Source organism: Neovison vison, chromosome 1 (genome assembly GCF_020171115.1).
Source record: "Neovison vison isolate M4711 chromosome 1, ASM_NN_V1, whole genome shotgun sequence".
Lineage (NCBI taxonomy): Eukaryota > Metazoa > Chordata > Mammalia > Carnivora > Mustelidae > Neogale > Neogale vison.
The window spans coordinates 208,310,696-208,534,132 of NC_058091.1; the positions used below are offsets into that span (position 1 = coordinate 208,310,696).

Sequence of the window (223,437 nt, forward strand, 5' to 3'; positions counted from 1 at the left end):
TTCAGTAATCTATTAAAGCTGTTGTATTCAGTGCATTATCATCACCCAGGGAACTTTAGAAAGACACAGAGATACACAGGTTTCCCTAGATCATGCTGAAGGGTGCAATCTGGACTTTGGAATTTTTTTTTTTTTTAATTTGACAGACAGAGATTACAAGTAGGCAGAGAGGCAGGCAGAGAGAGAGAGGAGGAAGCAGGCTCCCTGCTGAGCAGAAAGTCTGATGCAGGGCTCGATCCCAGGACCCTGGGATCATGACCTGAGCCAAAGGCAGAGGCTTTAACCCACTGAGCCACCCAGGTGCCCCTGGAAATTTTTAAAACCACTCTCCCAACCCCAGTCAATTCTAAGATATACCCAGGGTTGAGAAGCACCTGCCCCCCTTTTTTTTTTTTTCCTTTTATCTTATTTAAAGATTTATTTATTTATTTGAGAGAGAGAGAGAGAGAAAGCAAGTGGGGGGAGTGGTAGGGGGCAGGGGAGAGAGAGTCCCAAGCAGAGCCTGCAGTAAGCACGGAGCCAGATGCTGGCTGATCCCACGACCTGAGCTGAAACCAAGAGATGGCTCCCCAACCAATAGGGACACTCAGGTGCCCCTGAGAAGCACCAGTCTTAATAGATTTAAGATGAAACACCAAAGCCATTCAATTGATACATGATTCAACTGATTATTTATAGCTCGTAATTAAAAATGATTTTTTTTTTTTTTTAAAAGATTTTATTTATTTATTTGTCAGAGAGGGAGAGAGCGCAAGCACAGGCAGACAGAGAGGCAGGCAGAGGCAGAGGGAGAAGCAGGCTCCCTGCCGAGCAAGGAGCCCGATGTGGGACTCGATCCCAGGACGCTGGGATCATGACCTGAGCCGAAGGCAGCTGCTTAACCAACTGAGCCACCCAGGCGTCCCTTAAAAATGATTTTTAAACCAGTATAATTCATTTGAATTTATTGAACTTAGAATATTCTTCAAATATAAATATTTAATTCATTCGCCTTGCTTTTTCTTCTAGTGATGGTTCCCATCCGTGTCAGCAAATGTGTATCTAACAAGCTATTTTTCTGCCTGCCTGCCCTATGATTGTCACTCCTTCTAAAAAAGGACTTGAAACCACTTATATGTTATCCTGAAATCACACTCTATTTTATCTACATTACTGCTGGTCAAAGACTAGAACAATAATGGTGGAGAACATTCTGGGGACGAGAAACTCCATGCTGAAGTCAATGGCTTCTGAGATTCCACTTCTATCTCAGAAAAAAAGATCCATGTTCACCATGAACTTTACAAACATGGACACTCAGACAAAAAAAAAAAGGAAAGAAAGCCAACACCATGCCAGTGAGGGAGAAAAGAGGTTGGGGGTACAGGGATGGAAAGTCACAAAAATTAAGAGAGATACAGGAAATTAAGGAGAAAAGAGAAAGAATTCTCTGCAACTGTGCCCTGAGTAAGGACATATGGTTCAATAAAAATAGCTTATCAAGTACCAGAGACAACTTTCTACTAAAACTCTTAAGAGTACACATTAAAATATAGAAATACAGCCATTTTCCAAAAACATGCTTATTCCATGGCAGGCATTCCTTAGTACTGTATCACTAATTCACTCACCAAATGAAAGATACCGGGCTATTAATACTCTGAAGGCAGAGTTCCGCTCAGGAGTTAAAGGCACAGACACCAGAGCGAGGGTGCTGCTGTTTGAATCTAGCTCTGCCGCCGACTGATTCTGGGAAAATTATACACTATCCCCATCTAGAAGTGGAGATATTAGTATTAATGATCTCATGCACTCCTGCCCCATAGGGTTATAAAATTTGATTGGGTCAGCACATTTTGGTAATAGTGAACATAATATGCCACACTATATTAAAAGCACCTTATGTACACAGTTTATTTAATCCACTTAGCCCTATAATATATGTATCATCACCTACATTTTTATAAGGAGAAAATAAAGGTCCAGAGAGGTTAAATGACTGGCCCAAATCCCAGGGCTTCTTAGAAGTAGCAAAATAAAGATTTAAAGAAAGCAGATGGTTCAAAGAGTTGCCCTCCTAACTGCCGCACCATAATTAACCTCATGGTAAGTGACAAAAACAGCTCCTGGCCCAGTGCTCAGAAGGTATCAGCTCTTCTCATGTTAGAGTCTATACATAGATTCACAAATCAAATAGAGAAACAGGCCTCAGCTTCCTCATCTGAAAAAAGGTACCAACATTACAACTTCTTTTTTCTCATAATGAAATGAGATTTGAAGGTATAAAGTTCATTATCACTCATCATTACATATTATCTTGGAGTATCTTTAGTTTGATCATTTAGTTACTATATAACTCTTTAATATATAATTATTTAAATCTTTATTTGCATACTCTCTTGGTCAATATGCTAAACTTTAAGTTTCCAAAAGCACAGACAGTATAATATTATTTTAATAAGACTTCACGGCAAAGGCTAGCACAGTGCTATACATATAAATTGAAAATTAATGTTTTTATCACAAAATAATACATATTTATAGTAAAAATACCAGAAAATACAGATAAGCACCCAAGAAAATGATGATCACTCATAATCCATATACCTGTTAAATTTTGTTTTATTGTATCATATTTTCCCTTACGCATGTGAGTAGGTCATAATTTCTAATAAAAGTTTGATCATTATAATTTTATTTAAATACTAAATAAATTAATTGATTAATCAATTCTACAAATTATAAAATGTGTACACTATGCCATTAATAAAACCGTAGGTGATTTCCTAATTGGCTTATGGGTCTGATATAGCTACTTGAGTCTGCTACAACCCTCTGAGGCAAATGTAAGCCATGAACAACACAGCTCAATACTAATTTAGCATGACATATCCTTTTTTTTTTTTTTTTTAAGATTTTATTTATTTATTTGATAGAGATCACAAGTAGACGGAGAGGCAGTCAGAGAGAGAGAGAGAGGGAAGCAGGCTCCCTGCCGAGCAGAGAGCCTGATGCGGGACTCGATCCCAGGACCCTGAGATCATGATCTGAGCCGAAGGCAGTGGCTTAACCCACTGAGCCACCCAGGCACCCCAGCATGACATATCCTTTAGCCATCCTTCAGCTTCCTTAATTCCATGGTTTATATAGAGCTTAGAGGCCAATGGACTGGCATTGGCAGAGGGGAAAAGGCCTAGCCCTTCCATCCCTAGCTTTAGACAAAACAAAGGAAAGATTAGGGGCTAAAGACATGAAGATTTCCTATCAGAATAATTCCCATTCAAAAGAAAGAATAAAGTTCTATTTTGTATGCTCCCTAGTGGCAAGACTAAGAAGAGAATGATAACCAATTACCTGGCTGGATTAAAAAGAACAAATGTTCATTAGAAAAGCACACTAACCTTGTAACAGTTAGTTCCTACCAAAAGATAAAGGAAGTCACCAAAATCTGACAAATTCACTGAGAGCCGACTCCATAGTAAAGCTTCCGTGGAGGAAGTGGAGGCATCAGGGTTTGGAGGGTTTGGAGGGTTTGGAGGGTTTGGTGGGAGAACACTCCTAAGGATATATTTTGGAAACAGAAATATCAAATTGGGGGCATCTGGGTGGCTCAGTGGGTTAAGCCTCTGCCTTTGGCTCAAGTCATGATCCCAGAGTCCTGGGATCGAGCCCCGAGTCAGAACCTGCTTCCCCTCCTCTCTCTCTCTGCCTGCCTCTCTGCCTGCCTCTCTGCCTACTTGTGATCTCTGTCAAATAAATAAATAAAGTCTTTTAAAAAAAAAAGAAGAAGAAATACCAAACCAGTAAACAGCTTAACAGTGTCTAGAGACGGCAGCCTATGCTTCCAAGAGTCCGTGGATGAAAGCTAATTAGGGGCAACTGGTCTGGAGAAATGCCTGCCTCTTACTGGCTCAAGCTTGACTGTACAAGTCCGTTTTGACACGTAATGAGAATAAACTCCCTCCAATCTTATTTGAAATAATACAAGGATACATAAAACACTGCAAATAGAATTAAAGCTTACTCCCCTCTGACATGTAAACATTTAATGACTCTTCCCATAAAGAAGCCTTCAAGAAACATTTACAAGTATACAGTACTAACTTGAGTTTATGAAAGTTCTTCGTGTCTATGCAAATAATCAAAAATATCAATTTTACAAAGTCTGTTGTCTTTATGATCTCAACTATCTGTAATCAACCAATTACATGCCTAGGAAACTACTTCGTGAGTTTCCACAACCAAGTTCTATTATCCAAAATCATTTAACAAAATAACGTGCTATGATGTTAGTGCATTGGAGCCTAACCATTTCTGAAAAGAACTGGAAAAAACGTTCCATATTTAATTCCATAGACTCCTCCCCGCTGCATCATCCTCTATGTCAGTTCTGAGATCTCTTGGAGATGGCCTGAACCACCTGCTTCTCAAGAAATGTCACGGGCATTTCAGATACAGTAATTCTCGACTGGGAGGGATTATCTCACTTCTCAGGACACTTAACATCCCTCACTCTTTGAGACACTCACGACCAGAGATTTCCTCCCTTCCAATCATTATAACAACTCCAAACACCACACATTTCCCTACATCCCCAAGATAGGCAGCAGCGCCTGAGAACTGCCTAGCTTTTTTATTACTGATCTGAGATCTGAGTAGAGGGGGAACTAAAGCAACAGTCATGCTCTCCAGTGGACCTTCGTGACATCTGCTAGATGGCCACAACCAAACTCCTGCCTTAATGTCCACCAGAGCTGGGTGGGGATGCTGCTCCCTTAACCAGCCACCGCTCTGGGGCTCAGTCAAGGTGAACCGTCTCCGACAAGCCCCGGGATATTTTACCCAGCCCTAATCTTTTATCTGCTGCCATCCTTTTAGGAGTGCCCCCAATTATGAAAGAAAGAAATTCATCACAGTATCCCACTGGTGAAGATTATCTTTGTTAATGAAATCAGCTAATGTGTGTAAGCACTTCTAGGTGTTCAGTAAATGTTAAATTCTGGCATTACTAAGTGATTGATAAATGCTTTATTTGTCATCAGTATCATCATCATCTCATCATCATCATCATCTGTGATTTCCTTTTCAAGCTCAGTATACAAAACAGCAATTTTGTCCAAAGACCCAAGCTCAGATGTTGACCATGTGTACCTTTTAGTCTCCTATATGCCCTGTTCTGTACAAAGCAGGTTATTTCCAATCTGGCAATGATCAGCTTAAGACCTCAACAGTTCTTGCCCAACAGTCAAAATTTGAGCCCTGTAAATCGTACCCACATTTCTAATAGACACAGTGATTTCATCCTTGACAATGTATTTTTTTAAAGATTTTATTTATTTATTTGACAGACAGAGATCACAAGTAGGCAGAGATGCATGCAGGCAGAGAGAGAGAGGGGGAGGCAGGCTCCCCACAGAGCAGAGAGCCAGATGTGGGGCTCAATCCCAGCACCCTGGGATCATGACCTGAGCCGAAGGCAGAGGCTTTAACCCACTGAGTCACCCAGGCGCCCCAACAACATATTTTTCAAAAAAGATTACCAAGCTTTCTAACAAAGATGTTTTTACAGTTAGAGTTGTAAAATCTAGTAAAATGTACATTTATGCATCCATGTGTTCTTATAGTTTTCTCATGGGCTGAACTGGTGGAAGTTTCTTAAAATTTAAGATGAATGACCTGTGAACTGAAAATATTTTTCCCCAACTTAGCAACTCCTCCTGAAGCTCTCTTTCATTGACCCAAGATCCTCCCTCTGGGATTTAAAATTAGAGTCAACTGTCTTGAAATTGTTCACTGTCAACTATATGTATGGAGGGTTTGAGATATCATTAAATGATAATCCTGAGACACCTATGGTCTGGGTCTGTGGTGGTAAAGGCTGAGGTCTCTCAGCGGAGGTAAATACAGTTTGGATAGTTAATGGATTCATTTAAAATCAATTTTGCAGGCATGGTTTAATTTTAGGGAAAGAGTCTTTAAATCAAGATTCACAAGTGTTTGCATCCTTTCAGTTCTCTCTGAAGGAAATACAACATGGTAGAGCTTAAGGCTCAAAATAGTTGTATTCATTAGTTCTTGCTAAGGATCTGTGCATAGTCTGGGTTGCCACATTTTACGTCCCAATTTAAAAGTCATTCAAGTTCAAATTCTTTTCAGTTGCAAATATGTTCAGGATCCCTGGGGTGTTTGAGACTGAACCAGATGGCTGGCAAATATGCAGAGTTCCACCTAATCTAACTTTTTATCTCAAAATAATTGAGTTTCTCCTCTTCATGTAGCTTTTAATGAAAAGCAAATTGTGTAAGGGGGCAAAACTTAAGATGCCTGTTCGGGTTTCCTTGAGTGATTTAATGTGAGTTAGTCTTGGTAAATATGGGAAGATCTTAGGGTCCTAAGATAAATTGGCTAGTCTGCAGGTGCTCCTCAGCCTGGTAAATACATGAGTGGAAACGTACGCAACTTGTCCCAGTGGAACTTAACGAGAGTCCACAAATTTTCAAAGCAGACCCATTTTCCAAGTAGACGGGAAATAGTCCTGAGCGGTCTAGTCAACGTCACCCATTTCAGCAGCTCTCCCAACTATTTTTCTCTCACCTCACACACCACAAACCACACGGAGTGTTGTGATACGGCGCAATCATATTTTGAAGTAACGTTTGTGTCTTTCCTTCCCAAATACAGAATGTGCTCACGTACACCCCGAGGGTTTCCTTTCTCCCCCAAGGGCTGGGAGACAGAAGCAAGTCACCTATGCAGAGCCTAAAGAGAAAGCAAGATACTCCATTCTTCAACCACACTCTGGCCTGATAGGAGTTGAGAGCTTCAGACGCAAGCTTGCAGACAGGTGTACCGCTCACAGGATCAGAAACATGATGCGGGAGAGCGCATCAAGAAAGCCGGGAAGACTCTAGTCTGGGCCCGAGCCTTTGCAGAACTGAGGCCGCCCATCTCCCGTGCTCAGCCGCGTACCCATCCACCCACCACCCATGACGGTTTGCGCCTGGAGACTGCCCAGCCCCCCACCAGACCCGGCCACCACCCAGGAGACAGGCACACTTTGGACAGAGGGAAAGCCCCTTCCCCCAGCAAGGGGGGGGCTATGCAGAATGGGACCTGAGATGGAACACACAGCTCCCGTCCCACTCTTTTCCTCAGGACACACACGTGGTGAAAAACCAACCCAAAACAACCTAGTAACCATATACTAATAAGGACAGCTCAGAATGTGACAGGTCGGGTCACCAAGGGTAGAGGACATGGACCCCGGCACTCACGGAACACAGCCCAAGTTTTGTTTCCCTTCACGAGTTCGATCAGGCAGGTGTTTTCTGCTCTTACGTGACCTAGCCGCCGAGGACACTCACCTCAAGCCCGGGTCTTGTCTTTTTCCACCATTGGTCTCAGCTGTTCTCACATTTCTGCTTCACGTGGTGTGGGCCGTTACCTTTCTCAAGCTTCCAAGAGCTGTCTTGAGAAGGCGCTGGCGCCATCTCCCAGGTCCCAGTCAGGGTGTTCACTCCCGTGTCACAGAGTGAAAAACTACCCCTTCCTCGACTTTATGCTCTATTCCTAGGCCCAGCACCCTCAGAATCTGGTCCAGTCCATGGTCTCCCAGCTCCGGCTGGTATGGGTGGGCTCAGTCCCATGGTTTCTTGAAAGTATACTTGGCTTTCCTCCCTGAGTAGTTCTGGCATTTTCTGGCCAGGTTAGGTCGTGGCTCCACTCGAGCGCTTGATCTGGTTGCCGGTAGCAGAGGTGGGGTTACATCCTGAGTGGGCTGCTTGTGATCCCCCAAGGCAGAGGCCTACGTGTCATCGTCAGAACAAGAGCAGGGCACGGGCTTCTCACGGGGAGTGGGTTCCTCCTGCAGACTCGGACGGTTCAGAGACATAAGGTGCTTCAGTGCACCAAAGACCCGTCTCTGGGCCCCATGCTGCCCTGTGGTAGCCCTGACCTTGAGAGGCAACTTGCTGGGGGTGGGCGTCTCTGGCGTCTCTACAGCTTTGCTACCCTTGCAATGATGTCCTGAGCCAGATCCTTAGCTTTCCCTGCCTCGCGGTAACAGAAGGCTGAATTGCTTCACAGTCTTCTATGAACACCTGCTGACTCACACTTTACCTTTAGGGGGGTGATTAATCACCCTCAGCTGTTCTTTGTCTTTCGCTAATGTATCCTCCGCCACTACTCAGGGCCATTGGCCATCGCATTCCACAGCTTTTATGATGATTATTTTTCTCCAGTCTCTTTTGAGATAACGCATCCACATCCACGAGTACATTTCCGTAACAATTTGTTACCACTGAGTCTTCACAATTGCAATACCTTAACCAGCCAAAGGGCTCACCAATGTCTCCTGTGAGAGAAGGCTAGGTTTTTCCTGGGTTGGTTTTTTGTTTTTTTTTTTCTTTGTATTTCACTAAGGATTTAATTTAGATTTATAGGAAATAAGATACAGACTCTGCTATAAATATCCCAATTCTACTATTTAATTTCATGTAATCCTGATTGTTATATAACCAGATTTTATAGCTTAATTTCTTAAAAAGAATTTTACAGACACCATTTTTACTGTTACAACATAGGAACAAGCCAGCAAAAACAAAATCACAAGCATCTTTTATGCTAGTGTTACTTTCTGTCCAGGTCGAAACATTGTTCCACTTTGATTTTTTCTCTTCTTCGGATTTTGAAAGTTTTCATACAGTTCAGCAAAATTCTTCCAGTCGTCTTCACTAATGGATGGCCTCGTGTGACTGAGCGCAGACATTAAATGCGACTGGCTAATGGCCAGACTGGTTTTGACTGGTCCTGGTTGGTGAAAAGAGTCATCCTCTCCACTTTGGCTCCGGTATCTGCCTTTGATGACACTGATCTCTGCCCGCAGTTGTTCTCTATGTTCCTGGGTGAGTTCTTGGTAACCCTCCTGTGAGGCTGTTCGCAACACCGGAGGGCGTGAAAACGACTGCTCTTCTTTCTATTTCACTGTATTTCTTCTTTCTATTTCACTGTAGAGTCCGTTTCTGTGGATCAGTCCTGGCCACAGCTGTCTCAGGTCTGCTTCTAGAACCATCCAGATTCTAGGCTGCAGATTTGTACGCAGGAAGCTTCTAGAGCGGTGCTCTCAGAATAACACTAAGGGAGCAACAGAAGCAGAATGCAACTGAGGGAAACGCTAAACTGTAAGGCAGGAGCCACAGAAGCCTTGGCCAATGCCACCGGCACTTAAGAGCGAGACTGGGCTTTCCTGAATTAATGCTTGCACTGAATTAAGAAAGGAGCAAGGTCTACGTGTCCCTGAGCTGGCCAGTCCTTGGATGCAGGCTGCCCCAAGAAGTCCCTTCAGCAGAGATCAACTCCAAGGGAGGGACTCAGATGTGAGTTTTCCACAGCCAAGGTGCCCAGCTGTGGGGAGAATGAGCGACTCCCCAAACCAGGTCCATTCCTCCCTGTCTACGACCATTAGTATCAATCCCCACGCCCCCTCCCCTTATCTCTTGGGTTTCTGATTACAGGACTTGCCAAAGTCTTGCCAATTTTTTTATGCTGGCTCTCTCAAGTCATTGTTCCCCTAGGGCATGCTGGGACCTAACTGTAAATTTGGAAAAACAAGAAAGTGTCGAAGTTGGCCAGGAGGGGGAGACAGCTTCACCTTTGCAGGCTTCCAGGTGACGCAGAACCAGCTTCCCAGACAAGGGAAGGGCTACTGTGCTGGCAAAGGAGGCCCTGTAGGGACCGACCACCATGTTCAGCACCATCCACACTGACACAAATGCCCCCTGCCCAGTCCCCGTCATGGTCTTCTTCTTTCCCAACCACAGACAAGCGATCCAGGGAAGCTTTAAGGTCAACTTCCTTAATCATTGGGAAGCCTCTGGTCTTATTTTAGCTATGACACCCCGGTGGTAATAAAAGATAAATTATTCTAAAATAATCCTGATCCTCTGACCATGCCTTGAGCCAAAACTTTAAAATTCTAGCTCATATCTTTTTTTCTCTTTGTAGCCTTGCAGAGCCCTTGGAAGCAGCCAGCCAGCATCATCACTCCTGCTGGAAGGGATTCTCTGGAGGGACTACGGTGTCCCGGGGACAGGTCTGCACCATCACTGTTTCCCAGAAATGGTCTATCCAAAAGACGGTTTTCCTGACTTCCGTAGTTAATTTACCTTCATATTTCATCTGATAGGTCAAATGACTGTTTTTCAAGATTCTGATGTAACTTAGCCATGGCAATAAAATATTAATGTTTATAAGAGCTCTTTTTTATGCTTTCTGTTCCAGCAAAAATCGAAAGGTATGGAATTGCACAAATACCATCCTAGAATGATAATTCAAGAAATAAGCATTTTAAGTAAATAATTTCCATATAAGCACTGAAGATGAACTTAATTTTTTTTTCACATATATACATTTTCTTTCAGCGTTGAGAGCAGGGAAACTTTGTGAATTCAAAGTGAATGCGAAATTGGTATTGGGGACAACCTCATGATAATAGAGGACTGATGAACAGAATGCTGCAGAAATGGGATTAAGGTTGGCAGAGATACAAGACAAACATGCCCAGGGAATTTGAGATTGGAGTAAGAAGAGAGAAATAAAAGTGTGTGTGTGTGTGTGTGTGTGTGTGCGCGCGCTCACACCAAGATGCCCTGATTTGATTACATTTTAAAGAATGACTATTTGGATTAATTTTATTTGTTAGACTCACATTTAAAATGTGTTCAGGCATCAGATGCCACACACCAACTGCTTAACATCCTTTTGAACTAGCATTGACAGCATCTTTGTCTTTAGAGAAAACTTTTTTCTTAACTAGCAACTAGGGTTCTTCTAATATACAGGGCAATAATGCTGCTGATACTAAGTTTGATCGAAAAAGGTGGTAATAGGGGCGCCTGGGTGGCTCAGTGGGTTGAGCCGCTGCCTTCGGCTCAGGTCATGATCTCAGGATCCTGGGATCGAGTCCCGCGTTGGGCTCTCTGCTCAGCAGGGGGCCTGCTTCCCCCCCCCCTCTCTCTCTCTGCGTGCCTCTCTGCCTACTTGTGATCTCTCTCTGTCAAATAAATAAATAAAATCTTTTTTAAAAAAAGACTGTTTTTAGATAAGTAGTCCCTAGATAAAAGTTGAAGTTGTGATTTCACATTAAAATAAGAGAAACCTTTGAAAAGAGTTAAATTTCTAACTGGTAAGATTTCTGGTCAAAATGTTTTTAGCTAACAACATATATGCAAAAGATACGTAAGGCTCTAGAAATCACAGTAGAGTGCCGGTGTCCAAAGTTAGTTGGTTTTGACAATTTGTCAAGTTGGAATAATAAATTGCCTTTTAAATGATAACAATCATAACTTGCCATATAAGAGGTAGGACAAAGATACTTTAAACCCCCAGGTAAAATTACTTTTTAAATAGTTTAGACAAAATTTCAAATGAGTTATCAAAAAATGAAAATAAATAGAAAAGCACAGTTGCAAACAGTGTCTAACTATTGTTTAATTCTGCTAAGGCCCTAGACACAATATGTATATTAACATTCTGATTAACAGTTTAACATCTTAAAACTCTGCTTAAAGGAGTGAAGAACAGATGTCAGACACTTGCACATATTTTTATTCTTCTATTATTTGCATATGGCTCCGATGGCCAAAAAGAGAGCTGTCTTAGCAACTGCACCAAGCCTTGGGGTACCCAGCTGACTGCATCGACTGTCTTCCTGAGCCAGGATGAGATGTGTCGTGAAAATTTCAAATCGAGCATTAAGAGTATCTATTCTGAAAGTGTTGTTTGGCATGTGTCCCCTTCAACCATGCCTCTGTTTCTCCTCTTCTTTTGTCTCCCTTCTCTCCAGACCCCGGTGCATTCCCAACGCCCAACCACTCCCCATCTCTTCCTTTGCCTCCATGCTCTCATCTCTAACCCCGAGCCACTGCATACGTGATTTCCCTAAAGAAAGACACTTCTCTTCAACAGAAATTCCACTGTGGGTGGCTAAGATCTTTTCTTCAACCCACTATCCAAGCAAATATCTATAGCTTATAGAGAAATCTACCTAAGCGAGTTTCAAACAAGCACACACGCTGGATGTTCCTGGTCCGCAAGGAGAAGGGCTTGGAGGAAGGTTCTGTCCAGGGCTTCATCTGTCCTGACCTTATGATCTTTATTTTCTGCTTCTCTTCTTCTGTGTCCCAAACTGGACTGCCCTGATCATATCACATCATCGTGTTAGGGATAATATACCAACTATGAAGAAATACTTTTCAGCTATTCTTAACACAGTTCAGTTTTTCTGGAAAAAGTCTGTATCTGGTATGTCCAGACTCCTACAGGGCTAGACTCTGAGAGGCTCTCTGTCTACTTATTCCCATCTGCAAATGCGCCCTCTGGGGAGGTCTCCCACAGGGGCTCCTCTCTCTGTGGCTCTGTTGGTCATGATCACCACAGACTGCTGTAGGTGTTGGTAAGAGGAGTGCAATTTTCAGGTGGATGCTTCTTCGGAAACCTCCCCCCACTTCGGGCAAATCCTATGCTCTGTGATTATACCTGTAATACATTATGTATCCTCCTGCCTACAAATCCCTGGCGTTTCTTGATTTAAACTTTTATATTAGCAGCACATTTAGACAAAATCATCAAGGGTAATAATGGGAAGAAGCAAGGCCTGTGTCATCAAGAAAGGTAGCTAGTAGATAGGACGTGGCAGAGAAAACAAAACAAAACAACAGCCTATACATTTTCTTCCCTTTTTCTCCCCCCATGGAAAAAGGGCCAAAGCCCTTTTATCTGAATAGAAGCCATTTTCAGACCAAAACTCTTTTCCCTAGCTAACTCTACTCCCCATAATTAAATCAAATATATTATCCCAGCACTTCCTTAAAAATACTTAAGTTCTGCAAACTAAAACAATTAATCAAATATGGCCTCTTTAATGTGAAAGCTGTCAAATTTAGCTTCTTCTACAAGCCAATTCTCAGGTATTTGCAACATTATCCTCAGGTTGTGATACATACAGTAAATTTAAAAAGCCCATTTAGTAACTTTATTTGACAGCTGAATGGTCTCCAAGCAGCCTAAGGCAAAGGATACAAATGTATGGTTCTTTCCCAGAGAGCCATAACTTACAAATAGCTTTACAATGTTTAGTCTTGCCTTCTTTGGTCTATAGGCTCTGCCGTCAGTAATGCGTTTATCGGTGAAAATACTACGTAGGCCTGTTTGCCAAGGCACTAAAGATGTCCTCAGAATAAAGTGTCCATGAACATGCTGTGAAAATGCAAAATAATTATGTGAAAGTCACCTTTTCAAAAATAGTCATTTTACTTCGAACCTATACAAGCGAGTAATAGAATTTCATTTAGAACATAATTGCATGACCTAAACCGTGTGCGCTCTACACAATTGTCTTCACAAAACCCAAGATACTTCTTGATAAAAGAAGCCAAAAGTTCCCAGTTTAAATAAGCATACTGAGAAGTGTTTAAGGCTCTACATTCATTGATGCGTTTTAAAGTGTTCATAGCATTCAACAGTGTTTATAGCAGCTTTGTCTTCTTTCCCTTGGCAGACTTGAGTCCTTTTTTATGGCTCAGGGAACTATCCCCCTAGCTCTCCATTGGACCTGAGGCTTTCTAGGGCTCAGATGCTGGATCACTCAGTTTCCAAATGGTTTCTGTCTGCTCACCCTCTACCTCCTCACATCTCACACCCTGGAAGTTCTTGGCAACTGAGCAGAAGTACATTTTGTTTAGATCTGTATATATAGAGAGAGAGAGAGACACACACTCAAACACACACACAGATACACACACATGATTCTACCTGGAATCCCAAGTCATTCACCTGGGATGGTTCACCTACTTCCAACGTCTCCTACCAGTCACAGACCCCCTCATACTTACTCAATTACCTTGGGTTCCACATATACCCAAACTAACCATTGCTCTCATTCCTGCCAAAAATGCTCATTCCCACTTGATCTCCCTATAAAAATTCCCCAAGGTCTTTCAAGATACATTTTTTTAAAGACTTTTTTTTAAAGTCATCTCTATACCCAACATGGGCCTTGAACTTACAACCCCAAGATCAAGAGCTGTCCACTGGGGGTGCCTGGGTGGCTCCGTGGGTTAAAGCCTCTGCCTTCAGCTCAGGTCGTGATCTCAGGGTCCTGGGATCGAGCCCCATATCGGGCTCTCTCGCGGGGAGCCTGATTCCTCCACTCTCTCTCTCTGCCTGCCTCTCTGCCTATTTGTGATTTCTGTCAAATAAATAAATAAAATCTTCAAAAAAAAAAAAAAGAGCCGTCCACTGTATGGAGCCAGCCAGGCACCCCTCAAGATACATTTGAACATCACCTATTTCAACAGGTCTATCCTAACTCTCCCAAAAAGATTTAAAAACTTATCAGTTTTTACCCCCTAATGCCCCATATATATGTTTCTGGATTTCTGTGATGGTGGTGTTTTTTTTTTTTTTTAATATGTCTATCTCCCTGTTATAAGATTGTGAACAGCAAGAGCCAAATGAATTATCTTTTGTGTCACCATGCATCCTCATTGTTTGAAACCATCATTTTAATTGAAATGTCTATTACCTAGGCCCAAACTGGGAGGTCATCTTCTCAAATGATAGTGAATAAGGGAGAAACAGTTCTTTGAGATCTGTAATGCCTGGAAAGACTTGTTACTGTATAAAGAAAAAAAGTGCAATGAGAGAAGCAGGAACAAAACAAAACAAAAGGAATTAAGTGTTTAAATAAACCACTGAAGTCCTACACATTTTTAGTAATTTTGGAGGGGTCTTTGGGATTTTACAAATATGACCCTTTTCCTAGAAAATGCATTTGCTTGTGCACATGAACACATGAACCCACACACACACTGATACACACAACCTTATAAGATACTTTTTTAAAAAATATTTAATTTTTATTTATTTTAGAGAAAGAGAGTGTGTATGTGCATGTGTGTGCACCCTAGGGAAGGGCAGAGGAGGATGGAAAGGAAGAGAGAATGGGCAGGCAGTTCTGTGCTGAGCACAGAGCCCAAGTAGGGGCTCAGTCTCACGACGCTGAGATCATGACCTGAGTTGGATGCTTAACCAACAGCACCATGCAGATGCAGCCAAGAGAGTCTTAAAGGGTCTTTTCCCCTTGAAATCATCTGTGGATTCCAGCAGTGAACTTTTGCCCTAGTAACCTCAGTCCACAGATTAAGAACACTGAGACTCTGAAAATGGTATGAGAGGGCAGAGCCCCATAAGACAACAAAGAGTGACCATTAGGAGAAAGTAGAAAAAAAACATGAGAAAGGAAGCAGTGTCCCTTCGTACCACTCTGGCTCAAAGAGCTTTTGCTTCAGTGTTTGTCTGAATTGCAGGTTGTATTGGTCTTATGATTACAACTAGCTGTTGACAGAGTGTGGTTTGATGTTACTGTTTTTGATTCCACATGAAACAAAAAGATACTATTGATTAAAGGCTCTATCCTTTCCCCTCTGGAGGTGAGAGCTGAGATCTTGAGGAGCAAGTCATTCTTGGGCGAAATGCAAGAGGCAAGGGGTTAGGTCGCAGGAGGGGCGACGGTTCTGAGAGAAAGGGATGGGATGGTAAGCTTATTATCACCACTTAAATTCAAGTTCAGAGAAGCTTGGCAATCCTCAACTCTTCTTAGAAATAGGATTGAGTGGAAACAAGCAAACAAGATAGAATATGGGAGAGACAAGGAAAACAAACAAACTTAGCAAATGAGATACAGAAAAATGTTAAAATTATATGAAAGGCTTACCATAAGAAACGACTCCTTGGGAGTGGGGGCGGGCTCCTGAGTGGCTCAGTTGATTAAGTGTCTGCCTTCGGCCCACGTCATGATCCAAGGGTCCTGAGATCGAGCCCCACGTCAGGCTCCTCTCTCAGTGGGGAGTCTGTTTCCCCTCTCCCTCTCCCTCTGCTTGCTGCTCTCCCTGCGGTGCTCTCTCTCTCTCTGTCAGATAAATGAGTAAATAAAATCTTAGAAAAAAAAAAAAGAAAGAAACTACTACTTAGAGAAAGTATGACATGTTAGTAGTTAGAAATAGAAAGATGCTGTGTCTACAGACTACAAGAACCACTGCGGGAGCAGAATGATGGGATTCTCATTGCTCTAAGTCCGCAAGCCCCAGGATCTCTTCTTGGTCCCATCCAGCTTGCCAGGAGACCTCATTGCTTCCTAGAAGAAAAGAGGATTCTGTTTTCTCTTTCCCATCGATCAACATAAACGGTAATGGGATGGGATCATTCATTTAGTACTCACACTAGGCCGAATACTGAGCAGACAGCTTTCGGTAAACATGATTTCAATTCATCCTAACGTCTGTTCCATGAGGCAGATGCTATTACTACCTAGTTTGCTGATGGAAAAAAAAAAAAGGAAGTTCAGAAAAGTGTTATCTCTCTCAAGGTCAAACGACTGATAAAATGCAAGGATGAAAGGATTTCCTCTTCCAACACTCATTTTCCTGGAAGGCAGTTGCAGACCTTAATTAACTGGTTAGCTAGCCAGACTGAGACAGGGAGTCTGGAGTGTAAAATGATTTTTCTAACACTATGGCAGACAAAGAAAGCATCGTCCAACAACCAAAAGAAATTTCAAATTAACTCAGATTCTTTATTTGAGCAATGCTTCTTAAAATCCCATTTCTTCCCTTTTTCCTTGCTGACCACAACTTACCTGGTCCTTTCTCCCTCTAACCACCCTAAAATCCTCTTTCCCCACTCTAGCCACTCTCGCTCTGTCCCCTTTCCTTCTGTCCCCTTGCCCAGACTTTTTATGTTCTCCCAATTTTATTTTTATTTTTTTAAAGATTTTATTTATTTATTTATTTAACAGACAGAGAGAGAGAGAGAGAGATCACAAGTAGGCAGAGAGGCAGGCGGGGGGTGGGGGGGAAGCAGGCTCCCTGCTGAGCAGAGAGCCCGATGCGGGGCTCGATCCCAGGAACCTGAGACCATGACCTGAGCCGAAGGCAGAGGCTTAACCCACTGAGCCACACAGGCGCCCCATGTTCTCCTAATTTTAAATCACAAAAGCCAACTATGCAGGACTCCTGTGCGAGTAAAATAAACTTGCCATACACCATAAAGCTCCGGGCCACTCCCCACTGTCCCTGGGGTCTTTGGGCAGTTGCCGCACTGTATCACCAGTCAGCGGCTATGCACAAAACACTGAAGAACTTCCTCAAGAGACAAAGGGGAAGAAAACCCCAAACAGGGCAAAGCCAGATCACTCTTCTGTTGGCAGGGAGAAGAAAACATTCGTGAGTTCCCTATATTAGTCATTTGGGTTCGGGGACATTTATTTGTATTTTTTTTTTTTCCTCAAGTAACCTTGAATGTCACGAGATCTGGGTTTACTTTATAGTAATAGGAAACCACTGATAACATTGGGTGAAGAAAGTGGTTTAAACCTATCCATGTACATACAAGGTAGTCTGGCTGAAAGCTAAAGGATAGATTGAAGAAATGGTTACACAGATGGCAAAAGAGACTTTTCTCTCCCTTTTTTCCTCTTCTAGTAATCCTAAGAAGGAGTCTTTGCAAAGACTCATATACATCAGAGACTTGCTATGACATAATGCATTAAAGTTGCATTGTGGGGGTGCCTGGGTGGCTCAGTGGGTTAAAGCCTCTGCCTTCGGCTCGGGTCATGATCCCAGGGTCCTAGGATTGAGCCCTGCATCGGGCTCTCTGCTCAGCAGGGAGCCTGCTTCCTCCTCTCTCGCTCTCTGCCTGCCTCTCTGCCTAACTGTGGTCTCTGTCTGTCAAATAAATAAATTTAAAAAAAAAAATAAAGTAAAGTTGCATTGTGGAAGAAAGTCACTCTTAGCAAGAGAAATGTGGGTTTTGCGTCTACTCTGTTTGCAGTCATGGATAAGACACTCACTTGGAGCTATTAGACATCCTTGGATGAGATTTCAGGGGTGCTAGCCCAGTGCCTGGCACATGGTTATCAATATCTATTCACTGAGTGAACAATTACCCATTGCAGGAGAGCATGCATGAATACGTGGGGTTGGTAGTCCTGAGTAGGCAGCTAGGGACATGGACACGGACATCTAATTTATTACTGTTACCTGACTTCATCTGTTCCAATAAGTTGGTGGTTCCAGGAAAAGTGCAGTTTGATTTAATCATTGAAAAAAAAGTAAAAGAAAATCAGGTTTGAGAGGATGGCATTGATATTGATTTTGGATGTTGGTTGGTTGGTTGTTAGCGTTAGGGCTAGAAGACTTCTATCTTTGTAATTGTCTGCAACTCCCACATGTAGATAGATGAAGAACTGAACTACTATCTTTTACTTAGTCCACTAAATATTATTGGTGGTGACTTTGGTCAAGACCTAGAATAGGGATCAATACAGAGATGACAAAGAAGGAGCGAAATCATAAAGAACCCACAGTCTGGGGTGAACAGTGTAATGCACGAGGTGACAGGTGCCGTCACTGATGTAGAGACGGCGTCAGAGTAGGCCAAGGTGGGAAGGAGTGTAACAGATATGGCAGAGCACGTCTCAGGGAAGGAAGGAATCTTTAGTTACTGACATTGTTTAGAGTTGCCAGTGCATGGTGATAATAAAAAGCGGCTGACCCCTAGTCAGTTTTATTATTGTTTTTCAATTCTCCACAGACAACGTATCCCCTTTTTTGCTTGCTCCCAGGGCAGATGGCTGGCCCCTCCCCCTTCTCCCAACTTTAGTATGGATGGCACTGATTCCTACTGCTATGTGGGCAAAGTGAAAGAAGAGATTGATTTTTTCTGGGGAAGCGACAGAAAGAATAACAAGGCCGGTGACATTTAAACTGAATTTGGAAAAGAGCTAGGAGTTCACCTAGTTACCTAGAATTAAATAATATGAAATAGGAATTCCCTGCTGGGTTTTGGAACCCATTGTTCTGTGTGGTGTATTACTATTCATTTACCAGTATTACCTTCAGCCATAGTCAGCTAAGAAGGTAGTACCATTGCTGGGGCATCTGGGTCGACTCTTGGTTTAAGGTTCCAACTCTTGGTTTCAGCTGAAGTCATGATCTCAGAGCCGTGGGCTCAAGCCCCCTGTCTGGCTTTGCACTCAGCATGGAGTCTGCTTGAGACTCTCTTTTCCTCTGCCCTTCTCCCCATGCTCTTTCTCTCTATGTCAAATGGGTAAATCTTTAAAAAGAAAAAAAAAAAAAGTACCACTGCTATTCTTTAACATAACAAGTCAATTATTTGACTCACTCAGTTTTCTCAGTCTTGGGAGAGGGAGGGAAAAGAACCCTGTTTTCCATGCGCACGGATGCGGCTTAGTTTCTCCGCGAAGTGGACTCTGGGGCAGAGGCTCACGTGTGGTAAGGATAGGAGGAAGTGCCTGCCGAAAGGGGGAGAGAGGAGCAGGGTTAGTTGAGGGAGAACACAAGCTGTGACGTGGGCCTAAGACCAGCTCCAGCTGACCCTGTAGGAAATTCTGGAGTTAAAATGGTCTTTCACGGCAAATGACTGAGCCTTGATATACCACCAGATGGGAGTTGGATGGGAGCCGCCTCAGGGAAGTATGTGCTTGGGCAAGCAGCAACACTTACCTATAGCCAGCCCCAGCCCTGAAATGCTCTGTCCTTTCCCACCTTCTGCCCCATCATTCTAGCACAAAAAGGGCCATTTGCCCTCATTTAACCAATTCTTGTCTTCTTCAGCATTTGTTTTCTGTGAGAACCACGCTAGATAAAGAACCAGGCTGCCTATCCCCCACTGCCTAGAGCCCCTTTGTTCTAGAGATCTTACTTGGTTTAGATAACTTATCATTTGGACCAATTGTTTGTTTTTGTTTGTTTGCTTTTCCCTTCCTGTGATTTAAATTTCCTCTCTCACGGTTTAAAAATCAGAAATATAAAAAAAAGTGAGCTCTCAAAACCCTAAGTTTCAACCCTCTACCCTCCAATAAGCAGATCTAACTCTTTCTCTCTCTATCCACAACCTCACGGTATGCTCGCGGTGTGCTGAATAATTTCCAGAAGTTAAAAGTAATAAGCATCTTTTTTAAGTTCCTGATGTAGGGCCCCTGGGGGCTCTGTTGATTAAGCATCTGACTCTTGATTTCAGCTTAAGTCCTGATCTCAGGATCGTGAGATGGAGCCCCACATTTGTCTCCACACTGGGCGTGGGGCCTGCTTAAGATTCTTTCCATCTCCCTCTAAACCCTCACCCCCATGCGTGTGCGCTTTCTCACTCTTTACAAAAACGAACAAACAAGTTTCCTGATGGTTATTGCTGAGGGTGTCTTGCAATTGTAATGAGAACAGCAAGGGTGGGTCCAGCCACAACACTGCTTATGGACAGGCTGAGCCTGGCACAAAACACAAGAGGTCAGTTCTTCCCGAGTTGACCTAGAGATTCAGTGCAATCCCAGTCAAAATCCCAATAGGTTATCTTATGGATATAAACAAACTGATTCTAAAGTTTATATGGAGGGTGAAAGAGACAGAACAGCCAACCCAATATTGAAGGAGAAGAACAAAGTTAAACTGATGTCACCCAACTTCAAGACTTAACTCTCCAGCTACAGGAATCGAGACAGCATGGTGTTGCCAAGAGATGGGAAGACAGACCAAGGAAACTGATTAGGGAGCCCAGAAATAAACATCTATAAATCTAACCAACTGATCTTTAATAAGAAGCAAAGGCAGTACAACAGCATCCCCACCTTATCTGTTGGGGATATATTCCAAGACCCTAGTGGATGCCCAAAACCACAGAAATTAGCAAACCCTGTATATACTATGTTTTTTCCCTCTACATACATACCTGTGATAAAACTTAACTTATAAATTAGGCAAAAGTAAGAAATTAACAATAATGAATAATAAAATAGAATAATTATCATCGTATACTGTAATAAAAGTTATGTGAATGTGGTCTCTCCCTCTCTCTCTAAATATCATACCATACTTATTCATCTTCTTCCGATGATAATGTAGATGATAAAATGCCTTTGTGAGGAGATGAAGTGAGGTGAATGACATAAGCATTGTGATGTAGCATTAAGCTTCCAATGACCTTCTGACATCAGAAGAAAGATCCTCTGTGTCCAGACTGTGTTTGACAGGTTGACTAGAACCACAGACTGTGAAACCATGGATATGGGGGAGGGGACTGATGTACAGTATAGCAAAGGTAATTTCTCCAACAAATGGTGCTGGAACCACTGAACATGCAAAAAATGAATTAGACACAGACATTATAGCCCTCACGAAAATTCACCCAAAATGGATCACAGTCCTAAATGTAAAATGCAAAACTATATAGCTCCTAATAGATCATATAGGAGAAAACCCAGATGACCTTTGGGATAGTGATGCCCTTTTAGATGCAACAGCAAAGACGTGATCTGTGAAAGAAATAATTGCTAAGCTGGACTTCAATTACAAGTTAAAACTTTAGTCTGTGAAAGACAATGGCAGGAGAACGAGAACACAAGCCAACAGAATGGAAAAATATTTACAAAGGATACATCTGATAAAGGACTTTTACTCAAAATATACAAGAACACTTATAATTCAATAAGAAACCAAACAACCTGACTTAAAAGTAGACCAAATTCCTTAACAGACTCCTCACCAAAGAAAATAGACGGATGGCAAATAAGCATAATGGTGGATATATGTCACTACATATTTGTTCAAATCCATAGACTGTACAACAACAAGAGTAAACCCTAAAGTAAACAATGGACTTTTGGTGATAATCATGTGTCAGTGTGGGTTCAACCCTGGCAAAAAATGTACCATTCTGGTGAGTGATGTTAATGCCGGGAGAGGCCACATGTGTGTGGGCCAGCGGATAGTTGGGAAATTCTGTACCTTCCTCTCAATTTTTTTATAAACTTAGAAGTGGTCTGCAAAATTAAGTCTGTTTAAAATGTTTTGTTTTGATTTGTTTTATTTCTTCAAGAAGGATTATAGTACGTCACCATCTCTCCTTGCAGGAGGAACACAGGGAACAGGGCAGAACACTTCCCCATTTGTGACATCTAGTGGCTCTGCATCTGAATGACAACCTCTTAGAGAAGGAAAATCTGGTCAAGTCAACAGTGGCTCTGCCTGGGTTTTACCAGTTCCTGAAAAAAAAAAAAAACACAAAAGCACTCCTAATTCCCCAGAAAAGTTCAGCAGTGTTCTAGTTTCACAGCCCAGTAGATGGAAATTGAAGGTGTTTGTCTATCTGCCGAGTATTTATCTGAATTTAAGAAAGTACAAAAGCCGAGGTGCACCAAAGGTAGGAAATAATAAGGGTAGGGAAGGGTGGGAAACCCAGTTCCCATCCTCAGGCTACTCCTTAGCACAAGAAAGGTCATGAAAGAGCCCGCAATCCTCCACAGCAGCATCTTGCCTAGTAGTGGGAGGAAATGCCCAGAATGCAACTTCTGGCTAAATGGCTGAGGTCTTCCTGGAGGCTGGCTTCCTGGGAGAGAACAGGGAAACTGACCCAGTCTTCGGTCATTTCTATGACCATGTTGACTTGGCTAGTTGATATCCTCTTTGTGCTTTTGCATAGGTGATCTCCCTAAATTTAGACCCCACAACAACTCTAGAAGGCAGGTGTTTTACTTCCTTGTTTTGGTAAGTGAGAACACAAAAAATCTCAGAGAGTCTGTAACCTGCCCTAGTTACAGCTAGAAAGGAGCATTTTGTCGACAAGTAAGTAAGCCATTTTTCTTCTAAAATGCATTCATCCAGATTATAGTGTTCATAAACTAATATTCTTTGTTTTTCCACCAGTATTTTCCACTTTTCTAACCCCTCTCCCTTGTAAAAAATAATCTGGGTTTATTGGCTCAAGGGAGGGATGTAGGGAAACAGAAAGCTGTGAACATCAGCAAATATTTGGGAGCAAAAGTCTAAGTTAGGAAGTTAGAGGATTCAGGGCATACAGGAAGAGCGTAGGAAGAGTACCCAGAATTGAGGTGGAGGGAACTGGGTCTACTTCTTTTCTGGAAGGGGTGGGATAAATTTGAGAGAAGACAGGTATGCAATGGAAAGTGAGGCCCTGAGGCTTCTTCCCTGGCAGAGCCATCTTGGTAGAAGCATTCATTGTGGAAATGTCCATAGCATCTCAACTGGTGTATGTAAATATAAACCACCTGTCTGAGAGTCTCACACCCTGTGGTAGGTTGGAAGCTGCTAGAACCATGGGATTTGGAGAGGCCAAGGTCACAGAGACAAGGCACGTCCCCGACAGCTGCATTAGCATGGAGCACAGTTAACACACAGCCCTGGGAGGTGTGGGGAATCTAACTGGACTGGGTTTAAGGGTTTACCCTGTGGAAGAACTGAAGGACTAAATAAATTTCACGTTGGATTACAGAGAAATAAAGGTATATTTAATAGCCACCTTGTATTAGCTTCCTAGGACTGCTGTAATGAATTACCATAAAGTGGGTGGCTTGAGAAGACAGAAGTGTATTCTCAGTTCTGGAGGCTAGAAACACAAAATGACGGGGGCAGCAGGGCTATGCTCCCTCTAAAAACTACAGAGAAAGCTCCCTTTTGAACTCCTCTTGGCTTCTGGTGGTTACCAGTGTACGGGAGGAAAAATAATTTCCCCGGACCATTCTAGGTCTTAGCTGAGAGCCAAGGGTAACATGAGAGAATCACACGGATGGGCACATGGGAGATACCCCAGGAAAATTGAATAACTTCCCCAAATGGCCCAAGCCACGCCCTTAAATTCCATCTCCAGCCCAAAACAGAAGAAGATGTTGGAGGGGGGGCAATCATGAGAGGCGACCAGACAAAGCCCGGTAAGTGAAAGGAGCAAGCGTGGCTAAGCGGATTTGTGTCCTTGCTTTCTCCACCGGTAAGAGTTTCTAGAGATTTGGTTATCCTCCTCTTCTGGTGCAGACAGGAAGACACTAGAAACAGAGATTGCCCTTGTAAATGTTAATGTCTCTTACAAAAGGGTAACTTTGACTCAGGTTTCAGAGCATTCCTGTGGCTGCTACTGCTTAAAATTAATCAATCTAAAATAATCCTTATGCTAAAGAAGCCTATTTCAGGGCTGTGTGTCCGGAGCCCCTTCACCAACAATACGTCTCTTTCCCTCTGTGTGTGACCATTTGTGTCCTCCTTTCTTCTCATAAGGACGCCAGTCATCAGATCTAGGGTTCCCCCTAAACCAGTACGACCTTATCTTACTTCGATCATGTCCAAAAAGACGCTATTTCTGAATAAATTCCTATCCACAGATTGCAGGAGGTAAGGCTTCAACATCTTTTTCAGGGGTCCACACATCTGAGTCTGTGGTCTGGGGTTCCTACCTGCTACACATGTGAGTTTGGTGTGAAGGAGGTGACACCGTGCAGGGTTCAGAGCCTTGAAGTCCAGGGGGCTAATCTAGCCAAGTTGATGTAACATAGGACCTTGAGCAAGGCAATTAGCCTCTAGTGGTCTTGATAACCTCAACTCTATGGTTGAGATTCTTTCTACCACTGATGGCTGATTCTACTGGCCCAGAGTGGAGAAGTAGATGAGTCCTCCCCTTGGCCCAGATACAGTGTGGTTTAAGAGGTTATCGCAAGACTCTGCTGGTCCCAAAACACTACGCTCCACCTTCTGATGCTTCCTTCCTCGCCTGTTTTTCTCATCATTAGGATCACAAAGGTAGTGAATGACAAATAAAGTAATACCCTGTGGATTTAGGATCATCTAGATTCTGGAAAACCAACAGTTCTATTGACAACAGGATTCAGTCCTGAAATGCTGAAACTACAGGGAGACCTGCTTTGTGGGGGGTCAAGCTACATGGTTGCCAAGAGAAACGAGGACATGATTTAGAGAAAACTCTGGGCTTAGGGTCTGCACGATTCCTTTGTGATCATTGCAAATGCATTCTCAAAAGAAAGCGAAGACTGAGGAGAGCCAGAAGCCAAGGGGGAAGGCAGGCCAGCCCAGATTGCAGTACTCCACATCTCTGGGGAGGGGTGGTGAGCCGCTCAGGTGGGCTGGCCCGGAGCCTGCACCAGGAGGAGGCAATGGAGATGTCTCACTCTGTCCTAAGGAGACAGTCTCAAGGATTTCCACAGTCACAGACGTTTTCAGAGGCAGAGGCCTGGCTGAAATCTGGGCTGCTTTTCAATGCCTAAAAGCTCTGTAAGTAAGAAGCAAGCAGCACTGAGAAAGGAGGAGGCATCTGAGTGCTGTGGCCAGGAGCTTTGCGTTCTGCAATCAGAAAGGCTGCCTGCGGGCCATGTTCACTGGCTGTGTGACTGCAGGTAAGTTCTCGTCTTCTCTAAGCCTCAGATAAAATAAAGATTATTATTCTACAGTCTATCTAGGTGTGCAGTTGTGACACGGTATAGGTCAAGTGCTTCGTAGAAGCATAAAGGAAGTAGCCAGTTAGTGTTATTATGTTCCAGACACAGAACAGGATACTAAAAATTAAGTGTACTAAGGCCACAAGATTAAACATATACTTCCAAGGTGAGAATTTAGGGCTGCCGACTCCTTAGTTCTTCCAAGAAATGAAAAAGGAAAACCCAGACACACTTTATTTACTAGTTATCATCCTGTGTACCCTGTACCAGGTGCTATTCTAGGCACTTTATAAGTACTAAATTACTTAAGCCTCATGACAATCAATGTAGGCACGATTATTGCCAAGTTATAAATGAGGACAATAAAAACAGAGAAGGTGAGTGACTTGCCCAAGGTCACCCAGGGTCAGTGGGTACTGTGTTGTATCTCAGGGATCTGAGGTAAGTTTAAAAAAAATAAATAAGAGTATCATTATATTTAGATCACCTCTCTAGAAACTCATTAACTAAAACATACTCTTTTTTTTTTAAGTATTTTAATTTTTTGAGACATTTAGTAAACTTGATGGCATGCATAAATCTGAAACTCCCAGTTATCCATGAGTAAAAATAAGCCTAAAATTTCAGCCTGTGGAACATAAATTGATAGTCCACCCAGCTGGTAGAAGTTCCACAAATTGCAAATGCATGTCTGTAAGACAGCTTGTCTTCTGTAAAATAAGCCTTACAGAATTTACCTTATAAACCATATTGCAGGCTCCAAATTTCTAAGTTCCTTAGAAGTTACTTAAAAATTAATCTCAAATGTTGTAAACATCTAACACAAATCATAGCACACATAAATTAATCTATATTTGATGACATTGGTCTTGCCTATGATTTTCTGTATCTGTCCTACAGTGTGATTTCAAGGCTCACAGCACCTGAAACCTCAAACTCCCTAACAAAAAAGATCCTGATGGGTTCCAGAACTGTGCACTTGGCCCAGAGCAGAGCAAAGTAAGGTCGTCATCCAGCAAAAAGATGCATTCTCATAAAGTTAAAAGACTAAGCAAAAGGTGAGCTATGGTACCCTGCTGTAATGTGAGGGAAGAATTCAGGTTATTCCCAAGTACCTGGCAAGAACTACCAGGCGGAGCAGGGAGGCTGGGGAGAACCATTTCCTTTACTGAGACAAACAACCCGGGAAGAGGGGGAGGTCAGCACACAGCACAGAAATAATTCAGCTTTAGACATACTAAATTTGGAAACCCTGTGAGTCATCCAAGTCAATCTAAGTTGCGAAGCTGAGAAATGGGGCCTGGCCTGAGAATATAGACTAAAAGTTTCCAGGATATTGTGGCAGACATCGGATTTCAATGAGATCACGTACAAAAGGGTTATGGGGTGAGGAGAAGAGAGTACATGTTGGAGGGTGTGAGGGGCCCCAACATGAAAACGTTGCATAAGGAAAATTAAGTCAACATATAAGACTAAGAAAAAATGGTCACAGAGGTAGCAGGAATTCCAAGAGTGTGTGGCAAGAAAGCCAAAGACAGGAATTGGTCAACTGTGTCAAACGTTACTAAGAGAGAGAATCGAGTAAGGACTGAGAGTACCCACAGGAGAAACACCATGGAAGCCATGGGTGATCCCAGCAGGAAGCTTCACAGGAGGAGCGGAATGGAAATTACATGACAGTGAGTTGAAGAGTAATGGGGAGCTCGTTCCCACCATGGCAGTGTCTCTTGTATGGGATTCTATGCCTGGAGCAGTCATAAGAACTGGATAAAAGGTGCAAAACAATGGCTCAGGGGATTCGGCAGTATAGGTACTGTAAGCCTTGAGAAGAAAGCATAATATGTGAGCTCCACACTCCCCCCTGCCTTTTTCTTTGAGGTAGTTTTCCACATTCAAGCATGGGGAAATAGGGCCCACGTAGAGAGTGTCTGTCTTGCAGGGGTGAGGCATGCCAGAAGCAATTTCTGGACACTGAGAGAAATTCAGAAAAGGGGCCCAGAAACTGACATACATATTTCCCACAAGCTGTTGGGCTGTGTCTAAGCCGTGCAGGAGTCCAGTGAGATTCTGCCAAACCAGATGAAAACAGCAGCTGGAAAGATAAAAATCTGATCACAGATTTCAGCAGCATTCTGTACAGAGAAAACAGAGTTTAGGATTTAAGCCTTACCAAGGAGGACATGCCTTAGTAAACATTATAAAATTTTAGTCAAGGCTTCAGAAGGGGCATGCCTTAGTATAGCAAAGGGAACCCGCAAGAAATAAGGTCAAATAAGGTAAAAAAATTTAACAGTCTAGCCCTATGAAAGCCTAAAATCACACCTCAGCAGGATCTGTCTGCCTGCCAAAAACAAACAAAAACCAACTCTTTTTGAAAGAAATCACAGAGACTCGACAGTTCTTTTTTTAATCCACGATATCCAAACTTATGAGGCATGCTAATACATGGGACACATTAGGTTTGCTAAAAACCAAGAGAGGGCAAAGAAGATCCACAGGTAATTCATATATTAGAGGAAAAAGTTGGTCAAAGAATAGAAAAGACTGAGCATTAAGCAGAAAAAGTGGAATACATAAAAAAAATCAAATGGACATTTTAGAGTCTGAAATTGGGAAAACACTGGGTAGGTTTTACAGCAGACAGAACACAGTATGAGCCAGGATTGGAGAACTGGAAGACAGGTAGATAAGAACATGCAAAACAGAGGCATAAAAAGAGAAAAGAAACAAGACAGAACGTAAGAGACATGTACGGCACAGGCAAAAGGGATAAATCTGTGTAACTGGTGTACTGGGAAGAGGGGAGTAAGGGAAGGGGACAAAGGCAAAATTCAGAGGGAAGAGTCTGTCCTACCATCTTTGCTGCCTTATTTCCGAAGTCATCACTATATCCTGAAGTGGTAAGTTTTGCTCTAAGCCTGATATCTGGTAAATATTACATTGTAATTTTGAACACCTGCTCTCTTAGTCAGCATGGCTCGCTCTAAAACAATGTCATGATTGAGAGGCTTAAACAACACTCATTTATTTCTTACAGGTCTGGAGGCTGGAAAGTGCAAAATCAAGGTGCCGGCAGATTCAGTTCCTCCTAATTAATGATCCTTTCCCTGGTTTGTAAAGGCTGTCCTCTTGCTGTGTGCTCATGTGGTAAAGAGGAAAAAAGAAAGCTCCGGGTTCTCTTTCTCTTCTTATAAGGACACTAACCCCATCCTGGGGCCCTATCCTCATGATCTCCTCTAAACCTAATTACCTCCTAAAGGCCCCACATTTATATACTATTGTACTGAGAGTTAGGCTTCAACATACGAATTTGAGGTGGGGCGGGGGGAGGGCACAAACATTCAGCCCATAACACCTGCCGTGTGCACTGTGCACATAGAATTGAGCCTGAAGGCCAGGTCTGTCTGATGCCAGAGTTTAATGATGGCTCCTTGCCAGGACCATGCAGCACCCCTCCTCACCCACTTGGCCCTACTCCAAAGCTAATATAGCCTCCATATTCTGTCATAAAGGCAAGCAGACTAGAGCCTGTGGCCCAAATCGAGCCTGCCATTGGGTTTTGTAAATAAATTTCTACTGGAGCCCAGCGGTGCCTCTGTATTTCTGCTCTATCTCTTGCTTCTCTCACACCACCACAGCGGTGCTGAGTATTTCCAAGAGACCGCCTGTGGCCAGAGAGGCTAACGGTATTTACTCCCTGCTCCTTCGCAGAAGAAATGCTTGCTGACTCATGCCCTAGCTCACTGTAAAAAGGAAGTTGACTGTGGCAATGTATGAAACTATTACTGCTATTAATTTCTTCATTAACTAAGTACCATAAACTTATCACTCTTTAACATAAAGTGAGTGATGCTGCTGATTCTGTGGAAGAGAAGAAAGTGGTCGGTGCTCAGGATAGGAGGTGGTACAACGTCGGCCATAATGACCAACGCACATAATTAATTTTCTTTTTTTTTTTTTAAGATTTTTATTTATTTATTTGACAGAGATCACAAGTAGGCAGAGAGGAAGGCAGAGAGAGAGGAGGAAGCAGGCTCCTTGCTGAGCAGAGAGCCCGATGCGGGGCTCGATCCCAGGACCCTGGGATCATGACCTGAGCCGAAGGCAGAGGCTTTAACCCACTGAGGCACCCAGGAGCCCCTATAATTAATTTTCGACTGAGAGGGCAAAAAAGGTCTCCGAGGATAGAACCCTTTAAGAATGGGGAGGTGATTCGACAGACATCACCATGTGTCCACATTGTGGCTCCACTATCTCTCTCAGGTCTACCTCTGTATTATCTCTATATTTTTCCTCTTTCCCTTCTCTCGCCCACTGCTGTGCACATGGCCTTGCTGTTGTCCACTCGCAAGGAATCACCCATCTTAGAGCCTTTGTGCTGACCACTCCCTCAGCATGGAACACTATTTCCTCTGATATCACTGGAGTTAAATGCCTCATCTCCTTCAAGTTTTTGATCAAACCATTCTTTTTCCATGTGATCTACCCAGATCCATTGACACAGCTGGCAGCTTGCCTGCCCCCACCACACTTCCTATTATTTTCCCCTAAAATATTATCAGTTTCTCTACATTGTCATATACTCATTTATTATGTTTATTTGTATTGTGTGTCTACCCCATAATAGGACCTAAGCTCTATCAAGGCAGGAATTATAGGCATTTTTGGTTTTGTCTACTGATGCTTCCAAAAATCACCTAGAACAATGATTGAAACATTGTTCCTGCCTATCGTATATTTACATATATTTTGAATGAATGAGTGTACATTCACATTTTGCTCTAGGGTCCCAGAAAAACTTTTAAGTCGATTTTTAAAAATAAGTTTATTTATTAATTAATTTATTTTTCAAGTGGGAGGAAGAGTGAGAGAGAGAGAGAGGAGGGAAAGAGGGAGAGAGAATCTTAAGTAGGCTCCATCCCCAACACAGAGCCCAATGTGGGGCTCGATCTCAGGACCTAGAGTCCAAGACCGGAGCCAAAATCAAGAGATGCTGAACCCACTGAACCATCCAGGTACCCCTAAGTGACTCTAGAACCAATAATTTAGGACTGGCCCATGGAAGCTTGACTGAGAAAACGATTTTTTCCTTTCCTTTCTTGTCATAATTCTCCCTTTGTTTCCTGCTCAATAATAGCAAGTATCTTCCAGAGATTTCTGATGAATGAGATTTTCACAAGTCAAGCCTTCTAAGCAGCTTATTAACCAAAATACTTTAATGAAGCTTTTAATCCAATTTAGTACCTAAATGCTGGATGCCATTGCCAGGCCATTGTGGTTAACCTAGTAGTATGGAAGAGTACATTTTGTATTCTGTTAATATCTTTTTTTTAAATAAAGATTTTTATTTTTATATATTTGAGAGAGAGAGAGAGAGAGATAGCAAGAAAGAGCACCAGCTGACAGAAGCAGGGAAGAGATAGGGGGCTCTTTCCCAGGACCCTGGGATCATGACTTGACCCAAAGGCAGATGCTTAACTGACTGAGCCACCCAGGCACCCTGATATTCTATTTACATCTAAAATTCAAATTATGTTATAAAAAAAAATTAGTTGATATCCTCCACTTATATTAGAACTAGTTGTTCAGTCTAAATTAGATTTTTTCCCCTCATTCCAGGGTATCATTATGTTCTTTATGCCTTACAAATATAATATTATAAATATAATAAAAAATACATTAAATGTATCTAACACAACTTCTTGGAGCCAGATTAGGTCTGACTACAGAAACTGGCATCACATTAGAACAATTACCAACAACAAGTTCTTTTTGTTCTTTATTTTGATGACACAAAGGATTAAATAACAAATAATTTTCTAGGCTATAATAATATTATCCATTTTCAGCCTTTTAACTGATGGAGAGGATTTTTTTGTTCTAAATGAAAATAGAAAGTATAATGGCTAGTGGATGACTTCATATCTAATTATCCACATCTTAGTTTGTAGAAAGGCAATTCCAGGTTATTTAAGTTGAAATATTTTGCCTAAAAATCAATGTAATAGAAGCCTGATTTTTCTATTAAAAAAATACCTTCTTTTTTATTTGTTTTGAACCATATTCAACACTCTAAGTATAGATTGGGTAAATTTCCACATCTATTCAATTTTAGCATTTAAATATATTTCCAGGGTGGGAGGTAGGGGCACTCTTTTTACAACAAAAAAATTTAGTATTGACTGTCAGAACAATTAAATTCTTACTGAGATTACCTTAGCTTGTTTCATTTCTAGCACTGTCTGGTTTAGGGAAAGATTAACAAGAATGGTTCAAAGCACCATATAGGGTCTAGAGACATGTTGGATTTGGGGTCTCCCAGAAGCATCTACTCTGGGATCTGCCCTAACTCTCCAACCAACTACCTCTGAAATAACAAAGATGAGTGCTAGGACAAGAGCAAGGAAATGCTAAAGAGACCCTTCTAAGTTTGCATCCGTACAACATCATGCATGGTATCCCAAGAAGGGAGAAGGCTGACTTGGATATCAAGGATCTGGGATACAAATGGAGAGAAAACAAAATAATCTAAATGAATTGCCTTTATCGAGATGCTCTCCGTTTGTTAAAGTCCATACAGAGAACAGTCATTTGGAGCCATAAGGGTCACATATGTGGAATTATTTCATTTCCACCAAGACAGAGAAATGAGGACCAGATTTACTTTACAGTTTTAAACAACAACAAAACAGAGAAAATCTGTAAAATAAGGGTTTCCAGCACCTGACAAGAGCCCCTGAGAGAGGAGAGACAAAGGAAACAACTAAAATGATGCCTTTCCACCTGTATGGCTGAAAGTGGAAATAATTCACAACCTCTGGGAAAACATCTTCAATCATTCTTCTTTCATTTTTCAGAATATGTAAAAGAATGCATTTATTCTACAATAGGCATTGAGTCCCTTATAATCCTTATAGGCTGTCACAGCCAGTAAAGAAGACAAACAAGAAACAAGTAAACAATAAAATAAGCAACACAATTTCGCTGAGAAAGAGCCTAAAGCAAACAATAAAACCGTAAATGATTCATTGGGACTGAGGACAGAGTATGTGCCTGTTTAGGCATGATAATCTTAAAAGTCATTTTTTTTAAAAAAGATTTTATTTATTTATTTGACAGAGACATAGAGAGAGAGCACAAGTAAGCAGAGTGGCAGGCAGGAGAGAAAGAAGCAGGCCCTCTGCCGAGCAGGGAGCCCAATGTGGGGCTCAATTCCAAGATCGTGGAATCATGACCTGAGCTGAAGGCAGCAACCAAGACCTGAGCTGCCTAACTGACTGAGCCACCCAGGCACCCCCTAAAAGTCATCTTTAAGAGGGCATTTGAGCTGAGAGACCTGAGAAGTGATGAGCAGAGAGCTATAGAACAAACATTCTGGATATGAAAAACACGACATCAAATACCATGAGATGAGAATGAGACTGAGACAGAAGAGCATAGTAAGGACGGGAACCTGGTAGAAAATGATTCCAGAACGGCAGGCAAAAGCCAGATCATGGAGGGCCTTAAGGCCCATGGAAAAATCTTGGTATTTTATTCTAAGTGGATTTACTTTAAATCTAAGAACGTTTTAGCAAGTGAATGACATGATTAAATTTCAACAAAAAATAATTCACCCTGATTTCTGGGTGGAGAATGGACTCTACTGGGTTTGGAGTGAATACTAAGAGCCAACATAGAAGGCAAATTGAGGGCAAGAAACGATGGTGGACCTGAGTGGCAGCTGTAGGTGTGATGAGAAGCAATTAAATTTGGAATACACGTTCAAATTTATATTAAAATATTTCCTACACTGCAGATATTGTTTTAAGTACTTTCATGCGATAGCTCATTTGATACTACAACAGCCATATGATGTGGGCACTATAAATATCCCAATTTTACAGATGAGCTAACTAAGGCAGAGAGTAGTTAAGTAACTTGTCAAATATTACAGGTTAAGTGAGAGGTGAAGCCTCTCACAGGGGTCTGGCTCTAGAGTTCCAATCTCTTTACCATTGCACAATGTTGTAGAACCCACAGGAACTGCCAATCTCTCACCTAAATCACATTAGCTTTCTTTTGGTTTCTTAAAGATGTCATAGTCTTTTTATTCCCCTGGGGACTTCGAATGGGTTTATGTTCTTTCCCTGAAATGCACCCCCACCAGATTTTATGTCCTGTTTTACTCATTCCTTCTCATCCTTCACACCTTCCCTCCGCTTCAGTGTCACCTCCCTACGGTGGACATTTCATCCTGTCTAGAGTTCCCTCCCTACACTGTTTTCCTTTTTATTACACTACTCTGTTTCTGCCCTCGTAATCTTTTAGTACAATCTATGGTTTACATGTCATTTTTGTTCCAGTGTCTTTCTCCAACAACCGTATGATAGACTCTATGACACCAGGGGCAGTGTGTGTTTCATTACAGTATTTTTCCGCACCCAACACAGTGTTGGAAACATAGCCATCACTCAGTAAGCCATGGATGAGAAAACCTGAAAATGGAAACCTAGTTTTTGATAAAGATAACAGACAGATAACGAGGAATAGAGAGAAAGAGTGTATTAAGAAATAGTTTTGTAAACCACGTCACACATTGCTCAAAAGTTCAGAAGAACCGCATATAAGAAGACAGTTGTTCTTTCATTCAACGGGTATTATTGGCTAGTTCATAAAGGCCAGGTATACTTGGGTCACTGCAGTAGTAAACAAAACAGACAAAAATACCTGCCCTCATGGACCATACAATCTAGAGGGAGGTAATAAACAAAATTGATAAACAAATGATAGGCTAAAAATGAAAAATAAATCAAAGAAGGGAGCCAAGGAGTGTTGAACAAGGGAGTTGGGATTTTCAGTAAATGTTCAGTGAAGTCTTCACTGAAAAGGTGACATTTTAATACAGATCTGAAGGAGATGAAAGAACGAGCCAAGCAGGTATCTGGAGGCAGAGAGGTCCCGGCAAACAGAACAGCAAGTATAGAGCGCTAAGGTGGGAGCGGACTCAGTATGCTTTAAGGAACAGCAAGAAGACCAGTATGGCTGGAGCCGACTGAGCATGAGGCAGAGCAGTAGAAAAAGGAATTAGAGAGGTGTTATCGAGGCAGGTGTACAAAGATCCTCCACAAATTTGGCCCATTTGTGGCCTCCTTTCCAAGAGATAGGGGGAGCCACCGGAGGATATTCAACAGTGGAAGGACATACTCTGACTTAGGTTTTAGCAGTCTAGCTGCTCTGATTAAGATTAAACCAAAGTGGAGTCAGGATGGACCCATGAATCCAGATAGTAAGCTGTTGCTTAATCCTGACAAGAGATAACAGCGGCTTGGACCAGTATGTAGCAATGGAGGTGCTGAGATAGGAAGACGGCAGAGAGATGAGACAGAAGGGAAGGGAAGGAGTTTGTATTGGAACATGTTACATTTGAGATGCCTAGTAACATTCAAGTGGAGATGTAAGATGGGCAACAGCCTTTGTGAGTCTGGAGTTCAAGGAAGACATCCGGACTGAGTCATAAATATAAACCTGACATTTACAATCATAAGAGTCTGTATGAGATTAACAAAAGAAAGCATATAAGCAGGAAAGATGTAGATGAACCAAAAGGGAAGGAAGACACCCAAGGAGTGGAAGAAAAAAGAGAATGTGATTCCTGGAAGTGAAATGCAGACAGTGTTTATAGGTGAAGTTTCAATGAATAATCAACTGGATCAAATGTTACTGGCATAAAACACAACCGTTGTGTCCTCCTTGGCTGGGGTTCCTTTGGAAAGCCTTGTCTTTGTCAATTTTAGAATTGGATTTTGCTACCAATTCCCCAGTGCAGATAGATGTCAGAGGAAGTTAGAGCTGTTATCTTCCCTGCAGCATGGTGAATTTTACTGGAGAAGTCCACACTATAGAATCTGGAATCTTTTCTGTAATTCATAGACATATGTTTAGCAATAGTGATTACTTGGACTATACTTTTAGAAATCTGCACATTTTTTCTGCTCTTCTACAAGATGCATCATTATAAATGATGCCATGCAGGGTCCAAGTTTTCAGGTGAACAATTTCAGAAGCAAAAATCCAGGATGAAAAAGACAAAAAAAAAAAAAATCCAGGATGAAAATTTATGGACACAAATATAGACTTAGATAAATAATTTATATGCTATGCAAATATTTATTGTAGAGTATCTATTTTATAGTTATATTTTTATTATATTTACTTTAGTATGTACATATCACTGTTCTAATTAGACATTTTTGCATTTAGAAAACAATCAAGTGTGGGGCACCTGGGTGGCTCAGTCAGTTAAGCATCTGACTCTTGATTTCAGCTCAGGTCATGATCTCAGAGTTGTGAGATCCAGCCCCATGTTGGGCTTCTCACTGGGTGTGGAGCCTGCTTAAGATTCTCTCTCCCTCTGCCACTCCCCCCCCACAAATTTTAGAAAACAATCAAGTGATCACATTTTACAAGATAATAACATCCCATTTGAAACTAAAATGCAATTTCATATTCTTTTGAAAGAGTCACCATTTCCACTGAGGTTTGCATTGGCAACATCAGAGTATTAATTCAGTAAAGAAAATGAAATATTAATAAAATTATGCGATAGATCATGTTCTTTATTTCTTGGATTCAGAGCTTTGTTCTGCTTTTTATTTCAAGTACATGAGGTGAGTGCCGATAAAATAAAATGAAACATAGTTTTAAATAAAATTAATTTAAAGTAAATGAAAATAGATATATTAGCATGCTCTAATTAATGCCAAATGACAAAAATGATTTTTGCAGGCTAACTTGAAATGAGCTTTTTTGGACGTATGTAATTATCTGTAGTCTCAATTTTATTTTTAACCACTAACTGCTGGGGCTGACTTCAATTGGCTTCATTTGTGTTTTAAATAATTAGTATTTAATAATGTATTATGCATTACAGGGATATCACAGAGAACCCAAGTTTCAATTACCTGCCACTTCAAATTATAGACTCTCGGTAATTAGCTTCTGCCACATAACCCATAATGGAACAGACCAAAGTTAATAGAAAGCAGGAACAAAACTACATAGCCAGTTTGGCATGAGTAGATTTCAAAATAAACCAATTTGTATGCCTTTTAATGTATTTCTCCACAGGAATTAGAAAGCTGTCCGGCTAACCTTCCCGAGTCTTCCTAATTTATAATAAAAGAGATAATAATGAAGGTAGTGTCTGCCTCGTAGGGATGACTTATTCACCATGAGAGAGGCATGTAGTTTAGATGTCAGGATTTCATCAACTCCAGTACACAGTATTGTATTTGGAATAAAGTCTGAAGTCCTTGCATGACCTAGAAGGCCTTTTATCCAGGGTTCTCACAGCCAACTGGACAACAGGATCAGTGGGGCTGGGCGAGGGGATCAGATCAGATTCTGTGAGAGCAGGGTGTGGGGAGGTGGGAAGGCTGGAGAGGGCTGGAGGTGCCTAGCCTCAGTATGCTTTGTAAGTGTACCCAATGGGCAGGTTTGAGAACCCTTGTCCTACAAGATCATGTCCAGAGCTACACTGTCTGCCAGCTTATAAGAAATGCAAGTCATCAGGCCCCACACTAGACCAAGTGAATCAGAAGCTGAGAGCAGGACACAGTGCTTTAATAAACACTCTGGCAGATTTTGATATGCCCTAAAGGATGAAAACCAGCGCTCTAAGCTCTTGCCATTCAGAGTGTGTTTTACCTTCCTTCCAGTAACATCAGCACCACGTGGGGGCTTGTTGGACATGCAGAATCTCAGACCTATCCCAGACCTCCTGAAGTAGAGTCTGGATTAGAACAAAATCCCCAGGTGACAGGTAGACACGGTTAAGTTTGAGAAGCACTACTCTGACATAATCGTTCTCAACCTTGGCTACAAATCGGAAGCATTTGGAGGAGCTATAAAAATTACAGATGCCCGGTAGGCTGAGCAGGGAGCTCCTGGTTCTCCTATTTCAATGCACAAAGCTCTACCTTCATCATTTTTCAATAAGCTCTCATTGTAATAAGGGCTCTACTACAACTAAATGCTTTGGGCTTCATCTACCCTATTTTCACTACAACAGCCTCATGATGGCTGAAATAACTAAATTAGTACAACTCTTGCTTCTGGCTATGCTCAGAGAGCCTCGCAGTATCCCTGGTTCCCAAAGCAGCCTCTGGTTCTTTCTGGGAGTCTTGACACTCTCACAGACACTGTGGTATGTTCCCTAAAGTCCACACTCTGCCAGAGCCACTAGATTTGCTCTGCTCTTCTCCCCCTAACTATGGGTCACATGTCATTCCTTTTAGCCCAAAGCCACAGCACGGCAAAAGCCTTGGTTTCAATGTCTCTCAAAAAAAAAAAAAAAAAGTCCCTCAGCTTCAGTGGTAAGCATAGATGGGATAGATCCTTGTCCTCCCGACTTCCTCACCAGGAACAGAAAAGAAAAATCTTTCCCTTTAGTTTTCAGCGAAATGAGAATTCCCCATAGCAAGGTACATAATTTCCCAGAACGATCTCTTTGGAGGTATCAGACACCACCAGATCCTAAACACCAGCTTAGGTCGTGGTAGGAGCAGTTATATTTTGGGAGCAAACTGAGTCCTATCGGAACCAAGGCTCAAGAAGCCCCTTCCAGAATCGATGGAGATGCTGGAGGCCACATTTCCACAGGTGCTGATCTCAGGCAGATCTGCTTCCTGTCCACGCCTCACCTGCCACTATTTCCTGTGGTCTGACAATCCTTCCTCCCCTGCACCTTTGGGGGAGTTAACTTAGGATCTTTCCGTGGTCTTCCAGACACAAAGGGGGCTTCCCCATCCACTTGGAGCGTTGAGTACACAGTTTCCAACTCCCAAGCAAGGAACTGGCAGATGTAAATACATCAAGTTGGGCCAAAACGTTGTTTGGCACCATGTCAGTATACTGTAAATCAACTTACAAGATGGCAAAAGACATGACTTTAAGAGAAATATTTGAGACAGTGTTTTCAAGAAGATTCTTATTTACCACAAACTACATGCTGCTTGAAAACAAATCTTCCTTTCCACACTCAAACATTTATTTTCGTTCTGAACTCCCAGGCTATTTCTAGTTTCCAGCAAAGTCTGTTTTGTTCCAAAATGTTTTTAATCCTGAAGGAGATAATATATATTTTCAGTGTGTCACTGTAGATGTAGAGTGTTCTAAATTGTTTCTAGAATGCTGAAAACTATCAAACTTTTCAGGAGCAACTACTGAAAAGCCAGAGGTACCTTGTTTTGTTGTCCTAACCTTGCAATAAAGTGAGAAATGAATCAAAGAAAGTCAATAGAATCATTCCTGGGTTATAGTTCCAGCTCAGAAAATATTTGTTGAGTGAATGAAAAAACTGGTGTACAAATGAATCAATTTCTACTTTTATGTTGGTAGCCTAAACCTAAAGAGATTTCTAAGGGTTATGAAAACTTGGAGCACATTACTTCCCTAATTATTTTCGTTATCTTTTCTTTGAAAGTAAAAAGTTGGATATTTTATTTGACCCCTATTTTCACTTCAAAAATTCGCATATTCACATACTTACATAAGCATTCTCAGGACACGTGGTAAAAGTGTATCGGGACTTCACTATTGTGCATGCTATGATGTAGGCTATACTTGCAAATTTCCTCCAATACTTTCTTGATCTCTGGGATCACGTTAAATGGCTATATGGAGATTCGCCCACATCTTTCTGGAAAGCAAGTTCTGGTTCGGTTCTAATGACAAATATTTCCTTCGGTTAAATAGGCAAGAGTGAAAGTCACAACGTACTGACCTCCAGCAAGAAAGGACACTGATATTTACTCAGACAACGTAGGATTATAGAGACATGAATTGCACCTGTATTTTTCAAAACATTCATTTCTGTGATAGTCTACAAATCCCTATAGTCCATATATCCTCATCTGCTAAACCATTCAGCCACTTACCTTAGGTGGCTGACAACCGTGGATGGCATATTCCTGGAGCAGAATGGTGGGAGACAGAGAGACAAACAGCTTCACTTTTTTCTTCTCTTGTCCTCAGCTTCTGAAGCTACTGGTTAGTAGAACTGCTCAGTGAATAAAACATAAGTTCTTGATGGCACCTGTGGCAATGAGGTAAAGAGTTTCTGTCTTAGTTTCGGTGTGGTGTTATTAACATCATCCACGGACCTTAATTTCAACAGGTTCCCCCCTTCACCTCCACACCTCAGGAGTAACAATCAAATGTATTAATGAGCTCCAGAGTCCAACTTCCTGGGTATACATCCTATTTTATGCACTAAGTGAGTTGGGGCTGTCACTGTAACCTCCCTGCTCCTGTTCCTCTGTCAGTAAATAGGAATGACATAACATCAATGTGAATCTTAAGGAAGGTGGTTTAGACATCCATTGAACAGATGTTTATCGAGTGCCCACTGCATGCGAGGTACTATGCAGGTGTTTGGAACAGAGTGATGATCAAGACGGAAAAGAAAGTCCCTGTGCTCATGGAGGCTCACGTTATTGTGAGAAGAAACAGTTGGAAATACACTTAGGAGAGTGACTGGTTCCCAATAAACAGTCCTTCTGCACTTAGTTACTGAGCGCTCTTTGGAGTCATGAGGGTTAAAAATAGTGATCTCTGGCGCCTGGGTGGCTCAGTGGGTTAAGCCACTGCCTTCAGCTCAGGTCATGATCTCAGGGTCCTGGAATGGAGTCCCACATCGGGCTCTCTGCTCAGCAGGGAGCCTGCTTCCTTCTCTCTCTCTGCCTGCCTCTCTGCCTACTTGTGATCTCTCTCTATCAAATAAATAAATAAAATCTTTTAAAAAAAATAGTGATCTCAAGCAAATACGCTCTTAAACATTTTCTTTCCTAATCATGCTTTTCTGTATTTTCCAACACATTTACAATGAGCACTGGTTACTTAGGTAGTAAATTAACAACAGAACAAAAAGAGCAATGACATAATTTAACAAATATTTCATGGTGTCTACTGGAGAGAGATATGGTTCTGGTAATGATTCCCTGAATATCCACTGCCCAGGCTCTTTTCGGCCCTGCGAGCTTTTCTTGTTATTTCAGCATCTCTCATCCTTTGGTCTAGTCTCTATGCTGAACCTCCTCCTTTGTGGATGGACAAGAATGTTATTTTTGTGTTTTCGATCCTGCATTTAAATTAAAAAAAAATCACTTCAAATTTTTTTCGTCCTTATACAACAAGAAAATCCCAGGCAACTATTTGCCCTATTGCTAGTGAGCTTCAACTCTTTATTGTTTTTTCAGAGGAACTGTCTTGTATCTTTAGCATAAATGCTTTGTAGTATTTATTTTCCTTAACTATGGATGCTAAATGTTATAATTAATATTTTTCTTCTTTCAGCCTTTCATTAGAGCCTCACCAAACCACAACACCTTCTTTTTAATGACACGTTTTGGCTCTACCTAAATTAGTACAACCTCTAACAATCCCAGCAAATGATCTTCCTTTCCTAAATCCTTTCCCAAAACCATGACATTGTTGTGTTACTCTCATTCTGCAGAAATTACTTGGCTATTTATTTTCCTGGGTTACCTTTCTGCTTTGCTCATGACATTCCTTTTTAAATTCCCAAAGTACTCTTTTGTTCTACACATCCTTGTACAAAATAAAAGTATCTGTTAATTTCCACAATACTTTCTGGAGAAAAGACTCAAAGTTAAAAAAAATCGAAAGTATTGCCACGTAGTAAGCATTGAAGATATTACTTATAAGAAAACCTATGTCATACAGATGTTATTAAATGTAGGTTTAAAAAAATTGCACCTCCTTTTAGTGCTAAAACAATATTCCTAAGACCACATGGTACTTGAAAAAAAAATACAGAAAATTTTAGCAGTCTCCTTTCCCCCAACATTCATGGCACACCGGTATGTTTCATAAATCCACCTTGCATGTCACTCTGACCCCAGCAAGTCTGATACCATGCGTACGCATCACACCATCCCTAGGTGGCGAACTGGGACTGGAGCTGATTTCTCCCTATTCCTCCCCAGTGAGGGAATGGCCCAACCTTTACTTCTGAGAAGGTCAGTTATGCTTTAACAAAATTATGCTGAGGACTTGAGGGAACAGAAAGATTTCTGACCCAGTCAGGCAACACTCAAAACTGTGTATTTTACTGGACTGCTTCCAGAGTTTATAGGCTGTTCCACTGAACTCCACTAGAGGTTTCTCTTCCTTTCAGCACATCTATCACCTCTGTTGAAGAGGGAAGCCCTTCTACCAATAATTTTCCACTCCTTGGAATCAAGACCCCAGAGAAAATGAACAGAATATTTCTTGGGGTTCCCGGTTGGCTCAGTTAGTTAAGTGGCTGCCTTCAGCTCAGATCATGATTCCGAGGTCCTGGGATGGAGCCCCAGATGGGGCTCCCTCCTCAGTGGGAAATCTGCTTCTCCTTCTCCCTCCGCCTGCCACACCCCATGCTTGTGCTCACTTACTGTCTCTTTGACAAGTAAAGGAACAAAATCTTAAAAAAAAAAAAAAAAAAGAATATTTCTTAAAGTAAAAATTTACTCTAAAAATACATTTTGTAGAAGAAGAAAGTAGCATCACCTTCTTAATGGAGACAAGCTCAGCTTTTCTTTTTTACCAATTCATTCCAAAATAGGTGCTTATCCTTCAACTTGTCGAACTCAAAGACTTGCTGAAATGGGTGTTCCAACAACAAAGGGGAAAAAGTCTTCTCTGAAGGATAAAGGCATGCCTCTATCCAGAGAAACAGGATGGGTTGGCAGCTTTAAAACAACCTCCCTTCCCCACTCTTCACACTTTCCCCATATATGGCCATAACACTTTCAAAAATATTGGGGTTTAGCCTCCGAGAAAGTTGTGACGCACATGTGTAACTTGACTCCTACTCTTTTCTTCACTCCTAATGGTAAGACAAGCATTGAAAACCAAACCTGCTTATGATTTCAAGCTAAGGAGTGTCATACTTGATTTTGGAAATTTAAGGCAGAGAAAACAACCCCAGGACCAATCCGTTGCCGTGTGGCTATGTTTATGCCCAGCTGGGGCCCGACTGAGATGACGGGCAGTGGCGACAATTATGTGGTTAGTGTTTAGTCGTTGTAAGGAAGGAACTGAAGATAACTAAAGATAAAAGCACACAATAGGAAGAAATCAAGAAGAACTGACACATAGTCTTCCAGACTGTAATGTAGCATGCCCATCCTATGATTGATATGAACTGGATTGCTGCCATAATTTCTCTAAAGAAATGCATCTAAAACACTCTGCCAGTCAGGAATCTAGTAGGAAACAGATGGCATAATCAAATTGGATAACTTAAAGATAGTTTAATAAAGGAACTATTTATAAGGGTGGGCAGCTTAAGGAAACCACAATTGGTAGTGCAGTACTAGTGGGCCAATAGTGGTGAGGTCTTACTGCCTCAGTCCTGAAGGGTCAAGAAGAGAGAACAGTTGGGAACCAGGAGGCAGAGAAGGGTATCTGGAGATGGGCACCTTGTAGAAGCTAATGACATTATTGCAGGGATAGGGAAGCCTATGAAAATCCCACAGTGTCGGGAAGAAGCCAAGAAGAAACACACGCCTTCTCTCCCTGTGATCACCCATCATTGGTTCCCATGGCTGAACCTGATAGGAACAGTCTCACAGAGTCTTACAGGGCAGAAAGCAGGAGGAGAAGGGTGTAGAGCATATCTGGAGGGGCAAACGAATGTCTCCTTAAGTCAGATAGTTTCTCTGGTCTTCCATTTCTGCCTTGTACACAACTGGTACAAAGGGAGTCTGGCTTTTGATCAGAGAATGAACAGGAAGCCATGCTGATCTAATAGAAAGAAAAAAAATAAATTTAATGATTGATTTACTTATGATTTTTAAAAAAATCAATTCCTCCATTCTTCTTAGGCACATAACACCTAGAACAGGGTTTTTGGTTTTGTTTCTCCTAAAGCATTTTGGTATGCTATGAAATTGGATTTTACTTTGTCGGTCATAGGTTCTGAAGAATTTTGAGCTGGAGAATGCCAAGCTCTATTTGCATATTTTAAAGAATGCCTATAGTATTTAAAAGCTGCTTTTGAAAGTGATACATCTAGAGATAGTAATACTCTTTGAGATATTGAGGACAGTTGGGAGAAAGAGAAGGTGAGGGATATGAGAAATTTGCAGAGGTAACATTAATAGGATTCCATTCTTAATTGAATATGAGCATTAAATTATGAGTGCAGAGTGACTCTTAGACTCCTACTTTAAAAAACAACAAACATGTAGATGGTTATTGGGAGAGGTGGATACTGATTCAGTTAGGGACATATGCAACTAATGTGCCTACAAAATCCAACCAACTGGATACATACCCATCACACACAAGAAAGAGATATGGAAGTTATCATAAGTAGAAAGTCATTATGGTAATGGTGATGGTAGAATCAGGTAAAGATGGAGGGGAGCACAAAGAGATGGCCAAGAATGGAGGCTTTGGCCAACAACATTTTGAGAAATCAGACCTTTTCCTGTTTTAGTGCCATTGCAAATCTTTCCCATGACTGTAAGCCCCATCAGGGACAGAGACTTGGCCTGTTTTGTTTCTCCTGGAGATCTAGCATGGTGCCTGGCATATGGTTAAGTCCTCGCTACATATTATTGAACAGCTGGTGGGTTCAGTTTGGCTAATGGGCACAGGAGAGGGTGATCTGATTTGGAACTGGAGTTATTCTGAGATTAATTCACTCCCAAGGATTCTCCCATTTCAGCCTTTTTTGGGGGCTCCCCACTGAATCTGAATTTCTTTTCCTCAACTCAGTTGCTGGGAAGTTACAATATATCTTCTTTGCTTCTATTTTTCAATTTTTAACTTTTTCATCAGAATGATTCATTGAATAATGTAGTTTTTAATTCCTGCATTTCAGACTTCGTTTCAGGCTTAGCCTTTAAGAAATAAATATTTTTAATCATGCTGCTTTATTCAGTTCTTTTTGTTTTTGTTTTTTGTTTTCTGTAGAGAAAGATTATCTCACTTTTTTCTTGTAAAACCAGAGGTCCATTCAAAGTTTGGATAGTAATCATCACCAGACTGATAGGATGCATGCTTATAAATACGGAGAGATCATGTACCAAAAACCACAAGTACTTTAAGGACTGTGTATCTTAAAGCAGTGGTCTCCAAACCAGGTTGCCTACCAAGACCCCAAGACACCTCCCCTATCCCGCCAAAGGGTACATGGGCACAAGAGGGAAGCAATTTCCAAAACTTCCAGTCTTACTTGGCCTCTTGCCTAAGACTCATCTGCCTAAGAAGGTGTCTGTTGTAGAGGCTGTTTGTTCTCTTTTTGCTTCTTCTTTACCAGTTCTCATAAACTTCAGTATGGATCCGAATCATCTGGAATTCTTGTGGAAACCCGGTTTCTCTCCCATTACCAGAATTTCTCTCATCACCAACAAGTAAGGTAGGGTAGGGTCTTGCATTTCTTTTAAGTTTCTAGGTGGTGCTAAAGGTGTTTTTTCAGGAACAAACTTTGAGAGTCAAAGGCTTCAGACAATCAGCCTTTTCCCACTTTACAAAAAACAACCACCACATTGAACACAGTTCTAATCCATCCTGAATCTTAGGATGCATTTCCATGGAACATGAAAAACTATGAGCAAACAGGACAAACCAAAATTAATTATCCCGATGATAGTGTACAAATCAAATCGTTTTTTAAGGCAGGTGTTTGCAAAAATATTAAGAATGACTTCATTGAGTGGTCAGCTGAAAGATAATTGAAAACAACTTTCAGTAGAATGCTATGGGATTTTTGGCACATAATTCAGAAAGAGGTAAAAAAGCTGAGTAGCATTGCACAATAAAACTATGATTTCCATCATTTCCTTGTATGTGAATAAGTTGTCTCAGTGTTTAAATCTGTAAAAACAAAACAGGAACAGAACTGAAGCTAAGCCATGATATATTTCTAGTTCTTATATAGTATTTACTCACAGAAATCTGAATTGGGAAAAACAGTTCCAATCATCTCACTGAGATGTATTTCTCTATTTTAAAGATTTTATGTATTTATTTGAGAGAGAGTGAGAGCAGGAGAACATGAGCAGGGGGAGGGGTAATGGGAGAGGTAGAGGGAGAGGGAGAAGCAGACTCTCTCCTGAGCAGGGAGCCAGAAACAGCTCCAACACAGGACCCTGAGCCAAAGGCAGACGTTTAACCCATTGAACCACACAAGCACCCCTGAGATACATTTCTAATAAAATTTTACAATTTGTATAATTATCTTTCAAGTTCTGTAATAGTGTAATATTGTTTTGATCAATTATATAATCAGTAAATTACAATGATAATTCAGTATGAGAGAAGATTTTAAACTTTTACACTTTACATTCACAAGAATAATTAATTTTCAACTTTTAAATCTAAGTTTTGATCTATATATGTTTGATACCTAAATCAGTAGAAGACTTTCAGGCATATAAATGCATAATATTTGTATAAAATTCCATGGTGGGAACTGAAATTAAAAAACAAGTCTAGGGGCACCTGGGTGGCTCAGTGGGTTAAGCCTCTGCCTTCGGCTCAGGTCATGATCTCAGGGTCCTGGGATCAAGCCCCGCTTCGGGCTCTCTGCTCAGTGGACAGCCTGCTTCCCCCTCTCTCTCTGCCTGCCTCTCTGCCTACTTGTGATCTCTTTGTCAAATAAATAAATAAAATCTTTTTTAAAAAGTCTAAAAATAAGAAAAGAAAAATAAAAAATGTCTGACTGTTAAAATTCTTTTTCTTCAAGCATCTTAAAAATGGATAATAGTAGGTATGAAACCACTATGGTATTTAGATTCCACTGAATATATTTAAGAGTAATGTTACTTGTTTATTTTAGAATGGCAATATTTAAAATATGCCAAATATATCATCTTTTACAACTGTTTGACTTTATGATGAAAAATGTTTTTGTTGACAACTTAAAATGTGATGGGCATATAAGGTTTAAAATTTTATTTTAGAAGCAACACTACCAAAAATCATTTCAGACTTTCTGCTTTCAGGCAGTAAACTTTTAATCTTTGGCAGGGATCATCTGATAGGCTCAGGCGGAACTCTGAATTAAGTTTTAATTAAAACCCAAGCTTTGCTTATTCTGTAAACACCTCAACAAAAACCATTTCTGTTCTTGTTTGGCATTCGCTCTTTCTTGTCCAGCTGGGATCCAAACATACAGAAATGAGTAATAATGGGAAAAGATTATACAATCTTGAATGACTCACTCAAAGACCTTTATAAACTTTCTATTTAGACTTGTTTTAGAAAAGAATCATTTTCCCAAAGTTTGGTTTGTTTAGCAAATGTAACAAAAAAAAAAAAAAAAAAAAGGCCCAGATATCAGTACAAAAACATTGCTGTGGGCATTTTTCTTCAAAAACCATCTCACTGCATTTGTAATATTAGGAAACACAATGAGAAATGCATCAAAACACATTGACATCATCAAGTCTGTAACCACTTGATAATAACATATTTCTTTCTCTAATATATATGTTCTTTGCAGATTATTTTCTTGGGAGATATCCATGCTCAGGTTAGGTACAAAATCTACTCTGGACTTTTTGCAAGCTATTACATCTTTTCTGTCTATTTCCAAACTTCCTAACTTTATTGTACATGATATACGACTTCTGGACAATTAGCTCAAGGCTAACCCAGTTCCTATTTCCTGTACTGTATTGAAAATTCACTTAAGATTAGCAAAAGTCTATTATCTATGACATTAAAATGATATATCCCTCCCTGTACAATCTCTTACCTCGTTTTCCTTTTAGCTACTCTGGAAGATTACCTCTTCTCAATAGCCCTCAGTGGTAGGGACACATTCTTCTTCCTGATATGCAGTCTAGCCTTTAGAAACAGAAAACCACCTCTGGCTGACTTTGAGTGCTACAAGCCTCCTTAAACTTCTCACTCTGTTCCAGTATTCTAGGTACTAGAACATCCCACAGATTGCATTATTTGCACCTAGATCAATAAAAACTTATGCGATGGGCTTATAAACATCTAATAAGAGTGTATATGCACAAGTAATGAAAATCCTTGTCCACTCCCTTGGGTAATTTCTGTTTAAAGCTCTGGGTAAAAGACAGACTGGATTGCACATTATAAGGACAAACTCAGCAAGGAAAAGAATCTCTTCTGCATCTATTCATGCCCAACTTCCCACATATTTTTGACATTCCAAGAAAAAAAACTCAAAATAATTTTCAACTCACCTTTGTCCTTTCTGATATCTTCTATACAACCTTAGAACATATCATGGATGTGTTCTTCCAAATTATCAGTAAACATATTGAAAAGAATGGGCTGTAAAATAATCCCCATGGGATGCATGCAGTATAAAAACTTCCTGTGGGCAGAGACCTGTCTAACTCATTCATTGCTGGATCTCCAGGGCCTAGGACAGTGCCTGACGTAGCAAGTACTCAATCAGTAGTGAAAGAATCCAACATGAAGGAATGGACGGAAATCTGGGTGGACAGAAACTTGATATTTCTGACATCTTCTGATCACTTTTTAGATAGAACCTTCTAGCCAGTAAACCAATCTCTTAAATGTATAACAATTGGAACACAAAATTTTGTATTTTTCTTGAGGATATCATGCAGGCTCTGGAGATTACCTACATTGACTACAAACTAATTATGTGACTTTGGACCAAGAACTTGAGTTTTCTATGGCTGGTCTCTCATTAATCAGACAGTAACAACACCTGTCTCATAGGCCTGTCGGGAGATGATACACATAAAGCACTTGGCCTGGTTCACAGGAAACACTCTGTAAATTGAAGTATCACTTCTCCTACTGCATGTCTCTTTCACTTTTGAGATTAATGCCTAACCACGTAGATGGTAGAGAACTATCGGAATTACTCTCTCAGTTTTCGCAGGTATGTATATAATCACTTCTCTGTTAGCCACAAAAATCATTTCATCCAAGCCATCAGCTTGAGCTTTGTGATGGAACTAGAACGTAAAAATGTCGGTGCACATTTGCATTTACAGTTGTAAATAACCAGACCAGTCACAGTATAGTAAAAGAAGGACTTTAGGTTTCTTTGGTGAAACAAAAGCAGGTATAAAAAGTTACAAAGGTTTTAGATTTTCATTCACAAAGAAAAAAAAAAAACAGTCATTCACATTTTACACTATACACGTTATTATATAAATACAGGAACTTATTATGTGCATTGTAATGAAGGTGAAACATTGAAACCTAAGATGTCAACACAGTATTGTTCTGTGCTCTGGAACACTCAGAGGTGGATTATACTTGGTGCAGCAACCAAGGGAACTTGCTCAAAGACGCTGAGGATGATGGGAGCCACTGTTGCTCCTTCCAAGCCAAAGGAGGTTTCATGAAAACGAATCCGTGTTGAGTTTGCTCTTTTTGCATTTTATTCGTTGTCTACTCTTCTCAAGGTTGTTCTAACTGAAACTGGGGAAAGACTCCTAAATGCTTTCTTTCCATTATAGGGTTTTCCTCAAATGGTAAGTGGATAATGACTCAAAGTCATCTTCAGCAGTCACTTTATTCAAATAAAGGGGAGAAAACACAGTAGGAAGAGATAGGGAGAAATGTCAACATGTACACTCCACCTAACAGGAAGAAATACCCACACTCCACGCGTAACTCCTTGCTCAGAACGGGCAAACACCATTTGCTGAAAGCTATACATTTTCCACTCTTCTCAGAATAAACACTGAATGCGTTCTATCCATCACATTATTTAATCAAGGACAAAATACCTAGATTATATGGTCCCAAACGGTGTAGGGGAAGCAAAAAGGCTAACACTGAAAAATAACTAGCATACTAGGTCAATTTTCAGGTTTGGGGGAAAATAACATCCAATAAATTAAATCAGTATGGCTTACTTCATTTATTTATGTATGCTTCACAGCTGCAGCATTCATACATGAACATTCAAAACTTTATAAAAGATTAAAATGGTTATATATACAAAATTTCTTTCTTTGACTGTGTGTGGTTGTTTTAACAATCCCCCACCCTCCAGAACCCTTAGGTCTATATCCACTTGAAATGTGTTGATCTGTAACCTTGCAAGTTAGTGTTATGAAAGCCATTAAAAAGGAGACCTGGTTGAGTTAATAATTAGCACTTTGACCCCTAAAAAAATGCTCCTGGTCCTAGAAAAGTCCTCCATTCAGGCCTTTCTTGGAAGTGAAGAGAAAGGAATGCAGCAAAGAAGAGTTCCACGGTGCAGTCCCTAGTTCTGCGGGGATCCTGTCAGCCAGGCTTCCGCGTCACATGGAAGCAAATCGCCCCTATGGCTGACGTGGCGCAGTGACCTATGAGACCTTGCGTTTTTGTTAAGCTGTCCAGAAAAAGCCGTCCTCAGTCTTGCTGACAAAGGCCAAGTGAAACCGTTTCCAGCCTAAACAAACTACAAAAAGCAGCCGAACCAATGATTAAAGACCTCTGAGGCTCCATAATCATCATTAAATACGCCCAAACTCTGTGTGACTTTTTATTTTATATACAGGATTAAAATCAACATTAAATCATCTTATTTACATTGCCATTGGTGCTGAAATGGAGCTTTTTAAATAGTACAGTAGGCTGGTATACATTATAAAATGCTCTGCACTGGAGGCAAATAGAAAACTAAAGAAATTAGATAGGCTGGAAACGGTGACTTTCTGCCCTCATTTTCTTTCATTTTGTTAGCTTTCCTTCTGAATGCCAATTCTTTCATTTAAAAACGTTTTGGGAGCACAGCAACCCCAAATGACTGGACGGTGGTCCAAAAATCCAAACCAACTGATAATACTTCTTGAGGTGATAGGAAAGGCACAGGAAGTTAGGACTTTGGCTGAAATGATGAAAACACATGTTCGCCATTTTAGGGATCAGCGCCTGGACTCCTGCCACCTCCGGCTCCAACGGTGATCATGTTTTGATGCATTTATTGAATTGTCCTTTGCTGATGAGGAATTTTTAAAGTATTTCTTAGAGTAAGTCCTTTGGTATGCAGACGCTACATGGAAGGAAAGAAAGAAAGAAAGAAAACACAACAATATTACTTGCTCCATACCCTAAACTACCAATACCGTAGTCGTAAAATGAGGGTGTCTAGTGGTTGTTATAGCACGGTTGTCCATTCTTTCTAAAGGACCACTTACGGTTCATGCAGGTAATTTTAGGCATAGCCCATCTTCCATTTCCTAGGCAACGGATAGTTGGAAGGTGGCGTTGAATGAAACCATCTTTGCAGTGATATCTAATCAGGGAGTTGATTTCATAACGAGGTTTCATCTTTCCAAAGGTCTTGGCGTTTTCTACAACAGGGGGCTGGCCGCAAGCAACTAAAGAAAAGTAAATTGGGTTATTGCCAAGTAATCTAAATATTTCTATGAGTATGAATCTTTATTTTTCTCCTCTTTCCCTTTCTCTTCTACCCAGACAAGTACCCTCATCAAAGGCAATCATTTAGAATTAAAAAACTGAAAATTTTCAAGAGAAATGCTAAATACTGAGGCTCTGGGCCAAGTTTAAATCTCAGATTATATCACCTTCAGTTGTGTTTTATTAAAGAACCTTTGGGCTAAATGATTATATATGCTTCTATTCATCTGGAAGGGTTACTTTTCTGAAAAATTCCAAATTAAAAATCACCTGTCTCATGCCAACATGGCTTTTTGGTATGGTCTCCAACAGCATCCTAAAGTTTGTATTTACTACCCATTTTGGAACAATAATGGATTTGTGAAAATTAACTATCACAGTCACATCCCTGAAAAAACTTATAATCTATAATAACACGTAGTTTTATAATATGGATAAATATGGACAAAACATGGATTCCTAAGCAGAAAGAAAAAATCTTTGGTTCCCTTTATGCTTATTTTCTCTGTCTTTTTTCTGCCTGGAAATAGGGGGACAGCATTCATGTCTCAGTTTTATAACTCACTTATAAATGTCAACTCTTCAGAAGGGTAAAATAAAGGTAAAACTTGGAATATATAACCATCATTCTAAATTTATAATGAAAAGTTCTGAATATCAACACATGTATCAAAGCAGAAATAACAAAAAAGAAACAGCAGTAAAAGAAACCTTGCAATTTTGAAATTCAAAAAGCTGGGAAAATTGATTCAACTGAATTTGTTTTTTCTTTTTCTTTTTTTTTTTTTAAATTTATTTGACAGAGAGAGAGAGCACAAATAGGCAGAAAGGCCGGCAGAGAGAAAGGGGGAAGCAGGCTCCCTGTTGAGCAGAGAGCCCGATATGGGGCTCGATCCCAGGACCCTGAGATCGTGACCTGAGCCAAAGGCAGAGGCCTCAACCCACTGAGCCACCCAGGTGCCCCAACTGAATTTGTTTTAAACTTACAGTTTTATTCAATATTAGTGCATTTGTTTTAAATGATACACTTCAATAATTAACTTTTATTAAGTTACTGTGTTTTGCTCTATGTCTCTAATAAAAAAAATATAACTTAACTTCAATATAATTTCCCTAAATAGCACTTCCTTTCCAGTTTACTTTGAGAATTCTGATATCACAAAGCCCATGTCATACGCTCTCAGGAAATAATGCAAGTCTTCTAAGGGAAAATGATTACCAGAAACCTTCATACCAAGATGTTTGGATGTCAGCATCCTAATATCAAAAAGTTTACAAACATTAAATTTATTTATATAGTCAGAAATCTGTTTACAACTATATTCTTTTGCAATGACAAATGTGGTTTCACTTAAATATTTTGTTCCTCTGATTTACTTCTCCCTGGCAGAGCAGCTTGGAACATATTGCCCTCATGACAAAGTTATCTTTAAGGAAACACAATCCAAGCGTATCTTTTTATTCACATAAGATACTGTCACTAGGATAGAATCTAAAAATAGATTATGATGTCATACTATCTATAACTAAGAAATTAAAAATATTTGTGTATATGAATATTTGATCTTCACAAATTCCTACAGGATAAACTGCAATGTTTGTAAAAATATGTTATTTTCAATTAGTAAACTACACTATGTATATGGATCAATGATAACTCCAATCTGGAATATCTATAGCCTATAACTGGTCAAGATACTAGCAAGCATCAGATAGAATGAAACCAAAGAGATACAAAAGGTTAAAACTACCAATTAGATAACTCATTTATACTTGATTCTGTGCTATGCCAACAAATTAAAAGTTGTCCTCATCAATGGATAGAGTTCTTCCAAAACTATATACGAAGACTTATGATAAAGCTAAAATAATTCAGTGAGTGCGGTATTGGGAAGGACAGGCAAATAGACCAGAAATAGATCCACATATATATGCTCAATACCTGACAGAAAAAACATGGCCTAAAAGTGGGGGAAAGGTAGTTTTTTCACCTGGACAACTGGATATTATTATGGATAAAAATGTCCTTGGTTTCCTACCTCAAAGTATATATGGGAAATGAATTCTAGAAGATTTAAATATAAGAATAAAGAAGGCAAAAACTATAAAACATTTATAAAACAACATAGAAGATCTTTCTGACTTTTGGGTAGGTAAAAATTTCTTAAGACACAAAAAGATTTGAACCATAAAGGAAACTGCAACAAAATGGAGAATCTGTTCATCAATAAATACCACAGGGTAAAAGTAAAAACAATGTACAAATTGTGAGAAGATATATACAACATATATAATTGTCAAAGGATTATTAACTAGAATATAAAAAGGATGATATGTGATATGTGATAAATCATCATATAAAAGAGAAGCAATCAATTTTTAAAAATAAGGAATGCACATGAACAGAAACTTCACAAAAGAGCTATAAATGAAAGACATGTAAGTATATTAAATGATATTCAGGGAAATGCATCCAAGAAAATGCAAAATAAATCACAAGAGATAACATTTTATACCCACTAGATTGGCAAAAATCTCCAAGTCCAATAATATCAAATGTTAGAAAAGATGTGGAGTAACAGGACCTCTCACATATGCTGGTGGGACTGCAAATTGGTACAACAACTTTGGAAAACAATCTGGCATTTTCTAGTAAATTTGATGGTACATATATCCCATGACTCAGCAATGCCACTCCTGGAAAAATACCCTACGAAAGCTCACAAAGGGCTCCGGGATCAAGTTCAAGAATGTGGATAGAAACAGTGCTCAGGGGTGCCTAGGTGGCTCAGTGGGTTAAAGCCTCTGCCTTCGGCTCAGGTCATGATCCCAGGGTCCTGGGATCAAGCCCCACGTCAGGCTCTCTGCTCAGTGGGGAGCCTGCTTCCCCCCCTCTCTCTCTGCCTGCCTCTCTGCCTACTTGTGATCTCCTTCTGTCAAATAAATAAATAAAATCTTAAGAAAAAAAAAAAAGAAATAGTGTTTATAGTAGCAAAAACACTCAAAATAACCCAGTGTCAACTGACAGGAGAAGTGGTAAATGAAGCATTATATAGTTAGTTATACATAAAATACTGTAAGCAGAAAAATAAAGAAATACAGCTAAATATATAAATATGGGTAAATCTCACAAATGATGCTGAAAAAAAAAAGCAATTCACAAAATACATATAGGATGATTCTACTTGAAATTCAAAAGTGTGCAAAACAAAACAATTTGTTATTTACAAATGCAAGTATGTGTGATAATACTAAAGAGAAAAGTGAGGGAATTAAGTCATTATCTATGGTTGGAATTGGAATGGGATTGTAAGGGACCTGCAGGGTGCTCCAAAGATGTGTGGACAGGATGCACAGTGTTCTTAAAAAATACACTTGGGGTGCCTGGGTGGCTCAGTGGGTTGAAGCCTCTGCCTACGGCTCAGGTCATGATCTCTGGGTCCTGGGATCGAGCCCCGCATCAGGCTCTCTGCTCAGCAGGTAGCCTGCTTCCCCATCTCTCTCTCTCTGCCTGACTCTCTGCCTACTTGTGATCTGTCAAATAAATAAGTAAAATCTTTAAAATAAATAAGTAAATAAAATAAAAAATACACACACACACACACATACACACACACACGCACTTTGAGAACAACTAGTATCTATTCAAGAACAAGACACCACTGAGAGATTCCTAGTACTGGGAGGTGAGGATGAAATTCCTGCACCACAGAGACCAAGACAGACTACATTAGCAGATAACAGAGGGGTTATACAGAGGGGTTAAATCACTCTGCTTTTCCCGCAGGACTGCGCAGCACCATGTACAGAGGTCTTTCCTGAGCCGCTGGTTCCCACAGTTGCAAAAAAGAACCCGTGGAAGATAATCAGCCTGCCCCAGCACTATGGGATTCTTTTTGGGAGCCCTACTCTGCTCTTGCACTGCAGGGCTTACAGGGGGATTTTTGGGGTCCAGCCACTGGGAATCCGACTGTGACTGTGAAGGGGGAGGGGCTTGAAATAACCAGCACTTATTAAACTTTGGCAGACTAAATTCATACCTGTTCTGCCTCAGTAATAGCCCCAGGCAGCAGTTTGGGTTACCTGCTGAGGCCAGGCAGAGGCACACTCTGATCATGGACCTTGGCTGGATACAGATCTGCCTCATTCAGATCCTCAAATGAGTTTTGCCAGGCTAGAGGCTGGCTTGCCCACATCCAGGCAAGGTGCTGAGTCACAGCCCCATGTTCTATGGAGAGTGTCTTCCAACTCCTCTGACCAGGAGGGCTGATGACAACTCCAAACAACCGAGTTTAAAAAAATGGACAAAGGGCCTGGAGAGACATTTCTCCAAAGATCTATGAAAAGCCAAGAGATCTGTGAAAAGATGCTCAACAGACTAGTCATGAGGGAAATGCAAATTAAAACCATAATGACATCACCTCACGCCTATTTGAATGGCTATCATCAAAAAGACAAGAGATAACATACTGGACAGGATACGGAGAAAAGGGAACCCTTGTGAGATTACAAATTGGTACAGGTACTAGGAAAGCAGGGAGGAGGTTTGTGGGATCCTCAAAAACTTAAAATAGAATTGCCATATATCCAGCAATTCTGCTTCTGGGAATATACACAAAAGTTACAAAAACACTAACACTAAAAGATATCTGCACCCACCATGTCTACTGCAGCATTATTTACACTAGCCAAGATGTGGAAACAACCTAAGTGTCCATCAATGGATGATGGGATAAAGAAGCTGTGGTAGATGTACATACATGTACAATAGAATATTATTCAGCCATAAAGACTGAGGAAATCATGCTATTTAGGACAACATGAATGGGCCTTGAGGGCATTACACTAAGGGAAGTATGTCAGACAGAGAAAGACAAATACTGTATGATCTCCCTTACATGTGGAAGCTAAAGCAAATCTAAAATCTAATTCTAAATATGTGGTTACCAGAGTTGGGGGTAGGAGGTGGGGGAATTGGAGGAAAGTGTCAAAAGGTACAAACTCCCAGTTGTAAGATAAATAAATAGTAAGGATTTAATGTAACGTGATGACTAACACTGCCGTATGGTACATAGGAAAGTGGATGAGAGTAAAGCCTGAGTTCTCATCACAAGCAGAAAAATTTTTCCCCCTTTACTCTTCTTCTTTTTCTTTTTCTTTTATCTACGTGAGAGGACAGATGTTAGCTGAACTGTGGTAATCATTTCATAATATATGTAAATCAAACCGTCACATGGTACGCCTTGAACTTATACAGTGATGTCTGTCAATTGCCTCTCAGTAAAACTAGGAAATATAATCCTCTTTACAGGTATTTAATTCAAGTAAAATTACTTGGTTCTGTATGTTTAAAGATGTCTAAGATCATCTAAAAGGAGAAATAAGTCTTTTATTAAAGTCTATAGACATTAATAAAATTCCCCAGAGTACTGATTAATAAAGAGTTAAGTCTCTATGACTAAAATGATAGTAGGATGATAAAATACAAGAATCATTTTTGTTTTGTTTTGTTTTCCCTTTAATGAAGTGGAGTCCCTATTTTACAAATCTCTTTCCCCCTCAGAAAATGCAAACCATAGTGCTGTTTTTGTGAAACATTTGTAGCTATAGGGCTGTGGTGGTCAACCTGGGGCAGTTCTTTTCCTCTCCCTCCCTCCCCAAAAATAGGTGGTAAAGTCTAGAGACACTGATGGTTATTACACAGCAAAGGAGGAGGGTCTGGAGGGGAGGAGACTGCTACTGGCATTCAGTGCACTGAGGGCAAAAATGCTGCAAAACCTTCCACAATGCACAGGACCGCCCCCACAACTAAGCATTATCTGGACCAAAAGTTGAACAGTGATGCTGTTGAGAAATCCTGCTTTAGGAAAAAATAACAGGGGAAATAGATGAACGCTCTCAGATCACAAAGGGAAAAGTATGACTCCAGGGAACATCTAGATATGGAAGAAGACAAACATGACATTCAGATTAAGGCGAACAGTTCATCAAAGACTTCTTAGACTAGGAACAGGGAAAACAGCAAACACTTGGTTTGCTATTTTCATGAGTCCCATGGGAAAAGTGCAGAAGTAATGCACATGGCCAAGGAAGCTGCTCATACAGAAAGAATATTCAGAGTTGGTTCTGCTTTAGGTAAGAGAAGAGCAGACAGAGTGACAAGCCGGTAGCTGAGTTTCATCCGAGCTCTGTGTATCTCAGTGTTTTCTTTCTTCTGATAGAATTTCTTACTATTAGAGTTGAAGTCTTTCCTAAAATATCTACAGAGTGTATATTTTTAGTTGATTATTTTTTATCCAAAGACAAAAAAATCGAATGGATTTCATTTTTTGCATTTGTATTCTTACTCAATGAAAAAGTCTGGGTAAAGTTATAGGCAAAATTTCATGTTCTAAGACCATTATCAATTGTAAGCAGGTTAAAAAAAAATGTGATGGAATTCCCATTTTTTAAATGAAGAAGTCTGGACAGTGTGCCTTAGAAATTCAAACATATTGGTCAATAATAAAGACTTTTTAAAAATCAGCATTTGTAATTTTATCTATTTAATGTCAACTGAGTAATTCTTATTACAGAACTTACATTTCAAGTGTTATTATTTTATCATACGTTGAAGGTATTCAGCCAGAGAGAGAGCAATGCTGTTTTGGGCTATTGTTTACACCCAAGGAACTCCTAAGGCAATGATGAAAAAATTCAAATGCCTGCCTAGAAAGACCAGGCACTTAAACCACAGTGAGGGAAGGAGCAAAGAGCTGGAAACTGTAGTCCCCACAGAAGGAGGATGGTGGTTTGGAGCACTCGTAAATTTGCACATGGACCAAATGGTGCCAGTTCTTATTTTTTTACAAAAGTAAAAGATCCAGATTATTTTATAATATATCCCCAATTTTTTTGTTGTCCTTTGTTTTTATTTAACAGAGAGAGAGAGATCACAAGTAGGCAGAGAGGCAGGCAGAGAGGGGGGGGGCAGGAAGCAGGCTCCCTGCTGAGCAGAGCCATCCCAGGACCCTGAGATCATGACCTGAGCCGAAGGCAGATGGTTTAACCCACTGGGCCACCCAAGTGCCTCAATATATCCCAATTTTTAAATGTTGACAACTAATTTTTCTTAATGTTCTCATCAGAATAAGCAGGTAGATAGTCTCTTGGACAGCACTTTGTTTTTCTGAGAGATATTGCCAGGTAGGTTTTTTTTAAAAAAATATAAACGCTACATTGTTATCTTAGCATCTCGCATCTGAAGTAAAGACATTACTGAAAATAAACTTTTCAAATGTACTGGAAGAGTGGAATATTCCAGAGGCAGCAAGAGGCGCCGTGCATGATATCCAGTTCGTGTCTTGAAGTGATGAAGGTTATTCTTCCTGAATTCACTTGATAACTAAAATGCAGATCAAGTTCTTTATTAATTAATCATTACCTGTTCCTTTTTTGCAGGTATAGGTGAGATGATAATTGCAGGGAACATCATTCCACTGGCCGTTCTCATGCCAGATGATTACGACACAATCTTCTCCAGCAGAGAAGAAGCTGTCTGGCTGGTTGGGCCTCCAGTTCTCATATTGCTGTGAAAATGGAGGAAGAACAGAACTAACTACTTGATAGTTAAAAAGTAGCAAATGATAAGACTGACAGAGACATGACATCACAACAGAATTAGAAAGACTCAACTTTTAAACTACCTAACTGAAATTATTTTAATGGTAAAGAAAAAGACTTCTATGCTCCAAGTGGAAAACATCTCTATCTCATTCTCTCTTCAACAAATACGTAATTTCTTTTTCCTTTGACAGTAAGATAGGTCTGAGGAATTTTGTTCTGGTTATCTTAGATGTTTAAATATATAATCAATGCTTGACTTTAGAAATGTAATCATATTATTATTAGATGTAACAATATTAATGGAAGTGGAAATAGAAAAAATCCATCACTCGTCCCTCTGTCATGCTTTCTCTCGGGCCTTATGCACAGATATAATTTTATGTAGTTGTGATTATAGTGTAATAGGATTTTTATTCTTCCTTTTACATCTTTATCACTGTAAAATATATTATATGTTATTTAATGTTATTGTTTTAATCTAACAATGAATTAAAAAACTGTATTTGGAAAGATAAAGTCAGAGAAGAAAGAACTGTATGTAAGGGTAAGGCAATTGTTTCCAATTCAGGGCATGTCAAAAAACCAAACAACCAAACAAAACAAACAAACAAACAAAAAAAGCACAATGGCTACTTTTATGTCTTTTAAAAATGTATAATAAATAGATTAGAGAATATCAATATTTTTTTCTTTCTTCTCAGAAAAACAAATAGCTTTTAAGACCATTAAGTATGGTAAAAACCTTGATCTTTGATAAAATAATTTGTGAGAAGATCTAAAGTTTGAAAGCTTCCAGATTAAGAGACCTACTTTTCCGTCAATTTCTTTGCCTCCCTTTGCTTTAAAATCCTCCTTAATCATGCCAAAATTAAGATAGGAGATAAGAGATTCCTGCTATGTAAAAAAGAATCTTTGGGAAGTAATAAAATTGGAAAGAACCAAGATAAGCTTAATAAAGTTACTGTGGTGTTTTAATTTTTGTTTTGTATTTTTGTGGGTTTTTTGGTTTGTTTGTTTTTACCAAAACACAGAATGAAGGGTGTTTTTATTTTTCTGGTGAAAATCCATGAATATTATGGACTGAAATCCAATTCTAGTAGCCTGAATGGTACCACTGAGTTGGCCTTGGAAAGGTTGTTCACAGGACCAAAGCGTCTTTGACTGGCAGGTCACCCTGCGACCAGGAACTGACATTTGCTCTAAAATGGGTTTCCAATTATTTCTCCATTTTCTTCTCTTTGCTAACTGACCTCCCTTTTCATCCCTCACCCTCCACCTATGTTTGTTTTTGTTTGTTCTTTCTGCTATTCTTTTAAAATAGATAATAAACAAGAAAATGGGAAAAGAAAGAGATATAAGTCATATTCAGCCTATTGCTGGTCTATATAACTAAGCGGCCTTTAGCAGATAAATTAAAGCAGGATCAAAATAAAAATTCTTACACTAAATGAAATTAATAAATAAAGGAAAAGGAATGCCTTGAAACTAACAAAGATCTGTATTTAATACTTTCTAATGGCCAAAGGTTCCAGAGTTCCTGAGATACTTACGGATTTTGGAGCTCAATAATTTCTAGGTAACTTTCTAACTAATCTCTTACATGAAACAAGTAAAAATCCTCAGAGTTGGAACATTTTTGAAGATCTCAATAGAATGTGCAAACTATGCAATGCTCCCTGCTTCCTTGTCCCTACCCACACTGCTCATGTCTCTTCCTTGCTTTGTCTTCATAACAACTATTAACTTCTCATGTCCCATATAAATTATGCATTGTATTGTTTTCTCCTTAGTAGAATGTAAGCTCATTGAAGACATGAATTTAGGATGCCTGGGTGGCTCAGTGGGTTAAAGCCTCTGTCTTTGGTTCAGGTCATGATCTCAGGGTCCTGGGATCAAGCCCCGCATTGGGCTCTCTGTTTGCCAAGGAGCTGCTTCCTCCTCTTTCTCTCTGCCTGTCTCTCTGCCTACTTGTGATCTCTGTCTGTCAAATAAATACATAAAAATGTTTAAAAAAAAAAAAAAGACAGGAATTTGGGGTTCTTCTGTTTACTACTGTATCCTTAGTGCTGGGAATTATGCCTGCACACACTGGTACTGTTTAATAAATAATTTGATATTTAGGAATAATGAACAACAGCGTGTGTTGCCTTCTTCCTTATTCATATCAACTTCTAATTGAAGATGTTGCTTGCGGCTACCAAATGCTGGGCGAGACAGGCAATACCATTCAGGAAAACAGTTGGTAATACATATCAAGAGCCTCAAAAAGTTCCAACACTTAGACCCCCTAATTCCACTTCTAAAATTCTATCCTAAAAAGTAATCAGAGGTGTGAACAATAGTTTATCCAAAATGTTATTTATACTAGCAGTAAATGGGTAAAAATCTATAGAGTGAATATGTATTCAATAAATTATGGTCAGACAAGTAATATGTTATGTAGCCATTAAATTACTTGTCCGTGAAAAATAAATAAGGAGACAGAAAATATTAAAAGATGTGTTAAGTTAAAGTTAAAAAGCAAAATACTAAAAATACACAATGATCCAAATTTTACAGGTACTCTCAGATATATGTGTGTATATGTGTGTATATGTGTGTGTGCATGCATGCACCCATGTGCATGTCTGTGAAAGACCAAAAGGAAATGCAGCAAAATGTGACAAAGTTTATTTCTGAGTTATATGAGACAGAGATAATATTTTATTCCATATATTCTTATACATTTTTCACTTCCCTAGAGTGAGCATAAATTATTTTTCGAATCGGTAAAAGTGAACATTGTAAAATGATCTATACAGCAATCAGAAAGAACTTGTAAAATTCTTAGCTAAACTTATTCTGATCTAACCTCAACAAATATCACTTCAAGTTACCAGTTACTTGACAGCCATGGATTTTGCAGCTGACATTTCCTCCTGATCTGAACAATGATCGTCTCATTTCACACTGAAATGAGATTCAGATTCCATGCCACTGAAGTGATTCTCAGGGCTTAAGCTGCCCAGACTTGGACCTCTGGTAAAAGATTTAATTGTTTTTGGTAGGAATTACATTTGGCTTGCAACAGTGATTTAAAACCTGTGTTCTGTGTCATTGCTTGGGCAGAACTGTGGCTTAATGGTGCAGGACCAAACTTTGGGTCTGTGGTTTTTACAAGAATGTCTGATACCCACAGGCATGTCACACTATTACCTCATATCTGATAGCTCCATTGTGCAGATTTATTTTGGCTAGGATGCTTTGATTTTGCTCCATGTTATTGCCTAACTAACTTAGTAAAGGAAACTTCACTTTTCTGAATAACTTTCTTTGTTTCTCCCTGAATTCTTTATAGCTTTATTTTTAATGTCACTTGCAGGGGAAAGGGTATAAAAAATAATTTGTTGACTTCAGGTTTAATAATGTATTTTTTTCACTAAAGTTAAATGTTAGATAGAGATCTCTGCTCAGGAAATCAATTCTGAGTTATAAGAATGTAATAGAGCCTCTCTCATATAGGCAGTGTCTTATACATACAGAAACGTAGATTCCTGGAATGAGCAGAGAAAAATACCCCACTCCCATCTTGATGTATTTTCTCTTCATTTGGAATTCTAAGCAGACATCCTGCGTGATCTTCCCTAAATCAACTCTACTCTAGGGCTGGATGGGCAAACTAAGAGTTATTCCAAAAAAGCCAGCATGGTTTGCAGAGAATTCATTTTAACACCATCAACAAAAACAAATGCTGATCAGACCTCTGAATGTCTGTCTGTGTCTCAGAGACTCGTGTGCCCCAACCCAAACCCCAAACTCTCATTGCCTTGCCAAGAAAGCAGAATTAGATGAAGACTATATCTGAAAAGAGAACCCTAAATTACTTTGCATTTTCATTCTCTTCTATGGTAAAGAAAATCACGAAAGAGAACCCTAAATTACTTTGCATTTTCATTCTCTTCTATGGTAAAGAAAATCACGACGTAAGACTCAAGTAGTTGAATAGAAGAAGCCTCCTCAAGATAGAAAGATTTCTACATTGTCTATAACAAACTTGTATATTATTTTGTATCAGTATGAAATTGCTTCATGTTGTCTATTGTATGACAAAGAGTTCCAGTTAAATGACTCTTCTCTGTATCTGTAGAAAACAAAAGTGCCAAAAAAGACAACTATTTCAATTAAATCAAATTTAATAACTTTTCAGTTATTGCTTTCTCTTTCTTTTTCCCCCAAATGGGTTCAAACAAGTCAACTGCCAAAAGCATAAAATGATTCAAAAAATCCTGGCCACAATCCAACAGCAAAGCATGGTTCTCTCACAAGAAAATTGTCTCCACAAACCAGAGAACTCATTTTGAATCAGTCCTGATATCAAGAAGAAAAACTCAGAAGAGACCGAAATTATTCACCAAAATCTATCAAACTTTATAGATGTTTAGCTTACGTTGTTCCAAATAATCTGTATTTTATTGTAAAAAATTTGTTTCTGTCTCACCTTAACATAAAACCAAAGAATTAACCTGTAAGTCCTCTGGAGCACGCAAGAATTCCCTGTCTGCCAAAACTCTTCGCTCTCAGCAAGTGACCTCAATTTCACAGACCTACAAGGGACCTGACTCATTCTTCTCAAGCAGCATGGCTGAAGAGATATTTTCTCTTCCCAGCGCTTTGCAAGTCTCCAGCTTGATTCCATAAACACACCAAGAAGGATCAAGTGTGTGTGTGTGCTTGGGGGTAGAGGTGGGGTCTCTGCTTTGGAAAGTTATTAGCAACCTACTCAAATTAGATAGGGTTGACATCCTTTCAAGGTGAATCTCTGGTTATATAGTGTCTAAGAGTCCCAACTATCATTCAGAGATACCGGACACACTTTTTATCTTTAAAATACACACCACGTGGCCATGATCAATGGCCCTAAAATCTCAGCAGATAACTGGTATCACAGGCATGAACAAAACAAATTGATGATAAAAATGTAATGAGACTAAATTGACCTTTTCCTTATGTGGAGATGGATAACTGCTTTTTTTTTTCTGAGGTTAAAAAAACATTATTTCAGAAATATACAAGATTTAGAAATAAACCAGGTCCTTTGCTTTGCTTTAGAAAAGGAGTTTCTTGGGTTCAGCTTTGAGCATGGCTCTCAGTTAAAGAAAAGAAACAAGATATCCAGTATTAATCAGTTACTGCTGGGACAGTCACAACCCAGCTGGTCCTTTACTTGATACATATATAAGCAAATCCATTTAGGTGGAAAAATGCTAACAATGAGGTGGTGAAAAGGAAAGATGGGAGCAAGGGAGGTTCTTGAAACACAGACCGACTTAGCCTTATCCCTCCATGCAACATTCCCAATAGTATGTTTGGAAAAAACAAGTTTTTTTAAAAAAACATCTTTCCAAGAGAGTGTCAATTCAAAAACCAAAACTTTGAAGGTACAAGGTCATTTTCAACCTCTAGTGGAGAAAGAATCCCAGAAACACTGAACTCTTATTTTTAATGTTAATTTTAAATCCCTTCTATCAGCATCTTAAAGAAGTTTTCAAAGCAACTGGTCCTATTAAAACTTCATTGATAATTAACTCTTCTCCATATCTGACCCATTTCAAATTCTTTTCACTGAGTTTTATGATTTCTTAACTTGGACAAATAACTATAAGGAATGATCAGTGGCACTATTATTTCTCCTAAAAAGTTAGATACTCTTTAGAATTTTTTGATTTCCTCTTTACTAAAAAGAAAGCAGAATTTTCACAGATACTAAATAAAATTGAAGTTCATCTTTTTGTGAAAAAAAAAAAAAAAGGTGAGATTTTACCACTATCAGTCACAAACACAGAAATACAGATACACACAGACACACAGACCCCTACAAATACAGTACTTCTTGACACTAGAGAAGAATTATCTAGGATAATTAAAAAGGCCTCCTATTTCCACAGAACTATGTGGCAGATAGGTTCCATCATAAATACAATACAGAAGATCCAACATGTTTAAATTGATAGAGGAATAAATAGCAATAGACCTCTTGAGGTGCTAAAATCAAGCTATCTACTAGAAAGACATGAGAGGTAATTGAAGAATTCCTACACACTAGTAAACAACTGAGTACGGTTCAAGTTTGAACCTGAGAAAGAAGTACAAATTATTTCATATTGTGGATCTTTAGGGTCTCTTGTTATAACTGAAACTGCAAATCTTGAATCTGCAGCCACCAAGGACCCACACTCTATTTGTCTATCTATCTATATATCAACCTATCATCTACTTATTTATCATCCACCTATCCACATATTTAGCTATACTTCTTCAGCTTAGACAGAGTCACTTTTTATTCTTTAAAATTCACTATAATTTAGATTATCTTAAATGGCCAATTAAAGCCTCTATGTTTTAGAACTATTATGGATTTTGCCAAGTACACGTAATAAATCATACACATTCCATTGATAAAAACCATTCTTGACATTTGTCCAGTGAAGCTGTCCTGTGACATAATATATTATTGTACTTGTTGGGAAAACTTCCCAAGTATTCCAGCTATAATTTATAATCTTTTTCCATGAAGGGTCTAGTCACTGCTTTCTACTTACTTTCCCTCCCCCAAACACTGCTAATTTAATTCACTGTAAAAAGTTTCATAAGAAAACCAAAAAAGTCCTCTAGGTTCACATAGCAGTGAAACTGGCTAAGGAAAACTTTCCACTGTGCTCTCTTACTGTGTATGAAGTGAAGATACAAGAAAGACTGGATCCAGTATTTGCCTCAGTTGTTGGGAACTTACTAAGCATGTGGCTCCGTGTGTTAGCCTCACAGTGCATTTGAAAAATCATCTAATTTCACATTTAACTTTTAAGTTCACAGTATAATGCAGACCACACTAGAATTTTTACACTCAAAACTACTCAGGAACTTATTTCACAGGGAATATACAATATTCTTACTAGATCTAAGTGGAGTTCTGGGTATGTGGTTTGAAACACAAAATACGATATGGCCACTAGGTGGTGATCTCTATCCATTATTATATTATGAATTGCCAACCAAGTTACTTAACAAAATTTAAAATACCCTCCTCCATCATGATTATTTCCTTCATGTGGCAAGATTAAAGGGTTATCTGTGGTATGTCCTCTCAGTTTTGTGAGGGAAAGCATAAAGAGAATATTTTGCTAGAAGACGGACCTCAGCTAAACAGGATTTACCCATGAGATTGCATTCTCTTTTGCTTTAGGTCATGGCAGCTATAATCTGAATTTTCTATCTGATTGGAAAGTTCATCTATAATAGTTGATTTTTCTCCATTTTGCCTTTTAAAATTATCAGATTATTTATGTTTACATCAGTGGTGAAACTGCACGGGAAGCAATGCCGAATATATATACTCTCCACCCCAAATCCTTACGGCAGGGCGGATCATAGACAAATACCTATCTGTGCACGCAAACTAATGTCTGCAGTGTGATTCACATGTTGTTTGTTTTTAGGCAAAAACGTACCCAGACTAGCCACAAAAAGTGGCACCTGGACTCAGAGCTGATTTCTCTGTGCAAAGCCCCGACCGTCATCACCTGGCACTGAGGGTACCATGGCTGTGCTCTCACAGCTCCAAGTCACACCCAAACACAGGCGATGCCAAGGAGAAACAGATAACCGCTAAGTATAACAGCAAACTCCACAAATAGAAAACGCTTTCCCAAGAGGACTGCTTCCCCACTTGAAACATACACTGATAAGAAACCACCTTTTCACAAAATACAGAACTCCGAATAATCGCTCTGGGTTACCCCCAGCCTTTCAGAACAGAGGTCAAACGGTTATCTGCAAGGAAGTTAGGAGGACTACTTATTACAGAAATCAAAACATTTGGTAACTTTAAAATGCCTTTGTCCCCCCAGATGGCTGTGGTACACAATAGGCGTTTGTTTCCAGTCTGTGGAGGGTACATTTCACTTTGTTTTAACTAACTCCTGGGGGCAAATGACCTGCCTTCCAGGAAAGATACACCTCTTCTGATCCTGATACTTGCTTAAGGTTACTCTGGCCGGGGCCTGCTTTATTTATGTTTTCAGGGAGGTTACGGTTTTCCTGTTGTCTTTCACACCAAAAGGAAAAGAGCAGCTTTGTTTTTAATGGAGAAAGAGACATTTGTTCTGGTGTCATTGCCCTGGGCTGGCAGGCTGGAGTTGGAGCCTACAAACTTAAATATGCTGAAGGGAAGAAAAACTAACTTGGGGTCTCCTGATAGTTGTTAAAGTGCCAATATGCCCATTATTTTGCTAGCTGGCAAGTGTCTGTGCGGGAGAGACAATCTGGCAGCTCTCGAGTCCAGCACTAATCTCGTGTAATAGCGTGAGCTCACTGGCCTGCAAAGCTGTAATTATCAACAGCATTTTCCAAAGGATGTGAGTTCCTCCCACTGTGAGAGCACTTGGGTGGGGGGGCAGACTGAGCCCCAAGGAGCCCTTTGCATTTAACCCCATCTCAAATGGTGCTGGTGGGTTCCTTCACCCCAAGCTTGTTTGCAAAGGTCTTCAGTCAGGAAGTGCTAAGGATCCCATCCGCATGCAGCGGGAAACTGCCAAAACCCATTCTACATTTTTGTTTGCCTTTTCCGTGAATTGCGCTAAAGCCATTAGCAATTAAATGTAAATTTCTGTACGGGATTTTGGAGGTTCACAGAGCACTGCGGGAAAAGCCTCCATGAGAAGGAACTACTGCATTGATAACTTTCTGAAGGGTAATCTTGTCAATGATGAAATGATTTTCCAGTGATGGGTAAGTGTTCTTCCAGCTACCTGACCTATCATTAGCTATCTGCACTCAAGGAAAGGCAAGGCAGAGATGAGGGTTTTGTGTTCTGGAACCCTCTGTGACTTGTTTTATTTCACACGCAGAATCACAAGAACCAGTTCTTGGTTTCCCATCAAGCTGAACTGCGACACAAGTATGAGTTTTTATTAAGAGCTCAGTGGTCTTTTGCAGAACAGAAACTGAGAATTCTTTCACTCATGAGTAATGTGTAAAAGGATGAGGAAACAGCATATGTTTTCCTTGGCTTTTAGGTTAATATAATGAAGCCTGTGAGGCTTAACATAATTAAATTAATGTTGATATGCAGTGTGACTTGTTCACAGAGAAGTGGCATTGGACTTGGAGCTCAAACCACAGCACAGCGGACACACATCCATCTGCAAATAATTTTTCAAAAGTCTTCTAACATTTTCAGGTAGAAAAAGTAAATCTTGAGTTTTTGGTTTGGGGCTTTTGTTTTTCATTGTTTTCTGCCAAATTATGGGCAATCTTTTCAAACGAGCAGAAACCTACAAACAAGCTTGGAAAACAGTGGGAATTAGTTCATACTCTTGATTCTCTTTTCAATGTCCAAGACATCTGGGAAAGGGAGGAGGATAGGAACCTTTGTGTTTATAAAAGGGGAATAATACAGTCCTGCAGAAGAAAAATAATGGTTTATGGCCTGCGACTTGTTACTCCTTTTCTCTGCCCCTTTTAACTCTCTTCCTGAGTTTAGGGCTATTTCTTTATGGTTTCTACCTTTTTTCAAAGCCGGGTTTTCTCACAATACTTTGTGTGACAGACTGACATGTTTATTTATGAAGAAAGGGACGTCTGTATTTGAAGTCAATCCACAAATCTGGCTCTTCTCATGCATCAACTCTAACCAGGAGGGTAACCCATTGTCCCAAAATCCAGGAGTGCAGCTTGCCAGTGCTGAACCATGCTTATCCAAAAAAAAAAGCAAAATTCACTTATTTTCCAGAAATAGCTTTCAAGTGGGATATTTTTAAGTGCAAAAGCCTACCAATTAGCCTTTTGTAATCTGTCTCATAACTATCAGGAGGTAAGATGAGTTGGTTAGAGCTAGAAAATAAGGTATTTATGGTTCTGTGAATTAGGAACTTGTTTGTGAACTTGCTGGGTGGAATGAGACAAGTGCAGAGGAGAGGAAATTTTTGTTTCCTCCAGCAGTACACTGGAAAGTGAAGGAGGCCAGGACTACTTCCTGGGAAGCTGACAAACCAGCAGGCAGCTTCTCACGGCGAGGCAGAGTGCCGACAGAATAGAGATGGCAGAAGGAAATGTGAAAGGGGCATAGAAAAAAAAAATTTTTTTTAATGCCTAAGAATAAAGTCAGGGATTTTTTTTTTCACCAAACAAATCAAACTTTCCGGAAGTTCTTCAATATTTTTAAAAGGGAACTGGATTGTCAGTTCCGTTCAATCCTCAACCTCTGGCCAACACTATCTAAGGTGACGTTTTTCTTTGAACTGACCGCTTCTGATCCACTGAAGCATCCAATCCCCAGTGGTGAGGGGTAAGCTTTGATGGTGCTGCAGAAACTCACTAAAGAGAAGAGAGAAGGGACCAGATTCTCCTCTCAGAATTTCTTCATGACGGTCAGAGAGAGGAGGGAGCAAGACAGTGAAGTTGTCACCTGAGGGCCACAGGTTGATGTTAAACCATTGGCTGCAAAGATCTGTTATAAAAAATAGTGTCATGAAGGCACCTAATAGAGTCCAGTCCCTAATTGTGCTATCCACAGACACACCATAGTCTATAGTTGAAAAGAAAGTTGTGGAAATGATTTTGCTAGGAAACACATAGACAGGGCAGGATAAATGACTCCATAGTATTCCTGATGTCTGCCTCTCTCTGTGTTTGAAAGAACAGACTCAGAGAGAAGGTGAATAAATGAAGCTCTGTCCAGCCTCAGGCAACCAATTCATTCTTGGTCAACCAATCTATAATAAAATGATCTGATAACATTTAGGAGTAAAATTTTCTTTTGCTTGATTTTGTATAACAAGGTTTTTTGTTTGTTTGTTTTTTGTTTTTTAAGTCATTTTTCTTTAGAAAGTACAATGACAGAATGTGTGCCTATCTTGAAAAAAAAAAAAATCCTCTTCTATGTTTTGAGTAATTGTTGGTTTCCTAAAGCTTCATGGAAAATCTGTCCTGATATAACTCAAACCCGCAGGGGTGGCAGAGGCTGAAAAGTTTGCTTCCCATTTTTTTCTTCCCAGAGCTTATTGTACATGTATTCTTGGGACAATCATGGACAAGACTGTCCTCATTTCTAGTAGGCACATCTGTTTTCCTTTGGGTTAATAACTTTTGTAAGATGCGTTATACCCAGCAGTATATATCTGTCTGGGGAGAATGTTTTTTTCTCTTCACCATTTTTGAAATCTCACCTACTATGTTTTAAGTTTTTCATATTGGTACAACCTTAAATAAAATATTTAACTTAGATGAACAAGAATTAGAGTCTGCTAAAATGACTCATTTAATGACTCAACATGTAACAGTAAGTTGGCCATTTAATGACTCAACATGTAACAGTTAGTTGGTTAAGCAATGTATAAATATTAATTATCACTAAAAAATAATATTAAGTATCTATTTTTGTCAACCATTCTGCCAGGTGCTGAAAAAATAGAGATGAAAGTTACTCCCTGATTTAGAAAGCTCAGTGGCGGGAAGTCAGCCCCACAGGGGATGGTGGTAAGATGGCAAAGGGACACAAGGGGCTTCTGGAACACAGTGGAGGAGCTCTTAGTCACACCCAAATGGGTAGTCTTCCGAGACGAAGGAGAGTCAGCTAAACATGGCATTTGAACATTAATTAAATAAAATTAGGACAAGAGATAAGAACATTCTAAGCACGAGGGCAAGGCTATGCAAAGAACTTCAGGAGTTAGGTGTCACGGCTCATTCCAGGAACTGTGAATATTTTGAGATGATATAGCTTAGGAAGGCAGGTGGAATTGTTGGGCTTGGTATAGCACACTAATAATCAGAATTTTATATTGAAGGCAAGAGGAGGGTATACAAAATTTCAAAAAGAGAGTAACAAGAGTTCATAGCACAGGGAGAAGCAGGTCATAGGCACTGGAAACCAGATCTGGGGGAAACACTTCAGACTAGTCATTCATTTAACAATTAGGTTAAAGAGAGAACTTAAAAGTCAGCTAAAAGTATAGAAGCTAGATAAGAAATGTTTGTTTAAGTTTGCCAGCTTTAATGTGTATTTAACTTGGATGGTTTAACTTAGTGTCTTTGAAGACATTACTTGGGTGACAAGTAAAGTAATTCATTATTGAAGCTATTTGTCAGTTTCTAATAAAGCACTTGGGACATTTCACTGTTAAGAGATCAATAGTCAAGTTAAAGAATAACTCATTAGTAGAAAACCAAGGGACAAATTGAAATGTGACTAGTTATTTGAAAACCAAGTAACAAAATAAAAACTGAAATGTGTTAGGAGAAAATAACCTTAATGGAAATCACAAGGGTAAGGCTAGACCCAGTCTCTGCATTGAGTACACTTTTGTGAAACTTATTGGGTAAACAACCCAAATAATAATTAAAAAGGACTTCAAAGATACAACAAAAGCAGGAATATGGCATGTTATCAACACCATATTATATGGGCCAATAACGTGGAATGGGTCAATCAGAATCTGAAGAACAAGGGCAATTTAGATAACTCACCCAAATAACATTATTAATTTAGTATAAGCATATAAATTGATTTAGTCTAGCTATAAAGCATAATCATGTAAATATGATATAATTATACTGCAAGTTTATTGGAAGCACAGTTTTATTATTTCAAGAAAAGAAATTATTGAGACTGAAAAACCTAATATAAACTAGTTTGTTTTTACTGAATTGTAGAACCGAATAATAAAAGATGATATATGGGAACTATCAAAGGTTCTTCTTATTTTAATACTGCTCTACCTCCCAAGGAGAATAAGCTCTATTAAATCTTTCAAACAAAAAATGGGGGCAAAGGGGAGAAGGGAGAAATCACTTTAAAACATAAACAAAGTCCTTAAAATTGCACACAGTCAAGGTAACACCATTTCCAAGTGTAAGCAGATACTGCTTTCCCTTGAAGACGTAGCGTTTACTATTAGGGATTTTTTCAAAGGCAAAGACACTTGGAGTAAACAGCGAAACAAAGAAGACCTATTTTATTCAAAGCCTGCAAACATATGGAACCTGTTAAGGGGATGGTGGCTGCAGAAAGAACTACAAACGAGTTTAAGAGACACCTAGGCCGTCTCAGAAAGGAAGGGATAGAGGCAGTCGAGGGTGGTTACAAAAGCAAAGTGGGCCAGAGATCAGTCAAGTGGGAGGGAGACAGGCTGTTGGGCAGATGGTCTTTTCTGTTCCAAAATGTTCAAAGTTAGGGACACTCCTTAGCACACTTTTATTTGACACAAAGAGGGAATTAAGAAGAGACCAAGGGTCTGTTAGAGTGCTTTCTGGATTTGCTTGTGTCATTTCTTTGATACATTTTCCTTGTTTATGTAATTCATCTGCTGCCTTCTTCAAACTGAGGGCTTCACTTGATGCTCTCTTCATAACCTTTGGGTTTTAATGTAAAAATGTAAACTAATTTAGGGTAAGGTTCACAGGAACACGAGGGATGTTATCTTCCTCTGGAAAATTTCCTGGGAAGATCAAGATTTGTTTTTTGCAAAGTGTAATGCTTGCTTATTTACTAAGTTGAGGACCAGTCTAGACCATGGAAATGGCAATGAAGTTATTTTTTTACAGTATTTTTCATAGTCCATTAAAAATTAATGGACACAGAAAAAAAAAATCGTTGAGTTGGTTTGCTTTGGCATAGTGGAATAGTGACATTTGATGAGTGAAGCTCCCCTGAATGGCACTTGGCAGGAGAGAAAGGTTCCCTGAGATGTTTTAGAGACCCCAACACAGCTACCAGCTACAAGCCGATTTCAGTGTCATTAACCAAGCTCATAGGTAGTATATGGCCTTGTCCCAGACACCATAAGAAAGAAAAGCAAGCACGAGAACCACTTCTTTGAAAAGCTGAACTGCTAATGTCTAGAAACATACAAAAATGCCATGAGTGAAAACAAATCAATTCTATATAATCAACAACATATTGGAAGTTGGGGACTTTGTCTAATCAGAGCGGTATGTAGCAGATGACGGACTTCACATACATCATATCTGGCCAAATGCAGCCATTCCAGGCTCAGGGAAAGAACACACATGGACACCATGAGGTAAGTTGTGGTCAAGGTCTGCAAGGCACAAGTAAGGACCCACCAGAGCCCTACCTGAGTCCTTGGCTTTCTAGCTTCTGTAATACGGTTGGGACCTCACAGGACCCGCACTTTTCAGCGGGCTATGTATAAAGGAAAGTGTGTGGGAGGAAGATCAACAGAGGGTCTTCAGACCCAAATAATCCCATAGGAACGAAATATTCTTTCCACAAAAAAAAAACTCAACAAATGTCTATACTATATAAAAACACATCAACAAAATTATAAAAACAGTTTTAACATACAGGGAAAAAAATCCTTTAGTTTTTATGTTCACATATACATTAAATTAATAAAAGCAAAATAGTCCACCTTCAGTTAAAATTAATATAGAAGAACTCATGGCCTACCAACCTATTAATCTAACTGACCAAAATTATGCCCCCTGAAATTATTCATTTTAGCAAAATAAAAATAAGCAGATGCAACAACTGCAGATATACCATCCAGTTAGGACAATTATAAAATAAGGAGTATTGATCCAGAGGATATGGTTCACATATCTTAGTGGGAATGTATTTCATGGACAATCTACCTTCCTTGTTTTTTCTGCATCTTGCCAAATGACCTACATTTGGACCTGAGTGACAACAGTCCAGATTAAAGATAAGGCATGATGACACAGAGAGGGGAGGCCAGATTTTATTTCAGGGTTGCTAAAGGCAAAATGTAATAAGGGATATAATTTCAAGTCAAGGAGGTGCCAGGCAAAATAAAGCATGGCTTTGGAGACTGGCTTCAACACTTTTTTTTTTTTTTTAAAGATTTTATTCATTTATTTGACAGAGAGAGATCACAGTAGGCAGAGAGGCAGGCAGAGAGAGGGGAAGGGAAGCAGGCCCCTGCTGAGCAGAGAGCCCGATGCGGGACTCGATCCCAGGACCCCGAGATCATGACCTGAGCCGAAGGCAGAGGCTTAACTCACTGAACCACCCAGGCGCCCCCTGGCTTCAACACTTAATAGCACTGTGACTCTGGGCAAAAATTTCCAGCCTCACTGACCTTCCCTTTCTATACCTATAAAACACTTCATACCTCTCTTACAGGTTATTGTGGGGAATACATGAATGCAAGGTGCTGAGTATAGCAACCGACACAAAGACGAACTGAGCGGTACGTCCATAAGAACATAGCAAAGCTTCAGCAGACAGAGTAGAACATCCAAAAGCAGAAATTCCTTCAGCATCTGTTCTAAGGATGAACTCTACATTTTGCCAAACTCATTGAATCCACATGAGTGGCAAGTAATGAATGAAATTTAGGCACCTAAATAAATTCACACAAAGAGCTTAAACATTATTTTCAATTCTTCCTGTTATTTATCTAATTTAGAATTGAATTTATACTTATTGTCCAGCCCAATGGATCCCAACTTGTCTGCATTTTAGAGTCACCTGGAGAACACGTGGAAAATACAGCCAGCCACCAGGGTTTTGTTTTGTTTTTTCTAGTGATAATTTTTAAAAAGCAAAGTGGGGTTTTGCTTTAATGAATTTGAGTTGATGCCTAGGCACCAGTTGTTAAATTATGTTCCCAGGTGATTCTAATGAACAGCCAGTGCCTAGAACCACTAGTATATAGCTAACCACACTTGAACTATTTAAAAAAAATTATACTCATATGTATTCAGAGTAGTGACTCAAAACAGGTTCAGCTGTCCCAAGAATCTTATTTCAGGCAATTCAAGTTTGGGGCCAGTGTTACCATTCTACTTCGTTCTTTAAGAGGCAGAAAAAGCTTAAAATATATAATTAGTCAGCAGAGTTTGAATGGAAGAAAATCCACAAGATCATAATTCAGCAATCTTTTCAAAGATGAAAAAAATGAGCATCTTGGTTTGGATAAAAATGAGCCATGCCCCATAGATTTCCAGTACAGTTATATAAGAGGGAAAGGTAGATTTTTTTTTTTCCAAGGCCTTTTCTCTTACATTTATTCTCCCCCCCCCCTTTTTTTAAGCCATAAAAAGCAAAGATAACCATCTGAAAGATAAACCTGAGGCAATTCTGCTGCTGATGTGGTTTTCCAGTTCAGTGGACTCTGATACACCCCTCTTTTAAAGAGAGCCACAGTGACTCTGTTCTAACACTCATCTATCTTACTGAGTCAACCTGAGCAAGTCACTTAATAGGTCTCAATCAAATACGGCCCCTGTAAAATGCAATCAGCACATGCTACTGAGTTCCCAGAATTGGTATCATTTTTCATAAGCAACTTACCAGTGTGCTGCCATCAGTCCAACGGAAGTCATGTTCAAACATCTTGTCATTGAGGCCTATCCACTGATAGTCATGGCCCACGCCTAAGAGAAGGGAAACAACAGATATTTTTACTACCTTTCCCGTAGATGGATGAAATGTATCAAAATTATTCTCAGAGTGAATCATGCATCCTCTTTTTTGGCTGGATTTTTATTTAGTTGCTCATAAAAATCTCTCATGGTCTAGCTATCTTTTGTTCTTCTGCCCAGTGTGCTTTAAACTAAAAAGCTAATTCACAAACATTGAGAAACATTAAAATATCAGACATAAGAAAATAATTTCCCTAGCAGTTTACAATAATTAAATATTTTTCCTTCCTTACTCATGATAAAAAAAACTTTCCATTTTTTAAAAATGAAGCTATGCCATTGGCAAAAATTCAGTGACCCAATAAAATGTGACAGATCATTCCCATGCTAGCCTCACTTTGGAAGCCACATGTTTCTTCTTAAAGCATTTTAAACAGCGAATACGTAGACCAGACAGTTCTACAAAATTGTCTTCAAAAATAATTAATTTCATCATGAGGTGAGTCACTGACAAGAAAACCATGCAAGAAAGTTAATTGAACCTCTGTACAGATTGCTACCTAACAACCAAACTTCTGAAAGGCAGCAGGCATTATGAGGACATATTTAATAGGGCATTGAATGATGCTTTATATAAAAAAAACTTCTACATATTTGCTACATAAAAGCTAGCTGCCCTCCTCTTTGCTATAGTTTAATAAGTTATTCAGCAGGGCTGGTAGTAAAGTTTCATTCGCTTTCATTCTCCATTTGTTCATGTTCTTAATATGAAACCCACTTTCTATGGCCTAAAATCATTATCAGCATGGATGAGAACAAATTTTATGCAGAGGGTAGGATTAGGGTGCTATTGACAATTCAATTTTAATGAGTGGGATAAAAAGAACTGAAAGCAATTTTCTCTTTAACTCTGGACAACATATGCACATCTTCAAAATAGAACTACGAAGGCAGCCGTGACAAGAGTGAGATGGAACCATAAGAAGTGGCCATTTTCGTAAGTCAGAAAATGATCAAGGAGCAACGTCATTGGACTCCACCTGCAGCAGGCTGTTTCACCCACTATTGCTGAAGACCAGGAAATGCTTTCCTCTGTTAGAGATGAGTGCTTCTCAAAGTGGGGGCCTCACGTAGGAGAGATGGTTTTAAGTAGTTCACATCTGTTCAGTTAGATACAGAGAAAAGGAAGAAGATGGGGACCCAGAGCGAAGCTTCAGGAACCCTGCGTCTATTTGGTACATACGGTTCACAAACATCTGTTCTTCATGAGACAGGATGCTTGTGAGATGCGCGCCCTGCAGACGGCACTCCCGTTCAGCTGCGTCCCATGTGCGCCGATGGGCGAAGTATTTGTAGCACTGCCCTTGGAATTTGTGCCAGCCGTAGTCACACGTCTCTGTGTCTGGAAGAAACAAGGCAGGGGCTTAGTAACTTCACCTACGTCACTCAATCTAGCCTCACGGATCTGAGCGTTGGTAAGAAGACCTAAGCCAGAATCAGTGCAATGTCCCTGAAGTTACATGTTAATAAATTTGGTCATGATGACAAAGAAAGTATGATAAAGCCAGCTCGCTGACTCCTGCCAAGTGGGTGGCTGTACGTCTCTGGACGGAAGAGGCAGTATCTAACTGCAGTTTCCTTGTTTAGAGCCAGTGTCAGCAGGAAAGAAAACTGGCAGAGGGGCCAGACAAAACTTCTCAGGAAGCAATGTCTACTGATTCACTTGTGAAGCAACTGGGGCTAAATCCTCACCAACACAACTTTTCTGAAGAGAGCCATTCAAGTGATAAGATAAGAATTCTGGCTAATGGGATTATGAATGCCCTATTTGAATAAGGACTTCAAAGGCTCAGTAAATAGTTCCTTTACCACTTCCCAGAGAGATCCGCTGGGTGGCCACAGGATCTTGTCAAATAAGATTTACAAAGAGGAAAAAAAAAATGTCATCAGTAGGCAGCTTATGGGATATAGCTAGGACTGCTGGCCTTTCACTGAGGGAGAGGAAATATAAGTAACTCTCTGTGTAAATGCGTCAGGATTTTAAGTTTCTTTTAAGTTTCTTAAGAATTAAATAACTTGGGTGCCTGGGAGGCTCAGTGGGTTAAGCCGTTGCCTTCCGCTCAGGTCATGATCTCAGGGTCCTGGAATCGAGCCCCACATAGGGCTCTCTGCTCAGCAGGGAGCCTGCTTCCCCCCAAACCCCACCCCCCGCCTGCCTCTCTGTCTACTTGTGATCTCTCTCTCTGTCAAATAAATAAATAAAATCTTAAAAAAAAAAAAAAGAATTAAATAACTTAAGTTCTTCAACTTCATGCCCACCTTCCACCAAGCCATACACACACACTCATATATATATGTCTGTTTATATATGTATATGCATATTTTCTCTTTCATAACAGCACACTATAACCAGTGTCCTGGTAGGATGTCAACATTTTTCAAATAAATCTAAATTGGGTGCCTGGGTGGCTCAGTGGGTTAAGCCGCTGCCTTCGGCTCAGGTCATGATCTCAGGGTCCTGGGATCGAGTCCCGCATGGGGCTCTCTGCTCAGCAGGGAGCTTGCTTCCTCCTCTCTCTCTGCCTACTTGTGATCTCTCTCTGTCAAATAAATAAATAAAATATTTTTAATAAATAAATAAATAAATCTAAATTTTACGCTGACAGGAAGCTTCAACTGTACTTTCTAGATTCTAGCATGGCAGTTTTTAAATACTTTTACAGGAAAGCAGTTGGCTCAACGGTACGTATTCAATGATGATCACTGGAAATACTTTTGACTATCACAAAACATACCTCACAAACCCACTGCACTAGTTACATGCAAACACTAACAGAACTGCAAAGTTTATAGAATTTTAGGCACCAAGAAAACTTTCTAAATCACCTAGGAACTGCCCTCCCTTACTCTAATCTTCCTGGTTGATGAAGGAAACCAAATCCTTCTAGATGAAATACATGCTTTCTGTATACGTCAGACCTGGGGGCCAAACTGATAGATCGACTCCTGTTTGTCACACCATTTGCTCCTCTTTCTGTAAGTGTGGGAAAGTATGCATTCTGAGAGCTTTTCATGTTTTCCTGGCTCCAGGGATTTTGACCATCATCATACAACAGATGCAGCTTATCTCGGAGAGCGGGCTTTATTTCAGTTTAGTCTATCCGGCTTCTTGTTTGGTTATGGCCAGCTGACTAACTGGTTTAGATACTGCGCCCCAGAAGTCTGAGTTTTACTAAAGTGTTTCTGGAGACCACCAAATCTTACAGGAAAAGAATCAAGGCACAGCTTTGGGATTTGGGATTTGGGATTAAAGTAGCCCCCAAGCATGAAGTGCAGTTGGGGGACTTAGATGCTGTAAATTTCCTTTTGCGATGTTCCCCGTGGAAGGATTTAGAGGTGAGGTAGGAGGGGTGGGGAGGAAATGGATCTTCATATTTGAGGGAGTTAGTTTATAAAGAAGGAGAACTGGAAAGATTTTTTAGAAAACTCTACTGCCAAAGTCAGTAATGTGATATTATAGCAGCATAGCTTGCCTTAACCATGGAAATTAATAATATTTTAAGACACAGCTTAAAATTCAAGAGGATCCCTACCTTTCCGAATAAGACATTAGGAAAAAAAAAAATTCTTTTACACCCTCATATCCTCTATTAACCCAATGGATTATTCCAGTCTTCTTTCTTTGTGTTTTATCATTAAAACAGATTATCATTAAGTATTTTTTTTCTCTTACACCAAAAAACCCAAGGGATCATAAAATTTAGATGCATCGCCACATCATTGCTATAACGCCTTCTTCAGTTAACAGGTGCATATATTCCTATTAGAACACAGGTCCAAATGGGACTGCCTGCTGGTTTTTGCTAATTATTTTTATTCATCTATCCTACTGAAACCATAGACTTATCGTCCTAATGATTATGAATATATGTGCAAACACTACTTAACAAAGTGACTCTTTATTGAAAAAAAGCCAAATATCCACATGGATTTACTTAATTATTATTCATGAAATCACTAAATATGTAATGAAGGACTAGGCATCCCACAGCATCTTCTAGGATGCTATTCTGATAGCAGTTATTAGAAGCAGTATGGTTTTCCAATCTCACCTAAAAAGTGCACGATACACATTTCATTCATTAAAAGCAACACATTTGGGTGATATTTTTGTAAAAATCATCCGACATAGGGAAATACTTCTTATGCTTTAAGACTACTATAATGCATAGGTTATATCACAAAGACCCACATTTAGTTGTGTGCTGGCTACCTGTGTGTGTTGTAAGGGAAGGTGTGACAGCTCCCGTTCATTATTACAGAAGCCAAAACTATCACTTTTAAATAATTTTACTAAAAATGTATTCTCTTTATGTCATGTAGGTAACTTTTTCAACATCCGGGACATAGAGCTGTCAAGCCTTAAGAAACTGTTAACATTTTGGTGCTTTTTGCTGGTGAGCCCTACCCCCGACTTTGGTTTGGGGCAACCTGTGTGTACAGAATTGTCTCCATACTTTTCTAAGATTCCCCTTCTAGAGTTTATATTGGTTATCACTACCAAAATAGGTCCCTTATTCCAGAGTTGCTGGGAGTAGGGAAGTTACTAATGCAGGGAAGAAAAGGTCAGCTGAAGAAACAACACAGTCATTGCTGAAATTTGGATAGAAAACTGTTTAGACAACAATGCTGCTGTTAATGAAAAAAACATTTGTTCTTAGGCAACCTGCAAAGAGGAGAAAAAAATCTTTCAGGGTCCTGGCAATAAATCACAGAAGCACAGCTGCGTTGGGTAAACAGACCGGGAAAGCTGTTTCTCAGCAAATAGTGGTGATGAAAGTATACTCGCTTTAAGACAAAACAGAATGTACCTGAAAAGTGGTACTACAAATGAGAGAAGAAAAGCAAAACCTTTTTAATGCACATGTAAATAAAATGCTTATCTGTGAGAGTTACTTTGAAAGTGTGAAGATACTGAGATAAACCTGGGCCTTATAAGGCAGCCTAGGTTCATTTTTCCTACTTTCTAATTTACTAGCTGTGTGACCTTGAATACATCATTTCTCCGAGCCTCAATTTCTGGCCCATTTAGCCACACAGAGATACTGTCAACTAAACGAAATGATGCACCTGGGAACATCTGATAAACTATAAGGCATTCAACAAATAGCATCTCTTTTTATTCCCTGCCAAGAATTAAGTTGAGTCACCCAGACTGGGGATCTTGTCTAGTTTGCTCCAGGTTCTGCCTCCAGTACCCAGGATAGCACTTGGAAGACAGTAGGTGCTCCGTAAACATTTGCTGAATGAGTGATTTTTTGAATTGCTGCTCGGACTTGGAACTAAGGGAAGCCAGGATCGTTATAGCATATGCGTACTTCAAGGATCTCACCCTTATGTTTTCCTCAAGAAATGGCATCTTTCTTACTGTTTTCCTTAAGAAAAGGATGAGACTGGTCCGTTTTCATATTTACCTTTAAATTTGCTAAATAGACTCATCCTACGCAACTAGGGAAAAAAAAAACAACAACTAGAAATGAAGCCATTACCAACTCTTTTTGATTGGCAGTTCAATACGTGTTGCTTTCGGTTTTGTTCTAATTGTGGTGACGTTTGGATTAACACTGTAAAGCGGAATGTGGGGCCAGACCAATGTGTCTGAGTGTCTAATGCATTTTCATTCTGTCTGGTGGAATGGAAGTTTGGCACTGGGTATTTTTGTCGAAGCCAAACCACTGTATGACTTTAAGTAAAGGAAATCAAAATTTCAAAGCTGAGTGTAGCTGAACGTGCAATCTGTTTCTGATTGATGACTAAGAAATGTTACCATTAACCACCTAAAATACACTCTCAGGTTGGCCATAAAATACCAATTACAGGGATCATGAGATTCAAGCAATCATGAACACAGGCCTTTGTTTCATTCAGAAAAAGCAGATGCTTCTTGTAGTAGGAAAATTCCCCGTTGAGCAGACTTACAATACCTTTTATATAACATTTACCAAGCCAAAGCTAATGTATTCTAACAACTATACCAATGCATTCTCCAGAGATGACTGATGATGAAAAATAAGCCCATTGACTCCCAAGTGCTTAGGAGGAGAAAATAAAGGCAGCTAGCACTGAATTCGATACTCCTTGGTACAAGCTACACAGATGGATTAAGGTCAATGCTTATTTTGTCCTCAGTAAGAATACGGACAACAAGGTTCCTTTTGTGAGCTAGATGTCCTTAAATTCAGCTCAGTGTGCCTGTCTGCAATTTTGCTCTATCAGCAAAACAGCAGTGATTAAATCAACGCTGTTTTCCACGGGCTATGGACACATAAGGACACTGAACGTACTTAGGTAACCTGTGAATTTCCTTTGCAGGAAAAAACATGCGTATGGCCAACATTGCTAAAAACATCCAAATAATTGTGCCAAAAAGCCATCCAGAAGTAACATTTGAAATGAAACAGCTATCCTGTTCATCCTACAGATGTTGCATGAGCTCTTACCTTGTTCACAAAGTGCACCAACATAGCTCGGAAGGCAGAGGCACCTGAACGTATTAAAACCATCAACGCACGTGGCTCCATTGCGACAGGGGTTAGAGTGACATTCATCAAAATCTGAAATAAAATCATAAAAGGCCACAAAAATACTTTCAGAAAAGGTCAAAGGATCCTAGTTAGTGTAAGGTTGCCAGATAAAGAACAGAAAGAACAGCCAGTTAAATGTCAATTTCAGATTTAAAGAAAATAATAATTTTTTAGTATAAATATATCCCATGCTGTATTTAGGGCTACTTACACTCAAAAATTATTCTTTTCTTTTAACCTGAAATTCAAATTTAACTGACCTTCCTGCACTTGATTTCCTAAATCTGGCAACCCTAAAAGAATTTCAGTTACTCATAGGAGGGTCATTTTCTCCATTGCTTTTAGATGGGCACATGAATCCTAGAACTGACAAAGAGATCCCTGGAACATTCTACCCTCAATCTTAGCTCATGCTCTGATTACCCTACCTGTGGAATACTGAAGATATGTAACTGGCCTGACTAGGCTTTTTCCTTTTCAATCCATCCTTCATTCTGCTGACTGTCATCTCCTTCAAACACAGACATGATCATTTACTCTTTGGCTTTCAAACCTTCAAGAGATCCCAACTGCCCAAGGCAGAGATCTTCTAAGTGTAGTCCCTGGACCAACAGAATCAGCATCACCTGAGAATGTCAGAGAGGGACATTCCCAGTGGCCCCCCAACCAGACCTATAGAATCAGACCTTGGGGCAGGGGGATGGGAACAACTGGTATTATAGAAGCCCTGCCCATGATTTTGATGCCCACTGAAGTCTTAAAAATCCCTCTACTAGAGTAGGAAGTAAATTCGTCTGTACATTGGATTCAGAACCTTCTCAGACCTATCCATATCCACCCAGCTTTCAAGGACTTTCTCCCACAAACCCATACATAGGCATGCCTGAACACTCGCAGTCACCTAAATGTATTCTGCCATCTGTGGTGTCTGTGCCTTTGTTTGCTGTGTGTAAGTCTTGTCCCACCAGGTTTTTTTTTTTTTTTTTTTAAGAAAAGGAAACCTACATAAAAGTGAGAGTAAAAGGAACTGATTTAGTAAAGAGACAATGATACTCCTTGAAACCCAAAATGAAGAGGACAACAACCTCAAAACTTATGCAGGTAGAGGTGCGTTAGGCTGGCCTCTGGAGAGAACTAGAGAAGGATCTTGCCAATCCTACCTCAGAGGAGCAAGTTAATTCAAAACACAAAAACTAAACTCCTTTATTTTTAAATACAGCTTTCTAAAATTTTTTGTGTATTTAAATTGATTATTGATATGCAGATTTGGGGAAAGAGATTAAAATAGTTCCTTACTATTTAGGCAACTAGACATTTGTAAACCCTATCTGTAGAAACTTTAAAAAAGACACTGTTCACCTCACTGAGCTTCACTGAGTTTTGGGTATATTAACAAAATTCAGCAAACACCTGTCCCCATTTCCCAGACTCCACTTAAATTACTCTATGATTTTAACGTTATTTAACAAATAATTCATTTACACATGGCTTTCTCTGAAATCCTTTGAGCAATATAAATTCTGCCCAATATATCTTCTGGAAAAGCATTACACTCTTTCAGACAAGAACATCTTACCAAGTTCACACTGGTCGCCACTGAATCCCGGCACACAGGTGCACACATAGGAAGTTTCAGTAGGGTAACAGGTGCCTCCATTAAGGCACGGGTTCGTTTTGCAACGATCAGGTCCTACCATATTCAGGAAAGTAAGAAAAGCAATTAGGCTCATATCCAGGTTTCCATGTTTTGCAGCATAAATTGCCACTGATTGCTACCATAATATAAGCTTTACCATAGCAATTTAGATACTATGCATAAAAATTAACATTAACTTTACTCTCTGGAGTGTTTCTTGGCATTATAACTAATCATTACAAATTGCATCTATTCATTTCTGGGGTTCAGTCATCATTATTTCTAAGCAATATTTTGTACAGTATCTGGCAACTAATATATTCTACTGCAGATTTAGTCAGCATGATAATGGCAATTGATTTTAGTCAAAAATGATTACACATATGTGCACAGTGAATGGAAAATGTATTCTTTTAAACGAGGTTAGTTCATGTGAAATGGCTGGATACACAAAACATGCATTCTTTTTAGCAGTTTGGCTTGTTATCGTCATTTGAATTATTATTGCCTTTTACCACTTAATGCTCAGAAACTGTTTTTCTTCGAAAGTGTGCACTGAAGTCTCTTCTGCTACATTAATATGCTTTTTCCAAAAACACGTTCCAAATGTACTCCTTTAAACTATACTTGAAGAAAAGCAACACATAAATTAAGCTCTACTGTATAAAAACAGACCCAAAGACAAAAATCTCACCTAAAATGAGACCCCCAAATTTTTTGAAACCCCCAATTTTTATTGCAGTTTTTCTTATTAGAACACAAATAAAATCGACACTCCTAGAAGATAAATGTAAAGGCCAGAGACACAAATTTCTGAGAAACACTTTAAGATATGTTTCCTAAAGGCAAGTATTTTTATAATACTTCAAGCACATATATTATTCTGTGGTATTGATTGGATAATTGTATTTAAATGAGTTGCTTCTATTTATTATTTGAATTTTTCAGAATTGCTTTTGTTTCAAAATGTTTAAAAATTCAAATGAGAGTCGAAAGTCTTACAAAATAATTGAGACAAATAGGTTATATATGGAATAAAAACCATATTTTCACGAATCTTTAGTCCTGAAACCCTGAAGTAATTACACATGAAAAAAAGATATCTACTTATGAAGCACAAACTTAAGGAACATTCAAGTAAGGAGGCACTGCTCTAGAAGGTAACTGAGCCTTTCCACACAACGAAGTCAAATTCAAACTATCTGAATGTAAAGTAAATTCTGGACTATGAGAAAGACTTGACAGATAAGGCATTCACATGCATGAGTTCAACATTATAATCTGGTTGATTCAGATGTTTACACCTACACCACTAATTTTTCTAAGACCCTTTCTCTTATAGTTCTAAAAATATGCAAAATCTCCCTAGCCATTTTATTTAGCCTTTTGCCTTTGAAAGGACACTGCTTCTCTGTCAAGGACACCGTCCACAACACATCTACACGCTGCCCTCGATGCAAAACCAAAATGACACATATGTGACAGTGCTTGATAAAACTGTGACGTGCCACACAAATGTGAAGTATTATTGTTTTTCCCATCACAGACTCCAGACACCACGCTGAGACTATGGACAAGGACTTAGCAAGAGAGTGGGTCCTCTGTGAACCTAAAGTAGTTTAGATCAAGAGAAAAGTTTTGTTTTGACGAATTCTGTTCTTCTCTAAACAGTTTGTATTACTCTCTGAAAACTGAACCTACGAGAGAGAAACCAGGCAATCCAATGTGAGCCACTGTTTACCGAATTCGCCTAAGGTCACAATTTGCTTTGCAATGAAGACGCAGGCTCTCATTCTAGGTAAATCCTGTGGTCTGGATGGATTACTGGCACAAATTTCTCATCCATCAGTCAAACCTAACTCTCTATGGCTTACCCATGATTTCTGTATTGTATTTCATCAACCTGAGGAACTTTCAACTAAATTATAAGAGAATAAATATTGGCCAGATTACTAGGTTATCATTTACAGACTAAATATAGAATGACAGTAACAACAACAAAAATCCATCAACTACCTCCAATTAACTGTATTCACCAAATACTCTAAGTCATTTATAAAAGTTGCTCTTTATGATTGATTATTTTACTCTATCTGAAGCACAACAAACAGAGAACCATTAGTGGCAAAAAGATAACATTGAAACGATGGGGAGAATAATTCCAAGTATTGCCATGCTGTAAAATATATTCATTAAAATAAAACATATTTTCAACAACACAGCCCTTGAAGTATGGATTTTTATTTATTTTCTTTTTCACTAGGTCACTAGGTAGTAAGAGCTATTTGTGAATTCCACTGACATTGTTATTTAAGTAACATTATTAGAAAATACCCCATTAAAGAAGATTTGTCAGCATTATCAAGCTAGATTAAAAGGACAATAAATTCTACAAAGTAAATATTCTAAGATATCTAGCTTATAAATAATTAAATATCAATTATTCATTTTCATACTATATTAATTGGTAACCAGCAAAGAGCAATGAAAAGACCATGACTTTGGAGTGGAGCTGATCTGGGTTCAAATCCCACCAATGCCATGGTATGTGTGGCTATGCAACCTCAAGCAAATTACAGAACTTCTCTGAACATCCACATCCCACCCTTTTAAGTAGGATAATAATATGGGGATGATGATTATAATAACATAGCATTTTTGTGAAGATCATGTAAGAGAGTCTGTATGAACCAATATCAAATTCATGCTTGCTGTCCATTTAGTTAAAAGAAAAAAAGGTCCTCTTTTGACAGGCAGGATGCAAATATATACCCCCTTCCCCTTCCGCGCCCCCACCCCTGGCTAGGCACTGTGCTAGAAGCATTATACAGATTATCGGGAGCAAGGAAATTACACAAAAGTATGAACTGATAACTGATATTGCACAAACTATGTGGATGTTTATTAGACTTATTTACCACTCAAAAATTTTTAAAGGCCTGACAGATTTTGATATTGCCATAATAGCACCTGTCAATGAGAGATTTTTAAAAATAGGATTTCCCCCTCTGTTTTTAAACTAAGATGTGTAACTACAGGGCATATGACAAAGCAATATTTTAGTTATAGGTAAAACCAAATTGAATTTTTATACCATTAACAATTTCACTTTTTCTATTTCATAATTGTATGTTGTTTCTAAAACCCAGAAGAATACAAAGAATATCTATAAAGCCCAGAAATACTCTACACTTATTTTCTTTGCCTCTAATTATGGACTCAGTAATGTGGCCTGTCCCATGGTTATGTGAATAATATAACAATCTCCACTGATTTAATATCACAATAAAAACTATATGCATAGATGTGTCAGGATCAAGGGACTGTTTCCAAGTTTGGAAACAGATTTATCAATTTGTGACCTTACCTGGTAAATAGACTGCTGTGCCTTCCACTGACTCCTCATTAATGCCAATCAGGAAACCGGTTTCATTAGAAGTTTCCAGAAGGGAAAATGATGGTGTTGGAAGCTCAGTATTTAACTCTGCAATGCTTACTGTTGCCCGATTATTGGAATCAAGAATTCTTGTCGTTACTTGCTGTTCTGATGTTGGTACTGTGTAATCCTCCCCTCTGATCAAAGCTGTATGGGTTTCAGGGTTTATTTCCAGAGAGGAAGGAATGGTGGGCCACTCAGAAGTCTGTGGGCTAGGCTGAGGCACGACATCTGCCTCAACTCCATAAATCGCAGAAGCAGAAGTAGAATGTGGCCACAGTGTAGCACCTTCTAACTTAGATTCACCTGCAGTTGTGACCATAGTTCCAGGCTCAGGGGTTCTAATATTGCTCGTCATTATTTCTCCAGAAAGTTGAATATTGGCTTGGGTTTGGGAATCTTGAAGAATCTCAGTTCCTTCTTCAGCAGTCAGTTCTGTGGAAGAAGCTTCCATTTGTTCTAATAACTTAGGATGACTTTCATCTTCTGAAGGTTCTAATCCAGTGTCAGGAGATAAGGATGGAGGCTCGGTTATGTGAAGGAGCTCTTCATTCAATGATGTGAAAGTCACTTCCATATCTGCCAGACTTCCTGGAGACTTCTGAGATGTGGCAGCATCTGTACCAGGCAGAGTACTTGCTGCATGGTCCTCTGTGTGTTCAGAGGCTCCACTGCCTAAATAGACAGTGAGAAGAGATGATGGTGTCTGAGAGGATAACTTTTCAAAAGCTGAAACTGCTGATGTTGTATCAGTGTAATCCGAGGGATTGGATCCTTCCATCAGGTTGGGTGCCTCTGTTAAACTCTGAGCCATAAGGTGGATAGTACCAATACTTACGTAGGGTGTAGGATCAATCAGTGCCTCCTCAGATCCTGATGAGAATTCTGGCTGAAAAGAAGGACCTACATTTTTCTTTTCATCATACTCATCCTGTGTCTCCAAATGGCCCAATGTTGATATTACTTCACTTTGGTCTGCAATAGCTTGACCATCAGACAAAGTACTTGATTCAAAGATGTCATCTAGGACTTTTGCTTCACTTTTTGGTTCTTCAATCTCTGGATTAACTGTGGCAGATGTACTAGGAAAGAGCAGGGATGTTGCTGTGGGCAGCAAAATATCTAATTCTGCTTCTGTGCTAGGAAGAGGGAGCCCAGGTGTGAAGGTAAAGCCCATGGGATCTAAGTGGCTTCTGTCTTCGGAAGGCATTGATTCATTATGTGTTGTCTGCATGTAGTTAGCCAGAATAGGATCACCAGAACCCTCAAAGTTTTCTTCAGTTAAAGAAAGGTTAACAGCTGCCTCATACTTCTCTTGAACTTGAGTGCTTTCTTCGCTACTGCCAAGTGGTCCTGATAGTACCTCTGGATCTATGTCCGTTTGCATTCCAAGGATGTCTACATATATAGGTTTACTGTAATCAATATCTATGATAGTATTTTTATCTGATGTCAGCTCAGGCAGAATTTCAAGAATGGTACTCTCTGTAATTGTCAATATTAAATCCTTGTCCTCTTTGTCCAGATCTATAATGATGCTTTCAGTGGTTTTTCTTCTGCTAGGTTTTACGGTGGAATCCTCAAATCCTCTGAGATGGTCTTGGAAACTATCTGCAGCATCTTCTGTGGCCCTCTCATATGACACTGTATTTGACAGTGTGCTAGTTGGATCAGGGGAGCTTTCATTCTGCTCTAAATGAAGAGGCAGCAACATTGAAACTGTTGGGAATCCATCAACAGTAACAGCTTCAGCACTTGGAACCTCAGGATGTTTTTCCAGGGATCTATCAGAAACAAATGTGGTGCTTCCTTGCCTGCTTGCCTGAGTAGTTCCAGAAGTGTGGACTAAATCAACCATATCCAATTCCCCAGATCCCTCTCCAGAATGTTCATAAAGCAAGTCAGATGGTTTTGGTGCTGATGTAACAAATCCTGTTGCTGTTTCAAGACCATACGTTCTAGCCAGAAAATCAGAGGGAGGGACTGGTGTTTCTTTTGTTTCCACTGTTGAAGAATTCTCATCAGAGACTTGTTCAGTCACTGGTTGTGGTCTACTAGTCTGGATTTCTTCCGCCCAACTGTGGGTCTGATTTTGAGGATGTTCAGTATCTGCGGAGAAAGTGAGAGGTGCCATAGAAGGTCCTTCAGTTCTGGTGTCACTTAAAATATTTAGTAAGTTTGGGGACATTGTCTCACTATCTTCAGAGAAGCTGTCTGTTTTGGAAATGGGTGGTCTAACTTCATTTGCTACATTTTCCATTTTCTCAGAGTCTTCTGTTGTATCACTTATGAGGCCAGTTTCTAAACTCTCCGTGCGAGAAGCCTGGGGAGAGAATGTGGTAATGGTTTGCTCCATTTCAGTAAAATTCACGGATGCTGTAATAGCCAAAACTTCTTCTCCTGATCCCAGTCCGGAGAATAAAAGATCAGCATCTGACTCTATCATTGTTGGCCTCACAACTTTGGGAAAAGGTTTTATAGTTTCCTCCTTTTGGATTGGAGAACCTGTAACTAAACTTTCAGCTGATACAGATTCAGTCACTGAGGTAGTAGCTAAGAAAAAATGGGATTTTTCAGTTACTTCAGGGAGAGCAGTATAGCGTTCCAAGCCCTTTAACTCTAGATCTGGAGTAGACAAATCAGCGAAGGAAATGCCTTCCTTCTCCATTTCCTCAGCAGTACTGTCAGTCCTCTTCACTGTTAGTGTAGAATAATCTGTGGATCGGAGTCCAGTTTCAGTAAATGTCTGTGAATCAAACATTGTTTGTTCTGGTGCAACTGGACTTTGAGGGGATTCAAAAGACTTTGGCTCCTGAATCTTTTCCTCTGATGCTGTCTCACTTTCAATTCCTTGCCTTACAGGGTTGACTTCTTGCATAGACCATAATTTGGCTGGCTCCATAGTCTGGGGAAAGTTCACTGAAACTGTGCCACTGACTGTCATTTCCACCTTTTCTGTTGTGGCTTCAGTACCTTCAGCTTCTGCTATTGGTAAAATCGTGGTCCTTTCATTGGCTTCATTAATAGCATCTTCTTCTCCCAAGCCTTGGTAAACAAATGGGGAGTCTGTACCAGAAACATCCCCCACAGCACTAGGAAACACTTGGTCCACAGAGCTGCTTACTGAGACCAGCTGCTCCCCTGAGCCCTCAGCTGAGGCTGTGAACTCTTCCCAAGGGAAGGTGGAAGTGCTGACCGAGGTACTCCTCAATCCTTCTGAGTCAGCTCTGTGGTTGGTGTGATCTGAAGCAGGTATTACAGATGATGAAATCTGGGTATCCTGAAATGCTGCATCTCCAGAGCCTTCCATCATTACCGTTCCTTCTTTTGCTATGGGATAAGTTACTGTTGAGTACTCTCTAAAGTCACCACTGAAATCTTCTTCCAAAGGAAAATCTGTAGAAAAGCCCTTTATTCCTGGCCCAGGATTTTGTTCTCCTGAGACTTCTGAAATCAAGTTTTCTTTGGATGTTTGGCTTACAATTTCAGCAACCTCTCTGTCCATTATAGTACTCAAAACTAATCCTGTTGGCTCAAAAGGGAATATAGTTTCCACATGGGGAGACAAAGTGTCAGCTGCTTCCTTCCTGGTTGGACTTTCAGACTCTAAAAATGAAGACACAGTGACTGTTTCTGGGTCAGCAGCAGCTTCTCCAGAGCCTGGCTCCATAGAGAGAGAGGCGGGGCTCCCTGGAATAGTGGATAGCCCCTCCTGAACCTCAGGTTGACTGCTACTGCTGGGCTTAGCAGTCTGTGCCCCCAGACTGTCTAAAACATTTGATTCTGTAAAGACAAGAGTAGAACTTATCATTTCATTTTCAGACTTTGTGGGATTTGTCGAGAACATAAAACTGTTCCTGGTAGCAGATGCTGAATCACTAGATGTTGGTTCACTTGAGCTTTCTAATTCAGAAGGTAAAATCAATTGATCTGATCTTGGTGTTGATGAATATACCTGAACTGTAGAAGCTATACCTGTGGTTTCCTCCTCATCTTTCCTTTTCTTTCCTTCAAGAGATGTACTGAAGACCCACTCAGAAGTGTCTGCTTCCCCTCCAAATTTGGTAGGTGCTACTTCTGCAGAAGGTTGTTGAGAAACGGAGTAAAAGGTTGTTGCAGAAATATCAAAAAGACCTTCTGTGATCATGATCTTGCTGGTGTCTAAAGTAACCAGTGTATCCGTAGTATTTCTCTGTGATAAATCAGTTGTCAAAGTGAACATTTTCTTTTTATCTTCTTCGGCTTCTCCAGAGCCTTCTGGAAATGGAATTGAAGGACTTCCTGAGAGCTCTACATTTTCTCTAGGGGTTGTTTCTACCCAGCTTTCTACAGTGGACAATGGGCCATCAGGGAAGGCATTTCCTGTGAAGGCAACTGATACTTCCTCTGAAACATCTGCTGACACAGAACTTGGAACTATACTTGGAGTATATGCGATAGAAGTACTTTTGTCAGCCTCTTCATCAAATGTTCCTTCAGTAGCCCTCGAAAAGATTTTTTGAGATTCTTGGTCAATGGCACCATCTCCTGAAGACTCTTCAGAAAACAGAGTTACAGGTTTCCTATGTTCATGAACCAGATTATCAAGTTGAGGCCCTCTCTCTGTGACTGATTCTGGCCCCTCTGTGGCTTCTCCCTCATGGAACGGGACTGTGGGGAAAACATCAGGCTCACCACTTGAAAAATGTTCGGGTGTTTCAGGGTAAGTCTCGGGCCTCCATGTAAGTTCAAACGACTCAGTTGTTTCTTTCAATTCATTAGGCTGCACGGCGGTAGACAATCCAGTCTCGGTGATCACAAACAGATGTGTTTCACTTTCACTGCTGTCTGAAAAATTTTGAGAAGGTGCAACACTCTCAAACTGGCCACGCCTAGCTTCTGCTGCTTCTGGGTCCTTGGGCACGGTGGTAACTAGCTGCTTCCCGTTAATGTACTGCACTGATGGGGTGGTTGTGACATCCGTAGCGTTTGCACACTCTTCGTCTTCCTCTTCGTCTTCTTCACTGTGGTACAGATCTATTTCAATAAACTCAGGTAAAATTTCAGCAATTAGCTCGTGCTCTGGATCTGTTTCTTCACTACAAGGTTCATCTTCTTTAGATTCTGAATCTATTGGATGACCACTTACACTCAAATCACTCATTCGACCTGAAAAAAACAAAGAGTTTTCACAATACTTGAATAGAAGATTTGGCAGTGTACGACAGAAGAAATCGACAGCAAGGCTGGCTGATCACACTCATGCACACAAAGAAGAATTCGAATCTTTTCACATAGAGTGCAACTACCCTTATACACGTGGTTCTCAGTCTCCAAATCTGTGGATTCACATTAACAATCGGAAAAATAAACCCAATATAAGATTATAGGAACAGGTTATGAGAACTCTTCAACATGTTTAACAAAGCAAGGCCCTTAAAATGAAACAAGGAGTCACATATATACATTGTAATTGTGAAATGTGGGAATTCATGTGAACTGAAAAAAAAAAAAAGAAAAATTAAGACCATTTCACCAAATTATACAGAAAAAGTAAGCGATTATTGTTTTATGTAAGGGGAGTCTGAGACATCCTCAATTCGGTAAGGAAATGAGAAGAGATTCCTTCTCTTGCCATAATCTGTCCTAGAGAAGACTGGTTTCAGGAAAGTAAAAGAGAGGTTTCTTTACAGATCTTTCACAGTGCAACCACAGCCCCTCCCCAGTGTAACAGTGAGACAAAATTTAGCTGCAAAGGCTATAGCCATGGGCCAGACACACAGGCAGGAAGCCATACATAAAGGCTCCACGCAGGGAGAGCTCACTGAGAACACCAAGAAGGAAGGAAGGGCCCACCACACTTCACACCTTTGTCCTTCATGAGAGGTGATCTGGATTGGGTCAGTTACAGTTTCTTTTTATTAACATTTCTCCAAGGGAAGTTCAGGAGTCATATCTAAACATCTGAACTAGCACACTTTAAATAACACATATCCTGAGAACACTCTCTTGTAAGTTGTAAATTGCTATAAGGTACCAACCACTAAGCTCAATGGACTCTTGTGCTTCCAGAAATACACCAGCCTAATGCCTTGTCTGGGCACCAGGAAGGAGGAAATTTTGGGCCATCACTTTTATCAGAGTGTAATTCAGTTGTCCTAGGAGAGATTTCTGCCAGTACAACTGTCCTCGTCCCAGTGTCACGGGAGTGCGAAAGGGTACCTGTGCGTGCAAGGGCCCGTGAGAAGACAGAGAGCAGCACGGAGGACTGCACAGTATCTCACCCTCCCACCCCAGGAATACTGTTGCAGAATTAATTTTCAGCCGAGCCCCAATTCATGCCACATCCCAATTCACCCCATTCAGGTGAAACCGAGAAGCTTACAGAAAGAATAATTATGACGGAGCCAGCCCTGTCGCCCTTTGGTAGGAAGATTGTTCCTGGAGCAAGAAGCCACTTTTTTCCATGTATGAAAAGATCAACATCAATCATTTACTGAAAAAGTTAGATGAGAAAAAACGGGTCTTGCTTGTATTCCTTATGCATCAAAATAAATTCAGAAGTACAGGAACTACCAATAAAAACTCCAAGAAGCTCCTCTATGTTTTTAACTACGGTTTGCTTAGAAAACGAAAGACCACAGAACTTTTATGTAACTGGAAGACATATATTATCTACCTTTATCCCTTTCATCCTACTAAAAGCAAAACAAAACAAAACAAAACAAAACTCTTCTCTGTATCCCATCACATCTTTACTGCGCAATCTCCATAAAACAGTACTTGTATAAGGCTGGGTTATTCTTACCCTAACCATATGTCCTATAACCAAATCTCCCTCTCATTCTACCTCAGACATTCTGCCTTTCAACTACGGAAACAAAGTCTCATGGGTATTCAAATGAATAAAAAATTCTTCTATCATAAGAAAAATGAGATCAACACATAACTCTAGCATATTATGAAAATATAAAATGAAGACAAATGATTTCTGCCACAGATGCTGCAGCAACTCCGAATTGCCAAACAAGAACATGACTAAATGCCTTACTTTTTTCAAAAAATATAATTAGAAGCATAAGTTCGTTCAATATTACATCACCGAAGTTGTTATTGTGCTCTTGCAGTGTCTCATGGTGTGTATGTTTTAGAAGAGGACACTTTTAAAATCTTCAGATAACATCTCTTAATAGTGCTTGCAATGAAGCCCACTGCTTCGCTATGAAAAAAGTGATTATATATGCATATGTACATATATGTATATGAGAATACATTTTAAACACCTTTGTACAAATGAATCTTTTCAAATATCATATCAGCAATTTTATCTAATCACCAAATTAAGTAGTCTCTCATTGCTAATACTATTTTAACATACTCGAGGTAAGCCAGACTCAGGAAAACTATTTTGTACAACTTTATAGCATCTAACTGGAGCTTCAAAAGTATGCCTATCTTCAACTGCTAATATTCTCATTTTACATTCAACCTTTTGCATTAGGTTTCATGAGGTGGAAATAAAACTAGGATTCACATCAAGAAGTATCACACACATGGACACTAAATTCACACAGAATCTTTCATTTAAATATGGAAAGAATTTTAAATAAGAAACATAGGTCTGTGTCAAGCATAGAAAGAATCCCCACCACATTTTTTACTGTTTTATAAATAATGAAGGTAAAACTAACCATTCAGCCAAGCTTCTCCAAACAAACATAGGATAAATAAGGAAATGACTGTTTGATAGTGTTTATTTATAAACTCCTAGGCCAGGAACAGGGTAAATAATACTCATCGCCTGCATAGGTTTATATAGGTTTCTAAATAAATTCCTTACTTTAAAAATTAATAAAAAAAGAAAAACCGATTTAAACATATCCCATCACCTACTTAGTGAGTAAAAATGGAGGTCCCATCAGTGAAGGATGGTGGTAGCTCTAAAAATAAGTGGGGTGAAGAAAAGCAGAGAGAGAAAGAGAGAGACAGAGACAGAGACACTAAAGTATGTCACTGCATTAACTCTCAGCGTGTCAAAGGAACTGACATGTCATGATGTTCACTTAAGTGTTTTACGAAGGAATGAATAAGTTAAAATAAAATTTTTTTTTTCCCCCCTGGAATAGAAAACAAAGAAGAACTATAATTGTAAATCATCAATTTATATCCTAATTTCATTGACTATCAATTCTTATTAAATCTACTTAATTCAATTAATAAAACACCTGGCATTTACTTTATATTTTTCTAATTTTAGTTCCAATGAACCAAGTGTAACACTGTTTTAGTCCAGTTTCCACTTAGATAATGAACTTCCACATTTCGTATTGCACATGAATCTATGGAGACCTCCCTTAGCACTTCAGACCATCATATCAGAAGATTTTACTCAAAGATTCAACTGTTAGGTGCAATATATTCAATTTTCTAACCTAAGTAAATATCACAATATTTCTATCACAGCAATACAAACATAGCAGAGTTGGCCTTTGCATCTTGGTTTTTGCACATAAAATTAAATTCACTATCACAACCACGCACGCCACCCAACTGTATTATCTTCCCAGAGGACAACTGACTGCATAAAAAGTACTACCTATTATGTGTCAGACTGTATTGCAGATGCTTGAAACTCTGTAGAGACCTAGAACCTCCAAGAATATCTTCCAAGTCTGTTTGTCTGCCTGCCTGCCTCTTTCTCTTTTTCAAACAAACGCTCTTTCCAATAGGTTAAAAAAATGGCCTTACTACACTCGTTTCTCTTAATATGAAAAGGAAAATTTTGGGGTGTACATATTGCAAATGTACCAATCATTACATTTAAACTAGGATTCCTTCTTGCACCTGCCTCCCAAGTGTCTGATCTGACTTACTCTCAGAATAGTAGAAAACACAGAAACATCTTAAGCTGTTTTGTCTTGTGCTTCTGATTATACCATGAAGCCAGTGACCACCAAAGAACTATCAGCACATTACACTAAACAGTGACTGAGAAGAAGAGATAGATTTTAACGTGTGCTCATTTGATCTGTATCACAAAAATGGTCTACTAGAGGGGAATTCTTAAATAAAACAGATACAAAGTAACAGTTGAAATTATTTTGTTTCCTTTTTCCATAGTCTCACAAGTAATTGATTAATATTCATTGTTTAAGTAAGTTGTGTCAGCTTCCAAATGCTTTCATCAGATTTCTTAATATTGTTTTGAGGGTGAGGGAAATGTTCATTTTCTAGGGCTTTAAACATATTTTTTTCCCACCAACAGATTCTCTACAGATCAATCTACATTTTATTCTGTCAGTGTGGCTAATGTGTTCCCACACTTTAAAAATCTCACAGGGGGTGTGGAGCTCTGAAATCTACCCAGCATGGATGGGCAAGTTCTTTGCCACCATCCTACATTCCTGTTATGGCTACCGGACATCTCACCCAGATTCCCCTTTGCTCCTTTTTATTATTCAGTCTTTAAAAGTATTTCTTCATCCCTCTTTCTTGCTACTACCATCACCCACCACCCATGTTATTAGACAGTTATAAGTACTATCATGATTGCAAACCATATAAGTTTCTTTGTGGGTTGTGGTGGGGAGACACCTGTGCATTATAAAAGCAGGTATCTTACTCCAAAATCATGATTTGCTCTAGTTCCTATTAACAGTGCAACCTAATGGAGTAATTAACATTCCCAGCTCTTAGATGAACAAATCCTTATAAAAGACTCTCTATTTTAGAATTTTATTCTAAGGATAATATAACTTTTATTTGGATTTCAAGAGTCAAACCACAGAACTCTACACAGTGTATGTATAATCTGTTCTATGTTTATACAAATGTATTTTAACAGCTTGACTTGAATATACTAGTTTCACAGTTAATAGAATTTTTAATGGCATTTCACAAACACTTAATTGCTAGCTGGCCTCAAATTATTCACCAAGTATTTTTAAGTACTTCATGGCAGAATTTTGTGGACATAGCACAATCTTCCAGTCATACTGTTAGTGGACACAAAACATTGTTGCTAAGATGCATAGGCAGCTGGCTAAGGTTCACATTCTCTTCGGGGAATTTTACAATTTAAGTTTAAGAGCTTTTAATTAAATATAAATATATACCAATTTACTCAGCAGAGATATAGTAGGATCACATTTCTTTAGTAAAATGGATTTCATTTTAATGTGCAACAAAAATAGTTTGTTCCCTTATTTTAAAAATAAAATAGGCAACCATACTGAAGTGGCTGAGCAATACTTATAGAATTTAAATAGACAAAGTCTGAAGTTCTTTAAGATGTTTATATGTTTTCTGACACTTATCTATAGGTCCAAGAACCAGAAAGAAAAAAAACCCCTCAACTTTCTTCATATTTGATGTGTTCTTAATTTAAAATACAATGCTGGCAGCTCAGGAAGCAAAGAAAATCACCTAATGTAAATTTCTTTTTTTAAAGATTTTATTTATTTGAGAGAAACAGAAAGTGAGCACAAGCAGGGGGAGGGGCAGAGGGAGAAGGAGAAGGAGGCTCCCAGCTGAGCAGGGAGCCCAACATGGGGCTTGATCCCAGGACCCTGGGATTATGACCTGAGCCGCAATCAGATGCTTAATTGTCTGAGCCACCCAGGTGCTTCCAGCTAATAGAAATTTCAATCAGATTGTTTCAGATATCCTAAATCCCCCAATAGTCTCAAAATTTGAGACACTAAAAATGGTGCTGACCCAATATGCTACAAAAATTGAGGTTGGTAACCGAGATATAAACACCCTCCCCAAATCTCTTCAGATATGTTTGCATCCTTAATTACCTCAATAACTGAAAATCAAGAGATATTTACATCAATACTCAATCTCCTCAGAGATAAGAGACTAATCTGAATGTTGGGAGACCAGCACTGGACTCTGTGACCCATACCTCCCTATTAACTCTGCTAGCTGAGGTTCATTTGGTGCATCTCCCAAGCATGTTACCGTAGACCGGCAGCCTACTCCTGCTGAGTGGGAGCTTGATATTTTTTAATTCATGAATTTTACACCCAGAAAGAGTAAAACATGTGTATAAACAACATAAGTGTTTCTGATGGCCTCACTTTAAAGAGGCAGACATATTATGAGGATGATAAAAATCATCTCTTTTCCCCAACTTGAGATAATCCCCTAATAATGCTATTCCTTCAAGCGGAAAGAATGTGTTTAGATAGAGTCATCTGGTCTAAGTGTGCTCAAAGAGACATCACCAAGTGTGAGCTCTTCTTACTTACAGAAAAGCCCTAGGGGACTTTGCAACTTCCAATATTTAAAGAGCATGGGCTTTCCTGGAGAACAATCAAGTAAGTTTGGGACCTTCAAGCATTTCTGAACAATGAGATAAGATCAAAAAAACTATATGAAAGAGAAGTAAGCCAGGTTATTTAGGTTTCAAAGTTGCTTAAAAATACAGCAAATAAATAAGAACCAACCATAGGCAGTATATTTATTATCCTTTTCACTTTACTTCTCCAACATTGTGAAAGCCTTTGACATATGATAGATAGATAGATGCCAAATATCCTAACACCAGAAAAATGCTTTGGTCAGAATCAAGGTTGTAAAATTTAAGTAAAAGCTTTGAGTAAAGTAAAACAAATGCCTCTCATAAATATGTTTATACTTCTTTTCTAAGACCTCTAAATTATCACTGGTAAGGTAAACTTTACCAGACACCATTTTATTTTTAATTATGTTACTCCTTTCTTTAATAGTCAATAGCAGCTTCTGCTCACCTCTTCTATCTGACTTCTTCAACAGGGCATTTGAACGGTCCCATGATAAATATGTCCCATATTTATCCTCTTCCTTCAGTTCTCTGTTAGAATTCTGTGCTGCCTTGGAGCCCAGCAACTCCATGTCCCCATCTTATTATACTCCTCATTCCTGGCTCAACTTCTGTTCAAGAAGAGCCCTCCGACCCCCAAATTGGAATGCTTCTAAATCCTCCTTTGAACTTGACCTTGCATTTATAAATGATCCAGCTTAAGCCCTCGGTTCTCCAGGACATCTTCTCTAAAACTCCTCAGCCCAAACTGGTTTTATCTTTGATTTGTATGCCACAGGACTTATGTCATATCATTTCCTATGTATAGATTCCTTAGCTGTGTTTGTATTTTTGTCTCACTGTCCATTCTAAATTCTGTATTCTGTAATTAAAGTGCGTGGAGAGATCCTTTAAACATGAATGACCTTCATACTCTTGCCACTCAACCCCTCTTTGAGAATTTTGTTGGCAGAATGTCTGATCAGTTTTTTATCATCAAGAAGGAAAACATTAACATTCTATTACAGTTCGATACTTCCTTTGAAAGATGTGAATTTTGGGCTGAAGAAATTGTTGTCCTTTGATTGCAGTAGCAGATCAGATTCTGAGATACCTAAAGAAGCATACTGATAATGCAAACAGTAAAGACTCTTCTGGATATAAAAATCCAGATAATCTGGGGCGCCTGGGTGGCTCAGTGGGTTAAACCACTGCCTTCGGCTCAGGTCATGATCTCAGGGTCCTGGGATCGAGCCCCGCATCGGGCTCTCTGCTCAGCGGGGAGCCTGCTTCCTCCTCTCTCTCTGCCTGCCTCTCTGCCTGCTTGTGATCTCCGTCTATCAAATAAATAAATAAAATCTTTAAAAAAAAAAATCCAGATAATCTAAATGGGAAGACACGGTTTCAAAAAAAAATTTTTTTTTTTAAATTATTCACCTTCTTTCCAAATCCAGTATTCCATATAGGCTTATATCAGGGTGGTAATCACCATTTTTCTTAATTTAAATGTATAATGAACAAAGTCACTTCGGTAGTAGAGTCAAAAGAATCCCTAAGCCAGGGGTGCCTGGGTGGCTCAGTGGGTTAAAGCTCCTGCTTTTGGCTCGGGTCATGAACCCAGGGTTCTGGGCTCTCTGCTCAGTGGGGAGCCTGCTCCCCCCCCCCAATAAATAAATAATAATAATAATAAAATAAAATCTTAAAAAAAAAAAAGAATCCCTAAGCCATAACCATATGTATTTTCTTATAGTTGCCATGTTGATAGAGAGAAGGTAACATGGATACAGCAAAGTGAGGTATGCAGTCTGGGTAATTCAAGACATATTTTCCACCCCTTACCATTACTTCTGATTCAATTACAATTATTCCGGAAACTTTTTTTTTTTTAATTTTATTTATTTATTTGTCAGAGAGAGTGAGCACAGGCAGACAGAGTGGCAGGCAGTGGCAAAGGGAGAAGCAGGCTCCCCGCTGAGCAAGGAGCCCAATGTGGGACTCGATCCCAGAATGCTGGGATCATGACCTGAGCCGAAGGCAGCTGCTTAACCCACTGAGCCACCCAGGCGTCCCTGCTGGAAACTTTTTTAAAAAAACATGTATTTTAGGGGCACCTGGTGGCTCAGTGGGTTAAAGCCTCTGCTTTCGGCTCAGGTCATGATCCCAGGGTCCTGGGATTGAGCCTGGCATCGGGCTCTCTGCTCAGCAGGGAGCCTGCTTCCCTTCCTCTCTCTCCGCCTGCCTCTCTACCTACTTGTGATCTTTCTCTGTCAAATAAATAAAATTTTTTTAAAAAATTGGGAAAAAACCTACATATATATTTTAATGATATTTGATTCTGTTTTCTTCCTTACTTAAAGATGCCAACATTCATTTTAACACTTATGACAAAATCTACCTTTCCCAAAACGTGATCAAAGAACACCATTTTACTCAAAGGAAACTGAATCAGACATATTCTTTTTCTCCTTAAAATTGGTAAAGTATAGCTTAACTGGCAGAAGCTTAAAGCATCCCCTTCTGCAGGACTGCCTGCTTCAGCCAACTGTCTGCAGGTCAGAAAGCCTTTACTTTACTGATGTTCAACGCTCACTGTGTATCAAAATCACGCTTTTAAAAATACAGATATCTAGTAATGAAAAATAAATGAAGGAAATTTAAGAAAAGAAACTAACCAAAAGTTCAAATGTCTGAGCCCTCCCACTAGAAATCCAAATTCAAGTTGTCTGATGAGGGATGGGGACATGGGCATTTTTTACTTAGAGGCTCCTGGGTCATTCTAAATAGTCAGCAAGGGTTGAGAAGTGGTGTTGGCAATATTTATGCACTGGGCCATTTCCTGGTGTTTCTCAAACCCCCGTGCTTAGAATGGCGTCACTTTTGGTTAGCTGCCTGTGCCTGGTTAATGTAGCTCTGGGCCCTCCCAGGCAAGCAGAGTGGTTGCTCAGTAAGGGAATGAGTGCCCGGAGTTTCCTGTGAAGCAAAATCTAAAGATGCTTCTTCTATTAATTTATTTTGTATCATGTCTAGTTTTCTCTTTTTACTAAAACAAGCAAATAGTCTTTATTATATGCTTTTGCTTACTAATTATTTCAAGTTGCCTTCCCTGTTAAGCAATAGATTGCATTATCTTCTTTTCTCCAGCCACACAATAGCTTGACTGAATGACTTTACTTCAACACCTCCAATTATTTCCTGGAAGTGAGTGTGAAGAGATGGGAAGAGAATGTTTCATCTGCAGACAGCACAATGGTTTCCCTACAGAGCAGAGTAAGGTGAGTGCACAGCATAGTGAAAAATGGTAACTATAGTATATTCCGTTATACTCTACAGAAATATACCTTAATATATTTCCTTTTCCTTTTTCAACTTGGGAAAACCAAAACCTTCAGAAACCTACTCTTTGCAGCACATGGCCAAAGCAACTAAATCACCCTGTGAGAAACCAAGAAGACTACAGGACAAAGCCAAAAGATGAAGCCACCAGAAGCCGGTCAGTTATGCACGTGTGCAAGCACATCTGGACATAATATCATGACACAATAGGTCAAATTTTTACAGACACAGATGCTGAAATATAATTAAACTTTCCCTCTCACTCTAGAGAGTCTCCCTTTCATACTTACACTTTAAATTAATTATGGAGAAATACTTTGTCCACTATTACAATAATTCCAACAAGTATTTAGAAGGCTTATCATAATTTATTTTCCTCCTAAGAGCCGAATCATTCTTTTTATGACAATTACAGCCTTCTTACCAATAGACAGGTGTTTTCCTCCTGATCCGTACTCAAAAAGTCTAAACACCCACATACCTCTCCAAGGAACACCATTTTTAATACAATAAAATAGGTTCTTAGTTGTTCACATGATGCTCCGGGATGAAAGACTATTTTACATTTTCTATCACCTCAGTTATGGTGTTAACAATTCAAAGCACTCTGATACAAATGAAAAAATATATACAACAGTTTTCACCAAAGCACATCCCCAATCTCTACCTCTTGGCCAATGCCCCCTTCTTGGAATCATCCGACCAATGAAGCAGCTGAATAGGCAACTCTTCTCGTACCTGACTGACTTCCCTCACTGAGGTGTAATGTCACACATTTTGTAAACTGAGGCAAATAGGCAATGCCTTATTAAAAACATACAGTTTTCAGCTTTACGTCATAAAAATGAAACACCAGAGAACATTTCTTTTTCCTTTTCTTTTATCCCTTTTGCTCCTTTCACGATGCACGTCTCTCCCCTTGGCTTCATCCCTTCCCTCAGAAATGTTCTGAACACTGTCTGGGCCATGAATACATTTTTTATTCATTGCACAAATGAATGATCTAAGAGCTATTAAGAAAGAAGAATGTAATCCCTGTGTAGAGAACTGGGGGTTTCCTTGACAACAACAAAAAGACAGCAGGGAATGCCCATGCATTCCATGAATATGCAAGAAGAGACTAGGCCTAGTACCTGGAAAAAATTTATAAAGAATCTGTGAAAAGATCTTTTTCTTTGGAAAAAAAAAATTAAATGGGTGGTTATCAAAATCATAAGCCCAACTCTCACACATGAAGAAATAGCAGAAAGCTAATAAATGCTACATATAGGTGCTGTAGAATCAATACTACATTTAAATTTTAAATAAGGGTTGCAGCTGCCTCTGATTTCACCCAAAATGGCATCACCCTAGACAAACACAATTCATAGAGGATTAAAATTTTAACAAGCTCTTAGAGTCACAGGAATACTACAGTAAGTTATATTTGGCTCCCTATGAATCTAAATCTGAAATTTTTAAGATAATTTAAATTTTTTTTACCCTTTTCCAGTACAAAACAATCTGTAAGTGTCCCTACATGTAGAAGTCCAGAATAAAATAACTGCTAATGCAGAGAGGGGATTAATTTGTACTCAGTAGTCCCCATGTGCCAGGCACTACGCGGAGTGCTTTGTTGTCACAGGAATATTTGTGTGATGTGCCCACCACAGTGACCGACAAGCCCTCGAAGAGATCCCTTCCTCCTCTAAGAAACCTGGTGAGTTTGTGGTATTATTATACATTTTAAATGTTCTAACAACTGAGACCTCCTGAGATAAAGCAATCTTTAAGACCAAACAGATGGAAATCACAATGCTGACAATGCACTCAGGCCTGTTTCCAAAGGCTCCTTCCAGGACGTCAGCTACCTCTGCCATCCATCTTATGGGGCGAACTGACCACCCATCCACATTCATTCAGAGAATCACAGAACGGGCTTCAAGAACCTAGTTCTAGTGGAGAATCTTATGTGTGGTCATTACTTGACTACTTGTTGAATAAATGAGAAAACATATATCTGTGTATTTTGTGTATAGGTGTGTATACATGTATGTGTGTGTACATATACACACGTGATCATCTTGTTTCATGGTCCCTGTGATTTGGAAAAAAGAGTATGTGTCAAAGTTTATGAAACATTCCTTCTACACAGTAATAGCCATTAGGTCTAATTTACTGGCAAAAAAATTCTAAGGGTGAACCCTAAGAAATTTCTGGGTCCACACTGCAGATAAGCAAAGGAGAGACTGACTCCAGACTCACCAACTTCTAGCACTTGCTTCTGTAATACTACTGAATTAAGATAGCGTAAACCTTTAGTTCACCTTTTAGAGTACACAGCCCACTCTTTAAAAAGCAGTTCCATGCCATTTAACTTTACAAGTTATAAGTGTAACTCTGAACCATGATACTTCATGGGAATATATTTTGAAAAGTTAAACATACTTAACCTACAGGAGATGCTGTATTTGTTAAAAAGCACGAATCACTGAAGCACAGGAAAGTCTTATGAGAGCACTCCCTCCTGAAGAAGTTGGCTGAATATTTGGTGTTCACCCACCTGCACAGGTTTCTAGGTGAACACTAAGAAGGCATTCATCTTCTGGAGTGGGCCATGCCCCTCTGTCATCCAAGTGTGATTTAGAAAAACGCCTGATTATGCTTGTGGCTCCTTAGCTCCACTGATGAGTCTCTGCTGAGCAGCAAGAGGCTGGCTAATAACTGGCTTCCAGTCATTTGTTTTTGATCTTCCTCTCCAACAAGGACTAGCTGAAGTTTCTCCCTTCTCATAAAATAGTCTCTGGCTTCCTGTCTTCATTGATTACTTCCTTCGCCATTACTTCCAACTGCCATTTATAGTTGGTATCACGTTACCTAGTGTGTAACTGTATTTTTCTGTACTGTAATTATACCTGATTGTGTTAATGCTGGCTTCCCAGAATGCGTTTAAAGTCCTTGGGAGCAGGGCCTATGGTTTATGTTTATTTTGTGTCTCTTTTAATATCTGTCAAAGGACTAGGAATGCTGTAGCTTTAACTAAAGATAAATTTTGCTTGACCGTGCTCTGCTGGAAGACAGTGTGTGCCTTTCTCTGAGTTCATTGCCAGTGACAGCTAAGTGGCATTTGTCTTTAGATAATGTCCCACCTCAGTAGTAGTTTCGAGAACTCCTAAGTTGTAACTGCAAATGCTATTTTCAGAAAGAAGAAGCTCATTTTAGGAAGATAACAAAGGTCTTTTTAGCTATCTATGGAACATGTCTTTTATTCAACTTCAACCTGTGAAGAAACAATTTCGGTTTCTCCAATTTTTCCTTGAGGTGAGTGGGTTGGTTAATCAAATATTCATAGAGCATTTTAAAAATTGAGGGTCTATTGTGTGCTTGTGTATGTGTGTCTACATGTGAGTGGTGTGCATATTATGTGTGACACATACAAAATACTACATTTAGAAGGACTTTTTAGAAAGGTAACCTTTGATCTGCAATACAGGGTTAAACTCACTAATCATTTATAAACACTAGGGTCAATTTTTTTCTTCAAAGTGTAGAAACAAAGGGAAAATATAGCCTCTTCCCTTTTCATTTTATTTGACTAATGGAAGAGGAACTTAATCCTTTTCCAGATTTCAGGCAGTAAAGGAGGGATGGGAGAAGCCATCCTAATTCCCTGCAGAAAGAAATGTGCTTTTCTGGCAGGGAGCCACAGCGGAAGCCCAGCAAAGAGAACCACTCATGTGTGCAAGCACCAGACCCAACCAATTTCAGGGGTGTGCTCCAAAATTCTACTGGGAAGAAGCAGCCCAGACCCAGGCCTACCAATTTCAGGGTGCTGTTCTCTTGACACAGCAGGTATCTGAACAGCATACGTTGTCCCCCATATTAGCAGCAAACTAAACCTAACACATGCCTCCATTCGCCCACTGGCAATACTTCCCCTAGTTGTCTCACAATTGATCTCCAACACTTAAACATGAAAACAGATGTAAATTGTGCCTTCAAAGTATCAACCTCTGCAAGCTTGATGATGACTGAGCGCTGCACATGTATGTGATATTCTGAAATGTAACTATGTACTACCTTGATGACACATAGGCATCAGTGAGATTGAAAGTAGATTTGCAGGTGCCTGGGTGGCTCAGTAGGTTAAGTGTCTGCCAAGCAGGGAGCCTGCTTCTCTCTCCCTTTGCCTGCCCCTCCCCTTGCTTGTGCCCATGCTCTCTCTCTCTCCCTCTTTCAAATAAGTAAATAACATCTTTGGGGGAAAAAAAAAACCCCTAGATTTGCCTAATTTGCTTTATTCAGCATCATACAAAGTTATTCAAAGGTAAATATCAATGGATGCGTATGATGATAGTGAGATAAAGTATTGATAATCAGACCAATTTAAAAAATGCTTTTACGTTAAAAAAATCAATTCATTCAGGAATGAATAATTGCTGCTGATTGCTTTTGAATTAGCTAGATGACAGTATTCTTTTTCTAGCAGTGGTCTGAGGTACTTATTATTTTAGAAACTACCACAAGTTAAGAGAGAAGTCCCAAGAAATTGGGGGTCTGATCTCCTTTTGCAAACGTCAACCAGAACAATGCAGCATTGCTGGTATAGTGGTGAGTAGAGCTGCCTGTCAGATATTAACCAGGGGAGCCACTTTTTATCTCCTCAAGATGTTAGGTTTTGTTTGAAGAAAGGAATCTGTTCCTATAATTTAAAAATTTTAAAGTAATTTTTCTACATAATCCATTCTATCAAAATGAAAAATGTGTGATTTTGAAAAGTTATATGAAGCAATCTCATATAAACATTGCCTTTTAAAAAACAATGATTGTGAATGCAATGAGATAAATACTGCCATTTTGACAGGTGTCTATTTCCTGTTCTCAGAACCAACGCCCTTATTCTTCATTCTCTCTCCAATGCCTCAGCTTTATGTACATTTCTCCAAAGTACAAACAAAAATGCAGGAGGAATTAATCATATAAGTGTTATTTCTCAATGATATAAGCAATAAGGTGCCATAATTTTCGATACAGAAACTGAGCAAAATGAATTCTAAGATAGAGGCCAAAATTATTTCTCAACATCTCATTAATCTCTAATATCATTATATTAATAATTTCATAAATATTTTAATATCTGTATCATTTTAGTTTAGTATTGGCTTTATACCTGCCCTGCACTTAGATATAAATTATAAACTAGCAAAAACGAATGTTTGATGAAACAAATAACATCGAGCTGGCCTAACAAATAATATGAAATATATAGGAAATCATTAAAAAAAACTAATAAACCATCTATTTTAAGGTTATAACTATGAGCATTTGCATAATAATGTTTGAATTTAATATCTGTACATTTCCAAATAATTCTTTGGTTTAATAATAACAGCACACCGGTTTTTAAAGACATTCACAGTTCTGTCACACTAATGTGACATGTTTGATGATTTAGAGGAGCGTTCTTTAAAAAAAAAAAAAAAAACAGAATTGAAGAAACTATTTCCACACCACTAAATCCTGTAGACTTCATATGTGTTCACAAAGAAAGCCTTTCAATAATTTTTCAAAATGCAGGTGTGCAAATTACTCCTGAAGTAGACAGGAGTCATGTTTTCAGTATCCCCTGAACCACTGTTAAACACACCCCATAGCATTTTTCAGCTCATAAAACTTTTATGAGCTGAAAAGTTCCTTCAGATTTTTTTTTTTTACTGCTAACTACAGTTGCCCTCCAGCAACAGTACCTTAAGTTGCTATTAAGATCCATTTCAGCAAATATAACATAAACGTTTCTTGAGTAGCATGTTTCATTTCATGATAGTTAAAAAAAAAGTCAAGATTTATGAGACTTGCTGAGCATAGCAAAAAATTATGAATGCCTCGGTTTAGTGTAGCATGGGTGGCATTTTTGCTTGCTTGGATATACAGTATATGTAGAGGTCGGTTCTATGTTTGTGAATAGATTTATACAAGTTCATACATGAACCAAGGATTTTCCAATCTGGAAAAATGTGCCTTGACACATAAAGAAGTTGGTTTCCAGGCACATATATATTTTTCCTTATTAATGTACACCTGCCTTAGAACCCATTAATTTAACATCTGCTTTAACGTTTTCCCTTGCCAAGGTTCAAAATGCTTGAAAAATTAAATTTCTCATAGAAAACAAGTAAAATTTGTAAAAGTAAGCAGCTGGTTCTGAGTAAACCTCATTGTCTTGTCAAGAAATAATCAGTGTTTTTAGTCTTCAGAAGAATGACATACATAAAATATACAAAAATGACAGATGAAAGAGAGAGAGAGAAATGAGGGAGGGATCTAGATAGATACAGGCTCTATACCAACGCACCCCACCATACACACATTGGAATCTGGTCCTGATGGGGATACCCAACAATTCCCTTTCCACAGAGTATTCTGACCTACTGTTGTCAACACTGAAGAAAAACTGGTTTGAAAGCAAATCATGATCCCATGTTTTAAAAGTGGAAGAAGGAAGAGGACATACCTAGGCATGTTTCTCAGACCCAGTTGAACTAAGTTAACAACTCCAATATAAACACGCACCTTTGTATAAATGGGTTCTGGATCAGGTGACTCAGACCCTCCATTCAAGTCACCATTTACCAACTTAGATTTTTTTTTTTTTTCTGATGACTGTCAATGCTTCCAGGGAGATCAAGTTGCACACCTTCTATTTTATAATTTGATCACCTTAACCTTATCACACAGTTTCCCATTTTAAGAGATTTTAAATGCAGACTAGTTTTTACTGTTTTCTCTACTCTTTGAATTTACTTAGTATCTACACTAACTTGAGAGTCATCTAAATTGGGAAAAACTTCTGCATAGTCATTCACTCAAGCATTTTTTAAAAATTCTAAAATTAAGTGCTAGTAGTAATTCCCTTTCACTTTGGCTTTTTGTTTTTCATAGTAATATTATCTTGTCACTTTTCCAACCCTACTAACATCAGTCCTCATTTCCACTACTTGTCAACTCATCTTCTCCCTCTGATCCCAGTTTCAAGAGGTGGAAAAGGAAGGTAAGAGACAGGAGACATGATACAGTTTCCAAGAAACGCCTTCATTAGCAGGACAGTGATGTCCAATCCTGGCCTCTTTCAACCATATGAGAAAGTGGAGATTAACAGTAATACTCTGGGAATGTATTTCCTTCTATTTCTTGCTCTGCAAGAGCACATTCTGGATACTAGAAGCATGAAGTTTCCACCTACAACACTGGAAGCCAGCTGACATGACAACAGAGTTACCTGTTTGTTTCCAACAGGTGCACTCCTGAACACTCTAATGAGGAGAGCGACACTCTTAAGAAAATGACACCCCTAAAGGAATATCCCAACAACAAGAAAGAAAATGTGGTGCTTAAAAGAAAGAAAGAAAGAAAAAAAAATTCTTCTAGCCCAACCTCTTAAACCCCAGTCAAGGAAAAAAATAACTATTCATTCTTTCAATTCACATATTCAAACTAGAATATAGCAACTTCACTAAAATCAGTGATCTCAACTTCTAAATTAAAAAGATACAAACCTGAATTGATCTATTAAACTGTATTCACTATGTGTCCTCAGCTCAGCTTACCAAAGTCAAAGATGGTGTGGTTTGACCCTTAGGAAGGAATAAGTTATGTTCGATAATGAAAATTGCAAATATTATTCAACATTAAGCAGCAGTTTTTAAGAATTTTTGCCGGAGAGAAACATAAAATATTTGAGCAGAATATAAGGCAATCGTAAAAATTCCTAGAGATGAAATAATTAAATCATAAAATAAATAAATAGCATCAACAGCCTGGTTTTTAGGGAAAAGAGGTAAAGCTGACATACCCATATCTGAAATTATATGTGACACAATATAATTGAACTACAATGAACTACTATTTTTTTTTTTAGGACTGAGCTAGGGCGCATTTGTTCTAAACATGTAAAGCCTCATTAAAATACCCAAGGACAACAGCTTAACAGTATGCTGAACTGGTATTAAAATAACTTTTCAACTACAGACAAGCTATACAACAAACCTATAACATTTCAACTACAGACAAGCTATGCAACAAACCTATAAAATCCTGGGAAAGAAATAAACCAAAGCAAACCTTTAGACATCCTTCTACCAGCCCAAGACATGTGCAATACAGTTTTAGCTGTCCACAATGTAAGTACTGAAGGTTAATAGTTAAAGACCAATGGAATGTTAACACAGTCTAGTACTACACTTGAGTAGTAATGCATGGAAAGACACTGAAATTAAAACACTTTGTTCTGCATGTTCTGAAGTGATGTAACAGTGATGATTGGTTATATTAGATGACAAAGCAGGGCTTCTTAGGACTTTTAAAACACAATCGTATCTAACATTCTTCCAAATAACATATTTTTCCAATTCTTGTACAAATATATGAAGCTAAAATACAGAATTTTTTTTCACACTCCAGTTATCTTCTAATGGCAGCATTTGGCATGTTGATTTTTTTTCCCCAAAAGTAATTTTCAAGATAAAATGCTGATTGCCTTGACTGGCATGTCTAGAAAGCAAAGACTTACCTGTCTTATTTTCTCTGACCTCAATAATATAAACATTAATGTCGGGGCGGAATTTTGTCCCTGCTGGGGGTTCTGGAGTGGAAATTCCCTGAGGTCTGAGGGCCTCTTTGCCTTCCACAGTGGGTGGTCTTGCTGGCTGTGTAGCGGCGGGAGTACTTGAAGTTGTGAAGTACTCTCTGTCAATATCAGTTTCTGTTTCCTTTCCTACAACATCCTCCTGGGTAGTGGGAGAAACACGAGATGTTGATTCTCCGATGATTACCATGTCATGGGTTGTTTCTTCTCCAGGCTCCCTGTCAATGAGAGGCGGTTTCTCAGTGGGTCCTGGGGATGGCTTGGATGCTGACGTGGTGTGGGGTCTTTCTATTGAAGTGAAGGTAGCAGCCGTGATATTACTTGGAACTGTGGCTTTAATTGTTGAAAATTCTGGGAGTTCTGTGGCTGTGGGCTTTTCGAATAATCCTGAGCCTACATCAATATAATCTAGGAATGCTTTCTCTCTTTTCTCAGTAGTGGTTTCTTCTATCAGCTGGGTAACATGGGTGCTGAACGGTGATACAAATTCCCCTGGACTAGCACTTTCTGTCTTATACTTCTCTTCAGGCTCTGGACTCAGAGACACCGTTGGTCCTACGCTTGGTGTTAGGGTTACCACTTCATCTGTTTCTGCTTTGTGCTCAGGGACAGCACCAGGTGGATAATACATACTGTGCTCAATTTTTCCAACTGGAGTTGTTTCAACAACTGGGACTCTATCAGAAGCTGTCACCAACCTGTCTTCAGAGACTGTGTATGGTGGCCCGTCATGCTCTTGTTTACCCACAGCTGTTGTTGCCTCCTCAGCTGTGGCAGCTGTAGAACTGAGAGTAGGAACTGGCTTCTCTGCGGTTGCTTCTTTCCAAGGGAATTCTTCCTGACCTCTTCCCTGTGTGATTTCTATTGTTGTTCTTACAGTTTCAGGGGAAATGGTTGCTTCCAGGTGAGTCTGATTAACGACATGTATGTCTTGAGAGGGTTCACCTAGAACTTCACCTTCTGGTGGAAGAGAAGGTACCAACACTCCCCATTGTGTCTTGGGAATTACAGAAAGAGGAATGGTATGGGAGCTGTCTACATAAGCAGTAGGTTCTTGGGTGCTAGTATAATTAACAAATGCCAATCCTTCCACGTCTGAAGTGTCTACAAATTGGGGGACAGCAGATACTGGCTTAGAGACATCCATATCTTCCTCATCCAAAGCACTTCCTTCTGTGGTTGCATAAATAACTTGGCCTTCCACACTTGTGGTAGGTGGAACTCTTTCCTTGGTTGTAGAATCTCTCAAAGTCGGCTTTTCTGCAATACCAATTAATGTAGTTGGCTGAAATCCAACTGTGACTTTCCCATGCATGTCTGTTGTATCTTCCTTAGCAAACTCTTCTAATGGCTTTTGAGTACTCTCTGGGATAAGAGTAAATTCATCTCCTTCATCTTCAGTGAAACTTAGGATTTCCTTAACCTTCCCACTCACTTCTGTAGTGGTGAGTAAGGCAGGGGGCAATTTTGGAGGACCTTCATCTTCTGTGGGCTCTAAAGGCTTCGCTGTTGTATTATCTTCATCCCATGCCCATTTTGATACAGTGACCACCTCCACAGTTACAGTGCTGTGGCTCACATTCAGTGTTGTAATACCCTTATCATACTTTGTAGTATCTTGATAGCCATCTGTGTCCAATTCAACCAGTGTTGTTGTAGAGTCTTCCTCCGCATCTCCTGCCTCTGTTGGCACCACATGTAGCTTTGCTGTTGTCAGTGTTGGGGAATCAAAAGATCTGGTCATTTCCACTGAGGACTCTGTAAGATGAAATTCCTCTGAAGAAGCTGTAGAGAACTTCATTCCAGAGAAGACTTCCTCCTCTATCTTTCCTATAAATGGATCTTTGGTGATCTTTTCCTGTATCTCATCATCAGTGTAAGTAACTGTTCTCATCTCTGGACTAAGTATTTCTGTTCTCTCTCTTCCTTCTGACATTTCTGTTTGTGGAGAGGGATAAATAACTGTGGGTATTCCCTCGACTAATCTTTTATCACCAGAATAAGGAAACAATTCTACTTCTGTACGATGCTGTGATGGGGAAGGTATGGTGGACACATACTGGCCCAAAAAATCTTTAGTTATCCTTCCATTAGTTTGTTCCTCTTCCCAGTTGTCTGTGGATGATCTGTCACCATCAGGCATAGTTACAGGTGAAACAATTGTAGACTCTGATAATGGCTCCCTGTCCTCTAGTGGAGTGGAGGTGGTATCCTCTGAAGTCTTTGACACTGTAACAACTTCAGGTATTTGGCTAAAGGTCAAGGTGCTCTGAGCAGATATAACTGTAAATGTTCTGTCTTCACTGTCATCTTCTTCCATGGTGAATCCATAGCGGCTTGTGGTCAGAGATTCAGAAATAGGACTTACTGTACTCTTTTCAGTTTTGGAATCCAGGGTCATTGTTGTAGACACAAATGGTATTTCAGTTGCAGACAATTCCTTGGAAGGAATGTGCTTTGAGATTTCCACTGATGTTACCAAGGGACCCACTTCTATTTGTTCAATCTGTGTAACTGACTCTTGGGTTTGTATGTCTTCCCTGACACCATCCCATGAATTGGTAGCATGATGGGAGATGAGAGTTGTACTCTGGGGTACTTCTTCCTGAATTTCAGGTATGTCTGGCTTTCCAAGTGGTTCTAAAGCTGAAGATGAGTAGTAGTCCATATCCAAAGGCTTCATGGTAATCCCACCAGGTGTGGATGATTCGGTGGCTAATCCGTGTGTGACAGCTTGAGCCTGAACTATGGTTTTCTGCTCAAAATTGAATATATTTCCTACAGGAGGGGACTTTGTTGTAATGATCGGTAATTCGGTGATTAGAGGGATGATCGGTGTTGTTCTTTCGGGTACCATTTGTAGTTCTTCAGAAACATTGGATGATGCAGTTTCTGTAAGAATATTCAGTTCGATGGTTGTAGCCTCTGATATATTCTGTTTAGCTAGAAAAATAATTTCAAAGAGTTGATTAGACAAGTCACTAATAAAAAGTTGTATGTCCAGTGTTTGTGAAGTGCTGCTGTGTATATTGGGGTGACCCAGAAGTGTTCTGTGACGAAGGGCATCTAGAAACTATAATTACATTAACTCAAGGGCAGACATTTGAACATATCACAGTCACAAACTCATCACTTGTTTTACATGGTAAGGCTTATCACTGCTTTCACCCATAAGGATGAATGGCTGCTTTCGGTTAAGGAAAATGAGTATGTTGTAGTTTTAAGACAAGGAGAAGTCCAAAACCATATAAATGCAGAGTTTGGAAACAGTAGCTAGGTTACTTATCAGAAACTACAGCAGCAACTTGAGGCCTACTAGGAAAACGTGGTAATACTGTTCTGAAGGCTTCTTCTGTCCGCTGCCTCTTCTCCCTCCTTCTCAAGTTGTGCTCTGTCTCAGGGGAGAGGGAGTGCCTCAGATTGCAAAACAACAAAAAAGCCACATCAAATGTACCCGAGTTACATATAAACTATTACATTGTCCATAACGTGGAGGGCTTCATAAAAACAGGATATTAAACTTTTTAGTACCACCCTTCACTTGAGTCCAGGCGTTGGGACATTTGTCTTTACCTTCATTTCAACTCTGCAGTGTAGTCTTGGGTTTCTAATAAACAATAAGACATTTCTGGCAGAGGCTGCTTGGCATTTGTGATAGATTCACATTTTGCTCTATGTTCTACACACTACGTTTGTAACTCTTACAAGGGTCTTGGTTCCAGGCTTACTTTAGCATGAAATTCAAAAGTCGAACAGGAAGTGAAGTACCCACATGATGTATTTTAGGTCTGTAATTACAAATCACTGGAAACAACCCTGAGCATCAGAAAGAATGGGCTCAGGCAATAAAAAGTAACATGTCATCATAAAATGCTACATTATAATACCTCCAGATTTACAGAGGATGGCCTCTCCTTTTTAAAGAAATTTAAACTGAGTAGCTAAGTGATAATGTTGTAGACAACAAGATTCTTCTTCAACATAGGGAAAATGCAGCAGAGCTTAGCATGCAGAGATTTTGTTTCTTACCAAAAAATTGGATTTTCAAAAATTTAACAACTAGTCACCACTAAACTCAGAAAGAACTGTTCTAAAAAACCTGTAGTCATTGTCTCACCACATCCAGTATGACTTAAAACTAGCTGTATGGGCGAATACCTGTTCTCCCTGATGAGAGTTGTCACATCTGTAGTATCTGTAATATCTGTGTCTAACTCTCAATAATCCCCAAACAGTAGTCCTTGGAAAACTAAACTGGGTATCTTTGCACTCCACCTATCCTGTCAAAACTTAATTATATTAGGGCAGTGAAACTGCTGTGTCTGATACAAGAATCATAAATATATGTTGTTATGTAATTGTCCAAACCCACAGAACGTAGAGTACAAAGGATAAAACCTTACCTACTATGAACTTCGATTTATGGTATGTCCACATGTGTTCATCAGCTGTAACAAATGCACCATTTTGGTGGGCAATGCTCGTAATAGGGGAGGCTGAGCACGACAAGGGACAGGGGTACATAGGAAATCTAACTACTCTGAAACCTAAAACTGCTTCAAAAACTAACATCTATCATAATAATTTGAGGACAAAATGATGTGATTTTGTTGTAAATCAGACTTGAGCTATAACAGGTTCTTTATTTTTGGTTCGGATGAGCTGTTATTAGCTGTGGTCATTCCCCAGACCATTCTGAAGCCCAGATTCACTAATTTTAGAATGAAAACTTGGTGGCCATTTACATTATGGTATCATTTAAATATTCTCCAAAGTCTGCACTATTTACCTGATACTATTTTATGCTGGAACAAAACTAAACAAAAATAATACTCTTCAGAAACATTAAGTATTTTTTTTCTCCTCATAAGAAAATCTTTTTCTATATGCATTTCTTGGAAGAAGATTTGGTCTATTTTGATTGACATGAACAACTTAAGGAACCAAAGTATGGCTGATGATCTCTCTTTTAATTCAATTCTCTATCCTCTGAAATTCCACAACTATTACCTCATTTCACTGCCAAATATTATGTTCGTCTTCTAACAGTTTTCTTTGGGGAAATAGTAAAATGTACATACAGAGAAAGTTCCCGTGGAAACATAACATAATCACTTATCACACTTCATATTTGAGAAAAAATAATCATATTACTGTTAATAACCGCAAAAGAGTTAATTTTTCTTTTTTCCTCTTATTTCCATGGCTGATGAAATTAACTTAAAAGGAGATAATATGGCATTAGGGCCAAACAGAATGCCTGTGTGTCAGGTTGTCCCATGTTCCAATCCAAGTTCTGGGCTAGCATCTTCTTACAATGCTATGAAAATACTTTTGCAGTGTTTTAAAAATAAAGGATTCAGATTTTAAAATCTAAATTGTACGTCATTGCCGATTATTACTGTATCATTGGTGTTGCCTTTGTCTAGTCCTGGAACATAGTAAAGTGACAGCAATATGTCTCAGAGAATCCCCCTTACAAAGCCAGGATTTATGTGACTTAGTTTTCAAAAATCAAAAATAAGGGTTTTTAATAATTTTAGAGCTCTGTTTAAAAGTCTGCTTGTAATTAAGTTAGTTAATTCTACTATTTGGAATGGAAAACCTCAGACTTCCTTGGGGTTGGGTGGCTTTTTTGTCAACTTAACAGCTGACTTCCATCATAACTCAGACTATCTGATCATTGTTTCAACCACTCCAAAAAAAGGAAATAATTTTAAAAACCACAAGTATCTACAAAGAGATATCTTAAGGATAAATGCTAATATATTAATGGTGACTATTACAAAGGTGAACATGCAACTCCATGTTATGCCAAAAGTGTCCTTCCAAAAGAATTCACGTAGAGAAATTTTTGAATTGGAAAACGACCAGTGTCCTTTAGCTTCATTATTAAGCAAGCCAACAGAAATCAGCATATTTCTTTTCCCACAAAAGCTCCCTTCCAATCTTTGCAGCTGTCTGCCACACAGATGTTTTGCATCACTGTACTTATGGTATTTTATGTCCTATGGACTCTCTTTTCTTTGCTTCTGTTATAAGACATGAGGCAGATTTTCCCAATAAAATATAAAGATCGTGTTAGGAGCATGATAGTCGATTTAACCACACCCGTACTGCCCACTTTATATGAAAGTGACTAATTTCAAATTAGTTCTTCTACATGAAAAGGTTTCCTATGTAAATAACTTTAAACATAAGAATCCACAAATAGAGTGGATATACAATAAGTTGATTCGGACTTCATTGCTAAATACAGAGTAAAGGCTGGAACAATGGCATTAGATGCAAACTCTTGTTAAAAAGTTTTACGAGTGATTGAATGCCAACAGACTGAAATTCAATAAACAGAAAACATATTTAAAATACCATTTAGGGAAGGATTAGTTTTGGTGCCTAAAGTCAGATTATGGTCGAGGGCACAAAAAGGATCACAAGCACACCATAGGTTAGAAGGGCAGGTCAACTTGAAAGTGAACAAATAAGTAAGAAGTATAGCATATGAAGTGGCAGGAAATTATTTAGCCTTCCCTAAATCATAATTCTAGTTCCTAGCTTAATCAAACAGAGGGATTTAAAAAAATGAGGGTTCAAAGCTAGATCACATAGATGACCAAACACAAATAAGAATTTCAAAACAAGAAAATTATTTCAGTTGAGGAAGATGCTGCGGGACAACTGAACAACTGTGTTCAATAATAGAAATAGGTGTTATTTAGAGTTTGGTCTCCAACTTAAAAAGGAAAAATGGGCACTAAGTCCAATGCAATGAATTTGGATAATTAGAAAAACTATCCAACGATGATGGTAATCGAATATGAGAATGGGTTTTCTAGGAAACATGCTCTATCTCCCTGTATTGGAGAGCATTAATAACATAACATGAGAGATTATCCTGAGTCTTGAGTGGCTCTGATTCACTTAAATTTGGGGATGTATGGGTGATTTTTCAAAGCCCTAACTCTCTTTGACAGAACTTGCTTAACTCTGAAGTCAAAGAAAAATCAAAGGTGCACAATTAAGTTTAATCATCACAGGTAAATACACAGGAAAATTTCATTTCACAAATGTACTAATTTCCTTGTTTTTCATTCTGCTTGACATGAATAGATTCTAATTATGCTTGTCGTCGGCTATTGTTAATATTCTATTCAGTGATGGTAGAAGGAAAAGAGAATGAAAGCAAAGTGAGGTTTGGTATTTTTCATTCACCAAGAAGTGTCTTTAAAAGCCCCTTCTACATTCAGTAAAAAGCAAGCAAGAGAAATATGGTTATATTTCTAAATTCCTCTACTTAACCAACCAGCAGTACATCTCCGAAATCGCATTTGGAGCTTTTGCTGAGGTCACAACTCATACATTTTACCCTAAGTATTTAGCCACCACTCAACTATGTGGCAAAAGTGAATAGCAGTCAAGTCATTTTGAGAATATTTTTTAAATTCCTTTAAGGATATACACTAAGAGAATCCTTGGAAAACAGAATTAAGAAATTTTGGGAAGCTATTGGCACTGTGTATGGTTTATGAAATATTTTTGTGTTATGACTAAGCCTTCTAAATCTTTTAGATGCTGAATACATTTTGAATATAATAGGCCAGGGAAGAAATAAACAAGAATCTAACCCTTAGATTAGATTTAGATTAGTTTAGATTATGCTTTGGTTTGTAAAAAAACCGAAATTTGAACCATGATATTTGGAAGTTATATATTTCCAAGCTCTATAGATTCAAATGAATTAGAAAAAAACTGGACCTAAACTTTTCAAACTTTTGTCAGATTTTATATAGGTTTTTAGCAGGTGGCTATTGTATTTGAAACTAAGTATCTTGTCATTTCATGTGTTCATGTGAATTCCTCATTTAAATAAATAATTTAAAACACATCAGGATGAATTCTTTGTGGATACAGATAGCCTTCGGTTTAAGTTTTACCCTCAGGGAGGAAAAAAAAGTGTTGTTTAAAAGTTCTCTCTTGCCAGTTTTATCAAGCACAAGAAAACACAATTGAGCAAGGTAGTCAAGTTGGATAATTCCACTTCTTCCCTAATTAAACCTCTCTAACCTTGTCCCCCGAAACCAATCTGACTTCAGTTCTTAATCATAGTCACTTAATGAAAAACTGATTTTAAAGCTTCAACTACTTGAGAGTCACTGTTAAAAGAATGTCTATGTTTCTACTTTTAGAGATAGGCTTTCCTTTTTAATGTTTCTTTTGCTGAAAATAACTAAGGAAGAACTTTGCTTTTGTTTCAGAGTCTAGGGACAAAAGTCAGTATTTTCAAGTGGCTTTTTATGGCCAGCTTGTATTGCACTGATACACACGGCTTTCACACTGAGAAAGCTGAGTCCATGGGAGGGGATGTGGGCAGAGGCAGCTCAGAAGGGAGGCAGCGGCACGTGAGAACACACTTTTCCGCCGCACTAACGCCTATTCTACTCAGACATCCTAGCTGTGACTTTTTGGTTGATCCAAAGAATGCTTGTTTATTTCACTTTAGAAACCAATTACATAATATGTTAGTATATTTTCTATTCATTTATTATGTATTGCTACAACAAAGTATATTGGAAACTTGGTAAAACCTTTACTATATTTCAATATAACGTGGCTCTACTTTGAACATAACTCACCCCAAATGCTAGGAAATCTTTGCTTAGCTGTCGCAACAATATAGATCCTTCAGTAAAAATCACAATGAGACTCTGGATTACTCGCTTGTTTGATCAAGCATCCTACAAGCACGATATTATATCATGTGACTACTACTGCCAAAATAATTTAAGGACATCTGAAAATTCTAAATAATTATATCATGAATGTGGAGAGATGTTACTTAAGGTCACTTTCAAAGAGCAAACCTAACTGAAGATAGCCTACATTACACCTTTCAAAGAAAACAGACCGTACTTCAATATAATACTAGAGAATTGGTGATTAGAAGGCACATATTTTCATTACTTGAATTAAAATCAGATAAAAGGAGATACTTATTTATAGCCTGGTTTCCTGTTAGGTATTAACTGAATGTTATGATTATCCATCTCTGTTCCAAGTACTCACCTGCAATTACTGAAACTGGAATTCTCCACCATTTCAAAGAAAGACATACCAAAAACAAATTAAGCAAAATTCAAGGATTCAACTCAGCCACAGTTGGCCTCAAAATTACAGCACCAACAATCTAATTACATTTAAGGACTGAAATAATGTTAAAAAGAAACACAAAAAAACTAATCAGAAATATGTTCTGTGGTTCTAGGTACAAAGGAGCACAGTTAAGACCCTAACTTGACATTCCTCACCACCTCTAAAAGAACATCTGTCAAACTACCTGTTGTTTTAACTGTATCACTGCCATTTATTGGCTTTTGAAAGTCACTGAACTGTTTCCGTTCTGTGTGTACACTGCAAGACATGGAATCCATTCCCATTGCTAGATGAACACCAATGCCTGTCTTCGAAGTATTTTTTTAAAATCTGTAATTTTTAAAAAGGTATCAGACACTTACGTTTAAAGCAGTAGGCATCAAATCTGCTATCAGGGGTAGGAAAGCCTGTCTGGTTCTCAAAACGATACAGGGTTCTCACCCCAAGTAAACCACCTCCACACTGGGCCCTGGCCACAGTCACAGGGTGGCGAACGCTGGCGTCGGACAGCCACCCATAATCGCACTGGTCAAAGCCATTCCTCCAAGCGGCTTGGAGTTCCCCCACTGTTGCCAGCCGGGCGTTCTGGTTTTCACACTCTTCTTCAGCCTCCTCAAAGGTAAGTTTATCAGGAGCAGTGATATGGAATACTTCACCTGAAATAAGGAGGGGAAAAAACACAACAACAAACATAAGTTTTACTATTCATTCCCTTCCAGTTTAGGGGTGGGCGGGGAGTACAAGAAGAAGGATATAATGCTTTTTTCATGTCAAGGTAGCAGCTTCTGATACTTTAAAGCAGTTAACAGAATGGTTACTCAATTTTGTCACTATTAATGTGACACATCCCAGAAAAGTTCACATATATTAACTTTATTATCAAATGACTGCTTCTATGGGCCATGGGTATATAGAAGCAACCATTTGATAATAAAGTTACACTCAGTTCTTTAAAATGAACAAATCTTCTCCATTGATTCTTTGGACTACTATCTGGGAAAAGAGTTTTCTCTTCAGCAAAAGAGCAGACTGGAAAGGGAAACTGCACCGAAATGTCACCCAGGTTATTTCATGTTGCTTCACCTGAAATCAAACAGTAGCTCTTGAACCCTCCTTCTCACCTATCACTACCATCAAAATGGATGAGCTCCCATCAAATTAAACAACAAAACAAGGAAAACTCCAGGGTTTAAAGATGGGAAGGGACAGAAGCAAGATGGATTCCATGATTGCTATGTCAGAGACTAAGAGTGCATGGAGGCCAGCTAACTTAGCTCCCACTCAACTAAGTGACCAAGGTCCCCCTGGAGGAAGTGGCATGTTTTTTTTTCTTTTTCCTCTTTATGTATTTTTTTTAATTGTGTATGTTAGTCACCATACAGTACATCATTAGTTTCTGATGTACTGTTCCATGATTCATTGTTTGCATATAGCACACCCAGTGCTCCATGCAATTCGTGCCTTCCTTAATACCCATCACCAGGCTCACCCACCCCCTCTCTTCTAAAACTCTCCATTTGTTTTCTGGAATCCATAGTCTCTCATGGTTCATCTCCCACTCCGATTTCTCCCCTTTCATTTTTCCTTTCTCCTAATGTCCTCCATGCTATCCTTACGTTCCACAAATAAGTGAAGCCATATAATTGACTTTCTCTAATTGACTATTTGATTTATTTCACTTAGCACAATCTCCTCCAGTCCCATCCATGTTAATGAAAAAGTTGGGTGTTCATCCTTTCCGATGGCTGAGTAATATTCCTTTGTGTATATGGACCACATCTTCTTTATCCATTTGTTGAAGGGCATCTTGGCTCTTTCCACATTTTGGCTATTGTGGACATTGCTGCCATGAACATTAGGGTACATATAGCCCTTCTTTTCACTGCATCTGTATCTTTGAGGTAAATACCCATTAGTGCAATTGCCGGGTCATAGGGTAGCTCTATTTTTAATTTTTTGAGGAACCTTAACAATTTTCCAATGTGGCTGTACCAATTTACAGTCCCACCAACAATGTAAGAGAGTTCCCCTTTCTCCACAATTTCTCCATTTGTTGTTTCTTGCCTTGTCGATTTTTGCCATTCTAACTGGTATAAGGTGGTACTGATTTTGTGGTTTTGATTTGAATTTCCCTGATGGCTAATGATGATGATCAATTTTTCACATGTCTGTTAGCCATTTGCATGTCTTCTTTGGAGAAATGCCTGCTCAAGAAGACACAAAAGGATGGAAGAACATTCCATGCTCATGGATCAGAAGAATCAACATTGTTAAAATGACTATGCTACCTAGAGCATCTATACTTTCAATGCCATCCCAATCAGAATACCAATGGCATTTTTCAAAATGCTGGAACAAACAATCCTAAAATCTGTATGGAACCAGAAAAGACCCCAAATCTACCAGAAAAATGTTGAAAAAGAAAACAAAGCTGAGGGGGATCACGTTGCCTGATTTCAAGCTACATTACAAAGGTGTGATCACCAAGACAGCATGGTACTGGCATAAAAACAGACACAGACCAATGAAACAGAATAGAGAGGCCAGATATGGACCCTCAACTCTATGGTCAACTAATCTTCAACAAAACAGGAAAAAATATCCAATGGAAGAAAAGATAGTCTCTTCAATAAATGGTGTTGGGAAAATTGTACAGCTATATACAGAAGAATGAAACTGGACCATTCTTTTACACCATACACAAAGATAAACTCTAAATGGATGAATGACCTCAATGTGAGACAGGAATCCATCAAAATCCCAGACGAGAACATAGGCAGTAATCTCCTTGACATCGACCACAGCAACTTCTTTCAAGACACGTCTTCAAAGGCAAGGGAAACAAAAGCGAAAATGAACTATTGGGACTTCATCAATATAAAAGCTTCCACACAGCAAAGGAAGCAGTCAACAGAACAAAGAGAGAACCCACAGAATGGGAGAAGATATGTGCAAATGACACTACAGACAAAGGGCTGATATCCAAGGTCTATAAAGAACTTCTCAAACTCAACACCCAAAAAAAATAGATAAGTCAAAAAACGGGCAGAACGGGCACGTTTTTATTTGCTACTCCCTCTGCTCAGTTGCTACTCACTCTGCCCAGGGTGCAACCTCTCACAATCTGTCTGCTCAGAAGAGGGGCCCTTTTCCAGGTCTCACAAAGACACCACATGTGCTAGCAGGGTCTCTAACCATGTTTGAGAAACTCTTCTATTTGCTTACTGATTAACAAAGAAAGGCTTAACATTTACTTTGCCCATCACCCAGCCCCATTAGCAGAGAATCTGTTCATAATAACTTAACATGTCACAATAAAATATTCTGGAAATGCTAGAGACTTCGTTAAATTGGTACTTAGGGAGCTAACAAAACAACTGGCAGATATAAATTCAATGCAAATTAAATGATGCCTCTCACATTTGAGCACAAGTGGCTCAAAGACAGAGGCAGGATGAGAGAGTACCTAAGCAAATAGAGCAGGCAGAAGGAATAGAAAATGAGGCAGGGAGGAAGCTAAAATATTGATAGCCCATTACTACAGCAGCGGCGGGTCCCGGTCTGCCTCTCAGAGACCGCTTTCTGATTCTATGATATATTAGACAACGGAGACTCCAGAACTCTCAGGATTCAGCTCTTTTCACCTGACTGAAGGCAGATGTAACAGGCAATTGTTTAAAATGAATAGAGCCATTACTCTCTCTCAGTGTGCGATAGCTTTATAAAACAAGAAAAATTAGTGATGGGAAAAATGGTCAAATCACACACGTCAGCTTTTGTCACTATGAATCTAAAATAGGCCAAATCCCTTTAAGAGCTATTTGAAGAAGAGAGAACAAAATGACTTCCACCTGATGGGAAAAAGTAAGGGAACATGGAAATGGGTTTTTGTCTTTAACTGTGTAGGCTGGCAAGGAAAGCAATCTCAAATGCAAAAATACACCGTTAAGAACGTAAGTTGCTGCCCCCCATTCCTGCACCATCTCCCTCCCTAAGAAGTTGTAAAAGCATAAGGGTCACAGTCCCACTTACGGAGTCGATCTTCAATAATCCTCGCTAAGTGAATAGCATTTCAAGTTCTTGTTAAGGAACAGGGTGCTCTTTTTCTTCCACCCTCCCCAAGCAGCACATTCAAAAAAAGATGCCTGCTGCAGAGCTTTGGGGAGCTGCGGTCCAAGAACAGCTGATTCATCTCACCTATGGATTTGGCTTAAAGCAACAAGGGGAAAGGCAGACAGAGAGACTGGGTCTGTGTGCTCCTGAGCAGCCTCATTCACTTCAAAGGAAGGCGAGTGTGAAAGAGGGCAGCGCGCCAGGCTGCTTGCCTCTAAGGTAGAGCCCTTGCATTTGTTATTACAGCTGGAATATCTTTCCGAGGCCTTAGTTCCCTGCATTGTGACGTACTGCAACTTCGAGGTGAATGACTGCTCCTTTATACTAATGAGAGTGATCAGCCAACCAGAGCAGACAGAGAACTGGGATTGGGAGAGTAAAAGTCTGCTACTGCAAACAGCAGTGCCAGCCTGTATGTGGGGGGAAATCAACTTCTCCAACTGCAGCCAGACCAAAGGGCTGATGAGGGAAAATGACAGCATGATTTCATGGGTAACTGGTTTCCCCTCTTAAACAGCAAACATGTTTGGAGTGTGAAAGGAAAGAAAGGTTTCAGAATATGCTGATCGGTTAAAAAGAGAATTCCATTATTATTATTATTAAATCTATACAGACCTACTTATAGAATTCTACTTATAGAATTTTTATATAGACATTCATTAGATCTGACTATATTGCAGTCAATTGTTTAATTCATTTGTTTGGAAGATATAATTTCCATCCACCTATCCAGTGCCCATAAAATAATTACTTTATTTATTTGATTAAATTCTATTATCCACACCACCACCTGTTTTCCTTTATATGTAGGAACTTTTCAAACACTGAAAATAAAATTTTAAAAAAATGAAAAAGCTATCATTATTGAGTTTCATTCAACTCAGATTAAAAAAAAAAGATTTCACTGGCACTGAGTTTAAGGTGGGAATCAAAATAATTCATTTATAAAGATAGATATGATAAATTATTTTATTTTAAGAAGATGAAAAGAAAAATATTTATTTTAACTCTGTTCCAAAAAGTAAATATCTAAGACCTCCTAAATCATGATTCTTTAACATGAACATTACTTTGCCCACTTAGAAAATCTAATAATATAGTAAAGCACCTATAGTATAGAATTTTCTTACTGTATCCTGAAGCTGTTACAATTAACACTCAATCCACACCAAAAATGGCAATTCAAATAACCAAACTTTGCTCTTCATATGTATTAACCTCAAAATATTAAGGCCTGAACATCTTATACTTTTGAGAAGTATGCAAGAATATCCTAGCATCTGTTTTATACTGAAACCCAAACCAGAAAATAGAAAAGGTAAGTTGATAGGTAATGCATAGCAATAATTGAACTAATCCATATTACTAAGTGTCTTGGATTCCTAAGACATCTACGACCAGCTGAGAAGTACTTTTCTGTTGTTGTTGTTCATTAGATGCTTGGTTTTCCTTAATAATCCTTTGACATTATGTACCTTTTATCTAACATAATACAAACATAGGTGACTTATCTAAAGTCCAGAGGTAAGGGCAAATAAGGCACCAAAGAACCAAGAGAAAGAGAAAGCAAATCTGGGAAATTAAGAAAAGCCACTCAGTGCATTCACTTAGTTTCTCTCTCTACAACATGACTTAAGTGGTCAGGTTGTGTAAGTGCCTGCCGTGAAGGTATCTTAAAAGCACCTTTTTTGCCTCAGATGTATGTAATGAAAGTTCCTCCTGAATCACAGTACTGCTTTAGAGAGGGAGAGGAAGCAAATCTTTTGTGAGATAAAATGCCTATTTTATTAGCACAGGACAAGGCTGTGTTCTCGTCCTACCTCTGCATACTTGGAACTAAGCCATTTAATGTTCCTTAGATTTACTGGATAGCTCATTCTCGGATGGCAAAAATTACTTTCACAAGTTGACAATGAGTCCACTCTCTAAGTTCCAGAAGTAGCCTCTTCAAGGTAGCTACATCTACAAGACTCTTATCATCAAACTGGTAACTAGAGTATAGATTTGGAACCTGTTTGTAAATGTTATCTACCTATGAGAAAATACTTAATTTTTCTCTAAGGAGAACAAATAAAATGTCAGGAAAGAAATACACAAAATGTTTACATATAATTATTTAACATAAGAGGTCAAGTTAATTTAAGTTAGCATAAGTAAGAATTCATTGAGGTGTATACATATATGCTCACTTTAGTACACACGTGAGATACAATAATGCAGAATGGAGGATTGCACACATAGGATAATTTTCATATTCATCTGAAAAACATATATGTGGTATCTTAATGCATATTTTCCCAAAATCTCAAGTTAAATGTCACTGGTTTGAATTATTACTGTTATTTCAACTTTCTAGGGATGTCCTAGAAGAAACTGGAAGACACCGCTGGTGAGACTTTAATATTTGGTGACATCCCACAAACTAAATTTACCTTAATCATGGGAATTAACATCATCAGAAATATTAAGGAAAAAAATACTTTATTTGACGACTAACTGCCTCAAGACTCCCTGGAAATTGGACCATGCATGTTCTTTTTTCCACACTTCTGATTGCTAAATGGAAAAGTGGTTTCTTGGCAGACGAAAAAATGACACACACTAAAATGGCAAGCAATGATGAAAACAAATCAAACATTAAAATGACCCACACTGTTCAAAAGCTAGAGTTTACAACCAGGAGTAACTCAGAACAACTATTAGAGAGCCTGGTTCTAGAGCAAAGTGAGGATAAGTTCTTACTCTCCTGCCAACAATTCCCTGTGAATACCAAGAGAAAAAGGGAATTGGCAAGGGCAGGACATACATAATTACTCCATTCCCTGCTGGACTCAGCAGCCAGGTAGCCAAAACCAAAAATCCCACAATTTTTCTCACGGGGTATATTTGCTGGGTAATGTGATAAGTGTTTATTGTTTGTTTCTGTTTACTTGTGCTCATAACCCTTCTATCATGAACTGTCCAGTCTGAAAATAACTTCTTATAAACTAATCATATTTCCCTTTATCCATTTAAAAAAGAACTCTCTAATTTTTTTTTTCACTTTAAGGAAGTTCAAGATTTGTCAATGTTACTACATTGTCTTGCTATTTAAGTTATACTTAAGTAATAAATATATGTAATGGTAGTTACAGTAAGTAAGCTGGAAGCAAATCACCTTAGGAGCTTCTAAATGCCGATATAATAAAATCACTTATGGCAAGTATCCTGATAATAAAAGCAATTCAGCATAATTATTGCTAGCTTTGAAGTTTTGGACTTTTAAGTTTCAAAGGAGGTTTCTTTTTTCTTTTCTTTCTCTCCATGTCTCTCCTGTCCTCTCTCACTCTTTCATTCTTGCTCTTTTTCTGACTCCGTCTATATACACACAATCAAAGCATTGAAGACTAGTGCCCATTATACTCTGGATCACAAAATCCATCAGTTGTACCTGCTTGATTAACAGCTAACCTACACTGCTATATAATCTTTTGAGGGCCGATATTTAAAGATAATTCAAAAGCATGTCAGTTTCCCTAAGATTTGATACTTTAACCTGCTCGGAGATCAAACTTCCATCACGATGACAAGAAAACCTCAGGGGCTGCCAACATAATTTTGCTCCATCTCTAGTGCTAGGCTGGCAGTTAGCACTAGGGGGCAATGGGATTGTAATATGGGGGCAATGGGATTGTAAAGACAGATCAGCACCTTTCAGATTTCTCACTTTTCTTAGGCTGAAGGAGAAGCATGATGTGGCTTAGAACATAGATAGAATTTTGAATTTTTAGCTTCTTCTTTTTTTTAATATTTTATTTATTTATTTGACAGAGATCACATGTAGGCAGAGAGGCAGGCAGAGAGAGAGGAGAAAGTAGGTTCCCTGCTGAGCAGAGAGCCCGATGTGGGGCTCGATCCCAGGACCCTGGGATCATGACCTGAGCCGAAGGCAGAGGCTTTAACCCACTGAGCCACCCAAGCGTCCCTGAATTTTTAACTTCTAATTACTAAAGAATTGTCATCAACTGGCTCTGATAGTCAGTTAACATGCTCTAAGTCAGATAACAATTCATGAGAAAAGGAATCCATGTACTTGTCAATGTGTTATTATACAAGATCTTGTGTATGTCAATTTCAAAGGCTTAAAGAGATAGGAAGTCCCACTAAAATTTAAACATATTTTTATGGTTTTTCAGGATGTCAGATCTCATTCCTTCCCACTGACAGAGCAGTAAGATTTTAATTAGAGTGAGAAAGAAGTTCTAAAAAATTTCTGGATGTCTGAGTCTTCAAAATATGTGAGATTGAATGTGTTATTTGATTTGACAGGCACAGTATGGCTGCAGGTCAACACAGGACGATCAGCCTAGTTTGGCTTTTTTTTTTTCTTTTTACTTTTCACAGTTGAAAGGTAAATGGCCACTGTATTTCCTAAGAAGCTCTTTCAGTTCAGAACTCCAAAAGATCCTGACATTAAAACCTTAGAGCAAATGACTGTCACATGCTTCAAGGGATGTATATCATGACAAGTCTACTTATGGTAAGATTATAAATGCAAGGGTCTATATATAGAAAATCTTAAGAATGCCATTAAAAAACTATTAGAACAAATAAACAAGTTCAGCAGAGTTGCAGGATACAAGGTACAAGACCAATATATAAATGCATTTCCATATACTTCCCACAAACAGAAAAAGAAATAAAGAAAACTCCATTTTCATTTGCATTAAAAATAACAAAATATTTAGGATGAAATTTGACAAAAGTACTGTAAAATTTATACTCTGAAAGGTATAAAACACTGATGAAAGAAATTAAAGACAGTCTTTTTTTTTTTTAAGATTTTATTTATTTATTTGACAGACAGAGATCACAAGTAGGCAGAGAGGCAGGCAGAGAGAGAGGAGGAAGCAGGCTCCCCGCTGAGCAGAGAGCCCGATGCGGGGCTCGATCCCAGGACACTGGGATCATGACCTGAGCTGAAGGCAGAGGCTTTAACCCACTGAGCCACTCAGGCGCCCCAAAGACAGTCTTAAGAACGAGAAAAACATCCCATATTCATGGATCAGAAGATTTATTATGGTTTTAGATGGCAATACTCTTCAAATTGATCTAGAGATTCAACACAATCCCTATCAGAAGCCCAGCTGGCCTCTTTGTAGAAATGGAGAAGCTGATCCTAAAATTCATATGAGAACTCAAGGAACCCAGAATAACTAAAATGATTTTGAAAAAGAACACAGAGGTCTCATACTTCCCAATTTCAAAATTTACTACAAAGCAATAGTAATCAAGACAATGTGGGACTGACATAAGCATAGACACATAGATCAATGGAATAGAATGGAAAGTCCAGAAACAAACACATATATCTATGATGAGTTGACTTTCAAAAAGGTGCCAAGGCCATTAAATAGGGGAAAGAATAGTCTTTTCAACAAATGGTGCGGGGACAACTAGATGTCCACATGCTAAAGAATGAATCTGGACTCTTAACTCATACTACATAAAAAATTAACTCAAAATTAATCAATAGAAAAGTAAAACTTAAAACTTGTAAAACTTGTAGAAGAAAACACAGAAGCAAGTCTTCATGACTGAGGATTTGGCAGTGTTTTCTTAGATTTGACATAAAAAGTACAAACAAACAAGAACATATAGCTAAACTGGACTTCATTGAAATTCAAAAATTTTGCGTGGCAAAGCACCCTACTGAGAAAGTAAAAACGACAGCTCATGGAATGGGAAAAAATAGGTGCAAATCTTCTGAGAAGAGGCTTTAATCTAGAGTATATAAAGAACTCTTGTGACTCAACAACAAAAAGACATCCCAGTTACAAATGGGTAAAGGTTCTCAACAGACATTTCTTTTTTTTTTTAAAGTGAGGTTTCATTGACATACATTATATTCATTTCAGGGGTACAACATGATGATTGAATATTTGTATATATTGCAAAATGATCACTATAGTGTCTAATTAATATCCATTACCACACATAGTTACAGATATTTTTTCTTGTGATGAGAACTTTTAATTTTTACTCTCTGGGCAACTTTCAGATATGCAATATAATATAATTAACTATGGTTGCCATGGTGTATATTACATCATCATGACTTGTTCATTTTATAACTGGACTGGAATAGACATTTCTCCGAGAAGTTATATAAATGGTCAATAAGCACATGGAAAGTTGCTTAACATCATTAGCCATAAGAGAAGTACAAATTAAAACCACAGTGAAATATTATTGCATACATGTTAGGATGGTTGCAATCAAAATCTCAGATAAAAACAAGTGTGGGCAAGGATGGGAAAGAACCAGGATCCTATTATAGTGCTGCTGAGAACTGAAAATGGTGTGGCCACACTGGAAAACAGGCTAGCAGTTCCTCAAAAAGTTAAAAACAGAATTATCATTTAATCCAGCAATTCTAATCATTACAACACAATGAATAAACAAATCATTACTCAAAAATTAAGATATTCTTATTGGAAAAATCAGAGATTTGGGAGAGCCTGAAGAACATTTTCTCTCTTCTTGGTTGTTAAGACTACTGCTCTGCTGGGGTATTCTGTGGTGGCCACAAGAGTTTACCACAGTGGAATAGGAAAAAGGATATATCCCATTATGGCAAAAAGAAGAGTTAAAAAAAGGAAATACTTGGGGCGCCTGGGTGGCTCAGTAGGTTAAGCCTCTGCTTTCAGCTCAGGTCATCTTAGGGTTCTGGGATTGAGCCCTGTGTTGAGATCTCTGCTCAACCGGGAGCCTGCTTCCCCTTCTCTCTCTGCCTGCCTCTCTGCCTACTTGTGATTTCTCTCTCTGTCAAATAAATAAATAAAATCTTTATTAAAAAAAAAAAAAAAAGGAAATACTTGACAAGGTTTTCACAAAGATTGAGTTATATAATAATACAACCAAACAATAAATGGTTTCCTTCCTTACCTTACCCATGGAGCTACTTCACAGTCAGCCTATGGAAATCATTGTACTGAATGAGGATATCATTTTCCAGAGGGGCTGCCATTGTGCCATGCCTGGTCGCTTTCCTCACTGACTCTTAGCTACACTGTTCAAAACTCCCAAGGTCAGTTTCAGGTGCCTAGCAGGACATGTTAATTTCCAAAGCCTATGTAAAAAGCCACAGCCACAGATATGATGTATGGTTCTACACATTCTACAGAGAATAAATGAAAAGATTTCAGCATCTTCTAGCACCAAACCAGAGTGAACTAAAGTGAAGAGATTCTGTAATCCAGAATCAATATTTGAATCATCCACTGAACCACAGTGAGCAGGAAGTTCTTCTAGCGGACGTGGGACTTTTTAACTGAAAAAGACCAGTATCACTAATTCTTAGATAACTCCCACTGGTGAAATATTTTGTAGATTATATCCTGTGAATCCCATTAAAATTAAAAGTCAATCTGAGAGGGGAGCCTGGGTGGCTCAGTGGGTTAAAGCCTCTGCCTTTGGTGCAGGTCACAATCCCAGAGTCCTGGGATCAAGCCTCACATCAGGCTCTCTGCTCAGTGGGGAGTCTGCTTCCTCCCTCTCTCTGCCTGCCTCTCTGCCTACTTGTGATCTCTATCAAATAAATAAATAAAATCTTAAAAAAAAAAAAAAGTCAATCCAAGAATCTACAGGCAGGAAGTCACACAATTCCCAGATTTGATATCTGATTTTTGTCCAATCAAAGCCTCCAAAAAAAGCCTGAATCTTTAAGTTCTGTTTAAGACCTGTTTAATGACATTTGGGCCTTTACCTAAATTCTTAGCTTTGTACATCTAAAGGAGAACATACGATAACAAAAAGGAAAGGTTATTTTTTGGTTCTAGGCCAGACACGGGCATGGCATAGAAGTATTACATGGTCATGAAGGTGATAGAACTATCTTGGATTTTGACATGAGGAAACACTATAAAAATTAACCTGTAAATTGCCAATAGGAACAAAGGAACCAATCCCAATGATTGGCTAGGGTGGCAAGAAAGGAAAATTACTGTGAGAAGCTGGAAAAGAGAAAAAAGTATCTCTAGGAAGGAATTCTAATGGACGCCATGGAAAAGAATGAGAGGAGCAATTCAGTGAGAAAAATTCATACCATGGTGATCCAATACAGATTAAAAAAATAGATTCTTAGTAAATTTGGTGAACAAAGTGAAGCATTTTTTTCAAATATTATAGAAATGGAAGGGTAGTGGTATTGTATCCCAAAAGAGACAAAATCTGAAGAAATAATACAATTACCACCAAGTATTTCTCGAGTAACTATTATGTTTGTATTAATGGAGTAGGTCTTTCATTGTGATTGAGAGGGGCAGAGAAGATGTGTATGGCCTCATCTCTATCATCAATTATAGAAGTTTTGCAACACAAAACAAACAGATCACATTTTGCATTCTGTGACTAAAACGCAACTAAAGGACAGTTAAATGCCAAACACGTGGAACTAACTCTATGAGAAGACCAGTTCAGACTAAGGGAATCATGTGATCTGGAAGAGCCAAAGATAGGCTCTTGGAGGTAGTAAGTTTTCAGGCACAGGAAAGAGCAGAGTGTTGGAAAGCTGAGGGGTCTATGTTCTCGGAGAGGACCAAAGCAGAACTGCAGGTAGCAAATGCAGGGCCTGTGGAGGGCCTGTGCACGTGTCTTGTTGGAAAGAGGGAGACAAGGTTGAACTGGTTATTCTCCAGCCAGGTTTGAGGGACTTCAAAGCTCATGCAATGTTTATGCTTGAGGAGGAAGATGACAGAAATCTCAACCACAGGATGTTGAGTAGGAGAAGAACATGGACATAGTGTTTGAGCGCTTTGATGGTTGTGAAACAGGCCCTTTGAAGGTCTGTTAAAAGCACAGGGATTATCTGTGAGAATCAAAACCACAGATGAGAAACAGAAATGATTCACAAACTAGAAACATGGGTATGGAAATCAGAAGAGGATTCAGGGCTAAACAAGCAAAACCAGAAACTAATATTTCCATTTTCACTTATTTGTTATTTTGTTGTACTTTCATGACCCATTCATCCCAAAAGGCATTTGATTTTCAGTTTACCTGCAAGAACAAATATGACATTAAACAAACTAATAAGGACACTGGAACAATGAAAATTTGGGAAGCAGGTAGAGGAGCAGTTAAGCCTAGAGAGGGGTAAAGTTATCCAAGGGGTTAAGTGCAAAGCAAAGTGAGTAGAGTGGGCACTTTTAAGTTGGAGGTTAATTCAGTAATTCAAAATTTATTCAACTCTATCTGTGGAGCATGGACATAGTAGGGATATACATGGTTCCTTCCCTCCTAGAAGCCACGGTCTTTTTTTTTTTCCTAAGATTTTTAAAAATTTTTTTCTTTATTTGACAAACAGAGATCACAAGTAGGCAGAGAGGCAGGCAGAGAGAGAGGAGGAAGCAGGCTCCCCGCTGAGCAGAGAGCCCGATACGGGGCTCAATCCCAGGACCCTGGGATCATGACCCGAGCCAAAGGCAGCAGCTTAACCCACTGAGCCACCCAGGCACCCCTAGAAGCCACAGTCTTATGGGAGAATTAGAGGCATACGCAAACATTTGGGGGTGGTTATGGTCATATATTCAAGGTTTGGAGATGTAAAGGTGAGAAAGAGCAGCTAGGACTTAGGAAGAGGATATGAGATGAAGGAGAAAGCCCATAATACAGACACATCAAAGTGCTGGGAACCTTACATGAAAGCCATGAAATCAGAATAGTAGGGTAGTAGTATTCCAGGAGAAGTAACAGTAGAGTTGCAGAGAAAATACAGGCCATGGAAGGATGAGATTTAAGTCCCCAAGTTTGCCTATATCAGAGGCGAAAGGAGCTCTTAGATCAGTCATTTGTCAGGTGTAGGTATGAGACTGGAAGTATTGACTCATTTGCAAGGAAACTAAGCAGGTCACCTGTGAAAATGAAAGCAGTCTGACCTCACCTATCACCATTCTTTCCAACATTCTCTTATCGATCTTATTTAGTATAGTCTTTTGTTTGTTTTGTTTTTGTTTTATTTTTCTATGACACACATACTTCCTATCAAACTGCCAGTTTTAGCACAGAAATGCATTAACTCACAAAGCACTCTCAGAATTATTTAAATGTCCCACGGGCATGACCTCCTATGGGAAATCAGATACTAGATTAATTCCTGAACACGGTTAGTCAAGAATATAATATTCTAATCAGAGAATAAACTGATGTTAAACTATTTAGGAGGGATAACACAAAAGAATTCTGTTTTTGCCACTGTATTAATTTTAATTCTTCAGTAATATTTAAGCAATTTATTGTATTCAAAATGCCTTGACATGAAAGTCATCCTTCTCATAAAGTGAGCCATTTCCAGTTATTTTCTATATACTTCAAAGCACCATGACTCAAACTTTGACAGAGCTTTGCACTCAGAACATCTCAGAAAAATTCTAGTTTTTTTTTTTAATTTGACAGACAGAGATCACAAGTAGGCAGAGGCAGGGAGAGAGTGAGAGGAGAAAGCAGGCTTCCTGCTGAGCAGAAAGCCCAATGCAGGGCAGCGGGGCTTGATCCCAGGGTCCTGAGATCATAACCTGAGCTGAAGGCAGAGGCTTTAACCCACTGAGCCACCCAAGAGCCCCTGAAAAATTCTAGTTTTAAGAAAATTCAAGAGAAGAAATTTTACAGTCTGTCAGGATTGTTTCTACATTTTGTAGTATTCATTATCAGAAAAAATTTCCTTATATTGACCCTAATTCACAGAGTTGCAATTTTAAGTCATTTCTTCTTTTTATGAATTCAGAGGAAATGAAACCTTTCATATAACCATAATCTATATTTCTTGAGCAGTTAGTTTGAGAAACCCACTGTGATAAAAGCTTTACACATTAACTCACTTCATCTTCATACCTAATTAAAAAGTAAGTATTCTAATTGTCCCCATGTCAGAGGAAAAGAAACTGAAACAGAGGTAAAGCCTTGCTCAGGATCTCACAGTTAGTAAGTAACAGAGCTGGGATTCAGTTGAGGTCCTTTCTGTTCTTAATCATAGGGACCTTAATTGCCTCCCTAGACTCCTCTCTCAGCATTGTCTTGATCACTCCTAAATAACTCCAATCCTTTACTCAATTTTCTAAACTGTATAATCATCTCAACTCTATTCTAAATGCTCTCAAAGTTTTCCAAACCTACGTTTCCAGGAAACTCAAATTAAACTTTCTAATAAGAAACCCTCTCAATGTTTTCCAAAGCTACCTTACCAGGAAACGCAGATTAAATTTTCTAATAAGGATTATTTTGTGATTACATTATCTTAATTTCTAGATTTCCCACTTTAGAATCTTGATTCCCTTAATTTCTTGGTAACGTTCTGTTACTGAGTCATGGCTAATAAGCCACCACAATATCTAGACCATTTCCAAGAATACAGGCTAATACTGGAATCCTGGTTTGTGGATATAGCTAATACAATAGCTGTTTACATTTAGTAGGTTATTTTTAAAAATAGAATCGAATATCATATTTGTATGTATATCTGTGCTATAATCACCATCTTAGAATATGAACCAGATTAGGTTTTTTTCCTCCCTTAAACTAGCTGAATCTAATAGAGTATAATTATTTGACTTTTATAAAGAAATATATACATCAGAATGAATATGACATTATTCAAGAAGAAAGAGGGGAAAAAAGGGTTGACATTCTGTCAACTAAATATCTTTCATTTTAAATGACTAAATTAAAACAAATTAATTACCTTTTTAAACTGTGCTTCATTTTATACTTAATTGACTTTTTCATGAGCCATCTGGAATAATTTGGCTTCTGATCTAAAGTTATTGCACCTTAGTTCATAACTGGCTATGTGTTCCATCACATGCATTCTGACTGCATCAATATCTCTATTTTTTTTTTTAAGATTTTATTTATTTAGTTGACACAGAGAGGGAGAGATCACGAGCAGGCAGAGAGGCAGACAGAGAGAAAGGAGGAAGCAGGCTTCCCGCTGAGCAGAAAGCCCAATGTAGGGCTCGATCCCAGGACGCTGAGACCATGACCTGAGCCGAAGGCAAAGGCTTAACCCACTGAGCCACCCAGGTGCCCCAATATCTCTATTTTTTTATGTCTCTCACACACACTTAGCTGTCAAAAACACAATAAAATAGAGGTGGCAATTATGATACCCATGAATATAGTGATAAATCTCTCTCACGAGGAATGTTGGCTTACTTTCAAATAATCTGTCATCGATGTGGCAATTGAAACTCAGAAGTAACTTTATATAGTCAACTTTCCACAAGAGTTTTTATCAATTCAGAGTTCAGCCAATGGCCTTTACTTCAAAGAGAGACACACACTTCAGTAAAGGAGGAGGGAGACCTCTACAAGAGTGATCTTTTGATCTTCCTCATTCATCCCCAGTCACACAGGCCTTTCTAACCTCCCCCACCATACCAGTCCAATTTCAGGTCAAGAAAGAAAAGATCCGTGTCCAAAGATTTGCAAATTATTCTAAGGGACAACAAACAAGGAAGAGAAAATTTCTAGAACAATGTCATTGTAAAAATACTGAATATCCTTTAGAACTGGGGGCACCTGTGTGGCTCAGCAGGTTAAAGCCTCTGCCTTTGGCTCAGGTCATGATCCCAGGGTCCTGGGATTGAGCCCCACATAGGGTCGCTGCTCAGCAGGGAGCCTGCTTCCTCCTTTCTCTCTGCCTGCCTCTCTGCCTACTTGTGATCTCTGTCTGTCAAATAAATAAATAAAATCTTAAAAAAAAAAAACCTGTTAAATTCCTTCTATAAAACAATGAAAAGCCTTTTTACTCTGCTCACAGAAATTTCAGTCAGTGCTTGAATTAGTTATACTGATTCTTCTGCCTTTCTCTTTCAACATTTATGTGCCCAAACAAAAACATTCAAATTCTGTGTATATATACATATATTTTATATCCAAAATTCAATATACATATCATATATATATATATCATAGGATGGGTTTGGTATGTTTTCCCTTTGTCCCTATAAAAAAAGGAAATTGCTAATATCTGAAGTTCTCATTTAGAAAATACATTTATCAGTTTTAAAGTAAAGTTATAATAAGAAAGTTAAGATGCTAGGGAACCACAATTAAGCAGCCTTCTGGTAAGTCAGCCTGCTTATTCAAATTTAGTCAGGTCATTAGGAAAATATAAGCTGCTTAGTTCATAGCTTTCAGTCTCTGAGGAGGTTTATTCAAGTCACAGAATCATAGAATTTTAATGTTGGAAGGGACCATGGAAATTATCTAGTCCAACGTCTTTATTTTACACATAAGAAAATTGAGATTATCCTTTCTATATGTACCCAGCCAAAATTAAAAGTGTAACTCAATTCAAAACTCCCCTTTATATAGTTCGACTTTAGGCTGCCTGTTAATAAAAAGGAGACCCTATTTCAAAAGTCACAGAAACTTCTGTTCCATGTGTCTTATAATAAAACTGTACTGTGCCCCTTGGGTGCCACCATTGAACTCGTACCTGTCTTTAAGAACCTCTAACTCATGCCAAACGAGAAATAATAGAGCCAAAGTCATTCGGGCTTTAGATCTCTTAAAAGCAAGACCTCTGGCTTCATATCCCTAACAACTAGCACAGCACCCAGCATACTATACGGTTGGTTGGTGGTTTCTTGAATGAATGAATGATTGCTCTGAATATTAGTGCAGCAACATTAACAGAAGAACTTGAGAAACCCTCCTGGGCTAGTTTCAGCTATTTAGTTGAGGTTCGGGGTGTTTATCAGCCCTTGGTTTCACAGTGGTTTGTCATCACAGGATTTTACCTGAAGTTCTCACAAGAATAGGTACCACCCGTAGAGCCTTCTATTCTTAAGGCTCTAAAAGTGTACTGGAAACAGTCCAATAGCAGCATGCCTGAAAGAAAACCTGCCATTAACTGAAGACATTTCTAACCTGCATAACCATTTGCACACTCCTCCTTCTCTTTCCACTTTAATTTGAGCTTATTTCACCACAATCATACGGTAATTTGGACTAAATGCTGCTGTTTGGAATCCAAACAAGCATAAAACTTGTTCTATTCCTACGTGCTCCCAGTCTGTCTTCAATTTTCTTAGTTCGAAGGAAGCGTTAGAAATTTAAACATCATACCATCCAGGTGGTCCACGTAGCAGTACACGTCGTAAGTTTCGTGAGGTGAACGGAATCCGTAGGTCCTGACTCCTTCCTTCCCCATCATATCTCCATAACAGCCTACTCGGGGAGCCCGGATGGGATACCTGGGGAAATAAAGGATGAGTAAGTCGCATTTATCCTTCCTCTCAAATTAATGAATTATAGCCTGTGGCCCCCAGACCTCTCACCTGACGGTCTGATCAGAAAGCCAGCCGGCATCACACTGCTCAAATCCATCTTCATAGGCGGCATAGAGCTGCTCTGGGGTTGCTATGACTGCTCCAACGTCCAAACAAGCCTTCTGTGCAGCCTCAAAATTCAGAGTATACCTGCTAGTCGCCGCTCTGTAGTGAAACACAACCCCTGCCAAGAGAGCAGCAAGCAATTACAGGCAGGTTCAAATATCCCCCCATACTTCTCGAAGTTTCTTACCAGAGCAATACATCAGATTCATTGCTCACATGGTCAGAGCAATATGGTGATCTTTCATTTTCACTTGGTGTAACACTACACAAAATTATGGTGATGTGAGGAGCCCCAGATATGCCATTCACCCAGGTGTCCTATTCTGCTCCATTAGAAAGTTTCCCAGGCAGGAATTTTCTATTCTCATGAAGACAATCTAAGAAAAAGATTTAAGCGACTAAATGCCACGTGATGGATAGTTGTTCTAATTCCAGGTAGTATTCACACTCTCATGGGAACACTGGACAACCAAAGGGAGTCAGTGCTACAGGAGATACAAAGAGTCAAGGGGGCTACAGGATCAACTTGCCCTACTTCATGATTTTACGCTGGGCCAACTCAAGAGAAGCATGTGGAACATTCACCAACACCACTTCCTCGAAACATAAAACATTGAGATATTTACTTCCAGAAACAATGTACTAAGAAGGAAAAGACACCGGAATGTGTATGAGTGAGAAGGTTTATTCCTGTCCCTAATTTGTTCCTTAACCATGTATTGAGTTAATCTCCCCCACCATAAAGTGTAACGGATATTGCTTATGTTACCTGATATGAAAGTCAAATTATGTAAAGACTTTAAAAATGCTGGATCGGCTACTGACCACTACCCAATGTTCATCATACTTACCATCTGACTAGCATAACTGAGAGTTTCTACTAAGACAAATAAAATGTATATTTTTTTAAAAGATTCTAGTTATTTATTTGACAGACAGAGATCACAAGTAGGCAGAGAGGCAGGCAGAGAGAGAAGGGGGGAAGCAGGCTCCCCACTGAGCAAATAGCCTGATGGAGGACTCGATCCTAGGACCCCGGGATCATGACCTAAGCTGAAGGCAGAGGCTTTAGCCCACTGAGCCACCCAGGCATCCCTAAAATGTATGATTTTTATCTCAAAGGACTGAAGTAAAGTTCCCAAAACTCCCCTGAGTTGAAGCTAGACATTTTGGTACTTGCCTCAAATTCCACTTTGCTGTGTGTTGGGAGTTGCTGTAATCTAGTGGTTCTTGAACAGTGCTCTAGGGCTCAAGGAATTGTCAAAGAGCTCAGGGAAGAGCAGCTGAGGCGTGATTCGGGGGAGGGGTGGAGCTTTGGTCCTCTCCCTCCATTTCAGCATCTCTATTTTTAACCAGAGTAAATATGGTGACTCATTTCTACAAGACTTCAAAGTGAGTCAAGGTAAAGTAACTGGGAAGTCACTGGAAAATAGAAATTGGGGCAACTGGGTCTTATGGATGAGACTTTATTAAGAATTATATTGCTAGGGCACCTGGGTGGCTCAGTCGGTTGAGTGACTGACTCTTCACTTCAGCTGAGGTCATGATCTCAGGGTTGTGAGACTGAGTCTGGTGCCAGGTTCTATCCTCAGTGCAAGTCTGCTTAGGATTCTCTCCTTCTCCCTTAGTTCCCCCCCACCTCAAATCAATCAGTCAATCAATCTATCTACCTACCTATCTTTTTTTTTTAAGATTATATTGCCTAGGACCACTTTTATTTTATTATGCAGAATGAATTTGGTTCCCAAGATACCTTCCACTCTCTTTTTTTCCTAGTAATTCCCTGGGGATAACAACAGTCTATATCCCACAGCCTGACTTCTAGCTGTAAGACTGTCTTCCACATGCTCATCAGTAGATTGTTTCCTTCTCCCAAGACAGGTTTGTGCCAATAAAATGATGGAGTGGGACAGACTAGCCACATCACAGAAAAGCACCTCTGGTAAGTGTCAACACAAAAAAGACCTGCACGGTCACCAAGTAGATGCACTGACAATTAACATTCATTTTCCCATTTCCAATACTGCAATGAAAAATTCATCAGATGCCTTTCAGAAAATTCATACCTCTATAGAACTACTCTAAAATCGTGCTATCTGGTAAGTATGAGATATAGTTTATAATGATCTCTAAGGCTTAAGTAAGAATTTGAATGGTTTTAGATTAGTCTTATGTTGATCAAAGCTTCAAACAGTCCTCTTGGTAATTAAAAATCTTCCATGTCCACTGAACACTGGCAGTAAGGGGGCACAGAGGGGCCTCTAAGAGCAGGGCAGTGAGTATCAGTTGGTATAAATATCTGCAATTGTAGGGATAATTAAAGACCTCATGGGGCTAAGGAGATTAAGTGGAGGATTTTCATTGTTTCAGAGGGGCAAGGGCAAATCCATTGCTAATTCTTTAATGATGAAAATAGTAAGAAGTTGTTAAACTCCTGTTCGGGATTTAAAAAACATATATATATAAATTTATACATAGTGTGTGTCTACCACTACTTTATATATTTATAATTTATTAATAATCTATATGCTTATACAAGATACAAAGGTAATATACACACATATAAACACACACACACAGAGAAATAGAAAAATATCAGTAGAGCAAAACAGTCCTAGGCTAACTGAAATAAATAACAAAAAGGTTAAAAGAATGAAGAGCCCAGGATATTTTGTGGATGCGTGGACAACATAAAATCTCCTAGATTGGTAGGAGAGAGTAACAGAATCTGAACATAAAAGGATGTACAGAAAATTAATTCATTGCATCTGAAATTCAAAGTGTTTCCTTTTGGCTACACAAGAAAGTTTTAATAAACCCTTTGTATATGTTTCTGAAAGGTAAATATTTTATAGGGAAATGGAGGGATGGAAGAAAAATCTGTTCCATCATGTCTGGATATTAGAATTTTGCTTAATAACTTGCCAAAATATTCTGTTTCCAAGAGCTATGGTATTATGTGTGTACCCAATTAAAGCAATTTTTCTTTGCTTTGTCTCCTAACTTAAATTCAAATGACATATAAACCACCACTGAAAAGGGACTAAAATGAAAATGCTTCATCGTAAGACTTAATGTATAACAGCTAGTGTATTACCCTTTGTAAAAATTCACTGAATTTTATTTTGTTCCAATTCAAATGTTTATTAAGTCCTCGTCTTTCTAAGGCACTGTGAAAAGTACCATGATACTTATTAAGTGCCTCATTTCTCCAACATAAGATGGAATTTATATTTCTTAAAAACAAACTCAAAGGTTTTAATAATCATGCTAGGACACCGAGAAAAAAAAGGAGAAAAGGTAGTGTGTGCATGTGTGTGTGTAAATGTACATACACACATATTGTAAAAATTAAACTGTAGATCAGCCTTTATGGTCTTAAAAATTCATCATTGTTAGGTCTCAATAATGAAGTAATAATTCGTATTGTCTTCAGGTATTCATTATTCCCATGATACTGCACTTGACTGTTACTGAGTCAGTGAAGCTGTTGTGCAAAAAGTCACCTTCCTTGACCCTTGTAGAAATAACAGCTCGTTTTTGGTGAAAGGCATGAACTATTTAAATGACTGATGTTTCTTGCACTTGTCCAAACACTGAACTATAGTTACTTTGGGTACTGCTTCACAACACTTCTGAACCAGGTATCATGTTACACTACTGTCTTCCAGATCTGGAAAGCCTTACCATCCACCGCCAACGACACTGTGTCTTGTGTGTCTTCAATCCCATACATGACGTCACAGCGGTACAGACCCGCATCACTGGCACGCAGTTTGACCATGGTGAGTGAGGCATCACCCACTACCTCGGAATGTGTGGGCACTGACACTCTTCCTTTATAGCCTTGACCAATCTTGATATTCCCGTTTTGGGCTACAAGAACAGTAGTCTCCTTCAGATCTTTCCCATTCTTGTCCAATTCGATCTTAGACCACTTGATTCTGAGAAATTCACTGGAGGTGTTGTAACTGGGTGGTAAGGTTGGCAGGGTTGAAAAATGACAAGGTAGGTTGACTTTTCCAGAAAGGGAGCCCTTGACAGGTGGGCTTTCTTGCACTTTGACTAGAAGAAAGAGAAAATACCAAATTAACAGTCCTAGAAAACTCAGCTGAGTCTATTAAATAAGTGAATGGAGGGGCACCTGGGTGGCTCAGTTGTTAGGCGTCTGCCTTTGGCTCAGGTCATGATCCCAGGGTCCTGGGATGGAGCCCCACATCGGGCTCTCTGCTCAGCAGGAAGTGTGCTTTTCCCTCTCCCACCACCTGCTTGTGTTCCCTCTCTCACTATGTCTTTCTCTGTCAAATAAATAAATAAATAATCTTCAAAAAATTTTATAAATAAGTGAATGGATAAGAAACCCTTGCCTTGGTTGGTTATACCTTCAATATGTGAGGTAATTAGGATGATTTTATATATAAAGAATAGTATATAATTTTAATAATGTTTTACAACAAAGACAGGGATTCATAATGATTATCTTTATGTACTAAAAATATGGCATTTATTTTGAAGTATTTGTAACTTGGTGTTCAACAGGAACAGAAAAAGTGACAGAATAAGGCGTGTGTGTATAGGAAAGCAAGCAATCAAGGGCAAGAGACTAGAATCGCAACGCAGGTTTCAAAGACTGGACCAATGTCAGGAAAAGCAGTTGAAAGGCAAATTTATGTCTACAGGTCAGAAGAGGAAAAACATTTAAGATAACTGCCACATTACCTTAGAGGAAATGAAAATAAAATCCAAAGGGGAAGTGAAAATTTTAAAAATGTACTTCAGTAGACTGGAGCAGGAGGAAGTCTAACACTTGAAGGACCCTCATTTGGTTCAGTGTTTGAACCAAAGGCTTTCATCATAATAACAAATCCAGCTGCAATCACTTTGCAGTGAAACATTACCTCTCAATTATATCCTGGGGGGAAATTTTGGTCTGTTCATCCAACGCATGTAAAGTATTATTCTGCACAATGTCTTTCTGTTTAAACCCTTAAACTTTTAATAAGAAAGAATACCTTGACTGCAATTTAATACTATCACATGCAAAAAAAAAGAAAGAAAGAACTTTTTTTTTTTTTTTTGCATGTGATAGTATTAAATTGCAGTCAAGGTATTCTTTCTTTTCTTTTATTCTTACAGGAATCCATACCTCTTTCTTTCCTCTTCCCCTTCATCTTCCAGTTCCTACTAATTGGCTAGACAATGTGTTGGCAATAACAATAGAAATTATGTCAATACACAAGCAATCCTACTTCATGAAAATATGATGAACAAGTTAATAGTAGCCTCCAGATGGAGTGAAATAATATTTCTTAATTAACAAAATGACATGTGTCTAACACCTAGTGTGTTAGTAAATGTATTGACAACACACATCTCAATAGAGACATGCATCAGAAATGATATAGTTGTCAACACAGCACTGAGGATTCAGGTGGGGATATGTCATTTTGAAAATTGCAGGACAATATGGAGATAATATGGACTTTAAGAAAAAAATAATCTCTACTATTAAAGACTGAAATTTAACTTCAAGATGACTGGCCTATAAAACCTTTCATAGGATACAAATAAATCTAAAGTAATCAATACGGTATTTTATTTATTGAATTTGATAGAAATCACTCACATATTTCTAATTCATAATAGTCATTGCTGTCATGCATTTCTTTGTCATCTTACTAATCTATATATAACTTGTCCCAAAACAGCTTTTTTTTTTTTAAAGATTTTATTTATTTATTTGACAGACAGAGATCACAAGTAGGCAGAGAGGCAGGCAGAGACAGAGGGGAAAGCAGGCTCCCTGCTGAGCAGAGAGCCCTGATGCGGGGCTCCATCCCAGGACCCTGAGATCATGACCTGAGCCGAAGGCAAAGGCTTTAACCCACTGAGCCACCCAGGTTCCCCCCAAAACAGTTTTTAAGGCACTTAACAAAATTAACTAAAAATAAAATATACTATTAACTGCACTAAGTTCTTCTTTAAGATGTTACTAAGATCATTATCATCCTGGAATATAGTATCAAGGGAACAATTCCATTCTATTAGGTCCTTGGCTTACAAAACAAATTATCTTACTTAAAGCTAACTCTCAGAGTGAAACTAGCCGAATCACCTACTATGGCTGCTCCACTGAGAGGAAGTTACATTCAAGCTCCCAGCTGGCTAGTTACAGACCTGGGTGAGAATACAAGTCTCCTCACAACTAATCAAGGAATCTTTCAGGTTTGGAATTTACTGCATTCTTCCCCTATCCCTAAATTAGTTTTGGTTCTTTTGCAGAGTCTATACCCATCCAATTTCTATCCCATCTTTTTCTATTCCATCCTATTTCTTTAATTGCTATCAGCACTGACAGCTCTCAGTAATTTCATGATCTTTTACGTAAATCTATAAAGTCCACAGGGGGCTTCCTACCTGATTCATAAATCTTTAATTTGGGCCCCATTAAGGAGATGATGACAACACAAAGGTGGTTTTTTTTTGTTTGTTTGTGTTTTTTTTTTTGCCAAGAAAGGGGTTCTGAGAAGGGAAGGAGTAAGAATTTTACGATCTAAAAATCTCCTAATTTACATTTATATGTCCTAGGAAATCCCACCTTCCTTCTTGAAGAATTATTTAGATGATTAACTTCACCACAAACAGAATATTGCTCTTTTAATGGAGAATAAACAGTTTTGCCACCAACCTCAATTATTATATAAATTATAAGATTCTTTATCACTACCTTAAAAATGAGTTTAAGATAAATGTTCAATTCTGTAATATTTATTACTAAATTTTCTTTTTTTTCACAATTTTAGACATGTAGAGGCAGAAATGAGAGTCAGTCAAATCTATTCAGTTGTGTGGTTTCTGAGAGCATTGCTCAATAACTGTGCTATTTTGAAAAAATATATCAGAACAAAATGATGTCAAAAGGCAAATTTCCCAAGGGTTATTTATTGTTCTAAATGTTTACAGATATAAGAAAATTAAAAGCTTCCGTTGGATACAAATATATATTCATGTAGAATCCAATCTTAACAACAGGATTAACAAGAAGCTGTGTGGTCAAGTCTTTTGTGTATAAAATCTTGTCTTAATGCACTGCATCGCAAGAACTAAGTTCACTGAATCTTAAATATTTTAAGGTAGATATTTAGTAGTTCAGAAGATAATGTTTATAGACCATGCATATTTTTAAAAAATGTTACCTGCAAGAAGTTGTCTGAAATTGTGAACAATGCAAGTAATAAAAATGAATGTTAACAAAAAGTTCACTGTTCCCACCAGATGGTTTGTGGTCCAAATGAGTATAGTGAGGGAGAAATCTCTGAATAATGAATGATCATTTACCCTTCTTTCTCTGTCAGTAAATTCTGTGGAAAAGAATGACGTAAATTCCACCTACACAATTTTAAGATTTTATTTAATTATTTGACAGAGAGAGGGAGATATCACAAGTAGGTGGGGGGTGGGGGGTGGGGAAGCAGGCTCCCCGCCAAGCAGAGAGCCTGATGCGGGGCTCGATCCCAGGACCCTGAGACCATGACCTGAGCTGAAGGCAGAGGCTTAACCCACTGAGCCACCCAGGTGCCCCCCATCTACACAATTTGACCAAACACACACACACACACACACACACACACACACACCCTTGGCCAAATAAATGTCAGATTGAGAATATGGGGATTTATTACTCTCTTGGGTGATAAATATCACTCTCTTGTTCATTCGCTTACTCATAACTGTGCGTGTCTCATTTACAATATTAGAGGAATAGCCAAGTAACCAGGTCAACACTAGATAATCAGTATAATAGATATTGTTAAAGCTCAGAGCTCTTTTTACATTAAAATAAAGCCATTAAAAAAATAAATAAATAAAGCCATTAACCAGGGGACAAGGTATCCATTAATGTTAGTTATTGATCTTTTGAATGCCTAGGAATAAACAGAGAAAAGCTTAAGATGACAATACTTGTGTTGACTCATAACAAATTACTGCAGTGTATCCCACTATGACCTTGGCAAATCTGTTTTATGTGGATATGTTTTCAACTCTTACCCGTCATATGAAAAACTTAATTTCTTCTGAAATCAGCCCCTAATTACATCTCTTAATTATGATCACAGATGTGCAAAGAACTTGAATCTTGGCATAAAGTATAATACAGTGGTTAAGAGCATGGACTATGGAGCCTGACTGCCCAGGTTCAACTCCAGGCTTCATAACTAAACTGCTGTGTGAACTTCTATATTAGCTATGCCTCTAAACCTTTTGATAGTACAGTTTCCTCATCTGCCAAATGGGGAGAAGAGAAGCGTCTGTCTCATTGGAAAGTTAAGATTCAATAAATTAACTATGGAAAAAACTAAGAAGAAGGCCTGACATGTAGATATTATTCAATACTGCTAGTTATTATTATTATTATTATTATTATTATTTTAAAATACTATCAAGGAGCTATATCACACGTGTTTTGGGATTTTCCCCATTGTTTGTGTGAGTTCTTGCTTTGTTTTAAGCAGAAGATCTAAACTATTTTAAGTGTCCCTCAAAGTTCTCCCACTCTTTTCTCTGTTATTCCTATTCTGTTATTACCCAACTAACCAACTCCATTTTCCATATTTCCTTTCTGTGTTCTCCCTTGTCACTGGATGCTATTATTCTTCCCTGCCTGTGACCTTCATCTTTACTTCCCGAAAACACTGAAGAAGACTGTCTGGGCTGTTCATAGGTTGGTGGAGCCCAAACTCTGACAGCCATCTTGGTCATTCATATCTCGGTTTAAATGTTACTTTCTCCAAAGAGGTCTTCTCACGTTCCCCCAACCCAGGCCATTCTTTTTTTTTTCTTTTAAGATTTTATTTATTTATTTGAGAGAGAGACAGTGAGAGAGAACATGAGCGAGGAGAAGGTCAGAGAGAGAAGCAGACTCCCCATGGAGCTGGGAGCCCGATGCGGGACTCGATTCCGGGACTCCGGGATCATGACCTGAGCCGAAGGCAGTCGTCCAACCAACTGAGCCACCCAGGCGTCCCCAGGCCGTCCTTTATCATATCACTCAGCTTTATTTTCCTCAGTCTGAAAGTACCTGGATTATTAGTTTCCTTCTTTATTGCCTGCATCATATAACTAGGAGACTGAGCTTAATGAAATCCAGGACAATATATGGCTTGTCCACTCGTATATCCCCAGATACCCATAATGTAAGCCGGCACATAGAAAGTAATCAAACAATATTGTTAGCAAGTAGACATAGGAATGGGTAGGAGAATGCATTGATGAATGAAAGATGGATAGATAGATAAAATGATACTTAAGTTTTGAGTCTTGAAGAATGAATTGAAGAGGAACTGTAGAGAACCAGAGAAGGAATTACATGTCAAAATCCAGGGAGTCTATGGTGAGTGCTGTTAAGTGTGTAAGGCTGATGATTCACAGACCTGTACCCCTGGGGCTAATAATACATTACACGTTAATTAAAGCAAACAAACAAATGGGGGCGGGGGGAAGCAACAACTACTGAGTATGAAAGTCTATGCATGGAATTGCAAATTAATTCAGAGAGTCTGAAGCATAGAATAAGTGTGAGAAGGAACTGGAAGCTGTCTGGAGAGGAGCAGATCACTGAAACTCAGGGCAGTATCTTTTCTCATGGACTTTAATAAATAAATAAATAAAGTCCAGGAATTTGGAATTATAGAACCTTCATTAAGTAGATATATAATTTAAAGCTGAGAAAAACAGTGCATGTGCACTTACCCAGTTACTTCAAAAGGGAGAGAGAGAAGAGAAAAGAGAAGGGAAAAGAAGAGAAATACAGGTGTGGGTAAAAACTTGGTTGTCAGCCTGCTCTTTGTCTTTTCCTTTTCTTTTCTTTTCTTTTTTTTTTTTTTTTTTGGTCTGTTTGACTTCTCAAACTCTGGCTTCCCAAGGATTTGATAGGCTTTCTTTTCTTTATAGGAAAGTCTTAGAGTATATTGAAGAAGACAGATTTTAAAAATATGTCCAATGCCATATATGAACCTTTTTGCAGTCTAAAAGTAATCTGGGAATTTACTGAAAACCCATTTGCTTCTTTAGCATTCTATTCATTATTTCATTTTGACTGATTTGTTTAAAACCATTTATTAAATATTTCAGCTGAAAGTGTTCAGCACTATAAATCACTAAATAGATAAAAAATTAATTCTTTATACTAGTGGCCCCATATTGCCATTCAATGCCTTAGTATTTATATTTTTATTTCACTAAGCACCAAATAAATTGTTATCACACTCACCTTTATGTAGTGCATGGGTTGCTATTAAGGTAGAACATATCCATAAGATGCTTTTTATGTTTATCAACATCTTGTCCTAGAAACGAAGAAAAACACAAAGGAAACCATAAGCGTTCAGGTTTGTGGTGGGCCATAAATCACTTGCTATTTGCGCAGTGTATGTAATAAGAGTACAAGAACCAGCTCCTCTTAGATTGTAAAAACAAGAGAGAACTTGTAATAGGAAAAGTTATCCAAACACTTTAATTATTAGTTTGACTCTCACCCAATGCAGTTGTTACCAAAATAACCCCAGAACCCACTTTGGGAACATATAACAATATGCATGTGTGGGACAGCCACAACCGGGTAGGCTGTAGAAAGAACAATTGAGACCACAGCCCAAGTAACTTAGTGGCTAGGAACTGGCACAAAGTGGGAGGGGTGACCACAATGTCTATTTAGAAACAGGAAGCTGGTCACAGATGGAGCAGAAAAAGATGGGGAAGCAATAGGCAGAGATGCTGAAAGAAAGGGATTCGTATCAGATGTAAGGTAGGAAGGACCATGGTGGTGTCTCCTGCACATGGTATCAAAACAGGGAATAAGGACTTCAGCAGGCTTCTTAAAGCACAGACTCAATTTAGTTTCTTGGAGGCTGAACAAACAAAACAAATGTATTATAAGGAGCTGTTAATTACAAAAAGACCAGTGCTTGCCATGAGTTTTAAAGCATTTCCAATCATTCTAGGGGTGAAAAAAGAAAGAAAATACTGTTCTGAGAGTCAAGGAACCCTGCCCTGGCTTTGTCGTTAATTTATTGTGTGACTTTGGGGGAGATATTTAATAGCCTGGGTCTCAGGATGGCCCCTTCCAGCTCGAATTTCTATGAAGCTTTAATTATGAGATGGATAAGTACCAATGTTGGGGACCAACTGGAAAACAAAAAGCCAGTCTCAGAAGAACTATAGATTATTTGATCCCCATGGTTTTTCCTTTCTCAGCTACATTTAGAACTCTTCTTTATAAGCATTGCTGGTTGGCTACCCAGGGGCCATTCTTCTTTCTCCTTTCTAACAAACTCCCATTCCATTTTCCTGTATTTCATAGCCATACAACTTAGAGAAGCCTGAGTCAAACCCAGCCCAAGGGAATGATCTTGATTGTCCTAAGTCAGTCACACTGCTCCCATTCCTTTCTCCAGATTGGTTTTGGAATGAGTAGATGAAGCAGTCTTAACTAATGAGATGTGAGGAGATCTCAGGTGTGAGGAATGGAGGGGATGCTCCTGGGAAAGGTACATTCATCTTAAGAACAGAGAGAAAGGAAGAGATGATTGCTTTTCTTCATTGAATACTGAAACAATAGGCTATTTTTTTCTCCTACTCTTGTAGCCCTCTTGTATCCATGAGTGTATAAGATAGCTTCTGGGGATGAAGCTGAGAAAGAATCAGGAGAGCTAGGGCTTAAGCCCTCACGCATTAGGCCTAGAGTAGACTGTACCTTTGGACTTTCTTTTTATATGAAATCATAAACTCCTTTATTATTTAAAGCCAATAAAATCAGGGATTTTTGTTACTTGTAGCTGAAGGCATTGCAACTGACACATTTGAAATGGTGTCCTAAATAACTTCCTAATATTGTTCATAGAAAGTACATAGATTCTGTATGATTTAGGAAATCTGAATTAAAAATAAGTAAATGCTATAAGGATCCAAGCCCAATTTGCATTCAAGTTCAATTTCATAATTATAACAGCTAATCCATTTTCCTTGATATTCTTCTTTATTTGATTGTCTTTATCTTGAAATAAGCATTAGAAACTCTCTACAGCAAAATCCTAAAGAGCATCTTTTAAACCTAATAAATTGTATATCTATAAGCCATTTGAAAACTCACAATGAAAAGCATATAGTTGGTAATCCTTGATACAGATAATTAACCTTAATAATTAAGTTTATTATTCATCATATAATTACTGGGATATGTAGCAGACACTATTAAACACTAACTGGAAAATTTGGTTTCTACATGTCTGTATTTCTTATAAGCTACCACAGCAAGTAGGAAGTACACTACAGTATTTTAGGGGAAAAAAAAAGAAGACCTCAATTCAACATATTCTATAGTTTAAAGTTGCCGAAGTGAAATTTCAGGTTGTACCATAAAAAAAATCTATTAAAGAAAATGCATTTCATGAATATTAAATGAATCTAAGAAGTCTTTTTATAAATATACTCACAAACAATAATTTCCTATTGTCATTAGAGAAAAAACTGTCCTCAATTTTTTTCTTTTTTTTCCACGAAACTTTTATTTTATAAGCATATAAGTCTCCACCTGAATTCAAGTTCTGAAACCTTTACTTATACTCTGCAGTTTGGAGGTAAATTACTAACTCTCTCATTTTCAGTAGCTCTCAAATTGTGAAAAGTAGTACTTAACTGTTGGAGTGAATGTGAGGATAAAATAATGCATATGAAATATAGCTCAGGGATACACAGTATATTCAGTACTCAATATTTCTTACTAAAATTACTAATTCAGATTTTCTACAGATGTTCTCTTCCTGCTTTCATATCACTAGTAGCAAAAAGAAAAGTATTTGAAGTTGTTGGATTTAAAAATTATAACATGGGTTGCCACTATAAAAGCAGGGGATACGTTTATACTTACAATATATTGCCCTATAACTTACTGCTGTGTGCCTTGCTTGAAAACATGTTTTATCTTCTCTGTAGAACAGTAGGCTTTAGAGAACAGAGCTAGTATCACATTCAATTTACTAATTCCTGTAATATTCCCATAATATTTCCACAGAGCCAGCTTCGGAGTAGACCCTTGAGGAAGGTTTAGAGACCAAATGCAGAACCATTGCCTCCATCTCCTCTTCCGAAACATGCTTTGAAGCACAGTGCCAACAATCTCTTATGAATATGGGCAAGTAGGCTAACTGAATGTGAAATCTGTTTACACTAGTCCAGTTGACTATTCATCATGTCATGGTAATATCTGATGTTTGTCAATATTTGGACATTGGTGTTATCCCATAACAAAATCAGAGAAGGTATGACCTTGACCCAGGAATGGATCTTCTGCAACCAGATTTCCTCTCCAAGGCCAGTACTCAAAGTCTAACTTTCTATGTCAGGCTTCATCCTTATAAAAGCGTCTTTTTTTTTTTTAAAGGAGAAAGGAAAATGTTCTTTCATCTATATAACAAGTACACTCATCACTTGCCTTAAGATTGCCCCAAGACAAGGCTAGGGAAGGAAACTGGTACGTTAAAAATACAAGGGAGAGATAAGTTATTTCTTAAATATAGTTACATAAATATATTTTAATAAATATCCAACATCCAAAAATCGGAATTTTCACAGTAAGTCTCAGATCTCTTTTCGAAAAATCAGATTAAACAACTCTAGGTCCATATTCTTACTGGCCAGTCATCAGCACTATGCAAGGAACAAGCTTTCTCACCCTGGCTCTGTGCACTCAGCTTCTCATCCATTTCTACTTCATGCCTGTTCCCTTCAGGCACCTGATTTAAAGAATGGTCATTTATCTCTTTCATAAACATGTCAGAGTGCTTTTACTCATCTTAATCGCCTTAGAACTACATTTCTGTGGCCTCTTCCTTGGAGTCTATGGGCATTCATCCCATTTCTCTAATTTTCTTAAGGCTGTGTCCATGTTCATGGTTGTTAAGGCACTCTTCTTTACCTTCTGCACTTGATGTTACTAAATAAGAAACCTTCTAAAACCTCTTTCTTTTTTTTCAGCACCACTCTAACCCCCACTTCTATTCTTCCCTCTTCCGTGTTGGTCTTGTAAGCATAATCTGCTAGTGATAACAAGTCTGTCTGCATAGACAGACCTAGGAGATATGAAAGCCAGTGCCTATATTTAGCAGGCACTCTAGTGAAGTCAGTGAGAAGAGAAGAAAGTCATGGAACAATCAAGGCACAGCCGACTGAAGCTATTTAATTGCCTGGGAGACACAAGAGACAAGGTTAACAGGACTCCTATACATGAGGAATATCTGCAAAATGGGAAGAGTCATGCCAAGGATGGGCTGCCTTGATGAAAGAGAGTCAAGGTTCTAGTAAACAGATATTTAATATTCTCTGAGCTAAGGATGACTTAAGGATACAAACATACCAAATTTGTCTTCTAGTCTTCAAATTAGTTACTCTAGACAACAATTGTCTAGGACACCTCAATCACAAGGTGGTTATAAGGTGCCTACCACATTGCTCCTGGGTGCAATGCAGAGAGAAATATTGTGGTTTAAACAGGAAATCCTATAAATTTACTTCACAAAAGTAATTGCGCCATGTGAATTTATCACTAACCTGTGACTGGATTCCTGAAAACAGCATTCTCTACTCCTTTTGCCATGCTCTATTTTCATCATAGCACATATCATTTTATATATATATATATTTATACACACACACACACACATACACACACAATATTAGGAATTGCCTTTCTTTACCCACCATAATATAAGCTCTGAGAGAGCAGACTTTGGTGCTTTGTTCATTGCTCTGGACACTCAGTAAAATATGCTCATTTTTTTAGATAATAAGATGCATATTATAAACAGTTTGTAATGTATGTTATGTAAGATGAATGTTATAAACACTGTAACTTAGAAATATAGTTTTTCTGGGTTGTTTTTCTATTGTTTTCTATTAAATGAATGCAGCATCTTTTATTTCACCAGCTCCTATAATAAGCCTTTAAGCTGGTTTCACATTTATGCTATTAGAAATCATCTCTGTCCATTTGTCTTGGGTGACACTTGTACCAATATCTATATGACAATGTCTAGAAGAGAACTTGTGGGTCAAAGAGTATATGCATTTTTAAAATTTTCTAGTAGCTCTTACCAAATTATTTTGTAAAGAAGATGACCCTGGGGCACCTGGGTGGCTCAGTGGGTTAAGCCTCTGCCTTCTTCTCGGGTCATGGTCTCAGGGTCCTGGGATCGAGTCCCGCATCGGGCTCTCTGCTCAGCGGGGAGCCTGCTTCCTCCTCTCTCTCTGCCTGCCTCTCTGTCTACTTGTGATCTCTCTTTCTGTCAACTAAATAAATAAAATCTTTAAAAAAAAAAAGAAGAAGAAGAAGAAGAAGAAGAAGATGACCCCATTTTATTGCCACAGTAGTATGTAAGAAATCCACTTTCTCTATAACCTGGCTGACACAACCTTCATCAAACTTATTTATCTTTAGTGCTGTGAATGAAAAAATAGTGCAGTATATCATTGTTTTTTAATTACTATTTTTTAAAATTACTATTTCTTTAATTATAAATGAGACTAAGCAATTTCTCATATGATTAAAAATACATTTGTTCTTCTGCCAACTGACTGTATTTCACATTTGATTTTTTGGGGGGGGATGGTGGGTTGTGGTCCTTTACTTATCTGTAAAAGTTCTTGTTGTATCAAAAGAGTTATTAGCTCTTTGTCTCTCATATGTTGCAGATATTTTCCAAAGGTGTTGTTTTTGTGTAAATAATTTAACTGTTACTTACTCATACTTATCAGTCTTTTCTAGGATGACTTCTGGATTTTACCTTTTGCTTAGAAAAGGTTTCTCTACTTCTATTTTATTATTTTAAAAGCCCTGTCATTTATTCTAGTTTTTTGTTTTTAAATTTTATTTCAGTTTTTAGAGAGAGAGAGAGAACATGTACAAGCTGGGGGAGGCGGGGCAGAGGGAGAGGGAGAGAGAGAGAGAGAGACTCTCAAGCAGGCTCCATACCCAGGATGGAGCCCCACATGATACTAGATCTCATGACTCTCAGATCAGGACCTGAGCCAAAACCAAGAGTAGGAACCTCAACTGACGGAGCCACCCAAGTGCCTCCCTCCAGTTATTTTTTTAATATCATTCTTTACATCTCATATTTGTTCATCTTAACTTTATATGAGGGTAAGAAATGAAGTAGAGATTGACTATTATTCTGAGTGGACCAATCAGTTGTTCCCAAATCATTTGTTGAATAACCCTTCTTTTCTACTGTATTTCCATGCCTATTTTAGTATATTTCTGGACTCTATCTCCTGTTCAGTGAAACTAGAAAATTCTTAAAGCAAAATGCTCCTATCTAACTCACTTTATAGACTCATAGGAAAGATGTGATTTAGGTAAGTGTTTTTATTGAGATTATTGAATTAGATCAATATCAGTCCCAAGGATACAATATTAACACCACTTGTTTGTATAGTTTTCCATTTGCCAAAGCTTTCCCACAGATATTCACCCTTTTGATGTGTATAACTGTATATGCATTTAATAGATTCTGACATCAAGCTTTTTGATTCCAAGTCTAGTGTGCCTTCCGCCACACCACAGGTAATAGCAACTCAGTAATTTAATAATAAAAAAAATATTGTTACATTATATATGTGTTTATTATAAGCTATGTGATCTCATTTTTATAGACATAAACAACTCTCAGAATTCTTAAAAGAATGAGGTAGGAAATATGTAGATAAAAAAATGAGATAAATTTAAACAGATGTGCATTCACACACTTTTATATTTCATAGATCTATCAGGAGGAGTTGCAGGAAACATAATATCCAAACACATTCAACAAAGTTACTTTGCACTGACCACTGAACTACAACCACCCTGGTACATTCAATGATAAGAACCTAGCAGTGTAAAAAAAAAAAACCAACCAAACAAAAACCCAAACACTGGAAAATACATATAAATAAAATATAAACACATAAATATATATTTATGAATAGGTGGTATGGGGGAGTGGGTGTAATTTACTAACTCTAGGCTACCAGAGGAAATAGGCAAAAACTCACTAATTGAAGCAGAGCTTGACCAAGATGTTTATCTTTAGAGCCACCTGGGTGGCTCAGTTGGTTAAGTGTCTGCTTTTGGCTCAGGTCATGATCCCAGGGTTCTGGGATGGAGTCCTGCATTCGGCTTCTTGCTTAGCAGGGAGTCTGCTTCTCCTTCTCCCTCAGTCTGCTACTCCCCCTGTGTGTGTGTGTACTCTCTCTCTCTGACAAACAAAAAGACATTTATCTCTACTTCCTCCTGTTCTTTTTTATTCTTTTTAAAAGATTTTATGTTTTTATTTGAGAGAGAGAGAAAGAGCAGGGGAAGGGAGAGAAGCAGACTCCTCACTTAGTGGAGAGCCCGATGTTGGGCTTGATCCCAGGACCCGAAATCATGACGTGAGCTGAAGGCAGCCGGTCAACCAACTGTGCACCCCGGCGCCCATCTACTTCCTCTTGTTCTGATTCCCAATCAGAGGGAGTACCAGCGTTGTGTTTTCTGGTAAAGTACAGACCTATGCAACAATCAGCATGTTTTCTCAGACTAGAGCAACTCACCCTCAACAATGAGTGTTTGTAAGTCCTAACTAGTTTCTCTAGGTGGGTGGTGAATAATCGCCTACTACAGTATAGTCACTGAGTCGTCTCAAGAGAACCCATGTATCTTGAGAAGTTGGGTCAGTCCTACTACAGTAGGAAAGAAAAGCTTGGTTGTATTACTATTGGAAGAGAGCTTTAGTGGATCTTTATGCTCTCAAAGGCTCTGATGCTCAATTAGTGAACATTCATCAACCACAAAGTACTTAACGCATAATAATAAGGTGAGGAAAGAAAGAACAAAGACTGTATTTTTAACATTAATCATATTCAGCCTTAAGTTAGCTTTTTAGGTCTTTTGCAAACAGAATTTACAAGCATGCCGACTCAGGTATCCTAGAATTTCAGACATTCTCCAGTTTGCAAGCACAGAGAAAAATTAGAGGAAACCTACACTTGTAAACATATAACTAACTCTAAGGGGATTCTTTTCAAACTTCACTTTTTAAAGAAGAAACAATTTAGGAGTAATTTTTAATTTATCTACTAGGAAAACAAAATAAAAGTTTGAATTCTGACATAAATCCTTAGATGGTCTTATTCTTATCCCTCTCCCCACCGCCCACGAGATTAAGGACTGTGGACTTCCTGCTGGAGGGAGTAATTGCTCAATCACTTTGGAATCCACTGGAACTCTTTGCTGTATTAGTTTGGACAGACATATACAATTGTGAAATCTTCCTTTCCTTTACTGAGAGATTGCACTAGAAGTCAGTCCCTGAGACCTTCTGCCTGATATGCTCTTATATCCAAGTTACATATTCTCAGGACTGGAAACAGATTTCATCTTAGAAAACTAGTTTTTTCTTCCATTGATGCCTTACCATTTTTACATTAGACTCACAACATCCTATTTCAGGACTTCACATGAATATTTTCATGATATGTTTTGCATAGTGGACAAGCAGTACTTAAAATAATCAAGGTCATAGCTTTTAGAAAGAGACAGAAAGAAAGGGAAAGCCTATCAGATAATCAGAATTTGAGATCTCAGAGATCCTTAAAACCCAGTTCTCTGAAGTAAAGCGAGGAAGCAGGAGGGTTTAAAATGCAGCTTTAAGTGACAGAGTCCAGACTGTGCAGCGATCCTCCAAGTCATTAGCTCCGTCACTTCATAAATGTGTACTGAGCTGCCACTGTGCGCCAGACCCGTGCTAAGGGTCCTAATGCACAGGGACCTGAGTTACACTCGCAGCCCCTTAATGTTGGCGCTCATTGGAAGTACATTAGCCCGGTCAAATGGCAATCGTTTGCCGTTCTAGACGCACTCTTTATGACAGTGTGGAGGTGACTACCCTGTGATTGATTAAAAACAAACCTTAAACTTGAACGTATTTGCAAAGTCAATGTATGAAACACAGAAAAAACTCGTATCATTTTTCTGTCAAAAAAACTTTGCTTGGAGTCAATCTTTACTTCCTCCCTGATGCGGGGCAAAACTCCTCCTACCACTTCCAAGAAGCAAGAAAAAAATTTTTTTTTTTCTTTTCAAATTGCTAGTGTTTAGCACCTTTTGGACAGAAGTCTGGAAGGCTCCCGCAGCAGCCCTCAGCCTGAGCGCAGAGGGCGCGACCGCAGAGCTTCCGCCAGTGAGCCCCGCCCAGTCTTTCCCCGCCCCGCCCCCGCCGATAGCGCGAGGCCCCGCCCCCACTGGCCTCGGGGCGGGGACCCCAGGCGCCGCGCCAGATTCTGACTGGGCGGACTGCCGGTTCCGCGGAGCGGTTGTCTCAGCGCCCGAGTCACACCCGTCTAGGGCCGGGAGCTAAAGCCCCAGCCCACGTGGCGGCGGCTGGAGAACTCCCGCACAGCGAGGAGCGCCCGGCGCGATTCCCATCTCCGCGCCTGCGGAGCGAGCGGGGGTCGGCCCGAAGACCCAGCCGCTTTAAAGGGCTCGTTTCTCCCCTACCCTTCCATCCTACCACGCCGCTTTAGTCAAGTTTGTTGTCACTTATTAAAATATATATTAAAAGCAAGACTCGAAATTCAGCCTCAAACTTCAAAACGTACCCTGCCTGTCCTCTGCTGGCTGTCGGCGTCCATCAGCCCCATCTCCGCTCCTTCCTAACTCCGACTTCCTCCCCTATACCTTTCTTTACCCTTCCCTTCTCTTCTTTTTCCTCCCGGCGCACTCCTTCCCCTAAATTTCCATATTTGATGTGTGTCTTGAAATGGATTAACTTTAAACTTTGGATTAGGGGTCTTTCTTTTGCCATATCCTGGGGCGGGCCCTAGTATCGGGCTCAAGTGGTCAAGGGCCTTAGTAAAGTTTCCAAAAGTAAAGCATTCTGTATTATATTTCTTTAAGTGATGCCCAAGATAGAACATCAAGCCTTCCAAAACTTGGATCCGCCCCTGGCCATGTGCCTTCCTCGACCAAGCCCAGAGCTCTGCGCACATCCGCGAGGACTCGCGAGCAGGCGCTTCTGCACTTTGCAAAGACAAAGTCTCCTTTCAGGGTCCTCCAAATCCCTAGATTTACGTCGCAGAGTCTGAAACAGAAAACTAACGACTAAAGGGTCTTCACCCTTGAATGTATAGCTGTAAGGTGGCTCTCTTCGTTTGGGGTGTGGGAGTGGTGGGGCTCGGTTTTCTCCACCTGTGCTGCATTTTTCCATCAGGGGGCGCCCACAGCCGCCACAAAACACCCTATTCCTAGACATCTGGGTTCTGCAAGCCCTAAGCACGCCTACTGGGGGCAGATCCGAGGGAGCTCACTGCCTCTCTCGCTCCTCCCTCCTAGCCTGCCTCCGCGGACCCGGGAGGCAGGGATTTCACACTAGCCATTCATTCGTCAGCCGTGGGGGAGGGGACGCAGGAGAGAGAGACACTGAGAAGAGGCTGGGAGAGGGGAAGGGAGGCACAGAAGATGGAGACAGAAAAGGGAGACACAAAGATGAGAAACGGGACACAGCGAGACTGTCTTTCAGTCTGTGGGTGTGCGCACGGTGGGACAGATCTCCAGACGTTGCGTAGGTTTCTCCCCCCTCCCGCAGCATCTCCCGGGGACAAGCAGGACTTGCTGGGGGCGCAGCTGGATCGGAAAGCAAATAGTTTAAGCTGTGACACTGTATTTCTAACCCGCTCTGCGAAGCCTAACACACAGACCGCTCCACGCCCAGTGACACAGACAGCATGCCGGGACAACCCTGTGGCCCCCAAATCCGCATGCCCTGGGGATGTCGCCCCGCAGCGCCCACACTTCTGTAGGGTGGTGGGTCGCTCCAGCCTAGGGCGTCCCCCAGCGCTCCCGACACACGCTCTCCCTGGCTGGGGGACTAGCCAGTAAAGTTGCTCAACTACAGCGAAGAGCTGGGAGGGGGTGGGGAGATGGAAGGAAAAGAAGGGGTTGTAGTCGGGGCGAAAAAGGCTGGTCCTAGAGGCCCCAGATTCGGGTCCCTGCGCCACCTTTGTCTGGAGAGCGCTCTGAGCGCTGGTTTGCTCGTTGAGACCAGAATGGAAGCCTCCACTTCGCTCTTCTGGGTGAGATAAAATTCTTGCACATCGCTGATGGTTCAAGGCAAGCTTTTCCCGCCCAGGCTCTTCCCAGACCGCCGCGGCACTCCAACAACCCCACCCCCATCCCCTGCTCCTTCCCGGCCGGCCCCTGTGCTCCGCTCGCAGGACAAAAGAACCCAGGGGCACCAGGGAGGGCCTTGACAGACCCCAAGTCTCCAAAGAGACGCAGCCGGGGGACCCCGCACATCCCCCGGCCGTACCTCTTTCCAGACTGCTTGCGGACAGAGAGGGTCACGTCCGCCCAGGTCCCGGGCTGCTGTGTCGCCGGATTGTCCTGTCAGGAGCTGCCCTGGAGCAGCATTCCAGGAACGCCGGGCACTGACCACACACCAGGGTCCCGGGAGCCAGGTGGCCCGCACCAAGGCGGCTTCGGGGACTTGCAAGTGGACAAGTCTCGGGAGTCCCCATTCAAACTTTTGCCTCGAGCAGGTTAACAAAAAAGCTCAAGGTGCCAGCGGTCCCTCCAGCTCTCCAGCACAAGACCCCAAGACTTTTCTAAGGGTTCTCTACAATTCTCTTCCCTCCCTTCCCCCAATTCCGTTAGTCCTTCTACCCCCACCCCATTCCGGGCTTCTTTTGTCTGGATCTTTTTCATCACCACGGTCCCTCGGTATTCCTCTCCCCAAACGTCCTTCTGAAAGTTACCTGCATTTTTAACGTGCATATATTTTCTTAACTTTGCCTTACAGCTAGATCTCTTTGCCTTAATTAAAGCCTTCTACCAATTACAATGTACTTCGCTTTTCTAAGCTCGCTCGTTTTTGTTGGTTTTTTCTTTTTCCTATTTTTTTTTTTTTTAAAGGGGGAACAAAAGAAACGTGATTACCTTGAAAGGCGGCTTATTGCAGTTTGGGGGGAAAAATCACCGCAGCGCTGCGCGAAAGGGCTCGGTGTTGCCGGGGCGGGTCACATAGGAAGCTCGGTGGCCTGGGGAAGGGTACGGAGGGTGCGGGACCGTGCTGAAGGATGCAGGAGGATGCGGGGCTGGCCGCAGATCCCGGTCCCAGCGCCTGTCCACAGCACCTAGTGTTCGCGGCTGTTGCTCCCGCCCGCCTGGAGTTCTTCCCCAGAAAGGCTCGGGGCAGCTCGCCTGCAAGTTCAAATGCGGGTTGTGACACCCATCATCATTATATCACTGTACCGTCAGCACCGAGGAGGAGACTCAGCGAGGAGGAGGAGGAGGAAGAGGAGGAGGGTTCATTCACAGGCTCCTGAAGCGCTCGGCAGCTTCAGCCACTCCTAAAAGCCAAGGCTTGGAAAGCAGGCAGAGGGGCGGAAAGGCAGCTCCCCGCGCCTGCGGTAGGGACCGCCTGCCTCCCTCCTCAGGCACTCCCACCTCTCGGCGTTTCTTCCTGACAAGAAGTACCAATCGGCTTGGGGACAGCAGCGCTCCCCATTCAGCGACTCACTAAGTAACATCGCGCTGTGCGCACGGAAACCACTGCCCTCCCACCCCTCCCCACCCCCACTTCCCCGCCCCCTGTGCTGCCAGTTCTGGGATTCGGGAAAGGAGCCCCCAGGCTCTTGTGGGGCAGGCCAACACTAGACGACTGAGCCCCCTCAGCTTTTGGGAGCGAATGAAACTGTAAAATCAGGAGAGAACTTGGTTACAGCTTGTTTATGCGGCCACAGAACCTGCCTGTCCCATCTGAGGGAAGTGTCAGGCTTGCGCCGCCTGCCAACCTGAAAGAGACACTGAGAAAAGGAGATCCTTCTAAGACCTTGAGAGAAAGTGTAAGAACTGTCTTACCCGGGAACTGCCCAAAGGGGAGCCCAACGTCATAGCGCAATTTGCAAAGACCCTGGTAATAAAGGCTTGAACAGGAAATTCCCCCAAGCAAATCCCCTGTTGGATTTAAACAGATTCTCTAACTCTGCCACAAACGTACAGAAGTCTAGATTTTGCTTTCTTCCTTCTTTCTTTCCCTCAGTTTTTCAAAGTGTCCCTTATGGTAGAATATTTAATAATTTTTCTGAGTAACAGAGACTCCTTGGATCTACCAATCCTCCTCTTTGTGGTCAGGAAATGGGACCACAGTCTTTCTTTTTTGTGATTTTTGTTTTCAGCCAGGCTGACCAACTATGTAAACAACATCAACACAAGGAAGAGTCCCCTGCATTGTGTTAACAAAAGGTTTCCTAAAGGACCTTAGAGAGCAAAGGGTCAATCAGTTAACACAAAGGATTTCTGCCTCTTAGAAAAGAGGGACTTTGTATTTTCCTTTTCTTTGAAGTCAAGTATGAGTTTATACAATGGGAACAAAATAAGTCCAAGGTGCACATCAGTTTCAACATGGGGGATAGTGGAGTGGATAGCAAATTTTTCTTTCTACACAAACATGGAAGTATCCTCATGGTTTTCCTCTCTGAAGTCTCTACTTAGAAAATTCTATCAAATACACAGTGATGATTAAAGAAAAAAGTCTAGTTCCGCTCTGAATTTCTTTGAGCAAGTTGGCCTTAGATTCATACTTTAAAACTTGTAGCAGCTTAGACTTCTGTGCACACACATTTATAATGTTTCTTTTCTAAGTTTCTTTCGCAAGTTGTATGCATTTTTCATGATGCTAGATTTTAAGTGGTAAACAGCTAGAAGTGTTGTTGGGAGAATTTCTGTCCTCAAAATGTGTGTTTTCCATTTCTTTTTACGCATTTATTTATCAGCTCACTACAGTGAGTAAGATAACTATTAATTGCAGGATTTGGGAATCAATTTTTTTTTGTTTGTTTTACAATGATTTGTTTATTCTTACTATTGTTATTATACCACCATTCTTAATATTGAAGTTCTATTTCATTAAATATTTAGAGTAACAGAGTCACATAATAGAATAAGATTTCAACCTTTATATTTAGCAGATGAGCAAACTAAAGCTCAGAAAGTGATTTTTCCTAAAGTCACACAATTAATAGCAGAGCTGTTACCAGAACACAACTCTTGACTCCAGGTCCAGTGGTCTTTCCAGCACTCCTCATAGTGACTTTATAATCAAGATCATGTCATTCAAAAAGGGAGAAAAATCCTTATTGAAATTTACACTCCAGGCATTAGGATAGACCTTTCTCTGAAATACCTCAAAGTATGTATTACTGTTCTCATTCTTAAATTTGAGTAAACCTAGTTGAATTCCAAAGAGTTTAAATGTCTCTCCTGTGGCCACTTTCTAAGTGGTACATCTGCCAATCCGAAAAGCTAATTATCTTTCCATTACACAGCTCTCCCTTCATAATACAGTTAAGTAAAGCATTTCTGTAAAGGAGACCTAAGGCAGAAGAAAGCAACTAATAGCAGATTAATACCCATTTTTAAGGAAATGTTAATATTTAATAGTCCCTGTAGATAATGCCAACTTTACATGATGAAACATGATGAAAAATAAGGGCCAGAGACTACTTACATCCTGAGATAGTTTCCTTTATCTTGCCAAATGCGTTTCTCTAGCCCTTTAATGTTTATAGTTCCTTATAATGTCCACGGACATGACAACTCTTGACAGAGCAGTTCTATAGGGCAAAGGCACTTTCTCAGGAAGAGTTCTCTTGTCAGAACACGGACAATTTTGAACAACTTTATACCGCATGCCTTTTCTTTGCTTTGGCTTGTAACATTATTTAGAAAATTAAACACTTCTGCAGGTTGTCCCATAACTAAAATGAAATGACATTCCCAATATCAGCTTGTTTTCTCTCAAGCAGATTTTCCTCTCTAGTTATCTATAATAGGAAATAAAAAGGAAAGAATAAAGGTACATTCAGAGCAGACTCTGCCTATGTATTATTTCTATCTAATTGTCCTTGAGGGTTTCTCCCTCTCTCTGTGTCTCCCTCCCTCTCTCTTTCTCCATTCTCTCACTCCCTCTCTCCCCGTCTCTTTATGAAGACAAAGTGAATGACAGAGCATTATTTCTGATTCTCTCATGTTTGAAAAATTATCACAAGTTTTTGAATGGGAAAATATATTTTTGTATCTTCTATAACCAAAACAACTTTGTCCATTACACTCAAGTCTGAATCAAACAGTAATTAAAATCTCATTCTATGCGTCCCCCTTTATGTAAACTCCATCGTCCCAGGTATCAATAAAGCAAGATCTTCATTCCTAGTGCTGGTGTCTACAAGAAACCAGAAGCCAGAAGCTGTGTGCCTTGCTTCGTTGACTTGATCTTGTCTTCAGGAACTTGGCAGGAGTAAGGGGCAGTCAGCCAATGACTGGACAAGAAAGGTGTAGCTGGCAGGTGGGTGTCCAGGGAATTTCATTATCTTCATCTGAACCTCCTTCTGAGCTTTAGGATCACATTTCAAGTCTTCGCCTTTTTTAGTGATCAGGTGAAGTATTCTTAGACGTGGTATCATCTTTTGCTGCCCTAAGGTTCCAGTCCCACCCACATTCAGAAAACAGGTTCGCATTTCAAGTCCCTGATCTGACTGATCCTAGGCACAATGAAGCAAATATCCTCTGTGGATGGTGAAAAAAACATGTCATTAAAAAAATGTACCTTTAACTAATTCCACAGTGCCTAGAAATAGGAAGCCAACTTCTAAAATTGCTTCATTGATTTTTTTTCTTCTTCTTTTTTTTTTTTTCTTTTCGTTTCTCTTCTTTTTCTTTTTTACATGTTAGGGAGAGATATTTTATCCAGCACTTTAAACCCTCTTTGTTTTCTAGGAAATGCAGAAATAATACGCGGTCTTTGTTGCCTTCCTTAAAAAATAAAGGAAACTCTACAAAAGGCAAAGTGAGGGTGACAATCTCATTATTCTTTATCCTGGCATATATAAATTACTCAGAGAAATTAAACACAGACAAATATCTTCGTAAAGCCATGAAAAAGTTGATTTTTCCAGAGTGAGACTTTGCTCCCCAACCCCCAAATCAGAATGTTACAGTAAAATGTTTCTTTCAATAAAAGTCTTTTTTTTTTTTTTTCTTCTTTGCTGTAAATGTCCTGTTCATGGTTGGGCAGATTATTCCAGAACTTAACTGGAAGACCATCTACATCACGACGGAACTATGCAAAGGAAAGCCAAGTTCCAACATGGAGTGATGGGAAAGGCTGGGCTACCCAGAGGAGATGACTTCATTAGGGAGAAGAGAGGTTCTCTGAGTCGGTCCACACGGCAGCCAAATGGCTCAGCACATCTGCACCCGCCCCCAGGAAAGCTGTCTGGAGCAGAGTATCAAAAATGCCATCGTTTTTATAAAGAGAAAGTTCAAGCCATAAATGAAGCAGTTCAACTGAATTGCACCGAGACAGTGTCGACCTTACTCTCCTCCTCAGTCACTTTCTCAAACTCTTTTCTTCCCCTCCCACAGCCCGAGAAATATAGGTCACTTTTTACAAAGCATTTGTCTCACTGAACCAAGATGAACTGAAGGATTTGGTTTCTGAACACAAGGAAGTGGTAGAGATCTTACCATCTTTGCGGTAGGGCAGAGAAAAATGCAGAGGTTTTCTTAAGAGGCAAAACTTTTGCACTTACTATTTATTTTCAGCAAGTACCAGCTTCCATGTATTTAATCAGAGTACAATGGGACCCAGAGACAAGAAATTTGATGAAAGCACTATGGATGGCACCAAAAACCACCCCAGCATCATTAATGTCTTGGGTGAGCAAAGGTGCGAAGCAAGACAGCAAACAAAGGAAGTTCTACATAGTGAGAACTTCAGTATAACTATCAGAACAAGACACAGAAGTAACAGGCAGGCATTCCATTTTAGTTTTTTCAGCAAAAAGAACTCCAGGACAAGTTGAACGCCAGGGACTTTAGGCTTTTGTCAAAAAATATCCCATTTTAACCCTGCAATTCAAAGGACATCAAATATTTGCGATAGCTCATCAAGAAAAAAGAAGAGAAGAATATCTATAAGACTCAGCAAATACTTATCACAAACAGACTGCCCTCAATTTCATTTCTATTCTCTTTGTTCAACCCTGCAAGCATTTACTGAGCACTGTTAATGTGTACTGTTTTAGACCTCAGGCATTCAAGCATTATTCAAAAGTTAAGAATTGCTCCTCAGTCTAAAGAAGTTTATAGTCTCTATAGAAAAAATAACTTATTGGAGTGGCCAAGGTTATTATTTGACTATCATTATGTTGACTATCATTAGGTTATCATTATGACTAATGAATTTAAAGGGAAAAAAAGCATTTGTGTGTGTGTGTGTGTGTGTCCATTGGCTGGTCTAACCAGCCATCTTTTAAGAACATGTCACTGATTACAAACAGATCAGGGAAGAATGACAGCTCAACAAATCTCCTTTACTGGAAAATCACTTGCATGCATAGTCTACTGACATTGAGTCCAGGCATTAATCTTGCTGTGCATGAAGAAATTGTGTTTCTAGTTTTTTCCACAATAAAAATAGTTCATTATATGTCATGAACTCAGGCCTTCTGAAGTTGATAAATCAAACTGAAGTTGAAAGTGGAAGGAAACCATTAAATGTCATCCTAACAGAAAAGAAGGTCAGGGAAATTGATCACTCCAAGGACACTGGGGTCTCTGGCTGATGGACATGGGCATCAAAATAGAGGCATTAGAAAATGAGAGAAAAGAATAGGCACTAAAAAGTCTTCTTAGTCATCACAAAGCTGAAATAATTTGATTTTAAATATTGTATTGAATTCACAATCTCCCCTCAAAAATGCCGTTGACTATGTGTTATAGCCCTTCCCATCCCCATTTCTGCAACTCTCTTGGGAACTTTTGTTTCCTTCTCTTTGGTCATAGCTACCTGTGACTGCCTCCTCCCCCCATATCATTTCACGCAGTATCTCTCTCCAGCTTTATTGAGATATAAATCACATATAACATTATGTAAGTTGAAGGTGTACAATGTGATGACTTGATACATGTAGATATTGTGAAATCTTAAACCCAGTAAGGTTGGTTAACACATCTTTTACCTCTATAATTATCATTTTGTTGCTGTTGTTTCAGTGAGAACACTACAGCTCTATTCCCACAGTGACTTTCAAGTATACAATACAGTATTGTTAACTATAGTCACTGTGCTGTGCATTAGGTCTCCAGAACTTACTCATTTTATAATTAAAAGTTTGTAGTCTTTGGCCAACATCTCTCCATTCCCCCTGGACCACCATTTTACTCTCAACATGATGAAAGCCTGGCCATGTATGACAAACCCACAGCTAACATCACATTCCATGGTGAATGGTAGAAAGCTTTTTCTCTAATATCAGGTGTCCACTCTTCCCACTCTTATTCAATGCGGTACTGGATATCCTATCCAGAGCAATTAGTCAAGAAAAAGAAATTAAAAGGCATCCAAATCAGAAAGGGAGAAGAAAAAGAGTCCCTGTCTGTGGATGACATGATCTTATATATAGAAAATCCTAAATATTTCACCAAGAAACTTTCAGACCTAATAAAGGAATACCGTAAAGTTTCAGTAAAAATCAACATACAAAAATCAGTTGCATATTTGTATTATATAGTAACAACCATCTGAAAAGGAAATAAAACAATCCCATGTAACAGTAGCATCAAAAACAATAAAATACTTAGGTATAAATTTAACCAAGGAAGTTAAAGAACTATATGCTGAAAACTATAAGACATTGAGGAAAAAAAGTTGAAGATGACACAAATAAATGGGAAGATATCCCGGAAAAGTTAATATTTTGAAAATGTCCCTAATACCCAAAGCTATTTATAGATTCCATGTAATCCCTATCAAAATTCCAATGAAATGTGGATGAGAAATTTTCCCAAAAAATTTAAAAGGAGAAATAAAAAAGCATGCTATCTATCTTAGTTTGGGTTCCCCCAGAGGCAAGCCCGAGACCAGGATTCAAATGCAAGCAATTCATTTAGGAAGCAAGACCAAGAAACATCAGTAGAGAAGAAGGCAGGAGACAAGGAAGGGAAGGAGGCTAGTGGAGAATGCATTTCAAGCAGGCTGTCACTATAGGTAACTGGAGCTCGTTCCCACTGGCGGCTGCTGAGAAAGAGTAGAGAAGGTGCACCACAGAGGTTTCCCTTCTGGATTATTTACAGGTTGAGGGCTTTTCTAAGGTTTGTTAATCTTCTGCCCCTTGGGTATATGTGCCTGCAGACTGGGCTGTGGTGGCCAGAGAAGACTTCCCAGGCTAAAAGATCCAGGGGTTGTGATGGGAAACTGGGCCAGCCTGCAGGAAATGATAAGGTGAGGGGATGCCAGGTGGGATACCAATCACATATGCTATAATTCTCAAAACTCTAATCACCACTTGACTGGCTAGAAAGGCAGGACTGGCAGCAACAGGTTTCCTGCTTTGGTTCAGGGCAAGATGAGGCTACAGGTTTTAAGGTATCAAGGAGGAGTGTGAATCCAGCCATGGCTCCTTCTGAGGAGGCCATGCTCCCCCCATGCCGGGATCATATCAAGGCTACTTTGTCACACAAGAGCTGCCTCATTAGCAGGATCCCTAGTCTAAATCTCAGTGCCTCTTCTTCCTCTGACAGATCTAGTTCATAAATTCACCTCATGTGGAGTTCCTCTTACTTTCCACATGTCATCACTGACAGAAGCTGTGTGAGAATAGGGCCTTTTTGTGTCCGGTTCACATTCTCACACAGTTCCTTAGCACAGTGCCTGGCCCACAGGAGGTGATCGATAGATATGTTAATAGATGTAGAATGAATATATTTGTTGATTATGTTTTATGTCCTAAAGACTATCATTAATGAATAGAAATGGAAACAGGAATAACTCATACTCTCTGTCTCAAGAAACAGTGAAAACTCAAATGCTTCTACAAAGGCCATGAGGACACCACTAAAGAGTGAAGTAGGCAGAGAAGTAAATGAGAGAGAACAGTAAGAAGTTTGGAAGCAAGAAAGCCTAGTCATTCGGAACGTGGGACAGTTGGTCCAGTGCTTCCTGTTCTTAAAACATTCAACAGGCCCTGCAAAATGGTCTGAGGACTGATTCTCATCGGAAGGATCCTAAGATTCCAACCATAAGTTTATACAATCCAAGGGAAGGCTGGTGGGAATCTAGTGGAGGGTAAGACTCATTTTACTCCCTTTGTCTATGCTCTCCTTTTCTTCTTTTGCTTACCCTACCCATACCCACAACAGTAAACACTCTTATGAATTCCCAAGAGGCCTGTATGCTATACAGAGGCTTAGGAAGGGGAGAAAGCAATGGCAGGGAGATTTCAAGGAAAAAAGGGGACCAATACACAAGGATTTCTGAAGAATCAAGGAAGGCTTAAACCAAAATGTAGCAGGCAGGGAAGATGCTGCCTCCCTACCCAGCTACCTCTCTTGGGAACACCTATCCTTACTATGTTCGACCAGTGCCCATGACTCCACCTGAGCTCCTGTTCTAGGGGCCAAGAAGTCCCTTTTCCCCTTGTAGTTGAGGGATCCAAATACCCAGCCCCCCAAGTGGTAATAATGCATCTTCCTAAGTGGGTCTTAACCAAGAACATGGTTAATCTGCACTCTTCAATGTACATTCTTGACTTTTTATCTTTGAGGTGATGTATAGTGAGGACGAAAAGCACGATTTTACACTATTCATAAATATAGCCCGTGAAGCTATAAACAAAATAGGAAAGAAGACCTCCTGTGACAAAGACATGTGCATTTTGGAGGGGGAAGAAGTGGGGAAGCAGATATCAAGAGAGTGAGGAAGAAGAGGGAATCTGGATTATAACTGGGAATGATTTCCTAAAGTGACCCAGTGATGCCTAACAGTTACGGCAGGTCCCGATGGGAATTGGAAGAAGCTGAGGGAGGGCAGTGTTAACCTGGGAACAGACGGAGAGCTAATGCCTACGAAACAGTGGGAATGGGGGTAGTAAAAAGCAAAGGTGAATGAAAAATTCGGTTGCCTGAAAGCAAGCTATTTGGTAGCTTCCAGGTTAAAAAATGACCACCGAATATTATTGTTTTTCTTCCCAATCACTGTCTGAAGTGCTGTGTTAAATGTTCCCTTCCCATTAAGAGTAAAGTTCCATAACTCTCTGTACACTTTTCAGTAACATATGCTTATTTTTACATAGTTGAAAATACGAATCTCATAGACTAATTAAGGTTCTCCTTCCACCAAAGCTTCTCTACCTGTGGCTCAAGCGATATGAAACCAGGGAAGAAGGGTGTCTATGTTTTCACTCTTCCTAACCCTCCCCGACTCTGGCATGGGGCAGGGCCAGGCGGGCTACTCGGGGACCTCTGTACTTGCTCTCTTCTAGGCTTCAGCATTCCTGCTACAAAGATGCAGAAGTGAGGGGGAAGGAAAGGGACAAGACCCTCTTCTTTATGGGCTGCTGTTAGAATACTTTTGGGGATAATTAAAGCTTCCTGGACAACAGCGACTGGCAGCTGATGCCCTCCATGGGTCAGGTGTCCCAATGCTGCCCACCTAGAAGTCAAGTGTGCGCTTTCCAGGAGTCTTTAAAGGACATCCTGCAGTGCAATCTCCTGCCCTAGGGGGTGCACTTGTGCTTCTCTCACCCTCAACTCAGCCTCAATTGATACGCCCCACACCCCCTGCTGTTGTTTCCCAAGTCTGACAGCTGACCCTTGGGACACCAGTGAGGCAGCTCTAGTGCAGCTACTTCCTGTCTATCACTTAGCTCATTAAGAAAAAGACCCAAATTCTGGTCTTCGCCAGACCAAATAGTGGGAGTGCAGGCTCCCTGTGCCCTCTCTCCTTCCAATCACTTCCCACCAAATACCTTCACTCCTGTATGGTAGGTACAAGGATGAACCACAAAGTCCCCTTCTGAGTACATACACTGAGCTCCACTTCTTAGAAACATCCTCAAGTTCTGTGACTTATCTTGGAGTCTCCCCTTCACCTCTCCTTTGAGAAGAAGAGAGAAAATGGATAGTAATCACCACAAAAAAAAAAAAAAACCTGGCATATAGTTTGGGGGATGGTAGCACAGGAGATATTGATGAGGAGTAAAGCAGGTTGTCAGGTTGTCTAGAAATGCAGCAAGATGTATCTTGCTGGTGAAAACAGATTTGTCCAGCAAGAAAGATATTACAAAAACCTTTCCTCTAGTCTCCTCTGTCATAACCCCTTGACTTTCTATCTGTGTCTTTATGGAACTGTAGGTGTGCATGTAATTCATATTGTAGACCTTCATGTCTCATTTGAATGAAAAGTCTCTAGGCATTCCCGTGATATGGCAATTCCATACCAAATTCCAGGATTTCCTCTGATTCATAGCATTTTGGTAACTCCATGCAGGGAGAAGAGATCTGGCTATGGTTCAGCAGTAAGGGCAGAGAAACACTGTCAAGCCTTGGAAAGTTCTAAATAGGAAGGTCAGGGGTTTGATATAGGGAAGCAACGGGAAGGAAGTAGTAATCTGAGCACAGACTTCAGCAAGGTAAACAGGTTCCCGACATGTCTGGCAGTTCTTGATCTGGTTTCAGATGGAGGAATTTAATAAGCTTTAAGGTCTTAAAACCTGAGTGACAAACAGAATACAAAACAGTGGCAGAGTGGAAAGTCTTGTAGAACTGAAGTCATAGGAGGGGGGAACAAATCTCAGCTCGACTACTTACCAGTTTCATGAATTTGAGCAAGCCCACCAACCTGTTTCCTCACTGGCAAAATGGTGGTAACAATACCTACACAATAGAGTTAACAAGATTTGACCCACCTAACAAATTGGCCAGGGCCACTGTGCATTGCTGTTCAATCTTTGCACTATATAAGTGTCCAGCCAAGCAAATGAGCAGGGGCTAAAACAGCATCCAAGCTCTGCTAGTTACACCATTGACCCAGCAAAGGTCTATAATCGACAGGAGCAAGGGGCAGATTTTCTTCCACTTCTGACACAACCTGCCAAGACTTTTACCAAGGGACTCTATTTTCCCACAGCTGGCCCCTCTTTGTAATTTTCATAATGCCTGCAAACTTGGGGCTAGCCATTAGACGAACAAATAAATGGAAGGTGGTGTCTTGTTACTGGGGCATGGCTTCGGCTAATCTTCCTACGGAAGACTGCTCTCAATCAATTCACAAGAGCCAGCTCCAAGTGAATGCACTGGTTCAAGTCAAGGACCATCTACAACTAGATCAGTATTTTTCAATGTATATTTTGTGCCACTATAGAAAACAATCTGTATTTTACAGTTCTGACACCAACGTTAAAAGCAATAGAAGAAAAATTTTTAAAATGGGACTTCATCACAACTGAAAACGTGCACGGTGTCAAAGCATACCCTCAAGAAATGGGTGGCTCAGTTGGTTAAGCAGCTGCCTTCGGCTCGGGTCATGATCCCAGCGTCCTGGGATCGAGTCCCACATCGGGCTCCTTGCTCAGCAGGGAGCCTGCTTCTCCCTCTGCCTCTGCCTGCCTTTCTGTCTGCCTGTGCTCGCGTTCTCTCCCTCTCTCTCTCTGATAAATAAATAAAATCTTTAAAAAAAAAAAAAAGAAAGTGAAAAGACAACGCACAAAATAGGACACAATTTTTGCAAATCACAGATCTGGGAAGGAACTTTTATCTAGAAGAGATGAGGAAATTTTACAACTCAATAATAAAAAGGCAACCTATTTTTTTAAAAATGGTCAAAGTTTGTGAATGGACCTTTCTCCAAAGAAGATTAACAAATAACCAGTAAACTAATGAAAGATGCTCAATACCATTAGCTATCTGGAAAACACAATTCAAAACCATAATGAGATTCTACTTCATAGCCACTAGAGAGCTAGAATCAAAATGTCAGATTATAACAAGTGTTGTTGAGAACATGCAGAATTTAGAGCCCTGCTCACTGTTGGTGGGAGTGCAAGATGGTAATGCTACTTTGGAAAGTGGTCTGGTAGTTTCTTCAGAAGTTACTCATTTGTCCTAGCAATTGCACTCCTAGGTATATATCTGAGAGAAACGAAAACAGATGCCAACAAAAAATTTGCTTACAAATGTTCATAGTAGCATTGTTCCAAGAATGGGAACAACCTATATGTCTATCAACTGATGAATGAATAAATAAAATGTGGTATATCCATATAAGGGAATATTATTCAGCAATTATAAAGAGTGAAGAACTGAGACATGCTATAAATTGATGAACCTTGAAAACATTATGCTAGGGGGACAAAAGCCAGACACAGAAGACCACATATTATAGGGTTCCACTCATATGAAATGTCCAGAAGGCGAACCTATAGAGACAGACAGTAGATTAATAGGACTACCTCGGGCTGAGCAGTATGGGGAAATGGGATTGACTGTTAGTGGGTGTGGTGTTTCTTTTTGTGGTCATGAAAATGCTCTGGATTATGTCAGTGCTGATAGATGCAGAACTCTGTAAATATAATGAAAGGCATTTATTTGTACATTTTAAATGTGAATTGTGTGTTATACAAATTATATTTCGAAGGTATGTAAAGGTATCTTTTTAAAAATCTTACTTGTGGCGCTCGTAAAAATGCAGGAGTCTAAGCCCTTCTCCAGACTTCCTAAATTAGAATATCTGTGAGTGAAACCCAGAAATGTGTAATATAAACAAGTACACTGAATCATTCTTTTATGCCATAAGTTTGTCAACTACACGACCAGTTTGTCATAAGAAGTAATTGTATTATATTTTTTGTTAAAGCATTTGCTGGGAGATTTTTCCTTGTAATAAGTGTGGCATTTGAAGTCCAACAGTTGACAAATAGTTTGGATAAAAACAAACAAACGAAAACCTTTTTTTCCCATGTGAGCAGTTAAAGGCAACAAATTGGAAGAGTCTATCTTTCTACTTTTCTCACTCATGTCCTCAATGATAAAAGTTAAAGGTAGTAAAAAAAAAAAAAAGAGGAAGAAAAAGATAACAAGTAAAATTTCAGTAATTCATGGTAAAAATTTCCATCATCATCACATCAACCAAAATAAAGACAAGACAACCCTGGAAAGTTTCTAAAGCTTAGGCGATCCAGTTTCTACTTTCCCCTTCACCACCAACCACTGGGACGAGATTTCATCCTTCCCATTTCCAACTCTGGCCATTCCTTGTACAGTGTTTACTAAATCAGAATAAAAGTTTAAGGTGAAAGTTGTTAATGTGGACTGTATGACACCATGTTAAAAATTTAAAATTTTCCTATTAAAGATTTTTTTTACTCTTGGATTGCATATCTTCCCTTCTATTTCTACAGAATGTTAGTATTTTCAAAGTTACAAAGTTAGTATTCACTAGTCACTTAATGTTTGAACAATCCCTGTGTAGTGTAGTGTATGTGGAAGATAATAAGAGGTGTAATGGCAGAGATATCTAGTTGTTCGCTAAATTGAAAATGTACCCTGAATTTGTTTTTATTAGATTTGGTAAGACACCAATATCATCATGAAGGAAGAAGTATGCACACATAGATCTCTAGAAATAAGACACATTGCATGCCACACAGTGTCATATGGAGAAGGACCAGGGATGGTCAGGAGTCAGATAAGGGGTGAAAGCAGAGCATGGCCCAGAGCCTTTATTATTAGTTTTATTTTATTTATTATTTAGTGTGTGGTAAGTAATAGGTAAGAAAGGGTAGGTACACTGAGTAACTTTAGGGTTGGACAGTTGGAATAGTTTTGGCAGGCTCTGGGCTAGTGAGATGGTCCGTAGTGGTCTAGTACCTGGCCTTGGGGAGATACAGGGTTGGTATTGGCTTGATGTGTGTTTGATGATAAAGGGGTTGGTTGGGGTTGTAGGCTCTGGATTGGTTGGTTTATATCTGGAAGGCATACTCCCAGGAGAATTGTTTACCATCTCCAGGAATTAGCTAGCTCTAGGAGGGGCAGTCTCTCCATGAGGAAGGCTCCAAATGCCAGTGCATCAAGAAATAAGAAAATAAGTAAATACAGTCAATATATTCCCCCTAACTAATTGCTCAACAGGTCACACCTCTTTCATAGCTTCCTTGGATCATCACTACCGGGAAAATGGCAACACTTCCCAGCTTCTCTTGCAGCCAGTAAGGACCATATAACTGAATTTTGGCTAATAGGACAGGAGAGGAAATGATGTGAGCAACTTCTATGATATGTCATTCAAGGAAGGCAACATGGTCCCTCTTCCTCGCTTCCTTCATTCTGCTGCCTAAAATGCTGCGTAAAACCCAGTTCAATTTCTTGATTATGTGTACAAAGACCACAGCCTAGGGAAGGCAAAAGGGCAAGAGAGGAGGAGCCTGGGTCCTTGGCCCTGTGAATTTGCCATACCAGTGTTGATGGAGCTTATATTAATTAATCAGATTGTCCCATGAGAGAGAAATAAACTTGCAGCTCGCCAAGTCCCTCTAATTCTGAGCCTCCGTTAGAAAGATTAAACCTATATTGTAATGGACAGAGGTGAGCTACTGTGTATAGTTGTGCAAGCATCTTTCCCACCGCACAGTGTACAGCCTCTGTTCTGTACACGGCAGCCATGAGTACAGTCCCATTGCTTAGACGAGGAAAGAAAGTCTCATGGAGGTTAGGCCATACCTTTAGCAAATCCTAGACCCAAAGCTCTGCAAGGATTATAGAACCTAAAAGGATAATATGCCAGCTTCACTATAAAATCAAATACAGTAATATATCAATGTTCTTAGGCAAAAGATAAAAATATGATAGGCATCAGAATTCAATATTTATTACTTTAGAAATGAAAGTAGGAATTTTAAACAAAAATAGACTTGGAGACAATTCTCCTGCTGAATGTTGTTCAACATGCTCAGAGGAAGAGGATATGTCTTTAAATTCAGTAGTGAACGTGACAGGCTGTGCATGGGGCCAGTTATAATGCCCGTATGTGTGGGTCTATCATTTGCATGCATTAAGATGGAAATTGAGCATCCATATTTTACTCACATGAGCCAGTGAAGTGATTGCACTTCCCAAGATCCCTTTGTACAGTAATTACTTGATTTCTGAATCAAATGTGTGGTTTAAAGATGGAAATAGGTACACAGTAACTCCATTTGGGAGGTCCAGTTTTGACATAAATGACTAGAGACTTCTTTAGTGAAAGAAAGATTAGATAAAGGATTCAAATTTAGTTTACTTTAAACATTCGATATCTGGGGATTCATTTATTTGAAGGGTCCAATTTGATTTTCTGCACTTAAAGCTGCACATTAATTGGGAGATATAGTTAAGTGATGATTGAAATAATTAATTTGTAATAAGAAAACAACTGCAAAGTATCATTTTATCATTAGGATATATCATATCCGTTCTGTAGCTTTCTGAAAAAGTGTCAACATTTTATATTTGAATGACTCGTAAAAAGGTCCTGCAATTATCTGCCAGTTGTTCTAAAACATACATGCCTAATACTAGCAATTGCAAAACTGAATTTTGCCTCCAGAGTCCTAAGAGATACTTTCCTACAGACACTCTGGGATTTATAGTTTAATATTCACAAAAGTTTTCTGCTTTCTTGAAAAGTCACTTCTTTCCCGTTTGTCCATTTCCATAGGAAATGGAATAGTCTTAAAAGCAAGCCATCTTTACTCAAGCAGAAGTTTTCCTACCCATACCTAGTGCTGTATTACTATAAACAAAACATTATTATATCTACTATATCCCAAGTTGTAATGAGTGCTTTCAACTACTCTTGTATTGCTTGAAAATTAGCTTTGTGTTAGCAAGTCTGAGAGATGGTCTCCGGTTGTTCCAGAGAGCCAGAAGGAAAGCAGGAGGACTTGTGGCCTGAGGTGAAGGCCCCTGGCCATGCTGGGTTCACCTGACCGCTGGCGGCTGGCATGGGGCAATACTGTTAGGCATCTTGAAGCAATGATTTTAGAACAATTTTAACCTAAAATGCTGGGTAAAGTTACATTCAAGACGTTTGCAGACAACAGTAATTATCATTTTTGTATTAAAAAAAATTTTTTTAAAGATTTTATTTGTTACGGTCTCAGGGTCCTGGGATCGAGCCCCATGGTGGGCTCTCTGCTCAGCGGGGGGCCTGCTTCCCCCCCCCTCCCCCTCTGCCTGCTTGTGATCTCTCTCTGTCAAATAAATAAATAAATAAATTCTTTAAAAAAGGAAAAAAATATTTTATTTATTTAGAAAGCATGGGGGGAGAGATTAAGGGGAGAAGAGCAGAGGCAGAAGGAGAAAGAGAGAATCTCAAGCAGACTACGAGAGACTCAATCTCATACCCCAAGTTCATGACCTGAGCCAAAACCAAGAGTCTGACACTTCACTGACTGAACCACCCAGGAACCCGGCCAACCGTAGTTTTTAAATTGAATGGGACAACCACCATTAGGTTTTAAAAAGAATGTTGTCGTTGGTTAAAGTAAATGCACACAGCTGGCACTGATTTCTTACTTCTATTTTGGTGACAAATCTAATCATCATACTATCTCCCTGTTATGGAAACAAAAATATTTTGTTTCCAGGGTACTGTTCGTCCAAAAGATACTATAATTTCAGATGAACTCTAAATTTCTCTTATTCATTCTCCAAATACAATTATGATAATAATAAAAATAATAATGACAATAGTAAAAATAATAGTTGTTAATAGCCACCAATCGCTGAGCACCTAATGTAGGCCAAGCATATCTTCATGATACTCTTGAAAAGTGGGTATTATTATTCTGGTTCTACAGAAGAGAAATGTGAAGTTTAGAGGCGAAGGCCACTACCTCAACCAGCCCAAATCTGTCTGACCCCATGACTGCTACTTCCATGCATCACATACAGTCCAGTCTCTACATAGTCATATATTCCTGTGTCAGGCTGCAACGGAATTTCCAAAGAATACTGTAACTTGCTAGGGAGTTGTTACTGTTTAGATAGTATTATTTAAAGATTTTATTTGACAGAGAGACACACATTGAGAGGGGACACAAGCAGGGGGAGTGGGAGAGGGAGAAGCAAGCTTCCCACCGAGAAGGCAGCACAAAGCGGGACTCGATCCCAGAACACTGGGATCATAACCTGAGCTGAAGGTAGATGCTTAATGACTGAGCCATCCAGGTGTCCCAAGATAGTAAATATTATTCCTCTTTTCTTCTTCTTTGCTAAACTGAAGCTGAACAGAACAAGGACTGCCCTGCTACCACCTTCCTTAAAAAAAAAAAAATTAATTAAAAAAAAATAAAAGGAGGAGGGGGAAGTGTGTGGCAAAACTAGTTATCACATTTGAAAGGTCTCAGATGTAGTTACGTGCTCTTTAAATCCTTACCATCCTGGTCATTCTGATAAACTCAGTTCTGGGGACATTATTTTTATTTTGATAATTTGTCTTCGACCTCTTTCCGTTTTACGCAAGAACACAGAAAAATCAATTGGTGTTTTGTTTCATTGCTTTCATTCAATTAAATGCTTCCTTTTACCTTTTTTTTTCCTACCATGCTTCAAAGTAACAACATGATAGCATCAGCCTTGGATATTAGCCCTCACAGATAGAAATGTTCTTGAAATAAGTTCAGTAGGACTTTTTGTAATATGTTACCCATGCTCTCAGACTCCTATCAGTCTCTGAGGTAGTCATAATAAACACAAACTAAAACCTCAAAATCTTTAGGAAATTTTGGCCTTAAAAAAAAAAAAAAAACTGTCTTTGGGGGTCTCTCCAAAGTTAATGTAATGTTTAAAAGTTGGGTCAATAATCTATAAAAATAAAAACAGGAATCTTTTAAGAACACAACTAAGAAATCTGTTTATAGGTACTAAAAATTATAGACTTAAAATTTTCCAACAAAAGTAAAACAGTGATTTTATAAGAATTGGACTCTGGAAGGGGAAAATGAGCATTAAATGTTTCGGCATTTCAAGTGCTCCATTTTCTTAAAGAGAAATCGAGATTTAGAAAAAGAATTTTATGACATTTGCATGAAAGTGCAAAGTTTGTAAAATATGTTTAATAAACATCATTTCATTTGTTAAAATAGCTTTGAGGCGGTCTTATTTCCATGTAAAGTTTAGCTTGCCAGGAAAAGTTTAGTCCAGACTCAAAGTATTTTCATCTTACTGATATACCACTTAGAGATACCATGTACTTAGCAATCCTAGGTCACACGTTGTGACCTCAAGTGTGTATCACAGCAAACCTCCTCAAGTTCATCTATTTTTGTTACCTCTTGGGCACAAAACACAACATGTTTCAGTTTTAATTATTTCTGGAAATTACAGTAGCCTAATGAACTCCTAATGGACACTACATACATTCTAGAAATTTCCAACTCAAATACTGATGATTTTCCTTATAACAAATTAACTTAAAGAACTCGTTTCCCTGTGGCTTCTACCTTTGAAAACATCTGCTCTTTTATTTTTTACCTCCTCTTGCCTTCGTATACAGCATTTCTACAACTTACAAACTTCTTTCCCTGTCTCCCACCTTTATTTATCTAGAAAAACCTGAGCAGAATTTCAAGACCTGGATTAAAGGTATAGTAGTAAAAGTATTTCTCAGGTGATTCGCCTGCTTATTATACTCCACCCCAGCTCCTGCTGCCTCTCAGAATCGCTACTGTAAACTGCACACCCTTTCATTATTACATGTATCACAGTACTGTTAGAATTCATGGATTATATGAGACTTTAAAAGCAAGGGCCATGTTTTGTTTTGTTTGTACTTGTATCAAATTTTTGGAGCCGTGCTTAACACCAAGGTATCCTAAAAAATTATTGGGTGAAAAATGAATGATGAGAAAGAACACATCTGGTTTCCATTTCAGATTTTTGAGGAATTTTAGATTTGAGATATTTCAGGAAACTTTTGTTTCCTTCCCAGTCTTCCAAATGAAGTAAAATGATCAGTGCACCTATTTTGTTGTCACTGAAAAATTATTCATGGACATGTAAGAGTTGAAATGGTAAGGGGCTGCCGGTGCTTAAAAAGTGGCTTCACCATTTTACTAGTCAAATAAACTTGGAAGAGTAACTTCATTCTACGCTTTCTGCACACACACACACACACACACACACACACAATTCCTCAGTCTACTCATCTGTGAAACTGGGATTGTAATACTATTTACACCTCATAGGGTTCTTGTGAAGATTGAAGGATGTAATGTACACAGGAGGTTTTGCAAAAAGCCCAGCATCGTGGGATCGGCTTTTAAAAATGACAAATAATAAAGCTAGTGTCTCACAATCTATTCTCCTTTTAAAAAGCTGGAAAAAAAAATCCTCCAAAAATTCTCCTTCTGCCCTACCTCCCCTCCCTCTCCTCCAACAGCTTTACTGAGATATGAGTGACAAACATATTCATGTGTTTGGGGTTGCAAGATGAAAAGAGTTTGGTGACGGTGGCACCAGACAACGTGAATGTATTTAATGTCACTGAACGGTACAGTTAGAAAATGATCAAAATGGTAATTTTCTGTTATGTATGTTTTACTGCAATTTTAAACATTTGAAACATACTTTTCAATGGCATACAATAAACTTCATGTACTAAAAGTGTACGATGTTTTTGACCATTTTGACATCTGTACACCTGTAACACCATCACCACAGTAAAACAACAAACATATTGATCATCTCCAAAATATTCACTGGGTCACTATGCAACCCTGCCCTTCCTCTACCTCTGCCCTCACTCCTAGCCCACTGTTGGTATTCTTTAAGTCGCTAAAGATTAATATATGTTTTCTAGGATTTTATGTAAGTGGAATAAGTATGTATCCTATGCAGTCTGCTTCTTTCTTTTAGATTTACTCATGCTCTTGTAAGTATCAACAGACTATAGATTATTCCTCTTTATTGTTGGTAGTATATTATTGTATGTATTTTACCCATGTGTTTATTCATACATCTCTTTATGGACATTTGGTTTGTTTCCAGTTTTTTAGCCATTAAAATAAAGATGCTATGAAGACACACACAAATCCAAGGACATACACTTTCATTCTATTGCGCAAATAACTAGGATTGGAATGGCTGGATTTCATAGTATTTGTCTGTTTAGCTTTTTAAAGAAACTGCTAACTTGTTGTCCAAAGTCACTGAGCCCTTTATATGACCACCAGCAGTGCCTGAAAGTTTCAGTTCCTCCATGGCTTAGACACATAGCACCATGGCCTGGAAGCTCTCTTGGCAGTAAACGAGGACCATGGTGGAACTCGCCGTATTCATTTCCTGTCGATATCTCTTACATTTTCTTGCCTGACTTTCAGTTACTTGAAAGCCACTGTGTAATACATTTTGTCCAATTTTCCAGCTATTTCTGGAAAGGGAATAGATCTAGGCCCTTTTATTTTACCTTGATCACAAGTGTCACTCTTGCACGCCTTCATTCTTATGATGTGAACAGTATGATTTACCAAGTAAACCAAGAAAGATGTGATCATTAAAGGAAACTGCGGTCCTATCTCACGCTTTCTAATCTTTTAGTTTACAATGGACATCAAATAATTAGTCTGTTATTTATATGGTGTTAGATTTGGATGTTGGATCTTCATCATGAAGTACACTGAACATAAGAAAATGCATTTTCTCGCTTATTTATCTGGGAAGAAGAGAAGCAAAATGGATATATCCTGGCCAGTTGGTTGATTATATCTTGGATATATATAATTGGCCAATTAGTTGATTTCATACTATTTACACATTCAGATCAGAGAGGACAGTTCAGTGTTGAGTTTCATAGCTTTGCATCCAATCGGAAGAACTTAATAAGTGAGGATGGTTATGGGTTAGTTCAGAAACACAATTATACATCAGCTGAACTGCAAGAGATACTTCTAAGGAATTTTTCACTTATCCTATTTTACCTCTCCTGTGGTTTATCAAATGACTCTCACTAAATAGGGTTTGTAAAGAACCTACTTGCCTTAGGTGTTCTGGGAGCTGATGAACATACCGCATTATGCTTTGCATCTTTTCTGATGTCAACAGTATGCTTCATCTGTTAAAACAATATTTGGGGGAGTAGGTATGAGCTAAATGCAGCTCTCCAACATCCCAAGAGGAAGGACAACCCCTGAGACACAGTGATCTGAGCCACTGGCTAAAATTTTATGGGAGGTTACAGAGAGGAGAAGTCATGGGCTTCTGGATATGAGTGTTCCAGTTTATACACAGTTTAGTCCCCTCATGTTATCCTTCTATCTTTGCTTTATTCCAAACGAAAGCCAATTTAGATGAGAAAACTAGATGAGAAGATTCTAGACTCTAGGTGAAACCAAGGACTTGTACACAGTGAGGTGGTGGGGGTGGAAAGTGACAAACCTTCAGGAGAAGAGAAGTGGTTCCCAGGAGGCTGAGCAATCTCTGGGGGAGCCTCTCACAGGTGGTGAGTGTCCCGAGGCAAAGAGGAGGTCCTGTACAAATGTATACAAGGTGTACATTTGTAATAAATCCCTCCAATGCAGGTACAGACTGGAGATGGGACTGGGGAAGTGGAATACCCTCACTACATGTAAAAGGCCTGAGAACAAATGCACCCACTTTTTAAGAGCTTTAAACACTAGCTTTTTTGGTGCCAGAGGCCCTGAAATGAGGCAAAACAGAAAACAACAGTGAAGAGTAAAGTGTGGAAAAAAAAAACCCAGAAAGCTTAAGTGGTGTAGGCTGACGTCTTTAAAAGATGACAAAGTCAATGTTTTACCATAATTATTGGAAAATCATTTTTATTTTTTCCCCCAGCTTTTGGAGTGTGGCAAAATCACATAACATAAAGCACACTCTTATGAATAACTATTTTAAAATATAGAGCCCAGTGATATTTAGCACATTCAAGATGGTTGTGCGACCGTCAGCACCACTCATCTCTAGAGCTGTTTTCATGTTGCAAAACTGAAATTCAGTGCCCTTTAAACCCGAAGTGCTCATGCTCGTCATGTCCTCCCAGCCCCTGGCAACCACCATTTTACCTTCTGTCTCTATGGTTTTGACGATTTCATGTACCTCATTTCCCAGAGTGACGTGTCCTCGTGTCAGTACCACTCCGTTTTGACTACTGGAGCTTTGTGGCAAGCTTTGAAACCAGGAAGTCTGAGTCCTTCAGTTTTGTTCCTTTCAGGTGCAGCATCTCTAAATTTAAACAATAAGTCCCAACTGCGAATCTGTAAAAGGAACTCTCCATACGCTATTCTCTCTGTATCTCCAGACTCAAGGATAATAAAAGATCTGAAAATCCTTCAGCTCAACGCACATAGATACACACACACCCACATACAAGAGTCCCACCCAAGAAGGTTCATCCCAACTAACCTAGCATTTCCCCTCAACTTAACATCTTGATGGTGAGCTCCCTGAGGGCAAAGACAGTGTATCTCCAGCACCAGCCAAAGTACCTAGGTACAGAGATGTCAATCAACATCGGGTGAAAGAACGAATGAATGAAGGAAGTTTGGGAAACCAACTAAATCGGTTTGGTGCTTCCCACAGGCCACATACATGAAAATGTAATTCCAAAGTAAAATCTGTTTTGACTCCTGAAATAAGCCAGTAACACTATCACTATCCTTTGCAGTCTTTAAAGTCTGGTGTAAGTCCCACTACTTCTAGCACACTTTCACTCTAGTTGTCACCAACCTTCTCCTCTAAAATGGTACATCACTTTTAGTCTTTACCATATACTTTATACACTATCTTGTAGAACTCAATATAGCATGTTTGATTTACAACTATATGACTTCTGGCTATTTACATTGCTGGTGCTCGGTAAATTATAACTATCATATGAAAAAAAGCATGCGGCACACCAACAAGCCTCTTGTTCTTAATAATTATTGTATGATTAATAGCTTTATGGCCCTATATATCGATAAGGTTCCTTTAAAACTATTATGTCTCACAATAATGATGCAATGGATGTTAGTGCAATCACTCCCATTTTATGGATGGTACAAGTAAGAACCAAAGAAGTTAATTAACGTTTCAATTATTAGACAGTTGTTAGATTATGGACTAAACAGAGCATTTATGATATCCAAAACCCATTTACTTGTTTCCCTGTTTTCTGACTTGATCAAACTAAACCTTGTTCTGACATTGAGAACACATCCAGTTCTCCAGTCTTCCTGCCCTGCACAACTTTTATCCCAGACACCTAGTTTCTCAACAATCAGTGATTCCGGAGGCTGAAAGGAGGGAAAGAAAGAAAAAGGAAATAGAGAAAAGTCCAAGGGAAGTAAAGAAAGGAAAAGATACTAAGAAGTAGAGACCCAGCCTGGAGGACTCTAGGCCTATCTGGCTAGCAGATGTGTTTTGTTTGGCCACCACAGAGCGTGTTTGAAAAGAGCGAATTCATTGCCAACTTTTAAAATGGCAAGTGTTCTCATGTATATTTCTGGCTTCTCTTGAAAATATGAGATGAATGGCAAATTAGGCTCCAATTTCTGCATGGTGACAGTTTGCTCCAGCTGAGTAGTGGCTGCTCCCTTAAGACAGAGTATGTGCCCCCCAACTCCCCACACCGAACTCTCTTTCTTATGTGACCCCAGGTAGCATCGCTCTTCTAGCCTTTTGAGGGACCTGCAGCTGTTTGTTCTACATAAAGAAATCTGATGGGCTTCATTTGGTGGTTGTCTCTGGCTTCCTATAGATACCATCAGTTTGAATGGGTTTATTTTAACTACTAATAAGTGTAGGGCTACTTAAAGTTGAACTCTTTTTTAGCTGAATAAATTCATTCACTGAGCAAATATTTATGTAGTGCCAGCTATAAACCCGGCATTGTTTAGGAATCAATCTCATTAATATAAAGTTATATCTTAGTTTTCCTCCAAGATGAATAGCAATTACAAACAAATGCTATGTGGTAAAGTCAGCCGTATGTCTCAGGTACATTCTTCATTATGCATATTCAGGATCATATTTCGACAACAATTTGGTCAAAATCCAAGCAGAGCTTTAAGGATTCCCAAATGATGAAATAACACTGTTAACAGATCAAGGTGCAAACGGGTTGGTTTGGATATTCCAAAGTTTTATTATTTTGTTTCTTCAACTGTGTTACACAGAAAAACACACAAGTTTCTAATTGGGTTTGCTTCAAGAAGCCAGACAGACTTTGGTTTGGAGGTAACAGATGAACCAAAACTAATTCCATACACTACCAACCATGAATGTAATTTTAGATTTGGGTTTATTAGCCTGAGAAAATGTGTGTGGTATTTGTTGAATGAAAATAACAGGTTACAAAAAAAAAAAAAGAAAAAAAAAAAAAGCTAATTCCTTAATTCCTTTGTTACCCAGAACTTTGAATACATGGAAAAGTGACTGCAAAACAGATACACATGGGTAAGCTTCTCTAACTCTTATTTTCATCCTGGGATATCTCTTCAGAGCTGCTATTCCACTCCCTGTAGAAGCTCTACTGAATTTCATTAATCGTATATGGCTCTACCTTTAATTTCTGATTCATTACTGGTTTCATTTCTGATTCATTTAAATTCTGATTCATAAAGGAAAGGCAGGAAATTACAGTAAGGAAAAAGAGACCATCCCCAAAAAGGCTTTATGTGATTTATTACCACAAGTATTAGTATCCTGTGACTGCCATAACAAATTAGTAAAACTTAGTGGTTTAAAACAACAGAAATTTATTTTCTCACAGTTATAGACTAGAAGTCAAACCTAGAAGTCAAGGTGTTGGCTGGGCCACTCTCTTTGAAAGCTCTAGGGGAGAACATTCCTTGCCTTTTCCTAACTTGTTATGGTTCAAGTGGTTTCTTGATTTGTGGCTGCAAAATTAAAATACCTGCTTCTGTCTTCATATGACCTTTTCCTCTGTGTCTGTGTCTCCTCTTCTGTCTCTTATAAGGATACTTGTCGTAGGATTACCAGGATAAACCAGGATAATCTCATTTCAAAATCCTTAACTTAATTACATGTGCAAAGACCCTTTTTTCTAAATAAGGTCACATTCACAGGTTCCAGGGGTTAAGATATGGACATATATTTTTGTTGTTAGTCCACCATTTTGACCGACTACAAGAGCTCAAACATGTTTCACTGTTTGAGCTCTTGATACCTCTTTCAGAAGTACAATTTCTACTTAATTCAATGTGATGCTCATGATTAATGCTATAAAGGGTTTAGCATCAAGTTCTTGGTCAACAACACAAGCTTTCATTCTGCCATTATTTCTATATGAAAATTAGATGTGATTTATGGGCATGCCTGCTTATCTGTTTTCTGTAAATATTTAAATGGAAGTTTTGCCAAACAAACAATGTAAGCTCTGAGAATCCAAGAACTATGTTTTATATTTATTTCTGTTTTCTACTCAACACTGAAGACAGTCTAATGTATATAGACAGATATTTATTGCATGCTTATTGATGAGCACATTCCTTTCAAATTACTTTGTCTGCAGTTTCTTTAGAGATTTTGCTAGGGGTATGAATGTACAGGAGGAACAAGGGCAGCTTTTGTCTGACAGTGTATTTTCCTCCAGGGGTAGAGGGAAGCATGACCAAGGTTGGCTCTAGGCATATAATTTCTTCATTTTTTCCCCCTTGACTGAGTCCTGGTTTTTGGCTGTTTGGAATGATGTACAAACCAGCTTCTGGGAGTTACAGGTAAGAAGAGAAAACCTATAAAGTCTGTTCAAGAGCAGTGATACAAGAATATGGCTTAGAAATCTTGATATAATCCTTTGAGTGATTTAGTCAGGACTGAGGCTCTAGAGAATTGCCACTGGGAAATGTGTCTATAGAACTCAGAGACAGTGTATTAATACCTTAGTTGGAATTGCTCTGAACTACTTTCTTGGAAGGAAGGAAGGGTCAGAGAGAACTTATTTGTCAGAGAGAACTTCCTTATTTCCTTAAGGAAGGAGGAAGGGTCAGAGAGAACTTATTTGAATAGGTATTTGGATCAATAGAAGAGTTATTTTTAGGTTCAGAGCATTTCAAAAGTTTTTTTGAGACACAATAAGAGATACCAGAGAAAGAAATTAAACAAAAGTCTGTAGAGAAGTGAAGAAATTTTGCACTGGGTTGGTGGGGTAGGAAACAGAAATTAAAATATCAGCATGTCATGAGCTGGCTAGTGGGCACTTAGTAGCAGAGAAATACTAATGAACAAGGAAAAATAAATGCTTGTGGAGAAGGCTGGAGAAATACTGAGCTTCAGTGCTGCTGTTTGAAGAGCTAGCCAATCTGGGGTTGCTGGAAGGAATCATAGTGCTGATTAAATGAAGAAGGTCTTGCGCTAAAATAATAAAATACCTAGAGGCATCAGAAGCTGGGCTGAAGATTCATAGCAATCCTCTTGATATTTCATTAATTAACCAAGAATACCTTCTCCTAAGCCTCTTTGAACCTCTCGTGACAGAATTTATGGACATTTTTCCCTCACGTGGAGAAAGAAAACATAGTATAATCATATCCTTTTGTTCATTTTCAGTAGAGGTCACTTAGGTGTCCTTAAGCTCAGTGAAAACATTATCCAGCCGAAGATTGCACTTCACATTGAAATAACTACTAATCCAAAGCCTTAGATTAGCCTCTAAATGGTTTTCCTTTAAACAAGGAAAATTGTAAAACTCTGAACATTTGGTGAAGAACTGGATGAAAGGCTGGGCTCTCTAGACAGTTCTGCTTGGGAGCCATGTGAACTCTACTATCCCTTTTCTGTCTGTCTAGCCAGGGTGTCTCTGAATGTTCAAGGATTGTTTTCAAACCAGATTGATAAGAGACTAAAAAAACCCAGTCTGAGTTTGCTGGACCTTATCTTTTTTCCTTAAAATGTCTACTACACTATGAATGGAAAACACAAATAGGTAAAAATGAAGTCAAATGTTGGCAAAATAAATACATCTTCTCCTGCCAATATGAATATTTCTGTGTTTTTGGTTTTTTGTTGTTGTTTTGGTTCTTTTTTTTTTTTTTTTTTTTTTTTTTTTTTTTTAAGTCAGAAGCAATGATAAGGTTGAGATGTGTGTCAGGTGAAGGAAAGAGAAACTAGGGGTAGGACCCATGGGCTCAAGAGAACAAAGCTCCCTCTTGTTCTGGAGGGGAGGTCACTACCTAGGGATGTGTCCACTAGGTGGCGATTCATCTCTTAACATTCATCCTACAATGGATCTGCTAAGCACTATAACGGGCATGAGAAAGGGAAACATGGATCATTTGGTTTAAATGTTGCTTTTCTCTGAAAATCAGTTTTGAACAATCCAGATATCCCTTTTAGTGTGAAAATTAAGTCCTATCATTTTGGAAGATTCTAACCAAGTTTCAGAGCATTAAGAAGAGTTGAAGCACTCTGAAGCTGAAAGCAGTCTTAGACACCATACCAGTGGTGATGATCCGATCATCTCTGTTTTGCAAATGAGGACAACGAGAACCCAAAATATCAAATCACCCGCCTAAGATTTTAGTATTAGACACTGAGAGAGCTAGAATTAGATTTTATAGCACTTAAGTCATCCTGGTCCAAGTTAAAATCTTTTATCAATAAATGTGCTGACATACCTGTTAAACTCTAGGCTCAGTCCAAGATTCTAGGGGTGTGGAAGCAGCACAATCAGCCCTTACAGTATAACTGGAAAAACAAATAACTGATGCAGTTATTTTGCAGTACACAAATGCACTGATGCAATAGTGATGCAGAATGCATTAAACAAGGACGGGTGCTGCTGTCCGTCTGTTGCCCAGAGCAGAATGTGTCATATGACAAAGCAGGCACAAGCCCTTAGAAAAGTGAGGCGAGGCTGAGTGTTTGGGAGAGGAGGCGAGTTCAGAAGCTGGCGAGGGACTTCTAACAAAGGCAAAGGCTAAGTATCCTAGGCCAGCAGTTTGGTTGGAAATAGGATACATTGGGCCGCCTGGGTGGCTCAGTGGGTTAAGCCTCTGCCTTCGGCTCAGGTCATGATCTCAGGGTCCTGGGATCGAGCCCCACATCGAGCCCCCCACATAGGGCTCTCTGCTCAGCAGGAAGCCTGCTTCCTCCTCTCTCTCTGCCTGCCTCTCTGCCTACTTGTGATCTCTGTCAAATTAAATAAGTAAAATCTTTAAAAAGGAAAGGAAAGAAATAAGATACATTGTGCCAGAGGGTAACAGTATGTCGTGTGCCTTCCCCTTGCTCCAGAACCCACTCTGGGAGTCAGACTGCCTCACAAACCGCAAGCCCAGGCAAGCGGTGGAGACCAGAAGATGGGCAGGATGCAATCACATGGAGGCCAGAGAGCCAGGCAAGGTGGTGAGGAAAACACCTGGACAAGGAAGCTGAGCAGCAGTTGATCAGATAACAGATAAGGACACAAGAATCTGGCAGGCAAGTGAAGTCAATCCTGTCCTAGTCAGGAAGCTTCTAATCCGCATTGTGCTGGGAAGAGAAATAGTTCTAAGACCTGAGCGGCTCAGAAGCTGCTGGCAAGCACACACAAGTAGAACCCCATTCATTCTTTCTGTTTCTCTTGGTAAAGCCATAGAGAGAGACTGAGTTTACTCACCAGACAACTGCATCCAGCTATGGCATTACTGCCATCATGAATTTAACAAAACCCACACGCAAAATCTCACAATTCCATGCTCATCTCAAAGCATATGTATGAAGATTGTTAAAAGGGGAGGAGAGGAGGTATCATATACAGTAGGGACACGGCCTCTTTTGAAGAGAAACTGTCTTGGAACCTGCTTCTGAGGAATCTCTAGCTACACAAAGACTTACCGCATACATGCTGCCAGAAACAGTTTCCAATTGAGAAGAAGCCTTGGGTCCTGAGAAAGACAGAAGCGAAAACACAAAGTGAAATGTGTGTGAAGAAGACAAGTTTCTTCTTTTATCCTAAAAAATGAAGGCCAGATCAGGCCAAGAGGAACACTCCCACACAAATTGTGCCTGTAGATCTTACTCTATGTGCCTTTTTTTCTTCTTCAGGGAACTAGCTTTTCAGACCACAGAGAAAAGCCCACAAGTGAGTCTCAGCTCTCAACAGTGCAAATATAGCAAAGCAAGGCACCACTAGGGCAAAGTGGAGTTTTCTGGTGGATGCTGACTGTATTCATTATCTCTAAGTCCTGTCTTGAAGTGTTTCACTCAAACCAAATACAGATCTTGGCTTGTTGTTGGTTTGAATTTACCAGGACTGCCCAAACGTGTCTGGAATATGCCATTTTCATGGGATATTAATTTTAGAAGACACGATTTACAGTGTATTTACCCACAAAAAACACTGTGGGGTTATTTTAATGAACAACTCGATATGGCATGGGCCTTGGGGAGGACTTGTTGGGAGGACTTGCGGGTTGACCTTTTTCTATTTCTTGACCTATATATGATAGCTCTAGGATATTTTGTCTTATAATCAGTCATTGGGTTTATGTTTTATACTTTTCTTCATTGCGTTTCACGGTACAAAAAAAAAAAGTTTAACAAATATTATGGTCTGAGTTTTTGAAACTGTAAGGCCCTTCAAGAAACTCAGTGAAGTGCTAGCAAATTCAATAGCAATATTCCATGAGATTCTCTGACAATGAAAAACCGGTTTCCACTTACATAATAGTTTCTTTCACTGCTGTACTTTAAAAGTAAATTATTTTAATGTATACTTCCACTGTCTTTTTAGCAACTTGAAAACACTTCACAAACATCTTTTTGTTTTTCCTGGACCCCTGATACCCAGGTAAGGGGACATTGCCCCAGTTAACCATATCATATAAATTAAGAAAATGGGAATTCTGAAAGCAGATTTTTTATGTTTAAACTCTAACTTTCGAACTCTCACTTCTTCATTTTGGACTTTCTCTCTGAGAAATGTGTTCCTGGCATAGTGCTATCTGCCATGCTTTCACCTCAGAAAAGGTAAATTATTTCTCCAAAAGCATTTATCCTTCTGTTTACTTACTCCAGTTGCATTAGTGATAGACTGTGAGACTCAGGGACTCCAGATCCGTTCACTACACCAGATCTGAGTTTTTAATCCTTTCCTGAATGTTCTGCTAGTTTAAACTGGTTTTCCTGTCTCCCTTTGTTAGACTGTGTATATATCTCCTTTATATAATACTAGAAAAAAATCCACATGAGTCTTATACTGCCAAGTTTAGATCCAATCAAAATTTGTGGTTTCTGTTTCAAACCGACCTTGAACCTTTGGTGTTTGGGACTGTTTAATTTTGGCACAGTTTTGCTTCCTGTTTCCAAGAATGACCTATTATTAGGCTCAAAGGCTTCTTGCCTATCTAATCAGTTCTTAGAAAGCAAATTATCATTGAGTGAGTGAATTTAGTTAAGTGAAACATCCATGATAATGAAATAAAACCTGGGAGAATCTAACAAGGAACACAAAGAAAATGTACTTGATACAAAATAATTTGTATTTAACAGAAGTCTAAAACATCCAAAACTAGCTTATAATTTTATATATTTAAAATAGTACAGAGAAAAAAAACCTAGTCCTTGAATTTGACCTCAACGTGTTTTATTGTCAGAGAAATCCTGAAAAAATTTTACTTAGTTTATTGGAAAAACAAAACAAAATAAAACAAAACATGTTGGGTTAAAAATCAGGAGGCACAGATAAAATTCTTCTCTGCAACAACTATAAACACGTTTTTAACCTTTGCTACTAATTTAACATTTTTTTTCATAGATAAGTTAGTACCTTTTATTTTTTAATACCAAAATACTATGGAATGGAGCAAATGTATGAGGAAAGCAGAGGTGGACATTTCAGTGAAGCTTCCAGAAAGTGTGCAGGCACCATGTGTGAGTGCACGGTGTTATTCACCATGGGGAGTTGTTCCCACTGGTTATGAGGAAGGCTGCTGGAGGCTTCACTCTCAGTGCTACTGTCTGCCAGGGTGTGCTTGTCAAAGACATATACTGTGATACCAGATTCTGGAACCCCGTTTTGCATAAATTTATTACACATCATCCATTTTTTAAATGGATTTTACCTGCTTATTTAGATCATGCATCACAAGGATGTCAAACAAATGGTCAGTAGATCATGTACAGTTGTAGCAGTAATAGACTCACACATGATCTAGGTGTGTTGCACACACCCCATTGCAGTCAGCCTGCATTTCCATCATTAGGGGCAGCTTTACTGATACCCTAAAGCAAATCTGTCTACCTTGTCGGTTCTGCAGGGTTGACTGTAGCTTTGGGGCACCCGCAGGGAGGATGTGGTCATCATGTCAGGTAATGGGGAAGAGGTGGCAGCTGCACGGTAGGGGAATGGTGGCACCTTTGTGGCAGTCTGAGCATAGAACATACTAGACAAGTGGGGGCATGGCTCTGAGTGGCTGATCAGGAGCAAGCCTCTGGTTCTGGCCAAGCAGAGCAGAAGAAGGATATTCTCTGTGCGTATTATCTGCCCACTCACTACAACTTTTATGTAGGAGTTTCAGTCATCGGAAAACAATAATAATAGACTTCTGCTTCTCCCATAATGGAGTCACAGAAACCAGATAAATCCCTTTCTCTTAAACAACTAGAAAACCTCACAAAAGTTATGAAAGAATAATTTTTAGACCTTGGACAAGAAAAGTCGCTGGACCATTATTTCAGAGAAGGGCAACAAAGTGGGGAGCTTATTGCCCGGAGGTAATGGAACAATGTGGAACATATAAAGCGCGCAGGTTTCACTCTGCTGGGGAGACAGAAACATCAGAGTTTAGGAAAGCCAAGGAAGTTAGATTTCATGGGACAGAGTACCAAAGAAAGGAAATGCACACACACAGAGAGAGACAGAGAACAAACTCCGTAATCTACAGAGGGGCCCCCTTAAGTGTTGAGCTGAGTACTAATGTACACAACCATGAAAGGAAAATAATCAAGACCTGGGAAAGAACCACTACAAAGCAGTAAGCTAAACAACCACCAGGGCTCACACAAGACTGGGAACACTTCTAGTTTTTATTAGTTAGAGTAGAATGATCTTGTAGTATACAGGGCCTTGGGTAGAATCCTCTGAAGGGCATTGCCTTAGTCATGGGGCTAAATTAGTCGTACACTAACTGTTGCTCTAGACATGCCCTAACAAGGCTTAAAAGCAAGACTAGAAAGGACTCAGTCAATTTCTAGTATCTTAACTGCAAGCCAGAAACATACTCCGTAAAAGAAGACAACAAAATCCAGCAGACAGTAATATAAAATTCATAACACCTGTCATCCAATCAAAAGTTACCAGTCATGAAAAGCAAGAAAATATGATCAATAACTAGGAGAAAAATTAATTATGGACACAAATACATTTGTAATGGAGATGATGGGATTAAGGCACGTGCTAGGCCATTGAAAACAACAATTTTCAATATGCCTTCACATTCAACAAAATGGAGGAAATATGAGCATGAGGATAAGAGACAAAGGAGATGTAAAAATGCTCAACTAGCCTTCATAGAGATGAAAACTAGAGTATTTGAAAGTTTAAAAAAAAAAAAGTCATGGGTGGAATTAATGGCCAATTAGATACTGCAGAAGAAAATATCAGGAAACTTGTAGTGACAGCAATAGGAATCATCCTAAATGAAGCAGAGAGAGAGAGAGAGAGAGAGAGAACTAAAACTAATAAATTGAATCTCACTGAGCTGTGGGACAGTATCAACAGGTCTAACGGACCCAGAATTACGGCCCTAGAAGAACGGGAGAAAAGAGAACAGAAAAATATTTTAAGCAATAAAGATAACATTCTTCAAATGTGTTGAAAACTCTTTGCCCCAGATCAAAGAATCTAATTACCTCCAGGCAAAAAAAAAAAGGAAAACCCAAATAAGGCATTTCATAATCAAATGCTGATAATTGGTGAGAAGAAGAAAACCTTAAAAGAATCTAAAGAAAATGACATATGGCAGAAAAACAATGTAAACGATCACAGATTTATCCGTAGAAACCACAAATTCCATAAGGCAGCGACACTTCTTTAAAGTGCTAAAAGGGGGGGGGGAAGACCGTTAAGATAGAGGTACGAATATAAGCAGACTTCTCGTCAGACAGTGTATAAGCCAGTAAACAGTGCAGCTGTACCTATAAAGCCCTGAAAGAAAGAACTATCAACACAGAATTCTATATCTGGTAAAGAAACATTTCAAAAAAGCAATTAAATAGACTGTTAACAGACAAATAAGTGTTCAGAGAATTCACTATCAGTAGATCTAAAATGATCAACTATGTTAGAGGAAATTCTTCAGGCAGAAGGAAAGTGAAATCAAAATAAAATCTGGATCTGCACAAAGGAATGAGGACTGTCAAGAATGCTGAATATAAAATACATTTTTTTCTCAGTTTTTATATGTTAAGACAATTGAATGTTTAGAGCAAAAGTAACAGCAATGTATTGTGGGGTTTAGAATATACAGAGAAGTGAGGAAGATTTGCCACATATAGAAAAGTGACAGAATGATCTGCTTGTAGAATATAGGGGGTAATTCCCATGAATTAATAAGGACAAAATTAAGTTTCTTACAAAAGAGAAACCACAGATGGCCTGGGAGCATTTGAAAAGACTCTCATGAGAAATTAGAGAAATGCAGCTTAATATCACAATGAGAAAATCCACCAATTGGCAAAAATTAGGAAGTTTGAGAACATTGGGTGTTGGTGACAATATAAAGAAATGGAGACTCATTGTCTGCTGGTACAACTACTGGGGGGGGGGAATATACTGTTTAGGAAAATTCTACTCCTATGTATAGTATGTAGAGAAATTCTTGAGTATGTATACTGGGAGATCTACATAAGAATGTGCATCATGACAATCTTTATAGTACTAAAAACTTGGGAACCTAAATGTTTACGGACAACTAAATGGATAAATTAATTATAGTATAGTCTTATAATGAATGATACACTGTACACCAGTTTTTTTAAAAAGCAATTTATAACTATAGGCAACAATGTGAAAAAAATCACAGAACCATAACATTAAACAAAAATAGCAAGTCAAGTATTGCTCATCATTTATACGACAGAATACCAAAAACAGGCCAAGCTATATAAAATATTGTTGTCCTTCCACTAGATCCTTCACTATATTTATCACAGTAATATTAAAGTCCCTCTCTGATATATCTTATACTTGGCTGTCTCTGCATCTGATTCTATTGACCATCTGATTCTTTTTTTCCTCCTGACCGTGGACTCAAGATTTTACCACTCAGAATAACCCAAACTTTTTTATTATATGCCCAGTATTGTGCATACAAGAACAGTGGAAACTGAAGAAATATTTACCTCTAGAAAAAGGCATGCCTTATTTCTGTCATGCCACCAGTATAAAGACTGAGGCAGTCTATCCTACAGATTAGTTGGGTCTTGGCTTTGTTACAGCTTTAGTTATTTAGTTCGCCACTGGACTCAAATGATTTGATGGAGGAATTGGGACCTTCCCTTCAGCAGGACGTGAGATCTGAGCAGTCACAAAACTCTATAGAGATCTTTACACTCTATAGCCTACTGCCCCAGCTCTCTGAATGCGGGATGTATTTCTTTTGAGTTATAGCTTGTGAAAACCGGTTTTGGGGATTCTAAAGAGTTCCCTTTGCTCACTAGGGCTATTATTAGCCTTCTGTATCTCAGGAAATTTCTGGCCTTAGCCTTGGGAGGGCCGGGATGATGCATTCAGCGCAGTTCTTAAAAGTCTTGAAGGGACTTCACTCTCTTGCCCTGTTCTCAGCCTTCAGCAGGTGCTACCACACTTTCAAGGAAGGCCTGGAGATCCTTGGGGGCCTTTCTCCGCATTTTCCTGCCCTGCCTGTAGCCTTCAGTGTTTTACCCCATAACTCAGTGAAGCCTGTGGGAATGAGGTGGTGAATAGGCACAGGAAGACTTGCTCTGGGTCTAGACTCCTTGAGATCCTAATCTGTCCCACCAGCTCACATGCAGCTGCTAAAAGGTTGTTGGATGTTTGGCTGTTTTTGTTTCACTCTGGTCTGTAACAGACTTCTCCCACTGTGCATTAGACATTCAAGTAGCCGTGGATCTCTTCTTTCCTTAGGAATAGCTAATTACTTTCTGGATTTTAGTTCATTTAGCTTTCTTACATCTCTAGTACTCTGATTAGTTTTAAATATCAAAAATATGTAAGTTGGGGCGCCTGGGTGGCTTAGTGGGTTAAGCCTCTGCTCAGGTCATGATCCCAGGGTCCTGGGATTGAGCCCCACATGGGGCTCCCTGCTCAGCAGGGAGCCTGCTTCCTCCTGCTCTCTCTGCCTGCCTCTCTGCTAACTTGTGATCTCTTGCTCTCTGTCAAATAAATAAATAAATAAATCTTTAAAAAAATGTGTAAGTTATCTGGACTGTTCTCATTGTTAGGAATGACTAACTTTTGACTTATTAAATTATAAGTGGAAGCAAAAGATAAAATTTGAGTTTTAAAAAGAGGATTCACAAACAAGTCCTTTAAAAATTATGGTTTTTTAAACGAAATTAAAAAGAATTGCATATTCATTATTAAAACTCAAATTATATAATAATGACAGTAATCTCAGATACATAAATATTGAAAGTCCCTTACTCATACTCTCCAGACTAATCACAAGTCAAAATTTGTGGTAATATTACTCTAAATAGCAGACACAATTTGTAATCTCAAAAGCGATCTGATTCACCAACACTGATTTTAAACACAACTGTGTATGTTGCTTGAGGTGGGTTAATACTATTCATTTCTACATGCAATTAGGATAGATGGTGTCTCCAAATAAAATTACTGTCCTGAAAATTTACGAATGGCATGTAACAACTTTTCTCTTCTCTTTTCTCATCAAGTCTCGACCCTAGCCTAATCTTATGATAACAAAATTTCACTGTAGCATAATAACCTTAGCTACATTTTGACTGAAGATCTACACAGATCACAGAGAAACAGTTTAGCTGAATGAAACTGAAATCAAATTAACATATATGCTTAATGGATGCTGTGTTGAGACAATCTTTAGAAGCTAATACCTTTGGGCTGTTTTGTAAATGCAGGGATTGGTATGTATTATTAGTCAGAGTTCTCCAGAGAAATAAAACCAATAGGAAATACATACGTAGGAATTGGCTAATGTTGTTCCGGAGGTCAATAAGTCATACAATTTGCCATCTGTAAGCTAGAAGCCCAGGAATGGCTGTAGTGTAATTCACTCTTGAGTTTGAAGGCCCGAGCAGCAGGGGAGCTGATAATGTAAATCCCCAGGGAGGCCAAAGGGCCGAGAAGAACAGCAGGAAGAGGGGCTGTTGGTGTTAAGACCCAGAGACCAAAGGCCATAGCACCAGGAGCTCCAGTGTCCTAGGACCGGAGATGATGGGTGTGCCAGCACAAGAAGAGAGAGAATTTGCCCTTCCTCGGCCTTTTTGTTCTACTCTGGTCCTAAAAGAATTGGATGATGCCTAAACACATTGGTGAGGGTGGGTCTTCTTTGTTTAGCCTAGTAATTCAAATGCTAATCGCTTCCAGAAACACCCTCACAGACGCACCTCAAAAAGTTTACCAGCTATTTGGGCATGGGTTAGCTCAGACAAAATGACACATAAAATTCTCCACCACAGACATGACTGAGACAGAAAAGAGAGCCATTCACTTATCTGAAAAAATTGTGGCTATAATAATATCATCTTTATGGGGTGCCTGGGTGGCTCAGTGGGTTAAGCCTCTGCCTTCGGCTCAGGTCATGATCCCAGGGTCCTGGGATCCAGCCCTGAATAGGGCTCTCTGCTCAGCGGGGAGCCTGCTTCCCCCTTTCGCTCTGCCTACTTGTGATATCTCTCTCTCTCTGTCAAATAAAAAAAATATATATCATCTTTGCTTTGTTCATTTTTGTTGATAAGCTGGACATCAGGTTTATGTTCCTATTTAATGATAACAAACCTTTTCCTGAGGAATTCAAATGAAAAATAATTTTAGGATATTTCAGGAACTCTAAGAAAAAAGAGACTCAATACTCATGATTAAAAAGGATACTTTGTGGCTATACGATGGCGTGCCCAATAGATATTTCAGGTTTGCTGACCCAGAAGTTATAAAGGCACATCGTTTTTCTTAAGGAAGAACTGTAGCCCCAGTAGACTGTTTCAGTTTATGTCTATTTCATTGCTTATTCCATTGAATTGTACAGCAAATTTTACAGCTTAAGTTACTCAATCACTCTACAAACACGTATAGACCAACTGTTAGATGCTAGGTGTTGTATAGTGCTAAGTGCTTGTATAATCAAATACAAGCAAAATCAAATACAATTCTTGCTCTTGTGTTGTTTATACACTGCTTGGGAAGATAGGTATTGTTCCAATAGTCACAATAAATAATGTAAAATTACAAGTGGAGATAAGTGCTCTCCTTCTAAGGAATGTTTTATAAAAGCATTAACAGGAAAATCTGACCTAGACTAAGGGAGCCAGAGAGGGTTTCTTTCAATCTGAGATCTACAGCATGAATGGGGGTTAACTAAATGAGTGGAAGAGGTCTGGTTCAGGTGAAGTGAACAGCATGTGCAAAGGCCACGTGCCAAGTATTGCTTTAGGGACTTTAGACTTGTATAGCTAAGAGGCATCAATTGAGGGAGATGGTGGTTGGAGATGAGGAGAGAGGCTTGCTGAGGTTTGACCATGTCGAGTTTTAAGAGACTGAAATGTTCCAGTCTTTATCCTAAGAGAAACAAGCAGCAGTTAGAGAGAATTTGGGGAAGGATGGGGGGAAGGAAGCTGGAGAGTGACTTAACTAGAATAACATTTTGAAAATATCTCCCTATTTTCAATATGGTTAAAATCTGGAAGGCACCAGCATGAATATAGGAAAACCAGATAGTAGATTTTGCTAACAGACTTGGTGGGAGGAACAGTCTTCATACCAAAATCCTGTGAGTAAAGAATGAGAAATGAGCTATTCAAGAGGTAAAACTGATAGAACTTGATGACAGATTTGAATTGGGGAAGGTAAGGAAGAAGGAAACATCAAGGATCACTTTTAGAATTTGATCGGATGGTGAGGCCTGTATGAGGCCTTAGCAGAAGATCATGGATTTAATCACAAATGCTTTAAGTATGTTAAGTTTTTTAAGTGAATTGTTAAATAAGCAATTGTATTTATGGGTCTGGAGTTTAGAGGCAATGTTCAGACTAAATACCTAGTAGTAAGTTAGATATCTAAAGTCTAATGATGGGAAGAAGATGGGGAAAAAGTATAGAGTGAGAAGAGAAAAAACAAAACAAAACAAGACAAAACTATGGCCATATTTAGTTTTCCAAAAGGACAGTGTATCTCCCTCCTGACATGATGCCCTGAGAAGGACACAACATCACTTCTGTGAAATATCTCCCCACAAAAGTTGACCTGATTCTAATCATAAGGAAACAAGAGACAACCAAAAGGAAGGAATCAAGGAATATTCTAAAAATAATGATATTTTTTTGAAGAGGCAAGGTCAAGAAAATGAAAGGAAGCCTGAAGAATTGTTCCAGATTAAATGAGTCTAAAGGGACATAACAACTAAATGCGATGAATGATGCTAAATTGGCTCCTGGAACTCTGTAACGGTACAAGGAAAAGTGTCAGGTGATAAAGCCTCTTGGCATAAATAGCCAATCATTTGCCACTTGATTATAAGTGACAAAAAGGCAGGAACCATGTCAGACTTACTCACCACAATACACTCAGTGACTAGCAGCCAGAATGCTTCACATACATACATACTCAAAAAATACTTTCTAAAATAAGGAATACATGAATAAATAGTGTATTCTTGGTGGATTTTAGATCTATTAGTTGCCATGCTCATTTTCTGAATTTGGTTGGTTTTTCAGCCAGTTGCCATTTCCATTCGCTGAACTTCTTGTTTCCTGTAGAACTGTAAGAGGAGAGAGGGTGTATAAACTGTTGCTAATCCTCTTAGTGTCCCCTGCTTCCTCTCCCCTTATGACTAACCCAACGACTTTCATGCCCATAGCCACCCCACGGGCATACTCATAAGATTGAGAAATTCAATATAGCTGACAACCAGGAAAAAGGGCACTACCTCAGAAAGGGCTGAGTTTTTTTCCCTTGAGCCACTAAAGCTATATATGTCACTCCAAATCCCAACAGGCTTTCATACCCTAACCTGGAGGACTGCTTTATAATTTTTTGTTAAAATAAGCTAGTTGACACCTGATGAGCACTATTATTTCCTATGGGTAGCGGGACCATTTTGATTAATCTGAGTATCCCCCACCAGCACTGAACACAAGTATCTTAGACATGAAGAATCTTGTCTTCATATAAACACACACACACACACACACACACACCCCAAAAACATAGAACACATTTACCATCCATGCACCACACTTCACAATAAAGACATTAATTGATCTCGTAAGCTTGCTATCTGCCAAACAGAAGGTGTTGAGGTTGATTAGTAGAAACCTCCACTATGTTCTATTTAATTGTGCTACAGTAAAGGGGTCTGTATCTCCAACTGAACAATTTATGCTTCATTAAATTCTCTTCTCATTTTTGCACTTCAGGTACTTCAATTAGATGGCAGCTCTATTTTGAATGGTTCATTCAAGCATGACAAGATGCCAGTGAGTATCTGGAGAAGCAATAGAATTAAAAGCACCCTTTACATCTGGAAGACACTACCTCTCACTTCGTATAATGCTCAATTGAACCCTGCGGCTCATAAATATTCATAAGTGTGAAAAAAATATCTTAGATAAATGAACAGACATCACAGAATTCCTTGATGGGAGGCTCAACTAATGCTTCAAAATTAGAAATTTATTTTTACAGAAGTGAAATGTTTGCCTCATCTGGCACAGTTGGGGACTAAGTGGCTTAGAGATCTATTTATTTTTAATTACATTATGCATAGAATATTAACCCTTTGGTGATTAACTATGACCCACCAAAATGTAAAGCTTGTAAGATGTAAAGGTTAACACTTTTCATTTTCTGAAATCAAATGATGAATTACATATTTGAATATTTTCTTTGGAATAAGTTTAATTTCATACCAAATATGAACTATGTTTTTATATTTATATGTATATATCTATATATATACATATACTTAAATTTATTTATTTATTTCACATATAATGTATTATGTGTTTCAGGGTTACAGGTCAGTGAATCATCAGTCTTACACAATTCACAGCACTTAAATTTATACAAATAAGGAAAGTTTAAATTTGTGGGGATGATTTTACATAAGCTCCTTTACCATTATCATAACTTCATAGAGAATCAGTTAACCTGTAATTTTATTGGTGAAAAGCTGAGAATCTTGTTTTTTTCTCTTTGAATATAATTAAATACTAAAACTATTACTGCCTCCTTTTAAAGTATTTAGAGTATTTTTAAGTTATTTATTTTCATAAACCAAAAAAGTCATATAAAATAACTCTTCCAACTCTCATCTTTTCAGTGGACATAATCATTAACCTAAACGCAGCTGTGATGACTGGGCATTCATACTCCTTAAAAAGAAAGTTCCCATTTTTTCTGGGATTTCTTCATTACTTTGCGTATTGTGTGATGAAATACCTTCCCCAATTTATTCTCTAAATTGCTATCATCCAGATTACTCAGAAATTGTGCTAGTAGCTATGGTACTCTTTGTTTTTTTATTTTCTCGTTCAGGATGGAAACTAGGGACTTTAAGAAGAAGTTGAATCACATTTCTTAGTAGCACAGGCTAATTCCAGAAGAAGCTAAGTGGAAAGATGGAGACTTTCAGAGAAAAGATGGAAAAATACAGAGATGCCAACTGAGATGGTTATCAGTGAAGCTCATGAGTGAACCCTAGCTGATGGAAATGATTCAGCAAATAACCTTAAATTTAATTTTCCTCTGTGGAGAGGAAAACATTAAAAAAATTTTTTTTTAAAGATTTTATTTACTTGAGAGAGAGAGAGCATGAGAGAGAGCGAGAGCACAAGCAGTGGGGAGGGGTAGAAAGAGAAGCAGACTCCTCGCCGAGCAGGGAGCCTGATGTGGGACTCAATCTCAGGACCCTGGGATCATGACCTGAGCCAAAGGCAAACACTGAATTGACTAGACCACCCAAGCTTCCAAACATTTTTTTTTTTTAATGACAATTTCGTTTTTGTACTCTCTGTCACCTACGAAGCCATTGGATTGTAGGTTTGGTTTTACCAGGTCTCCTGTGGCTCACAGTATCCACTGCTCTCCCCCTTCCTGTTCCACACATACTTTTCTCAAACATTCCTCACTGGAAAAAAAAAAAAAAAAAAGGAAAGAAAACCTCTGCTCTCCATTTTCGCTTTGTGCCCCCCCCACCCCCACATTGCTGTTAACCATTCCCCAAACATAGATGGAAGACAGGCTTAGAATCTTGAACTGGTGCTTTTTTTTATAAGATCTCTTCTCATTAAATATTGTGACTCATTCTTCTGAAGAAAAATTACTCCTTTTTGGGGTTTTTCCTCTCACTAGTAATTTGTTATTTTTCAAACTTGCTATTTTGGCAGGAATACTCTCCAGTGATAAAGTACACATTGATGGAATGGCCAACTGCACGGTTAAAAAAGAAAAAAAAAAAAAACCTGACACTGTATGTTCTTCTCATGTAGCCTCTCCTAAGTAAAGAGAAAAGGATCAAAGATGTAAAGAAACAAAAAGCAATCCCACCACTAATCTCTGACTGAAGGAAGAAAGCACATGTATAGAGGAATAAAACAATTTTTTCAGTTCTTTATCATGCACAATTTCCTTGCTTTGCCACTGAGCCAAGAAAGGTGCGGCCAGCGTGCTCTTGGGTGTGGGATTAATTCAGACTATAGTTTGGCCTTACGCATGCAGGCAGGCAGTAAGGACACTGAAAATTCATAATGCCTCTTGAAAAATCAAGAAGAGAGGGCTCCTGGGTGGTTCAGTTGGTTAAGTGTCTGCCTTTGGCTCATGATCCCAGAGTCCTGGGCTTGAGCCTTGCATCAGGCTCCCTGTTCAGTGGGGAACCTGCTTTTCCCTCTTCCTCTCCCTCTGCCTGCTGCTCCCCCTGCTTGTGCTCTCTCTCTCTGTCAAAATCTTAAAAAAAAATGTAGATATGAATCTGGATCACTCATATGTTTGAGTCAAATTATCAGTAATTCAAAATACACAGGATTAATTGCTCCTTCAAAACCAGGACTATAGGACAGGTGCTAAGGGGTAGAAATGTGTTTCCTGGTCATGCTTGAGCTGCAAATTAACAGAAAGCCAGACTCAAGCTTAAACTCTGATAAAAATGTATTTTTCCCCCTCAAGAGGAAATTAAAGGTAGGGTGGCCTTCAGGGCTGGTCATCATATACCGAGGTTCTTTCCCTTTTTACTCTGTTGTCCACAACCTTAACTTCATCTGAAGTGTCTCTCTGCAGTAGGAGTGAAAGTAGCTCCTCTCAACCATTCGGTTAAGTCTCTCCATTGAGTCTGATTGGGCCAATTCAGGTTATGCATTCCTGAGCAAATAAATGACAGCCAGAGGAATGAGGTACACTGATTGGTTTAAATACTGGTTCCTCAAGCAATACTGGCAAGAAAGGTGATATTATTGTTAATTCTCTTAATCAAATCAGAAGCTGCTTCTAGAATTAGGGTCATCTCTAAAACCACATGGCTGCTACATGTTAGGGGTCAATCATAATATTCCTGTAACCAGCTTTTTCTAGAAGACCTATAGAGGTCTTTTAAAATAGTTGGATTCATGTCACCTTCAAAAATCAGTAACCACTCAATTTAGAGTCAGAAATTTATAATGTAAGAAATTATCTTCTCTTGCTTGCTTTGTCTAAGCTAATCATGCAAATTAGCCCAGACCATGCAAGGGAAAGAAATTTGGCTTATTTTGAGAGAAACCAAGTCTTAGGAAAGAAGGTATTTTTTTCTCCTAGTTAGGAGTTATATACCAGTACTATATCCCAAAAGAGGGATCTTCATTACCCACTGATGTGTCATAAGTTTGCCATATGCTGATAAATATGAAAAGATCTGGCTATGTAACAATTTTAGTCACATGATTTTTTAGGGTAAAAACCTGATGCTCGAGTCCTGGTTCTTCTACTTTCTGTCTGTGTGACCTATAGCAAGTCACTTGGTAGTTCTGGGGCTCAATTTCCTGTAGTGTAAAATGGAGATAAAAACAGCACCTAGTTTATAGGGTCTTTAAGAGGATTAATGACTTAATGTATGTCAAGGATTTATTAAATGGCAGGATGTGGAAACAGAAGTAGTGGCAGTTATCTTATTACTATCAGTACTTTTGTCTTCTACCTCAAGATGGTGAGCTGTCTTTTGAAAATGTTGGAGGCTAGACAAGAAGAGAAGTGGAGATACTTTCTAAATGTATTTTCAAGATTATTATTAATAATTTGCTTTTAACTAAACTATAGTGCATTTTTGATAATTGTGAAAAACACAAATCTGGGAAGACATATTTCAGGCAAAAGGATTAAAATTCAGCCACCTCATTCTGTATGCACCATGTGGCTATAAAACTCCTCAGGACATACTCATGTCAAGTCCCAAGATATGAGAAAGAATCCAGTTTGTTTTAAATAGCATTTGGGTGCAATTTTAATTGCCAGTTGTTCATGAATTTAACTTGACTCTGAAAGTACAAAATTATCTAAAAAAAAATCTCTACCTACTATAAAATAAGTATGCTTAAGTGATTGTTATCTTTGGATTATCCTTTTAATTCCAGTAGTTTTGAAAGACTGTTAAGTGGTTTGTGCTGTTCACCAATAATATGCTTCCAAATGTTATTTTTAAAATTGTTAAAATAATACTTAATCCAATTAATGATCTAATAATAAAACAACTAGGACATTAACATGGGCTACTTTGTATGGTGTGCTAGAAGGTTGAGTGAATGAGGCCAAAGTTACAGATTCTATTTAAGTATGATATGGTCTAGTTTGAAAAGCTCTGTTCTATAACCAGTGCACTTCCAGGCAGTCCCCTGGGACTACAGGCTTTGAGGACAAAAGAGAGACTAGGCAAAGGTAGAAGGGATACAGCCTGCATGCATAGAGCTGTTGGAAAAAAATCCAGAGCTGTGTCTTACAGATGGCAGTCAGTGGCATTGGCATTATAAGTAATAATGATTCTATCAACTCCAGTTCACTGAGTATTTATACACTGAGGGTATAAATACATGTTAGATGTGTTGACAGATGCTTTACAGAGTTAATTTCATTTGATTTAATCTTTGCAACAACACAGTGAAGGAGGTATGCCCACCCCCTTTCCAAAGATGAAGAACACAAGGGTTACAGAGGTAAGGACACTTGCTCAAAACGACACAGCTGATCACTGGTACAGCCATCACACTGCATGTAGGAAATGCTCTTCTTTGAAGAAAGGTGCTTGAGGACAGGCCTACAGAGGAGGTGATGGGGCTGTTGAGCTTCCTAAAGCATGATGTGGGCTTTCCAGGATTTTCTGAACGATACACCATAGTTGCTGCTTTCAGACAGTTGCATCAAAAGAAAAAAAGATCTAGAGGCGCAAAAAAAATTTCTTCCTGATTTCTTCCTTGAAGGAGGAAGACTAGATAATGATGGTGATTATGATAATAATAATAGGTATTAGTGAATACTTACCATGGGCCAAAGCTGTATGAGCATATCTAACCCTCCTAACATCTTCAAGTGTAAAATAGATACCATTTTACTCTCATTCTACAGATAAAGTAAATGATGATAACAAAGCAAAATAATTTCCTCTAAGATCACACAACTACTAAAAAAAAAAGCAGGGACTTAAGTAACCTCCATATAAGGTCAAAGCCCATGCTCTGATATAGTGACAAAAATAAACAACAAATAAACATTTACGTAATTTGGAGGATTTGCAATAAAAACTGCACCGAACTTTCTATTAGTCCATCTAAATTTATCCTCCTCAATTTAGCTTTCAGTGATTTATCAATTATTTCATGGCATAGCACATTATGCCTGTAATGAAAGCCTCTGGCAGAAACACACACATATTTCCTAGGAGACAAAAATGCAGGGAATGAAATGTACAAGATCCTCACACATTTTGAATGGGATGCAGATTCTTATTTAACTTCTTTTTCATCTAATTGGTGAAAAGTCATAATTGTGCTGACACTTCCCTAAGGTACCTGTGATCTGTATAAAATGCTTAAATGTACTTACAGCATGTGTGCATTCAGCCATAAAACCAAAACGGAGAACAATTCAAATTAAATTTCATCATTTGTTCAAATACATGTCTCTTTGGTCACACCTTCTTAATGAATGGTAGCAGACAAGCAACACAGCTAATAAGTTATTTTAATAAGGTGATGTAACGGCCTGTGAACTGTTACCTCCTGGGAGAGTAAGTGACAGATTCCAGTTCTCATTACTGTGTAGATTAGTCTCAGAGAATTCATTAGTGCCCAATGTGGCAGCTCTGCTGAGTGCCCTTAATTTGGAAAAAGAGACAGGAGGCCTGTGTGCCCAAGAAACTCTAAAGACAGATGAGCTGGAACTGAAGGCTTTTAAGGGCAAAGGACTCTCTTGAGAAGATGGCAATTATTCACCTGCTTTCCAGGCATTGGTGACAGCTCTCTTCTCTTTAGTCTCTGTCAGTACACACACTAGGAGCAACAGCAGACTCCTGGATTCCCCCCTCACCTATAGCGAGGCAAGGTGAACGCAGAATGTTGCAAAGGCACCATACATCCAGATGACTTATCTCCATTATAAACGGCTTTATTTTACAGAATGACAGTGAGCAGAAGTAGCATAGAAAAATGTGATCTATCAGTAATCCTAGTTTATTTTTAGGTAATAGTTTTAATCCTTTCCACCAAACCACCAAGGAAGCTTGGTGTGGATTGACTTAAAAATCCACTATGTGCTATTTCTGCCACATGCTGGTAAAGATGTTATACAGATGTTTGAACTAGCTTCATAATAAACACACAGTCCTGACTTCTGAACAATTAAAAGTGCCAACACAGCACTGTTTATATACTATTAAAAGGCTTTCAAACTTTTTTTGACTAAAATCCTTCGTAAGACATATGTATTACACATAACCAATACCCACATACGTATAGGTATTTACATCGGTGAAATTAATGTTTCACTACATGGGATGCACTCTTATCTGTACTGCCCTACTTTAATCTCTTTATTCAATTTATATTATTCTATTGTAGGCTCTTCTGTTTTTTAAAATATTCGTTTTTTAAAATGTCAATTCTTTTTAAAAACTGATTTTATCACTGACTAATAAACCAAGATCTATAGTTTGGAAAAACTGTACGAAAGAACCAAGATCTCAAGATAAAGCCCTTTGTGTATTAATTTTTGTAAGAATTACAATGAGTACTTATGATAGGCCACACACTCTGCCATTACTTTCACAAAATTTCTAACTTATTCTCCACAGCAAAGGTAGGTATTAGTCCACTTTTCAGATGAAGAAAATCAAGCTTAGAGCAGTAAAGAAAGTTGCTCCAGTGCCCACAGCTGGTAGGTGGCAGAGCTATACTACTGGCACACAGTAAGCACACAATGGATGGATGGGGGGATGATGGATAGATGGATGGGTGGGTAGACGGGTGGATGGGTGGATGATGGATGGATGAATGGATGGATGAATGGATGGATGGGTCAATGGGTGGATGGGTGGATGGATGGGAGGATGGAATGGTGGATGGATGGGTGAACAGGTGGATGGGTGGACGGGCGGATGGATGGATGGGTGGATGGGTGGATGGAATGGTGGGTGGATGGGTGGATGGAATGGTGGATGGATGGGTGAACAGGTAGATGCGTGGACGGGCGGATGGATGGATGGATGGGTGGGTAGACGGGTGGATGGGTGGATAGATGCATGGATGGGTGGATGGATGGATGGATGGATGGATGAATGGATGGGTGAATGAATGGATGGGTCAATGGGTCGATGGGTGGATGGATGGGTGGATGGGTGGATGGATGGGTGGATGGGTGGATGGGTGGATGGATGGATGGAATGGTGGATGGATGGGTGAACAGGTGGATGGGTGGACAGGTGGATGGATGGATGGGTGGATGAAGGATGGTTGAAAATGAGGCCCCATGGGATGCCTGGGTGGCTCAGTTGGTTGGACGACTGCCTTCGGCTCAGGGTGTGATCCTGGAGTCCCGGGATCAAGTCCCGCATCAGGCTCCCAGCTCCATGGGGAGTCTGCTTTGCTCTCTGACCTTCTCCTCGCTCGTGCTCTCTCTCACTGTCTCTCTCTCTCTCTCAAATAAATAAATAAAATCTTTAAAAAAAAAAAAAAAAAAAAAAAAAAAAAAGAAAATGAGGCCCCAGCCTGCTGACCTTGGACTACTGAATATATTGACAACTAATCCTCATTGTAGCATTCCTTTATGAACCACAATCTAACACTATGGTCTTCAGCTATCTCAAAACAAAAATAAGAGTTTTTATCTGAAAATATGAAAGTTGTTTCTTTATTGGGAAGGGTGAGAATAGTAATAATAATGATTGTGGCTAATACTTATCAATGACTTAGCATGTGCCAAGATTACTCTAAGTTTTTTTTTACATGTATCAATATAAAATAATAGTGGCCAACCCCAAGGAATTATTATGAGGATTAAATTCATTTAGTTCTTTGATCAACCATATGGGAAAGTTACTCTTATTATTTGTTTATAGTTGAGGAGTCTGAGGCACAAAAAGGTTAAGTGACTTGCCTAAGGAAATATAGCTAATAAAACCCAAGACATCTGCCTCAGAGCCCGAATTCTTAACCTTTACTCCTGACCATTATCATTAGAAATCAGCCAAATTCTTCTTGTATCACTAAAGCAAGGTTGACTACTTCCAAAGAAAGCATAGTAAAAACTGCTAAATGCTTTACTGGAGTGAACCACTCAGGATAAGTCAGTTAGCTCTCCTAACATGCTTCTGGGTTCTTAATTTTTTAAAAAAAGATTTTATTTATTTATTTGAGAGAGAGAGAGAGAGAGAAATCACAAGTAGGCAGAGAGGCAGGCAGCGAGAGAGAGGTGGGAAGCAGGCTGCCTACTGAGCAGAGAGCCTGATGTGGGGCTCAATCCCAAAACCCTGAGATCATGACCTGAGCTGAAAACAGAGGCTTAACCCACTGAGTCACCAGCTGCCCCCTGGTTCTTAACTTTAGAGCATTTTACTGAGGGTTTGGAATATGCCTATATTACCCAACACAAATTTTGAAGATTGTGATTTCAGACTATCTTGTATTTTCATGTCTCAGTATTTTATAGTGCCCAAACATACCTTTTAAGAAATTAGTCATGATTTTTTATATAAAATCAAATAAAATTAACTATTTTCATAGTTAATAGCAATTCATTCTGCTAAGACAATGTTGGGGAGACAAAGAAATTCCTTCTCAGGTATAATCATGAGTACCTTAGGCCTGGGGAGAACTGTGGTGGAGACATTTCCTTGACAGAATTTAAGGGATTAACAGCGGAGCTTGAAGAGGAAGCCAATTTAAAGCAATGGAGCAGGTTTACCCGCAGATCCTATGACGAAGCAAAAGAGTATAGCAAAGAAGGTTGGCGAGAAGACAGGTGAGTAATGTAGAATCCTACAAACTAATTTGCAAGGAGACTTTCTCCTTTGGCCTTAGGTAATCTCCTACATTTGTTGAAGCCTGTAAGCCCTACCACATAAATACAGTGGATGAAACCAGTTAGAGCTTTTATGGCAGAGAAGGCCAGCACCCAGAGATACACACGACATTCCTTTTCTACCCAGGGTCAGCGTTGCCTCACATTTCCTAGCCTCTTGACACTCTGACCAATAAAATGTGGGTAGAAGCAATGTGCCTGGTGTCTAACAACCTCTCTTGGGATCTTCTATTCTCTCCTTCCTTCCCTACGTGCTAGATGGCACCAGACCATCTTGTGATAAAGAAGCAAGCAAATCAGGTCCTCGAATGAATGAATGGGGCAGAGCGACCCTCACGACCTTCACTACAGAGTGACAAGAGCGAAAAATAAACTTGTATTAAGCCACTGAGATATTTTACAGCAGCTAACATTACTTAGCTTAACTAAAGCAGTGCTAGACTAACAACACTGGTACAAATGCTATATGTTAACTAAAAGGTTATGATCGACATTTAGTGTTATAAATTAGGAACACGGGTGTTACTCACACATGTAGCCTGGTTGGCTCTTGTCTGGAGCCATGACTGCTCCCAGCATCCACCTGGCTCAGCAGAATAGGTAGTCAGGTTGGTTCTCACCACTAAACCTGCTGGAACCTGCTGAGGGCCCCGCTGCCCTCCCCTTGACAAAGCAGACACACATACATGCATACACACACACACACACAAAATATAAATTATACAATTTTATTTCTGTATCTCTTTATCTGTATGCATGCAAATATGTATTTAAATATCTCTGCTCACTCTATCTAGCCACCTACTATTAAACAAACATGGTTCATTGTGAGGGTTCTGATATTAATCCAGCATAGCAGTTTTCCTTCTACCCTTCACTCCTGTATCTGCAACCTGTTTCCCTGACGGTAAGAACCCTGGATCTCAGGATCACAATGTATTTACTTTTTTGTTCACCCCCAATAATATACATGTCCTGAGAATTGCAAAATGTCCTCTATGAAGAACAACTTGATCAACGAGAATGTAGTAGTAATGTATTGCTTGTTATGCAGTCATGAGATGGTGCTATTGGAGACAAAATGAATGGATTAGGAGGGTATTATGCTAAGTGAAATAGACTGAAAAAGACAAATACCACTTGATGTCACTCATAAGTAGAATTTAAAAAAAGAATAAATAGAAAGCAGACTCAACTATAAATACAGAGAATAGACTGACGGTAGCCAGAGTGGAGGGAAAGTGGGGGAATGGGAAAAATAGGTGAAGAGAGTGGGAGATACAGGCTTATAGTTATGGAATGAATAAGTCATGGGAATAAATGACACAGCATAAGGACTATAGCCAAAGATACTGTGTTTTTTTTAAAGATTTTACTTTTAGGTAATCTTCACACCCAACCTGGGGCTCGAACTTATACCACTGAAATCAAGAGTTGTACACTCTACTGATGAAGCCAACCAAGCACCCCCATCACCAGTGATACTGTAATAGCACTGAATGGGGACAGAAGGCAGTTAAACTTGTGGTGAGCATAGCATAATGTATACACTTGTCCTATTCACTATGTGGTATACCTGAAACTATGTAACATTGTGTGTTAACTATACTCAGATTAAAAAAAATAAAATTAAAAGGTAAAAAATAAAATCGATAAAAACATGTTTTTCTTTGTGAAGAAAAGCAAACAAAAGAATGAGGAAAAATAAAACTCTGAATAAAATTAATGAGCTCATTGTGTTTCCAATAATAAAGATTGGCTTGGAGAGCTGGCCTATTTAGTGTTGTTTTTTTGTTCTGTTTTCCTGAAGCCAGTTGACAATTATGTTGGCCAAACTATGGCTGTTTTCACTGTATGTTGACAGAAAGAAAGCTCCACTGAGAATGGAGTTTAAGTATTGGACGTAGAGAGCTGATCTTGTGCCTGAAATGTTTGTCTCTCTTTCTTTACTTACTGGCATGTGTAATTAACACATTAATCATTTCAAGGGGAAAAGCATTGTCAGTCATCTCTCTCTGCCCTGAAAAAGAAAATTGATAAACATTTTCCTCATTCAGTAAAAGAATCTGATTGGAGATCCACTCTGTATGTCATATAAAGTAAGAATTAGACTGGTCAGTAAAAGGATACAGTTTGTGACATTTAAAATTTCTATCTGAAACAGTCCTTTAAAAAAGGAATCTGAAATGTAATTCTGGCCAGCAATTTGGCCAAATTTCTTTACCACTGTCATTGGCAATTGCCTCTTGATGTGAATCCACTTAAAATAACTGTGACACCAAGACAGAAAAACATAGGGTGAATCTGTATATAGCTTCCTTCGCCCTACATCTCCTTCACCAATACCATTCACAACTCCTGTGGTATATACTATTAATAGCCACATTTTATAGATGAGGAAAATTAAGCCGACAAAGGTTAAATAAATTGCTTAGGGTAACATATCTGGGCACAAGTGGGCATGAGCTGATGGTACTGAACCAGATCTAGCTGATTCTAAAGTCTGTGGTACTCATGAACGCTTTGCTGTTTTTTTCAATCTTGGAATGTCATTTGTCAATTTTTAAAATATCTGTGTAGCCATTCACTACACATTCATAGTTTGCTTAACCAAACCTCTACCAAGCTGCACTGAGGCTGTTGCCAGTTTTTTACTATTTATGGAAAAAATGCTACAGCTAAAACCCTCATAGCTACTTCTTTTCCCATTTGTACAAATGTGTTTACCAGATAAATTCTTATGTACTGGGTAGAAAAGACATAATATAATTGACCAATATTTAAATTGCTACATACTGCAACGATAAAAACATCTAACCCATTGGTAGAAAACATCTAACCCATTGGTAGAAAATTCATCAATATATAATGAAAGCCTTAATTGTTCTAGAATCAGTAAAACAGTTTTTCTTTCCTTTATAGCTAGAATGCATCGATGATCCTAGAGACCGTAAAGTTGGCATGAAAACACAGTATATTGAGAGAGTGGTACATAGTTGTTCGAATATGCATACTCTAAGCCAGAATGACAGGAATTTTAACTTAGGCACTGCCATTTATTAGCTGTGTAACCTTGAAAAAACATTGTTACTATTTTCTAGGCCATAGTTGCTCATGTGAGATACTCCAATCACTATTTTCTGTAGGGTTATTTTGATCATTATATAAGAAAATGCAAGCAGGGAACTTAGTAGAATGTCTGACACATTAAAAAGTGCTCAATAAATATTCATTACCAATGTATCTGTTAGTTCTGTACCTTTGTCTTTTGTGTGTGTGTATGGCATCACTTCAAGTATCCAAATATCTATGAGTTAATATATTATTATTATCTTAACATTTTTTCACCCACTCATTCAATCATATTTATTGACCACTTACTATGTGACAGGCACTGTTCTAGGTGTTGGGGATACAGCGGGCCCTAGAAAAATGATTCATATTTAACAGCCATCTGTAGCAATCAGAATGTTTTAATGTATGTTAACTTAAAAAATAACATTAGTTAAAATAATATCCTCTGAAGCAGAATTTAGGACATTTAATTATAACTCTAAAGATGTGTTGTTATTTTAAATTGATTTTGATACTTTTCTAAAAATGAAAAATGACACCACTGTTTATGGGTCAATGGCTAGTGGGAATTCTTTTTACAGCTGCCTTGTGTCATTTATCTTGATCAGACACTAAAGAAGCCATTTCTGGGTAATTTACAAGATCATTGTATCTTTTATACCCAGGCTTCCAGATCACCAAAGAATACAGCTTAACCTTTATTTTCATCTACCCATGGAGAAAAATAATATGTATCAAAGTCTCAAATTCTACATTTTAATTCATCTGCTTTTAAAATACCAGTTGAACAAAAATATCAATTGGTAACAACTGCAGAAAGAGGGAACTTAAATGTACATTTCACCAGAGATACACATTTTTGAAAATTCAATAGTTTAGTATCAAAAAGAATATACATTTCCTTTTAGTGTATTGCTAACCCTTCTCTAGGTGTATGCATTATTATGCATATATATTACACATCTACAAGTATACAAAAATAAACGTATAAATACAGATGTGTATATAAACACATACATTTTTTTTAATACCACCAGCAGTGGTATTTGGTGGATAAGTAGCAATCTTTTTATTGTTATTTAAGTCTATGTGTATGGTTTGGAAAAGTTAGTAAGAGATCAAAGTCTGTCCAGAATGATGTCATAACAAGGTAATATGGAATCTGATTATGTGCAAAGCTGGATATTTACACAAAGAGGTCAGAAACCAGCTGGCTACATATAAACTAAAGAAAAACCAACAAACATCCTAAGACAGTTCTTATTCTTGATCTGCTATGGACTTGCAAGCGTAGCACAATTTTTTAAGACCTAGATATTGAGAATGTTTTCTAAGTCAGCACAAATCCACTCAAAAATTTTGTGTGGCTTGCTACCCAAATTATCCTGGAGGCAATAAGAAAATTTGTTTATTTTCCCTTTGCATGATAGTATTTAAAAATTATAATGTTGTTTTGAAAAACTGTAGCAACATTTTACTTCTATGATTTAGGGAAAACATCCTTACAGATTCAACAAAACAATGTGGGGCTATTTTAATCTGTATTTTATTTTTATTCTTTATATTTGAACATTTGTCCAAATTGGTTTGGGGATGGAAACTCAATTGATTTGTCTGGACCACTGGCAATATCGGAAGAAACACTTATCTGAAAAGTCAGCTCTGGTTATTTGCCTTCATCTCTTCTTCCTTCCTTTTTATTTCTTTCCTTTCTCTCATTGATTTTCATTTCCCACTCCTTATTTCCTCCTCATGACTCTAAATCTTAATAATCAATATCATAAAAGACTAGATAATTAGATAAAAATTTAGGTTGCTTATAGTGCAAAAAATTCAAAATTACTGAACTGTTAAACTTTTATCTTCAACAAGTATATTCATTCTCTTCAAAGGACTGGAGATACATTCTAAACAGGGTAATGGATTGATTACAGAAAGGAAAGAGGAACCAGAAATGTGATATTTCTGAATTATTCCATAAAAAATGATGACAAATCAAACCTGTACATTCAGGCCTAAAAATAAGAATAGAAATAGGCTAGGATCACAATTCCAACATTAGACTGGAGATAAAATTTGTTAAATTCTTTGGTGGAAATGGAATTAACCGCTCTATTCATTCTATGATACCTTTAATAACTTCTTTTTAAACTCTTTTTTTAAAAATTCTTTTAAACTCAAGATTACTGAAATGCCATCCAAGTTTTGTGAGGTTAAAAGCCCTCAGCATGGTGTGCAGAGCCATTCATATTAGAACAGCTAAACAACACAGGTGAAGTCCCACACAAGCATAATCCTTTGATTTGCTGATCATAATGTTCATTAGCTTATTGATGGGCTTTAATATCTGAGAAAATCTAAAAGCCTTACAGAACCACAGAGATATTTTGACATTTATGGCTCAACTCTTTTCTGAGCATTTGGTTTTAATGATCTTGACGATCTTCTAGTTTAGCTTTCTTGCACTTTTATAGACACTTCATTAAGCCAGTCTTTTAAAATAAAAGAAAAATGGTTAATGATTCCCTCTCAGCACAACAGAGTATAGCAAAGTACCACAGTCTCAAGTGCCAAAAGAATAAACACCAAAGGTTGTAAAACAACTGTGATGTAATAACCCACATTTTTGTCACTGTGACTCAGGATACCCAGACAGGGTCAAGATAAAATGTCAAATACACTTGGACTAGGCAAGTCTGCCTAGAGCAGCTAATTCCTCCATTCCCCCTTCCTCTTCTCATTTCCCCAGTGTCGACTCTGCTTTACCACTCCTTGAAGTTAAAGGAATTGAAAGAAAATCTGTTCCATGACGTTAGCCATCTTTTCATTTGTAAAAGGGCTACCTAGTTTTTGCTTCTTTTCCCCAAGACTAAAGAGAAGACTCAGAAGTTCCAGAAGATCCAGACTCTACACAATAATCTCCTACAGGCAGGTGAAGCCTTGAATTTCTCAGGAGAATGTGATTGCTTCTTTGACAGATAAGGGATCCATTCACTCATAGTAAGCTCCAATGGAAGTTTCGTTTTTTATTTCTCAAAGTGGAAACAGCTTCTTCTTTTTTACCTCCATTATTGTAACAAGAGTCTATGCTTAAAATATCAAAGAATCCAGAAAAGTTGCAGCTATCTCAACTGCAGCTTTGCAAGCCATACAACTATATCATTGCATACTCTTGTACAATTTTTACTATGCAAACATGCACAGAATAGCTAACAAAATTCATACTTTTAAAAATTATTGTGGTAAAAACACATAAAACAAAATTCACCGTCTTAAGGATACAGTTCAACAGTGTCAAGTGTATTCACATTGTTCTGAAACACAGCTCCAGCACCTTTTCACCTTGTACAACTGAAACTTGCGTCCATTTCAACAAAAGCTCTCTCCCAGCCCCTGGTAACTACCATTCTCCATGAGTTGAAATATTTTAGATACCTTATATGACTCAATCATTTTGTGAATGGCTCATTTCACTTAACATAATGTCTCCCAGATTCATACATGTTATAACACGGAACAATTTCCTTCCCTTATAAGGCGAGATAATATTCGATTCTATGTATACACCACATTATATTTAACCGTTCAGCCATCAGTGAACATTCGTGTTGCTTCTCCCTCTTGGCTATTGTGAATAATGCTGCAAAGAACATGGGTATGCAGATATCTCTTTTTAAATGAACATTCATACAGTTTATAATTCTCAAAATTATGAACATAAGCATTTGTATAACTTATATTTGTATAACTGTTCAATTATTTTTTAAAAAGTTCCTATAAGTAGAATTTCTGAGCCAAAGGTCATGTGCATAAAAAGGAACCTATGTTTCAAGTGATACATGTGTGCAAGGTACAGATCAAACATTACAACATTTCTTATTAAAACAAGTCTTCATTTCTTTTCTTTTTATTGGTGTATAATTGACACACAATGTTACATTAGTTTCAACTGTACCACACAGTGATTCAGACAAGTTTATACATTATGCTATGCTCACAATATGTGTAGCTACCCTCTGTCCCCATACATCAGTATTACAATATCATTGACTATATTCCTTATGCTGTGCTGTATTCCCATGATTCATTCATCCCATGACAGGAAGCCTGTATCTCCCCTCTCCTCTTCACCCATTTTGCCCAGCTCCAACCTCCCTCGCTTCTAGCAACCATCAGTCTGTTCTCTGTATTTATAGATCTGATTCTGCTTTTGTTTGTTTATTCACTTAAAACAAAAGTCTTCTTTCCCAAGCCTCTCCACCCTCAGCCCAATGCTCCGATGATCCAGAAGCAAATTTTTAAAGTTGTTTCAGTTTCATTCTCTGTCACTTAACCATAGTTATTCTGGATCAGTAGTTCTCAACTATGACCACACATTGAAACCACCTCAGAAGCTGTTAAAAAATACTGATTTCTGTGCTCTATCCCAATTAAAACATCATCTCTTAAAGTGGAGCCTGGGCTTGGCCCCTTTCTAAATAATACAGTTTTTAAAAAGCTCCCCAGGTGATTCCAATAACCCATAGTCAAAGCTGAGAGTTACTCTTTTAAAGGAGTGCTATTCAAACTTTAATGTGCAGATAAGACAATGATGGATTTTGCTAAAAAGCAGGTCCCATTTCAATAATTCTGCAGTGGGGAGAGGGGTTGAGATTGGGCTTTTTCTTTTTCTTTCTGTTTTCCTCTTATTATGTTCAGTTAGCCAGAATATAGTACATCATTAGTTTTTGATGTAGTGCTCAACAACTCATTAGTTGCATATAACACCCAATGCTCATCACAACATGTGGCCTCCTTAATACCTAATACCCATCACCTGTTTATGCAATCCCCCCACACCCCTCCCTTCTGTAACCCACAGTGTGTTTCCCAGAGTACAGAATTTCTCATGGTTTTTCTCCCTCTCTGATTTCTTCCCATTCAGTTTTCCCTCCCTTCTTCTGCGGTCCTCTGCACTACTTCTTATGTTCCACATATAAGTGAAGCCATATGATAATTCTTCCTCTGCTTAACTTATTTCACTTAGCATAATCCCTCCTAATTCCATCCGATGCAATGGTGGGTATTTGTTGATGCAAATGGTGGGTATTCATCCTTTCTGATGGTTGAGTAATATTCTATTTTATGTATGAACCACATCTTCTTTATCCATTCATCTGCTGAAGGGGATCTTGGCTCCTTCCACAGTTTGACTATTGTGGACATTGCGGCTATGAACAGGGGGGTGCACATTCCCCTTTGGATCACTACATCTGTATCTTTGTGGTAAATACCTAGTAGTGCAATTGCTGGGTTGTAGGGTAGCTGTTTTTTTAAAAAACATCTTGAGGAACCTCTGTACTATTTTCCAGAGTGGTTGTACCAGCTTTTATTCCTGCCAACAGTGTAAGAGGATTCCCCTTTCTCTGCATCCTTGCCAACACTTGTTGTTTACTGTTTTGAAATTTTTACCATTTTAACTGGTGTAAGGTGGTATCTCATTGTGCTTTTGATTTGTATTTCCCTGACGGCTAGTGATGTTGAACATTATTTCATGTTAGCCATTTGGATGTCTTTTTTGGATTAGTGTCTGTTCATGTCTTCTGTCCATTTCTTGACTGAATTATTTGTTTTTTGGGTGTTGCGTTTGATTAGTTCTTTATAGATATTGGATACCAGCCCTTTATCTGAAAAGTCATTTGCAAATATCTTCTCCCATTCCATGGACTGCCTCTTAGTTTTGCTGCCTGTTCCTTTGATGCGCAAAAGATTTTATCTTGATGAAGAATCAAAAGTTCATTTTTGACATGATATTTTATGCAGAAAACCCAAAAGACTCCATCCCCAAGTTATTAGAACTCATACAGCAATTCAGCAATGTGGCAGGATATAAAATCAATGCACAGAAATCAGCTGCATTTTTTAAAAAGATTTTATTTATTTATTTGACAGAGAGAGAGAGAACACAAGCAGGGGAGTGGGAGAAGGAGGAGCAGGCTTTCTGCAGAGCAGGGAGACTGATGCGGAGCTTGATCTCAGAACGCTGAGATCATGACCTGAGCTGAAGGCAGACACTTAACGACTGAGCCACCCAGGTCTCCAATCAGTTGCATTACTAAACACTAACAACGTAACTGAAGAAAGAGAAATTAAGGAATCAGTTCCGTTTACAATAGCTCTAAAAACCATAATACACCTAAGAATAAACCTAACCAAAGACGTAAAGGATCTATACTCTAGAACCTACAGAACATTTATGAAAGAAATCGAGGAAGACACAAAAGGATGGGAAAAAATTCCATGCTCATGGATTGTAAGAATAACATCATTAAAGTGTCTATGTTGTCCAGAGCAATCTACACTTTCAATGCAATCCCTATCAAAATACCACTGGCATTTTTCACAAAGCTGAAACAAACAATCCTAGAATTTGTATGGAACCAGAAAAGACCCAGAATCACCAGGGGAACGTTGAAAAAGAAAACCAAAGCTGGGGGCATCATAATGCCTGACTTCAAGCTATATTACAAAGCTCTAGTCATCAAGACAGTATGGTTCTGGCACCAAAACAGACACATAGATCAATGGAGAGAACAGAGGCACAGAAGTGGCCCTCAACTCTATGGTCAACTAATCTTCAACAAAGTAGGAAAGAACGTCCAATGGCAAAAAGACAGTCTCTCCAATAAATGGTGTTGGGAAAACTGGACAACCACATGCAGAAGGACGAAACTCAACCATTCTCTACACCATACACAAAGATAGACTCAAAATGGATGAAAGACCTCAATGTGGGACAGGAATCCAGCAAAATCCTAAAGAACATAGGCAGTAATCTTTTCAATATTGGCCACAGCAACTTCTTTTAAGACACATCTCTAAAAGCAAGGGAAATGAGATTGGGCTTTTTCTGAAGTAATATCAACACTTCATTTTGCTGTATGATAAGGCAGATAATACATTTATTCTATTCCACTCCTTTAGACAATACGTGATGATTTCCTGAGATGAAGACATGGATTTGCTCATTTTCACTTTTATTTTCATCTCAATGTTTGCTATATTACTTTTAGCTTTACTATTGGTTACTTTTAGGCAATAAAACTAAATTCTCATTTCTTTTTCCAAGTGATCTTGACCACTCCTTAAAAGAAGAAATAGTCTTCTATTTTTTTTCCCATCTTTCCTCCCAGAAAACTTCTGCTCCCTCTTTTGTTAGCTTCGCTTTAATATTTCTGCTTTCTGGACTGTGGACTCTGAGAAACAAAACTGAGAGTTTTGGTGGGGTGGGGGGTGGGAGGTTGGGTGAGCCTGGTAGTGGGTATTATGGAGGGCATGTATTACATAGAGCACTGGGTGTGGTGCATAAACAATGAATTCTGGAACACTGAAAAGAAATTTAAAAACATAAATAAAAATTAAAAAAAAAAACACTGGGACACTAACTTAAAACACTATAACTGGTCCTTTTCAACACTGTAGGGAAGTGAGCACTTGAGTCCTTTCTCACTTTGGATTCACTTTGGCCTGAGGTCATTGTGGTCTGCTATCTGCATTATTCACTTTGGGGGAATTCTCCTCCTCAGAAGAAACTACACCATGGCCTGGAGATGATACAGTCCAGTGGTTTGAAGACTTTGTATTAAAACGTAGGGCGGGAAATGAAGAGGAACGATGGGAGGAAGTTGTAGAGGAGATCCAGGCACTGAACACTGTGGAGTCTTTGGCTGAGATCCTCCAGGTGAAGGAGAAGCGCTATAACCTCAAGGGAGAGGTGGAGGCCATAAAGCAAGAAGCCAAGCACTGCAGTGAGAGGCAGGCTGAACTCCACGAGGTGGAGAGGTTCTTCATTCAAATGAAGGTCTTCCTGGATGTTTCTGCCTTACATGCAGTGCCCAAGGGTTAATGTTTGTGTGCTCCCACAATAGCAGAGAAGGGGAGTTGGGAAGTGTGTGGTTATCTCCGGAGTGGTAATGTGCTATGAATTTGAATATTAGGTAAATAAACCCTTAACAATGAAAAATATATATATATTTCTGCTCTCTGCTGCAAATATAAATAAATCTTCCATGTTATGTCATTAGATTGTTTCTTAAGTAGAAAACCAACAAAGGGATTTGCAAGTGTTATGCTTTAATACTAAAGCAGATATACACCATGCCCAATGATATACTAAGCTTCCAGTGCCTTTTCCATGGGCTCTTTTATAGGAATCTAGGCCACCCAAAAAACACTGTTTGTAGCACGAAGGTCCATGGACTCCTTAAAATCACAGCATTTAGTTTTTATCCCATTTTGATCAAGATTTTGTAGTACAACCTCTTCCCTGGTAGTTCTATTACTTCCCACTCCCACCCCTTTTGTTACTTGCCCTTTAGTTACTTTCCACACTCTAAGCCATCTTAGCTATTTGGTAAACCAGATTGTCCCTGAACCCTAACCCTTAGGCTTAATCCTAATCCCATTCTCTTCAGGACTGGTGGGTGTAGGCCTGTGGCTACCTGGAACATCACTTTATTCCTTTCCTGGTTCAGAGCCACACTGTTCCCACCTGCCTTAGTTACCGATCTTTTCTGCTGAAGACACTCAAGTAGCTTCAGAAGAGATGACACATACATGATAAATGTACTCAGAGCTTGTATCTTCAAAGCTGTATTTATAAAGAATTCTAGGTAAAAAGTTTTACTTCAGAACTTTAAAGGTATCAATCTAAATACCTTTCCTTTGTGAATTGTGACTTTTTTTTCCCCTAGAGGTTTGCAAGGTTTTCTTTTTAATTACATTGTTCTGAAAATTCACCACAATGTGTCTAGTTGGGGGGTCTGTTTCCATTCACTGGGTTGGAAACTCAGTGAGCCATTTCAAACCAGAGTCTTATTGTTCTTTAGCTCTAGTGCGTATCTTTTTATTATTTGGCTGAATAATTTAAACACTGCTTTGCCTCCTTCTCTTTCTGAGGTTTTCATTAGTTGAATATAGGCTCTCCCTGTTTGTTCCTCATATTCTCCATCTTTTACTTTTTATTTAATGTTTTAAAAGATTTCTTTGATTTTATTTCTTCTAGTATCTCTACTAAATTTTTTTATTTTGACAAATTATATTTTAAATCCATAGAATGCTTTCTCCTTCTCTTATTCTCTTATTTCTTGTTTTATAGATTTAGTATTTTCTTGGATCTTTTTGAGAATATTTCTGAGGATGATTTTTTTAAAAAGTTCTTTTTGTTCCCTGTATCATTTCAGCTTCCTCTGAGGTTGTTTTTCTATTTTTTAGCATTTGGTACTTCTCTTTTTATACTGCTAGTTCATGTTCCAGTGTTGTCTCTGTTATTAAGAAAACAGGCCTGGGTAAATGGAGTGGATGTTTCTGCTTTCGTAGTGGCGCAAGATTGTTCTCCTACTGGGTCTCTCCCCTTCTTTTTAATTTTTTCCTGGGTTGGGCCAAGCAATGTTGACCAGCAAACTACGAGGACCATCCAGAGCGGGAGCTGGCTGTCAGGCTGAGTGCCAACAAAATGCTCAAATGAAATGGCTTCCGTCTGAGGCATCAACAAATTTACAAATGTCATCTTCTCCCAGTATGCCCAATTTCTTTAGAAAGGAGTCCGCATACATTTTGCCTGGAGATAAAATGTGAGCGGCTTACTAGCGTATGTTGGAGCTAGGGTGCTAACTGAAGAATTCTGGACCTTTGAGTAATCTGTGTTTAACTCCATCTTTCCCTCTCTCCCTCTGTTGTGTCTACTGACTCTGTACCCAAGGCATTTCAGGGGTTCCACAGGGCAGATAAGCTTTCTTCCCCTATAGAGCTGTCAGCGGGTATTCTAGGTTTACGATTTCTCTGCCCTCCTTTCTGTCTTATGGCTCCCATCTACCTTTTTGTATTTCAGGAATTTATTAAATAGCTCAACCTTTAGTGACACACACTTCCCATTCTCGCTTGTCTGTTGTGCCAGGCAGTTGCCTTTTTGCTTTTAGTTATTACTCAATATTCCCCTGCTCTGCTCTTCATCACAGAGCAGTGACCAACCCCTGTAAATGACATTTATATGCCAACTGGCTTCCAGGGAGTTTCAGCCAGTGGGAAGCACTGGTAGGATACTGGAGAGAAAAGAAGAGGGACAAGGCAATATATTTCTTTCTTCTCTTTCTGTCCTGGGCAGCATCTCTAGAAACATCGCATTCCTTCTTTCTTGTGCAACACATCCTGACCCCAAGCAGCCCCTTTCTGCATGGTTTCAGCTCCTAACATGCAGGCCAGGCTTCGTAGGCTCCAGCAGTAATAATTTCTACCTTGACCTTTCCAGCCCTAGTGGTGGGACCAGTGCCTGATGTTGCAAATTCATTTGGCTTTTCAGATGTGCCCACACTTTCATAAATAGGCGCCCATATTCAGTTCTCTTTAGTAAACTACTTGGTTCAATTTTCCTGACTGAACTTGACAGATACAGATATAAAGGGAGATTGTATTCTACATTTCTATACTTCTAATTCAATAAGGCCGTGGAAGAAATGAGAGGCCAGTGCATGTGTTTAGCCTACCATTTTGAATTGGAAAATATATACATTTTGAGGCTTATGATGCATATTGCCAAACTGCCTACTAGAATGTTTGTATCAAATTACATTTCCACTAATAGTGTGATGGTATCGATAGCCCGTCACCCTCAAAACACAGGGGACTGATGCTTCTTTTTAATCACTGCAGCCAATCTTTGTATGGAGATCTAATGAAAACTTCAAGTTTTCCTGGCTCAGAAGATTTCATATTTGTGTTGTTCTAACAGCTGGAAATGATCTATGAGGAGATAGAGCCAACTGCACTCGCCTAACATTTGATTCAAGAGGGTTGGCCAAGTTACTAAGGAGCCCAGAATCACAAAAGTAAGGAAAAGACACAGAAAGCAGCTTTTCCAGTGTCTGCTTCTGATATCTAAAAGGAAGAAATTATTCTGGCTCTCTAGAAAAGTAAAATTCCCCAAGATAAATAAAATCATTGTTGAGATCCAAATTATTAAAGCATGACTCAAAGAAGAGAGAGTCTCACAAAAGACTGAGTTAAAACCAACTCCTAACATCTCTGCTTCCAAGCCTAAAATTTCACTGGAAAAAGCTGCCACCTGTCTCCATGAGGATCTCACAGAGATTTCCAACTCGAGAACTAAACACAGAACAGGAGTACTAGAAATAAGCAAGCTCCAATTTCACCTTATAAAGTAGGAGCAAAGTTGCAGCCCTCACTGAAATTATGTGGAAATATCAATCTGGAATCTTGATTAGCCACATCTGGCCATGACTCAGTCCATTCTATGATGGCTTTGCCCAAAACTTATTTTCCCTCCAATACTGCTCTCGACACTCACCACCTATCAACTGCTAGTAGTCGTCCCACTCACTCTAGACCTCCTCTGTGCCTCCCATGTGCCTTTCACTTGGACAGGGAATATACTGAGATACACTTTTACACTAACTAATTGTGCTCTAAAGCACATCACTTATACTCTTTGGTCTCAGTTTTCTTATCTATCAAATGAGCCTTAATGATCCTGGAACGTCCACCCAGCTCTGACCAGGAGCTATGATGGTTGGGAAATATGTGTCTTTAATAAAGCCATTTAGCTGGGGCCATTAGAGTCACAAATAGCCTCAAATCTGGCCATTTGATCTTGTCTTCCAGAAAGGTTATTTTATTTTTATGTGTTTAAAGCATGATTTTATGTACTTAAAATGTGCTACCCATTTTTTTTTTTTCCTATCCTGTTCTGGCATTTCTCTTCTTCTCCTTCTTGTTTTTAATATTCCAGAACCTCAAAAAATGGAAGTGTCTCAGCTGTTTTCTGACATCTGAGAGGGCCAGGCCCTATTATTCAGTGAGTCTATTCACATCTCTTGCTCTCCCTATGGTCCATGAACAGGTTACTGTGGGATGGAGAAGAGCTTTGGTTTTATGAAGTGATGAATTCGTGTTCTGACTAAACCAAATGTTTTGGTGACTGATGGGGTGGAACCCAATAATTCTGCCAAGTTGGGATTAGCACCAGAGCTACTTCCCCCTTGGTGTAGATTCAGCTCAAAGTCACGGTTAAAGAAAGATGAAGGAAATCCAGTATGCAAGAGTGGACATCAATTATAATAACCTCCTAAAGTTTTTTTCAAAGTTTCAAAAACAGAAAACTGGAAAACCTCATCACACACTTTAACACTTCACTTGTAATTTGCCTAATGGGTATCTTTGTTGAAAACTATTTCTAATGAGATGGATGAAAAGCTAAAGTGGTCAATAGATTGGGCAAAATCAGGCACAAAAAAATGTCCCTAGGGATTTTTAAATTTCATTTCACCACGTGTTTCATATACATAGTTTCTTACCAGTATTCTCAGTCACAACTTGTTCCTTTGAACTCTAAGAATCAAGGTAAGGCTCAAAATCTTTTTTTACAAAATAATCATTTATCACTCTAGTCTCAAAAGCTATAAAATGTACTAAATACAAATTTTACTTCATATCTGAGGAATTTAATGTATTACCTCCTTATTGAAGATGGGGCATCAAAGAATTTACTATGATTAACACATTCTGTGTTTGTTCTCCTTTTATTTATGCATATGTTAAGTTTTGGAAGTCACTTTGC

The 223,437-nt window shown here is 39.1% G+C and overlaps 1 protein-coding gene across 4 annotated transcripts; it reads right to left on the reverse strand.

Moving 5' to 3' along the window:
• Positions 1–48,318: 48,318 nt before the first annotated feature.
• On the reverse strand, positions 48,319–187,926 carry VCAN (versican). Of its 4 annotated transcripts, none has more exons than XM_044266088.1 (15): positions 187,877–187,926; positions 147,431–147,506; positions 140,848–141,225; positions 137,104–137,278; positions 136,892–137,019; positions 119,032–119,325; positions 109,445–112,462; positions 86,232–91,448; positions 82,805–82,918; positions 81,145–81,258; positions 75,888–76,046; positions 74,574–74,656; positions 58,077–58,221; positions 50,431–50,613; positions 48,319–50,285 (listed from the first exon to the last, which is right to left on the reverse strand). In XM_044266088.1, the coding sequence occupies exons 1-15, from the start codon at positions 187,883–187,885 to the stop codon at positions 50,158–50,160; spliced, it is 10,221 nt and encodes a 3,406-aa protein (XP_044122023.1). In that variant the 5' UTR covers positions 187,886–187,926; the 3' UTR covers positions 48,319–50,157. The 4 variants fall into 4 exon arrangements, with proteins under 4 accessions (XP_044122023.1, XP_044122033.1, XP_044122045.1 ...); XM_044266098.1 differs by lacking the exon at positions 187,877–187,926 and adding an exon at positions 159,167–159,766; XM_044266110.1 differs by lacking the exon at positions 86,232–91,448.
• Positions 187,927–223,437: the final 35,511 nt, after the last annotated feature.

Bases quoted from the DNA above. Each gene is read 5' to 3' on its own strand.
- VCAN (XM_044266088.1), bottom strand. The intron at 112,463-119,031 runs GTAAGTGTCTGA...TTATTTTTCTAG, and splicing joins TGATGCCTACTGCTTTAAAC to CTAAACAGAATATATCAGAG. The intron at 50,614-58,076 runs GTAATGATTAAT...ACTTTTCTTTAG, and splicing joins TACCTGCAAAAAAGGAACAG to TTGCTTGCGGCCAGCCCCCT.